The 288,358-nt window shown below is 43.7% G+C and overlaps 1 protein-coding gene across 2 annotated transcripts; it reads right to left on the bottom strand.

Moving 5' to 3' along the window:
• Positions 1-60,654: 60,654 nt before the first annotated feature.
• skia (v-ski avian sarcoma viral oncogene homolog a) lies at positions 60,655-282,163 on the bottom strand. 2 transcript variants are annotated; one of them, XM_068017162.1, is made up of 7 exons: positions 280,836-282,161; positions 89,850-89,978; positions 85,614-85,738; positions 81,473-81,741; positions 76,349-76,647; positions 72,255-72,485; positions 60,655-65,230 (listed from the first exon to the last, which is right to left on the bottom strand). In XM_068017162.1, exons 1-7 carry the CDS (start codon positions 281,742-281,744, stop codon positions 65,042-65,044), a joined length of 2,151 nt encoding a protein of 716 aa, XP_067873263.1. In that variant the 5' UTR covers positions 281,745-282,161; the 3' UTR covers positions 60,655-65,041. The 2 variants fall into 2 exon arrangements, with proteins under 2 accessions (XP_067873263.1, XP_067873264.1); XM_068017163.1 differs by lacking the exon at positions 60,655-65,230 and adding an exon at positions 74,199-74,385 and having other exon boundaries at positions 72,357-72,485; positions 280,836-282,163.
• Between the last annotated feature and the right edge of the window lie 6,195 nt (positions 282,164-288,358).

Below are 288,358 nucleotides of genomic sequence, written 5' to 3'. Positions count from 1 at the left end.
TACAGTAACAGTAAGGGAGGGGGTAATATAGTAACAGTGAGGGAGAGGGTAATACAGGAACAGTGAGGGAGAGGGTAATACAGTAACAGTGAGGGAGTGGGCTATACAGTAACAGTGAGGGAGGGGGTTATACAGTAACAGTGAGGGAGAGGGTAATACAGTAACAGTGAGCGAGTGGGCGATACAGTAACAGTGAGGGAGGGGGTAATACAGTAACAGTGAGGGAGTGGGTAATACAGTAACAGTGAGGGAGTGGGTAATACAGTAGCAGTGAGGGAGTGGGTAATATAGTAACAGTGAGGGAGGGGGTAATACAGTAACAGTGAGCGAGTGGGCGATACAGTAACAGTGAGGGAGGGGGTAATACAGTAACAGTGAGTGAGTGGGCGATACAGTAACAGTGAGGGAGTGGGTAATACAGTAACAGTGAGGGAGTGGGTAATACAGTAGCAGTGAGGGAGTGGGTAATACAGTAACAGTGAGGGAGGGGGTAATACAGTAACAGTGAGCGAGTGGGCGATACAGTAACAGTGAGGGAGGGGGTAATACAGTAACAGTGAGTGAGTGGGTGATACAGTAACAGTGAGGGAGGGGGTAATACAGTAACAGTGAGGGAGTGGGTAATGTAGTAACAGTGAGGGAGTGGGCTATACAGTAACAGTAATGGAGGGGGTAATATAGTAACAGTGAGGGAGAGGGTAATACAGGAACAGTGAGGGAGAGGGTAATACAGGAACAGTGAGGGAGGGGGTAATACAGTAACAGTGAGGGAGGGGTTAATATAGTAACATTGAGGGAGGGGGTAATACAGTAACAGTGAGTGAGGGGGTAATACAGTAACAGTGAGGGAGTGTGTAATACAGTAACAGTGAGGGAGTGGGCTATACAGTAACAGTGAGGGAGGGGGTAATATAGTAACAGTGAGGGAGGGAGTAATACAGTAACAGTGAGGGAGTGGGTAATACAGTAACAGTGAGGGAGTGGGCTATACAGTAACAGTGAGGGAGGGGGTAATATAGTAACAGTGAGGGAGGGGGTAATACAGTAACAGTGAGGGAGTGGGTAATACAGTAACAGTGAGGGAGTGGGCTATACAGTAACAGTGAGGGAGTGGGCTATACAGTAACAGTGAGGGAGGGGGTAATCCAGTAACAGTGAGGGAGTGGGTAATATAGTAACAGTGAGGGAGGGGGTAATCCAGTAACAGTGAGGGAGGGGGTAATACAGTAACAGTGAGGGAGTGGGTAATACAGTAACAGTGAGGGAGTGGGCTATACAGTAACAGTGAGGGAGGGGGTAATATAGTAACAGTGAGGGTGGGGTAATATAGTAACAGTGAGGGTGGGGTAATACAGTAACAGTGAGGGAGGGGGTAATCCAGTAACAGTGAGGGAGTGGGTAATACAGTAACAGTGAGGGAGTGGGCTATACAGTAACAGTGAGGGAGGGGGTAATATAGTAACAGTGAGGGTGGGGTAATACAGTAACAGTGAGGGAGGGGGTAATACAGTAACAGTGAGGGAGTGGTTATGAGGTAGAAAATCTGACACCTTTCAGTGGGAGGATCAACTTGCTGCTGAATCAGATTTTGCCGGATTGGATTTTTTCCGAGTTGGATTTAGTTGCTGACACTCCGTGAAGATTGATGAGTTGGATGAGCTGCTCAGGGTGTCCCTGGAACTAGTCATGAGGTGCCTGCTGTAAATAGTGAAAAGTCACCCTTTGCTGCTCTTGTATGACTAGACTTTGCTCATCGCCAGCTGCACTGGTGCACACTGAGCAAATGTTGCCAATCCCATTCTGTGGAAGCACAGTCCACACTGTCTAGTAGGTTAAGAATGAGTCACTGGTGTCTGGTACAGTATGGCTCATTGTCAATCACAATGTGTACATTACATTATCAGGAGCTGCCACGAACTATAAAATTCAGATGCCCTTTTCTCCACAATGTTGATGTACACTACGGTAATAGATTGTCCTCTGTAATGTTACCTTTACAATGAGCCCTTTGGATCACTGGTAGGTCCAGGGGAATTCCTGTCTTCCCAGCCTGGCTAGTTGTGTCATTGCCGTCAATTGTACGTGAGGACTTCAATGTATTCAGTATATTCTCTCCTTTCCTCTCAATCTGGTTTTATTGCTTCGCCGTACTTTTCTCTCCAAGTCACTGGTGACTCACTGGTTAAGTCAGTGAGTAGCTGAACCAACACACAGACAATGAAGATCCCAAATTCAATCCCTGGTCTCTGCTGCTTTAGATGTAGGGTGGCTTCAATTGGCTTAAGGAAGCAGGTTATTGGGCGGGGGGTGGTAGCGGAGGGGAATTACACCAGAGTTCCCACTCCTGATCACTCCGTAGTGACTCTTTTTGGAAGTAAGAACAGGATTAGATTCAGACCTGATGCCCCTGAAATAAATATTTGAAGGGGAAATTGTTACAGGGCTATGGGGAAAGACTAGGGTAGTGGGTGTATTTGGATAGCGCTTTCAGAAAACCAGCACAGGTACAAGAGGCCGAATAGCCTCCTTCAGTGCCGTATCATTTGATGATTCTTTTATTCAGTGCTACAGGATCTTTAAGCTGCACAGACAAACAGGCCAGCATCTTTGACAATGCAGCACTCCCTCAATACTACGCTGGAGTACCAGACCAGATATGCGTGCTCAAATGGGGGCTAGACTCCACAACTTCACTGCCCAGAAGCAAGATAGCTCAAAAGTGAACCCAGCTGAAACAGGCCAAGCAACAGTTGCTGGTCAGTGTAATGTAGACACCTCATCAGTTCTCCAACACACTTCACACTGCGCTGGCCCAAAGCACCATTAATGGGTGACACAGCTAAGAGCCACATCAGCAACATTAAGACTCAGTCACATCTCAACTGGGCTTTGGGAAGAGGAGGGGGCCACAGGAGGCGGGAGAACAAAAACTCAGAATCAATCTGTGCCCCACTTCCCAAAATAATTTGAAGCAACAGTGCAAAATACTGTGGATGCTGGAAAAAAGTGCTGTAGAATGTCATGAGGTCATGAAAGGTTTAGTTTAGTTTAGAGATACAGCACTGAAACAGGCCCTTCGCCCCACCGAGTCTGTGCCGACCATCAACCACCCATTTATACTAATGCTACACTAATCCCATATTCCTACCACATCCCCAGCTGTCCCTATATTTCCCTACCACCTACCTATACTAGGGGCAATTTATAATGGCCAATTTACCTACCAACCTGCAAGTCTTTGGCATGTGGGAGGAAACCGGAGCACCCGGAGGAAACCCACGCAGACACAGGGAGAACTTGCAAACTCCACACAGGCAGTACCCAGAATTGAACCCGGGTCACTGGAGCTGTGAGGCTGCGGTGCTAACCACTGCGCCACTGTGCCGCCCAAAGGTGCTATATAAATGCAAGTTTTTCCTTTCTTAACTGAACAATTAGGTTGTACGTGTACTTTGTAAGCAGGTGAGACCAATGCTCGACAATGGCTAATCCACAAAGTAATATTGGACATTGGCTTGAGTTTCATTGTTACATGAAAAAAAAAGCAAAGCCCTTGAATTTCCATGAGGTAGCACCAATCACAATGAGACAAAGTTGGCATGCATGAGGTAACAATGCCAGAATGGCAGGAAGACTTCAATCATAGAATGATACATACGAACATATGAATTAGGAGCAGGAGTAGGCCACTCGGCCCCTCGAACCTGCTCCGCCATTCAATAAGTTCATGGCTGAACAGATAACTCCACATTTCCACTTACCCCCGATAACCTTCCCCCCACTTGCTTATCAAGAATCTATCTACCTCTGCCTTAAAAATATTCAAAGACTCTGCTTCCACTGCCTTTTGAGGAAGAGAATTCCAAAGACTCACGACCCTCAGAGAAAAAATTTCTCCTCATTTTTGTCTTAAATGGGCAACCCCTTATTTTTAAACAGTAATTCTTTGTTCAAGATCCTCCCACATCCACCCTGTCAAGACCCCTCAAGCTCTTATATGTTTCAATCAAGTCGCCTCTTACTCTTCTAAATTCCAGTGGATACAAGCCTAGCCTGTCCAATTTTTCCTCCTAAGACAGGCCACCCATTCCAGGTATTAGTCTAGTAAGCCTTCTCTGTACTGCCTCCAACGCATTTACATCCTTCCTTAAACAGGGAGACCAGTACTGTACACAGTACTCCAGATGAGGTCTCATCAATGCTCTGTATAGTTGAAGCATAACCTCCCTACTTTTGTATTCAATTCCCCTTGCGATAAATGACAACATTCTATTAGCTTTCCTAACTATGTGCTGTAACTGCATACTAACCTTTTGCGAATATGCACTAGGACACCCAGATCCCTCTGCATCTCAGAGCTCTGCAATCTCACACCATTTAGATAATATGCTTCTTTTTTATTCTTCCTGCCAAAGTGGACAATTTCCCACTTACCCACATTATACTCCATTTGCCAGGTCTTTGCCCACTCACTTAACCTATCTATATCCCTCACCACTCGTTACATCTTGCCAACCAGAAAATGACCCATTTATGCCTACTCTGTGTTCCCTGTTAGCCAGCCAATCTTCTATCCATGCCAATATGTTACCCCCTACACCATGAGCTTTTATTTTGTGCAATAACCTTTGATGTGGCACCTTCTCAAATGCCTTCTGGAAATCTAAGTATAATACATCCACCGGTTCCCCTTTATCCACAGCACATGTAACTCCCTCAAAGAACTCCAATAAATTGGTTAAACAAGATCTCCCTTTCACAAAACCATGTTGACTGCCTGATTACCTTGAATTTTTCTAAATATAACACAGAAAGAGACCATTTGGCCCATCGTGCCTTTGCCAGCTCTTTGAAAGAGTTATTATTATTATTCCCACTCATCCTGTTCTTTCCCCAGAGCGTTGCACATTTTTTCTTTTCAACTATTTATCCACTTCCCTTTTTGAAAGTTCCTATTGAATCTGCTTCCACCACCTTTTCAGGCAGTACATTCCAGATCATAACAATTTGTTGCATAAAAAAAAGTTCTCCTCATCTCCCCCTCTGCTTCTTTTTCCAATTATCTAAGATCCGTGTCGCCTGCTTTACCTGCCAGTGGAAACAGTTTCTCCTCTTAAATGCATCAAAACCCTTTGTACTTTAGAGTGCCTCTATTAAATTGTCCCGGAACCTTCCCTGCTCGAAGGAGAACAATCACAGCTTCTCCCACTTCTCCCAGCTTCTCCCACCTCGAGTGGCAGGAATCCACCCAAGTGGACAGGGGTGGGGCGTCTGGGGGTGGGGTGGAAATCAGAGTAGGGGGGACACTCGGTGGGGAGTCTGAGGGAGGTGGTGGTGGGGGAGGGTACTCTGTGGGGGGTGGAGGCAGAAGAAGAAAGGGATTTGTCTTCTAAAAGGAACCTGGACCCCTGGCATCTGGTTTACATTTTTGGAATTTGCTGACAGCATCATCACAATCTGTGCTCTCCTACTCAGCACTTTAGTGTTTCCCAATGAAGTTGGTCAAACAACAATAAATGATAGGGGGCCAGGGCGGGGTTGGGAGGGAGAGAGAGGGAGAGGCAGAGAGAGAGAGAGAGAGAGGAGAGAATGCTACATAAAAATTGAAGGGCAGAAGAGAAAAGAAAAATACAATAGCTGTAACACAAAGGAATGTGACTGCCCAGTTGGGAATTGCAAGTTTTGGATCTGAACCCACACTCACCCTGCTGTGACCCAGATGTGGATTGACTGCTTCACACAGTTTCTCCTTGTGGTAAGTGAGTGGGATCCGGTCACATTAAACACACAGTGAGTTACACTTGCCTTTAATTATGTACAGTCATCTCCCAACCACCACAACAGACAGAGAGACGAACACAACTTCCCTATCATCAGTGACAAGATCTTCTCTCTCACTCAGCCAGTGGTCTTTGAAAAACAGATTCTTGCCATTAAACACACAGGCAAACATTTCTCATCTCTTTTGTTGTTTAAAGAAGCACCATCTTCAAGAAGAAATTTTTCTTCTTCCAACTTTCCTCTCTTGGAAATGAATAATTAATCAGACAAATGATTCATCAATGCATCGTGGGCAAGTGATTCAATTTCTCTCACTGCCTCCGAGTATTTGTAAAAATTCTGTATCAGCTGTGGCTATAACAGCCCCTCCCACCTCCACCCTCCCCCGACACCCACTCACCATCCTCCACTCCCACCTCCACCCTCCCCCGACTCCCACTCACTATCCCCCACTCCCACCTCCACCCTCCCCCGACTCCCTCTCACCATCCTCCACTCCCACCTCCACCCTCCCCCGACTCCCACTCACCATCCTCCACTCCCACCTCCACCCTCCCCCGACTCCCACTCACCATCCTCCACTCCCACCTCCACCCTCCCCCCCAACTCCCACTCACCATCCTCCACTCCCACCTCCACCCTCCCCCGACTCCCACTCACCATCCTCCACTCCCACCTCCACCCTCCCCCCCAACTCCCATTCACCATCCTCCACTCCCACCTCCACCCTCCCCCCCGACTCCCACTCACCATCCCCCACTCCCACCTCCACCCTCCCCCAACTCCCACTCACCATCCTCCACTCCCACCTCCACCCTCCCCTGACTCCCACTCACTATCCTCCACTCCCACCTCCACCCTCCCCCAACTCCCACTCACCATCCTCCACTCCCACCTCCACCCTCCCCCGACTCCCACTCACCATCCTCCACTCCCACCTCCACCCTCCCCCCCAACTCCCACTCACTATCCTCCACTCCCACCTCCACCCTCCCCCGACTCCCACTCACCATCCTCCACTCCCCCCTCCACCCTCCCCCGACTCCCACTCACCATCCTCCACTCCCACCTCCACCCTCCCCCCCAACTCCCACTCACTATCCTCCACTCCCACCTCCACCCTCCCCGACTCCCACTCACCATCCTCCACTCCCACCTCCACCCTCCCCCCCGACTCCCACTCACCATCCTCCACTCCCACCTCCACCCTCCCACCCAACTCCCACTCACCAACCTCCACTCCCACCTCCACCCTCCCCCAACTCCCACTCACTATCCTCCACTCCCACCTCCACCCTCCCCCGACACACACTCACCATCCTCCACTCCCACCTCCACCCTCCCCCAACTCCCACTCACTATCCTCCACTCCCACCTCCACCCTCCCCCGACTCCCACTCACCATCCCCCACTCCCACCTCCACCCTCCCCCGACTCCCACTCACTATCCTCCACTCCCACCTCCACCCTCCCCCCCGACTCCCACTCACCATCCTCCACTCCCACCTCCACCCTCCCCCCAAACTCCCACTCACCAACCTCCACTCCCACCTCCACCCTCCCCCAATTCCCACTCACTATCCTCCACTCCCACCTCCACCCTCCCCCGACACCCACTCACCATCCTCCACTCCCACCTCCACCCTCCCCCAACTCCCACTCACTATCCTCCACTCCCACCTCCACCCTCCCCCGACTCCCACTCACCATCCCCCACTCCCACCTCCACCCTCCCCCGACTCCCACTCACTATCCTCCACTCCCACCTCCACCCTCCCCCGACTCCCACCTGTGGAATTGTACCCCGGTCTTACTCAGTACCTGTGGAACTGTACCCTAGTAATACTCAGTACCTGTGGAACTGGACCCCATTATTACTCAGTGCCTGTGGAACTGTACCCCAGTATTATTCAGTGCCTGTGGAACTGTACCCCGGTATTACTCTGTACCTGTGGAACTGTACCCCGGTATTACTCAGGACCTGTGGAACTGTACCCCGGTATTACTCAGGACCTGTGGAATTGTACCCCGGTATTACTCAGTACCTGTGGAATTGTACCCCGGTATTACTCAGTACCTGTGGACCTGTACCCCGGTATTACTCAGTGCCTGTGGAACGGTACCCCAGTATTACTCAGTGCCTGTGGAATTGTACCCCGGTATTACTCAGTACCTGTGGAATTGTACCCCGGTATTACTCAGGACCTGTGGAATTGTACCCCGGTATTACTCAGTACCTGTGGAACTGTACCCTAGTAATACTCAGTACCTGTGGAACTGTACCCCATTATTACTCAGTGCCTGTGGAACTGTACCCCAGTATTACTCAGTGCCTGTGGAACTGCACCCCGGTATTACTCAGGACCTGTGGAACTGTACCCCAGTATTACTCAGTGCCTGTGGAACTGTACCCCATTATTACTCAGTGCCTGTGGAACTGTACCCCAGTATTACTCAGTGCCAGTGGAACTGTACCCCAGTATTACTCAGTGCCTGTGGAACTGCACCCCGGTATTACTCAGTACCTGTGGAACTGTACCCTAGTAATACTCAGTACCTGTGGAACTGTACCCCATTATTACTCAGTGCCTGTGGAACTGTAGCCCAGTATTACTCAGTGCCTGTGGAACTGTACCCCAGTATTACTCAGTGCCTGTGGAACTGCACCCCGGTATTACTCAGTACCTGTGGAACTGTACCCTAGTAATACTTAGTACCTGTGGAACTGTACCCCATTATTACTCAGTGCCTGTGGAACTGCACCCCGGTATTACTCAGTACCTGTGGAACTGTACCCTAGTAATACTCAGTACCTGTGGAACTGTCCCCCAGTAGTACTCAGAGCCTGTGGAACTGCACCCCGGTATTACTCAGTACCTGTGGAACTGCACCCCAGTATGACTCTGTGCTTGTGGAACTGTAACTCAGTATTACTCAGTACCTGTGGAACTGTACTCTAGTAATACTCAGTACCTGTGGAACTGTACCCCAGTATTACTCTGTGCTTGTGGAACTGTAACTCAGTATTACTCAGTACCTGTGGAACTGTATCCTAGTAATACTCAGTACCTGTGGAACTGTACCCCAGTATGACTCTGTGCTTGTGGAACTGTAACTCAGTATCACTCAGTACCTGTGGAACTGTACCCTAGTAATACTCAGTACCTGTGGAACTGTACCCCAGTATGACTCTGTGCTTGTGGAACTGTAACTCAGTATCACTCAGTACCTTGGAACTGTACCCTAGTAATACTCAGTACCTGTGGAACTGTACCCTAGTAATACTCAGTACCTGTGGAACTGTACCCCAGTATGACTCTGTGCTTGTGGAACTGTAACTCAGTATCACTCAGTACCTGTGGAACTGTACCCTAGTAATACTCAGTACCTGTGGAACTGTACCCTAGTAATACTCAGTACCTGTGGAACTGTACCCCAGTATGACTCTGTGCTTGTGGAACTGTAATTCAGTATTACTCAGTACCTGTGGAACTGTACCATAGTAATACTCAGTACCTGTGGAACTGTACCCCAGTATTACTCTGTGCTTGTGGAACTGTAACTCAGTATTACTCAGTACCTGTGGAACTGTACCCTAGTAATACTCAGTGCCTGTGGAACTGTACCCCAGTATGACTCTGTGCTTGTGGAACTGTAACTCAGTACCACTCAGTGCCTGTGGAACTGCACCCCAGTATTACTCAGTACCTGTGGAACTGTACCCTAGTAATATTCAGTACCTGTGGAACTGTACCCCATTATTACTCAGTGCCTGTGGAACTGTACCCCAGTATTACTCAGTGCCTGTGGAACTGTACCCCAGTATTACTCAGTGCCTGTGGAACTGCACCCCGGTATTACTCAGTACCTGTGGAACTGTACCCTAGTAATACTCAGTACCTGTGGAACTGTACCCCAGTATTACTCAGTGCCTGTGGAATTGCACCCCAGTATGACTCTGTGCTTGTGGAACTGTAACTCAGTATTACTCAGTACCTGTGGAACTGTACCCTGGTAATACTCAGTACCTGTGGAACTGTACCCCAGTATGACTCTGTGCTTGTGGAACTGTAACTCAGTATTACTCAGTACCTGTGGAACTGTACTCTAGTAATACTCAGTACCTGTGGAACTGTACCCCAGTATGACTCTGTGCTTGTGGAACTGTAACTCAGTATTACTCAGTACCTGTGGAACTGTACCCTAGTAATACTCAGTGCCTGTGGAACTGTACCCCAGTATGACTCTGTGCTTGTGGAACTGTAACTCAGTACCACTCAGTACCTGTGGAACTGTACCCTAGTAATACTCAGTACCTGTGGAACTGTACCCTAGTAATACTCAGTACCTGTGGAACTGTACCCCAGTATGACTCTGTGCTTGTGGAACTGTAATTCAGTATTACTCAGTACCTGTGGAACTGTACCATAGTAATACTCAGTACCTGTGGAACTGTACCCCAGTATTACTCTGTGCTTGTGGAACTGTAACTCAGTATTACTCAGTACCTGTGGAACTGTACCCTAGTAATACTCAGTGCCTGTGGAACTGTACCCCAGTATGACTCTGTGCTTGTGGAACTGTAACTCAGTACCACTCAGTGCCTGTGGAACTGCACCCCAGTATTACTCAGTACCTGTGGAACTGTACCCTAGTAATATTCAGTACCTGTGGAACTGTACCCCATTATTACTCAGTGCCTGTGGAACTGTACCCCAGTATTACTCAGTGCCTGTGGAACTGTACCCCAGTATTACTCAGTGCCTGTGGAACTGCACCCCGGTATTACTCAGTACCTGTGGAACTGTACCCTAGTAATACTCAGTACCTGTGGAACTGTACCCCAGTATTACTCAGTGCCTGTGGAATTGCACCCCAGTATGACTCTGTGCTTGTGGAACTGTAACTCAGTATTACTCAGTACCTGTGGAACTGTACCCTGGTAATACTCAGTACCTGTGGAACTGTACCCCAGTATGACTCTGTGCTTGTGGAACTGTAACTCAGTATTACTCAGTACCTGTGGAACTGTACTCTAGTAATACTCAGTACCTGTGGAACTGTACCCCAGTATGACTCTGTGCTTGTGGAACTGTAACTCAGTATTACTCAGTACCTGTGGAACTGTATCCTAGTAATACTCAGAGCCTGTGGAACTGTACCCCAGTATGACTCAGTACCTGTGGAACTGTACCCCAGTATGACTCTGTGCTTGTGGAACTGTAACTCAGTATCACTCAGTACCTGTGGAACTGTACCCGAGCGATACTCAGTACCTGTGGAACTGTACCCCAGTATTACTCTGTGCTTGTGGAACTGAAACTCAGTATTACTCAGTACCTGTGGAACTGTACCCTAGTAATACTCAGTACCTGTGGAACTGTATCCCAGTATGACTCTGTGCTTGTGGAACTGTAACTCAGTATTACTCAGTACCTGTGGAACTGTACCCTAGTATGACTCTGTGCTTGTGGAACTGTAACTCAGTATTACTCAGTACCTGTGGAACTGTACCCTAGTAATACTCAGTACCTGTGGAACTGTACCCCAGTATTACTCTGTGCTTGTGGAACTGTAACTCAGTATTACTCAGTACCTGTGGAACTGTACCCTAGTAATACTCAGTACCTGTGGAACTGTACCCCAGTATTACTCTGTGCTTGTGGAACTGTAACTCAGTATTACTCAGTACCTGTGGAACTGTACCCTAGTAATACTCAGTACCTGTGGAACTGTACCCCAGTATTACTCAGTGCCTGTGGAACTGCACCCCGGTATTACTCAGTGCCTGTGGAACTGTACCCCGGTATTACTCAGTACCTGTGGAACTGTACCCTAGTAATACTCAGTACTTGTGGATCTGTAGCCCATTATTCCTCAGTGCCTGTGGAACTGTACCCCAGTATTACTCAGTGCCTGTGGAACTGTGGCCCAGTATTACTCAGTCCCTGTGGAACTGCACCCCGGTATTACTCAGTATCTGTGGAACTGTACCCTAGTATTACTCAGTACCTGTGGAACTGTACCCTAGTAATACTCAGTACCTGTGGAACTGTACCCCATTATTACTCAGTGCCTGTGGAACTGTACCCCGGTATTACTCAGTGCCTGTGGAACTGTACCCCAGTATTACTCAGTGCCTGTGGAACTGCACCCCGGTATTACTCAGTGCCTGTGGAACTGCACCCCGGTATTACTCAGTGCCTGTGGAACTGCACCCCGGTATTACTCAGTACCTGTGGAACTGTACCCCATTATTACTCAGTACCTGTGGAACTGCACCCCGGTATTACTAAGTACCTGTGGAACTGTACCCCATTATTACTCAGTGCCTGTGGAACTGCACCCCGGTATTACTCAGTGCCTGTGGAACTGCACCCCGGTATTACTCAGTACCTGTGGAACTGTACCCCATTATTACTCAGTACCTGTGGAACTGCACCCCGGTATTACTAAGTACCTGTGGAACTGTACCCCATTATTACTCAGTGCCTATGGAACTGTACCCCAGTATTACTCAGTACCTGTGGAACTGCACCCCGGTATTACTCAGTACCTGTGGAACTGTACCCCGGTATTACTCAGTACCTGTGGAACTGTACCCCAGTATTACTCAGTGCCTGTGGAACTGTACCCCAGTATTACTCAGTGCCTGTGGAACTGTACCCCAGTAATACTCAGTGCCTGTGGAACTGTACCCCAGTATTACTCAGTACCTGTGGAACTGTACCCCAGTATTACTCAGTACCTGTGGAACTGTACCCCAGTATTACTCAGTGCCTGTGGAACTGTACCCCAGTATTACTCAGTACCTGTGGAACTGTACCCCAGTATTACTCAGTGCCTGTGGAACTGTACCCCAGTATTACTCAGTGCCTGTGGAACTGCACCCCGGTATTACTCAGTACCTGTGGAATTGCACCCCAGTATGACTCTGTGCTTGTGGAACTGTAACTCAGTATTACTCAGTACCTGTGGAACTGTACCCTGGTAATACTCAGTACCTGTGGAACTGTACCCCAGTATGACTCTGTGCTTGTGGAACTGTAACTCAGTATTACTCAGTACCTGTGGAACTGTACTCTAGTAATACTCAGTACCTGTGGAACTCTACCCCAGTATGACTCTGTGCTTGTGGAACTGTAACTCAGTATCACTCAGTACCTGTGGAACTGTACCCTAGTGATACTCAGTACCTGTGGAACTGTACCCCAGTATTACTCTGTGCTTGTGGAACTGAAACTCAGTATTACTCAGTACCTGTGGAACTGTACCCTAGTAATACTCAGTGCCTGTGGAACTGTATCCCAGTATGACTCTGTGCTTGTGGAACTGTAACTCAGTGTTACTCAGTACCTGTGGAACTGTACCCTAGTATGACTCTTTGCTTGTGGAACTGTAACTCAGTATTACTCAGTACCTGTGGAACTGTACCCTAGTAATACTCAGTAGCTGTGGAACTGTACCCCAGTATTACTCTGTGCTTGTGGAACTGTAACTCAGTATTACTCAGTACCTGTGGAACTGTACCCTAGTAATACTCAGTACCTGTGGAACTGTACCCCAGTATTACTCTGTGCTTGTGGAACTGTAACTCAGTATTACTCAGTACCTGTGGAACTGTACCCTAGTAATACTCAGTACCTGTGGAACTGTACCCCAGTATTACTCAGTGCCTGTGGAACTGCACCCCGGTATTACTCAGTGCCTGTGGAACTGTACCCCGGTATTACTCAGTACCTGTGGAACTGTACCCTAGTAATACTCAGTACCTGTGGATCTGTAGCCCATTATTCCTCAGTGCCTGTGGAACTGTACCCCAGTATTACTCAGTGCCTGTGGAACTGTGGCCCAGTATTACTCAGTCCCTGTGGAACTGCACCCCGGTATTACTCAGTATCTGTGGAACTGTACCCTAGTATTACTCAGTACCTGTGGAACTGTACCCTAGTAATACTCAGTACCTGTGGAACTGTACCCCATTATTACTCAGTGCCTGTGGAACTGTACCCCGGTATTACTCAGTGCCTGTGGAACTGTACCCCATTATTACTCAGTGCCTGTGGAACTGCACCCCGGTATTACTCAGTGCCTGTGGAACTGCACCCCGGTATTACTCAGTGCCTGTGGAACTGCACCCCGGTATTACTCAGTACCTGTGGAACTGTACCCCATTATTACTCAGTACCTGTGGAACTGCACCCCGGTATTACTAAGTACCTGTGGAACTGTACCCCATTATTACTCAGTGCCTGTGGAACTGCACCCCGGTATTACTCAGTGCCTGTGGAACTGCACCCCATTATTACTCAGTGCCTATGGACCTGTACCCCAGTATTACTCAGTACCTGTGGAACTGCACCCCGGTATTACTCAGTACCTGTGGAACTGCACCCCGGTATTACTCAGTACCTGTGGAACTGTACCCCGGTATTACTCAGTACCTGTGGAACTGTACCCCAGTATTACTCAGTGCCTGTGGAACTGTACCCCAGTATTACTCAGTGCCTGTGGAACTGTATCCCAGTAATACTCAGTGCCTGTGGAACTGTACCCCAGTATTACTCAGTACCTGTGGAACTGTACCCCAGTATTACTCAGTACCTGTGGAACTGTACCCCAGTATTACTCAGTGCCTGTGGAACTGTACCCCAGTATTACTCAGTACCTGTGGAACTGTACCCCAGTATTACTCAGTGCCTGTGGAACTGTACCCCAGTATTACTCAGGTGGAACTGTACCCCAGTATTACTCAGTGCCTGTGGAACTGTACCCCAGTATTACTCAGGTGGAACTGTACCCCAGTATTACTCAGTGCCTGTGGAACTGTACCACAGTATTACTCAGTGCCTGTGGAACTGTACCCCAGTATTACTCAGTACCTGTGGAACTGTACCCCGGTATTACTCAGTACCTGTGGAACTGTACCCCAGTATTACTCAGTGCCTGTGGAACTGTACCCCAGTATTACTCAGTGCCTGTGGAACTGTACCCCAGTAATACTCAGTGCCTGTGGAACTGTACCCCAGTATTACTCAGTACCTGTGGAACTGTACCCCAGTATTACTCAGTACCTGTGGAACTGTACCCCAGTATTACTCAGTACCTGTGGAACTGTACCCCAGTATTACTCAGTGCCTGTGGAACTGTACCCCAGTATTACTCAGTGCCTGTGGAACTGTACCCCAGTATTACTCAGTGCCTGTGGAACTGTACCCCAGTATTACTCAGTGCCTGTGGAACTGTACCCCAGTATTACTCAGTACCTGTGGAACTGTACCCCGGTATTACTCAGTACCTGTGGAACTGTACCCCAGTATTATTCAGTGCCTGTGGAACTGTACCCCAGTATTACTCAGTGCCTGTGGAACTGTACCCCAGTAATACTCAGTGCCTGTGGAACTGTACCCCAGTATTACTCAGTACCTGTGGAACTGTACCCCAGTATTACTCAGTACCTGTGGAACTGTACCCCAGTATTACTCAGTACCTGTGGAACTGTACCCCAGTATTACTCAGTGCCTGTGGAACTGTACCCCAGTATTACTCAGTACCTGTGGAACTGTACCCCAGTATTACTCAGTGCCTGTGGAACTGTACCCCAGTATTACTCAGTACCTGTGGAACTGTACCCCAGTATTACTCAGTGCCTGTGGAACTGTACCCCAGTATTACTCAGTGCCTGTGGAACTGTACCCCAGTATTACTCAGTACCTGTGGAACTGTACCCCAGTATTACTCAGGTGGAACTGTACCCCAGTATTACTCAGTGCCTGTGGAACTGTACCCCAGTATTACTCAGTGCCTGTGGAACTGTACCCCAGTATTACTCAGGTGGAACTGTACCCCAGTATTACTCAGTGCCTGTGGAACTGTACCCCAGTATTACTCAGTGCCTGTGGAACTGTACCCCAGTATTACTCAGTGCCTGTGGAACTGTACCCCAGTATTACTCAGTGCCTGTGGAACTGTACCCCAGTATTACTCAGTGCCTGTGGAACTGTACCCCAGTATTACTCAGTGCCTGTGGAACTGTACCCCAGTATTACTCAGTACCTGTGGAACTGTACCCCAGTATTACTCAGGTGGAACTGTACCCCAGTATTACTCAGTGCCTGTGGAACTGTACCCCAGTATTACTCAGTGCCTGTGGAACTGTACCCCAGTATTACTCAGTACCTGTGGAACTGTACCCCAGTATTACTCAGGTGGAACTGTACCCCAGTATTACTCAGTGCCTGTGGAACTGTACCCCAGTATTACTCAGTGCCTGTGGAACTGTACCCCAGTATTACTCAGTGCCTGTGGAACTGTACCCCAGTATTACTCAGTACCTGTGGAACTGTACCCCAGTATTACTCAGGTGGAACTGTACCCCAGTATTACTCAGTGCCTGTGGAACTGTACCCCAGTATTACTCAGTGCCTGTGGAACTGTACCCCGGTATTACTCAGGTGGAACTGTACCCCAGTATTACTCAGTGCCTGTGGAACTGTACCCCAGTATTACTCAGTGCCTGTGGAACTGTACCCCAGTATTACTCAGGTGGAACTGTACCCCAGTATTACTCAGGTGGAACTGTACCCCAGCAATATGAGTATCATTAGATTAGTAAGTCCCGATTTTAGCTTCGTGAGCCTCGTGGAAATAGTGGGGAAATGGATCTGACCCCCGGTTGGAATTGCGTCTAATATTTATTGTTCCACTGTAGCTATTCAGGCAGAGGCTGGTGAATAGGCCTTCAACCTGAGACCACCCTAATCCAACCGCCCAAGTGAGGCAAAAATGGGGTCGAGGCATTTGAACCAGAGTTAAGGACTGGGGCCAGCTCACAGAGGCTGATTTCCTAAGTTTCAAGGGAGTGTAAGGCAGTGTCAAGGACCCCTTTGGATCCCTTCAGCTCCCTCCCGTTATCTGTGAATTCACTGAGAACGACAGCCCAAAGCAACAGCCTCTGCCTCTTCACTTGGGAAACCAAAACCAACCCTGTCAACACTCAGTGTTGGGGAAGTTCTCGCACTGCAGCTCATTTTCTAACTTAATTGGTTTCAATCCCCAAGTGGCCTTGCTGCTGTCCATCTGTTTACACATCAAGACTGGATTCCAGTTTGGACTGGCTAACACACTGCTCACTGGCACTGGGGAGGTTTGAAGAATCAACAGTGACAAGAATATTCCAGACCAGAAATTGTCCCCACATTCTCCTCATTGACTTGAATTTTAATATCTGGCTATAGCCCGCCTATGCCCAATTTTATACAGACTGACACCTTCCTTCTCTGGTTACAAATGCACCGGATGAGTCTATTCGACCATGAAAGGCATCATCACCGAGCTGCTCACTCACAAAACACACCCAGCCACACACACACACGCACACAGACAAACACCCACAGCACATATCCACACTTCCCACCCCCCCCCCCCCACACACACACACAGACAAACACCCACAGCACATATCCACACTTCCCACCCCCCCCTCACACACACGCACACAGACAAACACCCACAGCACATAGCCACACTTCCCACCCCCCGCTCACACACACACACACATCCAGACAAACACCCACAGCACATATCCACACTTCCCACCCCCCCCTCACACACACACACACATCCAGACAAACACCCACAGCACATATCCACACTTCCCACCCCCCCTCACACACGCACACAGACAAACACCCACAGCACATATCCACACTTCCCACCCCCCCCTCACACACACACACACATCCAGACAAACACCCACAGCACATATCCACACTTCCCACCCCCCCTCACACACACACACGCACACAGACAAACACCCACAGCACATATCCACACTTCCCACCCCCCCCTCACACACACACACACATCCAGACAAACACCCACAGCACATATCCACACTTCCCACCCCCCCCTCACACACGCACACAGACAAACACCCACAGCACATATCCACACTTCCCACCACCCCCCCACACACACACGCACACAGACAAACACCCACAGCACATATCCACACTTCCCACCCCCCCCTCACACACACACACGCACACAGACAAACACCCACAGCACATATCCACACTTCCCACTCCCCCCCCCCACACACACACACACATCCAGACAAAACCCCCACACACACAGCCACGCAAACCAGCATAAACACACAGCTACACCAACACACACTGCACTAACACGCAGTCACGCACACACAAGCGCACTCCCTCACACTGGAACAGGCAGTCAACCCTTGAACATAAACAAACACAAACACAATCCCTCAGATGCAAACATACTCCACCACTCACCAACAAACAGCCAATCTCCCCTCCCACCCTTGGACTCACACAGGTCAGGGCTGATCCTTCACTAATGAACAGTTATAAAATACTTTCCTATGATGTTGTCCAATGTGTAGCATCATTCATCAGGATCCAGCTGAGCTTCCCTCAGTGAATGGTCTGCCCTTTCCATTCTCACTCATTTGTACTGTTGTTATTCTGTGCCCTCAGCCACATGGGTCAGACTTTTAAATCGATATCTCCAATAAAATAGGAATAAATAGATGGCAGGATTAGATGTGTCAGTGTGATAAACGGATGCTGAGTAATTCAGTTCTGTAGATTGCTGATCTAAGTTACTCTACTGAAAGAGAAGGAATGATTCCACACAGTATCGGTACCTTGTATGGGTAGTGGGGGCTATGGGGGCAGCGGTGGAATAGAGAGAGGGACAGGAGGATAATTAATTACACATTAGCTTCAGGGATTTCTCATGTAGGTGAATGAGTCCTGACCCACCCAGGCTAGTGAGACCTCTGTGCTCAGTGATTCAGTGTTAACCCTCGTACCACTGGAGCTGAACAGATCCCATGATCAGTGCCCTGAGGCTGAGGAGGTGAGGGAAAAAAATAAAGAAATTAGCCAGCGTTCTCAATACTACCCAATCATTCCTGGACGACATTGTGCGTGTCATTATGTGCATGTGTACATATGCGTGCGATACATCTGGGAATGTGCATGTGTGTTTGTGTAGACACCTGGTTAAAAGCACTGACGCTTGGTTAATGACCATTCCACAGGCATGTCTAATGGTGTTTCTAATCTGTTGTGCCCATTCTGCAAGTGTAACTGTCAGTGGACTATTCCACCATGAAGGTTTGAACTGGATTCTGTGCTGATCCAGCTCTGTACCTTCTCACACTCTCCAGTAAGTGTGAACACCTTCAGGTGTGAGCAAGGACACATCCCAGGCTGTACAGTGAGCATCACTGGGTTGTGTATTTACTCACTGAGCCACAGATCAAGCTCCTCCAACATCTGTGCATGAGGTTCGTATCCAGCTTTGAAATGTGGATATAAATAGAGACTGAGTGACGTCTGTCACTGACATTTGATGACTATGTCCACGAGTGAGACAGGGGGAGAATTGAAAAGTGACAAAGTCACAGTGTGATATACACTGAGCCTCAGCGCCCTGATATTAATCATCTCTCACTGTCAACATCAACACACACACTATCATTTTGTAATGTTCAACTACCAAAAACATACTTCTTGTTACTCCAGTGTTCTCACTGTGATTTTAGAATGGTGAAGTTAACATTTTGATTTCCAGTGATACTTATCCCTACATTTATAGGCTTTTCCCCCACACCCCCATAGGCAACTTACCCTACACACAAGTGGCAAGGTCGAAGGAGCCTTGGACCCCATTTCCAGGCAGATAGGTTTAATGTCTCATCTGAAAGGCAGCAGGATGCCGCCCCCTAATTGGCTGGCCCGGCGCTTTTCATCCTATTAAGAATGGTGGGCGGGCTCCCGATGCTCCAGAGCCAATCAGAGTGGGGGGGGGGGGGGAACAGCGTTCTCAGGCCAACAGCCCCACCAGGAGAGTTGGATGCTGCCAAGGCTGGAAGGCAAGTGTAAGGGTAAGTCAACATGAAATGACAACTCCCGAAGCTGGTCGGAACATCGGGGTGGAGGGAAACCCCAGAATCGGCCTTATTCACGGATGGGGCAGCGACCTTTCACCCCATGCAGCCTTGTCAATGGGATATAGAACCTCCAGCTCCGATGGATCCCTCCCCCACAACCTGGGCCTGCCGCTGGAAGGCCACCTTGAATGAGGTGGCAGCCTCAGGATATGGTGGGGGGGAGGGGCCATTCCGACGGTGGGAAAATATCGCACCATTGCAAAATGGCCCCTAAGTGAGGCCACAATTGGACAAATTGGCTGCCCTGAAGTGGGCAATCGACCCAGTTCCCAGCCTGGCCCTGGGGAAGCTCCCCAGAGGCAGGTATGCATCAGGGAGATGTCCTGATGTGGCCCCCCTGTATTCTCCCAGCCCCCTCGCCACTAACCCAATCTCCACGGGGCCGGGAAGGGTCAGAACATTGGGATAGAAGCGGGACATCTTCCCGTCGCAACCAGATATTCCGAAGGGTGGCCAACATGGCAGAAGGACCTGGCGCAGAAATGCAGCACTAAGGTAATGAAGCCTGTTTAACAGGTAATTAACTTCAGTTTTATCGGGGTTCAGGTTTTTTCAAGCGTGCACAGGAACCAGGGGCTTCAGAGTCTTGCCAGGTATAAGGAGGCAGTGAACTCGTGGGAGGTCACTCCTGGCTCCAGACGGCAACCGTAGTGAATCCTTGGCAGGGAGGGTGGCGCAGTGCGGGTATTGGCAGTGTGGGTCAGGAGAAGGAGATTCCATCTGAGTACCATCTCAGAGCTGGCACGTGTGCATAAAGCAGTGGAGGTAAGAACTCTGGAGACTGAGTGCATCTTCCTGCCATGGGCCTCATTTACTCTGGCTTCTGTACCTCCAGTGAGGAGGAGCAGAGAGGGAGAGAGCTGCAGCCACAGGCAGCAGGGCTGCAGCAACCTGAGGGGCCAACAGGAAAAAAAAAGGTGCACTGGTGTCACTGACTGAGCAACTGACACACCAGGAGTGCCCTGAGAGGAACCCCCAGATGCTTCAGCCAGACACTTCTCCTCCCTTTCTAGGCACACCTGTACCTCCCTGCTCACCTGAGGAGTGCGAGGACATAGTGGTGAGTTCAGACACTTCGCCTAGACATTGATACACAAAGTTCCAGAAGTTGGTGATTTGCAGGAATGCGCACATCTCCGGCATCCACCCTCCATGAGGGTCGCCAATCTCTCCATGGAGGAAGCCATGTGACACAGCGGCACTCATGGCCTGGATGGACCCCTCCAACATCCACGCATGGGTGCGCTTAACCTCTGGGATCTCTGCCAGATGTTCACACCTCACATTGCAGCTCCAGTATCTGCCGCCTTGCAGCCGACTGCAGAGACGTGTGATGAGCCTGAGGCTCAGCATCACCCTCGCCTCCCACAGTCCTCCGAGTGTTGGTGACCTCGGCTGTCACAGCTTCTGTCAGCTACTCGGGCACATCTGTGGTGTGCTCACCAAATTGCGACCCCAGATTTACTCGCGAACGGATACCCACCGACATGAGAGTATCTGTGCTGGTGGAAGTTATGGGAGAATGATGTGACGGTGCGTCCTCTGAGGATCCCTCCTCCTCCTCAGAGGTGGACAGTTGTCCCCTGGCCACCGGAAATGTCTGCTTTTCTTTGATCTGTGTGAGAGAGAAGATTAATTAGAGGGTTATGCACATTCCATTATGTCCTTCAGTGCACTCGTCCTGAGGAGCTCCACAGCCCCCACACTGTCCTCTAAGTTTGACAGCCTCCTCCCCCATGGGGGTGAGGATTGTGCGGTAAGGGACGCCACCTCTATTCTTTGCTCTTTCCTTTGCTTTGTGGGCATTCTTCTCCTGTAAGCACAGAAATGGCCATTGTTAGCTGCCGGCCAAGGACACGCACAATGCTGATGCTGGTGGCAGTCTAACTGTCCATGATGGTGCCACAGGAATATCACCTGCATGCAGCCACTGAGTAGCAGCAGTGCAGGAGTCAACTCTGACTGACCCAGAGGCTGCCATGCCTATGACAGGCCGTGCTGCTGCCTAGTCTCATTGCCACTGACTGGATTGGCATTCCTTTCCTAGTAGGCTCACCCTCTCACATAGCCACGTGTAAGCCCCTAAAGAAAGCAATGTGTGGCGCATTCACCTTGACAGACTGCATGAGGTCATTAACCGCCTTGCAGCACTGCAGCCAGGGTCGAGGGACGACCCTGCGGCTGCTGACCTCCTCTGAGATCTCCGTCCAGTCTTACTTGGGCTGGCGGGCAGACCTCCTTCTCCTGTCCAGGAGATAAGGGGACCTCCTGCCTTTCCCCAGCAACCTGGAGGAGAAACTGCAGGGAGGTGCTGCTGAGCCTTGGGGCCACCTGGAATTTTCCCTCTGCCATTCCTTGACAGGCCTTCTTTCTCAGGTCTTTACCAAAGCTTCTTTGTGTTTGGATTGATTTCACCAATTGCTGGCAGTCCTTTCAATACAGCGCCAGCACTTCCAGCAGCGTGATCTCACATGCCACCTGATTGGAAGCCCCCTCTGCCTCCCGGCATTTAATTGGCCGGCCGCCACCGAATATAATCCTCAGCCCCACGCCCTCTCCCGCCCCCGTCCTCGCGGCCACAGCCCCTACTTCAGGTCCCCAGTGGCGGGACCTCGGGCCCTGCTGCAAAATTCAGTCCTAAGAGTTTGGAGTGGGTCTGGAAACCACAACTTTCTGACTCTGAGGTGAAGGCGTTCCTGAAGTTAAGTGTTCTGGAGGAGGGTGGGACGATGAATGTGAAGAGAGAAATTAAACAGTTTACCTCTGAAACAGACAGGCAAACTTTCCCCTAATTCATGGGATACTCGGCCTAGTCCACCCACACTGCTCCTGATTTGAACCAGAGCAGAAGAATATTTATTTTTGACGATTTAGTTCAAACCATTTTGTTTCTCATCCATTAATTCCGCCAATGACCCTCTTAGAGTTTCTTCTCCATTGATCCTAGCTGAAGCCCAGCACTGAATTTATCAAAGAACAGACTTTTGATCAGACATGTTGGAGCTTTGCCTTTTATCAATGGAAATGACTGGCTGTGCCATAACCCAGCACTGTCAGCACTAAAGTGAAATCTGCTGTCTCTTTGAAGTTTGCTCTCTCGGCTGCTTTGCATTAGCTGGCCCTGTAAATATTTTACAATAACCAGGGATTGCCTCTAGCATCATTGAGTCCAGCTGCAGTGGGATTGCTTTGCAATCTGTTCAGGAGAGGAAGATTTCTGCTACTTCAGGGAACAAGCAAAGATGGGAGCGACGGACGAGATTGTGGGACATTCTATCATTGACAAATTGATTGCCTTCCTTTTTTTGTGACAGAATTTCAGTCGCTCTGCAGCGCCTTTTAGTGTAGCTGTGAGGTTCGGCCGGGGGAAGAGGCGGAGGGAAAAGTAATGCATCAGGGTTTCTGATCAGTATCCAAGGAATTCTTGCATATGTGGACACAGGGCTCAGTTGTGTAGCTCTCCCCCCTCCCCCGTCCCTGTGTTTAAACAGCTTGAAACTGTACCCTAGAATGAGTTAATGCCTTAAGGAGGGAAGGAAAGGAATGTGGAAAAGAGGAAGGGTTTGGAGAAGGATTTACAATGATTAGAGCGGCCTCGGGAATGATTGCTGTAGGATAACGATTGAGAACTGCAGCAACAAGCAGAGAAAGCTTGGCACAGGCGGCGGGAGTAGTTAAAGTGAGATTTTCAGTTAAAATGGCCCCAAACCAACTGTAACTAAAAGAGCAGCAGAGTCAACACTCCAGTGCAAAGCTGAGGCGACAATCCACAGACATTGTAACCATGGAAACATTTTAGATTTAGTTTCAAGCACTTACCACAATCAATCACACTGGTCTCGCACAAACACTTTTACATGGGGGTTCCCTTCGGGGAGGAGGAGGAGGGAGGGAGAAGGCCAAGAGCATGAGGGCAGAGTGAGGGAGGGTGGAGAGCAGGGAGGGGTAGGGGAGAGCCGAGATGATGAGGGGAGAAGAGGAGGAGGGCGGAGAGGATGAGAGTGGAGAGCGGAGGGGGAGAGCGGAGAGGGGTAGGGGAGACATGGGGGGGGGTGGTGGTTGGAGAGGAGACAGGGAGTGGGGGGGGGGGGGGGGGTGAAGTGAAGTTAGAACCCTGATGCAAACTCATTGCACTGAATGGGACACAGAAAGGATTAAATGCTGCTGCAGATAATTGAGATTATCATTCATTCATTCTTGGGGTCCTTGGTGTGGGACTGGAGTTACATTCCAGCCCAGATAGCAACATCTTGCATTTATACAGCATCTTTCACACAGTAACTTTTCCCAACATACTACACAGGAATGTAATAAGAAAAAATGAACACTAATCCACAAAGAGATCTATTTGGGTAGGTGACCAAGAGCTTGTTCAAAAAAGTAGGTTTTAAGGAGCAATTTAAAGGAGAGGCAGAGAGTTGGAAAGCTTTAAGGAGGGAATTCCAGAGCTTGGGGCCTCGGCAGCTCAAGGCAAGGGGCACCAATGGTGGAGTGAAGGGTGTGGGAGATTCACAAGAGGCCAGAATTGGAGGAGTACAGAGATCGAGGAGGGTTGTGGGGCTGGAGGAGATTACACAGATGGAGAGGGACGAGGCCCTGGAGGGATTAGAAAATAAAGATAGGAATTTTAAAATCAAGACATTGGTGGACTGGGAGCACAGGGCTAGGTAAGGATAGCAGATTACCGAAAGAACATTAGGGAATCAGTTGTGTTTTTACAACAATTGTCACTCTGACTGATACCAGCTTTTTATTTCCAGATTTTTTGAAACTGAATTGAAATTCAAACAGTGAAGGTGGGATTTGAACTCACAATCTCGGGACTGTGACACACTCTGTACCCAGTAAGGATGAACTTTCATCTTTACCCCCTTACATATTACACACATGCCACCAGCTCACGCAGCCGGAGCTTTCAGGAGACTGGCAGTACCACCTTACCAACCTGTGCCAGATTCAGCCAGGCCCAAGGCTCGGCAATCAGGTGGTTTGCTGCTGGCTGTATGACATCACGGGACAGACCCCAAGGGAAATGCAACTTGAATACAACAAGTGGATTGCTGTTGATTTATTCCCTGCCATCTCATAGAAGTAGACCGACTGATCCTGTGGTATCTGCCATGACTCAGTGGGTAGCATGCTTCGCGGAGGATGTATGTTCAAGTCCCTCTCCAGAGACCTGAGCACAGAATCTAGGTTGATGCTGAGGGAGTGCCGCACTGTAAGTGGTGGCGCACATGGATGAGAAGTTAAACCAAGGCGGCGCAGTGGTTAGCACCGCAGCCTCACAGCTCCAGCGACCCGGGTTCAATTCTGGGTACTGCCTGTGTGGAGTTTGCAAGTTCTCCCTGTGTCTGCGTGGGTTTCCTCCGGGTGCTCTGGTTTCCTCCCACATGCCAAAGACTTGCAGGTTGATAGGTAAATTGGCCATTAGAAATTGCCCCTAGTATAGGTAGGTGGTAGGGAAATATAGGGACAGGTGGGGATGTGGTAGGAATATGGAATTAGTGTAGGATTAGTATAAATGGGTGGTTGATGGTCGGCACAGACTCGGTGGGCCGAAGGGCCTGTTTCAGTGCTGTATAACTAAACTAAACTAAACTAAGGCCCTGTCTACCATCGAGTGGATGTAAAAGATCCCGTGGCACTATTTCAAAGAAGAGCAGGGGATTCTCCCCCGTGTGCTGGTCAATATTTATCCCTCAACCAATTTCTCTGGTCTTTAATCTCATTGTTGTTTGTGGGATCTTGCTGTGTGTACATTGGCTGTTGTGTTTCCTACTTTCCAACAATGATTACATTGCAAAAGCCAGCTATAATGCACTATGGGACTTCCTGAGGTTGTGTAAAGCACTATATAAATGCAAGTCAGAGGAGAGAGTGATCAAATTGTACACCACTCAGTTTAACATCTCATCCAAAAGATAGTGCAGCACTCCCTCAGTACTGCACAGGTTTTTGGAGTGGCATTTGAACCCACAACTAGCTGACTCAGAGACAGGAATACTATCTACTGAGCTCAGGCCAACACACTTAGACAGCCTGTAGCATTCTAGTAGCTTTGCTGATCACTTCACTGCATTGCTTGGGCATGTTGAGTTTGGAGTCCATTAAGACTTCTTGGATGTTTTCAGCTTTACCCTTAGCTATTTCACACATGTGCTGCTTGCTGCCAACCAGCCAGTCTTCCTGTGTTTGGTACTTTATACGTGTCTTTATTAAATAGCATCCACCATTTAAGCCAATAAATCCCTTCTTGTGACGAAAGGACTTGCTCACCTTTCCCTCTCCCCTTTCACTCCCAGTTGTACTAAAATGATCAAAAAGATATATCTTTCAGTTCTGAAAGGGCATAAACCCTCAAGTTGTTATCCTGTCTTATATCTCGGTACAGTTACTGACTGACCTGTGTACGTGTGTTTGGAAAATCTTTCTGCTTTTTCTTCCAGATTTCAAACATTTTTCTCTTTTTATTGTGTCAGAGATTCACTTGGGGCCAAGAGGGAGAAAAATTCTTTGAGGAAAAAAGCTCAGTTTCACCCAGCAACGGGCTGTGGAAAAGTTTGAGATGTGAAATTGCAAGAACATGTGTGAATAAACGGGCAGGAAAAGACTCATTAGTCTATTAAGCCTGCCCCACACACCATGATAGTCGGAGCATTGTCAGGAAGCACTTCCTACCCCCACCCTCCACACACCCCCTCACGACCTTGTAATCTCCTGTGAGAGGCAGAAAAAAATCCCAGGGCCAATAAGGGAGTAAAGAATCTGGAAACATTCTCTCTGACTCCCTGAAGCAATCAAAACCAGTCCAGGAGATCAGACAGACCAATACAATCAATATCCTCACCTATTTCTTTAGGTGCTTTCAGCCTCTGGCTCAACCTTGAAGAACTTAATTAAAGAGCGAGGCTGAAGCTAATCGACTTCCAGCTCACCACTATTAAAATAATCCACAGATCAGTCTGCATTTAAAAAAATTCAATCTTAAATTATCCAACTGAAAACCTATTACATCTCACAGTGATAGTCCGCTCGTAAAATTAACACAGATTCAAATTACAGCTGAAAGGACTGCACTATGTTAACCAGATTTTAAATCATTCTGCAATTACAAGGTCAAAATTACATTAAATCCTTTAATAAATAATTTTAATTCTTTTTTAAAAAGTCAGAAATATTTCCCTTGGTTATTTCCCTCCATTGTAGTCGGCTTCTCTCCATCTGTAATCTGTCTTTCTACTCTTCTCTTTGTCTTAGCTCACTCGCTGTCTGTCTGCCTGTCTGTCTCTGCCTCCACAAGCATTCTGTCTGTTCCTGCTTGTGTGTTTTCTCTCTCTCTCTCTCCTCTGCTCCCCCACATTCTGTCTCTCTATCTCAGCCCTGTACACTCTCATTGCCCACCTCTTTCCTGCAGTCATGCATGCTTTCTCACCCTTTCTCGCACTCACTCACTCTCTCTGGTCTTTTTCACTGTCTCTTGTTCCCTCCTCTATCTCTGCGCTGAACATTTTCTCTCTCTGGTCTCTGTTTCTTTGTCTCTCGTTCTTTCCTTCTCTCCTGCCCCCTCTGCTCAACATGTGCTCTCTCCCTTTATTCCCACACTCTCTCACTTGGGTACAAATGGAAGAGTCACCGAGCTTATCAGGCTGGCAGGATTACAGTCCAGAATGTTCCGCTGTCAGCATTTCTCATCCTGTGCCCTATTGCCCCTCACTGTTAAATTTCACTTTCAGGAAGGAGTCCCTTAAGAGGTACATTTATTTTATTACCATTTTACTCTGAGATATGGGGATTGATTTCAAAGCTCGGGCAGGAAGACTAGATCAGACAATTCCAGAACCTGCCCCCACCAATATATATATCAAATATGTGATGAAAGGAGAGCTGCTTCCGTAATCTCAGTCTGAGTGAGAGAGCAGCTCCAGAGTGCTGCCATCTGCAGCAAGGAACTGATGTCCTCAATGGGCTCCATTGTGCCATCAAACACAGGAGCTTGTTCCATTGTTGATCACAGCTGATAACTCCTGGCTCCTTTTCCCCCTCTCTCCCATGGAGTGTGTGACTATCTGGTACAAGATCCTCCAACTCACAACATCATGACCAACATTGCAGGAACATCACAAGTTACTTGGGGGTGAAATAGATTTCGGTCAATAGTGCAAAGCAGGTCATTGCAAATCAGGAGCCTGTTTTACATCCTGCCTATTGTAGCAACAGCTCAAAAGCACCAGTTTTAAATGTGGCTGTGTTATCTGTCATTCTGCCCGCCCCTCCCCCTGCATACCCATTGCCCAGCAGTAACACACAGCTTCAGTCTCTTTGCCCTGTCTTCATTTCAGATGGAAAGCCTTTAAATAGTTGGAGTATGAGTTTAAAATTCTAATCCAGTGTGCACAAGATGCCACAGACAGCTCATTGTGTGGGAGCCTGTTCTCCTGGACTGGAACATTTATTTGAACAAAGAAAAACTTACATTTATATAGTTCCTTTAATGAGCTCGGGATGTCTCAAAGCGCTTTACAGTTCATGACGTACTTTTTGAGGTGCAGTCACTGGTGTACTGTAGGAAACTGCAGCCAGTTTGCACACAGCAAGATCCCACAACGAGTAATGGGGTAATTGATATCAGATAATCTGTTTTTGTTCTGGTTGAGGGATAAATATTGGCCAGAGCTCACACATTCCTGGCAGCAACTGGCATAAGGTATCAAAGTGCAATTAGCCTCAGCATCTCTGGGCTAGAGAGGTGGTGGAGGGGTTTAAAAAAAGTCACCCAGTCTCCGTGTTAGGTACTGCATGTGAGGTGAGGAGCAGATTAGGCCTCCACACACAAATAGCCTGTCAACACATGGAGACTGGCCACTTGGACAATCGCAGCCAGTGTATGTGCAGCTGGAGTTGGTGACGTCAGGAGACAAGGACAAGAAGGAAATTGGGAAAAGTAAACAAACAAACTGACCATGAGGCAGAAAGTTACCACTTCACTGTAACGTGTGGTGGGCTGGTAGGCCACGGGCAGCTGGGTAGAATGATGTTGCTGGCGAGCTCACTTCCTGGAAACGCTGTGTAATTTTCCACGGAATCTTGGTTAGACACAGAACAAATATTTGTCATTTGTTTTTCCCCCATAGGATTTGCAGCTTCTGTGGAAAGTTATTCCGAGCACAAGCCCCAGTGAGGTCATCCTACCCAGAAGGCCAAGATGCTCGGAAATGGGTTGGTGCCAAGACGTTGAGAAGAGTAGCTTCATTTTATTCTTTAAGGTGCAACCACCAGTTGTGGGACTTCCAACCAATGAAATCAGGTTTCTCTCCCCATGCTCCATCTTCCTCTCCTGAGTATGTTTCATGCATGACAGCTGCACTCTAGTACCTCACCAAGTGACGATTCTTTAGGTGTCTTTATGTGTGGGCCTCGACGGTACCGTCAATGGAAGTCTCACTGTTGAGCTTCATCTTGATGTCCATTCACGTGCCCTTTACATCAGGGTCACTGGAGAACAGAACTGTTCTGAAGAAAGGTCACAGACCTGAAACATTAACTCTGCTTCTCTCTCCACAGCTGCTGCCAGACCTGCTGAGTATTTCCAGCACTTTCTGTTTTTATTTGCAATGATCATGTTAGATTCCTAACACAAGAATGGAGATTACTAGACACTTAACTCATGAATGGAGATTACTAGGGCCTATTTTAAGACTGGATGAGTTTACAGGACTAACTCTAGAATGGACACTCGAGGCCTAACTTTAGTTAGGCTTAGAGGCAGAGAGGAAGAAAAAAATCAAGTTACATTTATGATTAGACAAAGGTCAGTTTATAGATGTACTACCCCCTATCCCTCTCCCTCTCCAGAACTAGGCCCGACAACAGTTCTGGACATCAATGATGTACGCTCTATCTCACACTTGGTACTTGTGTTATAAAAAGCTTTACTTGCTTGTTGAGGGATTGTAGTCAGTTCCTCAGCACCAGTCAGCAGGGCTTCCACCATTCCAAGCCAGACTTGGGAAGGAGTGGAAGGGGAGGAGAAGCAGTGGGATACCAACAGTATTGACACACTCAGTTCGTGCTAACAACATTTCACTGTCACTGGGCGTACAGAACTCACCTATTACACATGCTGATAAAGATCCAATATCCGTTTCTTGTAATCTGTACAGGCTGTGATAGATACTGCACATCTTAATATCATACCATGTGTGCATCAATCAAAAACCTAGAGTGTCTTTAAGAATGTAAATAATTTGATTGGATGTAAATAAAATTTGTACAAATGAGAAAATTGGGGTCAGGAATATCTTTCAGGAACAACCTCTGTCTGCTTACTTTAGATGTATGGGGTTAAATTATCTACTGGCAATAGGAAAACACCTACTGGGAAGTCAGATCAATAATTAATAGGAGAGATGCAGGCAGTGCAGAGAAAAGACACAACAAAAACCTGCATTTATATAGCACCTTTAATATAGTAACTCATTCCAAGGTGCTGCACAGGAGCTTATCAGACAAAAATCTAAACCACGTCAAAGAAGGAGATTATTGGACAGGAGAGAACAGGTGTGAATAGAAATGTCCTATTCGGGCAATAGGAGTCATTCCTTGAAAGCAGAGATTAACCAAACTTCTTGCTCTACTCACCGCACCATCCCTAATGAAGAAACCTCTCTGTAGTAGAAGATTCCGCAAACACAGCTTGCTTCACACAAAGCTTCCCATGTGGCTCCTGACACCACAGGTGCAGTGGGAGGTGGCGGGAGGAAGAGGAGGAGGGGAGGGACGGGATGGTGGTGGAGAGAAGCTTAGAACAACCTGCTAACAGATCAGGACGACTGATGACAGGCTGCAGGCCCAAAGCCTCAGGAGCAATTCTGACAGTTCCAATTAGAAAGCAAATGTGCTCACTCATTTAAATATTAAGGCCGTCACCAAGGGCAACTTGTCAAATAGCTGGTTAAATAGTTAATTGAGCAGAGTGAAGGTCCCAAGTAATGGGGAGGATTTTCCACACAGCTTATTTTTCCAATGAAATCTGGTTCTATTTCAGTTCTGTACAAACTGATCTCCCTCTTCCCACCAGTAAGGAGACTCTGTCACTCACCAAGTCCCACTCCCCCTTTACTCCTGTCCTTAACAACTGCAGAGAATGAAATAGTAAAATACACGTCCTCATTTACAAATCCACACAATAGATACAGATGACAGAGGCCGTTTGGTCTCAATGTGTCACTCAGACCCACAAACCTCCTATTGTAGCATCAGTCTGTCTCTTCTGTCTGCCTTACTCCCCCCTCCCTCCCCAAGCCCATATGACTTGTTCAAAAATATTGGAGAATTTCCCAAACTACAAATTGAAGACAACTCAGGCACTGGGCTTCAGCATTTGTATTTTTTTTTTATGAAATGTGTTTTTCTGCATGCTATTCAGGAAAGAGGTGGTAAGTGTTTGTAATATCATGGCCTGGTCGGGTTGCCAACTCTGGTTGGATATATTCCTGGAGGTTTCAGCACATGACCTCCAAATGCACCCCTCCCCCCAACTAATTACCCAACATATCCATCCTCGCAGTGCCCTGCCTCCCCACACAGCCAATTGGAAAATGAACAGAAGACTCCTCAGTATGCGATTGGATGTTTCCTGACTGCCGGTCAAACAGCATTTTGACTCCCATCTCTAACATGTTTAGAACTAATGTACAAAAGTGCTGAAAGAAATAGTTTTTTTTTAATGCCTCTATGATTTTTCTCACAACCATGTCCTGGAGATGAACCTTCAAATCCTAGAGTGCTGGCAACCCCACGGCCAGGTGAGAAGCTGGCGATAGCCTGACTCTGTCAACGCCTTGGTGAGTTGCTCCAGTGAGCACACAAACCAGGAGGGGCCCCAGGTTTGAGTCCCAGGTGGCCATTTTGCACATAGCAAGATTCAACAAATGAATGAGGTGAGTTGGTTAAGTTAACCTGCTTTTGGTGGTGTCACATCACCAGGACACTGGGAACCCCTGTTCCTCATGTATGTTGCATGAGCACAGGACCAGCTGTGATACACTTCATGGTTGCATTGCCCACCAATGTTCACTGTCCTGATTCTCATGTGAGCAATGGGCACCTGGGCAAGGGGCAGCGCCCCAGCATACAACAGCAACTTGACTCAGAAACTTGAGGAGAACAGCAAGACAAAACAGTGGAGCCCAATAATGAAGTCAAGGCACAGATGTGACGCTGGAGAATACAAGACTAGTGTTGGAGGAAGGACCAAAATATTCGTTTTCCCTGGTGACCTGGTCAATATTTAACCATCAACCTACATCACAAAAACAGAGTATCTGCTCATTATCATATTGCTATGTCATGAAGGTGCTTCCATTATTAATACTTTTCGAGGGCGTGTGTTTAAAAGATTGTGAAAATTGGTTCATTTGAGAGACTGTGGAGTTGCCTGGATTTGTTTTTTAAAGGGTTACTGGAAGGGCACTTTGGATTTTTAAAAAAACACTTACTAAAAGAGACAATGAAGGGCTAAAATAAACATAAGGAGCCTTGCTGGCTACTGGAGTTAGTTACAGAGAAATCACATGTCTAGATTTATGGTGGTCAGGAGTTTTGGCTTTTTGATTTGGCTTGGACTGTTTGAATGTTCAGTTGGGGCATAGCCTGCTAAGAGAGAAGTCACACAACTCATCCTTTTCCACCCTGTTTTGGAAAATCTCCTCGTGTGATAGCTGAAACCACTGATGCAGTAATTCTCCCAAAAAGCCTGCAAGACTGAATAGAACTGCTCCAGAAAGATCCCAGTGACAGCCATCTACCTGTACCCAGATGCCAGACCAAACGACATCTGGAACATTCCATATCTTATCCCTTTTCTCCAAAAATTGACAATAACTTGACCAAAGTATTTTTTAAAAGTTGTTCTCCTTTAACTGGTGTGTTTGTGTGCATGCGTGTTAGGTTATTTTAGAAGGGTATATATTTATACTTTCATATTTGAATCTGTGTGTTAATAAGCTTTGCATCTTCATTGAATAAGTCTTGTTTTATCATAAATAATTTTGTTGTTTATTAGAGAAACCTGGTTGGCGGATTTTTTTAAATTCTGAAACTAATATAAAGTATATAATTGGCCATATCGGTAACTGGGTAAAACATTTAAACATATGTGTTGTGACCAGTGGAGTAGTGGAACTAGAGAAAGACAGTTCACTCCTCCAACCTTGGTCATAACAGTTATTTGTGGGAGCTTCCTGGTTGCAGCATTTTCTACATTACAACCGAGGCTACACTTCACAAAGTAAGTCATTGGTTGTAATGTGCTTTGAGACATCCTGAGACTCTGAAAGTTGCTATATAAATGCAAGTTTTTCTTTCCTCTATTGTACAGTTTTAATAAAAGTTATAGTTTTAATTTGGCTCTACTTTTTTGTTCTGATTGAAGGACTTTATTGCTCAAATGAGGGTTTTTTCCAATTTGGTCTCCCAGTGTTAATTTCAAACACTTCCGGGTCCATCTAGCATAGTTTGACAAGCAGTAATATGTGTGTTCTTCCTCTCCACTTCTAGCAATGTGACCTAACTCGAGCTCCGAATGGCTCTGGTTCCAGTCCTGCACCCAATCTCCTTTTCACACACAGACCTTCCTCCCTGAACAGGATCTTACTTCCTATTAATAAAGCTTTGCAGTTGTACATCACCCTGTCACAGCTCGCAAAGTGTTTCACACACAACTGAACCGTTCTAAAGTCCAGTCGTTGTTGTTATGGAAATAGATGTGGTAACCATTTTGCGGACTGAACAATCCCACAAACAATAAACAAAGCTGTTCATTTTGGTGGGATGTTTTTGGGGGCACTATTATCCCGGAATCTCCCTGCCCAGGAATTAGGATAAGCAGGAGGGGACTCAGTTTAATGTCATTTTCTGAATTTCTTTCCCCCCAGTAAAAAGAAAGAACTTGCATTTATATAGTGCCTTCCACGGCCATAAAACATCCCAAAGCACTTTACAGCCAATCGAGTACATTGGTTACATCGGCCTGGATATTAGCAGGGGTGGTTACATGGGATGGGGTTGGTGTTTCAGATGTACGGGTTTCCCCACGGCCTGTGTCTTTTGTCCTTGGCAGCTTACCTGCCTGGAAATCAGCCTGCTTATCAGGTTTGGCTTCCAGTCTGGCAGCAAGGGCTCAGAGGCAGCTCACATAAGCTGGTAGGTCTGATCCTGGGGTGGGGTAGGGGGGGTCCGGTCCCCAACCCCAGGGATCGCATAGTGAGGTGGTGGTTTGACAGGGTGTGGGGGCAGTTTGGAGGGCCCCGGGCAGTGGGGAAACGTTCCTGCTCCTCTTGGCCCACGAGCAGTGCTGTAAAGGATTTATCATCCCCCCAAAGCCGCCCTCACCTCATTTCAGCTGCTGGATTTCTCAAGGACTGGGAAACCGGGCCAGCCACTGTTAAAACTGCTGAACAGTTATATCGGAGGCTGTCAGCCTCATTAAAATATTTTAAATTGCTAACCCGCCTTCTGTGAGCAGCTTGGCTGTCTGCTCTCTGTCCCATCTCCGTGAAAGCCGCACATCAGAGGGCTGGGGTTGTGTTTTAGAATTTTTAAAATGTTAACATCTGACCCAACCCCAACCCACCTGATTTTAAGGTGTTAAAATTCACCCCAGAGTCTACAGCACAGAAACAGGCTGTTTGCCCCAACTGGTCTGTGCTGGAGGTTGTATTGCATTGGAGCCAAAAGCACATTTGAAATGTAATCATCGTAATGTGGGAAACACGGCAGCCAATTTGTGCACAGCAAGATCCCACAAACAGCCACCTGATGATGACTAGATAATGTTTTTTTAAAGTAACGTTGGTTGTCTCTAAGAAAATTTGAATCCGGCATTACAGCATCGGGTTCTGTAGCGGACAAATCAGCACCCCCACCCCCACCATAGATCCTGCCTTCCAAACGAGCACAAGATCCAGCCCAGAGTTGCATAAAGAAAGAGTTGCATTGATATAGCCCCCTTCACAACCTCAGGACATCCCAAAGTGCTTTTACAGCCCATGAAATCCTTTTTGAAGTGTAGTTGCTGTTGTTAAGTAGGAAATTCTTTAGGGCAGCACAGTGGCGCAGTGGTTAGCACCGCAACCTCACAGCTCCAGCGACCCGGGTTCAGTTCTGGGTACTGCTAGTGTGGAGTTTGCAAGTTCTCCCTGTGACTGCGTGGGTTTTCGCTGGGTGCTCCGGTTTCCTGCCAAAGACTTGCAGGTTGATAGGTAAATTGGCCATTGTAAATTGCCCCTAGTATAGGTAGGGGAACATAGGGACAGGTGGGGATGTGGTAGGAATATGGGGTTAGTGTAGGATTAGTACAAATGGGTGGTTGATGGTTGGCACAGACTCGGTGGACCGAAGGGCCTGTTTCAGTGCTGTATCTCTAAATAAAAATAATTTGTACACAGCAAGCTCCCACGGACAGCAGTGATAATGACCAGATAATCTGTCTTAGTGATGTTGGTTAAGGGATAAATATTGACCAGGACACCGGGGAGAGTTCCTCTCCTCTTGCTTGAAATAATGCCATGGGATCTTTTACACTTACCGAAGAGGGCAGTCGGAGCATTGGTTTAATGTCTCATTTGGAAAACGGCACTTCCGACAGTGCAGCACTCCCTCAGTATTGCACTGGAGTGGCAACCTAGATTGTGTTCTCAAGTTTCTGGAGTGACACTTGAACCCACGACCTTCTGACCTAGCAGTGAGAGAGTGCTACCCAGTGAGCCTAAAAGAATGCAGAACAGGTGCTACAGTTGGTCTCAGTAGCCCCTGGGACAGGTAGGAAATTAAACAGGGTCTACATCACTATCCTGTGATCCCAGCTCGAAAGTGGACATTGTGTGAGGCCAGGAGTGCCCTGGGCTGTGTTCTGCCTCTCACGGGCTAATATCCTGCCGATGAGGGGTGCCTGGGCTCTGAGAGATGGCAAATGCTACTGAGGTGAGGTTGATGAAACCCCAGCGACAGAACCCCAACAACTGAACCATAGCAACTGGACTCTGGCAACTGAACCCCCAGCAACTGAACCCCTGCAACCAAATCACTCAACAACAGAACCTTAGCAACTGAACCTGGCAACAGTCAGAAGAAAGGCGGCAAAAGGAAAAATATTATAACCAGCCTTCCCACACAGCAAGACACAGAGCCCTGTGTGCCCGAGAGTCTGCAACTTCCCCTTCTGCGTGCTGTCCTCTGAATCAACTTTTTAAAAAAATCTATTGCTTTCTGTTTCTGCTCAGGAAAACCTCTCAAAGAGAATAAGGAACTAGATGTCCCTTTCTATAAAATTAGACTCCACAAAATGGCTTTTTAAAGCTGCAAACTCAATTGTGTTTTTGGGTAGGCCTGAGCTGGGGTTGCCAACTCTGTTTGGACATATTCCTGGAGGTTTCATGACATGACCTGACCTCCCACCTCCAACTGACCTCTCCCCTATTGCCAGGCTCCTGCCATTGGTCACTTGACACGTCCATCCTGGCATTACGCCCCCTTCCCACAGCCAATTGGAAAGCAATACAGCCGCTTGGTTACCTGATCAGCTGATTCTTAACCATCAGTCAAACTGCCTTTTCTCCCCATCTCCAATATTTCTTTAACTGGTAAAGTGTTCAAATAATTTTCATTTAAAAAGGAGCACAATTTGATGAACACCTGATGGTTCTTTTCTGCCTGCATTTGTTTGCAGCAGTGTTCTGGAGATAAACCTTTCATTCCTGGAGACTCCAGGGCACTCCTGAAGGAGTTGGCAACCTCTACCTGAGCCTGGTCACCTGGGAACTGTGTCAGCAGTACAGATGTGTCACGGCATGAAGGAAATCACCAGGTGGATTGTCCCGGGAGCCCACGACTGTCAAAATTACTTCAATCAGCTCCACCTATCCCAAGAGGCACATTACAGAAAGGATCTGCGAGACGACTGACAAGATAAGTGGCACCGAGTCAGCGATTTTTAGGTGTTATGGCTCTTGCACGTACCAGTTGAAATTAAATTGTCCAAGCTCATTTATTGAATTTTTGCACTTCCTTTCTGGAAGTGAGATTTCTGCTGGTCTTGTGAGGGTTTGCCAATCCTTTCGTCTCACAGTCCTTAAACATCTGAGAAACCACTTCACACAAAGGAAATGAAACTGTCATACTTCATTGAAATGTTCTTTTTCTTAACACTTGTTCTTCACAGTCTGCCCTGGGGTTTCTCACTTGCTTGTATGAGAAGAGCAAACCTGTCCACTGAGAGGTTGGGTGCAGCCCCCGCCACAATATGTTCCCCCAGGTGCATGCCCACTGTCTGCTTCTCAATCAGCTCTTTAGCTTGACACTGTTGGACTCCCCTGCTAATTCAGTGAGTAACTGCAGACCCCAGGGGTGACACTGAGCAATACAGATTACACTCGGCCCAACTGCACACTGAGTTAATTTGAAGGGAAAAAAAGACTTGCATTTATATAACATCTTTCATGACCTCAAGATGTCCCAAAGCACTTTACAGCCAATTAAGTACTTTTTGAAGTGTAGTCACTGTTGTAATATAGGAATCACAGCAGCCAATTTGGGCTCAGCAAGATCCCACAAACAGCAATGTGGTAATGAGCAGATAATCTGTTTTACTGATGTTGGTTGAGGGATAAATATGGGTCAGAATACCGGGGAGACCTTCCCTGCTCTTCTTCAATGCCATAGGATCGCCATGAGAGGGAAGAAAGTGCCTCGGACTCGCTCTAGTACTGAACTGGAGTGTCAGCCTAGAGTTTGTGCTCAAGTTCCTGAAGTGGGAGTTGAACCCACAACCTTCTGACTCACAGGCAAGAGTGTGACCACAGACCCATGGTTGACACTCACTAGGGGTGTTACTGTTGGCCAGTCAGCATTTCAACTCCTAATCCTGATTCAGTGATAATTTCCAGATCTGAATATCTGTCCCTTGTAGTGAAATATCCTGCTGAGTCCTGAGTGGGCAGAATGAACAATGGGTAAGTGTTATGACCAGGTGAGGAAGAGGTCTAGGGCTCCCCTCTCCTGGTTTGGCTGGAACAGGGTTTAACTTTTAAAACACAGTGTTTTTAGCTTCCCTTCAGTGAGTCCTTGCTCACTGCTCTCTAATAGTAAGTGCATAGAAATCAACCAGACAGGTTTTCTCAGATTTAAACAAGAAAGGTGTAAGTTTATTAACCTTAAAATTCTAATTCAGTTAAAACTACTAAAAATACGCAACATGACCATGCTAGCATGCAAACACGATAAACACACATGCAAATAGAGACAGAGGAGGAGAAAAAATTAAAGGGCGGGGGGTGGGGTGGGGTGGGGGGAAGGTTTAAAGTGGTAGATGGAATTCAGTTACTGGTTTTGGGTTGGATGTAAAGTCTTTGATTGAAGTTAAGTCTTGCAGTTCTCATTGGGGCCCAGTGCACACTTTCAAACTTGTTTCACTGGTACCAGAAAGCTGCAGGGGTCTTCTATCTTGAGGCTTGAGCTACTTCCATAGGTCCCTGGAACTTTGCGTGAGAGAGAGACAGACACACACACAGAGGTGCTCTCTTCTTGAAGTTTAGTTACAGTCTGTCCAAAATTTTCTGTGAGCACAATTCAATCAACTCCAGGTTGACCAGCAGGTTAGTCATGTGACTAGCTTCTTGTTTGAAACAGCCTCGTCTGTGAAGTTTGTGGATTCCTCCAAGCTTACTAGACAGACTCAGTTGGGGGGTGTGGGCATGGTGGGTGGAATGCTGGCTCTTGTACAGTCAATGACACTCAATGTCTTTTGATCATCACTGTTGACAAAACCCATCTGGCTAGTTGAATCCGGGAGCACTCCCATTGTCTCTCCATGCAACTGTCTTTCAGAATGCAAATGTGCAGCCATGTTTTCAGCCACTGTTCTGTAGTATTTTTAAACAGGTTATTTCAATGTCCAGTAAATGTTCAAAATAGTGTTCCATATGACAAAATTAATATATTTTATTTGGCAAATGTGGTTTTCTGTCACAGTAAGGTAGTTGAGATAAGAACCATCAGGAACTGTACTCCTGTAAATATTGAGGTCGTTTGGATGTAAAGGGCTGGATGGAAATTCCAAAAGAACACAAACTGTGATGTCTTCTCTGGGATTGGCGGTTCAAAAACAATCTAGACTGAGCTCCTCTCCCGATTGGTTATAAGGGGACCAGGTTAAATGAGTTGGTCCAATCCCAGTATAGATGCAGTCCGTTGGCTTTTGCCAATAAGAGCTGCTTCTGATCCAGGGTGAGGAGAACTTTCCCCAGATCAGAGATCTCACAATCAGCAGCTTAATGGTACTCGGAGACAGGAGGTCTTGGGTTGGAACCCCATGCTGGAACTGCTTCATGTAATCTAGGTTGACAACCCAGTATTGTAGTGAGGGAGTCCAGTACTGAGAGAAGCAATGGGATTGTTGTTTAAATATGTTAAATACTGTTTTGCATGAATTAGTATATAGTTCGCAAGAATCCTACCAGGCGTTCGCAATCTTCTGCATGATGTGTGGCACTCACATGCCTTCACCTTCCCACCTCTGAAAAGCTGCTGCCACCGAGGCGGAAGTCCTCAGTCCCTGCAAAGATTAGGTAAGTTATGTTTTGTTATCTTCAAGAATTTTTTTCGGCATTGGACATTGTCACTAAGCACAATCTGCAGATGTGAGGAAAGGGGGGAACTCGGCAAGTGGGTACTGGGGGAGATGTGAAGGGGGGACCTCGGCAAGTGGGTACTGGGGGTGGTGAAGGGGGAACTCGGCAAGTGGGTACTGGGTAGGGTGAAGGGGGGACCTCGGCAAGTGGGTACTGGGGGGGTGAAGGGGGGAACTTGGCAAGTGGGTACTGGGGGGGGTGAAGGGGGGAACACGGCAAGTGGGTACTGGGGGGGGTGAAGGGGGGAACTCGGCAAGTGGGTACTGGGGGGGGGGTGAAGGGGGGAACTCGGAAAGTGGGTACTGGGGGAGGGCTGAAGGGGGGAACTCGGCAAGTGAGTACTGGGGAGGTGAAGGGGGTGAACTCGACAAGTGGGTACTGGGGAAAGGCTGAAGGGGGGAACTCGACAAGTGGGTACTGGGGAAAGGCTGAAGGGGGGAACTCAGCAAGTGGGTAATGGGGGGGTGAATGGGGGAACTTAGCAAGTGGGTACTGGCGGGGTGAAGGGGGGAACTCGGCAAGTGGGTACTGGGTAGGGTGAAGAGGGGAACTAGTCAAGTGGGTACTGGAGGGGTGAAGGGGGGAACTCGGCAAGTGGGTATTGGGGGGGTGAAGGGGGGAACTCGGCAAGTGGGTACTGGGGGGGTGAAGGGGGGAACTCAGCAAGTGGGTACTGGGGGGGTGAAGGTGGGAACTCGGCAAGTGGGTACTGGGGGAGGGCTGAAGGGGGGAACTCGGCAAGTGGGTACTGGGGGGGTGAAGGGGGGAACAGCAAGTGGGTACTGGGGGGGTGAAAGTGGAAACTCTGCAAGTGGGTACTGGGGGGGGTGAAGGGGGGAACTAGGCAAGTGGGTACTGGGTGGGTGAAGGGGGGAGCTAGGTAAGTGGGTACTGGGGGGTGAAGGGGGGAACTCAGCAAGTGGGTACTGGGGGAGGGCTGAAGGGGGAACTCGGCAAGTGGGTACTGGGGGAGGGGTGAAGGGGGGAACTAGGCAAGTGGGTACTGGGGGGGTGAAGGGGGGAACAGCAAGTGGGTACTGGGGGGGTGAAAGTGGAAACTCTGCAAGTGGGTACTGGGGGGGGGGGTGAAGGGGGGAACTAGGCGTGGGTACTGGGTGGGTGAAGGGGGGAGCTAGGTAAGTGGGTACTGGGGGGTGAAGGGGGGAACTCAGCAAGTGGGTACTGGGGGAGGGCTGAAGGGGGAACTCGGCAAGTGGGTACTGGGGGGTGAAGGGGGGAACTAGGCAAGTGGGTACTGGGGGGGTGAAGGGGGGAACTCAGCAAGTGGGTACTGGGGGAGGGCTGAAGGGGGGATCTAGGCAAGTGCGTACTGGTGGGGTGAAGGGGGGAGCTAGGTAAGTGGGTACTGGGGGGTGAAGGGGGGAACTCAGCAAGTGGGTACTGGGGGAGGGCTGAAGGGGGAACTCGGCAAGTGGGTACTGGGGGGTGAAGGGGGGAACTAGGCAAGTGGGTACTGGGGGGGTGAAGGGGGGAACTCAGCAAGTGGGTACTGGGGGAGGGCTGAAGGGGGGAACTCGGCAAGTGGGTACTGGGGGGGTGAAGGGGGGAACTAGGTAAGTGGGTACTGGGGAGGTGAAGGGGGGAACTAGGCAAGTGGGTACTGGGGGGGTGAAGGGGGTAACTAGGCAAATGGGTACTGGGGGGTGAAGGGGGGAACTAGGCAAGTGGGTACTGGGGGGGGTGAAGGGGGGAACTCAGCAAGTGGGTACTGGGGGAGGGCTGAAGGGGGAACTAGGCAAGTGGGTACTGGGGGGTGAAGGGGGGAACTAGGCAAGTGGGTACTGGGGGGGTGAAGGGGGGAACTCAGCAAGTGGGTACTGGGGGAGGGCTGAAGGGGGGAACTCGGCAAGTGGGTACTGGGGGGGTGAAGGGGGGAACTAGGCAAGTGGGTACTGGGGGGGTGAAGGGGGGAACTTGGCAAATGGGTACTGGGGGGGTGAAGGGGGGAACTCAGCAAGTGGGTACTGGGGGAGGGCTGAAGGGGGGAACTCGGCAAGTGGGTACTGGGGGGGTGAAGGGGGGAACTAGGCAAGTGGGTACTGGGGGGGTGAAGGGGGGAACTCAGCAAGTGGGTACTGGGGGAGGGCTGAAGGTGGGAACTAGGCAAGTGGGTACTGGGGGGTGAAGGGGGGAACTAGGCAAGTGGGTATTGGGGGGGTGAAGGGGGGAACTAGGCAAGTGGGTAGTGGGGGGCTGAAGGGGGGACCTCAGCAAGTGGGTACTGTGGGGGGGGGCGGGGGGTGAAGGGGGGAACTCGACAATCCAACATCAGGAGACACTGTAAACGGTGTCACCAAAGTTGTTCTCGTCACATGTGATTGGGGAGGGGACGACCGCTGCCTGCAGTGGCACGGCTGTGAATTCCCCAATGCGGATGGTCGATATGTTTGCACCCGCCACTGCTCCTGGCAGCGCGATAACAAACTCCAGCCCCCCATGTGGGAACTGGGTCAATTTCCCCGCGACGGGGATGATTTTAAGGCTGCAGATTCAGCCTGAAGCTCCTCTGACTGATTGCCATGGGCTTCTGTTCAGTTTTATACTGAAGCTTCAATTAACCTGATACTTTGCATTGTCACCCACTCTTCGTGAAAACCAGGCAGGGCTGTGGAATGTAATTGGAATGAGCCTTTCTGTTACAATGACGAGGAGCTTGATGGCAGGAGAGGTTTCTGAGTACAACTCAAATCAGTCAGGGTTACAGGTCAGCTTGTCCTGGTAAAGATTCATCGTTCTCAACTGAAGCAATGTCATAAATATCATCTGCAAAAAACAATGAGGTAGAATTTACAGCACAGAAACAGGCCATTTGACCCAAATGGTGCATGCTGGCCTCGTCCCATCCTTCTTCATCTCATCCTATCAATATATCACTCTATTCCTCTCTCTCTCATGTACTTACCTAGCTGCCCATTAAAGGCACCTATGCCAGTTGCCTCAACTATTCCAGCTCAGGTACGATGGACTGAATGGCCTCCTTCTGTGCTGTATCATTCTATGATTCTATGTGCTGGTGAGTTCCACATTCTCACCACTCTCTAGGTAAAGAAGTTTTGCCTGGATGCCTCTTGCAATTATTAGTGATTATCTTATAATTATGGCTCTAGTTTTGGTCCCCCCCCCCAATTGGAAACATTGGGCAGAATTTAATGGGACCTCTGGAGATGACTAGGAGGCTGGGGGGAACCCATAGAATTACAATGGGAGGAGGGGGCAGAGGGCCCAATCACCTTCCCATCACACAGCAATTACGTCAGGGACGGGGAAGGTCGAGGATGGCCTTCCCGCCCAGAGGCTAATTGAGGCCCTTAAGTGACCAATCACCAGCCATTTAAGGGCTTCTTCCCACCACTGCTGAATTAAACCAGCGGTGGGGGCGGAGGGGCCTCCAGCAAGCGGGGATGTCACCCAGTGAAATGAGGCAGCCTCCCTGTGGGCTTAGGGGAAGCCTCCTCCGTGGGCAATATGTGGCCCATAGAGGGTCTCTGGCAGCAAAGGCCACCCCTCCTGTAACACCACCCCCCCTCACCCTCATCACCCACCCTTCCTCTCCCCATCATCCCCAGGGCCTGCTGGACTGGCCCAGGAACCCCGTCTCACTCAACTCTAATTTGGGGCTCCAGTGTTGGGCATGGGTTCAAGGCCTCTTGTAGTGCCAGCAGTGATCACCGCTCCCTGTGGCACTACCGATACTGCTGAGCCGCCGGCCCTCTGATTGACCGGCAGCTCTGGGAAGCGGAATCCCTGACTTTAAAGGGACTGAGAGACTGAGATCCCAGTACTGGGCACTACAGGACTGCAGTGGTTCAGGAAGGTGGCTCACCACCATCTTCTCTAGAGCAATTAGGGATGGGCAATAAATGCTGGCATAGCCAGTGATGCCCACATTAAAGGCCGGCTACCCGACCCGAACCCAATGGGACCTGACGACATGTGCCAGGTCGGGTCGGGTCGGGCTGGGTCGGACCGGGTTGGGCTGGGTCGGGTCGGGCTGGGTCGGGCCGGGTCGGGCCGGGTCGGGCCGTGTCGGACCGTGTCGGGCTGGGTCGGATTGGGTCAGATGCTGTTCTGTTGGGATCGGGGTCGAGTTTTTTTTGCAGACCCGACCAGGCCTTAGCCCACATCCCATGAACAAATAAAAAAGACTTTAATAGCTGAACCCTGATGAATCGAGCCGGTGGGGGGCTCTGAAAGGCTGAGGCAGAGTTCCCACTGCCTTTTCGATCCGGTGCTGGGAGCCCCACCAGCACAATTAAATACAGCCCGTTGTCTCTACATCTAACCAAGCAAACCCGTCATAAAGACATTGCAGATGGGGGTAACAAGCCTGTTTTGCTGGCTTGATGGTTGGGGACACCTCTCCTGCAGATTGCTTTCCTTTTATCTGTCTGGGGCATGTTTTCACTACTTTTCGACTGGTGCTGTGTGGGTGACCCCAGACAGTGAGGTCCTGAAGTCTCACATGTCCAGTTACACTGGATTTGCACTGATGAGTCCGGAGTATTTCCTGGCGATGCTGAATCCACCTGAATTTCCTGGATCAGCTCATTTGCATACCGATTGAAAAATCCTTCGCACAAATCCCAGGTAAACAGAGGAAATGTTGTATAAAATGATGCTATCCTGATTGTCACATGATACAATGGCTTTGTTAACTGATCACAGCAATCAATCTCTAACAATTGGTCTACAACAGACCCAAATGTAGGCGAGGAAACTGCCAAGTGGTGGAGAGCTTCGGGAACCATAAGTCCGAAGTTGCCTGTTCCTCCCAAACATTCCCAATTTACATAATCCAATCCTTCCATCCCCTCAATCATTCTGGTTGCTTTCTTTTGTATCTTTTTAATAGCTGCAATATTCTGTTCGTACTGTGGTGACCAGAACTGTACACAGTATTCCAAATGCAGCCACACCAGTGATATAAAAAATATGGCAGGATTACCTCCCTATTTTGGATCAATATTGACCTTTTTAATACAATGCTGTGTCTTATTCACTGGTGCCACACAATGTTAGGAAAGAGCTTGCATTTATATAGCACCTTTCATGACCTCATGGCATCTCTAGGGTTTTTACAGCCAATGAAGGACTTTTTGAAGTTTAATCACTGTTGTACTGTAGGAAACGCAGCAGCCAATTTGCACACAGCAAGATCCCACAACAATAATGTGATAATGACCAGGTAATCTGTTTAAGTGATGTTGGTTGGGGAATAAATATTGACCAGGACACTGGGGAGAACTCCCCTGCTCTTCTTCAAAATACAGGACTGGAAATGGGCGGGAATCGTGATGGGAGGATGCCGAGTCAAATGGGACGGCAAGATTGCAAACAGTCTGGCTGAGCCTGAGACAGTGGCCGGAGCGGGGGATTCAGGAGCGAGGGTGGAGTTTATATTAGGGGTCAGTCTGCCCATTGAGTAACTGGAGGAAAAGTCTGTTCAGCTAGATAACAGAGACTGAAAGAGAGGTTCTGGAGATGCAGTGCTGCGTATCCTCACTGTGGATCCTGACCACATGTCTAGCAATGAAGACCTCACTTTGATTAGTGGGGTTGGGGGAGGGTTAAAATATCCCTGTGGTCTCATTCCCACATATTATAATTGAAACAAGGGACAGGAGGAGGCCATTCAGCCCCTTGACCCTGTTGCACCACTCAGTTAGATCATGACTGACTTGTAGCTTAACTCCATTTAATTGCCAGTGCTCTATATCCCTCATTAACTAAGAAAAATCTATCCATCCCAATCTTGAAAATCTTGGGGGAGTGAGTTTTATGTTGCAGTTGGAAATGAGTCTGAGGCTCAATAAAAGCAGAAATCGCTCCCGACCCTTGTTTCCTGTGGCTGTAATCTTTACTCAAATGTTCAGGAATCTTCAGGCTCACAAACTCGTCACGTTTGTCAGTCTCAGTTGATGGTGACAACAGCTGCTCTGTATATTTCTCATTGTAATTACTCCCAAGAGCAACAGGGGATTAAAACCAAGAAATTCAGCGGTGTGATATCTTTTTCCCCTCTTTAACATATTCTGTCACGGAGGGCACCACAGCCTCACCCATATACATGCACATTCACACGGACAGGTACAATGCACGCACATATGGACACATGCACATGCATGCACACACACGCACACAGACAAACATGCACACACGTACGGGGACACATACTGACACTTACACACACTGACACACAGAGACACTAACCTGCGCACACACACGCAGATACATGCATACTCACACTTGTAAACACACACACACATATATATATATAGTTTCCAGTGGGATCAATTGATAACAATAAAAAGCATGGGGAAGGGAGTGGTGGGAGAGAGCAGGGAGATGGGGAGGGAGCAGGGTGGAGGGAGAGGTTGACTGAGAGATGGGGAGAGAGAGCGAAGGGACAGAGCAGTGAGAGGGACTCAGGAAAGGCAGGGTGGAGAAAATACAAAACAAGTAACTTAACAAAAAGGGAATGGAGAGACTTTTTAAAATGGAGACCTAACCTTGATAACTTTGTTTGGCTAAGCTCATGGCCAACTGTGGTTTCCATGGCTACCTGGAGCTATGTGCTATTGTGCTTGACCCCTGAACCTGACTGGCGAGTGGTATGTCCACCCTCCCCTGACACCGTCTGTTCCTAATCTCTGGGGTAGGAAGCAGCAGAGGTAATGTCCATTCGACTACGAGTCCCTACGGAAGACATAATGTTATCCATTTCTGCACACACAGTCTCTCAAAACCGGTACACTGCACTTGTCCTCTATAGGGACCCGTACAATCCATAACACACCTGGTTGCCCCCAAGCATGGAGCTCAAAATCATATTTCACATGTATGAGGTCAGAATTATTTAACTGTTCACAGAGTGGGACCAATTTCAGAGCAGTCCCTCAACTCTGCAGATAAAATCCACCCCCTCCGCTCCAAGCTTCCTGACATCTAGAATGTTTCAGCAGAGTCAGGACTGCTGGAATAATTGCAACAAAAAAAAATTATGTGCAGGCTCAGCGAGCAAGTGATAAGAGAAGCGGAGTTCACTGTCTGAAATGTAGAGAGTGACTCAGAGACACCAGACTCCCAGAATCTAAACTACACCCTGTGTAAACGTGACTCTGACACCTCTGACCAACCAGGGGGCATCGGTGCCACTCCCCTGAATATTACTCACTATTGCACCAGGCACAACCTTTGCATTCTTCGACAAGTCATCTTTTGTGGCCTTTTTAAGTGAGGTTGATAATCTAGTGCTAATCAACAATAATCAAAACCATTCAGGAAGGGGAAAATAACTCGTGTCTCTGATCATGTGTGCTTGTGTGTCTGTGTCTGTGTATGCGTTTGTGTGTGTATATGTGTCTGTGTATGAGTGTGTGTGTCTGTATGTGTGTGTCTGCGTCTGTGTATGAGTGTGTGCGTGTCAGTATGTGTGTGTCTGTGTGAGTTTGTGTGTGTGTGAGCCTGTGTGTGTCTGTCTGTGTGTCCGTCTGTCTTTGTGTGTGCGTGCGTCTGTGTGTGTGTGTGTGTGTCTGTCTGTGTGTGTGTCTGTCTGTTTGTGTGTGTGTCTGTCTGTGTGTCCGTCTGTCTTTGTGTGTGCGTGCGTCTGTGTGCGTGTGTGTCTGTCTGTGTGTGTGTCTGTCTGTCTGAGTGTGTGTGTCTGTCTTTGTATGAGTGTGTGTGCCTGTCTATGTGTGTGTCTGTGTATGTCTATGTGTGTGTGTTTGTGTGTGTGTCTGTGTGTCTGTCTGAGTGTGTGTGTCTGTCTTTGTATGAGTGTGTGTATGAGTGTGTGTGTATGAGTGTGTGTCTGTCTGAGTGTGTGTGTCTGTCTTTGTATGAGTGTGTGTGTGTGTCTGTGTGTCTGTCTGTCTGAGTGTGTGTGTATGTGTGTGTGTATGAGTGTGTGTGTCTGTCTATGTGTGTGTCTGTGTATGTCTATGTGTGTGTGTCTGTGTGTGCATCTACAAGTAATAGTGACTCAGGAACTTTGCGGGGTGACCAACTGTCCTGGGACTGACACCCAGCAAGGAGGTAATGGCTAAACAGTAGAAGAACATTAGCGAGCAAAGACAGAAATATATCAGCCACAGAACACAATCATTGTGAAGTCTTGTTAAAATATTTATATACATTGCTTTTATATCCCCCCAAACCTGCATTTGCGTCATAATGTTGAGTAATGAATCCAATGACTGCATAGTGACAGCTGGAACAAAATCCAAACTTGTAACCATTAGTCAAACTGCACAGGAAGCGAGAAGCTCGACTTCCAGTGGACCTTGTACTCTGAGTGTTTGGCATACAAAGCAAAAATCTGGCAACTCTAGTTATTCAGGTCCGATCCATCCCTTAGTTAATACTCCCCACTGTGTTTTAATCACAGTGAGTCACAGCATGGGTGAACTCAAAGCAGAAACTACAAAGTGGAAGGGAAGGTATCATCTGAGTGACACTGACAATCCCGTAGGTGAATCTAATCACCGCCTGGGAGATCCCGAAAACCCACCACCCAACCCAGGGTGATACTGATCACCGCCCGAATAGCAGCAAATACCCCCTACCACACACCGGCTCCCTTGGTAATATCGATTGTCCACCCACACTCCGCCGTGGAATCCAGTAATGAGCAACATTAGCAGCGGTTTGGGAGAGGGCCGAACAAACAAATACCCCACAGACAGTTAAATAGGATGGTTGTTTCTGTCTCAGTCAGTGTGTGTCGGAGTGCAGATACTGGGACACAGTCAGTGTGTGTCAGAGTGCAGATACTGGGACACAGTCAGTGTGTGACAGGGTGCAGATACTGGGACACAGTCAGTGTGTGTCAGAGTGCAGATACTGGGACACAGTCAGTGTGTGACAGGGTGCAGATACTGGGACACAGTCAGTGTGTGTCGGAGTGCAGATACTGGGACACAGTCAGTGTGTGTCAGAGTGCAGATACTGGGACACAGTCAGTGTGTGTCGGAGTGCAGATACTGGGACACAGTCTGCATGTATCGGACTGCAGATACTGGGACACAGTCAGTGTGTGTCAGAGTGCAGATACTGGGACACAGTCAATGTGTGACAGGGTGCAGATACTGGGACACAGTCAGTGTGTGTCAGAGTGCAGATACTGGGGCACAGTCAGTGTGCGTCGGAGTGCAGATACTGGGACACAGTCAGTGTGTGTTGGAGTGCAGATTCTGGGACACAGTCAGTGTGTGTCGGAGTGCAGATACTGGGGCATAGACAGTGTCTGCCGGAGTGCAGATACTGGGGCACAGTCAGTGTGTGTTGGTGTGCAGATACTGGGACACAGTCTGCATGTATCGGAGTGCAGATACTGGGGCACAGTCAGTGTCTGTCGGAGTGCAGATACTGGGGCACAGTCAGTGTGTGTCGGAGTGCAGATACTGGGGCACAGTCACTGTGTGTTGGAGTGCAGATACTGGGGCACAGTCTGCATGTATCGGAGTGCAGATACTGGGGCACAGTCAGTGTCTGTCGGAGTGCAGATACTGGGGCACAGTCAGTGTGTGTCGGAGTGCAGATACTGGGGCACAGTCACTGTGTGTTGGAGTGCAGATACTGGGGCACAGTCAGTGTGTGTCGGAGTGCAGATACTGGGGCACAGTCAGTGTGTGTCTGAGTGCAGATACTGGGACACAGTCAGTGTGTTTTGGAGTGGAGATACTGGGACACAGTCTGCATGTATCGGACTGTAGATACTGGGGCACAGTCAGTGTGTGTCAGAGTGCAAATACTGGGGCACAGTCAGTGTATTTTGGAGTGGAGATACTGGGACACAGTCTGCATGTATCGGACTGCAGATACTGGGGCACAGTCAGTGTGTGTCAGAGTGCAAATACTGGGGCACAGTCAGTGTGTGTCGGAGTGCAGATACTGGGACACAGTCAATGTGTGTCGGAGTGCAGATACTGGGACACAGTCAGTGTATTTTGGAGTGGAGATACTGGGACACAGTCTGCATGTATCGGACTGCAGATACTGGGGCACAGTCAGTGTGTGTCAGAGTGCAAATACTGGGGCACAGTCAGTGTGTGTCGGCGTGCAGATACTGGGACACAGTCAATGTGTGTCGGAGTGCAGATACTGGGGCACAGTCAGCGTGTGTCGGAGTGCAAATACTGGGACACAGTCAGTGTGTATCAGAGTGCAGATACTGGGGCAGTCAGTGTGTGTCGGAGTGCAGATACTGGGGCACAGTCAGCGTGTGTCGGAGTGCAGATACTGGGACACAGTCAGTGTGTGTCGGAGTACAGATCCTGGGACATAGACTGTGTGTGTCGGAGTGCAGATACTGGGACACAGTCAGTATGTGTCGGAGTACAGATACTGGGACACAGTCTGTGTGTGTAGGAGTGCAGATACTGGCAGATACTGGGGCACCCTCAGGGTATCTCGGAATAGATATTGTATTCAGTCCTTCGGACTCCGGGACAAGAGACAGACTCACTGAGCCAAACCGACAAGAGAACAGACAGCTCCTTCATTTTCCATGGAACATACACTAAAGCATCTCATCAACTACCATCAGGATAAACAGGCTACATCACCAAAGCCCACACAGTGCCTAAGGCATCTTCTAGAAAGCCTGAGGATTTTAGTTAACATAACACAAACTCTTCTGTGAGGGACCCAGCAGAAGTTGCCATATGTAAAACTGTCTATTCTTTTCTTCCTCAGAAATCACTGGGGCCCTGCTTAATTACACTGGAGCTTCTGAATTAATCAACCACAAGTTAAGGTGACTGCAAGCATTGGGTGAGAGGTTAACTGTGTGTTGTCACCATCCCAGATGGGGACAGAGGGCAAAGAGACAAGGAGTGGAGCAAATTAAAGGAAGCAATCTCTGTTGTAAAGGTCTTCGGCCCAAACAGTCCTTCACTCATCATTAAGGTTGCTGCCAACTCTGATTGGACATATTCCTGGAGGCTTCAAAACATGACCTCCACCCTCCAACCACCCTGCCCAGTCACACAGCCTTTTCCCCATAATCAATGTTTGTCTATCGGAGAATTTAAGAGGTCTGTAAGATTATGAAAGGGTTTTATAGGGTAGACGTAGAGAAAATGGGCTGAATTTCGTGGAGGCAGCAGGGATCCTGACGCTGGGCCAAAAAGGCGAGGGGCACCCCACCTCAGCCCTTTGGAGCCTCCCCACTCCGGCACAATTTAACGGTGCTGGGGCACTTCACTGCCGATGGGGGAGGTTCACGCAGGGATAGCCTTTGCCACCAGGGGCCTTCTGTAGGCCACAGATTGCCCTTGGAGGAGGCTACCCCCCAAACCCCGCCTTGTTTTACTGGGGTGATCACCCTCCGTGGCAGAGACCCCCCCGCCACTGGCTTAATTCCAGCAGCGGCAGGAAAAGGCCCTTAAGTGGCTAATGATTGGCCTTTCCCGCCCCCGACTTAATTGCAGTGTGACGGGAAGGCAAACGGCCCTCCACTCCGTCACTTCTACCACGATTTTATGGGCTGGCCGCCTCCTAGCCGGGGGCCCATTAAATTCCGCCCAATGTTTCCATTTGTGGGGGAGTTCAAAACTAGTGGACATAAATATGATAGTCACCAATAAATCCAATACGGAATTCAGGAGAACCATGTTTACCCAGAGAGCAGTTAGAATGTGAAACTTGCTACCACATGGAGTAATTGAGGTGAATAGCATAGATGCATTTAAGGGGAAGTTAAATAACTACATGAGGAAGAGAGAAATGGAAAGATATGTTGATGGGGTTAGATGAAGGGTGTGGGAGGAGACTCCTGTGGAACATAAACACTAGCATAGACCTGTTGGGCTGAATGGCCTGTTTCTGTGCTGTAAATTCTCTGTAACTCCATGATAATAGAAAGTAATTGAAGAAAATAAAAAAAACATTTTTTTAATGGGATGATATTTCTCCTCAGATGCTCACCATCATTGGAGATGGCAGCTGTGCTCGGAGGTGGGGGTGGGGGGGGGGGGGGGTGTGGTGGGCGGTGGAGGTGGTGGCTCCCCCCTAGGTTGTGGGTTCAAATCCCACTCTCGAGACTTGAGTGCAAAATCTAGGCTGTTCTCCCAGTGCTATACTGAAGGAGTGCTGCACTGTTAGTGGTGCCATCTTTCAGCTGAGGTATTAAACTGAGGACCTGCCTGTCCTCTTGCAGGAGAATTCTCCCTGGTGTCCCAGTCAATATTTATCCCTGAACCAACATCACTAAAAAGATGATCTGGTCATTATCATATTGCTGTTGTGGGAGTTTACTGTGTGCAAACTGGCTGCTACATTTCCTACATTACAAACAATGACTACACTTCAAAAATACTTCATTGGCTGTGAAGCCTTTTGAGGTTGGTTGAGGTGCTATATAAATGCAAGCCGTTCTTTTTTTTGATGCACCATACCAAATCATTGAAGGTTGCAAGACAGGTTGAGAAAGCAGTTAATAAAGCATGAGGGATTTATAAATAGGGGTACAGAGTACAAAAGCAGGGAAGTTATGACAAACCTGTATAAAACCCTGGTTTGGCCTCAGCTGAAGTATTGTGTCCAGTTTAGGAAGGATGCAAAGGCTTTAGAGAGGGTGCAGAAAAGATTCACCAGAATGGTTCCAGGGATGAGGAACTTCAATTACATGGATAGATTGGAGAAGCTGGGGCTGTCCTCTTTGGAGAAGATTAAGGGGAGATTTGATAGAAATGTTCAGAATCATGAGGGGTTCTGGACAGAGTTTTTTAAAAATTCTTTCATGAGATGCAGGCATCACTGGCAAGGCCAGCATTTGTTGCCCACCCTAACTGCCCTTGACAGCTGAGTAGCGTGCTAGGCCATTTCAGGGAGCAGTTAAGAGTCAAGCACATTGCTGTGGGTTTGGAGTCACATATATGCCAGACCAAGTAAGGATGTTAGTGAACCAGGTGGGTTTTTGATGATAGTTTCATGGTACCATTACTGAGACTAGCTTTCAATTCCATATTTTTATTAATTAATTGAATTTAAATTCCACCATGGTGGAATATGAACCCATGTCCCTAGGGCATTAAACTGGGTATCTGGATTACTAGTTCAGTGACATTACCACCTGATGCCAAGGATTCTCCGGAGGCAGCGAAGATGGAATGAATTGAGACATCACTCTTGGCTGACATATGTTGTCCAGGCCTCGCTGCCGTAGAGCAAGATACTGAGGACGCAGGCTTGATACACTCGGGCTTTTGTGTCCCGTGTCAGTGCACCATTTTCCCACACTCTCTTGGCCAGTCTGGACACAGCAGCAGGCACCTTTCCCATGCGCTTGTTGATTTCTGCATTGAGAGACAGGTTACTGGTGATAGTTGAGCCTAGGTACGTGAACTCTTGAACCACTTCCAGAGTGTGGTCGCCAATATTGATGGATGGAGCATTTCTGACGTCCTGTCCCATGATGTTTGTTTTCTTGAGGCTGATGGTTAAGCCAAATTCATTGCAGGCATCCTTGGCATCAGGTGGTAGGACCGTATCTCCAACGGAGAAGTCCTCAAGGTGGCCAACATCCCCAGCATATACACCCTACTGAGCCAGCGGCGTTTGCGATGGCTTGGCCATGTGAGCCGCATGGAAGATGGCAGGATCCCCAAGGACGCATTGTACAGCGAGCTCGTCACTGGTATCAGACCCACCGGCCGTCCATGTGTCCGCTTTGAAGACGTCTGCAAACGTGACATGAAATCCTGTGACATTGATCACAAGTCATGGGAGTCAGTTGCCAGCGATCGCCAGAGCTGGCGGGCAGCCATAAAGGCGGGGCTAAAGAGTGGCGAGTCGAAGAGACTTAGCAGTTGGCAGGAAAAAAGACAAGCTCAAGGGGAAAGCCAACTGTGTAACAGCCCCGACAACCAATTTTATCTGTAGCATCTGTGGAAGAGTCTGTCACTCTAGAATTGGCCTTTATAGCCACTCCAGGCGCTGCTTCACAAACCACTGACCACCTCCAGGCGCTTACCCATTGTCTCTTGAGACAAGGAGGCCAAAGAAGAAGAAGCAGACGACATTACCACTACCCCATCATCTCCCACAAAGTAGATGGAGAGAAACTGTTCCCATTGGTAGCAGGATCAAGAACCAGAGGACACTGATTTAAAATGATTGGCAAAAGAAGCAACGGCGACATGAGGAAAAACAATTTTACACAGTGAGTGGTTAGGAACTGGAATGCACAGCCTGAGAGTGTGGTAGAGGCAGATTCAATCAAGGTCTTCAAAAGGGAATTGGATAATTGTCTGAAGAGAAAAAATTTCAGGTCTACAGGAAAAAGGCTTTGGAGTGGGACTAGGTCAGTTGCTCTTACAGAGAGCATGCATAGACATGATGGGCCCAAATGGCCTCCTGTGCTGTAACCATTCTATGATCCTGTAATTCTAAGTGAGATCAGCTAATTCAACAGAGACCAGGGATCAGACTAGCCCCTTTCCTGCTCTGCATGGCTTGAAGCAATCACTTGCCCACTAAGCGATGGGTGGATGCAGGGGACTTTAGATATCGTGCAGGGTAATTATTCCACCAATTAATATGTCTTTGGTGTTTTGAGTGTCATAAGCAAACCATGTTTTGTGGTGCGTAAGTTATTCACTTAATGGAAATTGACTGAAACATTAAAACAAAATGAAGCAATATTAAAGGTGTTGATATCTTGTGCCGCAGGCAATTGTGAGTCGTCAGCAATATTCTCACTTTAACGTCCTCAGTGAACCCACAGAGCAATCATCTTTCTGATCCTCATGGAGCAGTCGCATATAATTTGCACATTAATAGAACCGCATCACTCTGATTAATATAAAACATATCAATCATTGCTGGTGGGGGATTGGGCCTAACACATAAATATTCAATCTCAGCCGACACTCTGGGGAACCTCTCTGTCTGCAGAACAGCTTGCAGGTCACTGAGCATTGAACCGAAGCTCCCATCACTTACCATTACCATCAAACGAGGCACAACGCCTGAGATAAAGCAGCCTAGTGACCTGAGGGGAGGTGGTGGCGGGGGAGGGTCAAAATCTTTAGCCCTGTTTAGACTACAGCTGTGAACCTGTGTTAGTGACGCACTCTGTGATGACACACAGTGATACTGAAGTTGTTTACTCATATCTTCCTTTGGAGATTTTCTCCTTCTCCTCTCAAGGTGGGGACTCTTGCTGGAGATTTGGTTCAATGGGCACCATTTGCTCTCCATGTACCTTGCCCAGATATCCATTCTTCCTTCATGGCCATAGGCATTGAGCAGTGGAGGCTATTTGACTGCAAGGGGTATTACATGCAAGCAAGTTGTTTGCATTGCTAAAACCAGCTCTCATACCTCACGCTTTTCTGTGATTCTGCCAACAAGTTAAGGAAACTAACTTGAGCAAAATGGGGAGGGGAAAGCAGGAGCCAAACGCATTGACATCACTTTCCTGTCATTCAATCTACATGCGGCATATGTAAAAGTGCAGTGCTGTGCAGAGCTGAGAACCAGTTAGCTGTTTGCCTTCTCAGCTGGCAATGTCATGAGGCATTGGGAGATAAAATAACAAGAGAAAAATATAAATGTTAAGTTCATTATTTTGAAAGGCTAATGTTCATCAGGAGATTCACCTCATGTTGATAGAAAGGTTCAATCTAAATCTCCTGTTATTCTCAGTAGACAGGAAGAAGTTATCTCTGCTCTTGATTAGTTTGGCAATTCAGTGACCTCCAGTGGTTTCACTGAATCAGGGTGGAGGTTAAGTGTTAACAGCATCAACAACTATGCACCAAGATAGAAGTAGTCTCACACAGCCCTGTGAAATGTACAATATATATTAAAAAGAAAAGATAGACTTGCATTTACAAAGAGCCTTTCATGACCTCAGGATATCCCAAAGTTCTTTATAGCTGGTGAAATACTTTTTAAAGTGCAGTTACTGTCGTAATGTAGGAAATGTAGCAGCCAATTAGAACACAGCAAGATCCCATAAACAGCAATATGATAATGCTAACTGCTCTTTGGTGATATGGGTTGAGGAATAAATACTGGCCCAGGGCACTGGGAGAACTGTCCTGTTCTTCTTCAAAATAGTGCCATGGGATCTTTTATGTCCACCTGAGAGGGCAGACGGGGCCTTGGTTTAACGTCTTACCTGAAAGACGGCACCTCCGACAGTGCAGCACTCCCTCAGTACTGGAACTGGGAGTGTCAAACTAGATTTTGTGTGCAAGCCTCTGTTTTGTTTATGAAGAACAGAATGTCTTTGCTGAATGGTTTTAGTGGTAAAGAGACTATCTGCATCATGCTGAGTCACTCAGGCCCCCGATGGTTACAGTATGGCAGTAAGATCACTCCAGTTGGCCTCAGCACCCCAGATTAATGAGGGAATAATTGAGTAGGCCCATCATTCCAGCAGTCACAGGAGGAGAGGATCAGGTGTGACTGCAATGCTGTGCATGGTTATATAGCCCGCTGACACTCACTCTCTAAGCTCACAACTGATTAATGGTCATTTGGAAAATGTACCACAAGGTGACCTGAGTCGGTGAACAAGTCAATCTCTGCAGGAGAGGAGGGAGAAAATCAGCGAGGATAAAAAATAATGTAATATAAAAGGCATCCAGCTTTTTTATTCATTCAGGGGATATGGGTGTCACTAGCTAGGCCAGCATTTGTTGTCCATCCCTATTTCCCTATGAGAAGGTGCCCTTCTTGTGACCTGCAGCAGTCCATCTGGAGAAGGTATTCCCACAGTGCTGTTAGGTTGGGAGTTCCAGGATTTTGACCCAGTGACAATGAAGCAGGAGCTGATTATATGTCCACATCACAATGGCATGTAATTTGGAGGGGAACTAGTTGGTCGTGTCCCCATATACCTGCTGCCCTTGTCCTGCTAGATGATGGAGGTCGCGGGTTTGGGAGGTGCTGTTGAAGGAGCCTTGACAAGTACCTGCGGTGCATCCTGTAAGCTCCTTTAAGCAATGAGAAGAGAATTGTATTTCTAAATGATTCTCTTCATTGTGAGTTACTGAAATCCAATTATGGGCAGCTTGTTTGATGTACAGCAAGATGGACAGTGCCAGTGTTATTTTACCATGAGGTCAAATACTCTGTTTCCATTGGGGAATTCTTGTAATGTTCAAGTTGAAAACTGACAAAACCCATGATTTGTGGTCAGCAAATTGAAGTGTCAAGTGCGGACGGCTGTGGGGATTGAACTCATGACCTTAGAGGCAGTGAGAGAGAAACTTCTAGAAGTTGGCTTGGGATGATCTAGCATCACATTCAATGAGAATCACTTTATTTGAAAAGCCCAAGTGAGTCTCGGGATTACGAGAGTCAGATCATTGTTTGAAGAAAGAGCAATATTAAGGTTGCAATGATCCAATGAGTTAGCAGATCTTCACTGGCAGCAGTTAGGGTGCTAAAATCAGCCACCAAGGAGGAACAACGCCAAACAGGCTCCTGCTCCTCATCACTATCCAATCACCCCTCGTGGAAAGTGCATAGCTGGGTATTTTCTTGGAGAAACTCCTGCTCTGACTCTGCAGCTGTGCCAGAAGTGCGGTGACGGGGCAGGAGCAGTTCTGAGGGAATTCCCAGCCCCTGTGTTTGGAGCTCAGATGAGGAAAGGACTGGATTTGGTTATGATGTATCCACTGCTCGTTTAGTCTGTCTTCACTCATTGTCTCGCCTCACACGGCACAACAGCCAGTCAGGTGGGATAGCAAGGAACAGCTGTCTGCACAGAAACTTCAGAGCTGATCTTTGAAACCAAGCTCATGGCTCAGAGCCTCACCCACCTGAAACATGTACTGAAAAATGGTGGGTGGAATGGAAAATTATAGGGAGCTCATACATGATTGTACCATACACACTCCTGGTAGTTGCCGCTCCGTGCCAGGAATGTGCACTTGTAAATTTGGCCTTTGTATCCCAGCTTAAATTAGGGATGAATGTTTTTTTCACACATGACTAGCGAAAGAAGATTCTCAGCCACCGATTATGTTCCTGTTGTCTTGTGTGCAAATAGTAACAAAAGTGTCGTCCTGTGTTCAGTCCAACCTCAGTCAGAGGGTCATAGGATTAAGTCCCACTCCAGAAGCTTGAGCACAAAACCGAGGCTGAGTGCTGCACTGTCAGAGGGACTGTCTTTTAGATGAGACATTAAACTGAAGCCTCAGCTGCTCGCCCACGTGGACATTAAAGATCCTACAGCCACTATTGAAAGTTGAGCAGGGAGTTGTCCTCTGTGTCCTGGACAATAGTTATCCTTCAACTCACATCATTAAAAACAGATGATCTGGTTATTATTTCATTTCTGTTTTTGGAACCTCACTGTGCACAAACTGACTGCACTTCAAAAGTACTTCATTGGCTCTGAAGTGCTTTCAGATGTCCTGAGGATGTGAAAGGTGCTATATAAATCCACGATTTTCCGTTTCTTTTTAAGCGTCAATAGAAGTCCTTTAAAATTTAAAACGCTGTGAGTTGAGTGAATCAAGTACAGGATTATCAATTCACTCCTTCCCCATGAGAATTTTAAATTCCGACTAGAGAGATTTCGGCTGTTCCACGAGAAGCCAGTCGAGACCCACTGCTGCAGACACCTGAACGCTGCAGCACCCTCTCCCCTGAAATGCTGGGAACTCCTCTGGCAACCCACCAAATTCAGCCGGCCCTGGTATATTTGTGGAGAACAGCAGTGCGACAGCAAGTGAAGCCCATCAACACACTAGCAAATCTGGCTAAAGGAACACCTAAGCTTCGAGCTGTGACCACATAATACAAATGATGGTAAAACAATCAGCTTAGATCCCAAAAATGGACCTGGATGGGTGACCTGAATGGCTATTTCGCATTCCCTCATCCTTATGTACTTACAAATGATAAAGTAGTGAAACAATTAAACGCAAGATGTTTTGATTGAAGGTTACAAAGGAAAATTTACTGTCCCTGCTTTCAAAATCCATACTTTCATCTAGGAGCTGAGCCACTTACATTTCCATGGTCACTTTTTCTAAGGTGTTGTGGGTGTCTGTGATCAGCCATCTCCCCGACAGTCTAATTGGTAATGGTGCTGCCTATTGGGAGTACTAACATGGTTATACCGACAAAGGGTTCAAGCTCAATCTGTGCTGAGTTAGTTGATTTCAGCTTGGCCAGCAGTTGGGGTACTCTAATTGTCTTCAGTATTGATTGTCACGGAAAGGATAATCAGCCAGAATTCCTCCTCCCAAGTGCTATCCAGCATTTATGATGGAAAGCAGATGTGTGTGGAAGTTGGGTGAGAATTGGATTGTACTTGCTTGTGATGCCTCCCTTGTTCAACTAGCCTGCTAACACATTAAGAATGGCCACCCGGCCGAAGTATCAGAGCTTATAGTACTCATGGAACTGTACCTTGGCAGGAACGAGAAGGAGCGGGAGAAACTGGAAGTCAGGCGCTGCCTGCTTTTCGCTCTCAGTGCCTTCTCGTTTTACACTTCACATTTGTTTCTCAAGTTCGGTTTGTCATTTGTACGTCAGAGGTTAAATGCAGGCTATTTGACTTCAGTACACCCAAATAGGCACAACATAACAGGAACATAAAATTTATTCACAGAGGTGAGACATCATAGTTGTCACTGGTGACAGTTACAGACCTAAAAAACACACTGGGCTGGATTTTAAGAGCCTGCCGCCGATCTCAGTGGCAAGAGCCACTGCAATCTCAAGCGTGGTAGCTCATTTGAATAACCAGGGCAACCCTCACCCTCTCGCCATCTTGCGGAGGGGGCGGGCTGTCCACCCCCGGCAGTGGCGTCAACTGCCCGTGTGTAGGCTCTGACACCATTTTTAAAGGGCTGCCATTCCTGCTGCCAATTTACATTTTTAAAAGTTCTAACCCCCAAAATTAAATGAATAAATTTCTATTGCCCCTTTCCCACCCCCCATAACAATTACAATAACTATTTGCCTTTCCCCCCAAAATACTTACCGTTAACATCTGACCTTCCCCTCCAAACTGCACAAAGTTTAAGGTTCAACCCATCCCACTATCCCCTACACCCATTATTTATTATTTTTTATTTATTTAGAGATACAGCACTGAAACAGGCCCTTCAGCTCACCGAGTCTGTGCCGACCATCAACCACCCATTTATACTAAACCTATACTAACCCCATATTCCTACCACATCCCCACCTTCCCTATATTCCCCTACCACCTACCTATACTAGGGGCAATTTATAATGGCCAATTTACCTCTCAAACTGCAAGTCTTTGGCTGTGGGAGGAAACCAGAGCACCCGGCGAAAACCCACGCGGTCACAGGGAAAACTTGCAAACTCCGCACAGGCAGTACCCAGAATTGAACCCGGGACGCTGGAGCTGTAAGGCTGTGGTGCTAACCACTGCGCCGCCCTACGTTTCCTTGACCATTTACCCCAACACTAGCAAACTTACCTCCTCCCCTCTCTCCATCAGTGTTGCCACACGTTTCCCCAGATGGGGATCTGAGGACGTGGGAGTGCTGACCGTCACACCATAGATTGTGGAGGGCCCTCAAGATTGGAGGCAAGTGTATGTAAATTATTTTATATTTTATTTTTATTCAGACACAGCACTGAAACAGGCCCTTCGGCCCACCGAGTCTGTGCCGACCAACAACCACCCATTTATACTAACCCTGCACTAATCCCATATTCCCTACCACCTACCTGCACTAGGGGCAATTTACAACGGCCAATTTACCTAACAATCTGCAAGTCTTTGGCTGTGGGAGGAAACTGGAGCACCCGGCGAAAACCCACGCGGTCACAGGGAGAACTTGCAAACTCCGCACAGACAATACCCAGAATTGAACCCGGGTCCCTGGAGCCGTGAGGCTGCGGTGCTAACCACTGCACCACTGAATGTATCTCTAAATTTATTAATTTTAATCATTTGCATATTTAAATTGTGGTCCTGTCATCCAATAGTGCGGCAGGGGTGGGGGGGGGTGGGTACTGCTGCGGAGCCTTGCCGCCTCCGGGAGGATTGGGCCAGGCCCCCCTGGTGTCAAGGTCCCTGGCGGGCCTCATTTGGAGCCATCTTCAGGCCCCCCCATGCCATGGATCACATCGAGCGCTTGGTAAAATCCAGCGCACTTTGGGGGAGAGCATCATTTTAACACTTGGACCTCATCAGAAAGATGAAAAACCATAATTTGGGCAAACATTTTTTTTATTTATGGTAATGCCATCTATACACTGTACATTCAGTCACTGTGTCCATTGCAAACTGTGGTTTTGCATTGCTATTTCATACATATCTCATCAAGTCCTTTATTTTACAATATTACTGGTGGAAAGGGCAGGGAGTGGAACGGTGAGAAGGGGAGAGGGGATAAAAGACAGTGCACAGCGCAGTAGATAAATAAGCCAAGCAAGTTTTTGTTTAGGCATTTATAAACAAGAAAGCATACATTTATTATTACATAAAAATAGTTCTAAAGAATGGAAATTAAGTTGCTTATTTTAGCAGCAGCTTATGTACGAAAAAAAATCAAATATAAATATGCTGAAATGCATAGGTAACACGACCTTGAGTCCTGCTGGCTGATGTGAAAGGAGAAAGCAGTAAAAAGGCCCAAATATAGTGTCATTTGAGATCACATAACAATTTTTCATGTTTTTTTTTCAAAATTATTCCAAGGAGAGTAAAAATCTGTTTTTTAAAAAAAAAACACAGCCTTTAAAGTGGGTGGGGGGGGGGGGAAACTTATAAAAGAGAGATTTCTCAAACACCAAAAAAAATGTCAAGGGTTGGCAGGGGTGGTGGGACAGGGGAGAGGAGGAACCCATTTCGAAGGGATTCCTAATGAGCAATTACTGACTGCAGTAATTCAGGCAATAACACAATCAATTAACAAGACGACTATGATGTATTAACGTTCGGAGGGAAAAAAATGTAGGTGAGCACAATATACACTTATAATACATGGCATAAAATGAAAACAAGTATTTACAGGTTTTTTTTTTGTACATTGGCTAGCTTGTAGTGAAGCAGTTTAAAATGATTACTGGGTTTTTATGCCAATAGGTCCCCTTAAATAGAAGGCTCATGGCCTTTATTCAAAGCATGAGTTTACATTTGATTTCCATTAAAAAAAATCCCTTGTTGCCATATGGAAATAACTGGCATCAGTTGACCAAACAATAGCCAATGGGAATACTAGAGTCAAAACAGAGACTGCACCATAAAATAATAGATTATTGTTTTACTGTGTGGTTAAGGATTAAAATACTGCTTTATGTGATCTGTATACTTTACTTAAAAAAAACACGACAACCCACACTTGCCACACACAAAAAGAACGAACCGGTATAAAAAAAATTACAAATAAAAAACTACATCAACATAAAATTGTGTAAAACACTATATTTTGCTGTTGTTGTTATCAACACTTCTTTCTCCTCTGCATGCAAAACTCTACAAGATTCAACTGAAACTATTTGAACAAAAAACTTTTTTTTCCATCAAGTAACTCTGGACATTATTGGTGCAAAAACCCAGATGTAGTTAGCTGCCCCTCAGGTATAAAGCATTATTGCTGAAGAATGTTTTCATTTAAAAAACTTTTTTTTCCTGACTTTTTTTGCTTTTTTCACAATTTATTTGAAACTCTAAAGTAATGTGAATCATCATGACTGACTGAACAATTAGCGGCTTACAAAAACACAGAACAAAAAGACATTTCTTCTGCTAGGAGAGTCAGTAATTACTAATGTACCGCTTCTCCTTTTTTGCATTACCGTATCAAACAAGAAAAAGTCAATAAAACAGACTGCATGAGACACCAGGAAAGGAGATATAATGACATATAAGGCTGAATTCTTTTTGCATATTATATAAACATAAAACCCCTTAAATATACAAGTTTTAATGCCCGTTAAAGAGTACTGTATGGTAGAAATATTATAACTCCATGCATATGAAAGATATTGAATCTTCTCATTAAGAAACAGATAAAGCAGAAATATTCCACATAATTGCATAAACATGATCTATGCTCCATTTGCATTGCACTCATAACGGGGGAATTGTGTGTTTTTGTGTATTAAAATTTTGTATTCACAAAAGTGAAGCTGGATCCCATTAAGTGGTGGGATTGTCACAATCCAGGGTTCATCCCATTTCCTCCAGATTTTCATTTTACTTTGTACACACCCCACAACTCTTGAGCTGCCCTGACAACTCTTCCGATTGATAGCTTTCATTTGTACCTAAATTCTAAAGACCCGCCTCTTAAATCTCACAGTAACAATGGCTATTATACTGGATTCATGCAGAATATCTTAAAAAATTTTAAATTTATTTTTATTCATTCCATGTGATAAATATTTTTTTAGCCTTATTAATGAAACACAGCAGCGGGTGTCTTTTAAGTATTAAGAGAGAAAAACATATGAATGTAGTTTATATCGTCAGAGCATTACACTAACATCAGATTACTAGATCTTATTGGGTCCTATGTGGGCTTTGGAGAAAATGCAGCAGATGCAGAACATATATTTGTAGTATGTTGTCATCATAGTTTCCACCATTTCCATGCCCCCACTGTTCATAACTGCTTCAGTTGCCACACAAATTCTCAGCAGGGCAAGCCAAGGTAGATAGCTCAGTACCACAGAACAGTAAGAAGCAGGTCTGGCTTCATGCTGTGGTTCCTGACTTTGGTTGGGTTACTCAGGATAGAGATGGTGTTCCACAAAAATCAGAGCGTGAGTCAACACTGTACTGCCCTGGTATGGCTGGTGACAGTGACACAATGTGTATGGATCACATTCCTGTTTTGTTGTTAAGATAATGCAGCATAGTTCTTAGTGGGGAGAGGGGGAAACGTTTATACTGGGGGAAAATACTTTTGAATATATAAACCGGGGGTGGGGGGGGGGGGACAAAAAAAGTGCAGCAAGCAGAAAAATCAAAGTTCTTCTTTCCTCTAAGATCGAATACCTCACATCTGTTTGGTAAGACATCTAGCTGCATAGATGTAGAACTGACACAGTTTATGCAACTGAGGCAAGGAATAGTAAAGGGTAAAAAAAACCAGAAGTTTCCCCTTGCACCACTGCCTCCCCCCAACAAAAACTGAATTAAAATATAACAAATTCTTCTTAGTAGTAAGAATAATTTATATAATGAATTCAACTTTGTTCTGAGCAGAAGTTGTATCTATGTGAACTTAGCCTTATTGTAGCTTGTTTGACAAAAGTGATGTTTACTCATATAAAGAAGCAAGTAGTTCTATCACTGATCTTTAAGGGAGCACCATGTATATATATATATATATATATATATATATTTCTTACTAGCAAGGTACCCAATTGATCTTGTACTTTGCAAATGTTAGTTCAGCGAACAGAATAAATCACTGAACAGTACAAAGCAAAAAAAACAAAATAACAATCAAAAAAACAGAACCGAAAAAAAATATACAATAATACCAGTGAACAAATGAGCACTGTAAATACTGTGAACAGAGAAAAGCAGCAGTTACAAGTAGCTGCTTTTATTAAATTTATTGGTTGCAAAAGCATGTATTTTGGAATGGTGTCCTAATTATAACTATTTATTTTGTTGTTGCATGTAAATTGTCCCAGTTTTCTTTGTGATATCCTCCGTCCATTTTCTTCTTTTAACTGAAGTGCACTGGAACTAGAATCGCATTCTGAATACATGCATGTATCACTTCTTGCAAACAAAAACAGAAACAAAAAAATTTCAAGTCTTTCCGTAGAATGCTCTGTCACTGTTAAGGCCAAGCAAGTTTTAACATCACCCGCCATATGAAAATAATCCAACTAAAAATGGGGGTGGGTTGGGAATGAAAATGCCTTTGAAAGTCTCCACAAGCCATTTTTCTTTTGCTTAAAGGAAGGGATTTGCAGTAAAGTTGTTTCATGGCTTCTGATTTGACTCATGGTGAAGTTCTCTAAATCAAGAAAAAAATAGAAAGTGTTGGGGAGCATCACCAGCCTACACAACAGACAGTCTTGGGGAAACTGCATGAGAAATATCAAGGGAGAAAGTAAAAGCTTTCATAACAACTGCACGCATTTCAAACTTGGTTTAAAATCAAGTCTTCTGTTTTCAAAACAGTTTTTTTTTTTGTTTCTCTCCTTCAATAGCTTATTACAAAAGTAGAATCTGAAGAGTTTTGTAAATTAACCAGAGAAAGCACTGTCGCTCCTCCCCAACCCTTTTTTGTTCCTCCTTCCTTTAATTTTTTTTTGGTGCTATGACAGTTGTCCAGGATCCTGTACACCATGTGATATGCTGTAGAGAAAAAAATTAATTTCAGAAAAAAAAAATCCTTGGTGCTGTCACTAACCGCAGTAAAGTGTCTCAGGAACGGCTTAGCATTTGAAATCTGGCAGGATGGCAGGCACACATTTTCGGTGGTGTGCTGTGTCACTTCAGGGTGGGTAGTTTCAGCGCATGTGTCTGAAGTAACATTCTTTCTCCGAAAACAATCCACTCTTGTATCCTCCGTGTGTATGTATGAATATGTACACATATAACCACACATAAACACACAGTTTTATGAATTTTCTTTTAAATTTCACTGTCTTTTGAAACCAATTTGCTGGTAGTGGAGTTGCTTGGTTTCAGCCAGAGTTGTTCCTGAAGCTCTTTCACCATTTTTTCCAAGTGTTCCCGTGCCTCTCGCTCCCGAAGGAGGTCTGCACGCAGCTGTTCCCGATCCGCCTCAGCATGTTGTAACTTGACCTGCAACTCTTCAATCTGAAAAATTCAAGTGAAGTCAAATAAAATACACCTTTCTGATTCTGCATAAATTGTACTCATTTTACTCAATGACACAAGGGGCTACTGTATCAATAAAAGGTGCATTGCAGGATGGAGGACTATTGTATAAGTGGAGGAACATTGACAGAGACAGAGGGGCTGAATTTTATGAGCATGCCACATCTCCCACAATATTTCACGTGGGGGCTTATTTAAATGGAGGGAGCGGAGCGGCCGCCCCGATAACATCTGGCTCCATTTTTAAAGGGCTTCAAGCCCTTCATGTAAATTTAATTGTTTAAAGGTCCCACTGCACAAATCTTTGAAATAAAATTTTAATCAAACTTTGCATCCCCTCTCCCACCAACCCCCCAATGAGTCCACAATAAATAAAATAACCTCTACACCTGGAAAACCAATTTTTCAAATAACAAACTTTAACCCCTCACCTTCAGAACATTTGACCCTCAACGCCTTCCCACCATCCCCACAATCAATTGGAGCGGTTTTCCCGCTCCTACACCCCTCCCAACCTGAAGATTTCACTGCTGCCCCCCTCCCCACCAGTGGCATGCTTCGGAATGTGATGTAAATTTATTTCCATTGATTCCATTGACTGCACTGAGGCCTCACCGCCACTGGTAAAAGGTGGCGGGTTATGGCGGGCCACTCCTGCAAGTATTTTACTGGCCCCCCCACCCCCCACGACCCCCAATGTCGAGGGGCTGGTAAAATACATCCCACAATATTGCTATTTATTTTATGGGATTGACTTTAGGAAATGAAACACAACTTAAGTGATAATTATCAGTAAAGTGTAACAGATCGAGTAGAGTGCATGTTTATAATGAGTGAAATATAGAACACAGATCACCCGTCCTAACTTGCCCATTTCGTCTTACAGTATCATCAAACTAATACTTAGGGCAGGATTTATGGGCCCTGCCAAAGTCAGCAATGGAGGTGGATTGGACCTGAAAATACCAGAACCAGCCAGCCTGCCTGTTTCCCGAACCTCTTCCCAACACAGCCATTTTGGCCGAGGCGGGCAGCCAATTAGGTTCATTAAGAGGTAAATTAAGGAGGCCAACTAGGATTTTCCAGTCGCCCTCCAGTCTCCTGATGCGACGGGAGGCAGACCAATTGCCTGGAGGCAGGCAGCCAGCAACAGGCCGGGGTGCCAGCGCTCCAAACAAGCTTGCAGGCCCTCACTGCTGGCCTGGGTGCCTTCTCTATTTTTTAATTACATTTTTAAAAAATGGCTGAGGGGTCACCTTCATGTTGAAGCGCCTTCTTAGTTACTTACTTTTTACTGCAGCCAGGTGCTTCTCTGAAGCTGGAAGGCCTCTGATTGGACCTCCAGCTTTGAGAGGCTGCCTGCTGTCCTTAACTGGACAGGGAACCTGTCTCCATGCTAATTAAGGGGTTCCCAGGTCAAAATTCTAAACGGTGGTGAGGCGAGTGGGGGAAGGGGTAAGGTACTCAGAAATAGGCCCAGCTCCTGTTTCCCACCTGACCAGGGGTGAAATTTCAGTCCTTAGTCGCACTGGTGACTTTCACTTGAGCCAAGTAATACTTGTTTGGCAACGACAATGAGCACTGGTGGTAGCTAGGTGATAACTTATGACTATTAGAGAAGAATATCATGCCTGATGGACAGTTTGATGGCTGGTGGTTCAAGAAGTTGAATGGCCTACTCCTGTTCCCAACGTTCCTATGAAGTGACTGTTCACCCATTGGGGAAATCACCTATGTGGCACTTTGGAGAAAAGCTGCAGAAATATGGTGCTGTGTTGCTCAATTCAGCTCCTAGAACTTACAGTGTTCATAAGTGAAAAGTTTTTTTTGTGGGAAGCAAGGTTTGTATTTATGACTGGGAATGAACTTTATTGTAATTTGACGAACAGCCACGTTCTCACAGGGCTAAAATCTGACGTGGATATATACTCCAAGTTATGGTACAGAACAGAACATGAAAACAAGGGTCCAAGATGCACTCTTATTAACTTTTAAAGATTCAGTGAATAGTAGTTAACCTGGCAGCTGTTTCACTCTCATGCATCTTAGACACATTACACATTTATACTGGGCTAATGGGAAGATTCTTGGTAGTGTAGATGAGCAGAGAGATCTTGGTGTCCAGGTACATAAATCCCTGAAAGTTGCCACCCAGGTTAATAGAGCTGTTAAGAAGGCATATGGTGTGTTAGCTTTTATTAGTAGGGGGATCGAGTTTAGGAGCCACGAGGTCATGCTGCAGCTGTACAGAACTCTGGTGCGGCCGCACCTGGAGTATTGCGTGCAGTTCTGGTCACCGCATTATAGGAAGGATGTGGAAGCTTTGGAAAAGGTGCAGAGGAGATTTACTAGGATGTTGCCTGGTATGGAGGGAAGGTCTTACGAGGAAAGGCTGAGGGACTTGAGGTTGTTTTCGTTAGAGAGAAGGAGGAGAAGAGGTGACTTAATAGAGACATATAAGATAATCAGAGGGCTGGACAGGGTGGATAGTGAGAGCCTTTTTCCTCGGATAGTGATGGCAAACACGAGGGGACATAGCTTTAAGTTGAGGGGTGATAGATATAGGACAGATGTCAGAGGTAGTTTCTTTACACAGAGAGTAGTAGGGGCGTGGAACGCCCTGCCTGGAACAGTAGTAGACTCGCCAACTTTAAGGGCATTTAAGTGGTCATTGGATAGACATATGGATGAAAATGGAATAGTGTAGGTCAGATGGTTTCACAGGTCGGCGCAACATCGAGGGCTGAAGGGCCTGTACTGCGCTGTTATGTTCTATGTTCTACAGACATACCATGCTTATTTTTTTTTTTACATGATTTTCAAAACTGGTAATAATTTTGTGGCCACATTATTGAATAGGAAAACATTTCCACTCCAGGAACTGTCATATCATTATACCCTTCTACCATTGGATTTACTTTTCATAGCACTGAAAAGGTTAACCAACTTTGGGAACAATTTTCCTGTTACAAAAAACTAAACTTTTCCCACAAAGAACATGAAGTGCAAATAACAGAGCTGGCAATATTCTCTGATTGAGAAATATGGTGTATCACAAGTTATTATGACAGACTATTTAGTTACATCTTGGTTATCAGCAACAGCTAATGCAGATCTTAAAAGCCTTTGGACTCTTGTTAGCTGTTTCGCCCCTCCCCACCTGCTATGTTTAGCATGGTCTTTTCCTCACAAGATAATTGATGTATCTGTGAGGGTATAATTGGCTTGCAACTGAGGATACTAATACAATATAATGAACAATCCTCGGCTCAGCTGTAACTCTAGGTCAGGCCTGTGCCTCAGCACTTCAGCACCGCTAGCTTGACAATTAAATCTTAATTAGAAGAGACAGCAGCCAATACAACACGTGGAAGAAATAGGTAAAAATGGTAATGTGAATAGAAGGCAGAAAAGCTTACTGTTTCTGGCAGGTGTAGCTAATGTCAGAGATGTCGCCATGGGAATATTTCATTATTGTACCTCCCTCCTAATTTTGCATTATTATTATTTCCCCATTCATTTTGAAGCACAAACCATTACCCATCCAAAAGGGAGAACAGCAGGCTGCCACTGCTCTGTGACCAGCTGTTAGGAAGCACGCCAAAGTGAGTAGCCAAGCCATCCTCCTCCTCTCCCTGTGGGATCACCAGCACCTCCTGACCATGACGGAAAATTCACTTTGCAGCATCTTTCAATCCAAAAGCCAAATAACATCTGTGACCCATAAATAAACTAAAACAAGATAAATACTTGCAATAGATGAACATTTTCCTTTCAATATGACATTAACACAGCTTGTGAAACTACAGGCCATGAAACTGAATAATTCAGGTAGGAGGGTATACAGCTGAGCCTGATCCTGTTCTCACCACACTTCCAGAGGGACATGTATTTTCAGTAGAGGCCAGTGGACAGCAATCAGGGCAGGAACTCAAGGGTACTGAGACCAACTATAGTGGCCCAGCCATTGATGTAGATGAGATCAGCTAACTCAGCATAGACCAGACATCCAACTTGGAAACTTTCTGGTCGGTGTGGTTCAGTTTCTGTGTCTTAATCAGCCAAACCAACAATGGAGCAGCAATATCATGATTCTTAACCAATTCTGCTCTAGGTTCTCTGAGTATTGTATCAGTGCCTGTATGCAATGCATGTAGCCATGGGTAGACATATATATCTATATTATATATATATTTATATTTATGCAATGCATGCAGCTACTACGTTATACACGCTCCGATTATCCACATTCCCAATTATCCAACAAAACTTTTGCAGGACATAACCTTGCATGAAACGTTGACTCATTTGTGGTACGTATTTAAATCTCAGTTTGGCTCAGTTAGTAGCAGTTTCAACTCAGATTCAGAACGGTGTGGGTTTAAACCCAGTTGCAGCACCTGAGCACATAATTTTGGCTCCCAATTTTCACTATCCACCAGAGGAGTGCTCCTCTTTACAGGATGACAAAAGTTCCACTGTAGCACAATAACTACCTTGAAAATTATCTTAGGGAAGCAAAATGTAACACAAAACAGTTCCACTGAGAAGAGGGTGGCCTAGTCTAGTGATTTTATTCTGATCACTTTCACATGCCTTTGATGTGGTTTCTGCACAAGCTATATACACTTAGAGGTACACCAGGTCATTTAGTTTCAAAGCACACTGTTTCACAAGCTGAAATCCTGTGATAATGTGACACAAGAAAGAAATTTTTCATTCACTGATGGTATTTATTTTGCTCCTTTTTTTTTACCTAATCCTTTCCATAATTTTTCTTTGGGTGTACTATGTGTGAAAGACACTGTAAACACTGCAGTATAGAACACAGCTGGATTGCACGGAATGTCATCCATTTCCCTCAACCAGAAATGTACTGTGGGTGACACCCATGTTGCAGTTCCTACTCAATTTTGTTTAGTCTGGCACAGTTGCTTTTTGCAACTTCCCATGATGTTGAAATGGAAATCTGCATCACTTCCTCTTGCCTCATTTGATTGTTAATGTTATGAATCTGCACGACTTTCACCATCCCCAATCTTCTTGCACAGTTTTGGAAGAGAGTAACAGGAGGAATACTGAAATGGTATTGCAATCTTAACCCTTTCATAGCTCATCTTATAGCTATATATACTATTTTACTCATTATCTGTATTAAAAGACATCCTGGACTGGATTTTAAGAGCTTGCCGCCGACTGTAGCGGCGAGTTCAACACGCCAAAGAGTCGCTGCAATCTCAAGCATGGCGGCTCATTTAAATAGATGTGGTGGCCCGCACCCCACCCCCATCTCGTGGAGGGGGCAGGCTGTCCATCCCCGGCAATGGTGTCAGCTGCCTGTGCGCAGGCGCTGCCGCAATTTTTAAAGGGCAGCCAGCCCTGCCACCCAATTTAAATTTTTAAAGTCCTAACCCCTAAAATTAAATAAATAAATTTTCTAGCGTCCCTTTCCCACCCCCTCAATAGCAATTACAATAATTATCTGCCCTTCTCCCTAAACACTTACCTTTAACATCTGACCTCCCCACCAACCTGCACAAAGTTTAAAGTTCAACCCTTCTCACTATTCCCTACATCCATTACGTTTATTTGATCACGTCCCTCCCCCTCCTGCACTGACAAACTTAACTCCTCCGCTCTCCCCACCAGTGTGGTGCCACACTTTCCTGGACGGGGATCTGAAGGTGTGGGAGTGCCGACCGCTCCGCCAAAGATCATGGCGGGCCCTCAAGATTAAAGGTAAGTGTATGTGAATTCATTCATTTTATTTATTTGCATATTTAAATTGTGGTCCCATTGCCCAACGGTGGGGGGCCACCATGGAGCCTGGCCACCGTCAGGAGGATCGGACCGGGCTCTCCCGGCGTTGAGGTCCGTGGCAGGCCTCATCTGGAGCTATCTTCAGGCGCCACCAACCCCCCCTCCCCGCCATGGATCATGACGTTGAGGGCTTGGTAAAATCCAGCCCCTTGTTTCTCAATGGGAACAGTGAAATTAGATAGGAAAGTGTACTTACACAATATAGAGGATTTTTGTTAAAGGATAACCTGGCGATGCAACATGTTGCCACCAATGCCCCATGTCCAACAGTATAACAGAACCCAGGGTTAGTCTGTTCTAAACTATTGGAAGAGGCGCTAAGTTAAGGTGAGTGCCTTCCTTATGGAGAGGGCAAGCAGAGGGATTTTTTAAACTGGATAATGAGACATCCCACATAGCTTGGTTAGTAAAGTGAAAATGTTGCTAAGATGTGAAGACTTCTACACCCTCTCCACCTTACCCGCCCCCCAACTCCCACTTCTACCAGTGGGTCGTGCTGGTTCATCGTCGAAGCTGGCCAGTATTCCTAAGGTCCTGCATTGGGAAAGAGGATTGGCATCCACAACTTGCCCGTTATATTCAAATAAAGCTCGAAGCAGAGTTTGCTTCAGGCCAGTTACCATTGTTTTTGGGTGTGTTGGATTGTGCTGCCCAATTCACGCCAGACGCGGATACTGGTTGAAAGTTGAAGAATGCTAGTTGGAAAAGGTCCGGGAAGATGCCAGTCAAATGTACTCCAGCATGAGTCAGTAGCATTGGTAGGGGTGGGGGAAGGAGGAGAAAATTGAAATAAACAGAAAAGGAAAACCGGAAAGCACATCAACTCTTGCATCCCCCAGCCAATACTGATATTACATCCAAAAGCAAGAGCAATGATGCTGAATTTCTCCACCTAGTCAATAGAAGGCAACCAAGCTCAGAAGCAACAGGGCTAGGTGTTTCTCAAGTTCACAACCAGAATACCCTGTGTTCGACAGATCTTAGTTGACCATATCAGGTTTCCTCAGAAGTATCGAGACAGTGGTTTTCCTGTTCTCATAACTTTCAGTTTGGCAGCCAAAATGTAATAGAACATTCAAGAGGTGTTTTTGCAATCTAAAGCATGGTGATAAACAAAACAAAAACAAAGTGTAAGTGTGCTTTTGTGTTTAAAAATGACACCAATCTTGATTACCATAATTACCTGTGCTGAATATTTGATCCTCAGCCGCCCAGCCTCACAGCCTTTATCACAGACCCGAATTTGTTTTGTTTGTTCCAGTTCTCGTTTCAGCCTTATCCGTGACTCGTTCGCCTCCTTCATTTTCTTCTCGTTCTCCGCTCGAAGACGCTCTATCTCTTTTCGCAAGTTGCGCTTGGCCTCCGTTGCTTCACGTAGTTTCTCTTTCTTGGCAACACGGAGAAATTCAAGTTCCTATAAAGCAAAGAAATGCACAGAACTCAGTTAAATGGATAAGTAAATTGCGTTACACTGAAAAACTGACCTTACAAATTAGTGTTTAGGTAGGAAAGTCACATTCCAAAGGATGTAGGTACTCCACATATTAATTAGCCAAAGGTAGACTTTTCTTAAAACAATGTTAGTACCAAGACAAAGACCCTTTCTTCCCTTCTCTTCGCATGTGGATCACTTATATGTCATGTTTCAGATGACTAATTCATTTTTGAAAGTTTGGGGTCTAGTCATTGCACTGTAACTGTTGCTGTAATCTAAAGACACTTTAATGTTGATGTTGAAGCTCGATATAGTGCTTAAGTGGAGACCCAAGACCTATAAGTACTGCTCTCTGTGCTTTTTGTCCTTCATTAGAGAACCAGTATAGGGAGGCACTAGTTTTCCAACCTGATAAATTCTGTTCTTGAAACCCATGAAAAGTTGGGTCCTGGGTACCAATGGGAGTTTGTTTCCTTCATATTAGAATTTGTCATGTACCTGCTGTCAATATAAAAGTGCCTAAGACTGAACTAAATTCGTAGATTTTCCTCTATTTGTAATGACAGTGGTCATTGGGTGGCTACATTTCAATTACGGAAGCAGGTATCCTCATTCCATTCATCTGAGTGTCGTCCAACAATGGATAAAGTAAGCTGGATTAAAAAGCAACTTTTTTTGCTGCCAAGGTGTATGAAATGAGCCAACAAAGATAGGATTTCCCTAAAGCAACACCCTTTTCTTCTCCTCAGCCAGTAGCCATAGGAAATTATTTTCTTTCTGATAATATTACTTCCCTTACAAGACAGTGGGGCGAATTTTACAGACCCTCCCCGCGTTGGGAATCGTGGCGGGGTGGGAGCCAGAAAATGCCTCCGGCAGAGTCCTGCCGCGGGCCTCGACGCTTGGTGGCGGGATCAAAATTTAAATATGTTAATTTATTTTAAGTAATGAAGTAAATCCTCCGTCAGTCCCGGTGCGATATTCGTGCTGGTGGCCAGCACTCACGCGCCTTCGGATCTCTGTCCGGAGATCACAGGCAGAACACTGGGCAGGGGGTTGCAGATAAGTATTTTGAGCTGGGGGAGCGGGGTCAATTGTCTCTGATTGGTCTAGGGGGTGGTGGAAGGAGTAAAGTTTAAAGTTTGTGAACTTTGTGGGGGGGGGGAAGGTCGGGAGCACAAGGTAAGTTTTTTTGGGGGGGAGAGGGCAAGTAATGAATTTGATGGTCATTGGGGGGGGGGGGAAAGAGGATCAGGATAACTTTATTTAATTTTTAAAAGTCATTTTTCTTTAAATATTTAAATTAAATAGAAGGGCTGGAAGCCCTTTAAAAATGGCATCGGCGCCTGTGTAATGGTGCCTGACGCCGTTCCAGGGACGGACCGCCCACCCCCTCCAGGTCATCGGGTGGAGGGCGGCAGTCCGTCCTGGCCATTTATGTGAGCCGCTGCATTTAATATTGCAGTGGCTCCGCGAAGCTCAGCCCGCACGTGTGGGCAGCCATAGTTCATGCCTGTCACCGATTACGGTGGTGGCAACATAAATTTCATTCCAGTGTAGCTTCAAGAACTGGATAGACTTGTTAAGGCAACTGCCTGAAATCATACAACATGGTAGTTCCAATAAATAAGCATGCCAATATAAAGTTCTGTGCAGTACACAGAAGCATCAATCAGTGGATGTTGTGGGTACCTCTGTGCAGGCATCAACAGCAAGATAAACATCACGGTAGGTGCTGACAGTTATGTTTCTTGACTGTCGCTGGAATGAGAAGTTCAGTCTGCCCGTATGGGCCAGTGTAGTGGCTTTTTGCTTGATGGCCTCTAGCTACCTTGCCACCCATCAGGGAAGGTGAGTCAGTCCGAAACAAAATTGCAAACTGTGAATTAATTATATGAAATTATATTTTCTGTTGCTTGAGCTAGTGCAGGAATTCCCCTCGAACATAAGCGTGACCCTAAGGCAATATTAGCAATCTGCAATATAAATATGGTGTCAGACTGTTTTAAAGGTGGATATTCATGTCTAAATGACTGCTCATCTGTACAAATACTGCAACTGAACCAGACTAGTGCTTCAGGTGTAGTACTATCATAGATGGTATTTGCTCCATGTCGCCTGTGCCAGCTCTTTGAAAGATCTATCCAATCAATTCAATTTCCCTTTCTCCATAGCTCTGCAAATTTTCCCCTCCAAGTATTTATCCAATTCCCTTTTGAAAGTTGTTATTGAATCTGCTTCCAGTGTCCTTTCTGGAATTGCATTCTACTAGTTGTTTTTCCCCCCCATCATTTGGTAGCTTTGCTCTAGGCATCAGTGAAGCTAAGTATGCTGCTCAGAAAAAATCCTGGCTATACTTTGCCAACTTTCCAGGTGGGCGGCAGGTAGCCCACGTGGCTTGTTAAGAGCTACATAAGGCAAATTAAAGTAGACCAAATGGGATTTTCCAGTTGGCCTCCAGATTCCCAAAGGAGTGGGGGCCAGTTTAGGTGCCTGGAGGCAGCAGACTGGAAAGACAGTGCTCCAGGCAGCCTAGAGGCCCTCCCTGCCTGTGTGCAGGAACAGCTGTAGGCCACCCTGTGACGAAAATCTACCCCCACAATGGTGGCCTGGCTGCAAAACCCAATTCAAACTTTAAACAAGTTGGAGGGAGGGCACCTCTATTTTGGGGCTCCCTCTCCCTTATTTACCTGACATCACAGCCTGCTGCTCCTTTCAAGCTACAAGGCCACTGCTTGGTCCTCCAGCTTCGAGAGCCTGCAGGCCGTCCTTAATTAAACAGCAAGCCCACCCTCAGGCCATGAATTGGCCGCCCCAAGAAAAATCACAAGTGACGGTTTCCCACACAATGGCCGGGATTTTGTTGAGCTCCCGCCATCAGGTTCCATGGCAGGGGAGGCCAGATTTCAGAGGCCTGCCACAGAGCCCAACGCTGGGATTGCCAGGCTTGATCTCCCCGGTGGCGGTGAGGCTTAGTGGCAGCCCCCAACCACCCCCCCCCCCCCCCACGCTGTTCGGCAACGGGACCCAACTTTAAATATTATATAAAGGAAATGAATAAATCTAAATACCATTCACTGAGATCTTACCGGCTGTCCAGGATCTTCCATGTGACGGCCGGCACTCACATGCCTTTACTTTCCCGTCCAGAGAAAGCTGGTGCCGAGGCGGGACAGGGGTATTTTAGGATTTTTAGTGAAGTGGGGTGGGGGGGTGAGTAGGGAAAATGGGGTCAACTCTGCATTTCTAGTGTGGGGGGATGGGGGGGGTGAAGGGGTGATCTCTGCACTTTGTGCAGTTGTGGGGGTGGGAACGGGGTGGCAATTTATTTTCATTGTATTGGGGTGTACGGGTCAGGAATTTATTCATAATGTAGTGGGGGGAGGGGGGGGGGATATGGAGTTCAACTGTGCAGGTCAGCCAGCCCTTTAAAAATGGCACCAGCACCTGTGCAGAGGCAGCTGACGCTGTTCACGGTGCCGCAGAGTCTGCCCCCACCTCATGTTTGAGCGGGGCGGGGTGGGGGGTCAGACTGCCCTGCGTATTTAAATGAGCCGCAGCACGCTAGATCGCGGCAGCGTGGCGGTGCACAGCTTGTGTATGCGGGCCACTTTTTTCACCCGCCAAATAAAATTCAGCCCAATGCAGGCTTCTGACCCACATTTCAGCCTGACGCTGGGGTTCAGACGTCTACAGGGAAAAACCTGCCCTTAATGTCAGTTGTGAATCTGTCTGAAGACAGTTAATATAGGTTCAGCATCTTTGCTATTTGTATATATTTTTTCTGTCATTGAGCACTTTTAAAATTTTTTTTCTAAATTACAAGCAGTTCCTTCTCTTACCTGCTGTAGACTACGCTTGGCTTGCAAAGCAGCATTCAGTTTTTCCTCTTGCTTCACTCGCATCTTAATGATTTCATGTAAGAATTTCTCCTTGGCTTCCTTGGTGTCAATTCCATTGTCCAAGGCCTGCCTCAAGTGTTCTAGCTCTACTTCTAATCCACTGTTGTGTGTCTCTGTGTGGCCTGGAGTCTCAAAAATGCCATTAGACGCAACTTGCACCCCGGGTGAGCTCAGGTCCTTTGCTGATGAGGCGGATGAAGTGAAGGAGGGAGAAGAAAGTGAAGACAATGATGATGTGACTGTAGGAGGGAAAATACATTTGCATTACAATACATACTTATACATAGAGAGATGATTTGTCCATGTGACCTCTTTAAAATTTTCTAGTGCAGCCACACTGAATACAAGAAAAAAATACTTTAAATTTCTCTCCAATCCCACCCTCTCCTCACAGGTGTCTTTCATCAAGCAATTTATCTTAGTTCTCTCTCCTTCTCCTGAAAGCACTGGTTTATGCTGGGATATAGTTCAGTGGGTGCTATCTGTCCTTTGGTATTTGGTCATGTGACCATCCTTCATCTGGGAGTCTAGACTGTGAGTGAAGGCATCACAGCTGAAGACCAATTCTGTCCTCACACAATGTCCATGCATGCGCACTTTCCAAAATGAGTCGTTGAACGGCTATCCAAAGTGAGAACTCTTAGGTGATTTTCCTCTCCCTCGTCCAATGCTACTGGTGTCTGCTTAAGTGCTGCTGCTCCAGCTAAGATCAGGTAACACAGCACAAATCTGGTCGGTAAGGTCTGCTTTGGGGGTCATCTCCACATTGTCTGTCAATTGACATTATCAAGTGGCATAACTTCACCTTTCCTCCTCAAGCTGAGAAGCCTTGGCTGGAATTTTATGGCCCTCCAACGAGCGAGCTGGTGGTGGGGGTGGCGTAAAATTGAGTGGAAGGCGGGGGCAGTCATTCCCGACCACCTCCTACCCCTGCTGCAATTTTACGTGGGGTGGCAACGGTGAGAAACAGCCCGCCCACCCCAGGACAATCAAGATCTTAAATGGTCAATTAACTACCACTTAAGGGCCTCCCCCCGCCGCCGCAGGTATTTTACCCTCGGCGGGCGTCCGGCAAAGGCCCCAAGAACACCGCCAGGTAAAAGCTGGTGGCCTTCTTGCGGACTTGGTGGGGGGGCCCTCCTGATCAGGCCCCCTGTGCCCCACGGAGAGTTGCCCCTGAAGCCCCAACCGCCCCCTCAGCATAACACACCCCCCACCCCCAACCAACACCCCTTGCCTCGCTGGGGCCCGACCCATTGTCCCCGGTGAGTCCCCAAAAACACACCTTGGTTCCAGGGCTGTCGTTCACCTTGCTTGCGATGGCTGGGTGTAGTCCCAGCAGTGGCCACCGTTCCCAGTGGCTCTGCTGGGACTAAGAGCTGCTGGCCCGCTGATTGGCCGGCAGCTCCATTAAGCGAGACTTCCTGTCTCAAGGAGGTGGAAGTTCCGCCCAAGGCCAATTAAGGGCCTGTGGAGCCAAAAACCCCGGCGTGGCTCCCCAGGCCCGCGGAGGCAGGCTTGCCCCTGACTTTTCGGCTGGTGGGCGGAGCCTCCCACCCAATGTAAAAATTCCGGTCTTGACTCTGAAGTTAAACTGTGGGATACTAGTATTTGGACACTTAATGCATTGATCCAGAATTACTCTCTGCTATTTTAATGGGGAATTAACTTTCTTAACATAAATGAATTACCACTGTGCTAAACCAACAGAGAGACCAATTTCAGTTATTCATTATTACCCCATGACATAACTTCCAAGGCCTTTATTTCCACACATTGCTCCATTCTGTGGTCTGACCAGCTCACCCAATTCAGGCAAGTGAGTTTTAAGTGACAGTTGGCTCTAAGGTTGTCTATTTTTACTTCTTATAGATCTCCTTGTGATACAAACCAAACCCTGGCTGGGTAGGAAGGCAAACTGTCTGCACCAAAGCCACCTCAATTCAGTAGTTTAAAAAACTTAAAACAAAATAATAATAGACAACTTTCAGATATCAGTAAAAGGTACAGATAACATCTTCATTCCACTGAGGGATCAGCAGAACACAGTTCCCCATTATTGCATGTATATGAAAAATATATAAGGAAATTGTAGTTTACTTAAAGTGATATATTTTCCACATCCATACATAAAAATGTGCTGGTGACAAATGTAGAAATGACACATTATTATGTTAAAAGAGCTCCTTCAAACCAGATTCTTTATATCAGCAAGGATGTAGTATTAGGAAGGATAAACAAGGTGTACAAAGGATTGGGAGAGTCAGCACTGGAATAAGAATAAGTAAAGTGGGGTCAGACTAAGAGGAAATACAGTAAGGTCTAATTCAGGTTTACGGTGCATGTACTTAAATACACTGAGTATGGTAACAAGGTTGGTGAGCTGCAGCTGCAAATAGCCATATAGGAATATGATGTTGTGGTGATAACGGAGACCTTCTAGGAATGAGGTGGGTCAAGTGGATCAACTGTCAATAGGGGAGCATTTAGGAAAAAGTGATCATAATATCATAAGGTTTAGATTAGCTATGGAAAAAGACAAGGAGCAATCTAATGTAAAAATACTTAATTGAAGGAGGGCCAATTTCAGTGGGTTGAGAATGGACCTGTCCTAGGTAAACTGGAATGAAAGACTGGCAGGAAAAACTGTAACAGAACAATGAGCTGCCTTTGAAGAGGAGATGGTTTGGGTACAATCGAGGTACTTTCCCAAAGGGGGAATGGAGTGGCAACCAAAGCCACAGTTCCCTGGGTGATGAAAGGGATAGAGAATAAGATGAAGCAGAAAAAGGGGGCATATGACAGTTGATAAAATAAGTGAGAACCAGGTTGACTACAGAAAGTTCAGAGGGACAGTGAAAAAGGAAATAAGAGAGGCAAAGAGAGAATATGGAAAGAGACTGGCAACTAAAATAAAGGGGAATCTAAAAGTCTTCCATAGGCATGTAAATAGTAAAAGGGCAGTGAGAGGAGGGATGGGCTGATTAGCGACCAAAAAGGGGATCTATGCATGGAGGCAGAGGGCATGGCTGAGATACTAAATGAGTACTTTGCATCTACTTTTACCAAGGAAGAAGATGCTGCCAAAGTCATAGTGAAGGAGAGGTAATTGAGATACTGAATGGGTTAAAAATTAATAAAGAGGAGGTACCGGAAAGGCTGGCTGTACTTAAAAGTTGGTAAGTCAGCAGGATTGGATGGCTTGCATCTGAGAATGTTGAGGGAAATAAAGGTGGAAATTGCAAAGGTACTGGCCATAATCTTCCAATACTCCTTAGATATAGGGATGGTGTTAGAGAACTGGAAAATTGAGAATTTTATACCCTTGTTCAAAAAATGGTGTAAGGATAAGCCTAGCAACTTCAGGCCAGTCAGTTTAACCTAGGGGTGGAAAAGCTTTTAGTAATAATCCGGGACAAAATTAACAGTCGCTTGGACAAGGGTGCATTAATTAAGGAAAGCCAACACGGATTTGTTAAAGGCAAATCGTGCTTAACTAACTTGATAGAGTTGTTGGATGAGGTAACAGAGAAGATTGATGTGGGTAATGCGGTTGATGTGATGTATGTGAACTTCCAACAGGCATTTGATAAAATGTCACATAATAGGGTTATCAGCAAAGTTGAGGCCCATGGAATAAAAGGGACAGTGGCAGTGTGGATAAGAAGTTAGCTGAGTGACAGGAAACAGAGAGTAGTTGTAAGCAGTTGTTTTTCAGACTTGAGGAAGGCATAAAGTGGTGTTCCCCAGGGGTCAGTACTAGGACCACTGCTTTTCTTGATATAAATGACTTAGACTTTGGTGTACAGGGCACAATTTCAAAATTTGCAGATAACACAAAAATTGCAAGTATAGTGAACTTTGAGGAGGATAATGATAGACTTCAATTGGATTTAGACAGGCTGGTGGAATGGGCAGACAAGTGGCAGATGAAATTTACTGTGAAGTGATACATTTTGGTAGGAAGAATGAGGAGAGGCAATATAACCCAAAGGGTACAATTCTAAAGGGGGAGTAGGAACAGAGATATGTGCACAAATCGTCGAAGATGGCAGGGCAGGTTGAGAAAGTGGTTAAAAAGGCATATGGGATCCTGGGCTTTATAAGTCAAAACATCAAGTGAAAAAGCAAGGACATTATGATGAACCTTTCTTAATAAACAAGTGGTTTGGCCACAACTGGAGTACTGTGTCCAATTCTGGGCACTGCACTTTAGAAAGGATGTGAAGGCTTTAGAGAGCGTGCAGAAAACATTTACGAGAGTAGTTCCATGGATGAGGGACTTCAGTTACAAAGATAGATTGGAGAAGCTGGTGTTGTCCTTAGAGAAGAGAAGGTTGAGATGAGATTTGATAAAGATGTTCAAAATCACAAGGGGTCTGGACCAGAATAGATAGAGGGGTTGAGAACCAGAGGAAACAGATTTAAAGTGATAGGCAAAGAACCAAAGGCGACATGAGAAAACATTTTTTATGTAGTGAGTGGTTAGGATCTGGAATGCACTGCCTGAGAGTGTGGTGGAAGCAGATTCAACTGCGGCTTTCAAAAGGGAATAGGATAAGCACTTGAAGATCAAAAATGTACAGGGTTACGGAAAAAGGGCAGGGTGTGGGACTAGCTGAATTGCTCTTGCAAAGAACAGGCACTGTCCCCACAGATCAAATGGCCACCATTTGTGCTGTCACCGTTCTATGATTCTATTCTATATGGGCAAGAGTCCAAGCTTGTCAGTTATTATGATAGAACTGCATATTTTACATCTAAAAGGAATAAACCATGAACGGTTCCCATCCGGATACTCCATGTTGATGCAGAAACATACTTTGCCATAGAATGGTCAGGTGTGGGGCTTGACTCCAAAGATTACTCAAAAGTGCTTCCTTGAGTTCGCATGTCTGAAGAGGCACAGACTGGAAGTAAAGCAAGTACACCAATCACCTTAGTGTATGACTCAAGTGCTGTGCTGACAGAGGTCTGGAAGCAGGCCATTAACCTGCCCTCTCAACAGAGGATGATGTGGGGGTGGGGGGTTGAATTTTAAATATCTGCGTGAAGTAAACTTACATCCTTCTCTGCTCTCAACTTCCACTTCAGCATCTGAATCTTTGTCTTCAGAAGGAAACACGGCAGCAAGCGGAGCAGCTGTTTCCTGTTCTAGCTGTGATTCTGCAGTTACCCTCCTTTTCCGAGGTCTGTTAGCTTCATTTGGATTTGCGATGTTCTGTGTGATTGCAGTGGCTGATGGTGACTGTCGTCCATTCCTCTGGTGAGGCAGTGGTGTCAGGGCTACGTTTGGTGCCACAGAACTTTCATAACTTTTGTATGCATAGAAACTATAGAGAGGGCACAAAACAAAACTATTCAATTTTTAACCCTCAAAAGACAAAAATGTATGTTCTCAAAATGAAAAAAAAAAATTTTGCCTTATGATCTGTCATGTGAATTTTCTTCCTGTCTTTCACTGAATGAAACTTGAGACTCATGGGCTGAATTTTTGCCTGGGGTCAGGACCCTGATGTCGGAATAATTTCCAGGTCCTGTGCCCTGCATGGCATCGGAGTGACACGCATGCCTTGATTTTTGATTGAGCAGCCAATTAATGGCCAGAGGGTGTGCTCGCTGTCCAATTAAGGACAATGGGTGGGCTCCGGAAGCTGGAGGGCCAACAGGAGATCCTACAGCACTGAAAGAGCTGCAGCCTGCTGATGCAGGTAAGGAAGAGAGAGGGTGCCTGAACTTAAAATGGGCCCAGCTGCCAGACTGTCCTCGTGGAAGGGAAGCTCCTCCCCAGGATGACCGTTGACCAATTGTTAAGTCGGTTTTGGAGTGAGATGCTTAATTAGTGAAAGGAGCGCTGGCCTCCTGGTCTGCCGCCGGAAATCCGACTCCTCTCGCTGGCTGTGTTTTGGCCACTGCAAGGGACCCGCCTGTTGACTGGAAAATTTCCATCAGCATGGGAGAGGTGCCTTAATAAGCCCTTTAATTGGCTCAAGTGGGCAGATAGCTGTCTCACCCCAGACCCAGCCTCCTGGAAAATGGCTCGGAGGCGGGACAGTACCTGCAGACTGGCATGCTGACCAGCGGCTTGAAATTCTGGGCCCTCCCACCTCCAATCCTACCTCCAGAGCCAATTAAAAATTCAACCCCACGTCTTAAAAGGTGCTGATGAAATGGGGATTGTCTGTACATAAAATGGGTTCCTTTGGCTGCTTGGATGTAATTTATAAAATGTTCTGACAACATGCACCAAGACAACAACAATTTGCATTTATATAGCACCTTTAAGAGTTAAAACATTCCAAGGTGCTTCATGGAAGTGTTATTAAACAAAATTTGGGCACTAAGCCACGTGAGGAGATATTAGGAGGACATGTGACTAAAAGCTTGGTCAAAGAAGTAGATTTTAAGGACCATCTTAAAGGAGGAGAGAATGGTAGAAAGGTGGAAAGGTTTAGAGAGGTAATTCCAGGACTTAGGGACGAGGCAGACGAAGGCAGGGTTGTCAATGGTGGAGCAAAGAAAATCGGGGGTTCACAAGAGGCCAGTATTGGAATGATCTTGGAAGGTTGTGTGGCTGGAGGAGGTTATAGAGAAAGGAAGCAGCGAGGCCAGGGACAAGTTAGGTTATGGGAAGCAGAGTTTTGGATGAGCTCAAGTTTAGGGAAGGTGTAAGGTGGCAGGCTGGCCAGGAGAGCATTGGAATAGTTGAGTCTAGAGGTAACAAAGACTGCATTAGAAGATGTAGATGGCGGCATAATCAACCCTCATCAAGGCCTGCAATTTTGGAGTAACAAGTTATGATGATGACCTTGCATGGAAGTCACCTTCCAATTAGTTTTCTTCCCCGTCTCTCAAAAAGCTAACATGAAGAGAAAGATATTTACCCTCATTCCTACATTACAACAGTGACTGCACTTCAAAAGTACTTCATTGCTGTAAGGTGCTTTGAGACGTCCTATGGTCATGAAAAGGGCTATATAAATGCAAGTCCTTTTTTCAACGATTTAGGGTGGATTCTTGTCCACTTGTTCCTGCTGGAACAGTGTTATCATTTTCAGATCAGGAATCCGATTTCCTAATGGGCAGGCTTTACCAAGGCTCTTTTCCTGAGCAAGGGCATTAGAATCCCACCTCTGGACTCCCTGACCAATTAGGGAGGGTGGGAGGGCTGATGCGTTAATTTTGTCAAAGGCAGAATTTCTAATTAAAGAGACCAAGCATGAGCTATAAGGGCTCACCAGCAGTTGGGTCTGGAGGCTACAACAAGCTCAGGAATGGAGAGGAGACCTGGGAAGGCTGCTCCCCGGGACTCTCACTCTTACCTGGAGGTCCTGCTGTGAAATCTGAGGGGTTGCAGTAAGGTGAGCTCTCCCAAGGACGGGAAGAGGAAGACAACCTCTCCAACCAAGCAGGTGTGGATGGAAGTGGCTGAGGAAGTCAGCCGCAACCTGGAAGTGCACAAAGAGGATCCAGGACCTCAGGAGGATATGACAGGTGAGTAGCTTAGCACTTTCTGGTGCCAAGCCCCACACTCTGACTTGCCCAACAGCATTCCTCAGGCCAACACATTGTGCAGTTCCAATCATTCCTCTCTCTGCAGGTAAATCACATTCCCATCTAAACAGCCAACACTCACACTCACCCTCACCCTGTTGCTCTCTTGCACCCATGCCTCACAATCACCCTCCACAAATGGTATCCTTCCCTCCTCTCCACACAAGCAATTACAAACACTCACCACCTCTCTGCATTGCCTCCTTGCAGGACAAGAGAGCACACTACTTGGTGAGAAGCAGCGACACGGAAGCGGGTGTGGCCCTCCAGTGACAGGCACCTTGTCGGCCATTGACAGTGCTTGCCCATCTCCTCCACTGGGAAGGAGGTCTTGTTCCAAGAGGCTGTGGATGTTAACAGCGACCTGCCATGACAGCCTGAGCCTCCTGAGGCACTGGTGCTCAGACACGCTGAGAGAGCCGATCCTTTACCTGTGGACCCTATGTTGTGCGGGGGGGGGGGGGTTCTTGTCTCCTTCTAGCTGGATCTCCCATCCCATCTGCCCTGTGAAGGGGCAAGTGGTTGAGACGGCAGCTGGTTTTGGCAGTGGTATGACTTCTGCTCTTTCCCTCAGCAGAGTTGGAAGGTGGAGCTGCATAAACTGCCCCCATGTCATGTTGAAGGCTGGCAGCAGGAAGATGCAACTGAAGGCACTCTCTGAGAGAAGAAATGCTTTGAACAGCAGTCTCTCAATGGCCATGGCTGGAATTCTTCAGTGTAACTGGTCAAAGCCTTCACAGCTTGTCAGTTGCACTTAAGTAGCTCTTCCTGCTGTGCATTTGCCTCAGAGAACCTAACGAGTTGCAGACAGAGTGGAAGCCGTGCGCTTTTGGGAAAGAAGGAATTCATGGTTAAAAAGGCTCTTAATTGCTTTTTTAATCACCTCAATTGCTTTCCCTCCAGATACACGGGAGTTTCCCACAGGATTCAGTACCCGCCCTGGGTAAAGCCAGAAGAGAGCAGGATGACATCGGGATCGTGACCTGACATCATTTTCCAGGATTTTGCTATCCCACACATACTGGAACCTGCCTAAACCTGGCTGGGAAATTCTGCCCTTAGATTTGATTCTTCTAGTTGTAAGGCCAGTGTCTTTTAGTACTGTAGGTACCAGCTCACCATCAGTTCATTTTAAATAAATATACGACAGCCCCAATTTCCTTTATTTATTTATTTAGAGATACAGCACGGCCCACCGTGTCTGTGCCGACCAACAACCACCCATTTATACTAATCCTACATTAATCCCATATTCCCTACCACATCCCCATCATTTTCCTACCACCTACCTACACTAGGAGCAATTTACAATGACCAATTTACCTATCAACCTGCAAGTCTTTGGCTGTGGGAGGAAACCGGAGCACCCGGCAGAAACCCACACGGTCACAGGGAGAACTTGCAAACTCCACACAGGCAGTACCCAGAACTGAACCCGGGTCACTGGAGCTGTGAGGCCGCGGTGCTAACCACTGCACCACTGTGCCACACAAGGATATTTCATTTGTTTGCTATTTAAAGTAAACTGTAAACGAGTGGATTCTTGACATACTCATGTAAAATTCTGCTACCATCAGCACAGAGGAAGCTCCCCAATCTAAAGTTTTATTGGAACACTGTATTTAGCTTAGAGCACAAACAAAACCTGTACCTGTCTCGGGCCAGTGCAGGAAGGTGAGTCAGAGTTTCTTTTTCACTTGTTGAAATGGTTGGTGACCAGGGCCTGAAGGCGGAGAGTCTTTGTTGAGAATGTGCACAACTGCTACTTAGAACATTCTAGACAAAAAAAAAATTATTTATTTTCTTCATTCAATAGAAAACTTTCCTTATAATTGTCCTCAAATAACTCTTTTCATACTTGATGCCCTGTGCAGCTTTTCTTCTCTTCCTACTTTTTCCCTGTGTCTCTCCTGTTCTGAAGGTGATTAATACAAGAACACAAGAAGAACACAATAAATAGGAGTAGTAGACGATATGGCCCATCGAACCGGCTCCACCATTCAATATGATCATGGCTGATCTTGGGCTTCAATTCCACTTTCCTGCCCACTCCCCATATCCCTTGATTCCCTGAGACCAAAAATCTATCTATTCCAGTCTTAAATATATTCAACGATGGAGCATCCACAACCGTCTGGGGGTAGAGAATTCCAAAGATTCACAACCCTTTGAGTTTAGTAATTTCTCCTCATCTCAGTCCTGAATGACTGGCCCCTTATCCTGAGACTGTGCCCCCGCGTTCTAGATTCCTCAACCAGTGGAAACAATCTCTCAGCTTTTACCCTATCAAGCCCTTTCAGAATCATGTATGTCTCAATTAGATCAACTCTCATTCTTCTAAACTCCAGAAAATATAGGCCCAATTTACTCAGCCTCTCATCATAGGCCAACCCCCTCATCCCAGGGACCAATTTAGTATATCTTTGCTGCACTGCCTCCAGTGCAAGTATATTAGAATTAGAACATTACAGCGCAGTACAGGCCCTTCGGCCCTCGATGTTGCGCCGACCTGTGAAACCATCTGACCTACACTATTCCATTTTCATCCATATGTCTATCCAATGACCACTTAAATGCCCTTAAAGTTGGCGAGTCTACTACTGTTCCACGCCCCTACTACTCTCTGAGTAAAGAAACTACCTCTAACATCTGTCCTATATCTATCACCCCTCAACTTAAAGCTATGTCCCCTCGTGTTTGCCATCACCATCTGAGGAAAAAGACTCTCACTATCCACCCTATCCAACCCTCTGATTATCTTGTATGTCTCGATTAAGTCACCTCTTCTCCTCCTTCTCTCCAACGAAAACAACCTCAAGTCCCTCAGCCTTTCCTCGTAAGACCTTCCCTCCATACCAGGCAACATCCTAGTAAATCTCCTCTGCACCCTTTCCATAGCTTCCACATCCTTCCTATAATGCGGTGACCAGCACTGCACGCAATACTCCAGGTGCGGTCTCACCAGAGTTTTGTACAGCTGCAGCATGACCTTGTGGCTCCGAAACTCGATCCCCCTACTAATAAAAGCTAACACACCATATGCCTTCTTAACAGCCCTATTAACCTGGGTAGCAACCTTCAGGGATTTATGCACCTGGACATCAAGATCTCTCTGTTCATCTACACTACCAAGAATCTTCCCATTAGCCCAGTACTCTGCATTCCTGTTACTCCTTCCAAAGTGAATCACCTCGCACTTTTCCGCATTAAACTCCATTTGCCATCTCTCAGCCCAGCTCTGCAGCCTATCTATGTCCCTCTGTACCCTACAACATCCTTCGGCACTATCCACAACTCCACCGACCTTAGTGTCATCCGCAAATTTACTAACCCACCCTTCTACACCCTCTTCCAGGTCATTTATAAAAATGACAAACAGCAGTGGCCCCAAAACAGATCCTTGTGGTACACCACTAGTAACTAAACTCCAGGATGAACATTTGCCATCAACCACCACCCTCTGTCTTCTTTCAGCTAGCCAATTTCTGATCCAAAGCTCTAAATCACCTTCAACCCCATACTTCCGTATTTTCTGCAATAGCCTACCGTGGGGAACCTTATCAAACGCCTTAGTGAAATCCATATACACCACATCCACTGCTTTACCCTCATCCACCTGTTTGGTCACCTTCTCGAAAAACTCAATAAGGTTTGTGAGGCACGACCTACCCGTCACAAAACCGTGCTGACTATCGCTAATGAACTTATTCTTTTCAAGATGATTATAAATCCTGTCTCTTATAACCTTTTCCAACATTTTACCCACAACCGAAGTAAGGCTCACAGGTCTATAATTACCAGGGCTGTCTCTACTCCCCTTCTTGAACAAGGGGACAACATTTGCTATCCTCCAGTCTTCCGGCACTATTCCTGTCGACAATGACGACATAAAGATCAAGGACAAAGGCTCTGCAATCTCGTCCCTAGCTTCCCAGAGAATCCTAGGATAAATCCCATCTGGCCCAGGGGACTTATCTATTTTCACACTTTCCAAAATTGATAACACCTCCTCCTTGTGAACCTCAATCCCATCTAGCCTAGTAGCCTGAATCTCAGTATTCTCCTTGACAACATTTTCTTTCTCTGCTGTAAATACTGACGCAAAATATTCATTTAACACTTCCCCTATCTCCTCTGATTCCACACACAACTTCCCACTACTATCCTTGATTGGCCCTAATCTAACTCTAGTCATTCTTTTATTCCTGATATACCTATAGAAAGCCTTAGGGTTTTCCCTGATCCTATCCGCCAATGACTTCTCGTGTCCTCTCCTTGCTCTTCTTAGCTCTCCCTTTAGATCCTTCCTGGCTAGCTTGTAACTCTCAAGCGCCCTAACTGAGCCTTCACGTCTCATCCTAACATAAGCCTTCTTCTTCCTCTTGACAAGCGCTTCAACTTCTTTAGTAAACCACGGCTCCCTCGCTCGACAACTTCCTCCCTGCCTCACAGGTACATACTTATCAAGGACACGCAGTAGCTGCTCCTTGAATAAGCTCCACATTTCGATTGTTCCCATCCCCTGCAGTTTCCTTCCCCATCCTACGCATCCTAAATCTTGCCTAATCGCATCATAATTTCCTTTCCCCCAGCTATAATTTTTGCCCTGCGGTATATACCTGTCCCTGCCCATCGCTAAGGTAAACCTAACCGAATTGTGGTCACTATCACCAAAGTGCTCACCTACATCTAAATCTAACACCTGGCCGGGTTCATTACCCAGTACCAAATCCAATGTGGCATCGCCCCTGGTTGGCCTGTCTACATACTGTGTCAGAAAACCCTCCTGCACACACTGGACAAAAACTGACCCATCTAAAGTACTCGAACTATAGTATTTCCAGTCGATATTTGGAAAGTTAAAGTCCCCCATAACAACTACCCTGTTACTCTCGCCCCTGTCGAGAATCATCTTCGCTATCCTTTCCTCTACATCTCTGGAACTATTTGGAGGTCTATAAAAGACTCCCAACAGGGTGACCTCACCTCTCCTGTTTCTAACCTCGGCCCATACTACCTCAGTAGACGAGTCCTCAAATGTCCTTTCTGTCGCTGTAATACTCTCCTTGATTAACAATGCCACACCCCCCCCCCCCTCTTTTACCATCTTCTCTGTTCTTACTGAAACATCTAAATCCCGGAACCTGCAACATCCATTCCTGCCCCTGCTTTCTTCAAGGTTGGAAAATTGCTCCTAAGGTGCTGACAGGCCTTAGTATCATTCCTAAGTAACCATACTGGACACTACAGCCTACAGCCAAATACGACCGATGGAGATGTGTAAGCGTAAACACACACACAAAATAAGATTTTGTCTGCCTAGTCCTAAGGTGCTGACTGAGATCAGCTATCTCAGCACAGATGAAAACTTGGATCTGGGCATCTCCTAATCTGAATAGATCAGTGCCAAAGCAGATAGTGTATTTATCCTGTGAACCACTTTGTTTCTGATGAAAAAGTATTCTGAACAAAACTTGATCAATGGAAGCCTAGAACATTCAGTCTGTCAACAAGATAATGGAACTTCATCAAATTACTAAAATAAAACTCTCCCCACATCATTTCCTCTATTAAGAACCATCCCCTAACTTCCCCAGAATGTTGCCACATTATTTCCTCTCAGATGGAGCAGTCTCTGTCAAGCATCCAGCAGCCACAGTTCCATCTTCAGTTCTGCTCAACTTCAGTCTGTATGACAGACTTTATGACAACCACTAAAGCTATGTCAAAGTAAGACAAAATAAAGTGCACAATGGCAATGTTGGATCCTTTTTTCATACCACTAGTAATACCCACTCATTCCTCAGAAGCTGAAATTTAAGTAACCATTGCTCCCTTTCTCCATCCCAATGAAGTGATTTGTTTAACTTATTATTGAATGATGTACCTTAGTGCTAGATGGGGAGGAAAAGGACCGCCACCATTCAGGCTGTTTCTCCTTCTGAGTTGCAGTTGGAGATTCTGAAGTGGTTTCATCTTGCTTGAACTTCTTAAACACGGTTTGGTCAAAAGGCACCTAAACAGAAGGAAGAAAAAGAACAAGATTAGTTTTTTTGTGGTATATAATGCAAAGATAAAACACTTAACAGGAAATATCATTCAATAACACTGAAAACAGAACCAGAATAATTTGAGGAGAGAAGGTAGAATTTCTGCAATAGCTAAATAAGGGAAAATTTGGGAGCTGGTATTTCCGAATTGCTGCTTGCTAGACATAAGTTTTAGAAAACTTAATTCTTTAAGAGTTTTAGTGGCATTTCTGAAACACTTTCAAAATTAATTTACTTCTTAAAAAGTATGTTAAGAGGGTACTGTAAAAGAGAAACAGTCATAGTTTTGTTTCTTTTTAAAATCTGCTATGATGGTACAAGATATTGGAGCACCAACGAGCTGCATCAACAGGACATAAAGCCCAAGAAGTACCCCAAAAGTGAGGAGCATCATCCTGGGCCCCTCTCCTGTACCTCCTGGCACCCACCTGTGCAGAAATCATGGGACAAATCAGTGATAGTGAGTGAAATATCAGGGAAAGGAATGGAAAAGAAGGAGGACTCTCCCAATAGCCCAGTTGGTAACTGCACTATTGATCATTTGATTTTGATTGGGACAGCTGTGGGGGCATTGCAATTTGCTATAATATCCCCGAAATACAGAAAGGAAAGGCAATAATCAGTCAGGATTTGTCCTGGTGACACCTGCTGGTAAATATGCATAGTTGTAATTGGGTGAAATGGCACAACAAACCAACATTGATAATGCTCTGCGTCTGAATGAAAGGCAATAGGCCTTCAAAGTTCTGGCATTGTTACTAATACGTTATGCGTCAGAAATAAAGGAGGCTGTATATGGCATTGTGTGCTTACTGTACAAGTAATAAAACATTCTTGGTCTTTAGGGGGTTAAACTAAAAGAGAGATTTTGTTGAGTTGGATGTTGCTTCCTCATGCAAACATGGCTCAGCAGTCACAATAAACAACTCCTTGCAAAGCAGAGGACCTTCAGACGCATTTCTTGCTTCGTGGTCTGCTATAAAATGCAAGCTTAATTTGTTCGGCAGTTACAAAAAAAACGGGAAAAGAATTGTGTAATGAAATCAAATGTACTGGTGTGGGGGATGATGTGGCTCTGCACTCCACCAAAGGAGTGAAACAGTGCAAACGTTGTTTCCTCCCTATGAAAGTCAACTTGTCAACTGATTTCAGAGCCTGCAGCTGTAGTATATGTTGGGTGACTTGCCAAAACTTGCTTTGTCTACCATGTGAACTGCATGACATGGCATGTAAATTACCCTGATCCAATGCAGAGCCTCCAGCTTGCACAGTGTTGATCAACAACAGGACCCTGTCTGGAACAGCAGTGATGATAACACCAGTTAGGTATTTGGCAAATGCTCTTCCATTGCTGAAAACCTCTCAGTTGGGGGTTCCAGTATTAAAACCACAACAGGTGATAATGCCAAAGGGAGGCCGTTATTTTTCTGTCAGCATACAGAACATTTTGTTCGGACAAGACATCAATTTCAGGCTCACAGTCAACACTGGAATACTGCTAAAACATGGCCTTTTTTGTGGGTCAAGTGTGAAACAGACATAATGGGCCAAAAATCGTAAGTGTTCTGCAATAAGTAACCCTTTGAGGACTTGAGCAGCATTTCTGATTACATTTTTAAAGAATTCAGGGACTAAATAACGGAGAAATCTTTTAGCATTCTAGTAACTAAATCTTCATGAGACATTATGATGGGACAAATCTACACACTTGAAAAATGGCTCCTTATATCTATTAAGTATAACAACAAAACTTTATATTTATATAGCGCTTTTAATGTAATAGAATGTCCCTCCACACTTCACAGGAGCATTATAAAACAAAATATGACACCGAGCCACATGAGGAGATATTAGGTCAGATGATCAAATGTTTGGTCAAAGGGGTAGATTTTAAGGAGTGTCTTAAAGGAGGAAATCGAGGTAGATGGTGTAGGGAGGGAATTGAAGAGCTCTGGTCCAAGGAAACTAAAGGCGTGGCCATCAGTGGTGGAGTAATTAAAATCGGGGATGCTCAACAGGCCAGAATTAGATAAGTGCAGATATTGTGGAGGGTTGTGGGGCTGGAGGATATTACAGAAATAGGGATGGGCGAGGCCATGGAGAGATTTGAAAACAGGGATGAGAATTTTAAAATCAAGACGTTACTTGACCAGGAGCCAATGTAGGCCAGTGAGCACAGGAGCGATAGGTGAAAGGGACTTGGTGCGAGTTAAGACAGGGACAGCAGAGTTTTGGATTACCAAGTTTATGGAGGGTAGTATGTGGGACACCAGCCAGGAATGCATTGGAATAGTCAAGTCCAGAAGTAACAAAGGCATGAATGAGGGTTTCAACAGCAGATGAGATGAGACAGGGGCAAAGTCGGGTGATGGTATGAAGGTGGAAATAGGCAGGCTTAGTGATGGTGCCAATATGTGGTTGGAAGCTCATTCTGGGATCAAATATGACACCTAGGTTACAAGCACTGATTTAGACTGTTGCCAGGGAGAGGGATGGAGTCTGTAGCTAGGGAATGGAGTTTGTAGAGGGAACCCAAAATAATGGCTTCAGTCTTTCCTATATTTAATTGGAGGAAATTTCTACTCACCAGTATTGGATGTCAGATAAGCAGTCTGATAATTTAGCAACATTTGAGGAGTTGAGGGAGGTGGTGGTGAGGTAGAGCTGGGCGTTGACAGCGTACATGTGAAAACTAATGCTGTGTTTTCAGATGATGACATTGAGGGGCAGCATGTAACTGAGAAAAAGGAGGGGGCCAAGGACAGATCCTTGGGGGACACCAGAGGTTAACAGTGCAGACGCAGGAAGAGAAGCTATTATAAGTGATACTCTGGCTACGATTAGATAGATAAGAATGGAACCAGGTGAGAGTAATCTCACCCAGCCGGACGACAGTGAAGAGACGCTGGAGGATGGTGTTGTCTATTATATTCCTGAAAGCAAGTTCGTGAAGAATAGAACTGGAGTCAATTTTTAGTCTGACATTTATTTACAGAGTGAAACATTACATATACCCCCTAACTCAACCACACCACAGTTTCAGTAAATGTCTCTCTATATGTACTCAAATGAAACCCTAATTAATGCCCTCTACCTGCATATAATTGAATGCAAGTGATATACAATTAACACTGTCGAGTAAAAGGCTGCAGACAGGTTGAGAAGGATGAGGAGGGGTAGTTTACTTTTGTTACAGTCATTTGTGACTTCAGTAAGAGCCGTTTCGGTACTGTGGCAGAGGCAGAAACCTGATTGGAGGGATTCAAACATAGAGTTCCTGGAAAGATGGGCACAAATTTGGGAGGTGAAAAACACGTTCAAGGATGGTGGGGGTCAAGGGTTGTTTTAGATATAGTACACTGTAATCAAAAGTTCACAGTTTATTCAGTCGTACTTTATTTTAAATTCATTCTTGGGATGGAAGCATTACCGGTGAGGAAAGCGTTTATTTGCCCCTCACTAGATGCCCTGAGAAGTGATACAACTGTGTGACTTGCTAGGCCCTTGGAGAGCAGTTAAGAGTCAACCATGTGAGTGTGGGACTGGATTCGTATTTAGGCCAGACGAGAGGTTACCTTCCGAAAAGATATAAGTGAACCAGTTGGTATTTTACGACAATCCATCAGCTTCATCGTCACTTTTACTGATACCTTTTTATTTCCAGATTTAAAAAAAAATGATTTCAAATTCTCAAGATGCCCGGATAGGATTTCAACATAAATATTCTCTGGATTATTAGTCCAGAATGAGTAACATAACCACTATATAACTTCATAAACATGTTTTATCACAGCTTCAGCTCTTGTATGTATGTTTTGCCAAGTGGATAAATTGTATACTCACTGTGCAGAGAAACTAGTATTCATTTGTCCAGATGTGTGGTAAATATAATAGCCGTGTAGTTGTATGCATCCCCATTACCAATAGACAGTTTTCATACCATGTTAATCTGAGTGTACCTCAACTCTAATTTCATTACAAATTCCAGCCACTGCAATTATGGGGAACACATTCAAAAGAATACATGTACATTTCCCAAGATAGTTGAACTGATTACAGTTAGTTTCAATGAAAACAGTTTGGAAAGTTTTGAAGTTTTGGTCATGTACCACACATATACCCCTATCCTACTGGGAAGTTATACAGGATATTCAGTAATCATAAAGGGCCAATCAACTTTTTCTAGCTAGTAATTCTGTGCTTTCAATTCACTCAACAAGTGTCATTGAAAAAAATTAATACTGAAGAAATTATTGAAGCACTATCTTTATTATGGGGAGGACAGTCTGGAGAAACTTTCATTACTAACAAACCTCACAAAGATGCTTTGCAATGCAGTGGAGCAAACTGCATCATGTTGCTATGTTTGGCAAGCAAACAATTATGGTATGTGAAACACTCTTGAACAAAGACAGTTCCTCTTTAAATTGAATTGAATTGAATTGATAAACAAATCAGATTTCTTTGAGGTGGGTTTTTTTGGCTCAGGAGGCAAGAGGTAGGAGAAGAGAAAGCATTATGTACCAAACAATTCAAACAGTCATCCTATCTCAATACTCCACTTGAGGTACTACACATCAGAATAAGTTTTGTCAGCTCAAAAACCAGAAGACCAGAGAATTACGTTTCTGTGCTATTGCAGTTCATTGGCATGCATTGTTTTAGAGTTGCTTTGTAAGTGGCATTTCTGAAAATGCTTTCAGATGAAAGGATTTGTTGTGTGAGTGCGCTGAGCCAAATCTGACCCAGCATAAAGGCTATTATTATAGTGTGGAGGAACAACTGAGGGTCCCTAGCAGAATCAGTGACCCATGTATTGCAAGGTTAGTGGTTCACCCTTCTTTTTCTTTCTCTAACACAGTCAGCTCAAAGCGGAAAAATTCTACTCACCAAAAGCAACTAACTGCCCATGTTTGTAAGATGAAAAATAAGACAAACTGCCTGCTTTTCAAGCAACATTGGATTCTTCCTTCTCATTTCTTAATGTTTCCTCTCTTTCCCTGCCATATGCAATCCATTGTGATCCTCTGCAGGATTTTTCACACACCTCAGCATCCCACCAACACTAAAAATATTCCCTATTCCTCTTTAGGATTCTTTTGCTTGGGTTAAAGTTCAAGTCACAGTTTGTGCTGAATGAAAAGCTGACTTGCTCGAGCTCAAAAGGGCCATTGTCACTTGGAGGCTGTCCTGCAAGACACTTTTCAAGACCTATAGACAGAGATTTCTACAATGAAATGATCTGTGATGTGACAACATGCTTGTATCTGCCCAAAGATTTTAAATGGAAAAAGGGCAGTCAAGTGGATACTATGTTTACTACAGTACAGTAGTATTTGCAGAGCCCGGTTGATTCAGAAATTTAGCTCGTTTGAAAACTCCAAATCCACAATAATATTCTTTATAATTTTTTAGCGTACTTGCATTGTAGGAATTAAATTTGAGCATTTTTGAAATAAAGACTAAAAATCCAGAAATTGATCGTTGGCTTTTTAAAAAATAAAGCATTACAATAATCTTCATTGAGTTGCCACAAAGGTTTGTAGGCACAGATTGTAAATCCATTGTGATAAACCATCCCAAAAAGTGACAGATAAAGAAATGCCAACTACTGGTCTCTTACCTTCCAAACGGAGTACAGTGGGCCTTCCACTGCTGTTCCACAGACTACCACCGCCCCTCCCCTGGCAGTTTCCAGATTCAGCGATAGTAACAGTGGAAGGCAGAGGTATTGAGCTGCTAGCTGGGCCTTGCCTACCAGCCACCATTTACAAATAACTGGACAGTGTAGGAGCAGCTGGTGCCCTTTCCTGCCAGAGTGGGGGGGTGGGGGGTAACATGAGGTTGGACAGGGATACAATCGTAGTCCTCCCAATCCAAAGGTTCTCCTCAATTTTGCCTAATGGCTTCCGATTTTGGTTGTTATCGTATTGGAAATTCCAGGATTTATAGTGTGGCTCGTTAAGTGAGATATGCAGGAGGCTGCCACCACCTGGAGAATCCCAAGGCTTTTTATACGTATATAAAGAGCAAGAGGGTAACCAGGGAAAGGATTGGCCCACTCAAGGACAGAGGAGGGAATCTATGTGTGGAGCCAGAGGAAAGGGGCGAGGTACTAAATGAGTACTTTGCATCAGTATTCACCCAAGAGAAGGACTTGGTGGATGATTAGTCTAGGGAAGGGAGTGTAGATAGTCTGGGTCATGTCGTTATCAAAAAGGAGGTGGTGTTGGGCGTCTTGCAAAGCATTAAGGTAGATAAGTCCCCAGGGCCTGATGGGACCTACTCCAGAATACTGAGGGAGGCAAGGGAAGAAATTGCTGGGGCCTTGACAAAAATCTTTGTATCCTCATTGGCTACAGGTGAGGTCCCAGAGGACTGGAGAATAGCCAATGTTGTTCCTTTGTTTAAGAAGGGTAGCAAGGATAATCCAGGAAATTATGGGCCGGTGAGCCTTACGTCAGTGGTAGGGAAATTATTAGAGAGGATTCTTCGGGACAGGATTTACTTCCATTTGGAAACAAATGAACTTATTAGCGAGAGGCAGCATGGTTTTGTGAAGGGGAGGTCGTGTCTCACTAACTTAATTGAGTTTTTTGAGGAAGTGACAAAAGATGATTGATGAAGGAAGGGCAGTGGATGTTGTCTAAAAGGACCTCAGTAAAGCCTTTGACAAGGTCCCTCATGGCAGACTGGTACAAAAGGTGAAGTCGCACGGGATCAGAGGTGAGCTGGCAAGATGGATACAGAACTGGCTCGGTCATAGAAGACAGAGGGTAGCAGTGGAAGGGTGCTTTTCTGAATGGAGGGATGTGACTAGTGGTGTTCCGCAGGGATCAGTGCTGGGACCGTTGCTGTTTGTAGTATATATAAATGATTTGGAGGAAAATGTAGCTGGTCTGATTAGTAAGTTTGCGGACGACACAAAGGTTGGTGGAGTTGCGGATAGTGATGAGGATTGTCAGAGGATACAGCAGGATATAGATCGGTTGGAGACTTGGGCGGAGAAATGGCAGATGGAGTTTAATCCAGACAAATGTGAAGTAATGCATTTTGAAAGATCCAATACAGGTGGGAAGTATACAGTAAATGGCAGAACCCTTAGGATTTTTGACAGGCAGAAAGATTTTGGCGTACAGGTCCACAGGTCACTGAAAGTGGCAACACATGTGGATAAGATAGTCAAGAAGGCATACGGCATGCTTGCTTTCATTGGTCGGGGCAAAGAGTATAAAAATTGGCAAGTCATGCTGCAGCTGTACAGAACCTTAGTTAGGCCACACTTAGAATATTGCATGCAATTCTGGTCGCCACACTACCAGAAGGACATGGAGGCTTTGGAGAGGGTACAGAAGAGGTTTACCAGGATGTTGCCTGGTCTGGAGGGCATTAGCTATGAGGAGAGGTTGGATAAACTCAGATTGTTTTCACTGGAACGACGGAGGTGGAGGGGCGGCATGATAGAGGTTTACAAAATTATGAGTGGCATGGACAGAGTGGATAGTCAGAAGCTTTTTCCCAGGGTGGAAGAATCAGTTACTAGGGGACATAGGTTTAAGGTGCGAGGGGCAAAGTTTAGAGAGGATGTGCGAGGCAAGTTCTTTCCACAGAGGGTGGTGAGTGCCTGGAACTTGCTGCCGGGGGAGGTGGTGGAAGCAGGTATGATAGTGACATTTAAGAGGCATCTTGACAAATACATGAATAGGATGGGAATAGAGGGATACGGTCCCTGGAAGTGCAGAAGGTTTTAGTATAGACAGGCATCAAGATCGGCGCAGGCTTGGAGGGCCGAGTGGCCTGTTCCTGTGCTGTACTGTTCTTTGTTCACCTGTGGAACCTTAGTCCAGCAGGAGTCCCAGCTCTAGGAGAGCAAGAGAGAACGTTTCCAGAACACCTACAGAGCCACAGGATTATTTACAACATTCTCAGAACAAGCATTAAAATTAATAATGTAACAAAAACGTTGCAGGAAATGCTGAATCCTCAAAGGGTTAAAACTGTACTTTCATAATTATGATTGAACTCTGCAAGATAATCTTTTCAAAAGGTCGTTCGCTGAAAGTGTCATCACTCCTCAGTGTAAATACAATCATGCACTTGACTCTATCTAGTACTGCACATTAAAAACCTGGATCTTTATGATAAGGTTTTGATACTGTAACTATGAATACTCCATCAAGTACTTAAAGCTTAACCACAGAGCTCTAATTTAATTTATCCATGAGTGGAAAATGTTTGTTAATGGTTATAATTATTAAAAAAAATCTAGCATTTTTATTTTTGAGTAGCAATGCCTCTTTGAATATTGTGTGTGTTTATGAGGTATCTGAGCTACAAAACACTTACTCATTGTAAGCGTACACAGAGTTTATAGTTTTGTTAAGTCATCCAACACCACAGTGCTAAAATAATGAATGGTAAGAAGTTTACTAACTCTGATACCACCCAGAAAAACATACTGAAGGAAAATACAAAGTTCACTTCCAAGACACTCTGAATGTCAGTTAGCCAGTGTTAAAGGGCGAATTACTTTCCCTTTGGGGAGGGATGTGAGCTAGCATGTTTATAAAAGCAGCTTGGGACAGCCGTTACCATAACAACATCACCATGTTAGGCCAGTCCAAAATGACAGTTACTGGTAAAGCTGTTGCAGTCTTTTAATCATTTCAAAAGTGCATGTTTCTTTTCAATTGTAGGGTTGAATGTCCGCGGGGCTTGACCTGATTCCCTTCTGTAACTTCAGCAGAAGATACCCAGAATCTTATGGAGAAACAGTCTAAACGGTCTTTATGCCATTTCTCTGGGGTTTTAAATGGAAACCCAGCCATATCATTAGCAGATTTTAAGGGACGTCTCAGTGGCAGTACTCTCACCTCTAAAAAGGCCCACATCAGGTTTTGAGCAATAATAAAGGCTCAACTCTTCAGTGCAATATTGGGGGAGGGGGGGGGCATTGTGATGGCTGCTTTCTTTGGATGAAATGTTAAATTGAGACCCCGACTCCCTGTTGAGCTGGATGTAAAAGATCCCATGACAGGAGAGTTCTCCTGAAATCCTGGACAACATTTATCCCTTAACCAACACAAAACATCAGTTTAATATAAAAGCAAAATACTGCGGATGCTGGAAATCTGAAATAAAAAGAAGAAATGCTGGAAATACTCAGCCGGTCTGGCAGCATCTGTGGAGAGAGAAGCAGAGTTAACGTTTCGGGTCAGTTCCGAAGAAGGGTCACTGACCCGAAACGTTAACTCTGCTTCTCTCTCCACAGATGCTGCCAGACCGGCTGAGTATTTCCAGCATTTCTTCTTTTTATTACAAAACATTAGTCATTTATTTGTTTGTGGGTTCTTACTGCGCACAAATTGGCTGTTGCACTTGCCTACAAAACAATAACTATACTTTAAAAGCAGTTTATTGGCTGTGAAGAGCTTTGGGCCACCCTGAGGGCAGGAAATGCCCTATATAAGTGAGTTCTTTCTTAATAGAACTCTGGAAATATACTGGGGTTGAAATTCTGCAGGGTTTCCATCAATCTCCCACTATAACCACAACCTTTCTCCAATTTGCCTGAGGATCTGCTCGTCTCTCACTGGAGTTACATGGGAGACTGGTGTGATTGCCATGGAATTTCAGCACCATTGTGTTTATTGCATGGGAGTGATCAATCCCCAGAGTCTCACCTTGTTGTTTAAATTAATTCTGCAGCAATGAGCATGACTGGCAAACAATGTTAGCACTGGTTTTGTTTTTCACCTGTGAGAATTATCTCTTTAGAAGGCAATGAAGATACTGCTGATTCTCATTAGAATTCCAAACTGCTGATTCTCATTAGAATTCCAATAATCAAACTGAAGATATTTTGGCCACCATATTCAAAAACGGAGAATGGGCCACTCCACAAGTCAGTGGTCGCACAATCCCTTTAGTGACACTGGTATTTTTAGATTTGCTATGCAATATAGCATTTGATTTTTAAAAAGAAAGTTCTCATCAAGGTGGGGGGCATAGGAATATAGGAATAAAAGTAGGCCATTCAGTCCCTCGAGCCTGTTCAGCCATTCAATTTGATCATTGCTGATCTGTACCTCAACTCCGTTTAACCAACTTTGTTCCATGTCCCTTGATATCCTCACCCATCAAAAATCTATCAGTCTTTGTCTTGAAAATTTCAACGGACCCAACATGCACAGTCTTTTGGGGGGAGGGGGGAATAAAGTTCCAGATTTCCACTACCCCTGTGTACAAAAGTGCTTCCTGATTTTACTCCTTAAAGGCCCAAGTCTAATTTTAAGATTATGTTCCCTTGTTCTGGACTCCTTGACCAGAGGAAACAGTTTCCCTATATCTAGCCTATAAAATTACTTATACAAGAGCAAAGCACTGCAGCTTCTGGAAATCTGAGATTAAAAACCGACAATGTTGGAAATACTTAGCAGGTCCGGCAACATCTGTGTGAGAGAAACAGAGTTAATGTTTCAGGTTATGACCTCTCGTCAGAACAGTTTTGTTTATCTTCACAAATGCTAGCAGACCTGTTGAGTATTTCCAGCACTTTCTGTTTTTCTTTCAAATTCCTTTATCATTTTAAAGACCATTGTCAGATCACCCTCAACCTTCTAAATACAAGGGATGTCACGAAGAAGGCGTCGCACTTTGTATGCATTTTAAAGAGACATTCTCACTGTCTAAACCACACTACACCTCATCAAGGAGTATTTGCAAAGAGACTGAGTGTGAAAAAGGGAGTCAGTTTTATTACTATGAAATGTCAGTGGCAGGAACTTGGAAAGTATTATCATAAAATACTTCAATTGACATGACTGGTAATTTTATAGCTCACACGATTATCATCTATATGGGAAAATCGAAATGCGAAAGATTGAACATTATTGAACATTCAGCAACATTTTTCCTGAGCTATGGATCTTCCACATGTTAAACAATAGCTATAACTCACCATCACCAGCAAGATATCAATTTATCAGAAGAAATATTCCACTATTTAAAGCCTGCTCTTTTGCTGATTGTTACAATTTCTTGTCCAAAGTAGCAGGATGCCCCCATTAAACAAGACTGAATCTCTTTTACAGCTTCTGATCTTTAAAAATAATTTTCCATCATGCAACATCTTCAAAGCAATTTTTTGAAATTAAATTATCACGAAGTAGAATCAGTAATGTGCAAAATATTTTTCACTTATACCCTTGCATAAAAAAGATACACGTATATGTGCATCAGCAAGGGGTTAACACCCACAACTCTAGATCTTATATTTCCATGCTAGTGCGAGTGGTTAGTCTGGGAAGGGTGGTGCTTCCTTTTCGTTTCTCTGCAATACAGCTAATGGCTACAAGTTCTGATAATGGTTTTTACTCAAAGTGAAAGCCACAAGAAGTGGATGTTGTTTGTTATCACTCGGAGACCTCACAGACTAGCTTCTCAGACAGTCTGTGAGAGTGAGGTATGAGTCATACAAAAAAACCAGAAAGTACAGTAGAAAGGATGTTCGGCATCCAACCCTGTTGACAAAGTGGGTTCTAATGTCTGAGGCGATGGGTCGTAAATACTTTGCAGATTTGACATTTCACTACTATTGTTTTTCCGTACAGACATGAAAAACTGCTCCACTTACTGAGCAACTGTGCTTATTACCTGACTGATTTTCACAACAATTGGATAGTATTCTTTTGATATCTTTCAATCCCCTCATTTTACAAAAAATGAATTTTAACTTACAAGTTCACACAACATTTTCTCAAACCCAGCTGTAGAATGTAGTCCATAGTATGTGAACACATATACCACAGTTACACACTGCGTGGTATTGTAATAGCATGATTCTCCCAATTCAAACAGCTGTAACCATGAGTTGCAGATCTGGCAGTTGTAATATGGTATTTGTTGATTGGAAAGTCATGTGCTATATGCCATTTCTAATATGCAAGCTAGAAATTTCTCTCCACAACTTATCTTTTTAAAGTCAACGAGAATTTCCACAACACAAAATACCAGTAGAAAGAGTTTTATTTTAGTAAATCAGGATGTCTAATACTTGCAGATACTCATAAACTCATCAGCATTATCCAAAGCAAGATGAGGAATGTACGTAAGCACAGCTTCTGTCTACCCGATATAAAGTGTATACTTTATCCCACAGCATGATGTTCAGACAGTTTAAGTGCCAGTTAGAGGACCCAATGCTTCCATCCCCCTAAGTGTGCATGGTGGCACTGCTGGAGTTTACCCAGTTAAAACCATTCTGCTTACCAATACAGAGCATTGGTAAACTTCCAACAGTTTTCCCAATTAGGATCACTCTAGCTATTATGGCATTTGTTTCCAGAGTTATCTGGATCTGACTGGGAAGAATCACAGCCCTCACTGACAGGTCACCCCTCCAAGTTTTATTGGTGAGCTACACTGGCTAGGTAATCAACAGTGAGGACTTTCCTGGTTCAGGAATTGGATTACCAAGTTGCTGCAGTGGATTGACTTGGTTCTAAGTTTTCATTACCAGGGATGTTATATTTGATCCACCTCGATTCTAAAAGGTCTGCCTACTTGTTCCTTAAAAAGGATTCCTACAACAACCAAATGCCAACAGAAAGACATAAAAGAGTGAGCTGTAGTCTCCAGTTGAATTCTAAAAAATTTGGGGTGAAAAAAAAACACAATTGCACTTGGTACATGTATATTAAAGCTGTGACAGAGATTGATTTTGTTAAACCTTCTTAATCAATATTTAACACTCTTGCCTAACATCCTAAGGAACTGAAATGACTGGGGTTGTGCCTACCAATGTTCCGAAGAAGCCTGAATCATATGTGTATATGTACATCTGTATATCTATACAATACGTAATAACACAGTGCTGACAGAGCAGCCAGATGGTAGTAGACTGATGCAGCTCATCACATATCCAGCATTAAACACTATTCAAGCCTCAAGTGCAGGATGCTTATAAGAGAAGGTTAATATAAAGATCCCAATGCCAAGACTGTTCAAACAACGTACAATGTAAACACTGTAGTGATTCCATCTGTCTGTCTACATCTTGGGATTACTGCTCTGGTTGTTTTGTCAGCAACAATACTTTCACACACTATTCTTCCTAAGTCTGATTTTCTAGCTTGCAGTCTTATTTTCCTGATGGCTTTTAAGCTAGGGCACTAGGGAAGGGTATGGCACTTTGGGGAATAACTGATGCACTGAGTTTTTCCCTGCACTTCCTGTTGACTGAGACACTAAATGGAATCAGAGTTAAAAAGGAGTTAGTATCATTTTCACCCAAATGTTAGCTTAACAACTCCTACATTGGATGACACTGTGAGTCTTGCACTAACTTGGCTATTGTCAGGAAGGGTAGCAGTAAGGGTGCTCCAATTTCAGCCAGAATTCCTGGTCACCCCTGCTGTAAGATGTATATGCCGGGACATCAGGCGAAGTCAGAGCCAGGCTCAGCTGTAATGCCCTCCACCTTGGATAGCTCACTGACCATCACAATCTACGCTCATATGGAAAATGATCACTTGTGTCAGGTGACCAGTACTCAGGAAAACATAACTAAGCCAAACACAGTGCCTGTAGCTAAATAAAAGCAAAATACTGCAAATGCTGGAAATCTGAAATAAAAACAGCAAGTGCTGGAAATACTCAGCAGGTTTGACAGCATTTGTGGAGAGAGAAACAGAGTTAACGTTTCAGGGCGATAACCTTTCATCAGATCAGTGCCTATAGGGTAGTGGAAATCTGGAACTCTGTGGCCCAAAAAGCTGTTCAGGCTAGCTCAAATTAAAATTTCAAAACAGACTGATAGATTATTGTTAGGCAAGTGTATTAGGAGTACTGAACCAAGGCAGGTAGATGGAGTCAAGATACAGCCACGATCTAAATGAATGGAGGAACAGGTTCAAGATACTGAATGGCCTATTGCTGTTCCTATGTTCCTAAGTATAAAGAAAATTGGATAGGAAGAAAACAAATCAAAAAGGCATTTCTACTTTCCGTGTGTTTACACTTGCAATGTGGTTCTGAAGGAAAGAAAATTATTTTTTTTTAAAAAGGGGCTTCCTTACCTGTCTTTAATTCAGAATCAGGAAGCAGGGTTTTTTTTATATTGACCCTAACTTAAAGTTATGTGCAGTGAAAACTACAACACCACAGAACTAGTCAAATTATTTTTAGGAGATTGTCTCATTGGGCTGGATTTTAAGCCTCTCCGACACTGGAAAGGGTGGCAGGCGGGCAATGAAGATTGCAATGGAGGAGGCCGCCACCGACCACAACGGGCGAATTCCCGTTCGGGGAAACAAGGCGCGACTCCTGTAGGCAGGGGGGAGGAGGAGCTTTTCTCAGTGTGGGACGGGGGAGCAGGGTCAAACTCCTTGGATTGGTTGGGGGGGGGGGGGGGGATGATGGGAAGGGGTAAAGGCCAAAGGGTTTGAACTTTGGGATGGGGGAAGGGCTGAAATTAAGTTTATTGCCATGGGGGGGGGGGGGGCAAGAGAGGGTGGGAGAGGGAATGGGAAGACTTTTCCATTCATTTTTTAAACTTTACAGTAACTGGCCCTTTAAAAATGTAAATGCTCAGTTAGGGCTGTAAGCCCTTTAAAAATGGCGCCGGTGCCTGTGCATTGGCGCCTGACGCCACTGCCGGCAACGGCTCGGCACTCCCTCCACATCATCTGGGGGGGTGGGGGGCGACGTCTGCCCCAGACATCGTAATGAGCCAATGCGTTTGGAATCGCGTCAGCTCCGCGACGTGGGCCCTGTAGTTGCGGGCTTCAAATCTGTATGCCTGCCGTCTACTTCGGTGGCGGGCTCTTAAAATTCAACCCATTATGTTTTCAATTCCTTCATTGACTCGAATGGGATCTGCCACCATGACACTAGTCATGAGTTTGAGCCACATACAATAACAGGAATTTCTAATGACATACTTCTACTGTAATTGTACTAAAGTGGGGACTTGGAATTGCATCCTTTACAAACATTTCAAACGGAGGAAAACATATTTAAGAGTTTTTCTTACTGAGGAGGGTGTCTTTCTAACACTGACACATAGACTTCCTGTTCAGCCTGGATCAACACAAACATGACCTCTCTTCTCTGGAAAGCCACTAACTGCATTCTCAGACATGCTGTAAGAGCTCATAACATTCCAGTACTTCATGTTGAGAGCACCGGATAGACAAAGCAGTAATGGCTACGGACCATCCCAGACATCACAAAACTGCTAGACATACTAAATTTGGTGATGATTTAAGTCATTAAAGGAATCTTGAGGAGTTCATGTTCGTACACCACATCAAAAGCAAGTGGTTGTGCGGCTGAGCGAGACCAAGAGCAAAAGAATAACCTACACACATGCACAGCTGCAGTAAAGAGGAAACATTTACTTTAAGCAATTTTAAAATATATATATATATAAAAATCCCATATAGTGTCCAGTAAAAATATAATCTACTAATTTCTCTCACAAATGTGGATCAATGCTAAAAAATTTAAATTAATTTAAAAAATATTCAGACAGAAATTTAGGTGCGTTAGGACAATAACGTCCACAGGAAGATGGATAAAGACTAGAATATGTTATTTGTTAGGTCTTCAAGGATACCAGGAAAAATGTTAAAAAATTAAATGGCTATTGTTGTTTGAATCTATTGTTTGTTACTGAGTCAGCACAGGACAGAAAGGATCTTCCGGCAGATATCTGTTGGAACTGGAAAGCATGCCTTATAAAAACATAATTCAGACAGCCAATTATAGAGAAGTAATGGTAGTCTTGGGTGAGTCAAGAACTTAGATGCTGTATCCTTCTGTCTTAAAAAAAAATGTGGTGAGACGCGACAGTATAGGGAAGCAACTTAAAAATCAAATGGTAGTATATATATATGCCAAATAGATGACAGCCAGAGCTTCTTGGGAGGGATAATTACTGAGGCTGGCTGAGTCATTTTTCTCTCCCAAATTTCTACCCTCCTTTGCTGAAAGTATAATATATGCTGGGCTTTGGTTCCACAGATACCAGAACATATAGACTTTTGTTTGTTGAATTTTCCTGGTGTATATGGACCGGGTACACCACACAGTGCATTGAGAAACCGATCAGGGGAGTTTCAAGGGTCTGTTTTTTTAAGTATTAAGAATACACAATAAAATCCTAGAACATATGTCAAACCACAGTGCTTTAGACTTATGTTGAATAATGTAGCCTCAGTTATTGAGCAGCACTGGCAGATGGCAGGGGTTGTTGTTGCTTTATCCCCCATATCAGGGAATAGTGAGAGTTACTGGAGTAAGGGTGATACAGAAGGAATAGGAAGAAAGTTAAAACAAGGAGGCAAAGATATTATAAAAGCTGCTTGAAAATAACCTGTACTTCTAATATGTTTCATTGTGTTTCCATTTAAAGTAGTTACACTGCTGCTGCCTGTCACCTTTGAAGTTTGATGTGAAGTTGGCACATCAAATTATACTGCTAGCTGTGCAACCACCCAGGTAGCAGTGAGTCAGCCGCAAAGGAGCTCTGCATATTCCTCACTGAAAGCTTTGCTTTCCCCAGTTGCCAATTCTAAATGTTTGGAGAATGAGGGTGGGAGAGTCCATTCTGACATAACATTTGTTTGACTGACATAGAGATGATGTTTCCACTTGTGGGGGTGTCCAAAACTAGGGGCTGGACTTTACCAAACCCACGACATTGCGTTCCATGGCAGGCAGACGATGGTGCCGGCAGCGGTCCGCCACAGAGGCTGACGCCATGAGGGCCTGGCCCAATCCTCCAGGCAGTGGCGAAGCTCCATGGTGGCCCCCCCGCCGCTGGGTGACAGGACCTGGATTGAAATAATTAATGACATGCATAAATTTCAATCAACTTACCTTTAATCTTCCGGGCCCGCCGCAATCTTCGGCCAAGCGGCCGGCACTCCCACACCTTCAATTCCCCGTCCGGGGAAAACTGGTGTGACACTGGTGAAGAGTGGGGAGAAGTCAAGATTTTCAGTGTGCTAAGTGGGGGTGGGGGGGAAACGGGGTCAAATAAACGTAATGGATGTCGGGGATGGTGGAAGATGTGAAATTTAAATTTGAGCAGTCTGGCGAGGGGCTGGGGGAAGGTCAGATTTAAAAGGTAAGTGTTTTGGGGGGGGGGAGGGCAAATACTTAATGTATTTGTTATTGGGGGGGTGGGAAAGGGGCATTAGAAATTTGTGATAAATTTTGGGGGGGGAATACTACTTTAAAAATTCAAATTGACTGGCAGCCCTTTCAAAATGGCACCAGCGCCTACGCACAGACAGCCAACGCCATTGACGAGGACGGACAGCCCGCCCCCTCCACGTGATTGGAGGGGGCAGGCCACCCTGGCTATTTAAATGAGCCGCTGCGTGGGTGATTGTGATGGCTCTTTGGCATGTGACTCGCGCGTGCAGGCTGCCATCGGCGGCGGGCTCTTAAAATCCAGCCCGAGGGGTCATAAATAAAAGATGGCCACTAATAAATCCAAGAAACAATTCAGGAGAAACTTCTTTACCCAGAGAATGGTAACAATGTGAAACATGCCATCATATGGAGTAGTTGAGGCGAATAGCAAAGATGGATTTAAGAAGAAGCTAGATAAGCATATGAGGGAAAAAATAGAAAGATATGTTGATGGGGTGCGATGAAGTAGGGTGGTAGGAGGCTTCTGTGGAGCATAAACCAACATAGACCGCTTGGGCTGAATGGCCTGTTTCTGTACTGTAAGTTCTATGTAATTTTAAAGATACCTTATAAAGAGATCTTAAAGATACCCTGAGGCACAGTGCGGCTTTCGTGCAGAGAGATCCACCATTGACATGCAGTTCTCCTTTTGGCAGCTACAGGAGAAATGCCGCAAACAACAGATGCCCCTCTACGTTGCTTTCATAGATTTCACCAAAGCCTTTGATCTTGTCAGCAGACGTGGTCTCTTCAGACTACTAGCAAAGATTGGATGTCCACCAAAGCTACTAAGTATCATCACCTCATTCCATGACAATATGAAAGGCACAATTCAGCATAGCGGTGCCTCATCAGACCCCTTTCCTATCCTGAGTGGCGTGAAACAGGGCTGTGTTCTTGCACCTACACTGTTCGGGATCTTCTTCTCACTGCTGCTGTCACATGCGTTCAAGTCTTCAGAAGAAGGAATTTTCCTCCACACAAGATCAGATGACAGGTTGTTCAACCTTGCCTGTCTAAGAGTGAAGACCAAAGTACGGAAAGTCTTCATCAGGGAACCCTTTGCTGACAATGCTGCATTAACAATCCACACAGAAGAGTGTCTGCACTCGGCTGCCTGCAACAAATTTGGCCTAACCATCGGCCTCAAGAAAACGAACATACTGGGACAGGACGTTAGAAATGCTCCATCCATCAATATCGGCGACCATGCTCTGGAAGTGGTTCAAGAGTTCACCTACCTAGGTTCAACTATCACCAGCAACCTGTCTCTTGATGCAGAAATCAACAAGCGCATGGGAAAGGCGTCCGCTGCTGTGTCCAGACTGACCAAGAGGGTGTGGGAAAATGGCGCACTGACACGGAACACAAAAGTCCGAGTGTTTCAAGCCTGTATCCTCAGTACCTTGCTCTATGAGTCCTGGACAACGTATGTCAACCAAGAGCGACGTATGAACTCATTCCATCTTCGCTGCCTCCAGAGAATCCTTGGCATCAAGTGGCAGGACCATATCTCCAACGCAGAAGTCCTCGAGGCGGCCAACATCCCCAGCATATACACCCTACTGAGCAAGCAGCGCTTGAGATGGCTTGGCCATGTGAGCCGCAAGGAAGATGGTAGGATCCCCAAGGACGCATTGTACAGCGAGCTTGTCACTGGTATCAGACCCACCAGCTGTCCATGTCTCCGCTTTAAAGACGTCTGCAAACGCGACATGAAGTCCTGCGACACTGACCACAAGTCGTGGGAGTCAGTTGCCAGTAATCGCCAGAGCTGGCTGACAGCCATAAAGGCGGGGCTAAAGCGTGGCGAGTCGAAGAGACTCAGCAGTTGGCAGGAAAAAAGACAGAAGTGCAAGGAGAGAGCCAACTGTGCAACAGCCCCAACAATCAATTTTATCTGCAGCGCCTGTGGAAGAGTCTGTCACTCTAGAATTGGCCTTTATAGCCACTCCAGGCGCTGCTCCACAAACCACTGACCATCTCTAGGCACTTAACCATTGTCTCTCGAGACAAGGAGGCCAAAGAACAAGAACAAAGCCTTAAAAGCTCTTGGGTGTATCGGTACTTATAAAATGCAGCTTTGCATTAGTCTTGCGTTATATTGTCTTTGGTGCAAACTCAAATTGGTGTCAGATGCCTTCTCAGAGAAGGCCTCTTACTTGACTTGAGGGAACGCGGGCACAAGATCAAGATCTGACATCCATCCCAGCTGCATTGCCAGTCTCACATCGATATGTACCCAAAACCACTTTATATTGACATTAAAGTGGCAGCATAACTGCAGGCTTAAAGTACCAGAGGCACTGTAATAAAACTGAGTTAACAATTAGGGTAGCTGATCCATGATACACAACGGAATTAGGGGTACATTATTTTGTAATTAAATATCCCAGAAACTATTTTATCAGATCACCGAATTATACTGTTGACAGTTGCACATTTTTGATGCAATTATTTTCTTGTTGACTGTAGCAGACAAGCATCACTTAAAAGCTAAGTGTGCTGTAACCTTTGTGAACATTCGCAGTGTAATCATTTCAGCCAACATAATTTTATTAAAGCTCTCACCATAAGCTTTTGTGGTACACTCTTGTCACCTTGTTTTCATCCCAGTATAAAATCCCAATGTATTGTTGCCATTCTAGTAAATATCTGGAAAAGCAGCCACATACTTCTCAGGATTAAAGAAACAGCAAACAGTAAAAACTGTTTGTGCTTGCATTTGTAGTCTTTTTTTAAAAATGTTCTAACTTAAGATCAGTAGCTTTTACACCAATGTAATGTTACCATCAGTGCTATTTAAATATATGTTATCTAAAAGGGATATCACATATACACATTAAAGGAAAGGACTTGCATTGATATAACTTTTTTCACAACCTCAGGGCGACCCAAAAATTTACAGCCAATTGAGTACATTCAAAGTGAAGTCACTGTTGTGATGACATTAGCCAATTTGCACACAACAAGGTTGCACAAACCAATGAACCAATATCTGTTTTAATGGTTGAGGGACAAAAGTAGGCCAGGACACCAGCAGAACACCCCTGCTCTTTTTGAATATTACAACAGGATCTTTGTATGTCCACCCCAGAGGGCAGGCACCTCATCCAAAAGATGGCACCCCCAAAGGTGCAGTACTCCCTCAGTGAAATCTGAGCCTAGATTTTGTGTTCAAGGGCTGAATTTTATTACGGCAGCGAGCTTCAAAAAGTGCATGGAGCAGGGTGAGATGTGCGCCGCAGAGGCACCATGATATTTCGTGTGGCAACTCATTCACATGGAAGGGGAGGACTGCCCACCCCTGATGATGTAGAAGGGGCGGGCGCTTCGTCCTTGGCAATGGCATCCGGTGCCACCGCGCAGGCGTCAGCATCATTTTTAAAGGGCTTCAAGCCCTGACAGATCATTTTAACTTTTAAAGTGACAGGTTTGGCAAAAGATTAAAATAAAATTATACACACACTTCCAATCCCCTCTCCCAACCCCACAATGAATAAACCATTTATTATTTGTCCTATCACCCCCAAAAAAGTACGTTTTCACTCATGACCATTCGCCGCAGAACTTTATTCCCTTTGACCCTAAACCCCTTCCCACCATCCCCGCAATCAATCGCGTTGTGTTTTGCATCTCCCTCCCCCGAAATTCACTCTTCCCCCTCCCCACCAGTGTTACGCCTCGGATCTCCGAATGGAGATCCGAAGGCGTGAGAGTTCCGGCCATCGGCTGGATATCGGCATGGGATGGCCGTCGGGACAAGATAAGTGCTTTTGCATGTATTTACATTTATTTAAATATTTAAATGAAGGCTCTGCTGCCAAGCGGCAGGATGGTGCACCAAGGCCTTGCTGCTGCTGCCAGTAAAATTAGTTTGAGGGGAGGTGGTGGCATAGTGGTAATGTCACTAGATTAGTAATCCAGAACCCAGGCTAATGTTCTGGGGACGTGGGTTCAAATCCCATCATGGCAGATGGTGAAATCTGAATTCAATTAATAAATCTGGAATTAAAAGCTAGTAATTAAAAGCATTTTTGATTGTCGTAAAAACCCATCTGGTTCACTAATGTCCTTTAAGGAAGGAAATCTGCCGTCCTTACCTAGTCTGGCCTACATGTGACTCCAGACCTACAGCAATGTGGTTGACTCTTAAAAATGCCCTCTGAAATGGCCTAGCAAACCACTCAGTTCAAGGGCAATTAGGGATGGGCAATAAATGGTGGCCTTGCCAGCGACGCTCATATCCCACACACAAATAAAAAAAATGCGGCAGGGCCTTCACGGCATTGAGGCACGTGGCAGCTCTCTCCTGGAAATATTTTCCAGGCCCCCCCCCCCCCCTCCGTCACGACCCCCATGTCGGAGGGCTTATAAAATTCAGCTCCACTATAGAATTTTTAAAGTAATTTTTCATTAAGGGGCAAAATTGCTGTCTTATTTGGATAAATTGTACTTCATAGTTTAAAAGACTGGCTCTCAAAAGAAACTGCAGCTCATCTTATAGCTTAGTGGGTAAATGTACTGTTCAATGTTATACTCAGTTATACACATCAGGTAAGTTTCAGCTCTGACTCCCAGTCTACACTCAGTTAACTGACTTCAACTTGGGCCACTATTAGTCTGGGTGCTAAATTAGCCTCTGAACTACTGGGCTCGGAAGAGGAAGAAAATTAGCTATGGTTTGCACTGTTCTTGGAAAAGCCACTATGTGTACATTGAATGAGGTCAGGTTCACGCTATGATCTGACACCCGCCCCTCCCCCTGCCTCACACAGTCAAGTAGCCTGCCAAGGCTCACACATGAAGAATGACTCCTTGGGTTAGGCACTGAAGGGCAGCTGGCAGTCATGGATCAAATCTGAGGATGAATCAGAGAGGATGGAAGTAAACTGCAGGGACACTTTAAAAAAAACATTGTTTCTACATTGGTTTAAATTGTTAACCACTGTGCAGGTATACTTTGTTTGAAATGTACCTGTTGTACATGGTAAGACAAGCCAATTATCTAAACTTTTTAGGCAAAATCCTACAGATTTTTTTGTCTGCATTTGAGTTTCAGACTGTATTTCACAAAGCATGCTTGAGCTGTAAATTACAATTCCCAGTCTCCAACACATTCTGATCCAAATATGTGATGCTGAATTCCAAACAGACTAGTGGCATGCGTAATGGGTCTCGTACGTATGGTGCCCTTTCCACTTTGGGGAGGGCAATTCTGTTAGTGTAAATATAATAAAGTTGACCCAAAGGAGTGGTGTGGGTGACAGACAATGCTCCCAAAAGTTTCAAGGCAGCTATAGCAGCAACAGCAGCCTCAGTAAGATGAAATTGGTTGTCTGCCAGCTCCCTCATCTTGGTGTGGAAAGGAAGAGCCAAGCAGTACTATCAGCACTAATGCTGTAACCCTTGTTGTATTGGCAAAGAGCCAAGGGCCGAGACCAGTCGAAACCAGGACTGTGGATTCTTTCGAGAAAGCTCTTTTTTCTCTCTCCAGTTTTATTTGGCAACCCTTGTGTGGGAACACTACAAAGCTGAGGCTGATAAAAAGGAGGGACCTGGCAAGGCTCTACTGAATCTGAACAGTCTCCAAGCTGCAGCTGCAAAGTGTGTGTACCATTTACTCTACGATTAAAGTACACAGCTCACAAAGCCAAAACCTCAACTGGGCCTGGAACAAACACAGAAATTGATATGTGTACTTTCAGAGGTTAAAATGTTTTGGAACTCATAGGTTTGGCAAAGTGAGAACTGAACAATTGTTTAATTATTTGAAATGCAATAGCTATTTGCCAGAACAATTAGAGATACAACAACCTCAGATATAACAAAAATAACTTGTACTTATGTACCATCTTTAACATAATAAAATGTCCCAAGGTGCTTCACAGGAGATTTTTTTTTGCTCGTTCATGGGATGTGGGCATCGCTGGCTAGGCCAGCATTTATTGCCTATCCCCAATTGCCCTTGAGACGGTGGTGGTGAGCCGCCTCCTTGAACTGCTGCAGTCCATGTGGGGTAGGTACACTCAGTGCTGTTCGGAAGGGAGTTCCAGGATTTTGACCCAGCGACAGTGAAGGAACAGCGATATAGTTCCAAGTTAGGATGATGTGTGGCTTGGAGGGGAACTTGCAGGTGGTGGTGTTCCCATGCATCTGCTGCCCTTGTCCTTCTAGGTGGTAGAGGCCACGGGTTTGGAAGGTGCTGTCTAAGGAGCTTTGGTGAGTTGCTGCAGTGCATCTTGTAGATGGTACACACTGCTGCCACTGTGTCGGTGGTGGAGGGAGTGAATGTTTGTGGATGGGGTGCCAATCAAGCGGGCTGCTTTGTCCTGGATGGTGTCAAGCTTCTTGACTGTTGTTGGAGCTGCACCCATCCAGGCAAATGGAGAGTATTCCATCACACTCCTGACTTGTGCCTTGTAGATGGTGGACAGGCTTTGGGGAGTCTGGAGGTGAGTTACTCGCCTCAGGATTCCTAGCCTCTGACCTGCTCTTGTAGCAATGGTATTTATATGGCTACTCCAGTTCAGTTTCTGGTCAATGGTAACCCCCAGGATGTTGATAGTGGGAGATTCAACGGTCGTATTGCCATTGAATGGCAAGGGAAGATGATTAGATTCTCTCTTGTTTGAGATAGTTGCTGCCTGAAACTTGTGAGGTGCAAATATTACTTGCCACTTATCAGAGCTTAGGGCCTTGGTAGCTCAAAGCACAGCTGCCAATGTGGCGTGATTAAAATTGGGGCTCAAGAGGTTAGAATTAGCAGTGCACAGATATCTTGGACTATTGTGGGCTGGAGGAAATTACAGAGATAAGGAGAGGCGAAACCCTGGAGAGATTTGAAAATAAGGACAAGAATTTGAAAATTGAGTTGTTGTTTAACTGGGAGCCAATGTAGGTCAGCGAGCAATTAGAGACACTCAGATATACCACACATTGGGCTGACTTTTACCAGCCGTCTGGAAACAGGCTGGGTAGTCAGGGAGGGGAGCCAGGGGTGTGGGTAAAATGGCAAGGGAAGCAGGATTGGCATGCCTGTCATCCTCCTGTCACCATGCTATTTTACCAGTGGTGGGAAAGGTGGAGGACGGCCTTCCCGCCAGAGGCCAATTGAACCACTTAAGTGACCAATCAAGGGTCTCTTTCCACTACTGCTGGCAGGTGGATCCTCCGCTGCGAGAGGAGACTGGCTGGTTATCCTTGGCAGTCTGTGTGGGCCCGGGGTGAGTTGGAGAAGCAGGCCTTCTCTTCGGGCACTCTGTGGCCCATGAAGGGACCAACCTCACCCCAGCCAGAAGCAATGGCCGCCCCCATGGCAAAACCCTCGCCTCTGCCCTCACCAACCACCCCCTCCCCCTGCCTTGCTGGGGCCTGCTTGGCCCTACTTACCTGGTTACGAGGGTGGCCTGCTCCCATGGCATCCTCTCTTCTTGGCACAGTCCCAGCAGTGGCCACCACTCCTGGTGGCGCTGTCAATGCTGCTGAGCTGCTGGCCCTCTCATTGGAAGCCAGCTCTTGGAGGTGGGATCCCAAGCCCGCTAAAATCTTTAAAGGGGCGGGGATCCCGCCTCCTAAAACAGTGAATCGAAAAGACCGAAAATCGCTCCGTGGTGGGGGGGCACAAAAAGGCAGAGGCAGAGTTCGTCTTTTTGGCCTGGCACCGGCAGCCCCGCCCACAGTACAAAGTTCAGCCCCAGGTGATTTTAGTCTCCACTGAAGTCAATGGAGAGCAAATTCAGATGGGATGTAAAACTGGTGCTGGCCATGATCTGGTCAGTTTTCTGCCTGGTGGGTTGGGTTATGTATGAAACAACAGACATCGAACAGTAAGTCTGTGACACAATCAAATCATATAGATGATGTCACAAGCACCCCAGAAAAAGTTATTTTGAATGTCAAGGTTGTGCTTCTGCTGCTTTAAGACTATGCACAGCACACACACAACTGACATTTTAAAATCCTTCACGACTGGTTGCTGGAATCATGTAAATAAAAAGAGAGAACTTTCATTTATATGAAACAATCTTTATGATTTAAGCATCCACAGTGAGATAATATCAAATGACAGGCAGTGTTCAAGGGATGTTTTTGCAGTATTTGGTAAAATGGTAATGTGGTAGATCCCATCAGACATAAACTACTCACCTAATTATATGGCTGCTGTTTCAGTTTAATAAATGGAAGTCACAAACTGTACAAGCCATTCCCTATACATTGAAGTAATATAAAATTGGTTACGACTCCCATGATGACCCAACAAGTTTAAACAGTGAGTAGCTCTGCTATGCAGAAAAGGAAGTTGTCAAGTCCAATCCTCAAACTTTGTTGGATTGAGAGGGGCTAAACTGGAGAAGTGGAAGGAGCACTACAAATGGCCTTAGTGGCCCTTGTTTAGAGAAAGAAAATCGTCTAAGCATGAATCTTATCCAATCGCTATCTAGCAATCCCTGGTGGAAGTGCATGTGTGCGCCAACTGTATGAGGATAAGGTTAGGCTTGGATGCAATATCCCCATGATTGTAAGTTTGCTTACACTCACTGTAAAGACTCACACATGAAGAATAACTACTTGGGCAAGGTACAGGCTGGTGCCTTTGGAACTATACCTCAAGGAGTCAGTGATTTTACAAGAGGGAGTGGAAGGAAGAAAAAAAAAGAAAAAAGAGGGGAGAAATACTGGCAAAGAAAACTAGTGAAAGCAAAGATACAGAAGATATATATGCTGTAACTTGTACCAAATTTTACACTACTTATTCCCCATGACACATTTCTAATGACAATCCAGGAATGAAGTATCAAATAGATCAGAACAATGCACAATAAAATAGAAAATTCTTGTCCGTATATTTTGCTATGCAGAAATGCTGATGCAATTCTCAAAATGTATAGCTGGTTGCTAATCCACATGAAAAAGATTGCTGGGTAAATGAGATTGTTCAATATTCCCACATCACAGCACATAGGGCACAACTTTTCTCTGCTCATTCTAGAACAGAAGTTCATTTATTTTTATGTTCTTAAATGTCACAAACAGTTCTGGACCCCAGAGTACTCATGGCTATTATTTCAATTTTTTGAGCTGAAGATTTAAAATGGCTCCTCCCATAAGCCTCTTATTTTCCTGCACCAGTTCCTGGCTGAGCAAACAGGTTGACAGGACAATTCCTTGGAGTACTCCAATCTTGAAAAGGCCAGTAGAAAGTGCTCAACTGCAATGTTGTTGAAACCATCCCACACTTTCGCTTTTTCTCTGTGGAGAAGCTCTCAGTATTCACCATTACTGGTGTCATCACTTTTTTGTGTGTCAGGTATGATCTCCAGCCCAAAGACCCCCACTGACCTCTGAATTGCCTGGGCTCCTTAGTTCCATATTTAATCAAATGTTGCCCCAATGTCAACAGCAATTACTCTCACCTCTCCTCTGGCATTCAGCTAATGCGTCCATGTATGGATTAACACTATAAGGAGGTCTGGCGTAAAGCGGTTCTGGTGGAACCTGGCCTGAGCACCAACAAGCAGGTTACTGATGAGTAGATGTCACTTGATGGCACTACTGATGACTCTTTCTATCACTTTGCTGATGATTCGGAGGAGGTTGATAGTAAAGGCCTGCTACCCGACCCGAACCCGACGACATGTGTTGGATTCGGGTCGGGTCGGGCTGCTCTTCTGTGTCTGGCCTTCGGGCTTGGGTCTGGCCGGGTCCGGGTTGGGCCGGACATACACTGCAAGGTAAGTGCTAAAAGTTAAAAACTTACCTGAGCTGCGAGTCCGGGACGTCAAGCAGGGAAACTCTGAGTCTACGCAGTGAACGTCTCTATGACATCATCACGCTCATGCTGCAGCTTCCAGCAGATTGGGAGTTGGAAGGTAAGTAAAGGGAACAGTGCGGTGGTCGGGTTGGGCTCGGGGGGTGGAAAATGGAGGGACTTGGGCCAGGTCGGGCTCGGGTCCCATTTGGTTCCGTCGGGTTAGGGTCGGGTCTTTTTTGTGACTTGAGCAGGCCTTTAGTTGATAGGGTGGTAATCGGCTGGGTTAGATTTGTCCTGCTTTTCATTGATCGAAAAAACTGGGCTATTTTCCACATTTCCAGGTATGTGCCAGTATCATAGCCATACTGGAATAGGTTGGGTAGGGGCTTAGCTAATTTTGTTGGAATTGTGGAATTCGTTAATTCTACTCAGCAAGTTTAACCAATTGGGATTTTATACTGGTTTAGTTTAATTATGTTGTACAGTCCAGATGTGTGCAGTGCACATTAAAGAAAAAAGTACTAATGCTGAACATTTCTTTTGATCTCATATATTATTGAAGCAGACATTTGAAATATGAGATTGAGTCCCACTGTTCCACCACCTCCCCACCCTTCATCTCCCGTTTTCTTCATTCATCTGCTAAAGTACAGAATTGTACCAGGGTATAGTTTCCTATCTGCTGGCAGCCCTCTAGTAATGTACTCAAGTGGACAAAGTGAATGCCTGAACATGTCAGCAGGTTATTCCATTGCAAAGAACTTTACAATGAAGCCAGATGCTGTTTCACCGGATGTCTACCCTGTATGTTCTAAAAGTTTCAGTAAAAAGCAGGAAACCTAGGTGATTTTTCCTTTCCTTAGGCCAAGGATACTGAGGCCAATTATAATGCCACAATTGCTGCTCCAAATAATATTGGCTAAAACAGCACAACACAACATGGATTGAAACTGGACACTCTTGATACATGGTTTAGAGGCACACTATATGATGAACTAACCCACACAGCCAACTGTTCAGGGTTACGGATCCAAGGCGGGTAGATGGAGTTAAGTTACAGATCAGCCATGATCTAATTAAATGGCAGAACAGGTCCGTGGGACTGAATGGCCTACTCCTGTTCCTGTATTCCGAACAGAGGAGTGGTGTATGAAATTGCAACAAATAATGAACGACAACTCATGTGAGCAGCACATATGCCCATGGCACATTCTCTCATGTATGAACAATCAGTCCTCTGAGTTACTAAAGCAATTATGTAAGCTAAAACACAATTTTTGTGATGCATTCTTTACTTGGCTCTGCAACATAAGAGACTTGGACACATGCCAATGATTCAGAACACTGTGTGCATGAACTGGAGGGACCAACAACTCAAACCGCAACCAGAAAAGTCAGCCAGTAAAAGTGAAACAACATGCAGAGAGAGGTTCTTCTCCCCCAGACCATTTTATTAAAGAAACTACCACCCTCAAGCCCAAGGAAAGAACTGATAGGGCATATATCTAAATGTTATTTGCTATTCCCTGTCAAGAAGGGGAGCTGAGGAGGATGAGCCCAATAATATTTTAAAAGAAAATTGATCAGTTTCTATTCTGATGAAAACATTCACTGCTCTGAATTCTGGAAATAGTCATTTTCTAAAGAGTAAATTTCCATAGCAATGTCTTCACTAATTAAGTTAAACTCAGGTCTATCACTCTCCCCCAAACAATGCTGTTTCACAAAGCCAGTCCTTTGTCTCCCTTCCCTACCCAATATTCACGCCATAAACTAATTCTGTTTATTCCTAGCATCCATCTGAAAAGCATGCTGGGAAATATAAAGATAAAAGAAAAAGAATTTGCTCCTCACCAACCAATAATAGTTTTTTTTAAAAATCCAGCCAGATCTACCAATCACTTATTGCAAAAATGTACTGTTGGGAGTAGAACAGAGACATATATGAGCCCCAGGCTCAATCTGTGGCTTGTGCTCAGTTAGCTAGGATGATGTTGGAGACCCCACAATCCCCCTAACGTGCTCCTGGTTAGGGAGGGAATATCAGCTAAATTCCTGCTTCTGATCAGCATCCAGCAACGCCTGTTGGAAAGTACACATGTACAATGGACATTGCGTGAGAATAAGATCAGGCTTGGTTGTAATGTCCTTCATGGTCGATTAATCTATCAACACTTCCTGTCTAGGCTCATAAGTGAAGAGTAGCCATCTGGGTGAGGTACCAGAGGGCTGGCAGTGCTCATGGAATTGTATCCCAGCATGAGTTATCATTCACAGGAGACAAGCACAGGAAATCAGGGTGGAGTGAAATTTTATTTCTAATTTAAAGAGAGCATATTTTTTATACCATGAAAATGACCTTGAGATTAATGCATTATGATTTCTAGTGAGGCAATTTTAATCCTGTGTTATTAAGGTATTCGCACCTCTCAACACGTTCATCGTTAAAACTGTGGAGACACTTGGGAACCAGTGTGATACTTTAAACAAAACATCATACCGTTCACGTCGCATCACTTGTGTGTTCCTTGGCTGAGTCACTGGTTGTGAAGAAAAATTTCACCACAGCTGTCCTCAGTGAACATCCTCTATTAGTTTTACATTGAAAGAAATCTTTAGGAAGAAGAAAAAGCTATTAGGCCCAACAGACCCATCCTTTATGGTTGATTACAATCCTATATTCTCATCTGATCCTCCAGTCCCTTTTCATTCCAGAAACAGATCGGTTTGTGTCCTAAACCTATTATACTGTTTGCTTCAATGGCCGACCCTAGTATCTTATTTCACAAGTTTAACACAATTTCTGTAATAAAAGTTACGCCTGACTCTCCCTCTTACTCCTAACTTCCTAATGTTTTTGAACTTATATCCCTGCTATGTAACAAGTATATTTTAAAAATATAACTCACTGAACATTATGAATGAAGAAATAATGCAAGAATGGGGAAAACACTTCAAAAATTCATAAGGCAGATACATTGTGCCTATTTTTCAACAACAATCTCCAAAATTTGTTCCAATTTCAAGTGACACTCCCTTCCTTGGGTACAGTTATTGATTGGTACTGTTCCCATCCATGTACTAATGCATTAGTACTAAAATCCCTTTGTGCGCTTATGCACAAAAGGGTTTTAGTATGAACACTTTGAAACATTCATATGGGAACAGCATAAGTCAGAAACCTCTTTTTCCAGATTTAGTATTGAAAATCAAGGTAATGTTTCTGCAGATGTCAGAACCCTGCATGTATTTTGACAACCATTTAGCACGTAATGGGTTAATGTGATATTTAAAAAGTGAAGGATAAAAATGTTGTAAAAACAAACATTATGGATCTCTAATGCCTAATTTACATTCTATTACACATTATTTCCTTCACTGAAAATCCTCAAATACCTTGCAATTTTTAAGATAAATTAAACAGAATTGTATATAAATCTATTTTCAATGCTATTACCTCTTAATGGAAACAATTATGATTCCAGGTCAAAAAGGCCCTACCACCACATTCTCTTACTTGGCTGTCAAAAGGCTAGAAGTAATGAATATTTTGACTTGGTATGACACAGGAAGTATGGTCTCATTTTCCCTGGGCATAGATTTTATAACATTAACTAGGTGCCTGCTGTCTGGCTTTGGTAACAGAACTGTATTGATTATGTCTGGTTAGATTATCATGGAGCCCAATTCTGTTTTGCTGAACACGTACACAAAGTAACCATGTGTGATGCATTTTGGACATCTTTGCAGTTAGAAAACACCAGTTTGCAGGAAACCATAGCAAGTGCAGGTCTGGTGTAAGATTCCGCACCTTTCCTTAAGGTTCTGCAATACTTCCCAGTTTTATAAATGACAATATGGAAAATTGCAAATACTGGAAATCTGAAAATAAGAGGAAGCTTACAATATGGCCATCAGTATCTGGAAAAGGAGGCTAACCTTTTGACTCAACTCCTCCAAAGAGGAGCCCTCAGGCAAGTTTTACTCAAACATTATTTTTTTTCCCTTTAAATACTGATTGATATAGAATCATAGCACAGAAGGATGCCATTCAACCCATTGTGCCTGTGCCAGTTCTTTGGTAGAGCTATCCAATTAATCCCAGCCCCCTGCTCTTTCCCCATGGGACTGCTAATTATTTCCCCTCATGCAGTGTGCTTCCAGTATTTTCATCTTTTATCCAGTTTTCATAGTTTATTTTTTGTATGCTGATACTAGCCTTGTGTCAACAGTGTGCATGCATTGCCAATGGGATTACAGCTGTTTGTTCTGCTGGTTGAGGCAAGCTGTTGCAGTGTTTTTTCCCCGGACCAACCTCTGGACGGCCAGGGCACCTGTCTGAGCCAAGCGGGATGCCCCTTTAATATGCAAAAAGGAATCCCATGATATAGCGGCACAGTGGTGCAGTGGTTAGCACCGCAGCCTCACAGCTCCAGGGACCCGGGTTCAATTCTGGGTACTGCCTGTGCGGAGTTTGCAAGTTCTCCTTGTGACCACGTGGGTTTTCGCCGGGTGCTCCGGTTTCCTCCCAATGCCAAAGACTTGCAGGTGATAGGTAAATTGGTCATTGTAAATTGCCCCTAGTGTAGGTAGGTGGTAGGAAATATGGGATTGCTGTCGGGTTAGTATAAATGGGTGGTTGTTGGTCGGCACAGACTCGTTGGGCCGAAGGGCCTGTTTCAGTGCTGTATCTCTAAATAAAATATGTAAGATCCCATTTTTGGGACAATACTGACTGGAGCTTGATAGTGCACATTCTGCAGGGTCAGCTAGCCGCAAAGAGGAGCCCTCAGGTAAGTTTTACTGTATTTTTCTGGGGCCTGCAGGAACAGGAATGCTCCTCCGGGTTTTATAAAACCAGCCTGGGTCGATTCTACTCAGATACTGGCTCCCCTCCTCCACCCCCACCACCCCTCCTCCCCAGGACCTACGACAATTTGGCCTGGGACACCTGATATTGCAGCAGCCCAGAAATGGTGGGCTTCCTGGGACGCTTGTCCACCACTGTCAACCAGCCAGCCTATTGCTACTTATGCCTGGCTCCAAACTGCACTGGACCTCCTAGCTGTACTATTAGGCAGCCGGAAAGCATACAACGCCACCTGGCCACATAAAGTCTGCAAGAGGGGAAAATCTCCCCCATTGAATTATCAGGGAAAGTTGGAATTATGGCACTGTGAAGAAACTACCACAGGAATTTTTTGTTTTCCTGAAGACAGTGTTCCTTTAACCAATCACTGTGTGCCGTTGTAATGAATGTAGCTTCACATAAAAATCTATGACACTATTCGAAGACAAGCAGTGGCGTTTTCCCAGTATCCTGATCAATATTTGTGGTTCAACAAACATCACCAAAACAGCTTAATTGTTAATTTATCTCATTGCAGCTTGTGGGATGTTACTGTGTGCAAATTGGATGTTGCATTTACCTATAAAACACAAGTGACTAACCTTCTAAATGAATAAATTGGCTGGGTAGTAGCTTGGGATATCCTGAGTTCATGAAGGCTGTTATATAAATACAAGCCTTTCAAGTCTTTCTTTTACTTTCCTTGATATAATTTTCTACTGTAGTAAATGTTAAAACATTCTGAACATACATGCTTACCCAATAACCCCCCTGATTAATCCCCGTCAGCTGGCTCGCTGGACACCACAAAATAAGGCACGTGTTAGCAATACAGGTCAAGACACAGCTAAAAATGCAAGCTCCGTCTTGCTAAACTGTAGGCCAGTCTGATCCCATTATAAAGAATAACATCGAAACAGTAAAGGAGAGAGAACAGATAGTCACCAAAATCCCCAAAGGGCCTAAAAAAGCTGCAAGAGCTCAGCTTTTTCAAGAACATTTATTACTTATGAAACCTTCCAAACCCAGACTCTGGAAGAAGCCAGACAGCCAATTACAGTATTAGTGTTTCAAAGCCTCTTTAGCTGTCTTCAGAAATCACCATCACGTTCTCCTTGCAGCGCATGCAGTTGCTGCAAAGCTTCAGGCCATACTGTTAGCAGTAGCATGCCACATGCGATCATTTCTAAGCTCATGTGCCATGCTCCCTTGAGCCATTTGCTTTCTGAAGCACCAGACACATCTTTTATGAGTGAAATTCGACAGCTTGCAAATGTGATAAATTAGACATTCATTTAGAAGTACATTTCTCTTGATTTTAATATAGTTGAACATGTCCATTATGTTCACAGAAGGGACCAGCCAAACTGGCAGTAACTCACAGGTGACTGATTTATCAAGGAACTCAGCTGCTAGTGGAGGAAGCTGAACTGGACCCAAGCCGAGAAACCAAGTCCCAGTCTCCCGTGGATTCTCTGAGCAGGAAGTGAACAAGGGTTGAAAGAAAACGTTCACCAAAAAAAAGCAAGTTGGGACTTGAGAGTAAAATTGTTCAGACTTGTGATCTTAAGACCTATAAAAGTTGAATTAAGTGACTGTAATATGGAGCACAAAAATAATCACTATATACAGAATATCCCCTTTGAACTGCATTAGCTTCTGGCTTAGGTCAAAATGTGTAGCTGTAATACACAGGTGACCCTGAGACCCTAAATTTTGAGTGCAATCTCTTTTTAAGTACATTGGTCAATCCATGAATGTTAATACATTGATTCAGCTGCAGAACCATGAGAAACAGTGGATGTGGCAGCATTGCATTTTAACTCTCAGCTTATTTCTCATAAAAAATACAACCGGCAAACTTGTCTCTCTCATACTTGCCTCATGTAAAATTATACTTACTAGCCAGTTTTACCAAATGAAACCAAAACATGATCCTCATTCCACATACTCTAATACTGGGTTCAAAAGCAGATTTGTTTTTCTCAAGTCAGATGGCCAAGAAATTACACAATTAAAAAAACCCCCCAAAACATCCAGACTTTGCACAGCCATCTGTGCATTTTATGTAAGTAATGCCCCAGAAATCCAAGACCTTAAGACCTATCCTGTAGTAAATTCTGTCTGTAACAATGTTAACTAATGATAGGAGGTTTGAAAAGAAAATACTGTACTCATGTAAATGATGTATGTCATGGATTCGACTGTAAAGTATGAAAGGAAACTACAACTTAATAACCAAGTTTTATGGAAAAAATAGTCACAGGTGATATACCGTACATGTCATTTTCTACAAATATTCTTTCCTACTTCCTTCATTATCGAAGTGAAGCTTTTTAACACTTTTCCCTCAACTCAGTTACTTGCCTTCTTATTAACAGACAAAATAGTGTGAAAGCAACACCAACCATACAGCAATTACAGATAACAAGCAATTACTCTATAAAGAAAAATCAATTTTTATCCCTGTTTTAGCTTGTGGCACTTGGAATTCACATCTACACACTGTGACTGAGGTTGCAGGTAAGTTCTTCCTTCTCTGTTTAAGAATTTAAAAAAATTTTACTTCTCTCCTCCAGCCATTTTTCTTTCAACAATTCAGTTCTCTTGTACTATCTCAGTGTTGATTGGCTATTCTTCTCTTGATGAAAGCTTCTCCCTCCTCCACTTGCCAATTTTAGATGGTGCTGCTTGGATTAATGACTTTGATGTATGGTGGATTGAGGCCATTGTGTTATGACACCATGCTTCCCTATTTTTTCTCACTGCTTTGTTGGGATTCAGTTCCTAGAGTGCAAGTCATCCTCAAGTACCTCACCTAAGTGACAATTATTTGACAGTGAGGCTCTGTTTTCACCTGATGCTCAGGCACTTCCAACAGAGTGATCAGGAGCAGGAACCCCAGCTGATTTTTTTCTAGTTTTCACCCAGGGTTGGATGCCAATCGCTATAACCCTTCCACTAGCCTGGCTGAGATCAGCTAGTCTAACACAAAATGGGAACAGCACCTAATCTCTGTGATAAAAACAGAATGTGCTGGAAATACTTAGCAGGTCTGGCAGCATCTGTGGAGAAAGGAACAGAGTTAACGTTTCAGGTCCATGATCTTTCATCAGAACTTCTGATGAAAGGTCACAGACCTGAAAAGTTGGGCTGGATTTCACAGACCCCCCAAAGTTGGGTTTCTTGGTGGGGGGAGGGGGGGGCAGAAAATGCCTCTGGGAGAGGGCCACCACACACAACGCCGATATTACCAGTAGCGGCGAGGCATCGTGGCGCCCCACCCTGCTGCTCGGCGATGGGACTGCAATTTAAATATTTAAATAAATGAATTAATTAATCTCACATCACCTCCTGATGTCCCGCCGCGATCTTCAGCCTGGCAGCCACCACTACCATCCGGGGAAACGAGGCGCAAGACTGGTGGTGGGGGGGGGGAGGTAAGTTTATCAGTGCTGTGGGGGGGAAACGGGGTCAGATTAGCATCATAGGTGTAGGAGATGGTGGGAAGGACTGTAATTGAAAGTTTTTTTGTGCAATTTGGAGGGGGGGGGGTAAGGTCAGATGGTAAAGGTAAATGCTTGGGGAGAGAGGGCAAATAATTTATTTAATTGTTATTGAGGAGGTGGGAGAGGGGCATAAGGAGATGTATTTATCTATTTCAATTCCATTTCCCTTTAAATATTTAAATTTCCCGGTAGGGCTGACAGCCCTTTAAAAATGGTGGCAGCGCCTGCACACAGGGGCACACATTGCTGGGGATGGACAGCCCGCCTCCTCCACATGATCGGGGGAGGTGGCCTTCCCCGGCTATTTAAATGAGCCGCTGCACGGAAGATTGTGGCGGTTCTGCAAGGGCCGCCTTTTTTTTGCTCGCCGCCCAAAATTCAGCCTGTTAACTCTGTTTCTCTCTCCACAGATGCTGCCACAGAGTGTTGAGTATTTCCAGCACTTGCTGTTTTTATTTCAGATTTCCAGCATCTGCAACATTTTTGCTTTTTTTGGCCACAACTGGTTTTCATAGGAATCTGCTTCACCTTTACTGCTAACCAAACCAAAAGCGGTTGCACAGGGATAAACGAGACTTAATCCTTAAGTACAGCAATACAGCCAATCTTTAAAAATAATAGAGCAAACTTTTTGCTGCCTCTACCTATGTGACTGACACCTTTTTGGGGAAGTCTTGGTATAATATCCTAGTAGGAACAGGGTACAGACATGACTTATTTGGGGAAATAAATGGGCAATGTTCAACAGAGCAAAGAGAGGCTATGTCACTTTTTATCACTATTTCACTCAACAGAACAAATCCACACATTGATGACACTTGTAGTTAAGTGTAACTTACCTCTATGTGCAGGAACTTGTACTTTAGATTAAATGTGGAGCATTTTAGAAATTGAAACTTATTTTTCAAATTGATAAATTGTGAAATAAAGGAAATCCTGTCAGAATGCCTTTTATTTGTTTCTCTGGTTGCATCTGCAGCACTTAATAGAATTTCACGTGAAACCATAACCCCTTTCATTTTCTAAAGGTCACATATAATAATATAATATGAATTGAATTAATCCACCTCACTGAGCTTGGACAGTTGAGAGTTCCCATTCAATGGTTTATTTCTGCAGGGAAGACAAAGGTGATGATGAGTGTTGTAGAGGAAATTACACCACATCTGTCAAGTGATTCTATGGAATATGCAGTTAATACGAATATTTATTTTTATCCTGGCATACAATTTAACCAGTATTAGAGAGGTGGTTCACAGAAAACATGGAACACATAAAGGTAATTCACCAATCCTGCAATGTCAAAGGGGAACTGTGGTTGGAAACAGCACAGGTAAAAGAATTGGGGATACAATATTGTCAACCTATCTCTGCCTACACCCCTTCCAGCCTAGCTCTGCATTGGGAGCAGTGAATTTACCACAAATTCCTCCTGTTTCTGAATTGTTAAAGAATACTTATTTTAAAAGATACAAACTGCCAATATTTCAGTGTCGCAGAGTTTAAATAAAAAACAATTTAATTTCTAGGCAAATAAGGTTTTTAATAGCCCACCTTTTTCAACACTGAGTTGCAATACTGTCATATAAAAATACCAGAATCAAAATAAAATATCAGCCAGGGTGGATTACAAAAATGGACTCATTACCTGCCTTTTTTACTAGCCACAAATGGCATTTGCAATAATATTTTTTGATGGACAACACCGGGGTAATTTGCATAAAAGGTTGTATAAGTTTTCCAGTATTTCCCACTCTTCACTCCACCAATGGTGGCCATGCCTTCAGCTGCCTAGGTTGTAAATTCTTGAAGTCCCTCCTGAAACCTCTCAGCCTCCCTCACCTCCTTAAAACCCACCTCTTTAACCAAGCTTTTAGTCACTCCTCCTAATAGCGCTTCCTTTTGTTTGGTATCCATTTTTGCCTGATTACACCACCGTGAGGTGACAAGGGACATTTTTCTACATTGAAAGAGCTATATAAATACAAGTTATTGTTGGAAGATATGGTGAATTGAAAATATCAATAATGTAATATCTAAAATTATGAATAACATTCTTTTTAATATTATGTAATTTTACATAAATCTTTTAAAATTATACAGGCTAACCTAAAAAAGAGAACCCCCTAATTTTAGTTTAGTTCAAAACTATGATAATGAGTACAAACCAGAGAAATCCTACATGAAAATTAGGACCCAAATTCATACTCTTAAAAAGGGCATCAATCTGTTCATCTCACATCAAACTGTAGAGAAACCCCAATAAGAGCCAGTAACAGACTCTACTTTTACAAAGACATGGTAAGGACCAGATTGTCAACCATTTTTAAATAAACAATTCATCTGAAATGTGGATAAACACATTCTTTAAAAAAAATACTAGGGGAAAATAATGCTTCTGCTGATTGCTATCCAGTGACCTCTGCTGGGTAGACATTCATGTATTTGTGTGTGTCTGTGGGTGGACTTTAGGTAAGGATAGGATTAGGCTTGGTTGCGATGCCCCTGGGGATGAATAGTGCACATTAGCTAGGATCATGCATGAACAATAATAATCTGTGCCAACAGAATTGTATCCTACAAGTAAGGGGAGAGGAGAAAAGTAGAGGAATATACATGGAACTTTAAAAAATAGAAACAAACCTTCACGCAGACTGCAGTTAATTTTATTTGAAAAGACAGCACCAGCCATATACATTATAAGCCTACAATCCAAGCGGATCACTGCATCCCATCAGGAAAGATGATTTCCCTGTCTGTGAGCAGTAATGGCAAAAAGGGGAGTTTGGGGGGGGTGGGTGTTGAGGGAGGGGGGTGGGGGAAGAGATGTGGGAAGACAGATTGTCTTTTCTATGTGAAATGACTGATTCATTGCCTGGGGTGTACTGAGCACACTGCAGCATGACTGAACATCACACATGTCATGTCTGCACAAACCCACTATTAATAGTGTCCAATTAAGGCTTCGGAATTAGTTTTGTCTGCACCTATATTGGGCTGCATCAGGTTAAAGAAATTAAGGTACTGGAAAAAAACCCAAAAATACATTGAATTCTACTTCACTTTTTAAAATAGGAGGGCACATCCCATTTTGTAATCCTGCTTCTGTATTTCACAACTCGTTAAAAATATTCTCACATGTCCTGTGAAGCTGCAGTTAGTCTAGTCCGCCACACAACTGGGGCGTTGACAAAGAGAAGGAATCCTTCTCCCAGGTGAGTTATAGTTGCTCTTGTGGTGTGAGACTTGGGGAGACTGATGACATACGTGATTGCAGGAGTCAAGCATCAGTTACTACATGATACGCAAAGGTGTACCTTAACTGCTGTACTTAGAAGTGTACTTTGGTCTTAGTTTTGCATAACCCACTATTGAAAATACATTTATCATCATCCCATATCACATGTTTGTGTGCTGCAATAATTGGCCAGCTCTCTCTGTCTCTATTTAAACAGTTGCGTGAGATCTGGCTGCTTTTTTTCCCCTTCCTTCGGTCATCGGCTGCTTGTGTAAAATGACAAGATGTGAAAAAACGTTTAATTTCTTTACCTTACTCCTTCCATTGTGAATTTGGGAAATGACACAAACATGTAATTGATTTTATGGGCAATAAGGTAGCACATTTGCTAATGATAAGGCATAGTGGCAAGCACCGCAGCCTCACAGCTCCAGCAACCCGGGTTCAATTCTGGGTACTGCCTGTGTGGAGTTTGCAAGTTCTCCCTGTGTCTGCGTGGGTTTCCGCCGGGTGCTCCGGTTTCCTCCCACAGCCAAAAACTTGCAGGTTGATAGGCAAATTGGCTATTGTAAATTGCCCCTAGTGTAGGTAGGTGGTAGGAGAATGGTGGGGATGTGGTAGAGAATATGGGATTAATGTAGGATTAGTATAAATGGGTGGTTGTTGGTCGACACAGACTCGGTGGGCCGAAGGGCCTGTTTCAGTGCTGTATCTCTTAAAAAAAAACAATAGCAAAATAAGAAAGTCACCAAGTAAGACGACGCATACTATCAGTGAGTTTGGTTTGATGGAGGCTCACCAGGGTGATCTAGCAGTGGTGCTGATAAAAAGCTAATTCGATATACCTAATTTTCATGGCTGAAAAATTCATATTTTATTTTCTCTCTCTTTTTGTAGTAAGGGGGCTGAAATTCTTGTCCTCGCCAATCTGAAGCAAAGAAATATGAAAGATGAAAAAATACCAATTTTTCGAGAAACTTTTAGCCTAAGATTCAGTTTACCTTTCTCCTACAATTTCTCATGCCTGTTATCAAATATCTGTATCTTCCTGTATTTGTTCACTTGCTAGTATGTAGATATACACACATACACATAGGCTTTGCCATGATAGCACCATTTTCTTTTACCTTTTGGAAGTTACAAAAGAAAAAGTTGAAAATGTTGGAATATGTTGAGCTTGTTATCTGTCATTACCGTCATGTTTGACAACTTTCTTCTTCACCAGTTGAGTTCAGCTTTCCAATTGGTTATTTTGTATTTTCGTTATTCAGCAATTACCCTGTTATAAGACTACTGCTAACAAACTTGCTGCCATAGCAGCTAAAAAGGCTGAAACAGTCTCCAAGTCTGATCAATATGGCACAGAGAGCCCAACCAGGACTCACGAACAACTAAGTGGTGGTATTAAGAAGTAAGCTACAGGATATGGGACAGACTGGCTGTATGCCAGTTTCTCAGTATTTAATACTTTCATTTTATTCCTGGTATTTTCTAAATTGTCAAATGTATTTTGCACAAATGAACAAGACACAACTGTCAGAACTGATTTAATACATTTTATGACTCAAGATTCTGGATCAAATTTAAAATCCTCATTCTTATCTAGAGGTCCCTTAACTGCCTTATCCCAAGCTATCTCTGCAAAGTTCTTGTCTCCTCCTGCATCCTCCCCCAATCCACCTTTAATGACAGTCTTCAGCCACTATGGCCTCACTCTTGGAATTTCCTTTCTAAATCCCATAATACCCTATTTTCATCTCCAACTTTAAAAGCATTCTCAGTCACATCTCTTTGCCCAATTTTTCAGCAACCTCATCCAATGCTTCCACAAAGGCACAGTGTCCACTCCTTTTCAATTATAAAATCAGGCTTGCAGGTACAACCTATCAAAATATGCTGAGGATGCCAAGATTCACCATCCAAGAGTTACACAGAAGTGTCTCAATGTGCACAGGGGTGTAATCTTTTCTTTATTTGTTCTTGGGATGTGGGTAACTCTGACATGGCAGTATTTATTGCCCATCCCTAGTTGCCTTGAGGGCATTAAGAGTTAACAACTTGGTGTGGTACTGAAATACCTTTCAGACTAAACTAGGTTATGTTCCCTAAAGGACATTAGTGGGGTTTTTAAACAGCAATCTAGTAGCTTTCTTTTTTTGAATTCAACTTCACAATTTTCTTTAGTGGGATATAAATTCAAGGCCTCTGATTACTAGTCAGCAGTAAGGGCAGGGGCTGGCCCTCGCCGGTCCCTCATTGAGGCCCTAAGCACCTTTATACGAAGGACCTCCCCCCACCCCGGGGCCAGGAAGCATCCTGTACGATTTCTTGTGCCATGCTTCCTGTGCTGTGACAGGGCTGCCCGCCGCACAGGTAATTGCGGCTGCGGTGGGAAGAGACCCTTCATTGGGGGTTAATTACCCAATTAAGGGCCTGAATTGGCAGTGGGGCGGGAAGCTTGTTCACAGGCCTCCCACCCCCGAGTAAGTTTCAGTGGAGGCAGGATGGTGGCCCCACCCCCAACTTTATACTCTCCCTGCCTCCAAACCCGCCGCAGGGGAAAAGCATAGTTTCACCCATTGGGCTGGAATTTACAGCCCCCCCAACATCAGGGGTTGTGGGAAGGGTGGGGGGGGGGGGGGGCTGGAAAATACCTTCAGGAGAGGCCTGCCACGGGCCTCAACACCGGGAAGGCCCGGCTTGATATTGCCGGCGGAGGTGAGACCTTGTGGCGGCCCCCCAGCTGCTCGGCGACAGGACCAAAATTTACATAGGCAAATTTATTAAAATAAATGGATTAATGACTTATCCGTTCCCACCGTCCGTTCCGGGGCGATATTGGTGCCAGTGGCTGGTACTCCCGCGCCTTTGGATATCTAATCGGAGATCCGATGCAGAACACTGGTGGGGGAGAGGGGAGCAGGTAAGTATTTCAGTACGGTGGTGGTGGGGGGGTGGAGAGGACCAATGTCAGAGAGGAGCGATGTCAAACTAATCTGATTGGTGTCGAGGATGGTGGGAAGGGGTGAAGTTAAAAGTTTCTGAATTTTGTGTGGGGTGGGGGGGAAGGTCAGGTACACAAAGTAAGTTTTTTGTGGGGGGGGTGGTGAGGGCAAGGAATGAGCATATGATTATTGGGAGCGGTGGGAGAGGGGTTAAAAACATTAATTTAATTTTTTATAATAAATTTTAATGCACTATCGCTTTAAAACTTTAAATTGTAATGTAGGGCTCGAAGCCCTTTAAAATGGCGTTGGTGCCTGCGCAGTGACGCCTGGCGCCATTGCCAGGGACAGACTGCCCTCCTCCTCCATGTCATTGGATACTGTGCCAGCTCCGCGACATCTGGTCCATATGGGCGGACCGCCATTTTTGAAGCCCGCCGAGATTGACTGCAAGCTTATAACATCCAGCCCAATGTCTCCATGTCTGCTCTACCCAGAATTTTAATTGACTAGAGTTGAGGCCAGATTGTACTTTCTCAGACACTACTTAACTAAGCTCCTGCACAAAGGAAACAAGAAGCTGCATTGTGAAAAAAAAGTCCCTTGCTTAAAATTAACTAGAATAGATCAAATTTTACACTGCAGGAACAGGTTCAGTAGACCATTGCAAACACAGGAGACAGCCATACAAAAGACGGGGTTGTTGTCTTCTCTCTGGGCTCATCAACCAAGTAAAAATGCCCTAAAATTCCCAGTACAATTTCATATTGCACTTTTCACCATCCAGCTAATAAAATTAATCAGCTATGTCTAAATCAGTAGCCCACAGACATGCCAACTCTTTTGTTCCCAGAGATGTTACAAACTACAGCATCCTAACTCACATTCAAATATGTACAGGACATGATCTCATGCACAGTCATTCTTATCCAGGCTCCTTAGCTTGATAAAGGGCATTCAATGCTTTTTAACTATACGCTTATTTTATCTATGATGGTAACTGTAGTGCAGATTGCATGTAAAGCAATCCTCCACAATGGCCTTGGGTTACACATCTGGAAAACATAACTGTTGGTAATGTTTAGAAGAAATTTGCTTTTTATTTAAATATTTGAGTCCATGGCTTTCTCCACTGGCTGAGTGAATTTACTCAATGAGCAGCTGTCTCAGAACCCAGTGGTGGAATTCTAGCGGGATGGGTCTTCCACCTATCCCTCCATATCCACCCAAAGCCCGATTCATTTCCTTGGGTCAGAGTACCTACAGTACAATGGGATCCCAGACACCAGTGGACAACCCACAAATGTGAAGAGGAGAATCTTGCTGCTGCAACACCAGAAGATTTAGAGGAGGGGTTTAAAGGGACTGAAACACTCTGAACATTCATGACCCATTGAAGGTCTCAGCTGAGACTGGGACTGTTAGTGCCTAAGTATTGGGGGCGAAAATGAAGAGGCACTACAAGGCCTTCTTTCTCCATGGAGGCACTTCACAGCTGGTATTGCCACTTCCTGGGGTAGACGGAAGAGAAATCCTCAGGCAGATGGGGAAGGAGAGAAGCCAGCAGGAGTCTCCAGTGGGGACAGTGGGAGGGGAATTGAGGTCAAGTGTCAAGACGACAGACAACAGGCTTTACTGCCTGCACTTATTTCATTGTCCTCTGTTATCCTACCTCATTTTGGAATGTGGACGTTGTTGGCAAGGCTGGCACTTATTGCCCTTCAATAACTGCCTTGATCTTCTTGCTTCTGATCGTTATTCAGTGACCAATGTTGTAAGTGCTATTATAAAAACAAGAAATGCTGGAACCACTCAGCAGGTCTGGCAGCATCTGTGGAAAGAGAAGCAGAGTTAACGTTTCAGGTGGGTCACTGACCCAAAACGTTAACTCTGCTTCTCTTTCCACAGATGCTGCCAGACCTGCTGAGTGGTTCCAGCATTTCTTGTTTTTATTTCAGATTTCCAGCGTCCGCAGTATTTTGCTTTTATTGTAAGTGCTATTACTTGGAAATCAATTTATGACAGATTCAGCCATAATGTCCCCGTGATCAACTAAAATGATTCATTAACAACACTTGCATACAAATTAGGAGAGGTACACAAGGTGTCTTTAGCCTGAAACTTCAGCAAGAAATACATGCCAATGGGAATGACAGGAAGGGATAAAAAATGGCAGAGAAATATTGGTTAGTCGAAAAAAATTGCATGAGTTCTGCAAGGTTGAATCACATCTTACAACACATTCTATATACATCCCAGGGACACCTTGTGAAAGAATCCTAACCACAGCCTAATTGCTGGCCGAGTGCAAAACATTGTTAAGTATGTTCTTCAATACTAAGTACACTGTCAGTACTTTCAATGACAATGATTGCGTCAGTGCAGTATAAGGATTATCAGGCACAAGCATTTTTGTTTCCCAGAAGCAGCTGGATGTAGGTTCCTTTTTTGTCAGCCTGTGCTGATTACTCTATATTAGCAAGATAGCTTGTCTTCCCAATTCATTACAAATGTCTCAGTCTTTCACTAATTCTTCTATTAAATAACAATTTCATTAAAGTGTTTCTATATCAAAATAAATCCAGTATTTATGTAGTGCCTTTATCAGAGCAAAAAAATCATTAAGTGCCTCACATACTTGACTTACTCTTGGAGTGCGGGCAAATGAACTCAAGGTTGTGCTCCTTTTTTGATGAGAGTACAAACCACTTTCAAACAGAATTTCTTCACCACGAACTCCAAGCAGGTATCAACTAATCTCTGGACAATGACCATCAATGGCACCCTGAGTTAATTGCCAAGGAATTTATCCCTAGACAACTGTTAAAAATGCCTCCCTAGTGAGCAGGAGGGAAATAGAAAGATTTGATGCTCTGAAAAAAATTAGTGTCTTCAAAATGAAATTGTAAATGCATGTACAATGTGCCTAATACAGCAAATTCACAACCATTGGAGGAGGCAGATCAAAATACATGGTATAAATTTTGGTATTTTCTAATAGAATTATATTTCACAGCTATCTTAGCTTTAACTTTATTTGGTGAGAAACAGTTTCAGCTGTACTGCTGATAATAATAAGCCTAAACTGGAAATATTAACAGAACCAGTGATCTCAACCCTTAGCATTAGTTAGATTCAATAAAAATTATGGCTACAGTTCCAATGCAAAAATATGGCTACTGGAATGAAAATTAAACAGGTGACCTTTATTTTTAAATAAATAAGACACAGACACATGTAATATTCAGATACTAAAATAAAAGCAAAATATTGTGGATGCTGGAAAGACTCAGCAGGTCTGGAAGCATCTGTGGCGAGAGAAACAGAGTTAACGTTTCAGGTCTGTTTCTCTCACCACAGATGCTGCCAGACCTGCTGAGCATTTTCAGCATTTTCTATTTTTATTTAATATTCAGACATGTAGAGATGCCATTATGCTTGAGCGTAAGTCTAAAACATAGATATTAGCTCTCACCATTCCTTTTGAAAGCATGTTCTTTTACTGACTTGTCAGATCTGTGAAGTGCTCAGTTAATTCAACCACAGTGAATTTATGCATAACTCAAATCAGAATTACAGTCACTGCGGGGTGATATTACAATTAGCAAGCTGGGGTCAGACACCTATTGACTTACATGAAAAAAGTCTGAATCGGGTGTTGTAATTAAATTCCCTCGAGCATTCTTAATGGATTGTATCTGTGCATTTTTTTTACATTTAGCTTGCCAAATGATATGGAAATAAAGAGACTAAATTTAACTAAATGACAGTCTACAGTACAATTCATATGAAAATCTGAACCATTTAGATATGTTTTTCAAAAAAACTAGTTATCAAATTATTTTCAAATCATGAGACAACAAAAGAGTTTTCTACCCAAACAACCAACAGACAAAAAACTATTTATTTCCACTAACAACATACATATAAAGTATCAACATATTATACGAATACCTTGTGATTGGACCTTGTCCAACAGATCCAAAATTGTGGACAATTGTGCAGAGTCTACAAACTCAACCAGGAAATACCCCTCATATTGACAGGACATTTAAAAAATGCTGGTTGACTTTCGGGAAACATAACATAATGAATCTTCCCCATCACCCCCTCTGCCTAAAATGAGTACCAAACATCAGACCAAACAAATATATACTTTGTCCAGCCACTGAAATCTGGTGTATAAAACAATATCTTATTTGTTCCCGCTGGACAAAGTGTTTCATCTGAGCAATATAAATTTCCCTATGGCACCCATTAAATTGTTTCCAAATTATCTTCCTTTAAAAACGTGGCACAATAACTACATATAATGAACTGTTAACTTTCAGCTAAAGGCAGAAACACAGTTTAGAAGTACTAGCCAACCTCCTGTGGTATTAGACACCAGGAGGGTGGGGGGGCTGGAGGTGGGGAGATGAAAATATGTTCGCATAGCATCACTTCTAGCAGCAGTATGAGACTATGTCAATTCCCCAGGGTCACTAACTGTGCAGCCCGTGCAGCATTCTGCAATGATTGCAATAAGGAAACCCGTGCAGGTTGTGCAGGTAGAGGCCCGTGGTGCTGCATGCCCAGGGAATCGACATAAATCTTCATAGCGCTGCTTGAAGTGGCACTACATGAACGATTTTTCCTCTGGAAGTCAAGCCATCTTCAGGTGAAGTAGGGTTTGAGGTCAGAAATAATGGCAGCCAGGATATGTAGATGTAATTCAAACTCCATTTTAAAGCCATACATTCTGCCATTACTTTTATGTAATAAATAATGCTTTTATTTTATATTATTGATAGTTAAGTAACAAAATAGATAACATGTTGGGAAGTATAGTAGAATAGAGGCTAAAGAGTTGGGAGATGCAAAATTGAGTTATCAAAGCACCCCCAATAGCAGAAAGGCGTAAATACAGTATGGCACGTTTACACAGGCAATATCCACTATAAATCTGCACACAGGAATTTATAATAGGAAAAAGCTGACAAAAGAGTGTGACAAAATTGTCACAATATTAATAAGTAAGGTTTTGCAGACAAATGCAAGATGCAAGGGGACTGAGTAGTGCAGTGAATTAGAAGCTGAGAAGCTTCAACCCTGATTGACTGGATAAAAGTATCTTCTGTCTGCCAGCTATAGGGCGCCTACAGGAAATGGCCTGGGCTAAATCCACCTGCTAATAAATGTAGAGCGATAGCACAAACGTATGCATAATTTGACTGAAATTGGCAACTGTGCCTGGTACAGGAAATGGAAATGTCATACTAGTTCAGTTAAGGGGCAAGAGAGAAAGAAAACTGAGGCCATAAGCCCTTGTGTGGCTCTCATACATCCTAGTGGCTAACTCAGAAGTGATAGTCTGGGAGCAGAATGTCTATTCACTGCCCTTTTTGTGGGGTGTTTGCACCACCAGTTCACAAAGAATAAGTACCCTGCTGCCAACTGCGAGCCAAATGTGAAACTGCTGGATCTTCCGGAAAAAGGACTGCAATAAGTGTGTGGCCTAAGGAAACCAAAAAAGACGAGAGAGAAGATAGAGGGATTCATACACTGAAAAAAATCAAGGTCAGATTAGCTCTGTCTTTGTCAGAATTTCCATTATGCATTGTGGTGTAGCATGCAATTGGAGCCCTTAACGGATGGACCAGAAATCTAAATAAACAGTTCATCAAAAATGTATTTAAGCTAGCCACTTAAATATGGATTTTTGTTACATACAAAGGGCTGGATTTTACATCGGGCGGACGGGAGCTGGCCACCGCATAAAAGTCGGTGGCGAACCCACTTCTGCCTAGCCCAGGGATCCGTCCTGCATTTTGCGGGTCCCCGGGCTTTAATTGTTCTGAGGCAGGACTTTCACCCGCTTCGAGGGAGGATATCCCGCCTCATTGAGCTGCCAGCCAATCATTGGGCTGGCAGCTCTTAGTCCCAGCAGTGCCACCGGGTGCGGGGACTGCGGTCCAGCCGAGGACATGGAGTTTGCTTTGCCTTGCCGGGGTAATTGGTCGGTCCCCTGCGAGGCAAGGGTGGTCGTTTGGGGAGAAGGGGGTCGGGGGTGGTTGGGGAAGCAGGGGCAGACCTCAATCGGGCACCCTGTACCCGATTGTCTGGGCACCCCCCCCCCCACCCCAGTGCGCTGAGAGGCCGTCAAGTTTCACTGGGTGGTGGACGAAGGCCCTTAAGTGGCCAATAAGTGGCCAAATAAGGGCCTTGATTGGCCTGGGGTGGGCGGCCCGATTTTGACCCCACCTTACGTAAAGTGTGGTGGAGGCGGAAGCAGGTCGGGAAAGCCTCCCAGAGCCTCCCGCTCAATTTTATGTCACCCCCGCACCCACCGCCACCATCCAGCTCGTTAGGGTGGCGTAAAATTCCATCCAAAGTTACAATCTGTTCCTGACAGGGCATCTGTACAGATGATCTTAATACAGTATTGGAGTGTTGGAGCTGCGGGCTGACAAGTCCCCAGGTCCTGATGGACTTCATCCTACGGTCATAAAAGTGGCTAGTGAGATAGTTGATGCGTTAGTTTTAATTTTCCAAAATTCCTTAGATTTGGGGAAGCTTCCACTAGACTGGAAAATAGTGAATGTACCTCCTTTATTCAAAAAGGGAGGGAGACGGAAAGCAGGAAACTACAGGCCAGTTAGCTTAACATCTGTCTTAGGGAAAATGTTAGAAGCTATTATTAAAGACGTTACAGCAGGGCATTTAGAAAAATTCAAGGTAATCAGGCAGAGTCAACATGGTTTTGTAAAAGGGAAATCATGTTTAACCAATTTACTGGAGTTTTTTGAGGGAGTTACATGAGCTGTGGATAAAGGGGAACCAGTGGATGTATTGTACTTAGATTTCCAGAAGGCATTTGATAAGGTGCCACATCAAAGGTTATTGCACAAAATAAAAGCTCATGGTGTAGGGGGTAACATATTGGCATGGATAGATTGGCTAGCTAACAGGAAACAGAGCGCAGGCACAAATGGGTCATTTTCTGGTTGGCAAGATGGAACGAGTGGTGTGCCACAGGGATCTGTGCTGGGGTCTCAACTTTTTACAATTTATATACATGACTTAGATGAAGGTACAAAAGGTATGGTTGCTAAATTTGCTGATGACACAAAGATAGGTAGGAAAGTAACTTTTTTAAGAGGACATAAGGGGGCTACAAAGGGATATAGATAGGTTAAGTGAGTGGGCAAAGACCTGGCAAATGGAGTATAATGTGGGAAAGTGTGAAATTGTCCACTTTTACAGGAAGAATAAAGAAGAAGCATATTATCTAAATGGTGAGAGATTGCAGAGCTCTGAGATGCAGAGGGATCTGGGTGTCCTAGTGCATGAATCACAAAAGGTTAGTATGCAGGTACAGCACGTAATTAGGAAAGCTAATAGAATGTTATAGTTTATCGCAAGGGGAATTGAATACAAAAGTGGAGAGGTTATGCTTCAGCTATACAGGGCATTGATGAGACCACATCTGGAGCACTGTGTACAGTACTGGTCTCCTTATTTAAGGATGTAAATGTGTTGGAGGCAGTACAGAGAAAGTTTACTAGACTAAAACCTGGAATGGGCAGGCTAGGCTAGGCTTGTATCTGCTGGAACTTAGAAGGGTAACAGGCGACTTGATTGAAACATATAAGAGTCTGAGGGATCTTGACAGGGTGGATGTGGAAAGGATGTTCCCCTTGTGGGAGAATCTAGAACTAGGGGTCACTGTTTAAAAATAAGGGGTCGCCCATTTAAGACAGAGATAAGGAGAAATTTTTTCTCTCCGTGGGTCTTGAGTCTTTGGAATTCTCTTCCTCAAAAGGCGGTGGAAACAGAGCCTTTGAATATTTTTAAGGCAGAGGTAGATAGATTCTTGATAAGCAAGGGGGTGGAAGGTTATCGGGGGTAGGTGGAAATGTGGAGTCATCAGTTCAGCCATGAACTTATTGAATGGTGGAGCAGGCTCGAAGGGCCGAGTGACCTACTCCTGATCCTAATTTATATGTTTGTATACACAAATTTAGTTTTAACAATTTTGTCTGTCCTGGCCTATTGTATGTAACAAGAACAGTGACCAGAACAGGCTATTCACCAAACAGGAATTGCCTGTACTTTCAAATGCAGTCTATGTTGTTCACTGAAGAGGAGGATACAGGTTGACCTTCTATCAGATTTAAGTACAGAACCAGACTAGACATGATCATGTTACCTGGTTTCCAAATTTCCTTCTGGCTGGGCGTAACTGCTGAAACGAAATCATCTGTTGCAACAGGGCTTCCCATTTCAAACCTGTTTATCATCTTAATCCAGCCTAGCAATTCTGATGTTGACTCAAGCATAAAAGAATTCATTCTCTCATGAAAATATGGGTGATGAATTCCGGCTGTAACTGCAGATTAGCAAATTTCATATATCATTCAGTTATTACGGGCCTAAATTAACTCCTTGTGAACAACCACCTCTTATTATATTGCTAGTTGGAGAATTCTGTTGATATGTCTTAATTAAACTTTCTATACTAAAACTACAAATTACCGTCACAATTTAATTTTAAAAAATATTTCCAGTAGGAAAGATTTGGATATGAAAAGGATAAATTTGTTATTTGTCATCATATTGCAAAATTTTTGGTCAGACTAAATTCCTGGATGAGTCCATTCTAAAAATTCTACTTGATTGGGAATTATAACTAACTCTCAATTGAACATACTTCTTCCAGGACCAACAGCAAGTACAGTTGTTGGTTGGCAGAGCTTCCTATCTGGCATTGGAAAGCCATCAAAGATTGATCTGGATGTGCCAAACTTATCAAAAAGGACCTTTAAAGCCAGTTTTTAGCCAACCAAATGCCAGGAGCATAGCAAATTGAGATTTTCTGAAGTCATACAATGCACTTTGTTCTGAAATCAGATCACGTCCTAACTCTAGATTTATGCTGCAAAACACTTTGCAATGACACAATAGGTGTAACATAAATGCACTTTTACAGTTACAATAGCCTGGAACAAACAAATGTTTGTAAATGGATTCACGCCTGCTTTAAATTAATGGACACAGTAATATCATATGAGCATGTCAGACATTCTACTGCTAATATTGTGATGGGCTGAATGGCCTTCCTCTTATGCTGTAAATGACTCTATGGGCTGGAGTTTGTTTGCAGCCCGACATTGGGTTTCGTGGCTGCGGGGCCGGAGAATCGGAGCGACAGTGACTGCCACAGAGCCTGATGCTGGCATTGCCAAGCCCGATCTTCCCAGCAGTGGTGACGCTCTGTGGCTGCACCTCCACGGCTCTGTGACAGGACCCTACTTTACATATTTAAAATACCTCTCTGCATAAATTTAAGTTTAAGTTTAACTCCCTGCGATCTTAACTTCAGTTCCTAATCTTGAGCACATTGTGCGGCATTCGTGCCTTCACTTTCCTGTCCAGGAGAAGCTGGCACCAATGAGGTGGGGAAGGGAGTCAACTCTGCATTATTTGGTGTATGGGGGGATGGGGTGGGGGGGGGGGGGAAAGGTGTCAACTCTGCATTATTTGGTGTATGGGGGGATGGGGTGGGGGGGAAGGTGTCAACTCTGCATTATTTGGGGATGGATTTTGTAGTCCCACTGCCAGAAGTGGCGGCGGACGCGGAACACGGCGACCGTCCTCCACGGGCCCCGCACTGCCATGCCTATATATTGCTGGCGGCGTCCTCCCCAATCACATGGTGGGGGTGGCTTCGGCGACGCCGTTCACAGCGTCACCTGTTGAAGGAGCAGTTGCTGGCACCATTTTTAAAAGACTGCCAGCCCTGCAAACAGCACACCATACTGCAGAGTTCACCCCTTCCCCCACCCATACCCAACAGAGTGCAGAGTTCACCCCTTACATCCCCATACCCAACAGAGTGCAGAGTTCATCCCTTCCCCACCCCATATACAACAGAGTGCAGAGTTCACCCCTTCCTCCCCCCCCATACCCAACGGAGTGCAGAGTTCACCCCTTCCCCACCCCATACCCAATGGAGTACAGAGTTCACCCCTTACATCCCCATACCCAACAGAGTACAGAGTTCACCCCTTACATCCCCATACCCAACAGAGTGCAGAGTTCACCCCTTACATCCCCATACCCAACAGAGTGCAGAGTTCACCCCTTACATCCCCATACCCAACAGAGTGCAGAGTTCACCCCTTACATCCCCATACTCAACAGAGTGCAGAGTTCACCCCTTCCTCCCCCCCCATACCCAACAGAGTGCAGAGTTCACCCCTTCCCCACCCCGTACCCAATGGAGTACAGAGTTCACCCCTTCCCCACCCTATACCCAACGGAGTACAAAGTTCATCCCTTCCCCACCCCATACCCAACAGAGTGCAGAGTTCATCCCTTCTCCACCTCGGTGGTGCCAGCTTTCCCTGGACGGCAAAGTGAAGGTGCACGAGTGCTGCATGTCACGCTGAAGATTGGGAACTGAAGGTAAGATTGCTGCGGTTTACATTTTAATTCACGCAAAGATGTAATTTAATTATGCTAACTCGGGTCCCATCGCAGAGCGACGGAGGGGCCGCCATGGAGCTTCCCCGACCGTGGAAAGATCGGGTCCAGCAATCCCAGCCTCGAGTTCCATGGCGGCCGCTGCCTCTCTAATTTTCCGCCCACCCCCCATCATGGAGCCCGACGTCGATCCAGTCCTTAGTGTGTAGAAGAGAAGGGGTCAACCCTGCATTAATTAGTTTATGGAGGGTGGGGGAAGAGGTCAACTCTGCATTATTTAGTGTATGGGGAGGAGGGGGGCCGAAGGGGTCAACTCTGCATTATTTTGAACTGTTTGCAGTTTTAAAAATGGCACCAGTATCTTCTCCGGCATCAGGTGACGCCATGAACGCCATTGCCAATGCCACCCCTGCCACGTGATTGGGTGGGGGGGGGGGGCGGCAGCCATTTACATCAAAATCCAGCCCTATGAGTTTATTTATTTCTAGGATATATATGCTATGCACCAAATTTTCCAAAATGTTGTCAGTTTTACTTTGATTTCAAAAAGAGCATTGCCAATAATTAACACTGTGTAATTGGAATTGCATTTCACGATATCACTATTCATAAACTTTGGCTGCAAAATATATTAAAATCAGATCATTTAAGAAGTTACCAAATGTCCTGGCAATCAGCAGATCCCAAAATTGGTCAATAGATATTGTTATTTTTCTTGCAGCCCATATCTTGATGAACTCCAAATCTCATTCAACCATCACCCCTGTGCTTGCTCCTCTTCACTGGCTCTCCATCCGACAATGCCTCAATTTTAAATTCCTCATCCTTGTTTTCAAATCCGTCCATGGCCTCGACACTCCTTAGCTGTGTAGCCCTCTCCAGCTCTACAAATCTTCAAAGATTTCTGCGCTCCTCCAATTCTAGCCTCTGGCGCATCCCTGTCTGGGCTTGCAGCTGCCTCCCTAAACCTCTCAGCTTCCCTGTTCTCTTTAAACCTACCTGTTTAATCAACCTTTTCGTCATCTATCCTGCTCTCTCCGTCTGTGGCTCAGTATCAAAATTGTCAAAAATGTTTATATTTTTATCAGTCTAGATAAGGGTCTTGAGATGGTTTAACTACGGTAAATGCACTATATAAATGTAAGTATTTGTTGTTGTAAACAGCACATTTTTGACACTGATGCCATTCTCTTTTGCTTTGTGTTGTTTCCTCCATTCCTGTCACTTTTATTCAATTCTATTCAAGCCATTAAAAAGAAAATTAATTTCTTCCTTTGGCTGGAAGAGAGGATGGATGGGCCATGATTTTTCTGGGATTTCAGACTCCACTGCCAGACTGATTGCTCAACGTAGGTTGGACAGGGGAAGTGCAGATTGTTCTCTGAAAGAGGATACCACACCCTTATAGCCTGGCTGAAAACCAGTAAAACCTGTCATATGTTACCAGAGGTTTAATTACAATCTGGCAAAGGTCCCTGGCCTCCTCTCACACAAATTGCCATAAGTTACTTACTGGCTCATCCTTATATAATTTTAACAAAAAATTCAGGAAAATTAGTACTGTTTATGCATGCCCCAGCTCTTGTGCCATATCATCACTTTTGTTAATTTTCTCCTCCCACTTCAAAACTGCAAAACCCTTGAACACCGCTGACAGATTCAAGTGTCTGCTACTGCAGCTAGTCAAATTGACAAGTTGGGGAGGGGGCTACTAAGTCTACTATGGTGTCATAGCGTAGTTCAAATCGTTACTCTTCCTATACAGGTACAAACATTAAAAAAAAGGTTTGCTTGACTGAACTTCAATATACCATAAGAAGATTCTTCTCAGATTCAGGTACAATTTTAAACCATTGGTTCACATAGTCCCTTAAATGAGCTCCCAGCAATTCAAGCAAACGGTGCAAATGTGCTTGATAGTTCAGCTGTTAACTGTCTTGCCTTTCTTAACTGGGATCACCTGTTTTATCAGTCAAAATCTTAACTGGGTCATACTTAATCCTGTTAGAGATTATTATGTCAGCTCTTAAATTCCATCGTACAATCGGAATGCTTAAACCACCTAACCTTGTAGTGGTGACTGGTACAGGCTTCCAAGGAAGCCTCATGGGAAAGGAAACTATTCTGTAGGCTTAACTTAACAAATCTGTTAGCACTGCTCTGTAAAGGGTAAAAAAATGCACATCTGTTTTATACTGAAGGGGGCTTAAGAGAAGCCATGCTTGTTTGCCTAGCCATAGTTTCTAAGAATATTTGTTCAATGACTCACCCATATGCACTGATATATTAAAACATATTTCCTATCAAAACGAGGAATGAATCATTTGAAAATTCCAGTTGTTATTTCATCAAAATTAATTTAAACCTACCTAATTCTAAGTATAGTAGTAGGATGTGTGTTAGCCCTATCTGTGTACTCCTTCGGCTTCCTAGTCAGAGGAGCAGAACACAGCCAAGAAAACGGCTGCAGTATCCAAAACATTTCTGTGTGCTTTTTACAGAAAATAAAAATGACATGAGTTGGCAGATCCCTAAAACTTAACTCCTTGTTGTCCAGTTAGTCCGTCAGCATGCTGTACCAGACAGGGTAGGATGTGAATTCAGACCCACAATAGCTCTCATGGTCTTCCATGGAAAAATTAACTTGAATCTCTCATAAACAGCTCGCCATTGGCAGAGGCCTAGGAAAAAATCCTAGCCCATCATCTCAATTTGGTTTTGGTGTGTGAGACGGGGGTGGGGGGGGGGGGGCGGTGGCGGTGGAGGCATTTTATGGTCTCCCCCATGGCATATTTGAATGGAGGCGGGGAAAGCATAAAATCAGGTGGGATGGTGGTGGGGGGAGGGCCCACCACCATCCCACCTCCGTCAAAATTTAGTCTGGGGCGGGAAGGCCTGTGAATGGATTTCCTCCTGTTGGAGCACGGCAAGAAAAACTGTGCAGGTTGTTTCCTGCCTCCGGAGTGGGGGCCTCGTTTAAAGATACTTAGTGCCTAAACGAAAGCCAACCCGCTGCCCTTGCTGCCGACCCCCCTCCAACTCCCAGGAGACCCCTCCCACCCTGACTAACTTGGGGCCTGGTTCCAGTGACGCTTCTCGGCCTCCGGCTGATGTACCTGAAGCAGGAGCCACCACCTCCACGGTGATTGGTCAACAGCTCTGCAAGGATGGGACTTCTAGTGACGGGGTCCTTGATCCTGTGGAAGGCTTGCCGCTGTCCATTTAAGTGCCTAATTGACACTAGATTCGGCGGACCTTCATGAAAAGAGACGGCACAGGGATCCCGCCCCCGCCGCCAGGATAAAACTCTCCCCAGGAAGAGGGAAATATACTTTAACTTGTCTTTGCTCTTATATTTGTTTTCCAATGATATAAAGTTATGATTTCAGCAGCTTAGAATTATCACTTTAATGGAGGGAAAACACTATCATTGGTTTTACTTAATGTGATAGCACAACTATTGTTTCCATACACGACTTTCTTAGTTCACAACCAACTATCCCTGTTTGTGAAAACAAAATAATTTCAGTCGCAGATTCCATTCAAGGATTTTTGCAATGTCACCAACAAAATGCAAGCTCAAGCTAAAAATCTTGAAGTGCAGCACCTGATGTTCCCAATTGCCACACAAATGAAATACTAGTGAGCCATCCTGGCATTTGAACCATAGGGCGTTATAAGTACACATGCTTGTTGACAATACTATGCCATAGAATCACAGACATGGGGTAGAAATATTATGTAAAAAAAACATGTTCACCTGTGCCATGACTGACCCAATTAAATTGACATAGCCCACATGCACCTGAAATACATCAGATGTACAGACAATTTTGGTAAAAAGATAACACATCAGTTTCCAAAATTATAATCATGAAAATCTTTTTGATACTTTTTATACAATCTTTTTATACTTACTTTAACCCAGTTTAACCAAAACTTCAGTCAGCTTTCTTCTTCAGATGTGAGGGTGGGTCTCTGAATTGTGGATTTCATCACTATTGCTACAAACTGCTCCAATTGCAGTTGCAATCTAGCCTGAAGCTAGAAAATCTTGATTAAAAATGAAGTCAATAGAGAAGGAAATTGGGCAGCCAATTTGATATCGCTGTTTGTACACCATCATCGAAAGTCAAAATTACCCCAAAAGTGCATATACAAGTTTATTTATCAGTGTATCACATCCCACCTTCCAATGCTATAAAAAGGGCTAAATGGATCCAGTGACTGCATGCGTGCATTGTTTTACTGACCTTCGTTCACATGCTTATCTTGTATTGTTATGAGGAGCTGCTGGAATTATATAGTGTAGACAAAGGTTGAAGCAGAAAAATATAATAAAACATTGATAATTATGAAATGTATTTAAGCAATAAAAAGGTTTCAAGTTGCATTAACCAAAGTTTCTAATAAAATGTATATTCTCCCTCTTCCTAATGCCTCAATGAGTTTATCCAAAGTAGCTGAGTCACAGAAACCTGGAACATTCTAGGTTTGTCCTGAGTTAGTTGATTTAGGCCGAGGCAACAGCAGGGGCACTACAATTGAACTCACTGCCCCTGGGCTAGGGAGAGTAAAATCAGCTATAGAGTTCCTGCTGCTGATCATTATTCGGTGACTATGGCAGAAGTATGCATGTGTACAAGGCAGATGAGGATCTGGCTTTGCTTTGACGCATTCCACACTTGAACAGGCTGCAAAGATTTACTGTAAATGGTCACACATGACTTATGACCCATCAGCAAGGTATCAGAAGGGAATTGGCAGCAAGATCTTCAGGAGAGAAGGAAATGGTGACAAGAGGTGAACCAATTACTAATTAGCAAGTTAACTTAAATTTTCACATACTAAGTGTATGATGCAGGTCGACATGACAGCTTTTAAGCAACCATCTAGTTAACAAAAATTTATAATTTATTTTAATTGTGTTTAAAAATATTTTAAATTTCTAGCAAGTGCACTTTTATGCTGCGTAAGGTGGATGACTTAGGTTTCTTTACTGATCACTGTATGTCTGGGTGCTGTAAATCATTTCAACATACCATCAGCTCCATTAGCTCTTCCCAACAAAAAAAATGAAACTCGCAGTTGGATGTGGGCGCTAGCGGTTGGCCAGGAAACACAAAGCACTCTATTTGTCCTTTCTTTTTATGATAATTTCTGTGAGAATAATTTTTTCTTCAGTGCTTGTAAAGATATCTGAACATAAACTCTCCAAACACCAAATTGTTTTCCACAATATTTTCCCAGTACTTTACTGGTCTTTTTCACCTTTTTGTATTTTGTTGAACTGAATGTTGTCTTTCCTTCGTCACACTAATCAAACAGCTGAGCCTGACAAGAGAGCAAGGGTTATAAAGGCAAAGGCCCATGTTTAGCCTTAAGGCCAGTGATTTAGAATCAATAGCAGACACAGATTAAACAATGAAATACACATACTAACATACATAATGAATCATATGCCTGACCATAGCTAGGCTAAATGATGCAACCATGGCCTGCACATTCTGCAAAGAGTGTGAACGTCCATTCGGTATTACGGTTTCGTGGTACAGAAAGAAAGAGTCTGCATTTATACAACACCTTTCATGTACTCAGGACATCCCAGAGCACTTCACAGCTAATTCATTAAAGTGCTGTTTCTGTTGTTTTGTAGGCAACCACAGCAGACTTTAACAAAGTTTTTCCCAACCTGAAGCAGCCTGAAATTTAACACCAGGTCTAGCAGTTTTACCTGATTACATCCTTCGGTTCATTTCACCACTGTCAAATGCACACAAACACACGCACACACAAAAGGATTTTTTCTAATCAAACAAATGTAAATTATTGGGATTACATTTTAAAATAACATAAAAAACACATATTAGGTACATAGAAACATAGGAAATAGGAGCAGGATAGGCCATTCGGCCCTTTGAGCCTGCTCCACCATTCAACTAGATCATGGCTCATCCTCTACCTCAACGTCATTTTCCTGCACTATCCCCATATCCCTTGACATCTTTCATATCTAGAAATCTATCGATCTCTGTCTTGAATACACTCAATGACTGAGCCTTCACAGCCCTTTGGGGTAGAGAATTCCAAAGATTCACCACTCTCTGAGTAAAGAAATTCCTCCTCATTTCAGTCCTAAATGGCCTACCTCTTATTCTGAAACTATGTCCCCTGGTTCTGGAACCCCAGCCAGGGGAAACATCCTTCCTGCATCTACCCTGTCGAGCCCAGTAAGAACATTGTATGCTTCAATGAGATCACCTCTCATTCTTCTAAACTCTAAAGAATATAGGCCCAGTCTCCTCAATCTCTCCTCATAGGACAATATTCTGACTTCAATGCAGATTTTGCAGCCTGAAATAGCTTAAATGAAACACAAGTCAAATCTGCAGGTTCCTCTAGTAACTCAGTAAGCAGATGCACAATTGGGAAGATCCCAGGTTTGATTTCTCTGCTCTGTGCTGAATGAATCCATCTCAGTCAGGATACTGCAGATGGCCTCAACATCCTCAGGCTTGGGAAGGAGACACAACATCAACCAGGGTAACTGCTCCTGATTGCTAACCACTGAAGTGTACATGTTGGCTGAGGGCTGGATCTTGCACAGCCACGATGGCCTCCGCGGTTAAACAGCCCATCGACACACACAGATACTGTTCATACATGAAGAATAATCACTTAAGCACAATAATGAAGGGCTGCCAGGGCACATGAAACTGTATCCTGCCATGGGTGCCTTCAGGGTAAGAGAGGTAAGGAGAAAAAGCTAGAAAAGGAATAAAAATACCAAATAGTCCAACCCAAATGAAAGTCAATCTTTTCAAATGATCATAGCGAAATACAATTCAATGGGTGTTTAACTAAAGTTGAAATTCAGTTGTGCTGATAAGCTGTACAGAACTTACTCTGTATGGCAAGACTTTTGGTGAAACAGAATACTAGTACTAGACCTTGTACAACATACTACTCAGAGGGGATAATGCTACATGTTTCAATATTTGTAATAGATTGGTTACAGTAATAAAGCAACTTAGCAATTATGGTAAAAAAGCCAATAGATTATTCAATTACAAATCCTGAAATAAAACTGCAATGTTGAAAGAATTTTGCTGGGTATCCTTATTAAAAGTGCAATTCTTGAAAATAGGCCTTATTTCTTTCCTGTCATACTTTAATCATCTGCTAATTAACAGGTTGCAGTAGAAATGCCTTTAAATTTGCCTGTCCACAGTGAATCATGTTTTTCGCCATCTTTTCCCTAGTTTTCTTCTTTATCCTTTTTTTGATTAAATTTTGAAAGTGAATTTGTAGCTCAGGAATCCATAACCTTTCAATTGCAAGGTGGACATTTGCATCAGCTTATAACGGCAGATATGATGAACATGTACTCCCTCCATGTACTCTGCATTTGTTATGTATTTGGGGGGGGGGGTACGGGGACAACTCTACAGTTTCTTCAGAGGACTGGCAGCCCTTTAAAAATGGCGCCAGTGCCTGCGCAAAAACAGTTGACGCCGTTCATGGCGTTGCCGAGGCCGTCCCTGCCACATGATTGGGGGAGGGGGCGGCTACCCTGCATATGATAAAGAGCCACTAGGCTCAAGATTGCAGAATCGTGGTGTCGCGCAGCTCATGCGCACCGACCGCCATTTTTTTTTACTGCAAGACCACAAGATTCAGTCCTGTCAGTGAACAAAACATGATTTTCTATCCATTAAAACGAATCCATTTCCTGAGGTACACTCCCACCGGGCAAGGCTCCACAGTAGTGTTGCACATTCATAAAATTGGCTCTATAGCATTTAAAGGAAAGCTCCCCTCTCTGTTTATCTGTATGGTTGCAAGTTCTGACTGTGTGAAAATACTTTTTCAAGATTCTCTTTCATAGAATGCCAGACAGGTGCGAAAATAGATCAACAGCATACAGAAGACAAGTAGCAATGCAAACGCAGAAGTAGGTTAATGCCTTCCTGGAGGCATTCTGTTGGAAACATGTATATATAGAGGATACACAATAAGGAGGCACAGATTTCAGAAAATAAACCCTCAAGTGTAATTTGAGCATATCTGATTTGGACCACGACATAAGGATACTTTTTCAAAGATGTGGTTCCATTTTCAGTGGTTGTGTCATAATATTTTATTTTACATTTTAAATGAATACAAATAATAGAAATGAGCTTTCGATGGCAAATCACTGCTGGATTCCCTAAGGTTAATCTAAATAATTTAAGAAAAATGCTAGTTTAAGGGCTAAAACTGTTCCTTTGGTTAATTAAATACTCTGGAGTGGGGCAGAATAGGGAGAACTGACATTTTCTGATCTTGGCTGGCAAATATAAGAAGGGAAATGGGGAAATAAACAGAATAACTAATACATAAAACTGTGCTATACATACATTGCAAGCATAAATTCATATTTTAGCAAAGCCCAAAAAACTTGCTGTTTTGGTGCTGTACAATGTTCAAGTTTAACACTGTGGCATAAAACATTTTACGTTTCAAATGCCGAGTTGCTTACAGTTTGTTGCCCAAGTATTTAGTTGGGAGGAAGTTATGGCTGGTGAGCAATCCGATGACACAGATACAATTCAGGGAGTCAAGACAGGTGGTCGAGAGGTAGAGCTGTGTTTCGGCAAACATGTGGAAGCTGTCATGATGGCTGTGGATAAGGGCAGCATGTAAATCAGGAACAGTAGGAAGCCAGGAATGGATGCTTGGGGACACTAGAGGTGATAGTCTGGTGGTGGGAAGTGAAGCCATTGCTTGAGATGCTCTGGCTATAATTAGATAGGTAAGAATTGAAGCAAGGGAGCGCAGTCTCACAGAATTGGACAATGGAGGAGAGGTGTTACAGGAGGATCATGTGACTGTTTGTGTCAAAGAGTGCAGAGAGATCGAGAAGGATGACAACGAATGGCTCTGTAGGGGTGGCATAGCACAAAAGAGCTGCAAGTGGTTAACATGGGTTCTGATAGAAGTCTTGCCAAAATCATGTGAGCTAAATAGGATTGAATGGCCTTCTCTCATTGCTAATTTTAAGTATATTTCACTCAAGATCCTTTTCAAAGCCAAGAAAGTGGGAATCGTGATGGCGTTTTAGCGGTTTTTTTGTATGGATGAAGAATGTTCTTTTCTGGGGAGCTATAATATTGAAAAGTCTTGCACATAACTAATATCAAAAAACTCATTTTTGGGAACTCTATAGCTTGCTCCAATTTTTAAAAGTTTGCCTTTGCATGCCTTTTAATTAATGATTAATAATTAATAAAACTTTGATATTAAAAGAATCTGATATATATAATGCCTGACATCTCTAAACACTACATTTCTTTTAGTAGAGTGATCAGATAAAATGCAATGCCATGTAATTGCAAATTTTTGATAGTTTAAAATATTTGCATATATTTTAAGAGTATGAAAGAGACATTCTTATTTAGAAGCAAGGTTGGAGAGAGATCTTTAAAATATTTTCTGTGGAGTAACACTGTTTATAGGAAAATTAACTTAATCATTGTGAACATGTATAGAACTGGATGAGAGAACTCTATGCTTAAAAATATATCATGGTTCTGTAAATGTGTCACATAAATATCCTTTATTCCAGAATCAGGACTCCCATCTGCACCACTTCCTCAAAGGCTGCACGTTTTCAATGCAGCAACTATACTTGCTAACCAGACAGTTCTTTAGAAATAAAAATGAACTTTGCTATCCAACCATAAAATGCAGACTGTTTATTGAGACTGTCTGGTCAGTTGCTCCAAAACCAGACGGTGCATTTCATTCAACAAAACCACATTAACAAGGGCAGACTGACCCTTTCCTCACCTTTAAGCAGCCAAACACTTTACAGAACTTATGCACATTGGGGCATAAGTTCGTTGGCTTAAAGTTTTGGCTCGAAGGTGGCGATGAACCAGGAGGCTCGAGGCCTGATACCATTAATATTAATTAGGCCAGCTGCTGGAATCTGTCATGCCTCCACAGACAGCTTGCTCAACTGAAGAAATTAATTTCAGGCCACAAGAAGGAGGGGGGCAATCGGTATAGTGTGGAGTCGGGGGGTGGGGGTGGGGGGGACACTCCTGAGGAACGTCTGTTCTTCCTGGTTCAACAGCAATGTTTTTTTTTAAGTAAACATTTACCTCTTGATGGCTGTCGCCTAACGACCGCTTAACAATCCTGAGCAGAGCAGGTCCGGCTCCTGCTCCACAACATTTGGCAAAATGGCCTAAAATAGGCAATAGGCCCCTCATTTACCTGTACAAGGTGCCAAACGCTGGTTTTAGGCAGCTGACAGGGACACCTGTGAAAGTGGCTGACCCTAATATCAGGTCTGATGTATTTCAGGCACCTTTTGGGACAGTGTATTCAACTATGAAAATGGCTCTTATTGTGATCATTTTCTGCCTGTAAAACAGGCACAAGAGAGTCCAATTTCTATGCCCTTGTGCCTTTTCTTTTAATCCATGAAAACTACTTTGTATCTAATAGAGCTCTAGGGCTGGATCCCGTTCTCCCAACGCGGGTTCCGTGGTGGTGGGGGGGGTTGGTTGAGGGGGTACCGGAAAATCGGAGTGACAGCAGCCCGCTGTGGAACTCGATGTCGGGATTGCCAGGCCCGATCTTCCTGGTGGCATGGTAGCTCCGTGGCGGCCCCTCTGTCGCTTTGCGACAGGACCCGAGTTAGCGTATTTAAATTACATCTTTGCATTAATTAAAATGTAATCTGCAACTATCTTACCCTAAGTTCCTGATCTTCAGCGCGACATGCAGCACTCAATGTGCCTTCACTTTCCCATCCACGAAAAGCTGGTGCCACAGAGGTGGCAAAGGGGTCAACTCTGCACTATGTATTGTATGGGGGTGGTGGGGGAAGGGGTCAACTCTGTACTATGTACTGTACAGAGGGGAGGGAAGGGGTCAATTTTGCATTATGTTGAGCTGTTTGCAGGGCTGCACCTTTAAAAATGGTGCCAGCACCTATTCCTTCAACAAGTGACGCTGTGATTGGGGGGCGCGGCCAATGTGCATATACAAGTGCCCGCCAGGTGCAAGATCATGGCGGCGCGGGGTCCATGTGTGGCGGCTGGCATTTTCTGCACCCGCTGCCACTCCCTGCGGCGGGAGAACAAGATCCAGTCCATAGAGCTGGCAATTCAGTTTGCCATCCGAGTAATGAAAGATAGGTATTTTTAATACTTGTAGCTTTATGACATAGCTGAGACAAGAAACAGACAATGTCACAAAATCCTGGTACTTGGCCAAAATCCAGTGGTGTATGAGAAGTGCCATTTATCCAGTATGTTGATCATCCTTTCTGATTAACACTCTAACCTTTTGAGTTTCTTTGTACATACAACCAATGCAAGCTCTTTCTAGTAGGTGTGAACTGTGGTAGAATAGGGCAATCAAGATGAAGAAGACTCTTTTGTAGATCAATATGACTTCTTGTTTCAGTTTTTAGGAAAAAACAAGATATGTACCATCAAAATCACAGATAAGTAAATGAGAAAGACAGGAATAGAAAATAATGCTGATAAGGTGAGATGAAGTACGCTGGGAGGAGATTATGTGGAGCATAAAAACCAGCCTAGACCAGTTGGGCCAAATGGCCTGTTTCTGTGCTGTAAATTCTATGTACAATGGTTTAAGTTAAATATTCCAAAGTTCCCGCAACAGAGACAACAATGGGGATAATTTATCACAGACTAAGGTTCAAATGGCAGCCATGACACACACTAAACTGATTTCCAGTGCTGCACTGTATAAGCCATATACAGCTGGACCATAGGAAGGGAGAAATAGAAGAGGGTGCATTTTTGAAGCAAAAAAAATTCAGATTTTGTTGTTCACAAATGACTACTTCTGATTCACCTGTTTTACTTTCCTGATTGCTGCAACAGGCTAAAAGAATATTTAAATTTTAAAAGAGACTGAGCATAGAATCATAAACTTACATATAAAAAAAGTACAACTCGCCCTTTCTCCAGAGTGAGGTATGGCAACATTGGTTAGGCATTTAATGGGGAAGGTCAGGGTTGGCAACAGCAGGTGGGGGGGGGGAGGTACTCTTTTCCGGCACTGCTCAAGTATTCTTCCTCATGAGTCAACTAAGGCATAACACTGATGGCATCCAATTGTCAGGGCTACATCATTTGTACTTCTAACAGAAACTAATTTAGAAGGTTCTGGTGATGGGGTTAGATAAAATGGGATGGGGGAGGCCCAAGTGGAGGATAAACAGCAACATGAAGTGGGTTGAACAGCCTGTTTCTGTACTGAAAATTCTTTGTAATTTGAGTGTAGATGCAGAGGAGGGGAACAATTTGAGAATGGAGAGGTATAAGAAAATAGAACAAAATTACAACTTCCCCACTGCTGCCATCAATCTGTCCCCCACCAAAAAAGTGAAACTATTTTACAAACAAGTATAAATATAGCTGGGAGAGGCGGGCGAGGGCACTGACTTTCACGAGGCGGGGGGGGGGGGGGGGGGCAGAGGGCCTGTCGTCCAGCAATCTTTCCGGGGTGGGAAAGGTTGACGACAGCCTTCCCACCCAGAGGCCAATTGAGACCCTTAAGTGGCCTATTAACGGCCTTTTCCTGCTGCCGCTGGGATGTTACTAGCGACGGAGGGGGCCTCCGCCATGCAGGGAGGACGCCTTGTAAAACAAGGCACCCTCCCTGCGGGCTTGGGGTGGGGAGTGGGGAGGGGTCCCTCCTCCATGGGCAATTTGTGGCCCACGGATAACCTCCACCGGGAACAACTTTACCAACCGGGACACCCCCCTTCCCCCTGTACTGAACAATCATCACCACCCCCCACAGCCACCTTGCCAGGATCTTCTGACTGGCCATGGAGACCCCGCCTCACCTTCCTCTGTTCCGGGGTTCCACCGCTGGGCCTGGATCTGAGGCCTCTGCAGTACCGACAATGGCCACCGCTCCTGGTGGCGCTGCTGATATTGCTGAGCTGCTGACCCTCTGATTGCCTGGCAGCTCTTGGAAGTGGGATCCTTGTCCCTTTAAAGTCTTTAAATGGATGGGAATCCCGCCTCCTAAAACTCTGAATCAAAAAGACTGGAGGAGCATTCGGAGCAGGGGAAAAGGCAGAACCCTGCCTTTTCGACCCTGTGCTGGAAGCCCCACCCCCCAGCACAAAATCCAGCCCAATGTGTGTGTGCCAACTGTGGTTGCTGGTTGCAAAATGCACCAAATTCAGTGGTTCCCTTAAGGAGACCAACTCAAATTAGACAAAGATGTTTCTGTACAGTGTCCATATTGGTACAGCCCTGCAACTTACCAGCTACAAAAGGTACTTGCAAAAGTAAACAGGCTGAACTTTATTCCTCCATCTGGTAACCTACATTGGCCTATGCATGCATATAAATCTACACACATAAAATCCAAGTTAAACCAGTAAGGCCATAGCCATGAATTTTAATGGACAGTTTGAAGCTGTAAAGAACTTTTCTAATGCCCCAGAGAAATTACACTACTTTCCCAGACAAGCTTTACTTTGCCTTCATGCACCAGACATTCCAATGCCATGACTTGTGCAGAGCTGGGGGAAGGGGAGGAGGGGGAGGGCGCTGGACGACTGCCACCAGCTATTCATCAAAACAGATCAATATGAGACGTACAAATATTCCCATCCATAATTAAAGGAAATGTCACTAAACTAAAAGTTCGCTTACTGTAAAACAGGATGTTGTGGTTACACTATATAAAGCTGCATCTTTCATTTAAAATGGTGTTTTTTTTATTAAATGAATGATAATTTGCTGAATTATACATCAGGCACTAAACACTAGCTTCATTCTAAACCAACTACCGGTGTAGCAAGCCAGAATTGTGCAACTGGGCAATTTTGTTTCAATTTAAAACTAACAGACAGACAGCCAAATGTTAGCATTTGTTAATCTGGCTAGTTAAGCAGCAGCTGGTAGCAAATGAGGAGTACACACATATAAATATATAGACATAAATGTGAGCGCTCCCAGATATTTACTTTTTACACTGCAGACTTCTGGAGTAGGACTAAGGGACCCTCAATTAAACTCAGCTGAGTCAATGTACCATATAGTAAACATGCTTACAGGTAACATGCATGTAAAATGCAATTCCAAATTCCTAAGTTGCTTTGATTCTACTCAGCAATGTAACCCTTTAACTACAGGCATCAGTTTCCAACTCTTTCATCTGCACTGATTCAATGTCTTTGAAATTTTTTTCCTGAAATAAAATCTATTAATTTGATTATATTTTGTGTTAAGAAATTCTCCATCGCATGCCCAGAACGATTTATTTCGTACATTGATCCTCAATAGTACAACTATAGAAGCTTGCAGGACAGAAGGAGTCTGTGAAGGTTTCTTGGCAAAACATCCCAAAACTCATGCCAATGCCCTGCTCTGTCCCCATTGCCTTGCATCTTCCTCTGCTTCAAATATTTATCCAAATTTCCCTTAAAAAATGCATGGTTTCCACCTCATCCACTCCCTGTAGCAAAACTCCAAAAGCCATCTGTGTAAAGAAATTTCTCATAACCTCTTTCTTCACTCTTTTAGCAATAATTTTAAATTGATAACTCCTTGTCACTGACTCCCCAATAGAGGAAATAGTCCTTTCCTATTTACTCTATCAAAATTCTTCACAATTTAAAAAAAAACCTTTATTAAGTCTCCACTTTTCCCTCTCAGGAAAATAATTCAGTTTTGCTGCTTCTCTGGTCTGCTTAAGAGTTCACATGAAAGAAAATTGTCCTTAACTTGGCCTTAATATCAGTAAAAATATAATGCTTCATTTTCAAAATGGTTGCATGCTACTTTAGAAATTAATAAGTCTCCTTATTACACAGGAAGCTTGTGCAAATACAGTACACCTGCTTTACAAAGCCATCTTTGGAAGGTCCTTACAGTAATAGTGTGTGGTATGGTGTTACTTCTGCTTGCTGACATTTGTGGATACATGATTAAATACCAGTTTTTGTTGAGTCCATGTTTTCTGCCTGAATAAAAAACTGAAAAAACTTACCTGAAAGTGTGCAATGCAGGTTCATTTGATGGTACATGAAAGAAAAGCAGAAAAAAATTATTAGTACAATAATAGCTGGACAATTTTCTTTTCTGCTGTACAATATTTTAAAACATAGGTAAAAGCAAAAAACTGCAGATGCTGGAAATCTGAAATAAAAACAAAAAGTGCTTGAAAATACTCCGCAGGTCAGGCAGCATCTGTGGAAAGAGAAGCAAAGTTAACATTTCAGGTCAGTGACTGTTCATCAGAACTGGCAACGGTTAGAAATGTAATAGGTTTTAAGCAAATAAAGTGGGGGCGGGGCAAAAGAGAACAAAAGGGAAGGTGTTGATAGGACATCGGGTCACAGAGAATAACTGACAAGGAGGTCATGGGGTAAAGACAGAGTGTGTTAATAGTGTGGTGAAAGACAAATGCATTAGTGCAGAGAGGGTGTTAAATGACAGAATAATGAAAGCCCCAGCCAATAGCACAAACATGAAAAAAACAGTGGGCAGGCAAATGGTAAAAAAAAAATTGAATGATGAAACAAACTAAAATAAAAGGAAATAAAAATAAAAAGGGGAGGGCAGTCATGCTCTGAAATTATTGAACTCAATGTTCAGTCCGGACAGCCCACTTCTACCTACTTCCCAAAATCCACAAACAGGACTGCCCTGGCAGACCCATCGTTTCAGCCTGTTCTGCCCCACTGAACTTATTTCTTCCTATCTTGACTCTATCCTTTCTTCACTGGTCCAGTCTCTTCCCACCTACATCCGTGATTCTTCTGACACCCTACATCATTTTGACAATTTCCAGTTTCCTGGCCCTAACCGCCTCCTCTTCACAATGGACGTCCAATCTCTCTACACCTCCATCTCCCACCAGGACAGTTTGAGGGCTCTCCGCTTCTTCCTTTAACAGAGGCCCAATCAGTCCCGATCTACCATCACCCTCCTCTGCTTGGCTGAACTTGTTCTCACATTGAACAACTTCTCCTTCAACTCCACTCCACTCACCCGCATGGGTCCTAGGTATGCCTGTCTTTTTGTGGGATATGTCGAACATTCCTTGTTCCAGTCCGACTCAGGCCCCTCTCCCCAACTCTCTTCCCGATACAATGATGACTGTATTGGTGCCGTTTCCTGCTCCCGCCCCGAACTAGAAAAATTTAACAACTTTGCTTCCAATTTCCACCTTCTCTCACCTTGACATGATCCATTTCTGATACTTCCCTCCCCTTCCTCGACTTCTCTGTCCCTATCTCTGGGGATAAGCTGTCTACTAATATCCATTATAAGCCCATGACTTCCACAGCTACCTTGACTAGACTTCCTCACACCCTGCCTCCTGTAAGGACTCCATTCCATTCTCCCAGTTTCTCAGTCTCTGATGTATCTTCTCTGATGATGCAACCTCCCATAACAGCGCATCTGATATGTCTTCCTTTTTCCTTAACTGAGGATTCCCCCCCACTGTGGTTGACAGGGCCCTCAACCGTATTTGGTCCATTTCTCGCACCTCTGCCCTCACCCCTTCCCCTCCCTCCCAGAACTGCGACAGGGTGGCATTGTCCTCACTTTCCACCCCACCAGCCTCCACATCCAAAGGATCATCCTCCGTCATTTCCGCCATGTCCAGCGTGATGCCACTACCAAACGCATCCTCCCCTCTGCTCCCCATCAGTATTCCGAAGGGATCGTTCACTTGGCGACACTCATATCCATTCCTCCATTACTCCCGACACCTCGTCCCCTTCCCATCGCACCTTTCCATGCAATCGCAGGAGGTGTAATACCTGCACTTTTACCTCCTCTCTCCTCACTATCCAAGACCCCAAACACTCCTTTCAGGTGAAGCAGCGATTTACTTGTACTTCTTTCAATTTAGTATACTGTATTCGCTGCTCACAATAAGGTCTCCTCTATATTGGGGAGACCAAACGCAGATTGGGTAGCTGCTGTGTGGAACACCTCCACTCAGTCCGAAAACATGACCCCGAGCTTCCTGTCGCTTGCCATTTCAACCCCCCACCCCCACTCCATTGCTCTCATGCCCACATCTCTGTCCTGGGCTTGCTGCAGTGTTCCAGTGAACATCAACGCAAGCTCAAGGAACAGCATCTCATTTACCGATTAGGCATGCTACAGCCTACCGGACTGAACATTTGAGTTCAATAATTTCAGAGCATGACTGGCCCTCCCTTTTTTATTTTTAGTTTTACTTTTTATTATTTAATTTTATTTTAGTTCATTTCATCATTCAATTTTTTTTTTACCATGTGCCTGCCCACTGTGTTTTTCATGTCTGTGATTTTGGCTAGGGCTTTCATTATTCTGTCATTTAACACCCTCTCTGCACTAACGCTTTGTCTTTCACCACACTATTAACACACTCTTTGCCTTTACCCCATGACCTCCTTGTCAGTTATTCTCTGTGACCCTATGTCCTATCAACACCTTCCCCTTTGTTCTCTTTTGCCCCGCCCTCACTTTATTTGCTTAAAACCTATTACATTTCTAACCTTTGCCAGTTATTTACAATCTATATAAATGACTTGGATGCAGGGATAGACAGTACTATAGCCAAATTTGCAGATGACACTAAAATAGGTGGGACAGTAAGGTGCAATAAAGAAATAAAAAATCTACAAATGGTTATGGATAGATTAGATAAATGGGCCAAAAATTGGCAGATGGATTTTAACGTGGATAAGTGTGAGGTTATCCATTTTGGTCAGAAGAATAGAAAGGTAAATTATCTAAATGGAGAGAAATTTCACTGCTTCAGTGCAGAGGGATCTGGGTGTCCTCGTGCATGAATTGCAAAAAACTAGTTTGCAGGTACAGCAGGTGACAAGGAAGGCAAATGGAATTTTGGCATTTATTGCTAAAGGAATAAAGTATAAAAGTTGGGAAGTGTTGCTGCATCTGTACAAGGCATTGGTGAGATCGCACCTGGAGTATTGCGTACAGCTTTGGTCCCCTTACTTGAGAAAGGATGTAGTTGCATTGGAGGCAGTTCAGAGGAAATTCACTAGATTGATTCCAGAGATGGGGGGCTTGTCTTATGAAGAGAGATTGAGCAGTTTAGGCCTTTACTCTCTAGAGTTTAGAAGAATGAGAGGAGATCTAATTGAGGTATATAAGATGATTAAGGGGATTGACAAAGTAGACATAGAGAGGATGTTTCCTCATGTGGGGCAATCTAGGTCATAGTTTTAGGATAAGGGGTAGCAGATTTAAAACAGAGATGAGGAGAGAAATTACTTCTCTCAAAGGGTCGTGAATCTGTGGAATTCACTACTCCAGAGTGTGGTGGATGCCGGGAGATTGGGTAAATTTAAGGAGGAGATAAGACAGATTTTTAATTAGAAATGGGTTGAAGGGTTATGGGGAACGGACAGGAAAGTGGAGTTGAGGCCAAGATGAGATCAGCCATGATCGTATTGAATGGCGCAGCCGGCTTGAGGGGCTGAATTGCTTACTCCTGCTCCTAGTTCTTATGTTCTGATGAACGGTCACTGACCTGAAATGTTAACTTTGCTTCTCTCTCCACAGATGCTGCCTGACCTGCTGGGTATTTTCCAGCTCTTTTTGTTTTTATTTCAACACATAGGACTGTCTAAACATGACATTGTGGTTTTAAGATCACTTGCACTTTGTGTAATGAATATTCTGAAAGAGGCAGATCTTGTCCCCCTCTCACTCTTGGTAATGCCCTAACTTGTAACATTGCGACATAACCAGTAAAACAGAAATTATTCCACAATTGGGTTGCCAAGAAAATGATAGCCAAAAATCCATGGTGCTTCTGAGATACATATGCTTATAGCCCCCTCACAAAGAGGGCTGGTGAGCAGTTTTCTATTCCCTCTGGTGGTTGGGAGCGTAGCCATCTGGAACTGGTACACCATGCTGCAGGAAGTGACATCACTTGGCAGGCGGGCACCCAAGACAGTCCATAGTGAGATGAATGCCTGCCTTAAAGGGCTTCTCCCTGAAGCTGTACACTATAGTAGGGTCAACACTAGAGGTCCCAAGCGGGTGCATCCCAATCATTTATATGAAGATGCTGCGTCCAAGGATTTTCAGTCGCACAGTGTCTCACATTCTAAATACTGCTTGGTGAAGGTGGTCATCTTGAAATCAACCAATAAATCCTCCAATAACAAAGAGGAACAAAACAGTAATTCCCTTAAAAAAACATTTAATATGTAAATTGCATTTTCTATGGTGCACAATCACATTGAAACATTTCTAAACACAATGAATTATATTCGTGGTGCAGTGACTATTATTATGTCCCCAAAATAAAATTTCCTGCCTAATGTACAGCTAGGGCATAGAGAAATTCAGATTGTAATAGCGTATTTTTTCCTTATAAGTGGTGACATATCCCTGCTGCATTTGGCAGTCTGATTAAGAGCAGATTATTCAGATAAAATTAGCCCTGATGGAATGAATCGGAGTATTTGACTTGTCAGGGTAGAATTCCAATGAGCAGGCTTCACAGGCAAATGCTGCACCACATTCTTATATGTGATATTTTTGAACAGGTATGAATGGACTTAAAATAAGCAGGTTAACACATGCATACTATGCAAAGGAATGCTGCTAAGTGCATTAACTGATTATACATGAAGCTCACCAATCTCTGAATTCGTATCCTTTATTATACTATTGCAATCAAATATGCTCAATCCCACCTGGGACCAACCACTTTTATTGGAAAACCTGTCCAGATAGTCAACAAACAGAAAGACAGATCAGCAACCCCACAGTGAAACAATGAGTTGGAATTTATACTTAATGCCACCATAATCGGCAGCGGTCGAAAACAATGGCAGTTTGCCAGTGCTATTCAGTGTGGCGGCTCACTTAAATAGTCAGGGTGGACCGCCCACCCCGATGACATGGAGGGAACGGGCGATCCGTCACCAGCAATGGCGTCAGCCACCTTTGCGCAGGCGCTGACACCATTTTTAAAGGACTCCAAGGTGGAACACTGGTGGGGAGGGAGGAGCAGGTAGGTTTCTGTGTGTGGGAGTAGGGGGAGCAGGGCCAAAATAACATTTTTGGTGTAGGGGATGGTGGGAAGGGTTAGAGTGTAAAGTTTATGTACTTTGGTGGGGAGGGAAAGGTCAGGTGGGCAGGGGAGGTGTTTTGAGGGGGAAAGGGCAAATGATTAATTTTATGGTTTTTTTGGGGGGGTAGGAGAGGGGCAATTTAAATGGATTTAAATTTTTTTTATTGAAGTTATTCAACACGGATGGACCACCACTGTTTTCGTCGATTATGAGAGCGGAAGTATAAATTCCAGCCTACTTACCTGCTCCCCTCTCCCCACCAGTGTTCTGCCTCGGATCTCTGGATGGGGATCCGAATGCGCAGGAGTGCCGGCCACCGGCACCAATATCGCACCCGAACAGACAGCGGGAGCGAGAAGGTAATTTCTTCCTTTTTAAAAATTAATTTACATATTTAAATTTGGCTCCCATCGCTGAGTGGCAGGGCGGCTGCCACTAGGCCTCGCCACCACCGGCAATATCGGGCTGGGCCTTCCCGGCATCGAGGCCCGTGGTGGGCCTCTGCCGGAGACATTTTCTGGCTCCACGCCCGCCACAACACCTGACATTGACGGGGGGGGGGGGAGGGAGGGGGTCTGTAAAATTCAGCCCAATAAACTGAATGCAACCATAAATTATGGACTTCCCCATATCACAACTGTGCACAAGTTCAATGAAAAGGATTCTGTTTCTCAAAGTAATCTTTGGGGATGTGTTATTTTGTTTTAATAGAGTTAAGATCCATACCGTACAGTAATGAAGTAATTGGAGGGAAAATTCAACTTGTGCCTAAAATAGGTGTAAAATTGACATACTGGACAGTTCTTACATGTTGGTTCGAGGCCAGAACCATTTAAGTGCTGCCAGCTGGCTTGGGGGGCCAAATAAGCACCCCACTGCACCTGGGTATGGCAGGAAATCAGCTGGCTTTTACAAGAGACCAGCCAGGAGGCGGGGGTTTGGAGATCCTGGAAGTGGGGGGAGCCTGGAGCATGCTGACAAAAGGTTGAAGCATCTTTTTGTGAGTCCAGGAGGAGCACTCCTACTTCTCCTCTGTCCACAAAAATAATTACTGAAGGTTTCTTAGGTCTTTTTATGAGTGAGCGTCAGTGGTCCTTTTAAGGATGTAGGCTGCTGAAGACCTGGTACAGCTAATTAGGGCATGGCACTGCAAACTCCACCTATTGTACCATAATTTTGCATTCTGGGTCTTACACCTGCATCGACCCTGAGTTGTTTATTTAAGGAGCCTAACAACAGTTTCAGCTGAGCACCCTGGATAACTAAAAGTCGTCTGATGTTGTGTTGATCCAGATCAACGCAAAGTTCAGAGGCCTACTCTCCATTTTACAGACGTAAAATAGCCGACCTGAAAATCTAATTTCTCTTATAATCGTGGTAGAGAGCATATTGTATAGCACAAACCTAGCTATACTAAAGGAAGGTTCATAAGGGGTCTGAAACATTGTCTCGGCGGATCACGTCCACAGAAAATACTAATATTGATTGTTATGTCAATAATTACTTAATGAGATGCTTGTTTTAAACTCAAATTAAGAACACTGCAGACTAACTATCAATAACCTCAATTATTTGTAATCTGGATGCCTTTTAAACATATGAACACATTTGAAGTATGAAGAGACTAAGTGCAGGGTGATATTACTGTTTTAAATACAGCTTGTGAATGCCTACAAAAGGAATGCCAGTTCTTTAATGGAGTGTTCTGTTTCTACAGCATTCCTCTCCTGCTTCCAAAAAAAGGTGCTCTATAGCTGTACAGTGCAGATTGGGAGGGAAGGCATGTGATTGAAGACCGTGCCAACTTTCCATCTGGAACCAGACCCTTTTATTCGTTGTGGTCGCTTATACAAAAGCCTTATGGTGCAACAAAATGAATTATGTATTATGGTCTACTGATATTGTAAGCGACTGTGGAGAAGCTGGGATATGAGCACACTGATCTGTTCTAGCAAGGGGTACAAGCAAAAATGGGGGAATGGTACAATTTTTGGGGCAGATTTGGAAAAACAGAATTGTGCCACTACTCATGGCTCTGAGCGGGAGTTCCAAACTAAACTGAAAAAAGTGTGCAAGTATGAAAATGAGCTCCATACATTTGGGAAAGCTTTTTTTCCTTCTCTTCAGTATGTATATTACCGGTTTACAACTAGTTCTGCCTGTTAAAACGTATCAGATGTTAAATTTACATGACAACATCCACTTTTAAGAACTCATTCTTTCCACAGAAAACTATGGATATTTAAAACAAATTGAATCTGGCAGTATTCAATTTCTCAAAGCTACCCAAAAAATTGCAACGCCTTCAATACACTAAAGTAAAATCCCTTTGGAAAACTACACTGTTATCCCTGTTAACGTCCTGATAAACGTTCTCTGTATCCTTTCTAAGGCCTTTGCATCTTTCCTGAAGTGCAGTGTCCAGAACCATCCATAACACATAGTCTGAGACTAAATCAGTCTGTTGGCAACCTTGGTGTCGTATTTGACCTTGAGATGAGCATTCCAACCACATATCCACACCATCACTAAGACTGCTCATTTCCACATTCGTAACATCACCTGACTGCGTCCTTGTCTCAGCTCATCTGCTGCTGAAACCATCATTCATGCACTCGTTACCTCTAGACTTGGCTATTCCAATGCACTCCTGGCTGGTCTCGCACATTCTACCCTCTGTAAACTTGAGGTAATCCAAAACACTGCTGCCTGTTTCTTAACTCGCACCAAGTCCCATTCACCTATCGTCTCTGTGCTCACTGACCTACATTGGCACCCGGTCAAGCAACGTCTTGATTTTAAAATTCTCATCCTTGTTTTCAAATCTCTTCATATCCTCCCACCTCCCTATCTTCCAGCCCCATAACCCGCTAAGATATCTGCATTCATCTAATTTTAGCCTCTTGAACACCCTTGATTTTCATTGCTCCGCCACTGGTAGCCACCCCTTCAGTTGCCTAAGACCTAAGCTTCGGAATTCCCTTCCTACACCTCAGCCTCTCTACCTCGCTTTCCTCATTTAAGAGACTCCTTAAAACCTACCTCTTTGCCCAGCCTTTGGTCATCTGACCTTATATCACCTTATCTGCTCACTGTCAGATTTTATTTTACAATGCTCCTGTGAAGAGCCTTGGGATGCTTTATTACATTAAAGGTGCTATAGAAATAGAAGTTGTTCTTGTCCTCCAAAAATGTATCACTTTACACTTCTCTGCATTGAACTCCATCTGCCATGCTGCTGCCTATTTCACCATCCTATCTATGGCATCCTGAAGGCTTTAACTATCCTCTTCGCTATTTTACTAAGTTTTGTATCATCTGCAAATTTTATAATGCTGCTCCCTGCATTTGAGTCTAGGCCCTTTATAAAAATTGAAAAGAGTAATTAACCCAAAACTGGCTCTTGAGGAACACAACTGCAAATCAACTCCCAGTTTGAAAAACATCCTTCCAACAACCCCCTTTGCTTCCTGTCACTGAACCAATTTTGTATCCATACTGCCACTTCCATGGGCTTCCACCTTCTTAATAAGCCTCCTGTGTGGCACTTCATCGAATACTTTCTGAAAGTTCATATATACGCCATCTACTGCACTACCTTCATCGTTACCTTAAAGAATTCAATCTGGTTGGTCAGACACAATTTGCCTTTAACAAATCCATGCTGGATTTCCTTGATTAACTCATGTCTTTCCAAATGAAAGCTTATTTTGTTCCTGATAATGGTTAGGCACACTGGCTTGTAATTTCCTGGTTTACTGAATATTGGTATAACATTAGCAACCCTCCTGTCCTCTGGCACGACTGTATCCAATGTGAATCGAAAGACTGTGATCAAAGTCTCTGCTATTTCTACCTTTGTTTCTTTTAGCAACATGGGATGCATTCCATCTACAACAGGTGACTTACCAACTTTCAGTAATGCTAATCTTTTTATCTTCTCTATTGCTAACCTGCCCATACCTTTGCTTCCATCTTTTAGTGTAACCTTCACATCACCCACTTCCTTTGTGAAGACAGATGCAAAGTACCCATTTAGCACTTTAGCTATGCATGTAGCTGCCTTGACATGAAGATTTCTCATTGGGTCTTTAATAGGCCCAACTTTTTTCCTTAGTGAACTGCTTACATTTTATATGTTTATATAATGTTTCAGGGTTCAATTTAATATCCCCTGCTAATCTTTTCTCATAACCCTTCTCTGCCTCCTGTATTAATGTTTTCAATTCCCTATTGCACTTTCCATAGTCTCCCTAGTTATTAACTGAATTTTGCTCCTACCATTTGTTTAAGCCTCCTTTTTCTGTTTTATTTTATCTTTCATTTCCATTGTCATCCAGGTGCACTAGCTTTGGATGCTCAAACTTTTCCCTTCAAAGGAATATGCTTAGTTTGTATGTGAACTATTGCTTTCCTGAATGCCCTCTATTGCTCCATCACTGCTTTACCCTGTGACTGCTGTTTCCAATATACCTATCCCAGTTAAATCGCTGTAATTAGCTTTTCCTCTAGTTGAGCATTTTAACCTTCAATATTTTCTGGTCTCTTTCCATAATTACTTTAAACTAAATTCTGTTGTGGGGCCACTGTTAACTAGATATTCTCCTACTGTAACACACTCCACTTGCCCTACTTAATATCCCAGAACCAGATCCAACACTGCTTGCTTCCTTGTTGGACTGGAGACATATTGGGCTGAATTTTACAGACCCCCCGACACCAGACCCATCGCAGCAGCCATCCCCCACAGGACCCGCACTGCTGCGCCTATATATTGAATGCAGCCGCGCCACCACCCCCCCCCCCCCCCCCCGCAATCACATGGTGGGGGTGGCCTCAGCGACGCCATTCACGGCGTCACCTGTTGAAGGAGTAGGTGCTGGCACCATTTTTAAAAGGCCGCCAGCCCTGCAAACAGTACATCATAAGGCAGAGTTCACCCCTTCCCCACCCCCCCATAACCAACAGAGTGCAGAGTTCACCCCTTCCCTCCGCATAGCAAACAGAGTGCAGAGTTCACCCATCCCCACCTCGGTGGTGCCAGCTTTCCCTGGACAAGAAAGTAGGCGTGTGAGTGCTGCACATCGTGCTGAAGATCGGGAACTGAAGGCAAGATTGCTGTGGTTTAGATTTTAATTCATGCAAAGATGTAATTTACATATGCCAGCTTGGGTCCCCTTGGAGAGTGGCGGAGGGCTGCCACGGAGCTTCCCCACCGCTAGGAAGATGGGGCCCGGCAATCTCGGCATCGGCCACTGCCGCTCCGATTTTCCGCCCCCCCCCCACCCATCTCCGCCATGGAACCTGAGGTCGGGCTGGGAACAAAATCCAGCCCTCTGTGTGGGACCTAATCAAAAGCCTTCTGAAAATCCAAATACACCACATCCACTGGTTCTCCTTTATCTATGCTACAAGTAACATCCTCAAAAAACTTCAACAGGTTTGTCAAACATGATTTTCCTTTCATAAATCCATGTTGACTCTGCCTAATCATTTTGTTAATTTCTAAGTGTCTAGTTATCACATCCTTTATAACTGATTCTAACATTTTCCCTACAACTGATGTCAAGCTAACAGGTTTGTATTCCCCTTTTTCTCTCTCCCTCCTTTCTTAAATAGTGTGGTGTTACGACCGAGGTGGGTGGAGTGCACTGTCTTTTCTAGTTCCACATCTCCACAGGTCACAACATATATTTAAATGTTTATCCAGTTACCGACATGGTTAATCATCAACTCTACTCTTTATCCCAGAATAAAATACACCAACCAGGTTTCTTTAATAAACAACAAAATTATCAGTTTATTATAAAACAAGACATAAGCAATGAAGCAAAGCATTAACACACAGTGAAATATGAAAGTTCCCTTTTACCGTAGCCCTTCATACACACACACACACCGGTTAACTGGAAAAATAGAGATTTCTCTTTAGAGCTCTGTTACAAAAAAAGACAAAAAAAATACTTTGTCCAAATACTTGCTAATTCTTGAAGAGAAAAGAGAAGATATGGAAAGATGTCAGTTATCCCTTTTTTTGGTTTGGCCCAAATACGCGTAGATAGCTGTCACTGGGATCTTTTTAGAAGAGTTCTTTTCAGGCGACGGTGAAGATCAATTTGGCAGGTTTTCCAAGTGAAATGCGGTAACAGGGGTTTCTGGCAGGCCTTTCAGGAGGAATGCAGGATCAATTTCTCTATTTCTTACACTCGCTTCAAACAGCTTCTCAAAGAGATGGAACAGGGTGCTGATGGTGACTGCTCTCTTGGTTGGTTTTCTCCAACTCCTTTCAAAACAGTTCGCACCCTAACACACTATACAAAGCAAAACCAAAACAATATCTCAAGTCAAGCTTCCTGACCCCTACAAATCTTGACCTGTCACTTCTCCGTAAACATCTTCGGCAAGTCAAAAAGCTCCTGCTGGGTATTATCTGAAGACAGGTGACTTCCAGTAAGGGTTGTTTACAAACCAAGTCCTCTCAGTGTCCTTTCAATGACCCCAGTGAAAAAACATCCATGGAATCCTTTTTAGTTTTCCCAAATAAAACAATGTCCATAATTTTAAAATAAATGAGTCCTCAAAAAAATACTGAAAAATATAGAAGCACCGACATAACAGGGGTTACATTTGGTACTTTCCAGTTTGCAGAAACCTTTCCGGAATCTATAGAATTTTGTAAGATAACCACCAATGCATCCACGATCTCTATAGCCACCTCCTTCAACTCTGGATGTAGCTCATCTGGTCCAGGGGATAGATCAGCCTTCAATCCAGTTAATTTTTCAAGTACTACCTCTTTATTAATACTAATTTCTTTCAGTTCCTCATTTTTACAAGTCCCTTGGCTCCCTAGTATTTCTGGGAGATTTTCTGTATCTTCCTCCATGAAGACAGACACAAAGTAATTGTTCAGTTTCTCCGCCATTTTCCTATTCTCCATTATAAATTCTCCTGTCTCTGCCTGTAATGGACCCACATTTGTCCTTGCTAATCTTTTCTTTTTCACATACCTAAAGAAGCTTTTACAGTCCGCCTATATGTTTCACGTTAGCTTGCATTCATATTCTCTTTTCCCTTTCTTTATCAGTTTATTGGTCATCCTTTACTGGATTCTAAATTGCTCCCAATCCTCGGGCTTACCACTTTTTCTGGCAACCTTATAAGCCACTTCCTTGGATCTAATGCAATCTTTAACTTCTTTTGTTAGCCACAGTTGATTCATCGTTGGGTTTTTGGGTTTTAGAAGAACGCGTATTTGCTGTAGACCATGTAATGCTTCTTTAAATACGAACCATTGTCTGTCTAATGTCAAATCCTTTAGTGTATTTTCCCAAACCACCATAGCCAACTTGCCCCTCATACATTCACGGTTTCCTTTGTTCAGATTTAAGACCCTAGTTTCAGAATGGACTATATCACTTTCAAACTTAATGTAAAATTCTACCATATTATGGTCACTATTTCCCAAAGGCTCCTTTACCGTAAGGTTATTAATTAGCCCTTTCTCATTACATAATACTAAATCTAAAATAGCCGATCCCTAGTTGGTTCTTCAACATACTGCTCCAGAAACCCATCTCGTAAACACTCCAGTAATTCATCCTCTACAGCATTAGTGCTGATTAGGTTTACTCAGTCTATATATAAATTGAAATCGCCCATTATTACTGTATTACCCATGTTACATGCACCTCTAATTTCCTGATTTATTCCGTGCCCAACATTACCACTACTGTTTGGTGGTCTATAAACAACTCGTACCAATGTTTGCTGCCCCTTGCAGTTTCTTAGCTCCACCCAAATTGATTCTACATCTTGATGCTTCGATCTAAGATCCTCTCTCACTAATGTCCCTTATTAAGAGCACTACCCCACCTCCTTTTCCTTTTTGCCTATCCTTCCTAAATAACGAATATCCTTGAATATTCAGCTCCCAGTCTTATTCACCCTGTAACCAGGTCCTAATATCAATCCCTGGGGAACCCCACTATATACCATTCTCCAGTCTGAAAACAACCATTCACCACTACTTTCTGTTTCCTGTTACTCGGCCAAATTCATAGTCATGCTGCCGCTGTCTCTTTTATTCCATGGACTTCAACTTTGCTGACAAGCCAGTTATGTGGCACTTCATCAACCGCCTGTTAGAAGTCCATGTACACCACATCAAATGCATTACCCTCATCAACCCTCTCTGTTACCTCATCGAAAAACTCAATTAAATTAGTTAAACGCAATTGTCTGTAACAAGTCCGTGCTGGCTTTCCCTAATTAATCCACATTTCTCTAAGTGACTGTTAATTTTGGAGGATTATTGCTACTAAAAGCATTCCTACCACCAAGGTTAAACTAACTGGCCTGTAGTTGCTGGGCTTATTCTTACATCTTTCTTTGAACAAGATGTAACATTTACAATTCTCCATTTCCTTTGATTCCCTGGGAGATCAGAAGTCTATCCATCTCAGTCTTAAATATACTCTACAATCCTCTTGGGTGATCAATTCCAAAGATTCACAACCCTCTAAGTGAAGAAATTTCTCCTCATCTCAGTCCTAAATGATAGACCCTTTATCCTGAGTCTGTGTCCCCGTGTTCGAAATTCCCCAGCCAGGGGAAACAACCTCTCAGTGCGTACCCTGTCAAGCCCCTTCAGAATCTTCGATATTTCAATGAGATCACCACTCATTCTCCTAAACTCCAGAGAGTATAGGCCCAAGTTATTTAGCCTCTCATCATAGGTCAACCCTCTCATCCCAGGAACTAATCTAGTGAATATTCACTGTACCGCCTCCAATGTAAGTATATCCTTCCTTAAATATAGAGATCAAAACTGCGCAAAGTACTCCAGGTGTGGTCTCACCAAAGCCCTGTACAATTGTAGCAAGACTTCCTATTCTTGTACTCCAATCCCCTTGCAATAAAGGCCAACATGCCATTTGTCTTCCTAATTGCTTGCCACACCTGCATGCTAACTTCTTGTGTTTCTTGTACGAGTACACCCAAATCTCTCTGAACATCAACATTTAGAAGTTTCACACATTTTATCAAATATTCTGCTTTTCTACTATTCCTACCAAAGTGAATAACCTCACAATTCCCACATTGTATTCCATCTTCTACCTTGTTGTCCATTCATTTAACCTATCTATATCTCTTTGCAACCTCTTTGTGTCCTCTTCACAGCTTACATTCCCACCTAGCTTTGTACTGTCAGTAAATTTGGATACATTACTGTTGGTCTCTTGGTTTTAAGTCATTAATATAGATTTTTTAATTATTCATTTGTGGGGGGTGGGCATTGCTGGCACGGCCTGCATTTATTGCCCGTCCCTAATTGCTTTTGAGATTATAAATAGCTGAGGCCCCAGAACTGATCCTTGCGCCACTTTACTAGTCACAGCCTGCAAACTTGAAAATGCCCCATTTATCCCTACTCGCTGCTTCCTGTCTGTTAACCATGCTCCACCCATGCTAATATATTACCCCCAACTCCATGAGCCCTTATCTTGCCCAGTAACCTCATGTGTGGTAAAGGCCTGCTCCAGTCACAAAAAAACCCTGACCCGAACCCGATGGAACCACATGGGACCCGAGCCTGACCCGGCCCGAGTCCCTCCATTTTCCCCCTCAAACCCGACCCTACCACCGCAATGTTCCCTTTACTTACCTTCCGACTCCCAATCTGCTGGAAGCTGCAGCATGAGAAGCTCACATGCTCACTGTGCAGACTCAGAGTTTCCCTGCTTGACGTCCCGGACTCGCAGTTCAGGTAAGTTTTTAAACTTTTAGCACTTACCTTGCTGTGTGTGTCTGACCCAGATCCGGCCTGGCCTGATCTGGACCTGGCCCGAGCCCGAAGGCCAGACCCGGAAAAGCAGCCCGATCCAACCCGAAACGTCGTCGGGTCCGGGTCGGATAGCAGGCCTTTAATGTGTGGCACTTTATTGAATGCCTTTTGGAAATCCAAGTATACTAAATCTATTGGCTCCCCTTTGCCTACTCTACTAGTTACATCCTCAAAAAGGTCTAATAAATTTGTCAAACAGCATTTCCCTTTCATAAAACCACGCTGACTTTGATCATTTTCGAAATGCATTGTGAAGACTTCCTTAATAACAAATTCCAGTGTGTAAATGCGACATCATCCTTAATCAATACTGCTCTGCCTCCTCTTTTTCCTTCTGTATCACTCCTGAACACCTGGTAACCAGGAATATTAAAAACCCATTCCCGGCCTTGCTTCAGCCATGTCTCTGTGAATGCAACCACCTTATAATCAATCCCATGTAACAATTCGTGCCTGCAGCTCATCAACCTTATTAGTTATACTATGGACATTGACATACATACAATTTATTACCTCCTTTGTCACTTTTTCTATTTTTCTCAATCTAGTCCCTGCAGTTTTTGGGATATTTCTAATTTTACTGCTGTTTATGGCTCTCTGTCCTCTGATCTCATTTGTGCTCCTTTCTACTATTTTCTGGTTCCTCTCCCCATACCAAATCTAAACCCTCCCCAACAGCACTAGTTAATCTCTGAACGAGAACATTAGTCCCAGCTTTGTTCAGGTGCAATCCATCCAACTTGTACCATTGCTCCTTCCCCCAGAACTGGTCTCAATGCCCCAAGAATCTGAAACATTCCCTCTTGTACCACTTCTCCAGCCACACATTTACCTGTACTATTTTTCTGTTTCTATACTCAGTAACACGTGGCACTGAAACTAATCCTGAGATTACTACCTTTGAGGTCCTGCTTTTAATATTTTCCTCACTCCTGAAATTCTGCCTGAAGGACCTCAATACTTTATCTACCTATGTCTTTTGTTCCAACATGGACCACAACCTCTGGCTGTTCCTCTTCTTCTCGCAGAATGTTCTGTACTCGGTCGTTGATATCCTGCACCTTGGCACTAGGGAGGCAACAGAGCATTCGGGAATCATGTTTGCGGTTACAGAAAAGCCTGACTACCCCAGTGGGTTGAGGATGCATCATCGTTGAATATATTTAAGGCTGAGCTGGACAGACTTTTGGTCTCTCAGGGAATCAAGGGATATGGGGAGCAGGCGCAAAAGCGGAGTTGAAGCCCAAGATCAGCCATGATCATACTGAATGGCAGAGCAGGCTCGACAGGCTGTATGCTCCTGCACCTATTTCTTATGACTTTGCCCCTAACATGGCAATATGACGAATGACAAGATAATCTGTTTAAATGATGTTGGTTAAGGCATAAATGTTGGACAGGACATCAGAAAATTCCACTGCTCATCTTCTACACCACCCAAGAGAGCAGATGGGGCCTTGGTTTAATATTTCATCGAAGGACAGCTCCTCTAACAGTGCAGCTGTCCCTCAGTACTGATGTGTCAGTCTAGATTATATGCTCAAGTTTCTGGAGTGGGGCGTGAATCCCCAGTCTTCAGACTCAGATGCAAAAGTGCTACCCATTGACCGACAGTTGACAAAATTAGCGTGCATAACAAGACATTAGGATTTAGGTTAAATTGTCATTAGTTCTGTATTATGTAAGAGCAATGAGTAAAATTGTACAAAGTAACATGTTAACATCCTAGAGCAGTAATGTCGGCTGGAATTTTACGTTGTGGCGGTGGCCCCGCCCACTGGCTGAAAAGTCGGGGGAAAGCCCATGTCCGCTGGGTCCACAAGCCACACTGCAATTTTGCGTGGCCAGGCACTTAATTGGCTTTGGTTGGGACTTCCGCTCCTCTGAGGCAGGAAGCTCCGCCTCCAAGAGCCGCCAGCCAATCAGAAGGCCGGCAGCTCTTCAGTCCCAGCAGTGCCACTGGGAGCGATGGCTACAGCTGGAACTGTAACCAGGAAAAAGAGGATGATGGACATTGCCCTTCAAAAAAGTAAGTCGGGTTCGCGCCTTGCAGGGGACAATCAGCTGCGCCCCAGCAAGGGGGTGGGAGTCGAACAGCATGGCAGCAGGTTAGTTTTAGCAGGGGTGGCCCATGCTGCTGGGGGGCCCACAATGGGGCACAGGGTGCCCGATCAGCAGGCCTCCCTCCAGCCTGCAAGGAGGCCACCAGGTATTACTGGCTGACCTCCTCAGGTGCTGAAGTGCCCGTCTGCCGCTGGTCAGATACCAGTAGCGGTGGGAAGAGGCCCTAAAGTGGCAATTAATTGGTCACTTAAGGGCCTCAATTGGCCTGAGAAGAGCAGGCCGTTTGGCACCTCCCCGTCACTGGTAAAATAGCCCGCTCCCTGGGGAGACATAAAATTCTGGACATGATCTTGTATAACTTATCTGCTTATGTAATACTGCTCTTTCACTAATGGGTCTGTTATCAGCATTCTTGTCATATTGTCACTGATTGCTATTTTACAAATTAAACCATAGTGAACTGATTCTGCAGATTTAGAAGGTCCACCACCCTCTCCCCCATCCCAAATTATTCCCTGTAACATGATCTTTGAGATGATACAAAGCCATATTCAATTGAGAAATGCACTAAGCATGGGAGATTTCCTTTGGGCACTAAGTGTAGTGAAATTAGAAGTGCATTCTTCATAAAGATATTTAGGATCCTGTTATACACAGTACACAGAGAAACATTTCCTTTAAGGTGTTTAATATTGTTTCTAGCATAGTGAGGGTGCCACAACCTATCTGTGTGATACCGGAAGGAGAGGGTTTGAGTATGGACTGAACATTTTCTGCAGCCTTGAAGCTCCTTTTCAATTATTCCAAATGTTTTTATGCTCGTCAGAGTGGAATATTCTTACAATTTTAATAGTTAAAAGAATTATTTTACTATATGATTGTGTGCACAATAATGCAACAAAAGGTACAGTAGGTGTATCTTTACTGTGTTGAGAGACTCATTATAGTTTTCCCTACTCTAACTCATTGACCGTGATCTTGCTTTGCATCACCTAAGCTCTACATCTTGATTTATCCACTCCTATTCAATCTGGGCGAGGGGTGTCCTACACAATGACGGGCTTTGACCCTTCACTTAGACTTAATTTTAAAAATTATGTCTGTCTCCACTTCTGAATCCTGATGATTGGGAAGATTCAAGATTTGATCTCTGATCTGTACCGATTCCATGACATCAGCCTGAAGAGCTACAACTTGCGTCAGTGGCTTTGGGTTAGGAAAGGGAAACTTGGACAGGGCCTCTGCTCCTGATTGCTATAGAGCAACTGAAATTGTTGACACCAGATGACAATAGGATTGGACTCAGCTGTGATGTTCCCTGCAGCCTGATAGCTTGCCAACACTCACTGACAAGACTCACATTGGAGGACCAGCACCCACAAAATTTGACCCCTGTCTGCAGGAAAGGAGGAAGGGAAAGAATTGGAGGAGAAAATTATGCCACTAAATGGATAACAATGCAGAAAATGTTTGTTTTTAGCATGTATTGGTTTGAAATTAAATCAGAAGCCAATTACTATTTGAACTTTATCATTTTCTATCACTTCAATGCCATAGATGTTTCATTTAAAAGGTAATTATTGAAATCACTGGGCACAAAATTGACCTTAACAACTGAATGGGTTAGGAAATGGTAACATCTGATAATGCTAGAACTTGTATTATAAGTTTTCAACATGTACTCATTATGTGTTCTTTTCCTCCCCACCAAAATAAACATTAATCAGAGTTAAGTCTGCAACAATTTATTAATGACTAACTGTCTTATCATCAATCTAGTTAGCCCTTAGAGGCAAAGTACTGTGCATATATTTGATGCAGTGGTTCAGATTCTGTTCTAGAAGCATCAATTGACAGCATTTATTAATATTGTTTTAAAAATTTAATCATTAGTTTATTGGCTGACATGCGATACACACATTACCTGTCTGAGAAAGGGCTTGTTTATTTCTGGTAACAGAACACTGAGAATACTTAGAATATCACACCTACATGTACCCAAATACCCAACTAAACATTTCAATACTATTTAGAATACTTGATTATAAAACCTAAATTGTCTGGCATAGCTGGTCACTGATGCTTATTCTCCTGCAGTACTTGGCTAGTGCACAAGACTAAAGAGCCCTATTTCTGCTTGTCACCTGTAAAGTTTTAAAGAGTCAGTATTGCCTTTTTTTAATCTATACTTAGAATATTCAAAGATGTCAAGGACAAATCTCCATTTTTAAAGTGCTGCCAGGACACCAAAAAAATCTTTGCAGAGTTTTCAAAGCTTCGTGCAATAGTAAAACAATTCTAAACACTCTCATAAAACAAAAAGAGTGCAACCATCTAAAGCTGTGGAAAATACTTAGAACCAAAGAACAGAACTAAAATGGATAAAAGACAGCATGCAAATAAGTATCCAGCAGTATTAACTCCTTAGGGACAATGTTAGGCAAGTGTAATACAGGTTAGGGAGCTAACACGATCCACAATACACATTTCCAGTAGGGACAGTGGTCAAGAGAGGGAATCCTGGACAAGTTATATCTTTTGTAGCCAGGGATGTTGAAGCCAAAACTAAAGTTCCTATTGCCAGTGTGGTTAGATTAGCTAATTCAATAAAGATCAGTTGTCACACCTGGAATCTTGTTGGTCTCTATGGCTCAGTACCCCATCGTGGCACACACTGAAGCTGAGATTATCTAACAGGTGTTATTTTTAACACTAATAAGAAAATCTAGGCTGGAGCCACTAAATTCAGATTTGTATTTTTAGTGGATATCTCATGACACTGCTCAAAATGAATTGAACAATATTTGTTTCATGCTATATAACATACATTATGAGGGCCAAAGATTTTTGGTAACTGCAATGAAAATACATTTCTAATTATGCCAAGTGTTATGGGTGTTTTAGCAATAATTTCAGGTTCAATTTATACAGTTCTGAGGAAATTGTAAATCAGTGGGTTAGACGGTGAGTAACTTGTTTCAACTTGTAGGAGGATGGTGGAGAACTTGTTTTAGGCTACAGTTAGGTAGCATGCACACAGAAGAACTGGGTGTGTGATGTGGCTTTATTAATGTTGAGAGAATTGTCAGATGTGTGGGAACAGGCAAGGATGGGGCAGAGCAGTGTTGATGAACGAGAGCTTTGGGGAAAAGAATCTTTTGAGTATTGGAGTAAGAGAACAGTGTTATTGGGTTATGGAGAACAGCAGAGGCATGTTGGGAATGTGGGCGTGATGGCAAGGAGATTGCTGGATTGTGATTGGAGAGTGGTACTGGAAATGTGGGGACACTGTGATGTCAGTGGATGAATCTGGGAAGTGGGGTTGCTGGGTCTGGAAATAGTGGGAGTTGGATCCTAGTTGGTAGGAATTTCGTCTGTGTGTGGCGGGGGTGGTGGGAGGAGGAATGTGGTGATGATGTTCCATACCACATTCTTGTCTGTGAATGAGAAGTTGGTTGCAAGTTCTTTACAGCACTGACTTTGAAGAAGCCTCCATTACTTAAAGTGCAAATAATAAGTTGTGAGGAACCCATTTAGAGAATCCTGCCTCTACACTTCTAAAGCTCTTGACTTAGTCCAGGGTGAGGCAGGATAGAAGTGTTGATACCAGCAAGGGGAAAGGGAAGAAGGCCATCTTGGGCCTGTATGGGGCCAGGTCAGGTGTGGAGGAGGGGGAGAATGCTCCCTCAGCTGCTTAGTGGAGCTGCGAGCCTGGTCACGTTGGGTGAGTCTAGCAAGTAAAAGCCACCTCTAGAGGTTGCTCTTGGGAGTTCTTTGCTGACTGTGAGGCAGCATTAGAGGTGGGCAAGGCAGCACTGGAGGGAACATCAGGTGAAAGTCCAATGGTAATAGGTATCAGAAAAGAACTAAGTATTATACAGATAAGTTTAATAGTGTGATAGAATTAGTGTGATGGAAATAGGGTGACAGAAGATAATTAAAATAATATGTGCACATATATTAATTTTATTGTAGTATAGACAAATGTACTAGCTGATCCCCTGCATAGTTGCTCATGGGTAGTCTGGGCTCGGCTGCACGGTTGTGATATTTAACTGCTAAACTGGAAGTCTGTTTCACCTGGTTTGTGCCTTCAAGGCCATTGACCAAGCGCCCTCAGTGTCAGTGGTATAAACAGGCACATCCTGAGGTCAAATAGAGGGTGACTGTTTGGAGCAGTTTCTGCAGACTGCTGTAAATCCCTAGATTCTGCCCTTTGGGAGAAACCAGTTATCAAGTTCAGAGAAATCAACAGGAAATGACTGGCCTTCCTTTTTTTTGGCATTCTGAAGTGTGACAACTGAAGTGGATGCCTGACACGCACTGGACACATGATTTTGTTTGTAAAGAATTTTCAACCTAAAACATCCTTAAAGTGAAATAAATAGATCTCAGTAATATGCTTAATGTTGCAGATAAGGGCATAAAACTGTTTACAAAGTCAAGCCCCAGACTGTGAATCAAACCAAACCAAAGACAGATGGAATAATAGTGCCTATGGGGAACATATAATGTCCAGTTTGTAGAATTTCAGTTGCTTCTAGAAACTGAAAACTCACAGGAAATTGACATTTGTTTGCTGAATGATAAAGTGAGTCTTAGGCCAGGATTTTATCAGGGCAATGGGGATCTCAACCACCAACAAAAGCACTGCCGGGAACCCCACGTCGCCCCTTCTGTGGGAGGCCAACCGAATTAAGTGCGAATTAGGAACTTAACTGGACAGCAGTGGGCCTTCCATGAGGTCAAGGATCCCGGCAACGTAAGACCCATCCTCTGAGAGCTGCCGGCCAAGGTCTAGGAGCAGCGCTGGACCAAGGCCACAGATAGGTCAAGGGGTGGGGTCCTGCAGGGTGGGGGTTGCGGGGGAGGGAGTGTTGGGGGGTCAGCAGCAAGGGCAGGCACTGGCTCTCAGTGGGCCCTCCCCCCCCACCACTGGGTACCTTGTTCAGGCACTAAGTACCTTTTAACAAGGACCTCCTCCTCCCACCCCCCCCACCCCCCGATTCCCGTGCGACAACAGGGTCGCCTGCCGCTCGGCTAATTGTGGCGGTGGGATGAGGTCCTTAATTGGGCATTAATTACTCACTTAAGGGCTTCAATTGGTGGCGGGACAGGACGGCTGTTCACAGGCCTTCCCGCCCCAGACTTAATTTCAGCAGAGGCGGGAAGGGACCCTGCCACCATCCCAGCTAATCTCCCCGCCTCCAAACCCACCACAGGGGCAAGCATAAAATTCCCCCCTTAGTTGTAGATCAATATACCAATGGCAATTTAATGGGCCATTTAATAGAAAAACAATTTACAACAATGCCCTCTAATTGTGAGTTCTGAGCATCTTTGCAGCTTCCAAAGCACATTCCACCCTAACTAGAAGCATTCCACCCAAAGTCATCTTTTTGACAAGAGCATTCCACAAGAATATAAAATACAGTATGAATAACTTAGTAGTTTTGCCTTATAGCAGAGTGTATCTCAAAGCCTTAAGTACAAATATATACTTTTCCCACTGTATAATCTGACCATGCATTAGGGTACATTGACAACCCTACATTTATTTATGCGATCCATTATTTCTCATTGTTATTTTGTCAGTATTCTTCTAGTAAACCAAAAGGAAATACAGTATTTTTTTGTTCTTGGGATATAGGTGGTGTGGGCAAGGCCACATTTACTGCCCATCCCTTGCTGCCCTTGGAAGATGGTGGTGGGGCCACTGTTTGAACTGCCACAGATGATGGTGCTCCCACAATGGTGTTAGGCAGGAAACACTCAGTGATTCTGAAAGGACTGTTATGTAGGTCCAAATGAGCATAGTTGTGTGACTTGAAGGGAGTTAGAGGTGATGGTACTTCAAGAACATTGCTACTTTTGTATTTCTTGGTGGTAGAGGTTGCAGGGTGGGAGGTGCTTTCAAGTTAGCCTTGGCCAGTAATGTAGTGCACACTGTAGATCATACATAATGCAGCTACAGTGGTGGAAGGATGGGTATTTAGTCTCACAGAAATAGCACCAATAAAACATAGCACTCCATCCTGGATGGCACTCAGTGTTGTAGCAGCTGCCCCCATCAAAGCGAGCTTGTCAAGGATTGACAGATTTGCTAACAATCACATTTGGAATGAGTATTCTTAAATTTTTTGCTGATGGGGTGGAGCGAAACAAGCACAAACACCATAGCAGTGTTTGAAGAATTTAAAAACAAGATCTGTTAATGATCAGAATTCCATTGAATTGGATTCCTGACAATAATGGGGCTTGACTCTTCTAAAACACCAAATTATAATTACGGATGTGTGTGTATATATTCACACAGACATATGGTCTTGAGTCTAGTACACACCCATCACACTCCAGATGGCATAATTTGCTACAGGTACAAAACAGTTTTCAGAACGAGTGAAAGAAAGTCAAACATTTCATTATTACTTCTTTTTACCTGGAGTGCAAAATTTACAAGCAATTTACTGACCTCTAATTGGCCTCAGAATACTTACAAGCAGCTACAATCACCTGCAGTTACACATGCAGCACTTGAGCAGCGGCCTTAAAATCACATGTCAGGTCAGGGGCTAAACAACACAACCATGTACCAGATCCGTAAGCAATGCCACAAGAAATCAGGTAGCGGAGATAATTTTATAGTTGCATCTCCAAACTGTTTGTGTGAAATGCTTGAAGAGGCTTAGGATGAAGCACTGATTGAGTGCAATGTTTTTATAGATACTTATGCAATCAAACAAATGCTTCTACACTAAAATAAAAGCAAAATACTGCGGATGCTGGAAATCTAAAATAAAAAGAAGAAATGCTGGAAATACTCAGCAGGTCTGGCAGCTTCTATGGAAAGAGAAGCAGAGTTAATATTTCAGGTCAGTGACCCTTCTTCTACATCTTTTGTTGTTGGTTTAAGTGACAATTTCTGTCATCAAACTTCAGATAGCCTATCGTGTGTATTAACAGAAGGGTGGGTGTTATTTAACTTGAAAAATAGTGGATTGCATAATAATATATAAAGAGAGCTATGTAGTTCAGAAAGTAGCAATTCTGCGTATGGCACAGACCCATTATTCATGGAATCCACTTTCCAGGAAACTTATTCCTTTCTTTCTCATTTCAAAATCCAATCACTGAGAACAGTGTACTCTACAGTTAATGTCGCATAAAGGGCCCAGAGAGGGGGAGGAAGATTACTCAATAGCTTATCTGTATACAGCTGGGGACAGACTGTCCTGTGAGTAGTGACTACTTTAAAGTGCTCTCAATGGATAAATGCCAACTGACATACCCATTATATACAATGACCACAGTCAAGATCAGAAGACATTCAAAATCATGAGGCTAAGGCTGACTTTACTGAATTTCCAAGATTGTTTGTTTTCTTTTGTCCATTTTGAAAATACTATTATATACACACACATCTTAAATCTAGTAAATTGCAAATTTTCTGTGTCTTGAGGAATTAAATTCTTCCCTTTGACAGTGTAAACAGAAAGGATAAAGGGAATGCAGTACAGGATTTACCATTTTGTACTGTTGACTTTTCTCAGTAAAATTATTAACAGGAGGAATTTCATCCACTTAGTTTTTAGATCCATCATAAATGCTTGTGCAATGATGTCAATGCATGCATACGTGTTCTATTTCTGCAAAGGCAAGATTAATTTGTAGTAACCTGTAAACCAAACTACCATTATATACTTAAGGAACTGGGAATAAAATTTCAGGTTTGCATAATCATCAAGGCGGTCTAATAGCTTTGAGTTGATTCCTGTTACTATCAACTTCACTTTATTATTGTGCATTTTGTGACCATCCCTGCAAAATGTCATTAAGTGACTTTAACTGGATTTTCTCCCTCCTCTCCTGATTTATGCTATACTAGTACACCATCAGCCCAAATGTGAGTCTAAACAGAGGGGGCTGAATTGGATAGCCAACAAAAACGAGTGCATGGATCATGACCCGTGATTAATCCACACATGTTGACTGTAATGCAGGCAGCAGGCCAACTTGTTCATTTCCATGATCTCTGTGTTCAACCAGTGCTACCTACATTGTTCACTGGCTAGTCACATCAACTGGGGCCAATATCATGAGTGGCTAGCACCACATAAAGCTAGCCACATTAAGGCTAGCATGCATCTCTTAAAGGTGAGGTGCAATGTGGCTGCAGAAGGTGCTGGGAGTCACAGTTGAGGAGAATTTGATGTGGGAAAGAGTGAGAAATGGCAAAACAGGGGAAAGAGTTGGATCCAAGGTTTTCAGATGCTGCACTGGAGGTCTTGGTGGATGAGATGGAAAGGAGAGATGTTCTGTGTCTGTGGGGGATTGAGGCCCTCCAGACACAAGGTCAAAAGGCAGTGGAATCAGATAGCCAAGGAGATCAATGCCAAGAGCCAAACACAGAGGACCTAGATGCAGTGTCACAAAAAGTTCTGTGACCTCACACAAGTGGTCAAGTTCAGTGAATTCATTGGCAAATACCATATTCTACCAACTCCAACAGCAGCCTCAGCCACTGCTCAATTCACCAGACCCGTCCCCAACACTCACCACCAAAAATCTCTATCAATCAGGCCTCATACCTGACATTCATGTGCTTCACCTCACCCTCACACACTTAGCATTGCTACAAGCCTACACCCACATCTCACAGGTTGCACATACTGCCAGCTATTCAACCATGATAGCCAGATCAACCATAACAGCCACATCAGCCAAACAGATTGCACAATACGCAATGACATAATTCCCTCTGCCTTGCAGGATAAGGTGGCACACAACCAGAGGCAGGAGGAGATAACCGAAGGGGGATAGGGACACCTGCATGTCCTAACTCTGATGGAGGAGATGGTGCTGGCCATTATTGGGACATCCATTACTGAGGCTGTGGTTAGTAGCGGAGCTGAAGCCATCCAAGATGATGATATACTCATGGCGATCCATCCTTCTCACATCCCACTTGCCCTCATTCCACACTCTCTTCTGAATTACAAGCTGCAGATGGTGCAAGCATGCGCTTCTCATTTTCCCCCATCCCCCTGACCACAACCTTATTTTTGTGACATTTTCCTTTCAGATACCCAAAAGTCCCAACCTGGCAAGGCAATGGAAGCATACCAAGAAGAGAGCAATGATGAAAACACACCATCATTTGATTTTACATTCAGGGCCGCCACGTTAGATACTGATAATGCGCGATATTGATAGGAAGGTTAGATGCTGGTTCTGCATGTGATGAGTCATTGGACACGAGTGAGCTACAGCCAGGACAGGGGACTTCAGGTGCCAGCTTGCAGGAGGGGGGAGGGTGGCTGCAGCTGCATACAGGTTCTGTTGTAGAGGACTCAGATGAGCACTTCAATGGGGCAACCTACAGGAGAACGCTGATAGCTATGCACAACAAAATGCTTGAAAGCCTGCCAGAAACCTGCGGTCAATGTCAATTAGCTTTGAGGGTCCAGCACCATCCTGGAACACAGCCTTGCATAGAGCTTGGAGCCCAAACTTTCCAGCACGGAAGTGGTGGCCAACTCTGTTTGCACAACTGCGAACCCAAACATGATGCAGCGTCAGTTTCCATTGCAGCACAAGCACCAGCCACTCAACATTGGAGTGCTGCAGTGTAAGCTCAGATTGCTGCCATGCAAGGTCAGTTTGCTGCCTTGAAAGCTCAGACTACTGCCATTATGGCTTTGGATTAGTGTACAAAGAGGCTTGCAGGGTGTCACAGCAACCCAGGAATCTGTCCTCCAACAGATTAAGAGGATAGCTGAGGCACGGCCCTGGGGAGTGACATAGCTCCATGGGGCACAAACCTGCCGTCCTCCCTCAGGAAGACAGCATTCGTCCTCCCACCACTCCTTGCTCTTGCATGTCAGCCAACCGGCCAGCCTAGACTGCTGTCACCAATGCTGAGTTGGGGCAGACTGCAGCCAGACCTTCCAGGGCTAGAGCTGCTCGAGCTTGTCCTCCAAGGACATCTGCAGTCTTCTCCACTGAAAGCAGCAGCCTTCAACCAGCCCAGCTGCAGCCACTGGACTAGTGCTACTCAGCAGCACTAGGACAGGCAAAAGCAAATGAAGGACAGGCACAAAGGGCATGCACAAGGGTGATTATTTGACTTTCAATTGCAATAGGGCATGATTTCATTTATAAATTTGGTTTGGAATGTTTATTTTCAGTGTTTATTTTATTTTTGCATTGTTGTCAAGTGGACACTGTGATGATCAGTGACAGAGTAAAGGTAAGGTGTGGGACTATTGGTGAATGGGGAATTGGCGTTGTGGCTACTGGTATCACACTTGGATGAGTTCTTCACGGACAGCCTGGGCAGAAAGGGGCTGTCTAGGTTGCCTCCTTCCTTCCTCCACCTCCTCCTCCTCAGCTGCATGCTGTATAGCTGGTAGCAAGGACTGTCCACACATAATGACAAGATTGTGCATTATGCAGTAGACCACCATGGATCTTCGTATCCACTCTGCCGAGTACTGCCGGGCTACTCCTGTGCAGTCGAGGCAGCAGAGCCGTTGTTTCAGCATGACAGTGGTATGCTGTATCACATTTCATGTGGTAGTATGGCTCTCATTGTGTGCATGTTGCGCACGTGTGTGTGGGTTGAGCATTGGAGTCAGCAGCCATGGCGTCAGCAGATAGCTCTTTATGTAAGAACAGAAAGTGCTGGAAAAACTCAGCAGGTCAGGCAGCATCTGTGGAGAGAGAAGCAGAGTTAACGTTTCAGGTTAGTGACCTTTCATCAGAACTGGCAAAGGTTAGAAATGTAATAGGTTTTAAACAAGTGCAGAGGGAGTGTTAATGACAGAATAATGAGCAGCCCTAGCCAAAAGCACAAACATGAAAAAAAAAATAAGCAGGTACATGGTTAAGAAAAATGCAACAAAATAAAATAAAAATAAAAAAGGGCCAGTCATGCTCTGAAATTATTGAACTCAATGGTCAGTCCGGTAAGCTGTAGTGTGCTTAATCGGAAAATAAGGTGCTGTTCCTCGAGCTTGTGTTGATGTTCACTGGAACACTGCAGCAGGCCCAGGACAGAGATGTGGACATGAGAGCAGGGGGTGTGTTGAAATGGCAAACGAACGGAAGCTCGGGGTCCTGTTTTCGGAATGAGCGCAAGTATTCTGCAAAGCGGTCGCCCAATCTGCTTTTGGTCTCCCCAGTGTAGAGGAGACCGCATTGTCAGCAGCAAATACAGTATACTAAATTGAAAGAAGTACAAGTAAATCGCTGCTTCACCTGAAAGGAGTGTTTGGGGCTTGGAAAGTGAGGAGCCGTTGTTGCCCAGTAGCCGTCCTTTGGTTTGGCGTGGTGGCTCAAATGCAGCTGTTACAGTAGACGGCAGCTGAATGAAGGTATCATGACTGCTTCCAGGATACCAGACACAGACCTTCATGATTCCCTGCCAATAGTCACAAACAAGCTGGATGCTGAAAGAGTGGAATCCCTATCGGGTCCGATACAGGGCAAAGCTGATATGTGGCACCCACAAAGTGATGTGCATGCAGTTGGTGTCAGCATGCACCATGGGGAAGCCTGCAATCCTAGTGAAGCCATGTGGTCACTTTGCCTGCTGTTCTCCAGCAAGAGAAATGTAGTGAGCTGTCTGAATAATGAGCCTCATTTACCTCCATTACGCAACAATGGACGGCCAGCTGCAAGATACTGCAAATATCTCCAGCTTCAGCTGGGAGGAGCCGGCTGCATTTAAGTTCATCACCATGGCCACCTTCACAATCACTGGCAATGTGATCCTCCCCCTTGCCCGAGATTGCAGTTGTGTGGTTGCAGCAGGTGGCAGGCTTCAGTTAGGACGTCCTTACTGAAGTTCTCCCTGTGACCGCGTGGGTTTTCGCCAGGTGCTCCGGTTTCCTCCCATAGCCAAAGATTTGCAGGTTGATAGGTAAATTGGCCGTTGTAAATTGCCCCTAGTGTAGGTAGGTGGGAGGGAATATGGGATTACTACAGGGTTAGTATAAATGGGTGGTTGTTGGGCGGCACAGACTCGGTGGGCCGAAGGGCCTGTTTCAGTGCTGTATCTCTAAAATAAAAATTTTTTTAAAAGTGCATACTTCTCACGCATTGTTCCTTGCTGAGGTTCAGGTAGGAGAATTGCTCTCTGAATATCTTGGCCTCCTGCTGAGAGTCCTTCACCCCCTCCTCCTCCATCTTCAAGTAGCTTTTCCTGGTTTGCGTGCCCTCTGTTCATTCTCCAAGTCATGCTGTATTCCAAGGGGAATGCCTACTAGTGCACCCATGTCTGGGAGCAACTGCTTTGTGCTAAAGCCTTGAAGTCAGCAAAAGATTCTTTGGCACCTGCGTCAAAATTCCCTGTAGACTTTAGCAACCTTGAACAATCATACAGAGCACCAAATACTTGTAGAATTGAAGCAACCAGAAGAAATCAACCAGCAACTAATCTGTAAAGTAGCTGATATTCCCTTAAAATAGAATTCGGGGGAAGTCCTTCCTGCTGCTGGATGGGTGTTCAGTTGTGCAAGGTTACCACAGTGTTGGCTGGAGTGTTGTGCTCAAAATTGGCAGGGTTAGCATCAAATCAGTGTTGCACCGTCCTGTGTGATTCAACCCACAAATGTGCGCATGCACTGCAGACGCCATTTTGAAGCTCTAAGGGCACTTGTAACACCCATAAAATAGGCGCTAGCTAGCCCGATTTCTCGCCCTGGGCGTGAGCAGGTTATTTGTCCGTGCATGGTATCAAGGCCAAGCCTGACCCCATCCTAACTCAAACTCCAAACAACATAATTTCCAACAGAAGTCACTCAATAGCAGTTAGGAATTGGAAGGCCAGACTATTTCCCACCCCCCCGCACCCCCCCCCCCACCCCCCACCACCCCTTGCCTAACTGTGACCAACTGCATCCAGTGCTACCCTGGCTCAGATCAGATAATTTAGCACAGACCAAAGATCACACCCACAAGTTTCTTGCTCTGTGTATTTCATTTCACACCATATCAGCATTCGTTTTATTAGTAATACAGGAGGTCTGTGTTTAAGTTGTACAGTAGCACCCTTTTGACTCACTGTATTAGTGGCCTAATATTGACATCACACATTGTTTACCATATCGTCCTTTTTTGTTCTTTAGTTGTATCATTTTCATTTCTTTTTTCAAATAAGATTCCCTTACTTATTCCTTAATAAAACAGGAATATAAACTGTGGCCTTTATTCTTGCTGTATTTCATTTTTATATATTTACACACACACACATACACCCGTCTCTGAAATTTCCTCAAAATCCACATCTCATTTTACTGAGGCTCTTACACCCAAACATAAAACTTCATTGATTGCATCCAACATGTGATGCCATTGGTATGAATTGAAATGTCAGTTAGCACCATAGTGGAAATTACTGGGTTTAAATCTAGATGCAGTAGGGCTACTGGGTCATAGGGTTAGAAGTCTCTGGGGGTCAGATAGTACAATTCAAGGCAGAACAAAAAGATCCTGAGTAACCTTTGCAAGCTCATGGAAGGTTGAACATTTTGAACACTTCCCAAATGATGTCATTAACAATGAAGTTCCTTCTGTAAGAAAATAGTAATTTAGAGAAATTTACTCCCAGAATAAGAAAGTAACCAAGAGAGATTTCCAATAATATGTCTAGACTGCAAACCATATGGCAGAGAATTAGTCAGAATCATGTGGTGCAATTAGGCTAATTCACAACATTCATCTTAGTTTAAATATCATTATAATATCTAAGCAGTACAATTGTCTGTACTTGTGCAACATCTAAAGTGTTACTTCTGAACCTTTAATGGCAGTGCTGTAAGACTGTTTAATACTTTAGCAGGTTATGGCTGCATTATGAATTATACAAAACTGATATGAATTAAATTGGCTTCTTGCTGCGTTTTTAATTCAGAATTAGGCCTGAATTGAACAACACCAACCAACCCCCGGCCCGCCCCATTTATACTGCTTCTTAAATCTGAAACTACAATATCTGTCTATCGGCAGTTTTCTTCTCCTTCTTAACTCTTCAGTCCTTACTGGGTCAAACTGAGTGCAGTACGTTCATGGTGGCAGGCTATCCATATCGTCAGCCTGTCTGCAATGCAATAAGCAAACACAACCACTCTAACAGCCAACACTTGGCAATGCCTGAGGCAGGCAAGCAGCCAGGCAAGCAGACATTCCAATACGAAACCTGCTTTGAATGTACAGCTGCTTTTTTGGTTGATCTGTGAACAGTCCCTATAAAGGTCTGAAACCTGAACTCTGCTTGAAAGAAACTGGAAGGTGTCAGTCAATACCTTTTATTGTGGTAGTGGGGGTAGGAAGAATGAGTTAAATACAGCCAGCTCCATCTTGAAGTGGTGCAGTGATTCACACCCTTAAACATGGATCATATTTCTATCCATTTCACTTCAGTTTCTTTCTTAATCTGGCACTTGAAATGTTTCCCTCCATAGCAACCGACATAACAGTGGGTCTAGGCCAAAGTGTAGCTGGACAAATAGTGCTCATCTCCTGGTAGCAGATGACTTAGGACTTTTTTGCACAATATATAAAAGGAACTGGCCTAAGACTGCCAACTCACACAACTTGAAAAGCACTTTGTTGTTTTAGTCCTGAAAGAACTCCTGTTGCATTGCAAAAATATCACACTTCCTTTTGTAATCCCTTTCCTACCCTCCCCATGCGTTCCTCTCCCAACTCATCCAGTGAATATAAGAGGGGGCATTGCTAATGGAAATTTCCAGAAACTAGGCCAAACATTCCTGTGGGGAAAGCACCCACACAACACTATTTAAGATGGTGACATACTGTGAGTTTCCTAGAATCTTTTCAATTAGGCCAGTTTTTAAGTTCAGTGTAAACAGTGTGATCTTCTGATAGATGGCACAGTTTAAACCCTTTAAATGTAATGTCAGTGAAGAGATATGATAGGCTTGTAATCACTTTCCATCTTAGATAGAGCCACTGCTGCTTGTAACAATAACAGTCCCACCCTCACTGGGCTAGTGATGTCCCATAAGAACATAAGGGATAGGAGCAGGAGTAGGTCGCAGTAAAACTTAGAATAGAAAAGTGGCTATATAGTAACCTGTGCTCCCAAAAAAAAGATCTCCACTAATACAAAAGCAAAATACCGCGGACGCTGAAAATCTGAAATAAAAACAGAAAGTGCTGGATAAACTCAGCAGGTCTGGCAGCATCTTTGGAGACAGAGTTAATGTTTCGGTCTGTGACCTTTCATCAGAACTGGGAAAGGTTAGAAATGTAATATGCTTTGAGCAAGTGAAAAGGGGGACGGGAGCGGGGGGAAGAAGAACAAAAGGAGAAGTGTGTGATAGGACAGAGGGCAGGAGAGATTAAATGACAAAGATGTCATGCAACAAAGGCAAAGGGAGTGCTAATAGTTGTATTAAAAGACAAAGGGCTGCAATTTACATGCTAGCTTCAAAGATAGTGGTGCGCACATGTGGGCTTTACTCTGCGAAGCCACCGCAATATTAAACGCATGAGCTCATTTACAAACCCGGGGCAGTCCACTCCCCCCCCCCCCGATGACGTGCAGGGGACGGGCAGTCCATCCCGGCAACAGCGTTTAGCGCCAGTGCGCAGGCACCGGTGCCATTTTTAAAGGGCTTAAAGCCCTTACATTTAATTTAAATTTTTCAAGGAATATGCACTTTAGATTTAATGTAAAAAATTAAAGAAATGTTTCCATCCCCTCTCCCAAATATCCATTTAGTTCATTCCTTGCCCTCTCCCCTACCAAAATTCTTACCTTGTGTACCTGACCTTCCCCCCCGCCAACAAAGTTCATTAACTTTTATCTTCAACCCCTTCCCACCATCACCTCCACCAATCAGAATAGTTCTTCCTGCTCCCCCCCCCCTGCACTGAAATACTTATCTGCTCTGCTCCCCCTCCCCACCAGCGTTTGGCACCAGAATGGACAGCGGGAGCAGGTAAGTATTTAATTCATTGACTAGCATTTTTTTGATTATGGTAATGTTGGTCCTGTCACCGAGCAGTGGAGGGGGCTGCCACAAGGCCTCGCCGCCGCCGGCAATATGGGGTCGGGCCTTCCCGACGTCAAGGCCCGTGGCGGGCCTCTCCCAGAGGCATTTTCTGGGCTCCCCTGCTACGGCCCCTGATGTCGGTGGGCCTGTAAAATCCAGCCCAAGACATTAGTCCAGAGAGAGAGATCTCACAGTGGCGCAGTGGTTAGCACCGCAGCCTCACAGTTCCAGGGACCCGGGTTCGATTCCGGGTACTGCCTGTGTGGAGTTTGCAAGTTCTCCCTGTGTCTGCGTGGGTTTTCTCCGGGTGCTCCGGTTTCCTCCCACAAGCCAAAAGACTTGCAGGTTGATAGGTAAATTGGCCATTATAAATTGTCACTAGTATAGGTAGGTGGTAGGGAAATATAGGGACAGGTGGGGATGTTTGGTAGGAATATGGGATTAGTGTAGGATTAGTATAAATGGGTGGCTGATGTTCGGCACAGACTCGGTGGGCCGAAGGGCCTGTTTCAGTGCTGTATCTCTAATCTAATCTAATCTAATCATAGCTAACCTGCATTAGGTGGATGGAACACTATCTTGGGTATACTACATAGGATTGCCCATTTAATACAGAAACTGTAAAAATAAAATCCCTTCTGTAACATACCCCTCACTAAAGCACTCTTGTCATATGGCATCCGAACACAGTACTCAGCCATTTATATACCGGTGCTGTTTTAATTTGGGTTCTATTAGCCTGGCCTTCATGAGCTGCCTCTAAGTGATACACCTGCCAAACCCACTCACTCCCTTATCTCGGTGAAAGACTTGTAGACCCACAACAAAACTGCATCTACAGGAGTTTGCTACTGGGCTGGCTGGGTGTGTTGAATCAAATGCGCATGTGCCAAGAGCTGGCTTGCGGACCCTCATTTCCCAGCTCAAAAACACCACTACAGAACTGACTTTAGACAGTTTGCCTATTGTAGTTGCAAATTACCATGCTGATCAATGTATCCAACCTATACAAACTATTTTGCTGGAGCTAAGGGCTAACATAACAGACCTTTGGTCACCAGACAGTTTGGCTCCGTAAGTAAATAACCCTTCCAGTAAAAAAAAAGTTTTATTCTAAGGGTAAGTGTGTGTATTTTGCTCATGGGCAAATTTAAAGCTTTCCTAACTGCTGATTGATGCTGTACATAGGCTTAAGCATCTGCGGAAATATCTATATATCTTATATATTTCTACTCATTATATTAATGAGAAACCATTATTTTGGGCCGATTTTGGGCATACCGCATTTATATTAAAGAATAGCTTTACAAGGAAGTGGTTACTGAGGAATCCAGTCTGTTTATAATACACATCACCAAAAATAACAGTAACAAACTGTGCATGTAGAAGCTTCACAATGCACAGTTGTTTGAAAGTTAAGACAGGCAACTTAATTTCTGGCTGTGGAATTGTTTCAGTCCTGCCAGACCCATCCTTGCATGGATGGGCTGCTCAATTAGCATGCTTGCAGCAGACAAAACAGTTACCCATGATGCCTGATACATTTATACGGCTGCTTCTGTAAGTACCAGAGATTCCATTTCATTACATGGATCTTGACTCCACCAAAAGAACCACCTCTATAGCACTACTCACGAAGTCAAGGTCGCATGGGCAAAAGCATTGTTAAGAACATGCGCCCTAGATATTTAAAAAAAATCTACAGGAAATTGGTTAAAAAAGTTAACATTACAGGAGGAATGAAAGAGCTTTTTCTCCAGCCACGATACTAACTGAAAAAGAACTCCCCATTCAATTTAGGCCAGACAGCTTCTGATACATACAGTAATATTCAGGTTTGTATTGCCAGATTGTGCACCAATTCTTGGCTCGCTCTCTCTTCTAGGCAAGAACAGTAAAAGGGAAAGTGCATTCTACTGATGTACTTTAATGGGTCACACCCAAACACTTAACGATGTCGCTCGGTTGTTCCTGGTAAGCATGTTTTTGCCTTGATATTCCTCTAATAGATAGCCTAAGAAGAGCTATCTTGGGGATAACTTTCCATGATATAATACCATGAAAGGAAATGGTGTGCTGTGGACAGCACTTTCTTCCTATCTCTATCATCGCTGGAACAAAACTTAAGTTGCAATTCAGTAGGACATTTTACTTTTAAGAATAGTTCAAAAGGAGAACTATTACCTAAAATGCTGAACAACTTTTCATGGGTTTATAGACTTTGTAAAACCGAAAAACAATTAAGAGAGGCTGTTGGTCTACAGTAAATAAACTGTCCCTTGTAGAACATAGACTATTTTCATTTCACTGATTTCAGAGTCAATCACAGGTAAATAGGCGAGCAGCCTACTCACATGAAATAGGTGGGAGTCTGCTTAAATATCCAAATTGGGTCCTACCCTGAAGGTACTGCTGGAGTCTGCTCACAAAATGTAATTTTTTCCAGCTCGAGAAACTTACATTTTTTGTGTGGTCCCAGTAGGCACCTGTTTGAGGTACTGAAGTACTGTTGGTAAGAATCCCTCCATAGAAGTAGAAAGCTTATTGTGTGAAATTGTTTGGTTAGTACTAGCTGGAAGAGATAAATCTTACGAGAACCACCATAAAAATTTTAACAGCAGTAATCCTTATATATGTCTTCAGTGCAAAGAAATGCTGTACCCTGTTGTGTTGCTCATAAAATATTTAAAAGCTCTGAGTTGTTGCACCTCAGAGTTAAAAAAAAATCCAAGGTAGATGCATTAAATGACTTCTGAAACAAAGTATATGGCTTTAAAAATGCTTCCGTTCAAATATTTATCAAATGGGGGTGTGCAAGGTAAGCAAGGATGGGGAGTTAGAGTGGAATTTTGAGTGGAAAAGACGACTTTCAAGAACTGGGGTAATGAAAAGTTCTGAAAACTTCAAGCCAACAGCATTGGCATTTTCATTGTCACTAGAAATGTTATTTTGGACCTTTATATTGATTTAAAAAAAAATTATTCTTGGGATGTGAGTGTCACTGGCAAGGCTCCTTGACCAGGTTGTGGTGAGCCACGTACAATTCAGTGGCTTGCTAAGCCTTTTAAGTTGGCACTTAAGAGTCAGCCATATTGGTGTGGGTCTGGAGCCACATGTAGGGCAGATTGGGCAAGGACGGCAGATTTCCTCCCCGAAAGACATCAGTGAACGAGATGGGTTTTTACGACAATGCAGTAGTTATATGATCATTACTAATGAGACTAGCATTTTATTCCAGATTTATTAATTAAAATTAAATTCCCCCAGCTGCCATGGTAGGATATGAAATCATGTCTCTGGAGCATTAGTCCAGGCCTTAGGAATAGTAGTCCAGTAACATTACCATTATGCCACCGACCCCTAATTAGGAACATCAAGCCTTGCGTACACCTCATCAGTTCTATCAGAGGAAAAAAAAATCACACTTCTTACACCTAGACCTGCCTTTGTTGTGATCAATTAGTTAAGGAGTTAAAATCATCCTCTATTCCCCACTCTATTTTTGCTCAAGAGTGCAAGTTTTCCTTTCATGGAATGAAAACAATGACCCTGTAAAACAAAAGACATAGCCCAAGAACAGCTGGCATTCAGGAAGCTTAAATAAATCCATTGGCCTGTGCCAGGACAGAAGCAGTTTTGTCTGCTTGGATTGGTACCTTGTCAGTACTTTTTTGAAGCAATCTTGGAAGAAGAAAGGTGTTCATTTTTGTCCTGTCAGGGGCCTAAGGGAATGCAGCTTTTTAATTGTGTTCTGGTACATTCCGTTTCAGGTTTGTTTCCAAAATTCTTCAAACAAAACAACTCAATTTGGTGAAGATCATTTTATTAAATTTTGTATGCTTCTCCCCTCTGCAGTACATATAACACTGTTCATAGGCTCTAGGATATGTAAACAATATTAAAGTGGCAATGTATTAAACTTCATCCTTTTCCCTAGCATATTTCCTGTGAAAATAAATAATTGTTTATAATAAAATGATGGCTCAGTAGGAAAAGCCAATGCTTGGCATGGTATCAAGCCATACTGATCCAGCAATTTTCAGGTGTGATCCTTATTCTGTTTTTGGTTAGCTAATTTCAGCCTGGCCACTCTAACCATACATCTCCATTTCCCGTTCCCACTAAAGGCCCACAAAGACACAGTTGTGTTCCTTCTCAGGCCCCCCCACATTTCCACAGGATAGTTGCTGCCATCCCACTCCCTCCCAGCCTCAACCTTAGGCTTCACTGCCTCCCCACTCCCTCCAAGTCCAGAACCACAACACTCTCCCTATCGGAGTATGTGTGCATGGATATTGGATGAGGATTATTTCATTTGTGATGCATCCACAAAACCTATTGTATGGCAACATATAGTCAAAGCTCATACTTAAATGATGGGCACTTGGGTAAGCTTTTGAAAGACACATGGAACTGCACCCAGAAAGGAAGGAAATAATTTCGGAAGAGGAGCGGGTAGAAAATTGGTGGGGAAAATTATTACTGGAACTAAAACTATTGAACTATGTTCGCTGCATTCTGCTGCCACCAGCATCACAGAAACTGGATGTATTCTGGTAAACAAAGTTAGATACAAATTCACCTGGAAGCATGGAAACTAAAGCTTGTATACTTCACTGGAATATTTAAAACCTAAGCAGACTTGGTTCCTAAATTATCAAGCCAGTCCTTCATGGGCGCAGTGACTACATCAATGTGTAGGCTTCAATAAAATGTTCATTGTATGGCATCAGCCCAGAGTTCTGCTTGATTTCTATCCATGTGGCATATCAGCACAAAATCAATGCCATACTGACAATACTAGCAGTAACTCATCAATCTACTGAACAATATAAGCTTGCACCAGCTATGGAAGCCTCCGAAAAACATAAAAATGCTTCACAGGATACTGTTCACTTTAACTGGTGCTTTTTTCTGTGTCTGCAAACTGCTTTTTTAATCACATTGATAAGGTTGTTAAGATTTGGTAACTGGAGAGAAAATTGAAAAAGGCAATAATACCATGAGTTATTAGACAAATAAATTCAACTGCAATGATTCCAGAGTACAGTATTTAAACATAGTAATGGGACATGGGAAGATATGAGTCGATAAATGTGGTTTCTTTTCTTTAAAATTTATTTTTCAGTTGGGTAGGGGAAAGGGAGTATGAACTGTGAAGCAGGTTATATCTACATTCAAAATTCACACCAAAGGCTGCAGAGAGAAGGTTTTTCCAATTTGGGACAGGATTTTCCTTCCGGGTTTCAGGATACCGCTGTAAGGCTCAAACGGAGATCAGAATCCTTCCAATAGGAGGCCCTTCAGCTTGGAAGCAGCAGTAGGATGCCATGGCAGGAAAGTGAGGGAGACAGCGTCCCAAGATGGAGGGGCCCTCTAACCAACTTTTAAAAAATCTAAATATTAAAAAAGCCTTTGCAGAAGGGCCACCACTGTGGACGGAAATTCGGGGGCAGATTGGAGCCAAGGAACCAGAATGCCAGTAGGTGGGAAATTCTGCACCCATTTCCATTGTGTGCTAAAAATTCAGCCCTTTGTTTCCTTGAACTCCTTTACTATTTCCTGCAAACCTGCAATGTTCCCTCTGTCTGGAGCTTAAGAGCACATCCTGATGCTGATAGATTGTGCATGGTGAGTGCAGGTGCAGGTACTCTTCAATCCTCCACAAAGGAAATTAACAGTTTCACGCTGATTTTTTGCTCTTTCACGCACTATTGTTCTTTTGATTCTCACCTTTTGGATATTCAAATTTAATTTTTGAAGTTTAAAAAAGACTACAAGTTAAGTTGTTAGTTTCAACCCCTGACACAACACCATCACAGTCACTGATATCCCCAGAATCACCTCTGGATTGCTCAAAAGCATTTTTCTTCTTCTTGGCATTTCTTCGTGGATGAAGATTTTGGGAAGGTTGTACTCATTGGTTGCAGGCCCGCTGGTGGCTAGTCAGGCCTATCCATGACCGGCAGATTCTCCCACAGCAGATACAAGTGAAGGTGTACTCGCTGCTGGGGGCAATTGGATCTATCCTTCTCCTCCTTTTCTCTTCCATGCTGGTTCTTCATTCAGTCTCAAAGGTGTCTGTAGCCCTCCTGATGTAGCATCTCCAGGCATCACAATCTATGGACTGCACTTCCCACTGCAGATGGTCGATGTGGCACACAGAGAGGGACTTCAGGGAGTCCTTGAAATGTTTGCATGGGGCCCCTCTGTTCCTTTTACCAGTGGTTAGCTCTCCGTACAACACAATCATGGGCAGGCGACTGTCGTCCATGGCAACGTGACCTGCTCAATGCTGTTGGCTTTGCAGGATGCTCTCGATGCTGGTGATGTTGGCTGTTTCCAGGACTTCAAAGTTTCTGATGCGGTCCTGCCAGCGGATCTTGAGGATGCTGCGGAGGCAGTGCTGATGGAAGCGCTCTAGAAGGCGCTCATAATGGCAGTATAGAACCCATGACTCGGCGCCATACAGAAGGGTGCTGAGGGCTATGGCTTTGTACACTTTGAGTTTGGTCTGTGCTCTGAGGCTGTGGTTGCTCCACACTCATTTGTAGAGTCTGGCAAATGTACTGTTTGCTTTTGAGAGCCTATTGTCCACTTCCTTGTTTATGGTGGCATCAAACGAGATGACGCTCCACAAATAAGTAAATTGCTTGACAGCATTCAGTTCATTTACCTCGATGACAATACTTGGTGGTCAATATTCTTCTTGGGGTGCAGGCTGATGCAGGACTTCAGTTTTCTTTAAACTGAATGATTTTTTGTCAAGAATTGTGCTGCCTCAGAAAAATGTGTTGTTAGATGTTGCAGGTCTGACTGACTGTGGGCTAGGAGAGCACAGTCATCGGTGAAAATAAGTTCATGGATGGGTTTTTCTTCTGTCTTTGTGTGAGCCTGAAGACACCCGAGGTTGAAAAGGTCTCCATCAGTCCGGAAGCGTACGTAAACTTCTTCCTTAAAGTCTTCTGTTGTCTGCTGCAGCATCATGCTGAAAAAAATGGTGAATAAGGTCGGGGCCAAGAAGGGCTGGATGACAGCCCAACTCTGGAGGAAACTGTGACCGCCATCAACCAGATGAAGAGCAACAAAGGCCCCGGAATCAATGGAATTCCACTCAAAGCCTTGACGCATGGTGGCCCTGCCCTATATACCAGGTTCCATGAGTTTTTCACGACCTGCTGGGAACAGGGCAGGATTCGAAAGGATCTTCGTGATGTCATTATCATCACCTTGTACAAAAACAATGGAGAAAAATCAGACTGCTCCAACTACAGTGGGATCACAGAAGATCCTGGCTAGAATACTTCTGAACAGGCTTGTGCCTACCATTGTGGAAGAAAACCTCCCAGAGAGCCAGTGTGGTTTCAGAGCAAACAGAGGCACCACAGATATGGTATTTGCACTCAGACAATTACAAGAAAAATGTTGTGAGCAAAACAAAGGCCTGTACCTCACTTCCGTAGACCTCACCAAGGCATTCGACACTGTGAGCAGAGATGGACTGTGGAAAATCCTTGTAAAACTTGGATGCCCACCCAGGTTGCTGGCCATGGTGAAGCAGTTTCATGAAAATCAGTACAGACAAGTCAAGCAAAACGGCGACCTCTCGAGTCCCTGCGAATCTCCAATGGCGTGAAGCAGGGATGTGTGCTGGCCCCGATCTTAAAAGCATTAATGCATCTACATATTCATCATGTAGAAAATAATGACTATTTAAGAGTGTATTTCTGTGGTAACAGACGATGAAATATTCAGAGCTCCATATTTAACCGCCTGAACTTTGCTCTTCTGATGTCGGTATCTGTAACCCTTAAAAACGCTAGTGCTTTGAAACTTACTCTCGCAGCTATCCTCTGTTTAGTAATATAAAGCTACAGTGAAATTAATTAGCATAGCAGATACCTGACAGTGAACAAGGTTAGGAGATTTTATCACACCTTTTACTTGGTCAGATTTTTACAGCATTGTGACACTGATGTACCGTTGTACTGATCTGCTGCATAACTGCAATCTGTTCCCATGAAATAAAGTGTCAGGGCTATCACTTCACTAACACCAATACCTTGCTTGCTGATCATAATCCCTGAACAGTGTGTGTAGTTAGTACAAGACCTACTTCTGCACATGTCACTGTAGTCTCTTGGTATTGCCACAATTAGCAAAGAAAAACACAGGAGTAGATCTTCTGCATTATAGGAAGATGCTGAGGTTAAAAGTGACATATATATATATATATATACTTTGAATAGTATCCAAAACACAGCATTTACCAAATACAAAAAATTATTTTAGATTATACTGAAAAAAATGAGTTTTGTAAGAAAGTTCATTTCTCTTTCCCACAGAGAAAATCTGGCAATTTTTGACTGCAGTTGGAATTGGTTTCCTGTTTCAGGTCTGGGTCGATAAAATACAATGATTTTAACTGTTTTTCCAATATATTCTAACAAAATGTTGACTATCCCAATGGTTCTGTGAAAATGATAGGAGTGGCGAGATGAAAGAACTGACTTCAGTCAGGGAAAGCTTTCTGAACCTGACTCTTATCTATATTTCTGAACAAAGACATTGGGGGTAATTAACCTAACTTGCTGGATGGGAAACCCACAGGATCAAGTGGAAGTGACTTCAATGGAGAGTAAAATTGGGCTTTATATAAAACCTGCACCTGATCTCATCAATTTCCTGACAGGAAGGTTTGGTCAAACCTGTACTCAATTTTGAATTTAAATTTGAATAGTTAAAGCATCCTTGAAATTAACATTTCCTTTACATTTTTTCCTTGCCAATTTTTTTTCTAGTGCCATCTCTCCTGAAAGTATTGCCTACTTATTCATGTGGAGTGCCACAGGCACCAGAACTTCATGCGTATGTTTGTTATTTACATGAGTTGAAGTAGGCTTTGACTGGAGTCAGGTGGAAGTCGCCGTAAATCACAACCCTGTCCTCAGCCAATGTTCACACATGTGCATTTGCAGCAAGTGTTATGAATAGCGATCTGGAGCTGGCACCATGGTTGATCTTTCCCTCCACTATGGCAAACTGCAGCTTTTCTATTGCGGTCTTGAAAGATTGGTTAATTGAGTGGCAAAGTCTATCAGTGACTTTAACCTTATCCAGAATTTCAATCATTTTTAGGCACTTTGAGTGGGTCAGGATTAAATATCTTTTTATCTATCAGTTTTAGAACACTGTTAAATTTCTAGATATTCTAGAGGAGAAAACTCCTTCAAAATGCTGCTCATTTTGTAATAAGGCCAACACTGTTACATTTCCTATTCTATGATGCACGTTGGACAAAATCTATAATGGGATTGATTCCAAGAGATTTTCAACTAAACGCTAAAAGCATTTATGAATCACCACATAATTTGAATAAAGCCCTTCACAGACAGACGTCTGCACATGTTAAGGTCACAGTTCGGTATTGAGCAAGCTTTCCTGAATTTTACAGCCTTCTATTTAAATCAGGCTAACCTTACATAACAGTCTCAAACAGACCACCGTAGATTGATTCAATCACAGGTTACAGACAAGACCCAGACTTAGCTAAGAAACATTTGTGTAAGAATTTAATCCATCAGTATAGCCTAATACAGTTATGGGTAAAGCTCAATTTATTCAAGAGAGGTTCTAATCTCTGCATCCACTGTAGATGAGACCAGCATAGAATCTCGGCAGTTGAAGCGTTCGCATTTGTTCATATGGCATTCATTAAACAATCCCTTTGCTTTCCCCACTTCCCTCATCATCAAATAAGTTATGTTGGAAAGGCAGGATGTACTATAACCAAAGGTCGACCTTTTAACCTACTGTAAATCTCTTTAAACCAAGCTTTTGGCATGATGCTGCAAATCACTTTCTGATGCTTAATAGTGGCTTTATGCAGAACGTCTTTCTAGATTAAACAATACATTGGATCTTACATTGCTAATGAAGGGTAGTTGGTTCCAAATATTCAGATCTACAATATTTAATACTGCTCACAAAATATGATGGGTAAGTCACGTTCCCATAGTAAGGGGGATTCAAAGCAGGTGAATAAATCTATGTATTAAATTTACCATATAGTATATTTAGTGTTGCCTTCTGTGCTTTTACAGAAGTGTTAGAAAACATATTTTTAAACATTACAAAGGCAACAAAATAGCTTCAGCAACTTTATACAGCTGTTAAAGGAGTCAATGCTTGTTTGCACTTTACTCAACCAAGCACTGCTCTGCCAAATGTTATCAAGCACAATTTTTCAAAGGTCCTTTCTTTCAGGAGCCCATAGGTAGCTAATGTGACAATAAGTCATTAACACAGACTTTGTTTTGCATAGCTTGAATGTTCAAATGTTGGATTTGAATAATTGCTACTATTCCAAATGAACACATATCTAAAAGCATTGAAGCTTCAGTGTTAGTATGATGAAAAATTCCCCCAAAAGGTTTGTTCCAGTCCTGCTCGTCAAAAGCTTTGATTATTTGCTACAGTAATTTAAGAAACAAACTAATGGGTAATATTTTGCACTTTAGTTCTCATCCTCCAATTGCACAGTGGGCTGGATTTTACCAAGTCCATGATGTCGGGCTCCATGGCACGGGGGGTGGGGGGGGCGGGTGCAGAAGATTGTTCCACCATGGAGATCGCGCAAGGAGGGCCCAGCCCAATCCTCCCGGTAGCGGTGAGGCTCCATGGTGGCGACGGGAACAGAATTACAATATTTAAAAGAACGGGATGAATAAATTTAAATAAATTTACCTTTAATCTTCTGGTCCCGCAGCAATCTTCAGTGCGGCGGCCAGCACTCCCGCGCCTTCAATTCCCCGTCTGGGGAAAGCTGACGTGACACTGATGGGGACGGGTTAAGATTTTCAGTGTGGGAGGGGGACAGGGTCAAATAAAGTTCATTACTAAAGTATCATTGGTGTAGAGGATGGTGGGAAGGGGTGAACTTTAAACTTTGTGCAGTATGGGGGGAGGGGAAGGGTCAGATTTAAAAGCTAAGTGTTTTGCAGGTGAAAGTTAATGTAATAGTTATTGTGGGGTGGGAAAGGGGCATTAGAAATTTATCTGATAAATTTTGGGTGTGTGTATATCTTTAAAAATTTAAATTTTTAAATTTAAAGGCAGCCCTTTAAAAATGGCACCAGCGCCTGGGCACAGGCAGCTGATGCCACTGTTGGTGACGGACAGCCCGCCCCTCCACATCATTGAGCTGCCCCGGTTATTTAAACGAGCCGCCACGCGGGAGATTGCAGTGGCTCTTTGGTGTGCGACCCGCATGTGTGGGCCGCCATTTTTTGAACTCACCGCCAAGATCTGATATTCAGATATCAAATTTCCGCATTAAACTGTGCATGTAAATAAGAATGAGCGGAGACATATATAAACAAAATATACAAGATACTTCTGTTATATGTAATAGGTCAGGATGTAGACAAAAGCTGCCTGTAGTCTGAATTTGGCCTAACCATCAGCCTCAAGAAAACGAACATCATGGGACAGAACGTCAGAAATGCCCCATCTATCAATATCGGCGATCACACTCTGGAAGTGGTTCAAGAGTTCACCTACCTAGGCTCAACAATCACCAGGAACCTGTCTCTCGATGCAGAATTAAACAAGCCCATGGGAAAGGCTTCCTCTGCTATGTCCGGACTGGCCAAGAGAGTTTGGGAAAATGGCGCACTGACACAGAACACAAAAGTCCAAGTGTATCAAGCCTGTGTCCTCAGTACCTTGCTCTACGGCAGCGAGGCCTGGACAACATATGTCAACCAAGAGCGACGTCTCAATTCATTCCATCATCGCTGCCTCCGGAGAATCCTTGACATCAGGTGACAGGACCGTATCTCCAACACAGAAGTCCTCGAGGCGGCCAACATCCCCAGCATATACACCCTACTGAGCCAGCGGTGCCTGAGATGGCTTGGCCATGTGAGTCACATGGAAGATGGCAGGATCCCCAAGGACACATTGTACAGCGAGCTCGTCACTGGTACCAGACCCACCGGCCGTCCATGTCTCCGCTTTAAAGACGTCTGCAAACGTGACATGAAGTCCTGTGACATTGATCACAAGTCGCGGGAGTCAGTTGCCTGCGATCACCAGAGCTGGCGGGCAACCAAAAAGGCGGGGCTAAAGCGTGGCGAGTCGAAGAGACTTAGCAGTTGGCAGGAAAAAAGACAGAAGCGCAAGGAGAGAGCCAACTGTGTAACAGCCCTGACAACCAATTTTATCCGCAGCACCTGTGAAAGAGTCTGTCACTCTAGAACTAGCCTTTATAGCCACTCTAGGCGCTGCTCCACAAACCACTGACCACCTCCAGGCGCTTACCCATTGTCTCTCGATACAAGGAGGCCAAAGAAGAAGTCTCACTTGCATATCACAAGACTGATTACATCATACAAATCTAGGAACAGAAGTGAGGCATTTAGCGGCTAAAGCCTCTTCCACCATTTAATTAGATCATGGCTGATCTGTACCACAACTCTTTTTACACACCTTGCTACCTATGGAGCAGAACTTGGACAATTTGCATCACTGGGACTTTTGCTGAGAATGTCCTTGTTAGTTATATGTACTATCTGCTCTTATTAAGACTGTTCACATCACTCAGTGGGCATTGAGCTATGCTGGAAGACCCCCAGATGTGATCACAGGTTTTTACTGAGTTTACTGATGTGAGGCAATGTGGCACTGGAGGAATTCCAATTAGCTCCAGTGTTCATGGTCTAGGGAAGTGAAAATGGACCATGGTTCGCACTTCTGGTTGCTATGTAGTGACTCTGGTTTTGTGTGTGTAAGTGTGTGGGTAGCAAGGAAGGGACTGGACACAGCTGTGATTCCCTCACAGTTCGGACAGGACTAGACTTGGCTGTGATGCCACCTGTGGTCTGCTGATGCTCACTGTCCAGTTTCACACATCAAGAATGGGTCACTTAGGTGTGTGAATGTTGCCCATGACAGCATACCCAAGAAAGGAATTGCACCTTCAGGGAGGGAACATTTTTAAAAATAAAACAAAGCAACTGTTCGAGATTCCATCACTATTCAGACACAGCCAGTTTTATTATTCACAACATTTAAAAAAAATAATTTACTTCCCTGTCGTACCTCCTCCCTAATGCAGCTGGAGAAGCTCTTAAAAGAGAAGAGGCATTTCCTGTGTTTTCTGTTTTTTATACATTCTTGGCATGCTAAAGGGATGGACTGTAAGATGATCTTGGCTACCAGCCAAAACTCTGCTTCGATGAATAAAGGCCTGCAGACTTCAGAGGCAATGTGCAACACAACCTTATTTCACTGTGGTTTCAGCTCCACCACTGTCATTAAAATGGATCAAAGCAAGCTAACTTAATACAATTTTTCGTAACTCTGGGGTCAATGCATCAGAATTTTTATTTGCATAGAGTATGTGTTACCGGGTTCATCTAAAACATACATATTGTTTGAGGCTGAAGCAGCAATGTCCCTTTTAACAGACTTACAGTAAAACATTACGAAAGGTGCAACCATAGGGTACTGATTTACAGAACTTGATCTTAACTGTGTACAGCTTGTGTTCATTCAACGGGTCAGGGTCAGCAATTAATTGCTCCAACAAATAACTTTACACTATGATTTTGAGGGAGTATATTTGAGACATTTTTTTACTTAGTTAGATTTCTGCTAAGTTAAAAGCAGTCAATAAAGGAAGATACCAGCACACAGAGCACTTTGTAAAATCTATGCATCTTAAAAGCATCAGGAGAAAATTTTATGCTCTCCCTCCGCGGCAGTTTTGGAGGCGTGGAGAGCATAAAATCGGTTGGGGCGTGGTGGGGGGTAGCCGGTGGGGGAGCCTGCCACCTTCCCAGCGCCACCGAAATTAAGTCCGGACGGGAAGGCCTGTGAATGGCCTTCCCGCCCCATTGCCTATTGAGGCCCTTAACTTGGCAATTAATGCCCAATTAAGGGCCTCATCACAGTGCCATCGCAATTAGCCGTGTAGTAGGTGGCCCTGTCATTGCATGGAATGATAAGTCATGCGGGCTGCATGCCAGCTCTGGCGGGGTCCCTCTTAATAGGCATTTAGTGCCTGAACGAGGCACCCGGCATCAGTGGGGGGAGGGGGGCTACTGAGAGCCAACCCCCCTGCCCTTGCTATCGACACCCCTCCCCAGCGACCCCCACCCCATGAGACCCCTCCCGCCCTGACCAACCTGTGGCCTGGGTCCAGCACCGCTCCTGGGCCTTGGGTAGCTGCTTCACTGGCAGTAGCGACCGCCTCCGCGGTGGCGCTGCTCAGTTAAAGAGCTGCTGGTCACTGATTGGCCGGTGGGACTTCCATCACCGTGGTGCTTCATCCTGTGGAAAGCCCACTGATGTCCACTTAAGTGCGTAATTGGCACTACATTTGGCGGGCCTCCACTAGAAGAGGCGATGTGGGGTTCTCGGCGTTTTTTCCCGACGTCAAGACCCCCATCACCCGGATAAAATCCCGGCAATCCACTGAACAATGTACAAAAAATGAATTTATCAAATAATTTAAGAAGTAAAAATAAAAATCAGCTTTGCAATCTAATTTGGGCTGACCAACTTTTCCATAAATCAGGCTTTGTGTGCTGCAGAGCATTTTATGGTCTTTTAACAAAACATTTTTAACCCAGGCTGACCTGATATATTTTATCTCTGCGTAACAGGGACTGAAAGAAGATCTTTCTCGTGAATTTTGCTACCATTTTTATTTCATCCCTCTGAAGAGTTTGGCAGGTTCCATTGTCTCCTTCGCAGTTTGTTTTTCCTTCTAGAAAAACAAGTTTCACATTTATACCGATAATTATGTTCAAATGGCAGCCGTAGAATTCCTTTGAGGGTATTAATCATTCCTTATCTGTGAACTACTTTAGTCATTAAAGATTCAGTTGTATGTGCTTGGCACAGAGTGCTTAGTAACAGCTTAACACACTTTGTGTAAGTAGAATTTAGCAAATCATTCCATACAGCCAGTTATCTTGGCACAGTCACACCGGCATCCTTAATCCAACAACAGTTAGAATAGTGACATTTTAGGAATAGTCAGTCAGAGCTGGTGTTGATAAAATTGCAAACTGAGTAAAAAGCTGAAATCAGGTAACAAATGAATATGAACAAAAACAAAACACTGCAGATGCTGAACAAAGCAGAGAAGTAGATCAGTCAGCATCTGTGGAGAGAACCGACAAAATGATGTTTCGGGTGTACAGTCTTGACAAAGGATCCACACATGTGAAACGTTGACTCATCTGTTCTATCCCCAGGTGCTGTTTGACCTGCTGTATGTTCCAGCAACTAAAAATGCTTTGACAACTCTAATTTCAAAAAAGTACAAAGCACAGCTTGAACTTTTTATAATGGGAAAGCAATACAAATGATAGAAACTTCAGCATAGTCTGTTTCAAATATATATATTTTTAAATATAATCTCAAGACACCCTCCAATAGCACACCCACATGATCATTCCTCAAGTATTTTTTATTTTATTTTATTTAGAGATACAGCACTGAAACAGACCCTTGGACCCACTGAGTCTGTGCCGACCAACAACCACCCATTTATACTAATCCTAGATTAATCCCATGTTCCCTACCACATCCCCACCATTCTCCTACCTACACAGGGACAATTTACAATGGCCAATTTACATATCAACCTGCAAGTCTTTGGCTGTGGGAGGAAACCGGAGCACCCGGCGGAAACCCACGCGGTCACAGGGAGAACTTGCAAACTCCACACAGGCAGTACCCAGAACTGAACCTGGGTCGCTGGAGCTGTGAGGCTGCGGTGCTAACCACTGCGCCACTGTGCCGCCCCAGGTGTGAGCCTTCAGTGAGTGTTAGCTGGCTATTCAACCAACTGAGCAACACAAGCCTAATACAGTTCGCTATGCACAAGCACTTCCAGCAAGGGTCACTGAATAGCAATCAGGTTCAGAAATCCAGGCAAATTCTATCCCTTCCTAACTCAGGATGCTGAGGCCAATTATAGAACCCCAATTACTGCCTGGCTGAGATCTGCTAACTCACCTCAAGCCAGAGAGCTTCCTGGTCTGCACAGCTCAGGCACTTACTAGATTAATTTTCTGAACCACCAGGAGCTGCCCAATGGATGACGATTTAAGATTGTTTCACAGACTGTCACAGCACAGAAAAAGGCCATTCAATCCAACAACCTCAAGCAGCACTTTTCTCTGCATGAACCTCGCCTAATTGCACGCTCCTGCTCAATCCTCATACCTTTAACTTAAATAATTTAAATGATAAAAGTATTAGGCATTTTTGCCAAAATATGTTAAAATATTTATATAGCCCTGGGGTGGTGAATAGAAAAGTATCAATAAAATTACGATATTACAATGTAGTAACATGGAGATTATCTCCCAGGCAGGTGAATGGAGGTTTGGGGTTACTGAACACTCTGGCCAGAAGTTTCCATGGGAAGCATGGTGACTGTAACCGTCAGGCCTCATTAATATCTCACTGGCCAGCTGCCTGCCCGAAACAGCCATAAGGTGGACAGTGGCTGGCTGCAGGCAGGTGGAGGATGGTCAGTGGGTTTCTCACTGGCTCTCGGGGTGGAATTTTATGCTCTCCCCCGCGGGAGACCACCCCGCCTCCGCTGAAACTTAGTCCGGGGTGGGAAGGCCTGTGAACGGCCTTCCCGCTCCGCTGCCAATTGAGGCCCTTAACTGGGTACTTAGCCCCCAATTAAGGGCCTCTTCCCACCGCAGCCACAATTATCCGTGCAGTGAGCAGCCCCATCACTGCACAAACAGCATGGTACGTAAAACTGTGTGGGCTGCTTCCCGGCATTGGGAAGGGGGGACTCCTCTCCCCCATGCGACCCCCACCCCTCAAGTAAAGTGGTCAGTAAACAAAATTAGAGCACATGGGATTGGGGGGAATATACTGGCATGGATTGAGAACTGGTTAACGGACAGAAATAGAGAGTAGAAATAAATGGGTCATTTTCAGATTGGCAGGCTATGACTATTGGGGCACCGCAAGGATCAGTGCTTGGGTCCCAGCTATTCACGATCTGTATCAATGATTCGGATGTGGGGATTAAATGTAACATTTCCAAGTTTGCAGACGACACAAAACTAGGTGAGTTGTGAGGATGATGCAAAGATGCTTCAAGAGGATTTGAAGAGGCTAAGTAAGTGGGCAAAAATTTGGCAGATGGACTACAATGTGGAGAAATATGAGGTTATCCACTTTGGTAGGAAAAATAGAAATACAGGAGTATTTCTTAAATGGTGACAGGTTGGGAAGTGTTGAACTGCAAAGGGACTTGGGTGTCCATGTTCATGAGTCACTGAAAGCTAACATATAGGTACAGCAAGTAATTAAGAAGGCAAATGGTATGTTGGCCTTTAATCACAAGAGGATTTGAGTATAGGAGTAAATATGTCTTACTGCAATTATATGGAGCCTTGGTGAGACCGCACCTGGAGTAGTGTGTGCAGATTTGGTCTCCTTACCTAAGGAAACATATACTTGCCATAGAGGGACTGCAACAAGGGTTCACCAAACTAACTCCTGGGATGGAGGGATTGTCTAATGAGAAAAGATGAAATAGACTAGGCTTTTATTCTCTAGAGTTTAAAGAATGAGAGGTGAGTTCAGGACACTATCTCAGAATAAGGGCAGGCTATTTAGGACTGAGATGACGAGGAATTTCTTCACTTAGAGGATGCACAATCTTTGGAATTCTCTGCCCCAGAGGGCTGTGGAGGCTCAGCTTTTGAATATGTTCAAGACTGAGATCGATAGATTTCTACATATTAAAAACAACAAGGGATACAGGGATTGTGCAGAAAAATGGTGTTGAAGTAGATGATCAGTCATGGCGGAGCAGTCTCGAAGGATTGAATGGCCTACTCCTGCTCCTATTTCTTATGTTCTTATGAGACCCCTTCTGCCCTGACCTACCTGAGGCCTGGGTTCAGTGACAATCCTCGGCCTCCAGGTCAGTCACCTTCAGCAGCAGCCAGCACCTCTGCGGTGGTGATGCAGCTGCCGGCCTCTGATTGCCAGTGACGGGGCCCTAAATCCTATGGAAGGCCTGCCTCTGTCCACTTAAGTGCCTGATTGGCACTAAATTTGGAGGGCCTTCCGGAAAAGGGGCAACCGGGATCTTGGCATTGTTTTGCCCCTTCGTTGAGATCCCTACCACCAGCATAAAATTCCCCCCTTAGTTTAAGTTGTCTGTGTGGGGCAGCGCAGGGCTTTGTGTGTGGGAAGGAGTGAAGCCTGTGGCAGCAGAAGCCTGGATGTTCCTTGTAGAGCCGGAGCAGTTTTTTTTCTTTACTCTAGTGTCCTCCGTTGGGTGTCTGGCAGGTTTCACTGGCGTGTAATGGAAGTTAAATTCCAGAAAGATGTATAACAGGCGGCTGATCTGATATTGCCCAAAGTCAAAATTAACCCCATAAGGATTGAAGGATTGTTCACCGATGGCACAGCAAAGGGAGCGAGGAATAGAGCAAGGGGCTGCTACTTGGACATATGGCTGAAGGAGATTGCTCAAGTGGGAGGAAGCTAAGGAGGCATCTGAAAACAAAGGCAAGGACCAGGAAATCAATAAGCGGGAAGCAGAAAATCAATGAAGCTTGGCAAGGATGGCGTAATGGAATTGTGTAAGTTAATGTGCGAGGACTCATGCAGCAGAATTAATTGGAGTTTGTGGAAGATGGAGAAGGAATCTAGTGAAAGCATTCGTGAAGTCACTCCTCAACATTACAAAGATAGTGATTAAGGTTTTAGTGCAAAAGGAGAAAGATGGAACTGTAAGCAGACAATGATCCAAGGATGATAAATGTAGTGTTAGCGACTGCATGAAGTATAAAGTTCAGTTTGGAGATGGAAGGAACTCAAAGATTGTAGATCCCCTGAGGAGGCAAGAGGGTAGTTGGTAGAAGAGGTATCAGAAAATGCATGTGTGGCTATCTGGTCTAAAAGCCTGACATTACATAATATTTAGGTTCTGTCATGATGAACAGCCATGTGGGCAAAATCCTACGAGATGCTAGGTGCTGTGGAACCTTAAGTCATCACAAGTGAGTGTCTTTAGGAAAGGGAGAAAAATGGGGTGTGAGAAACAATTCTCATGAACTCCAGCTGTATACATTATACAGAATGTGGGCTGGAATTCACCTCAAGGATGAGGCTTAGTTTCAGATCAACTGCTGAAACTTCCAGCTTGTGATTTAAAGTCTCATGTGAACTCATGTTACAACGGATTAGAAAATCGAGAACTAAATCAAATGAATGAAATGCCCTTCTAAGAACGAGTTATCTAACACAGTTACCTGATACACGAATGGTCCTTAAAAGCACAACATGTGCTGTCAGACTCATTTTATTTCTGGGCTCATTCCCCTTAACTGCAGTAACTCTTTAATTTGCACTACTACCTGCCAATGCTCTACTTTCTGCATCCTTTATGCTTAAATAAACCTTTATCGTGCCCTTGCACAGTACCTGTTGGAGACCAAAGAGACAGCAGAAGGAAAAAGCAGAGCATGCACTGATTCCAGCTTCAGAAGCAGGTGGCAGCCAGGTGGGACAGCGCAGTGGAAGCAACACCTTCCTACCCGACTATCCTCCCTTTTCAGATTGCCTGCCTTACTTTCTTCTGCCCAATGCCTGTTTGCTCAGAACATGGCCCAGTTGTAGGCACACCATCTGTTTAATCAACAGACTGTACAATATGGCGACACAGCACCTTAAAAGGAGTCTTTGTGTGTCATTGCTAGAGCATTTTGCTAAAATGCAGCCAGGTTATAATAACATTTCAGCAAAGTAACAAAATGCTGCTGTTGTTTTGGGAGGGTGTTTTTCACATTACTTCTCTCACAGTCTAAATTAACTGCTCTGAAACTTCAGTGTAATAGCAGTCATATTATTTCTGTAGATGTCGATGTAGATACTGATTCTATTAATGTTTATTATGTTTGTGTATACTTGTACAAGTGTGCATGCACACTCAATATGACATATATACTGTATTGAGTGGTTAATTGTTCCAATTAATCCACAAGTGTGACAGACAACAGTTCCTAATTACTGTAGACTTTTTTCATGAGCGGAATAAGTTGAGTTGCATTCTATTCCCACTATAGTTAATATTTTAATTTTTGCACGAGTTGCTGTGTAAATGTGAGAAGTATAATGGAAACATTGCATTAACAGTGAAAAGTCTTCATAGGAGTTCCTAAGGAGATTTAGAATACTTTGATAGTGGCACAATGTCATTAATGGTATCAGTACAGTATATGAGAGGCAGCTTAAATGATATTTTCCACTTGCATAATATGTAATTCTTATTTTCACTATTATGAAAGGCCATTTTTAGAGACTTGAAAAGTTGTGTAGCATTTCTAGCCCAGAAGTTATCCTCAAGTTCAGGAACACTGAAAAATCTGTAGCATGAGTATATTTTATTGATCTATCTAAAAACATTTTCAATCTTTTGGATCTGTCAACAACTAATAACATTCATATTTGCAGTATCTTATTGAAACGTTGCTGCATGATCCTTTTGTCTACCGGGTATCAACTGTGCTGCTGCCTCATCCACTCTACACCACACACCCCCACCCCTACCCCAGCACTAAGCCTCACTACCACACAGTTAAAAATCTTCTGCGAACAATTACTCTAATTGCAAAAGGAGGCTTCTGAAAATGCAACTTCTGGGAGTAGACTGCAGTAGACATAAACAACGATAAGGGACTGGAAAAACAAGTTTTAATTACAGACGCTTTTACATAACTACTTTTTTTTTCCCATCCAGTTTTATTACTCTAGGGCAAAGGCACTTCATCCATGCAAATATCAAGCAAAGGCAACCCCGTACTGATTCTACACTACGGGCATCCAGTGTAAAATTCCTCTGTTCTATTTCCAGGCAAGGTCACATAGAAAGGGCATGGAAACCAGCCAATGGTTTAGAGATAGAGGCACTGGTGAGGAACTCATAATAAGTTTCAGCAATCTAGCCAGCAGGCTGGAGGCCCAGACTGCAGCAATTCTATCTTCTGAACTCCTCCCTCTCTTCCTGACTTCAAGTACAACCAGCAGCATGGCTGCAGCTGCAGCATGAGATCTGTGGAGCTTGTGATCCCTCTCAGATATCTAGGATTATTCTCGCTGTAGGGGAAACCTGAAGAAAAATACAAGTTTGCACAACTTCCAGAACTTAATAAGGACTTAGAAAAATGCAAGGAACTGCTATGTTTTAATCTGGATATACATCTTCCCTGTAATTATAACTTATCTACTTTGGCCAAATTCTATTTAATTCTATTATAATAATTATTTACCATAATTTTAGGAGTGGGACTAGCATAAGGAAAATGATACTATGATACCTGGTTTTACACACTAATATACAATGAAAAAAAACTATCTTCTAAATAGATAACATATTGTGTAAATAGCAAAACAGATCTTCTAATATCCTTCTACTGGTCAGCATACGATATAGTTTTGCTTTATTTCTATACACAGATGATGCTTGAAACAGCCTACACTTGGAATAAACTCAAAGCACACAGGAATTGCAATTCCATGTTTATTGCGATTTACATTTTCCACCAGCAACACTTATCTTGCAAAACATTAAATATCTATAAAGAATTATAGGCAGTGGTACAATTGACGGGTTTAAATAATGCGACTAAACCACACGTTGCAATCGTGCAGTTCATGCACCTTTTTTTATCTCTACTCAGAATCTATTCCTCTTCCTAGAAAAAGAAAAAAAATTGCACATTGAAACAAAACAGAAAATGCTGGAAGGACATAGCAGGTCAGTTATCACCTGGAGAAAGAAAAGACAGGTTAACATTTCATCAACATTACAGATATTGACTGAACCTCAATGTATTTCCAGCATTTTCTGTTTTTGCTCTATTCTTCTTAGTAATCAGTGTGTATGTCAACATTTTATTTTAATTACTGTTCTAATAATGAACTGTGATTAGTAAATTTGATTTCTGAAAGGCTTATTGTCCAATCCTATTTTGGGAATCTGTTTCCCTCTAATAAAAGGTCAGGCACCCCATTTCCCCCCTAATCTCTCCTCTCAGATCCTCCCCAGACAACATGCTTCTGAGGATGAAGAAGCAGAGCGAGATGGGAACAAACCAGTGGGAATAGCCTTTCCGTAAATGAGTGAATGCAGAATCTTTGCCAAGTGCCTTCCATGCTTTGTAGTGCAGGAGGGGCTCAAAACTGCTATCAGCAAATTTTTCACTCTCATCTTTCAAGAAGTTATCAGGGTTTAGATTTAAAACAGTAATGACTCAGGTTCCCACGATAGGCCCAAAACAGCAATTCTTGTTACAACAAAGCTGTCATTAGGGACAGCTTTTGCCAAACACATTGATCTACTTTCACTGCACCATCTGGTTGCTTTTAGTCCGGCATTTAAAAAAAACACATGGTTGCAGGGGACATCATCTTCCTTATTATTGGTTGTTGTCAACACAATTAATATGCTTTGAAATTTTTTCTACAAAATGAGCATCATGCAAAAGCTTTTAAAAGTTGCTGTGTTCACTTTAAGCTGACACAGAATTTGCTGGATTCCACTCAGCCAACCAAAGGGCTCTTTGTACGTCCAAATAGCTTTTATCAGGCCTAGTTGATTCTCATGGCACAGGCTGATCAGAGCATGAATGTAATTGACAAACAAGCCTGGGAACAGGCAAGGATGTCGTCATGGTGACAGTATCTGAATGACAGCCATGCAACACCTTTATCTAGTTTGCAAACACGCAAAATAACATGATGTTGTCAATACGGAGCTCAGATCAGGTCATAGAATATACTTAGAGGATCCATTGAGAATTTTCTATCAGCACCCACTGATACAGGTCCAATATCCGGGTCTTCCAGTAACTGTTATGATGATACTGTTAAATGCATTCTTTTGTCGAATTCTGCATTACTATGCACGGAGCCTCTGACTGTTGCGACTGGGGGCAGGATTTTTAGCTCCCACCAGGGCCAGGAACGGAGGTGGGAGGGTGCTGAACTTTGTGCCGGTTCCCTGGCTCCATCCCAGAGGTGGGATTGGGGTGGGAGGAGGGGGGGCACAATAGGGCAACCCACCACTTGCAAAGTAATTAAAGGTCTACTGAGGCCTATTCATATTGAAGTCAGCCTCTAAATCCCGCCAGGCGGTGGGGACAGTTTAGCAGCCTGAAGGCAGCCCACCGCCAGGCAGGCTTAGAGGCTCTCTCTCTGCCTGCCTGGGTCCAGCAGCAGCAGCCGCAGACCGCCTTATTGAGGGAGCACCCCCCCGCCCCCCACCCCCACAATGGTGACCCAGCTGCAAAGACCATTTATTATTTTAAATTTTAAAAAGTTACAGAGAGTGCGCCTCAATTTTGGGGCACCCACTTACCTGCCATGGCATTCTGCGGCTGCTTTCAAGCTGGATGGCTTCCTATTCCTCCAGCTTGGAGAGCCTGCCCGTCATCCTTAATTGGACAGCGAGCCTGCTCTCTGGCCACTAATTGGCCAAATCGGGGAAAATCATAGGTGAGTGACTGTTTCCCCACAGAGTTCCGTCTTCTGATCCCAATTTGAGCCTCACGGCAGGATTCAGAAACCCACAGAAATATCATGCCCTTGGGCTGTATCCCAAAATACCTCTAACCGGACCAGCTAAAAGAGGAAGGAAGAACAGAATATTGGCTCAGGTAAGTCATAACAAGGTGCACCTCCAAGTTGCTAATCCAATAATTTTTGTTAATTAGGTTATTTAGGGAATGCCAGTATGGATTTGTGAAGGGCAAATTGTGTGAAACTAACTTGCTGGAGTTGTTTTGAAGAGGCAACAGAGTAGGTTGATCGGAGTAATTCTGTTTATGTGGTGTACATAGACTTCCGAGAAGCATTTGATAAAGTGCCACACAACAGACTTGTGAGCAAAGTTACAGCTCATGGAATAAGAGGGACAGCAGCAACATGGATACGAAATTGGCTGAGCGACGGGAAAGAGAGTAGTGGTTAATGGATGTTTTTCTGACCAGAGGAAGGTTTGTTGTGGAGTTCCCCAAGAGTGGGTGTTAGGACCCTTGCTGTTCCTGATATATATTAATGACCTAGACCTTGGTGTACAGGGCACAATTTCAAAATTTGCAGATGATACGAAACTTGGAAACATTGTGAACTGTGAGGAGGATAGAGTAGAACTTCAAAAGAACATAGACAAGTTGGGGGAATGGGCAGACAAGCGGCAGATGAAATTTAATGCAGAGAAGCGTGAAGTGATTCATTTTGGTAGGAAGAATGCAGAGAGACAAAAGAAAATAACGGGTGCAACTTTAAAGGGGGTGCAGGAGCAGAGGGACCTGGGTGTATATGTCCATATATCATTGACGGTGGCAGGACAGGTTGAGAGAGTGGTTAATAGAGCATACAGCATCCTAGGCTTCATTAATAAGGGCATAGAATACAAAGCGAGAAAGTTATGTTAAACTTCTATAGAACACTGGTTCAACCTCACCTGGACTATTGCGTCCAGTTCTGGGTGCCACACTTTAGGAAAGACATGAAGGCATGAGAGAGTGTGCAGAAAAGATTCACGAGAATGGTTCCAGGGATGAAGAACTTCAGTTATGTGGACAGATTGAAGAAGTTGGGACTGTATTCCTTAAAGAGAAGGTTGAGAGGAGATTTGATAAAGGTGTTCAAAATCATGAGGGGTCTGGTAGAGTAGATAGGGAAAACTGTCCCCATAGGTGGAAGGATCAAGAACAAGAGGGCACAGATTTAAGATAACTGGCAAAAGAAGCAACAGCGACACGAGGAAAAACTTTTTCACACAGCAAGTGGTTAGGATCTGGTATGCACTGCCACAGGCTGCAAGAACTTTGTACCTGTTGGACAAGTGCAAGAGCGGAGGCTCCACCAATACTACTTTCTGGATCCCCACACCTGCCTCACACGTAGTCACACCCTCCCTTCCCTGACCATGGACCAAATCTGAAGTAGTTAACCCAAGTGTGATTGCCTCCTGGAACAAAGTGTCGTAACGTTCCCCCTCCCTGATGCATTGCAATGTCTGAAGCTTGGACTCCAGTGCATTAACTCTGAGCTAAAGTTCGTTGTGCTGCAGACACTTACTGCAGATGTGGTTGTTGTGTATCACACTGGTGTCCCGCAGCTCCCATATGTTACAGCTGCAACACATCACCTACCCTCCATCTCTATAGTAATTTATTTAACTAATTAGGTTTTGAACTATCACTCAATTGTCTATTTACAGTTTTTAAATCTAGGTAATAACCTTGTGTAATTTATTAAATTTAGTTATATGCTTTAGGTCTTTACTGTAACTTAGCCCACAGTCCTAATTTAATGCTTTTTCTTTTACATTTATCTTTTATATATCAAGCAGCACCTCTTAACCCCCACCTCACCGAAATCCCACACTCACCAAATTCCTTTACACTCCGGTGAAATCTGCATTCAGGTGAAGCTGCTCTGTGCTAAAACTTTTATTACTAATTCGCTTACTGTTTTACCTACTCCGACTGAAATTTTAATTTCTGGGTTTTTAGTTTAAACTAATACCCTAGTTCCGAGGGGGGAAAAAAGAGAAATACTCACCAACCACTTACTGCTCTCCTGTGATGTCACACGTTGATTTTTTTCCCCCCCTGTTTTTCAACTTCTTGATTCCAAAGAGGTCCGCCTGCTCCTGCTGCTGCTCTCAGGCTCTTTATATCCCCGCCTCTGCTCCCACTGATGCTCTCGGGCTGCCGTCTTTATATCCCCGCCTCTGCTCCTGCTCCCACTGCTGTTCTCGGGCTGCCACTCTTTGTATCCCCGCGTCGCGCCTCTGCTGCTGCTCTCGTGCCTCGGGTCACTGCTCTTTATATCCCCACCTCTCACCTCTGCTCCTGTTCTCGCCAAATATTACAATAAGGCTGCTGGTCTCATATTTAACCGCTATTAAAAACCCGCCAGCTAAAGGGAGGCGAGGACTGCTGGATCTAGGAGTTAAGTGCCTTTCCACTCACCTGATGGATGCAAATGCATCTGCCTCACCAAACCCGAGTTCCGACACCTCCCATCCTTTTGATCTCTCATATGGCCTCCAATCTTCTCCCACTGACCTTTCCAATCACCTCCATGAGGTCACCGATCTCTTCCAGAGACTAAAAATGTTAATCAGGGCCTTCGAGAACTTCCAGGTTTTCTGACCTCATACCAGTCCCCCACTCAATCCCCACCTTTCAGTTAATATCCAGCCCATACAATCCACAACTCATTTTGGATACAGGAAATTCCACTTCCCTCCTTGATGTTCATTATCATTTTAAAACACATTAAACTAACAGGAGCAAGTTATATCTCATTTATGACATTTGATTTGTCCAATATTATACATTTTCATGAACAGATATATGCAACAATGGCATTCAACTGTCCAGACCAGAACATCAACTTTACATGGGAATCTGAAACTCGAAAATGAAAAGTCACTTTTAGCAGACTGCCAATCCTCTGAAATCTGCCCCACAGACTAAATGGGGTGAGCTGCAGACTTCAAGGCAGCCACAGTATCCAATAGAGCCACTTCAAGTAGAAAATCTTTCCCTCTGCCAGCCTCAATTTCCAGGTACAGCACAGATGGAATCAATTATTATTGCTTCTGCTACTGTTTGAGTTCCTGTTGCTTTTTGGTCTTTTGCAACTTTTCCCCCCATTATAAAAACTGTCCTAAGTAGAAGCAGAGATCTGTGCACTGCCACTGATACACTGAATAGGACAATTGGTTGAGATTCTGTCACAGGTTTGAGCATCTCATTAGCTTTGGCTGTCCTCAATTGGGTTCCAGCATATAATGTTCAGCCAGTCAGAATGTTGTTTTCAAACACTGATCAAATTTCAAAGACAGAATTTTTCTACTTCTGGAGTGGCTCGCTTTAATTTAAGGTCTGTTGACACTTGAAGCACCATGACAGTCACGTCCACTGCTCTAATGAGTCAAGATTTCTGTTAAGTCTAGTGAAGGTCATAACCTGTGTCTCTTATTCAGAAGTCTAAGGGTCTCACACACCTTATACTGCCCTTTCTTCATGAATAGCCCTCTTCCAAAAAATATTTTTGTACTGAAAGGCACAATAAATTTTTCAAGGATGCTGAACACAGCTCCATAAGTATTTTAGCCAACAAATAACAATTTTTCAATACACTTGACATTGTGCGTTTGTGTGAAAAACATCACCTAAAATAAGACTACATAAATTTAGCAAGTGCACAAAAGCCAAATTACAATACATCTTTATGAGAAACAGACTAACAATGTTCCTTTTTATCAGCTCACACTGCACATCAGATTTGTATTTAAAAATATCTACTTCATATTGATTCAAGATGTCCTTGCAGTGGTTCTCAGTGATCATTTAAAAAGAGTTGGCTTCTGGTATTTGCTGTCATTGCCTAGAAGTGTTTTAAATGTCTAACAAAATCCAATAAAAATGAAGTGAAAAACAGCTTATCTGACCTGTGCAGGAGCCCTCAACACATTGACACTCTGAAAAGGCTGCTTCAATTAGAAATGAAGAAAAAAAACTTTTCTTTGAATAATGCCATGGGATCGTTCACATTCCGCTGAGAATGTAGGTGAGGCCTCAGTTTAACATCTCATCCAAAAAATGGCACTTCCAACAATGTAGCATTCTCACAGTTATAACAGTACATTCAGTAAGATTTAAAGATAGCTATATATAGCTTGCTTCATTTATGAGTGCAATCTCATACATTATATTTATACTAATCATTTATGTTGTATATTTTGGATCCTATTTTAGGGAACATGCTGTGGCCAGTATCCGATTCTTAGGAATCAGCAGTCTGCTGACCAGATCACCATCATTGAAACAACAATGAATTCACAAGAACATTGGAGTCTGGAATGAGAAGTCGGGCTGGATTTTGTTCTCCCCCAGGCATCGGGTTCTGTAGTGGGGGCTTGAAGATGGGCAAGTAAGTCTGTCAAAGCTTAAGCTTCTATTTCATTCACTTTCCTATCATTGCCTCTAACTGCATTGAAACCTTTTCTTATCCTAAGCAATCATCTGGAACAGCTCAAAAACTATGATATAAGATCATGAGTTTCAAACTATTTCAATCCATCTTTACCGTAAAATATATTGGTCCATTGATACTTTAGGATAATGAAATGAAATCTACTTCCAATTTATCTAAATAGCACTTGACTGCACTTCAAAAATAATCCAATGACAATAAAGTATCCTGAGGGCGTAAGGCATGATATAAATGCACGGGCCGGGATTTTACCCTTGGCGAACGGGAGCTATCCACCGGCTGAAAAGTCGGTGGTGAATCTGCTTCCACCTGGCCTGGGGATCGGACCAGCATTTTGCCTTTAATTGTTCTCAGGTGGGATTCCACCCGCTTGAGGCAGGAAGTCTCGCCTAATAGAGCTGACAGCCAATCAGCGGGCCGGCAGCTCTTAGTCCCAGCAGCGCCACCGGGAGAGGTGGCCATTGCTGGGGCTGCAATCCAGCTTCAAGACGAAGATGTGAGAGAGCCCGGAACCAAGGTAAGTTTTTGTTGCCTCGATGGGGGTGATCGGTCGGACCCCAGCGAGGCAAGGGTGGTCAACTGGGGAGACGGGGGCAAGCTGGGTGTGGATGGGGCAGTGGGGGCAGCCCTCCATTGGGCACAAGGTGCCCAATCATGGGTGCCATCCCTGCCCACCCCAGGCCATCAGAGAGCCGCCTGCTTTTGTCAGGCGGTTTCTCTTGGGCCTGGGACACCTGCCTGCCAATGGTAAAATTCCCGTGGCAGTGGGCGGAGGCCCTTAAGGGACTGCTGAGTGGCCACTTAAGAGCCTTGATTGGCCTGGGGTAGGCAGGCCGTTTTTCGCTGCTGCCACCCTGTGTACAGTAGTGGCGGAGGCGGCAGCAGGTCAACAAGGGACCCCCCCCCCCCCCCCCACCGAGCCTCCTGCTCCGTTTTACACCCCCCACCCCGCCATCTTCTCGTTCTTGGGGGGGGGGGGGGGTAGAATTGTGGCCAAGGTCTTTCTTTTCTGAATGTAAAATATCTCCCTTAAACTCTGTGACTTGCCACTTCTCTCCTTTTCTTCAAAAGCCTCATCAAAACCTACGTTGATTGTGCTTTTAGTCGACTACTCTTCTACTTTATGGCTCTAGCTTGAAACAATGACAGTTCACCTACCCCACCACCTCCCCCCTCACTCCACCCTATTCTTTGGGTCTGTGGTCCCTCCATCTAAACAAGTTACCATTTAAGCAGAGGTCCAGCAGGAGTAGGCTCTGTCTCCAAATCTTGTAACAACATCCCAAAACTTAATTCTGCAGGGTAGAAATTTGCTTTAGGCAGCAGTGTTAAATAGGCATCACTGCATTAGTCGCTGTTATATGGCCTGTTTGTTATCCAGCTCTATTAAAGTAAATGGGACTGAATATCAGGCGTGGAAGATAACATGAAGCTGATAAAATATCCCTCGTTTTGCACTACCACCTAAGATGAATTTCTACCCCTGCATCTTTAAACTTGCTCCAATACTGATATGAAATATTACAATATTGTTGGGAATTAAGAGACTTTTGTAAAGGTGCAATTCATGTAATGAAGCAATTCAGAAAGTATCAAAAGCAATGACAGTAGTTTACAAAAAACATCAAAACCTCAAGAATGGTTTACAGCCTGACCTCACTTCCTGGTATCTTATTTTGTTGATAACATATTCCTTGATTTTTATGTTCTGTCCATTTACATTTTGACACAGTTTTGCCTGATGACTGGCAATGCACGATGTTTCCTTAAAATATGACATTCAGAAATAAAGCATTAATGGCTCATGATGCTGACAAAGGAATAATAATAATTTTTAAATTTAGTACTAATTACTGGTATTTACTTTAGAATTATTCAGATCAAGTGTGCTGTGTAAAATTAATGGGAGTGGGAGTTAAACCTTAAAACATTGATAAAAAGAACCAAGTTACAATGCAATCACACAAAAGCATACACACTTTACATCTGGACAAAAACACGAATGAAAATGAAATCCTCTCTCAGCAATTCTAATCTTACATTATAATGAGGGTCACAAAAATCTAAACGATGGCACCAGATGCATTAGATTTGGAATGACGGTTCAATTTTTAGCATGTCTGGCTATCTGTTTACAGAAGCAGGAAACAATTAAACTCCACATTTGTATCATGAGCTCCAGTTAGTCATTTAATTGCCTAAAGCTGTTGTAACTCTCCTGATGAGTAGTTTATTTATTTTTTTAAAGACGTTTTAAGAAAAATAAGTTTAAGCAGCTTTCAGCTGTCCTGTTTGAAACAATTCCATCTTTCAAAAATGGGACAGAAGTTGATTTAAAGGCTTATTGTATTCCCGTTAAGTATTTGATGGGTAAACATGTAAATAGAAGCAAACTGTCAATGGCATGAGAAATAAATGGAAACTTTAACAACTGTCCATAACACGAGTCCACTAATTTAATCTAATTATTCCTAGAATTGCAAAACATTAGTGTATCTTGTTTTGAAATAATAATCATTGATGTGGTGGAGATAGATCTGTAAAAAAAAATGTTAGTTTTAGAAAGGAACTTTGTTTTCTCAGAATAAAATATGAATTCTTCAGGAAGGGAGTGTTTAAATAGCTTGTACAAGTCTTAGATAGCTGATGATTATGTAACCCTCTATGGTAACTCTGATTATGCACCAATCACAGTCAGCAATCAAACTACAAGGACTTTCTCTTGAAACTAAGTTTTTGCTCAGCTTATTAATAAGCATTCAGAACAGTGACAAATATCAAGTGCTGATTCTTGGCATTATGGGAATATTAAAATATATATGTTCACCGAACAGAATGGAGAGGTATGATCAGGAAGTATGGGGCAGTCAGTAAACCTATAGACAATCAAATGGATAAAATTTGCCTTAGCTCTGTAGTTTATTTTTCAGTTCTGATTTGGTACAAGGTTTTGTTTTTGATGGTCAGGCTATTTCATTATGAAAGTCAACAACAATTAAGAGATGCTGCATCTTTAAAGAGAAGGGAGTTGTACCTAAACGAGTGTGCATTTCCTTTGTGTTTTCCGAGTCATGATAATTACTAGGTGCAAAAGACCATTGCTGAGCCTGACTATATACACATAGTTCTAGGAAATGGCTAGTGGACCTCATGCTGGGGGCAAGTCTGCTGAACCAAGGTAACTGAAATTTAGACAGCCCTTTGTAAGGTTTAAAACTGCATTATCACCATGTTGGGCCTATATAGGCTATAAGATACTTTCTGATCAAAGGTCATCGACCTGAAATGTTAACTCTATGTTTCTCCCTTCACAGATTCTACCTGAACGTTTCCTGCATTTTCTGTTTTTATTTCAGATCCCCAACACATGCAGTATTTTGCAGTCAAGGTTTTTTCCTGGTTTTCTGAACCGCATGGATAATTACTAATGGTTTGATAAAGGAATAAGCTATTACCATTTTTAGATATGGACACAGTCATAATCGGATTGGGGAATAATTCTAGAAGCATTTTCTTTTGCAGCTTCATTATAATGAAATAGTCCAGTAGTTATGTTACTGGACTAGTAATCTAAAGACCTGGCTGACTGATCCAGAGGCAGGAGTTCATAGGAACATAGGAGCAGCAGGCCATTCAGCCCATCGTGCCAGCTCCGCCATTCATCCACTTCAATGCCCTTTTCCCACACTATCCCCATATCCCTTTATGTCATTGGTATTCCCCCATTGGCAACTGGGGAATCTCAGTTCAGTTAATTAAATAAAATCTAGAATAGTATTAGTACTGGTGACCGTGAAACTAGCGGATTGTCATTTTAAAAAACTCATCTGGTTCACTTATGCCCTTTAGGGAAGGAAATCTGCCATCCTTACCCATATATGGCTGAATTTTATGATCAGCGGTCTGCCCGCGCGGATCCGCCATCACTGAGTCCCCGCGATATTACGCGTGGGGGCTCATTTAAATGGAGGGGGCGGAATGGCTGCCCCTGATGACGTAGAGGGGGTGGCCGCTCCATCCCCGGCAATGGTGTCTGGCACCACCACGCAGGCGCCAGCGCCATTTTTAAAGGGCTTTAAGCCCTTCACTAGCATTTGCATTTTTAAAGGGAACAAACGTTCACAATTAAAGTGACACATAGAATAACATTTTCACTCCACTCACCCACACCCCTAAGGAAGAATCGATTCATTAATTTCCCATTCCCCCACAATAAGACTTGTATGCAGATTCTGACCTTTATTACCAGTCAAAAGACTATTCACCACTATCCATCCACCACCCACTAGAGGCCTGCTTTCAGTTGGGAATAAGAACCTGACCCGAACCCGCCTGAACCACAGCAGACCCGAGCCCTTCCGATTTTGCCCCAAGCCCGACCTGACTTCAACCCGCCACTACTCGACCCGACCATCCCTTTACTTATCTTCCTGACACCGAACCTGCAAGAAGCTGCAGCGCATGCGCAATGACGTCATAGTGATGTCACTCGCTCACTGCGCAGACTCAATTTCATCCCGGACTCCCAGCTCAGTTAAGTTTTTTGAATTTCAATACTTACCAGCAGAGCACTTACCGTGTGTGTCCAGCTTGACCCAACCCAACTCAGCCTGACCCGACATGAGCCCGAAAGCCGGCCCCAGAAGATGGCCCCGACCCAAACCTGACACATGTCGTCGGGTCCTGTTGGGTTGGGGTCGGGTAGCAGGCCTCTACTACCCACCCCGTCCGGAGAAATTCATTGCTCCCTCCTCCCCACCAGTGTCACGCCTTGGATGTCTGCACCGCGGGAGATCCGGCTGGCATGGGACAGCTATTGGGATCAGGTAGGTTTATTTGCATGTTTTTAAATATTAAAATTAAGGCCCAGCCGCTCGACAGCAGGGGGGGGAGGGGGGGGGGGTGCCACATCGAGGCCTCACCGCCACTGGTAAAATGCAGCAGGGCCTTCTCGGCATCGGCGGCTGAGGCGGGCCTTTCCCGGAAAAAGTTTCTGGGCCCCCCCACCACAACCCCCGACGTCAGAGTGCTGGTAAAATTAAGCCCATATGATTCTAGTCTATATATGATTCCAGAGCCACAATGTGGTTGATTTTTAACTGCCCCATGAAATGGTCTAGCAAGCCACTCAGTTGCATCTAACAAATTGGCATTGACCTAGGCACCAGGCATGTCAAAGGCACCCTACAAGGTCCTCCTTACTAACATTTGGGGACTTGTGCCAAAATTGGGACAGCTGTCCCACAGACTAGTGGAGCAACAGCCGGACATAGTCATACTCACAGAATGATACTTTTCAGCTAACCTGCCGACTCTTCCATCACCTCCCTGGGTGTGCCCTGTCCCACCAACAGGACCGACCCACTAGAGGTACACAGTCAGGAGGTGAGTGACGCTAGGAGTCTTCAACATTAACTCCGAACCACATGAAGGGCTGTATTTTACAGGTCCGCTGCCGATGGTCTGTCCACGCGAACTGCACATCACGGAGCCGCCGCAATATTAAATGCAGCGGCTCATTTAAATGGCCAAGGCGGTTCCCCCCCATCCCCCCAGATGACGTGGAGAGGGCGGGTGGTCTGCCCCCAGAAATGGCATCAGCAGCCTTTACGCAGGCGCTGATGCCATTTTTTAAGGGCTTTGCACCCTTCCGTTTAAATTTTTAAAGCTGCAGTGAAGTTAAAAAATTAACTAAATTTATCCTGATCCTCTCTCACCAACCCCCCCCATAACCATGGAAATAGTAACCAGCCCACTCCTCCCCCAAAACACTTACCTTGCGCTCCTGACCTTCCCCCCGCCCCCAAAGATCATTAACTTTAAACTTTACCCCTTCCCACCACCCCCCAGACCAAAGATATTACTCTGATGCTGCTCCCGCCGCCCCCTCTCCTGCACTGAGAAACTTACCTGCACCCTCCCCCCCACCCCACCAGTGTTCTGGCTTAGATCCCCTGACGGGGATCTGAAGGTGTGGGCGTGCCGGCCACCGGCACCAATATCGCACCGGAACAGGTGGTGGGAGCAGGTAGCTCATTTATATTTTTTTAAATATGCAGATTTGGCTCCCAACACCGAGCGGCGGGGGGGTTGCCCCAAGGCCTCGCCGCCGCCAGCAATATTGGGCCAGGCCTTCCCGGCGGTGATGCCCATGGTGGACCTCTGCCAGAGATATTTTCTGGCCACCCCCGCCATTGGGAGGGGGCTGTAAAATCCAGCCCAAAGTCTCATGGCATCAGATCAAACATGGATAAGGAAACCTCCTGCTGATGAACCAGTACTCCTCCATGTGGAACACCACTTGGAAGAAGGACCGAGGGTATCAAGGGCACAGAATGTACTCTGGGTGGGGGACTTCAATATTCATCACCAACAGTACCACGACTGACCAAGCAGGCTGAGTCCTGAAGGACATAGCTGCCAGACTGCACCAGTGGCATGTGGTGAGAGAAGCAACACAAGGGAAAAACCTACCTGGCCTCTTCCTCACCAATCAACCTGTCGCAGATGCATCTATCCATAACAGTATTGGTAGGTCTGATCGCAGTCCTTGTGGAGACAAGGTCCTATCTTCACACTGAGGACACCCTCCACTGCATTATGGGAAATCTTCAGAACAGATCTCTCACCTCAAAAGTGGGCAAGCCATGAGGCACTGTGGGCCATTAGAAGCAGCAGAATTGTATTCCACCACAATCTGTAACTTCATGGCCTGGCATATTCCTCACTCGAACATTACCATCAAGCCAGGGGATCAACCCTGGTGCAATGGGGAGTGCAGAAAAGCATGCTAGGAGCAGCACCAGGCATACCTAAAAATAAGATGTCACCCTGGTGAAGCTACAACATAGGACTACATGCATTCTAAACAGTGGAACCAGTGTGCTATAGACAGAGCCAAGAAATCCCACAACCAATGGAACAGATCAAAACTCTGAAGTCCTGTCACATCCAGTCGTGAATGGTGGTGGACAATTAAACAACTAATGGGAGGAGGAGGCTCCATGAACATCTCCATCTTCAATGATGGCAGAGCCCAGCACGTGAGAGCAAAAGAGAAAGCTGAAGCATTTGCAATCATCTTCAACCAGAAATGCCAAGTGGATGATCCATCTCGGCCTCCTCCAGAGATCCTCACAACCCAGATGCCAGTCTTCAGCCAATTCGATTCATTCCACATGATATCAAGAAACGGCTGAATGCACTAGACACAGCAACTGTTACGGGACCCAATGATATGCCGGCTATAATAAAGACCCGCTACCCGATCCAAACCCAACGACATGTGTCGGGTTAGGGTCGGGTCGGGCTGGACACACACAGCAAGAATTGCAGGTAAGTGTTAAAAGTTAAAAACTTACCTCAGCTGGGCGCTCGGGTCATCAAAGAAGGAAACTGAGTCTGCGCAGTGAGTGTCTCTATGACGTCATCATGCTCATGCTGCAGCTTCCTGAAGATTGGGAATCGGAAATTAAGTAAAGGGAACATTCCGGGGGTCAAGTCGGGCTCGATCGAGTCGGGGTCAGGCTGGGTGCGGGGGAGAAATGGGGGACTCGGGCTGGGTCGAGCTCTAGTCCGATGTGGTTCCGTCGGGTTCGGGTCAGTTTTTTTTGTGTGACTTGAGCAGGCCTTTAAGCTATACTGCTGAAGACCTGTGCTCTAGAACTAGCCGCACCTTAGTCAAGCTTTTCCAGAACAGCTACAACACTGGGATCTAGCTGACAAAGTGGAAAGTTGCCCAGGTATGTACTGTCCACAAAAAGCAGGACAAATCCAATGTGGCCAATTACCACCCCATTAGTCTACTCTCAATGATCAGCAAAGTAATGGAAGGTGTTATCAACAGTGCTATCAAGCAGCACTTACTCACCACTAACCTACTCACTGATGCTCAGTTTGGATTCCACAAAGACCACTCGGCTCCAGAACTCACTACAGCCTTGTTCCAAACATTGTCAAAAGAGCTGAATTCCAGAGGTGAGGTAAGAGTGATTGCCCTTGGCATCAAGGTGGCATTTGACCAAGCGTGGCACCAAGGAGTCCTAGTAAAATTGAAGTCATTGGGAATCGGGGGGAAACTTTCTACTGACTGCAGTGTCATGCTCGGCCCCCACCTGCCAAGAATGAGGCACATTAATTTTGTCATGAACATTGATTTTAAACTGTTACTGGAATGAAGAAAGGACTTGTTAAACAGATTAGCTGTGGCTGGAAAAGACATTTTGCATATTAACGGACGGTGCTTGGAAGGACAAAGGACCGTTCCCTGGCACATTGGAATGTGTCACACAATGGACTTTGATCACCAGGTTGTGTGTAAGAGGAGCATTTCAGCGACTGCTAAGGTGATACAATCCAAGATGTGGTCAGCCTAGTCACATGACTAACCTGCTTGGCAACCTGGATTTTTCTGAATTGTACAAACAGTTTGAACTCAGTGTCTGGTTGCTCCCGGATTGAGAAGATCTCTCCTGTCTGCTCCCATCTCTCTCTCACAAGCCTCTGAATCCACTGAAGACACATGAACCCCAAGAGAGAAAAGTCTCCTATAGCAAACAAGGTTTACGAAGAATAAAAGCAAAATACTGCAAATGCTGGAAATCTGAAATAAAAACAAGAAATGCTGGAAATACTCAGCAGGTCTGGCAGCATCTGTGGCGAGAGAAGCAGAGTTAACCTTTCAGGTCAGTGACCCTTCATCAGAGCTGGCAGAGGCTAGAAATGTAATAGGTTTTAAGCAAGTATTGCAGGGGTGGGCAAAAGATAACAAAAGAGGTGTTGAGAGGACAAGGTCACAGAGAATAACAGACCAGAAGGTCAAGGAGCAAAGGCAAACGGTATGTTAATGGTGTGGTGAAAGACAAAGTGTTAGCATAGTGAGGGTGTTAACTGACAGAAAACTGAACCCCAACGAAAAGCAAAAAACTACCTACAATCAAGGACTCTACAGTGAGCTCGAAGAACCGTAGCAAAACCTCTTCAGATATTGGCTCAAACTTTTCACTTTATTTTTTCTTCCGCTCTTTTCTGTCTCTATTTGCATGTGTGTATCGTGTATGCATGCTAGCCTGGGCGCGTTGCGTATCTGTAAGCGTCAACCGAATTAGAGTTTTTAAATTAAATGTCAACTTTTCTTCTTTAAACCTAAGAAAACCTGTTTGTGCTGGTTTCTTTGCCTTATAATTGGAAAGCGGTGAACAAGGATTCACCAAGGGGGTGCTAAAAACACGATGTTTTAAAAATTAAACCCTGTTACAGTAAGACCAGGTGACGGCTGAGAGGGACCCCTAGACACTTTTCCCACCTGGTCGTAACAGCAGTCATACCTAGCACAACAAAAGATGGTTGTGGTTGTTGGAGGTCAATCAGCTCAGCTCCAGGACATTGCAGCAGGAGTTCCTCGGGGTAACTGTCCCAGGCCCAACTATCCTCATCTGCTTCATCAATGACCTTCCCTCCATCATAAGGTCAGAAGCAGGAATGTTAACTGATAATTGTGCAGTGTTTAGTTCCATTTGCAACTCCTCAGATAAGGAAACAGACCCTGCCTGCATGCAGCATTACCTGGACAACATTCAGGCTTGGGCTGCTAAATGGCAAGTAACATTTGTGCCACAGAAGTGCCAGGCAATGACCATCTTCAACAAGAGAAAGCCTAACCACCTCTCCTTGACATCCAAAGACATTACCATTGCAGAAGCCCCCATCATCAACATCCTGGGGCTCATCATTGACCAGAAATTTAACGGGACCAAACACATAAATACTGTGGCTACAAGAACAGGTAAAAGGCTGGGTATTTTGCAGTGAGTAATTCATCTTCTGACTCCCCAAAACCTTTCCATCATCTACAAGGCAAATGTCAGGAGTGGTATTGAATACTCTCCATTTGCCTGGATGAGTGCAGCTCCAACAACACTCAAGAAGCTTGACATCATCCTGGATAAAGCAGCCTGCTTGATTGGCACCCCACGTACCACGTTAAACATTCACTCCCTCCACCATGGGCATACCATGGCTGCTGTGTGTACCATCTACACGATGCACTGCAGAAACTATGACCTCCACCATCCAGAAGAACAAAGGCAGCAGGCTCATGGGACACCACCACCTTCAAGTTCCCTTCCAAGTCGCACACCATCCTGACCTGGAAATATATCATTCCTTCTTTTTCGTTGAACCAAAATCCTGGATCCCTCTACCTAGCAAAGCTGTGGATGTACCTACACCATACCGACTACAGCAGTTCAAGAAGGCAGCTGAGCACCATGTTCTCAAGGACAATCATTGATGGGCAATAAATGCTGGCCTTGCCTGCAATACCCATATCCCATGAATGAATAAAAAGTGTATTGCAATTAACTGAAGCAAGAGCAATTTTTGTGTTGTAGATTTGAGTCAACTTTACCCAAAATGTTCCAAACCAATAAAGGATACAGAAAGATTTGCCTAGAACCAAACAATTATACACAACACAACATATATAATTCATCTTTTTCTATAAACAGATGTAAATAAAATCACACAATTTAGCTTAAATTAACACACTTAAATAAGTCTTGAGTGATTTCAAAATTATAAGCTGTAGTGTGTGTGTGTGTGTGTATATGTCAAAGAGAGAGAGAGAGAGAGAGAGGAGAGAGAGGAGAGAGAGGAGTGGGGGAGCGGGGAAGAACAGAAAGTAACCTAGTGGTAAACTCAAAAAGAGCTATAGCAATGTTGTGGGAGAGTCAACCATATTAAAGCCAGACACCACTAGTGTTAGTTTCATCCAAAACCAGAGACCACAGTCTGTCTTACTTTTTTCTTTTGCTCAACTTACTGCACAAAGCTGCTTCTGAAAGCAACACAATACATTTGGGGTTTCACCTTCCTGCTGGTAAAGTTGTCCCTTTTATCGTGCAGGGATTTTACCAGTTCCTGACTGTCCAAAGTCCTCATGCTGTTCCCTGCTGTTGTAAAACCTATTTCGTATTTAAGTGAAGAGAGAAAAATATAGTAAAATCCTAGTGTTTTCCTTCTATTAATGATTCCTCTACCCCCCATGACCACTACCCCTACACACAATGCTATCCACAACTATAGAGGAGACACCACACCAGGAAATGCTGGGGAGCAATGCATCGCTGTTATGGGGAAAAGCAGGATGGCCTTATAGTAGTCACACTGGTGGTCGACAAAACCACTAATATTATTTTTGTTTTCTTCTTCTTTCTTTTGGGCCTGCCTCCTTATCTCGAGAGACAATGGATACGCGCCTGGAGGTGGTCAGTGGTTTGTGAAGCAGCGCCTGGAGTGGTTATAAAGGCCAATTCTGGAGTGACAGGCTCTTCCACAGGTGCTGCAGAGAAATTTGTTTGTTGGGGCTGTTGCACAGTTGGCTCTCCCCTTGCGCCTCTGTCTTTTTTCCTGCCAACTACTATTTTTGTTTATAGCGTGATTAAAACCATGTCTGGCACCTCTGACTTTCAGAAAGCCACCAAGAAAGGTACGTTTTCCCCCCAAAAAATCTACTTTTTCAAAATTGTACAATTTGCAACAGCACACTGGAACTGAATTCAATTAGGTACTCTTTTCTAGCATAAATGGGGGCATTCATTTTCCCTGTACCATTCATTAACTACCAAAAGGTTTCCATACCCTTTATATAAACAACATATTCGTTTTAAAATCTCACGGATGTTAGACGGTATGGTACTTTAAAAAAAATTACACAATAACTTCTTTTTTAAAAACTGATATGGATTTTAATACCAATACTAAACACAATAATTTAGAGATCATTCAGGGCCCCATTCTCACCACATGCAGCACTAGGTTTTCAACTCCACTTATTTTTTTCTTTTAACCCTTCAGCTCACTCACAATACATTGCCACCAGACAGTCCACCCTGTACAGCTGCAATAAAGATACCATCTGGTACATGGAACCGCAGTGGACAGGACAGGATAGCAAATGAAATCTCTGGAAGTGAATGACTTAAAGACAGCAGGGCTTTTTTGGTTTGTTTCCCCTTTTCAACTGATTCCCCCAACTCCTCCCCCACAGAAACATGATGCTCAACTGATGTCTCATACATGCAACAAAGAGCAAACTGCTGAAGACAAAGAAGGTTGCCTCCATTGTAGTATATACAACAGAAAATTGTAACATATACAATTTGCAGATTCTGCTGCAGCTATGAACCCTTTTTCCATGTCTAATTAATAGGTTCAAATTGCTTATTGAATTGTATGTGTGATTATCAGAATCAATTTCAAATGATGGAGGGTGGGGCAGGAGAAATATTAACAGGGATGGGGAAATAAACTCTTCCTGAAAGAAACCAGATCATTCAATGCAGACATGTGGATACAAATTGTGTGGTTTTGATGCAACATTTTACAGATGACAGAGTTAGATGTAAAGATACATTTTTTTTAACTGAAAATTGTTGAACTCTACATATACTCAAACTGCACATTAAATAATTGAGTTTACAGAAATTCTACCACACAGAAAAACTCCAGCAGCTCACTTTTGTTATGTAACATCTAGAGCAACAACAACAAAAATGAAATGCTTACCTGAGTATAGGCACCAAAGGAAACAATGACAGCACATGGAACAAAAGGGAAATACACCATTAGTTTCTTTTCTGAAACTATATCAATAAAAGTATATAAAGTCCTTATAAAAATTCCCAATAAAACTAGCAATACCTTTTTTAGGCATTGGGACATTAGTTTCAGAGCAGTGGAAAAGGACATGATAATTGCTTTCATACTGTTGAGTCAAGACACAGCACAAGACTAAAACATTAGAATGCAGCCATAACATTACAACAGTGAACACAGCCACATTTGTGAGTCCATATATCTCAGTCTGAAACATGCTAAATTAACTTCTGTACATCTTATCACTTTTAAAAAGCTTATTATAATGTTCGAGACTGCACGATATACAAATTCAAATTTTAACAGATCAGATTAATTGCACAAGAAGATGATTTCAGCCTTTACATCTAGGTGTTTCAATAATCAATTGGCAAATTCAGTGGACTTTCTGGAATAAACATTTGTCCAACCTCCCAGAAAAAATGCTATGTATTGTAAGAGATAATGCTAAACAAATACTTCACTGAGATTCCTACCTGCTGCTCAATATTATGTCTCAGTTTTCAAAATTACATCCTCAGTAGGCATGCTTTCCAATTGCCATAGAGTTTTACAGGGATCAGGGGTGGGAAATGGTGCTGTCCTGTAAATTACTGGTCCAAGGTCATAAAAATACAAACTTAATGATTACATTTTGTTTATTTTCAACAGTAAAAACCAAGGAACAGCAAATAATGTATGCATTACAACAAGCACCAACAGTAGCAATCTCAACTGATCTATTTACTGGATGTAAAAATAGAAAATGCTGGAAATACTCGGCAGATCTGGCAGCATCTTTGGAGAGAGAAACCACAATTAATGTTTCAGTTTTGATGAAGGGGTATCAGCCTGAAATGTTAACTCTCTTTCTCTCTCCACAGACGTTGCCAGACCTGCTGAGTACTTCTGCCATTTTTTGTTTTTATTTCAGACTTCCAGCATCTGCAGTACTTTGCTCTTGTATTTACTGGATGTGTCTTCCAGATATTGACTAGAATTGGTAGGGAAATTTTGGTAATAGTCAATCCTCAAATCCTCCATGAAATTCTATTTGTAGTAGCCCTTGTCAAACCTTTGCAGTCGCAGGACTGAGGGATACTTGATTTCGCCGGACCAGCAGTACCATAGTTTGGATTGAAGTTGTTTTACGTCTCTGATTTCATATTTTGTACTGTACATTAAAGTCTTCAAAAGCGCAAGAGAATAAATCATTTGGCAGACGATCTCAGGTGATTCTAATACTTGTGTAGGCACCAAAAGTTAGTACATCACAAAGAATTGTCTTCCTACAGTATATTCTAAACACCATATTTAGGACTCTGCTTAGCATAAATTAACCAAATTATAAAGTGAACATCCACCTTACTGTATATGGTAATTTTAACTTTAGTCCAGTTGAAGGATTTAGAAGATGTACTACAACAATGATAACTCTGCTCAGGTTTTAATCATTCTTGTACATACTATCACAATCCTGTCATTTGCAGGAGTATACAGCATACTGCAAGTAAGTGAGGTTCAAACAACTTTGCAAAACAGATTATCTAATTCAACTAAAGTATAAAAGCAAGGAATCCTTCTGCTAATTTTTTTTTTACCATCAGGCCATTTAGAAGAGGATATAGATGAATATGTAGCTTGAGCTACTCAAAACCTACAGATTCACAAAAAGATGTATGCAAGCTACAGTATCAAGTTACCATTAATATGCAGTGTACTTATGCAACAGAAATATGTACAACTGGCTTTCTGAAAATTGGCCCAGGAAATTTTTTTTCCCAGGCCTAATTAGTTCTGTAATGAATCCCATATTTTTTGCCTTTGCACCTTTTTGATGTTTCTCACTCAAAAGCTTTGAGGATTTAGGCTTCGCGGTAGGGGGCTGTGATCACTACCCGAAAGATGATCAGTACTGAATGAAATCTTGGGGCCAGTAAAAGAGCAATCTGGGTAGTAACAAAAATTCTGGAGAAAAAATGTAATTAAATTTGCATTCACTCATGTGTGCTAGCACAGTTCCAAAAGCTTTATTATGCTCATTGCTTAAATATAGGTATGAGTACAGTAGGTGAAAGGGTTATAAGGCCATTGCTGCTTTGAAAGTGATATACAGCTCCATTGTTGCTGATACCATTCCACTCCCACCCTCACATCTGAGTTCCAAGAAACTGTAGTGACCAGTAAAGAAAAGGTTATGACCTTTTGAACCAATGGACTCTGCCTCATTTCACATGTGAACAGATAACAATTTGAATATGCCTCTTATCCTCAATCATAACTTGATTAATTTACTGAATTGCCAAGTCATTTGAACTTCTTGCGCTAATCATGCACTCTCAAAACTAAGTTACATTAAACAATTTATGGTGTTTTATTAAAGATACATATTAAAACAAAAGTAAAAAATTGATGATATGAAGGGAGAGTCCTTTTTCAAAGAGATTTGCAAAATCCACATACTATAACAACAGGAAGCTAGTGAAAATCTGCTAAATCCATTTCATATTATTCTAAACTCAACATGCGTGCTTCAATGACTGATCTAGAATTTTTCAAATAAAAATGTGATATTTACACCCATTCCTAACCTGGGTTCTCCAACTACCTCCTTCCACCAGAGCAGTTTGAGCATCACAGATACTATATACAGTAAGGTGGATGTTCACTTTATGATTTGGTTGATCTATGCTAAGCAGAGTCCTAAATATGGTGTGAAGAATATACTGTAGGAAGACAAAATTTGTGACATACTAACTTTTGGTGCCTACACAAGTCTTGGAATCTCCTGAGGCCTTGTGCCAAACTGATTTATTCTCCTCTTGAGCTTTTTAAGACTTTAATATAGAGTCATAGAGAGATGCAGCACTGAAACAGGCCCTTCGGCCCACCGAGTCCATGCCAACCATCATACACAACAAATCAGAGATGTAAAACAACTTCAATCCAAACTATGTTACTCCCAGTCCGACAAAATGAAGTATTCCTCAGTCCTGCAATGGCAATGGTTTGACCAGGGCTACTACAAATAGAATTTCCTAGAATGTTTCATCTAAGGGCTGAGAGCTGGCACAGTTTGTCTAAAAATACACATGGATATTTTCAATATTAGTATCTATGGGGAAATCTGCATGAAAATGGGAAGGAAGGGCAAGATGCAAATTTAAATCGAAATGGAAGCCTGGACGCGATGGGGCAGGGCATAGTGTGGATGGAAGAAGCTCAGAGTCAAAGAATTCGGTGGGATCCAGCAATGCCAGGTCCATCTTTCAGAATAGCAGATGAGTCGAATTTCCACTGAAACCTGAGGCAGGTCCATTTGCCTCACAAAAGGCCCAAGAGATGAATTCCCTAATCAAATTCCTACAGCTTCTGCCTTTGCATCCAAAAACCCAGACATTGGGAATAAACCAGCATTCAGATCTTTGAAGGGATGCAAATTCAACCCACTAGGGTCAGTAAGTCAGCATCATGGCCTAGAAGATCCCAGAATTGACCTTTAATAATTTTTACCATCAAGCTACTTACCTGCAGTCATGGAACTTTTGGAGGGGCATGCAAACGGCTATTCAATATTGCATCATATGCTCCCTCCCTAGCAGGCACCCAAAATTCAAACAAACTGGTGCAGCTACCCACCATTAATAATTAAGATTATCCCACCCTGACCTGACCAGTTGGCTCAGGAGCAGAGGTCAGTGGCCGAGCAGGTAAGAAGATTTCTGGCCTGGAAGAATTTTTTAATTTTCAACAGATCTATGTACAACACACACCACTGAGTGTGATAAGCCTTCAGAAGGGATAGATTTTTGTCTTCACCACTGGACGGTAATTTGGAGGAGCAGATTGCCTGCCCACTATAGAACCCAATAATTTTTATTGGATGGCTTCTACAATTGGCGGACAATTTGTTCCAGATTGGCCACGAAGATGAAAATCCACACCATGTTTAAAAATTGTGCCAGTAGCCCCTGCCCACAAAATTTTGTCACATCAATTGTCCACGGTTTTATCCCTTGTTTATGCTGAGTTAACCAATATAAGCCACAGAGACACTAGGATGTTAGAGACCCCAGGCTAAGAATGTGGAAGAAAAATAAAGTTGGGGTTTAGATGTTGGAACCCATGATTGAACAGCTCACTAAGTCACTGAATAGTGTAGTAACAACAGTCGGGGCTCACATAGGACAAGTTCAGTGAGAGGCACATCGATATAACCTCAGCATAAGTTATCACCTTCATAACATAGGGGAAAAGGTGAGAAATGGAAGAAGAAAACTGAAAGAAAAAGATCAGGTGATGTGCATAATTAACTTATTTTTAATTACAAAAATTAGGATTAAAAAAGAATTAGAACATTTGCTAAATGGGAAAACATACATTCTATTGAATTGTCTTAATCATCTTAAATGTTAAAAAGGTTGGTATCTGCACAGTTGCCCTGATTACCCCTGTATCACACTTTAGAGTTTCTAGTGCAAGACATTCTGTTCCACTTCTGTCAAATCATGATGAAGAGGGAATGCAGTTCACAACCCATGGACTCCATTAATAACATCACTGGAGTAGAGCTTTAGAATCTTACATGGATATAAAATGTCTGCCCCTAGGCTACTTCTAACCAGCAGTTCTAAAGCATCAAACAGGGGATCCAGGGCTGACCAAATTGGTAGCCCTAGATTCCTCTTTCTTCCTGTAGGGAAGTACCTAATGTCTACTGACTGCCTCCCCATCAACATGCTAAAGTCAGGAACTCACCGAATGAGGAATCCCCTGTAATGATTCAACTACAATTCCCTTCATAACGTGTAACACTCTACATGGACATTTACCAATGAACATAGCAATAACTCTAAATACAAATTTATTGTAAATAAAATGAGATAAATTATAATAAAAGAGATAGAGCTTTAATGACCCAAATTAAAAGCAGCATAGTACACTTCATCGCATCATTATAAACATTCTATATTGCAGTTAGTGTGACAGACCAACTTGCTATTTTGCAGTAGAAATTCAATAGAGGTAGCTGGGTCGAATTGCGACTTCTATAATGTCTACTGTTCAGCAGATATTATAAATAAGTGACTGATTGTTATTTAAAGACAGAATACTTATTAGATGCAGAGAAAGGAGCCATTTCTTTTTTTACTGTCAGTGGCAGATTTAAAAGCCCCCCACTAGGGGTTTTAACCTCTCAATGGAACAAATAATCAGTACTGGCAGGGTAAGAGACAATAGCAGTCTTCCATGCAGATAGCTTGGAATACAGCTGATCCCCCTCACAGCATGTGGAGGCAGAGAGGCGGGTAATAAGGGAAAGTGGGAGTGGCAGGGAGAAGCAGTTTTATAGCTTTGCATTCCAGCCCTCCTGCCTGCTTCTATCTCCAAATTGGACAGCCTGAACTTTTGACCCTTCAGCAGACACACAAGCAGAAAAAAGCATGGCCATAACACTGTCTGCTTCAGGGCATGGCCTCACTTCAACAGTCTGGACCATGTCTTCCTTCCCCGCCTCTTCCCCCTCCAAAAAAAAGAAACTTTGACCATTACCTGTTTTATGACCACCAGATGGTAAAGTCCCTAGTGACTGTGGACTTTCTAACTTCTGAATCTGACCCCATGACCCCATAAGGCAACTGGCAGTACACTATCAGTACCTCGATGGGAAAAACAAACCCAACACATTGTCACATCTCTATAAAGCTTTTTTTCTACTTTAAACATAAAGGCACTACATTTCCCAGGTTCAATTATCAGAGTTACAACTGATGATTTTTTTCAATTCCAATTAATGACTTTTCACGTGTGTTTTTACATTTTGGTTATTTCTGCAAATACATTGTAAATCACAATTTCCTTCATTAGTTAAAAATCTTTCAACCACACATTGTTTTCATTAAATCATAATAGTTTTTAAAAACTGTATTTAAGGTATCAAGCTAGAGACCCTACCACAAATGAGCAGCACTTTGTGTGCATTTATAAGGGGGAGAGACACAAACCCCTATAAACCCCTGTTCAATGTTTGAGCTAAAGCAGAAAGTAATGCTGAGCCTGTCTTTTAAAATTTTACTGGCAACTTTATAACTTTACCAACAACCCCAAAAGAGACACAAAAGAAAATCTAAATATTTGGCTCCCAGCTGTGAATGGAGAAGGAATTAGAGATAGTCACCATGCAGCTGTAAAAATCTTGTCTGGCCCCTTTTCTATAATTCGTTCAAGCTTTAATTGCCATCTTGAAAAGTGATCACCAGAGATTGTTAGCTTTAATTTCCTTGAATGCCCTTAATGATTACAGTCACAGTGTTTTTGTGATGACCAAAAAGGAGAGAATTTAACGTGACTGTGAAGCGATTGGGTGGGGGGGGGGGGCGGGGGGGCGGCGGAGAGGGGAATGAGTGATTCAAAATTCTTAAACAATGCCAAATGTAGGGTCATCCAAGAGTTGAAACTGGTTTTAAATCAATAGTTGTTCACACTGTAAAAGTTACAGTTAGGAATCTTTTTGTGCTAACATGCCATATATCAAATGTTCTGTGCTAATTTCACACCTCTGAAATGGCCAAACTCTTTCAGGTTTATTTCTATTACTCTTCAATTAAAGATATATTTCATTTACACACATTTTACATACTGCTATAAAGCAATGACACAGCTATAATGTAATGACAATCAAAATCTTTTTCACTTTCAAAAACATCTCATTATATATTTTTAAACCTAGTAAAGTGTTAAACTTGAACTTGTAATGCACATATCAATTTTTTTTGTTTTTCTACATTCATAATATTAGGCTCTCTCTTCTACTCTCTTTATCTTTTATCAACTATACTTCTGATCATTAGTTCATATTTGTATGTGGTAAAACACAAACACAAGAGATACTCTGTCAGGTCTACCACTGGTGAAATAACATTTCTATTGAACATTTTTCTTTTACTTTATCCTAAATGGAAGCAGAATACAGTCAACTGGTAGAAGATATTGGTCCAGCTAAGAGCCCCTATAAGCATGGTTACCATGTCAAAGGGTCCCACAGCTAAGTAAGCTCCCTAGGTTTTTCATAAACAGCCAAAATTTGAATGTGGTATCTTTTATTCTTCACCAAGTCCCTCCCCCACTTTGCACCACCATTACTGCAAAGGCTACTACCAGGATCACTATAAATCCGCCTTAAGCTGAGCAGTAAATTCTTTGCACAAATGGTTTTCTGCCATTTTACTCCTCACATCTGGTGAACAGAACAGTTTCTATGTCCTGTTGTTTACCCTATCAACACAGTTTACACCCTATAATTAAACACGTGAACAAACCAGGTAATACTTTAAGGGATAAACTGTCAATTCAGAGTTTTAAAAATTAATTTAACACAAAAATAATTAATTACTAAGGATGAAAGTATTTTGTTTCAAAACACATTCCTCCTCCAATTTTTGCTGTTTTTGTCCCCTGAATGCTGACTGAGGCTGGGATACAGGTCCATGATTTATGCCAACCCTCTAGTATATTGTCCAAGTGACAATTTTTCAAGTGTATTTCCAAAAAGTGACCATCAGTGAGCTATTTGAAAGTAAGGCACTTCACATTTGAGCCAACTCCTCCTTCACCCAACAATTGGAGTTGCTGGATAATCATAAGGCACAGCAATCTGACTAATATGCCCTTTGTTAGCCTGCTGACTCTGAGGTCAACAGCAGTGCACTCCCACTCTCGTACCTGACTACATCAATTGAGATCAGGTAACTCAGCACCGACCATGGATCAAACCTAGGATATCCTGCTCGAAATGGCTCAGAAAGCAGATACATTGCCCATTGGAACATACAAACATAGGAGCAGGAGCAGGCCCCTTGAGCCTTCTCCACCATTCAATAAGATCATGGCTGATCTGATTGTGACCTCAACTCCACATTCCCGCCTACCCCCAATAACCTTTCACCTCCTTATCAATAATCTATCTACCTCTGCCTTAAAAATATTCAAAGACTCTGCTTTCACCGCCTTTTGAGGAAGAGAGTTCCAAAGACTCACGACTGTCTGAGAGAAAACATTTCTCCTCATCTCTGTCTTAAATGGGCGACCCCTTATTTTTAAGCAGTGACCCCCCCCCTAGTTCTAGATGCTCCCACAAGAGAAAACATCCTTTCCACATCCACCCTGTAAAGACCCCTATGGATCTTATATGTTTCAATCAAGTTGCCTCTTACTTTTCTAACTCCAGCGTATACAAGCCTAGCGTGACCAACCTTTCCTCATAACACAACCTGCTCATTCCAGGTACTAATCCAGTAAACCTTCTCTGAACTGCTTCCAACACATTTAAAGGAGACCAATACTGTACACAGTACTCCAGATGTGGTCTCACCAACGCCCTGTATAACTGAAGCATAACCTCCCTACTTTTGTATTCAATTCCCCTCGCAATAAATGATAACATTTTATTAGCTTTTCTAATTATTTGCCGTACCTGCAAACTAACCTTTCATGATTCATGCACTAGGACATCCAGATCCCTTAGCATCTGAGCTCTGCAATCGCTCCCATTTAGATAATAAGCTTTTTTATTCTTCCTGCCAAAATGGACAATTGCACATTTTCCCACACTATACTCCATTTGCCAGATCTTTGTCCACTCACTTAACCTATCTATATCCCTTTGTAACCTCATGTCCTCTTCACAGCTTACTTTCCTACCTATCTTTGTGTCATCAGCAAACTTAGCAACCATACCTTCAGTACCTTCATCCATGTCATTTATATAAATTGTAAAAGGTTGAGGCCCCAGCACAGATCCCTATGGCACACGACTCGTTACATCTTGCCAACCAGAAAATGACCCATTTATGCCTACTCCGTTTCCTGTTAGCTAGCCAATCTTCTATCCATGCCAATATGTTACCCCCTACACCATGGGCTTTTATTTTCCACAATAACCTTTGATGTGGCACCTTATCAAATGCCTTCTGGAAATCTAAGTACAGTACATCCACTGGTTCCCCTTTACCAAAACACATGTTACTCCTTCAAAGAACTCCAATAAATTGATTGAACAGGGTTTCCCTTTTACAAAACCATGTTGACTCTGCCTGATTACCTTGAATTTTTCTAAATGTCCTGCCATAACGTCTTTAATGAAAGCTTCTAACAGTTTCCCTATGACGGATATTAAGCTAATTGCCCTGTAGTTTCCTGCTTTCTGTCTCCCTCCCTTTTTGAATAAAGGAGTTACATTCGCTATTTTCCAATCTGATGAAACCTTCCCCGTATCTAGGGAATTTTGGAAAATTAAAACCAATGCATTAACTATCTCACCAGCCACTTCTTTTAAGACCCTAAAATGAAGTCCATCAGGACCTGGGGACTTGTCAGCCCGCAGCTCCAACATCTTGCGCAGTACCACTTCCTTGGTGATTGTTATTTTCTTGAGTTCCTCCATCCCTTCCATTTCCTGATTTACAGTTATTTCTGGGATGTTACTTGTATCCTCTATAGAAACATAGAAAAATAGGAGCAGGAGTAGGCCATTCGGCCCTTTGAGCCTGCACTGCCATTCAATACGATCATGGTTGATCATCCAAACTCAGTACCCTGTTCCCGCTTTCTCCCCGTATCCCTTGATCCCTTTAGCCCTAAGAACGATATCTAACTTTCTTGAATATATTTAATGATTTGGCCTCACCTGCTTTCTGTGGTAGAGAATTCCACAGGTTCACCACTCTCTGGGTGAAGAAATCCCTCCTCATTTCAGTCCTAAATGGCTTACCCCTTATCCTTAGACTGTGACCCCTGGTCCTGGACTTCCCCGCCATCGGGAACATCCTTCCTGCATCTAGTCTGTCCAGTCCTGTGACAATTTTGCAGGTTTCTATGAGATCCCCTCCCATTCTTCTAAACTCTAGCAAATATGAGCCTAATCGACCCAATCTCTCTTCATACGTCAGTTCTGCCAACCCAGGAATTAGTCTGGTGAATCTTTGCTGCACTCCCTCCATAGTAAGAACATCCTTCCTCAGATAAGGAGACCAAAACAGCACACAATACTCCAGATGTGGTCTCACCAAGGCCTTGTATAATTGCCGCAAGACATCCTTGCTCCTGTACTTGAATCCTCTCACTATGAAGGCCAACATACCATTTGCCTTCTTAACTGCCTGCTGCACCTGCATGCTTACTTTCAGCGACTGGTGCACAAGGACACCCAGGTCTCGCTGCACCTCCCCCTTTCCCAATCTATTGCCGTTCAGATAATAATCTGCCTTTCTGTTTTTGCCACCAAAGTGGATAACCTCACATTTATCCACATTATACTGCATCTGCCATGTATTTGCCCACTCACTCAACCTGATCAAATCACATTGGAACTTCTCTGCATCCTCCTCACAGCACACACTCCCACCCAGCTTTGTGTCGTCCGCAGACTTGGATATATTACATTTAATTCCCTCATCTATATCATTAATATATATTGTGAATAGCTGGTATAGTGAAGACCGATGCAAAATACCTGTTCAATTCATCTGCCATCTCCTTATTTTCCATTAGTAATTCCCCAGACTCACTTTCTATAGGACTAGCGCTACTTTGTCAACTCTTTTTTAAATACCTATAGTGACTCTTACTATCTGTTTTTATATTTCTAGCTAGCTTTCTCTTGTACTCTAATTTTTCCCTCCTTATTAATCTTTTCGTCATTCTTTGCTGCTTTTTATATTCTGTTCACTCTTCTGACCTGCCACCCATCTTTGCGCAATTATATGCTTTTTCTTTAAGTTTGATACTATCTTTGACTTTTTAGTTAACTACGGATGGTGGGTTCTTCTCTTGGAATTTTTCTTTCTCGTTGGAATGTAGCTATTCTGTGTATTCTGAAATGTCCCATTAAACATCTACCACTGCGGGCTGGATTTTACACCGAGTGGACAGCAGCTGGCCACCAACGTAAAAGTCGGTGGCGAACCCGCATCCGCCCAGCCCGGGGATCCGACCCGAATTTTATGGGTCCCCGGGCTTTAATTGTTCAGAGGCAGGACTTCCACCTGCTTGAGAGAGGACGTCCTACTTCATTGAGCTGCCGGCCAATCATTGGGCCAACAGCTCTTAGCCCCAGCAGCACTGCGGTCCATGTAAAGTGGGACTGAGGCGGGAGCGGACCGAGCAGGCCTCCTGGAGCCTCCCACTCAATTTTACATACCCCCCCACCACCATCCAGGTTGCTGGGGCTGGCATAAAATTCCAGCCTGCATCTCTATTGACCTATCTAATTTGCCAGTGCACTTTAGATAGCTGTGCTTTCGTGCCCTCATAGTTGTCCTTAATTAAGTTTGAAATACTAGTCTAATACTAGGGAGAAGGCAGGGGTGGGAGCTGGAATTTAAAAATACTTCTTAAAATCCCATATAAATCAGAAAAATAATTAGTAAGTGTGCAATCTTTGTTCAGTTTTTTGTAACAATGAATTCCAACCAACCCCAACTTTGCCTGAAAAATATAGTATTTGCGTTTCCACCTGAATATTGTTTTAAATTAAAAGAAATAAATGTATAGCTCTAGCTATACTACAGCACTATCTGCAATATCTAAAATATGCTGTGCTGCCTGTCTAAACATCACATGCAAGACAAGCTTCAACTAGGTCTTCTAAAAAGTATGCCATCCTTAGTTCAGATGGTCAATCTGCAACAGACTTTTTCACAGCCAACATTCTCTCAAAATAATCAGCTGAGACTGGAATTAAGATGTACTAGCATCAATGAGATCAATGTACAGGATCATATGGTATGCGCATGTTAGCACATGCCCCAACAATGTGCTTTGTTAATAGTGAAACTTGAGCAGGCATTTGTTACCTGGCAGCAGAATTGAGATGGAAAACATCGAGAAATTTAATCTAGTCCAATGCAGCACTGAAATATGTACACCAAATGCCATCAATTAGGCTTGTAAATGAATCCATTAAAGGTTATCCTTAATGCAATACTCTTCTTGATAATGGAGATCAACAGTTGATGTTCAAAATCAACTTACTGCTGTGAGCAGAATCATAAAACTTTTCTGACTTAGCAGTTTGGCCTGTTTAGTGTGCATTTTCCAATTCAGCATCAGTATTTTATATTGGAACAAATCCTTAATAACAATTTAAACATAGCAGTAGGTGACACAGAAACAGATTTGAAGACCTTATGAGCATTACTGAAAAATTCTCACAATATTTAAAGAAAGAAAATGAGCAGCATTGCTTTACTTAATTTGAGCATAAAAATATATGTTGCTTTCATCAAGGATTTCAGTCTCTTAAAAATTCTTGTTCTTTATCGAAAAATTGTTCAAAACATACCACATAACACTTTGCAATTGTCTGTGGCTTATTTTGACAGTGCTAGATATGGCTCAGCTTTTTAATCCATTGAAACTATAGTCTGCATAAACACGTACCACGGGCTGGATTTTACCATGCCCACGACGTCAGGCCCTGTGGCGGTGGGGCTGGAAGATGGCTGCAGCAAAGGCCCGCCACAGAGCTCAATGCAGGAAGGGCTCGGCCCGATCCTCCCGGCGGCAGTGTGGCACCCCTGCCACTGGGCAACGGGACCTCAATTTCAATATTTAAATTAATGAAATTAATAAATTTAAATGAATTTACCTTGAAACTTCCAGGCCCGCCACGCTCCTCAGTGGGGCGGCCGGCACTCCCGCGCCTTCAATTCCCCATCTGGGGAAAACCAGCATGACACTGGTGGGGAATGGGGAGGAGTTAAGATTTCCAATGCAGGGGTTGGGGGTGGGGGGAGGGGTGGTGAATGGGGTCAAGTAAACGTAATGAGTGTAAAGGATGGTGAGAAGAGATGAACTTTAAACTTTGTGCAGTCTGGGGGGGTGGGGAGATCAGATTGAAAAGATAAGTGTTTTGCAAGGGGCGGGGGAAGGGCAAATAGTTAATGTAGTTGTTATTTGGGGTCCAACTTACCCTGGCTGAAATAAACTCAGCACAAATCACAAACCTTCCTGTTCTGCAATTTCTAGTACCACAGCAAGCATTAGATTTTCGAACTGAGCCAACACAGAAGCTGAATGGGTATGTTTACCATACCACACCAAGTTATAATCTACTTATACTACATGTTTAAAATTTAAGTAAATTTAAAGCATTACAAGTGTAGATCGAAAAAAATCTTGTCTCCAACCATGCCCATTGTACAATACTGCTATTATACTAATATGAAACCTTTGGCCAATAGCATGACTTTTTGATTCCAGTTCAGGAGGTTCACACTGCCATCTTTGTTCTGCGGTGATGTTCATAATGGATTCGATCCCATCTAACCTTGGCTGTGCAAACTAGTTATAGGATGCAATCAGGTTCCAGGTAAAATACTGGGCTGAATTTTACCAGCCCCTCAATGCCATAGGTCACGGCGGGGGGTTGGTAAAATTTTGCAGGGAGAGGCCCACCTCGACTCCCGATGCCAAGAAGGGCCTGCCGCATATTACTGGTGACGGGGGGACCTCGGTGTGGCACCCCCACCCCTCCCCGCTGCTTGGCGGCAGAGCCTTCATCTAAATATTTAAATTAACCTTAAATAGATGTAAATGAACTTGCCTGCTGGTGGCAGCCATCCCATGCCGAGTTTACGGTCAGCGATCGCACCTCACATCTTTGGAATTCCGTACAGAGTTCGAAGGCGAGAACCTGGTGCGGAGGGGGAAGGAATAAAATTTTCAAGGCAGGAGGGGTGGGGGAGCGGGAAAAACAATTTTTATTGGTTGTGGGGATGGTGGGAAGGGGTTGAAGGGCAAATGTGAGAAGGTTGGCGGGGAAAGTTCGTGTTGGGCATAAACTAAGCTTTGTTAATATAGGGAAATGCAAAGACCATTGGGGGGGTTTGGGGAAGGGCCTCCATCACTTAAGTATTTATTTAATAACAATTCATACTAATACACCTTTAAAAATTTAAATCTTTGCTAAGGGCTTAAAGCCCTTTAAAAATGGTGCCAGCACCTGCGCGGTAACCACCATTTTCCAGTACTATTTTGCTTAATCTTTGTCTTTAAGGTACTACATAGCAAATTAACATGTTATAAAGAATAGCTAGGGTAGCAAGGTCATTTGAGAACTCAAGAGGTGGTTGTCCCTGCCCTTTTGCAAGTCGCCACCATGCTCAGGGTTACGAGCCATGGCCAATTGTGGAACCAGCAAATTCTGGGTGGTGATGGTGGAAGAGCTAGAACCTTGAGGGACAATGGCTGCTTACAGGCAGAGGATCCTTCGGGAAGAGGACGTTTTAAAGCACACACGAGGAAGGCAACGGGAAACCACTGTTAAACTTCAGAAAGCTCGTTATGGAAGGATAATGCTGCAGCCTATCTTTACTCAACTTCACATTTATTGTACAGAGTAAAAAGGATTACAGACATGCAGCTCCTCATTCAAACCCTCCACCAGTCTCAGTAAGTGTCTGCTTATAAGTGCTCAAGTAAGACCCCCCATTAACACCCTCCACCTGCATATGCTCAAACAATTCATACACAACAAATTAATAACCACCTCGTGTACTTTTTGCCTAGTCATATTGCTCAATTCTCATGGAAGTTAAAAAATGGGAAGCTCTTACGAGCAACTGAAACAGAGGACCGTGAGGTGTGGAGAAATGGGCAGAGGACCTGCCCTTGGGCAGATTAACACTAATATTACAAAGAACAGCATAATAGATCTGAATCTTAAGTTTTGAACTCTACCTCAAAAAAGACTAGATGCTGGATTTTACCATGCCACGACGTCCAGCTCCATGGTGGGGGGGGGGTTGGGGGCGGTGCCTGAACATTGTTCTAGCACTGGCCCTCCACGAGGCAGACACCAGGAGGGCCCGGCCCGATCCTCCCTGTGGCGGCGAGGCTCCATGGCGGCTCCCCCTACCACTAGGCGACAGGAACTGAATTTCAAAATTTAAATGAAATGGGATGAATAAATGTAAATAAACTTACCTTTAATCTTCCGGGTCCACCGCGATCCTCAGTGGCTAGCACTCCCGCGGTGGCTCTACATTTTTTGAGCTCGCTGCCGAGAGTGACGGCGGGCTCTTAAAATCCAGCCCTATATTTTTTAGTGCACTTAAGAAAAACACATCTGACTGCACAATATAACGCTACACCACTAAAACAGAATAATTCAAATAGACAAGCATGAAAGACTATAAAGAACTAATGCTGTCAAGAAATTCCCAAAAAGTTAGGAGCTCCACGCTTCATCAATAAGGAAGCTGGCAGCAGTGCAATTCTAAAAGGTCTTCTACAATAGATCATAATTTAAAACATTTCCCATGACTTTTAACCATACTGCATAATGCTCATCCTAGTTAGTTCACAAAGATTAATGTTTTTTCATGCAGTATTAATAACATTGTGGAGAAGATTCCTGACTTTACCAATCATCTAATTTAGCAACATTGAAATGCTCTGTATTTCATTTTTTTGTTAAATTGATCCCAAGCGAAAATACTTAATGAAAGCTATAATACCCTTATCATTACATAATTAAGTGTTGAATGGCTATCAATAGTTCCAAAATCCAGATGCAAACTGATATTCCATTTAATTCAAATAATAAACTGCACACTAGCTAAAATCATTACATAAAAAATACTCATGGACAACATATTTCTCTATTTTATGAGAAACTACCCAGATTTTCTTGAAACAGGGCATAATCTTGACTGCATTCCTGGGCTAATCAAAACAGTACCAATAGGGCCCTCTCCTGCGCCCAATGTAATAATCTTGTTCCTGTGACCCCCATGCGGCCTTCAACTGCCCACATCCTGTTGCTAATACAACCTCAGACAGGAAAACAAAACATACTGGTTTCATCAATACTTGTGCAATTCTGTGCATTTTAACACTTTAATGTAAGTGTTCTTACATTTGTAAAACTGTATATTTTAGAACTTCTATTCATGTAATATGGTTTGTCACTCTTAAATAGTTATCTTTCACAAGTCACATGACATGTTAGGTGTTTACTCAACCACACCTCTGTAAATGAGGGCTTAAATTATAGGAGAGAATATACCAACCTGTTTACTTACGTGTACAAATGAGTTAAGATAAATGTGTAATAAGCAACAGATTTTAAAGCTGAATCAATATTTACTTATAATGGAGCAAATAAGACCAGTAATTTGGAAGTTGGATCAGAACAATCGGGAATGGGTATGCTTTCCAAAGCTTTTATTTTGAATATTTAATTTATGGATGTAATAAGGCATATCATCCTGGCAGGAAACATCAAGAAAGGCAAGTACATGAACATTGTTCTACTTTGATCTATCTGGAAAGGCTATAAATTTATAGCTGCTGATTAGAACCAGACTAACTCAACAATAACAAGTTTACTTGAATTTTAGAAAGAGACTGATGCATGGGGCTAAGAAAATACAACACAATAATGTCCATTCCAATTCTGTTGTCAAGCCAAAGTTCATCTTAAAAGAGAATCGCGCACATATAGTAAATGTCTTAAAATCAACATATCTTTAAGACTTTAATTAAAGCAGACTATCTCATTTTGTGGATTCCACAAAGCAACATTAGAAATTATGAAGGGCCATCAGACACTGTACAGCCAGATGACAGCCCTAAATAGGGAAAATAAACTAAACAAAAAAGGCAGCTCATTTGATGTCTAAGTGAGTAAATGTATCATCTGGCATGGTACAGTGCCATTTTCTTTCTTTCTTTGGGCCTCCTTATCTCGAGAGACAATGGATACGCGCCTGGAGGTGGTCAGTGGTTTGTGAAGCAGCGCCTGGAGTGGTTATAAAGGCCAATTCTGGAGTGACAGGCTCTTCCACAGGTGCTGCAGAGAAATTTGTTTGTTGGGGCTGTTGCACAGTTGGCTCTCCCCTTGCGCCTCTGTCTTTTTTCCTGCCAACTACTAAGTCTCTTCGACTCGCCACAATTTAGCCCTGTCTTTATGGCTGCCCGCCAGTGCCATACAGACAGAAAAAACCCAAGTTCGATCCCCGATTTGTGCAGCTTCATACAGGATGGCATTGTCATCACAATTGCTGCACAAAGAATAAAAATCAGTCACGATTCCTGTTGGTCCCTCTACTCCTGTTGGAAAGTACATTGGTGTAGACAGTAGGTGAGGATGGGATTGGGCTTGGTTTTAGATGCTTTTATATCGCTCTTGTTTGACCAGTTCCTGAGATGCAGATCTCCTAAAGCCACCAGCACCTGGAAGCTAAATACACTAGTTGTTTTTTTTTTAAGACTGGCACCCCCCCCAAGATCTTTTTTTTTAAAAACCAGTAAACATGCTGTTCAGCAGCTGCAGGGCGCAGTGATAATGGCATTATAAAGCATTATCGCTACTTCAGTACTTAGCACATGTGCAGTGGTCAACCTATCTCAGCCAGTGTACGAATGCTCGGAATAACAAGACCCACAATATAGCCATATTACTAAACCAGGTGCACTATCCACAAGTAAATGTGAGAGAGCGTGCAGTTAAGTCGTTCAGCCAAGAGTCAGGCTGCAATATAAAGCGTATGATGTCCCTCACACGCATTCTCTTTCTTGTTCACACGAGGAATGGGCATTGGTACAAGGTACCAAACAGCTTCAAGTGCCTGTGATACTATCCTAGCATCAGTTAGCACCTCCAAAAGAGGAGGGAGAAATTGAAGAACAAAGATTTGGGGTTGTGGGGGCAGGGGGGGACCTTTTTCTATCACATATAAGTTACTAGCAGGTGAACCAGCAGTGTAACTGATTCCAACATTGAAACTGTCAAACATTCAGCCCTTCTAGAGTCATACAGCACTGAAACAGGCCCTTCGGCCCACTGAGTCTGTGCTGACCAACAACCACCCATTTATACTAATCCTACATTAATCCCATATTCCCTACCACATCCCCACCATTCTCCTACCACCTACCTACACTAGGGGCAATTTACAATGGCCAATTTACCTATCAACCTGCAAGTCTTTGGCTGTGGGAGGAAACTGGAGCACCCGGCAGAAACCCACGCGGTCACAGGGAGAACTTGCAAACTCCACACTGGCAGTACCCAGAACCAAACCCAGGTCGCTGGAGCTGTGAGGCTGCGGTGCTAACCACTGCACCGCCCTTTTTTCTTTTTCTTTATACAGCACCAAAACAGGCCCTTCGGCCCACCGAGTCTGTGCCAACCATCAACCACCCATTTATACTAATCCTACATTAATCCCATTTTCCCTCTCACATCCCCACCTTCCCTCAATTCTCCTACCACCTACCTACACTAGGGGCAATTTTTTTCACAATGGTCGATTTACCTATCAAACTGCAAGTCTTTGGCATGTAGGAGGAAACCGGAGCACCCGGAGGAAACCCACATGATCACAGGGAGAACTTGCAAACTCCACACAGGCAGTATCCAGAACCAAACCCAGGTCGCTGGAGCTGTGAGGCTGTGGTGCTAACCACTGCACCACTGTGACTTGTCATCCTTCTTGTTTCCTTCTGTTCGAGAAGCATCACTTAACAGAAGAAACTGGATTAGAATGGCACTGACAAGGAACAACAGAAAACAAAATGAAATGGAGTAACCAAAAACCTTCTCTCTGTGAAGATTACAGACAAGAAAAAGATATTTACGGAGAACACACAACTGGGGAAAGAAAGAGATGGAAGAAGGTACAAAAGAAAGTTATTTTAAAATGTCTGTGCTATGGTTTCATTATTAGTGGATTGCTCTCAATGTTTGCATATTTAATAAAATGAAAGTATCAGCAATTAGAATTATCATAATATTCTGAGACACATTTAGTAATCATGGCTTTTACCAGGAATTCTGGGTGATTTGCATTCTCAACATCTATCTATGCCATTGACAAAACATAACTTGCTCAATGTATGTTGAAAATGCTGTCTCTGTGTAAATTTAATCAAATTACACAGATGCTTTACTGTGATAAAGTTGCAATTGAAATTATTGCCTAATGAGAACCAGTCCTATAAAATGAGTTATTTAATCAATCTTGGTGACAAACTTCTGAAAATATTATAAAATATTTGCTGATTACAGAACTATCTGATACAAAGCTCCAAGGGGGGATACAAAAGTGAGTTTTTAAGTAAATTTTCTCACATAAATTTAATTCTGAAATTAATAGCATTCTCTTTTGCTGTTTAGCAAACACAGTGAAGTACAAAATTAGAGATTGAAAGACTCGGAGCCGATAAGAATGCTGTCTTAGCAACTCGAGGATCCAGGTTCAAATCCACCCAAAACAAATGAGATGAGTTTCCTCTTGCCTGATACAAAGGCCCTAAAATGAAATCAGCTGAAAGAAACAGCGTCAACAAAGGTCCTACCAGACATGGGTCCATAGCACAAAACAATTCACAATTGGCAATCTCACTTTGAGAAGCCACAGGAATTGCTGGTGTACGATCAATTTATAGTCAAGGCACAGTGAACAGAGAAATTTGCACGGCATATAACTTATTCTGTTTTTGACCCAAGAATTCTATATCCTGACACTGCAAAAAAGAACAATTTTCTATCCTCCGGCACTATCATTCCATACTCTAATGAGCATAAAATTCACCTCATGTCTTAATTTTTTTTATTATTAAGAGGTCCATCCATTTTCTGATTGTACTTAAAACTGCAGTTCTCAACAAACTAATAATCTTTCAGTGACCTTGTGGGTGAAGTTACTCCTGCTGATAATTTTAGCAAGACTCAGTGACCACATCCAACTTTCTCGGAAAAACTATTAAAGAAAGAATTTACATTCATACAGCTCTTTTCACAAACTCAAGAAATCCCAAAGTGCTTTACTGCAAATGAAGTATTTTTATACTCTGTAAGCAGCTGTGGCAACCAAATTGCACAAAGCAAGATCCCACTATAATATAAATAACCAGTTAATCTGTTTTGGTGATGGTTGAATGACTCAACTGACTCATAATTTGCACTGAATTTCTTATTTAAATTTGTATTCCCATGAATTTGCATTTTGACCAAAAGTTCAGAACTTTTCATTGTTAGCTCTATTAATTACAGGACAAATGCCAAGTTTTAAATTATTTTAAATTAATGTACCTGACCTGCCAGTAGAGGGGTGGGTGACGGTTGACGATCATCCACTCGCCAGTTTTGGCTGGAGATTGTTGCAAATGCTTCAGCCTTGTCTTTTGCACAGACGTGCTGGGCTCCACCATCATTGAGGATAGGGATGTTTGTGGAGCCTTCTCCTCAGGTTAGTTGTTTAATTGTCATTTGTGGCAGGACTGCAGAGCTTCAATCTGATCTGTTGGTTGTGGGATCGCTTAGCTCCGTCTATCACACACTGCTTCTGCTGTTGAGCATGCATGTAGTCCTGTACTGTGGCTTTACCAAGTTGGCACCTCATTTTTAGGTATGCCTACTGCTGCTCCTGGCATGTTCTCCTGCACTCCTCATTGAACCAGGGTTGATTCCCTGGCTTGATGGTAATGATAGAGTGAAGACCATGAGGTTACAGATTGTGGTTGAGTACAATTCTGCTGCTACTGATGGCCCACAGAACCTCAGGGATGCCCAGTTTTGAGCTGCAAGATCTGTTCTGAATCTATCCCATTTAGCACAGCGATAGTGCTACAAAACACGATGGAGGGTATCCTCAGTGTGAAGTGGAACTTTATCTCCACAAGGATTGTGCGGTGGTCAGTCTTACCAATACGGTCATGGACAGATGCATCTGCAACAGGTAGATTGATGAGGGCAAGGTGAAATAGATTTTTCCCTCTTGTAGGTTCTCTTGCCACAGGTTGCAGACCCAGTCTGGCAGATATGTCCTTCAGGACTCAGCCAGCTCAGTCAGTAGTGGTGCTACTAAGCCACTCTTGGTAATGAACATTAAAGTCCCCCACCCAGAGTACATTCTGTGTCCTTGCTACCCTCAATACTTGTTTCAAGTGGTGTTCAACACGGATGAGTGCTGATTCATCAGCTGAGGGAGGGCGGTAGGTGGTAATCAGCATGCGTTTCCCTGCCCATGTTTGACCTAATGCCCTTCTGCCTTTCTCATTTCAGACACCCAAGAAGTGTAACTTGTCCAGGCAGTGAAGGAACAGCAACAAGACACTGATGATGAAGACACACTGCCAATCAATTTTACACTTGCAGCCACCAGCTCAGATACTGACAAAGTGGGTAATTTAGAGGGCAGCATAGAGGCAGGATCTCTAGATGGCGAGGTCGCACACACGAGTTCTTCTGAAAAGTACTCAGGTGATCACCTCAATGGGGCAGCCTACAGGAGAAGACTGATGGGCATAAACAACAACATGCTAAGTGCTTTGGGAAGCCTGCCAAAAAGCCTATGGTCGATGTCAAGGAGCATGAAGGAGTCCAACATCAACTTGGTACAGGGATTTACGCTGAGCTTGGAGCCCGTCCTTTCCAGCATGGAAATGCTGGCCAACTTCATTTACACACTTGTAGATCCAACCATGATGCAGCGTCTGATGGCCGATGTTGCAGATTCCATTGCAGCGCAAGCAGCAGCCACCCAACGTCTGAGTGCTGCAGTGGAAGCTCAAACAGCTGTCATGCAAGGTCAGACAGCAGCCATCACAATTGTGGATTACAACGTACAAAGGGACTTGCAGAGTGTCCCAGCCATTCAGCAATCTGTCCTCCAACAGAATACTGAATTGTTGCGGCGTCGACCTGGGAAGGAGGCAATGGCTCCATGAAGCACGAACCTATCTTCTCTCAGGAAGACCATATTCATCCTCCCAGCCTGCCACTCCGCTGGTGCCCTTTGTTACCTGCCAGCCAGCCAGTCCAGACTACTGCTCCCATGCTAAAATAGTGCAGTGCCCAGTCAGGTCTTTTAGGTCCAGAGCTGCTCGAGGTCATCCTCCAAGGCCATGTGCAGTACTGAAAATCAGCAGTCTTCTGCCCGCCACACTGCAACCACTGGGATTGCACTCCATAGGAGCACTAGGACAGACAAAAAAAGTAATTCAGGAACTACGTAAATGCAATATTGCATGATTTCATCTACAAATATGGTTTGGAATGTTTATTGATTGCTGGTTTTTATTTTTGCTGTGGTGGCTCAAATGCAGCTGGCACAGGACTGACGCTGAATAAAGGCATCATGATTGTGATCAGGATAGAGGGCACTGTCCTGCATGATACTCTGTGTTTAGTCACATACCAACTGGACATTGGAGAATGGAATTTCTTTCAGTTCCGGTATAGGGCAGAGTAATGTGCATATAGTCGATGGCACCCTGCACCATGGGAAGACTACCGCGTACTTGCTCCACCTGCTGCTCTCTGGTAAGCGAGAATGAATGTAGCTAGCGTTGAGTAGAGAGCCTTAGTGACCTTCCTAACAACAGTGGACAGTAACCTGTGACATGTTGCAAATATTTCCAGCTCCAACCTGGAAGGAGCCAGAAGCATAAAAGTTCATTGCTCGGATCACCTTCACAGCCACTGGCAATGCGATCCTTGCCCTGTTCTGTGGTTGCAGCAGGTGGGAGATTTTAGTTAGGATTCCTTACTGATGCAGATGTCTCACGCATTGTTCCTCGCTTAGGTCAGGTAGAAGTGGGAGTGGCGCAGTGGTTAGCACTGCAGCCTCACAGCTCCAGCGACCCGGGTTCGATTCTGGGTACTGCCTGTGTGGAGTTTGCAAGTTCTCCCTGTGACCACATGGGTTTTCGCCGGGTGCTCCGGTTTCCTCCCACAGCCAAAGACTTGCAGGTTGATAGGTAAATTGGCCATTATAAATTGCCCCTAGTATAGGTAGGTGGTAGGGAAGGTGCTCGCCACTGGTATCAGACCCACCGGCCATCCATGTCTCCGCTTTAAAGACGTCTGCAAACGCGACATGAAATCCTGTGACATTGATCACAAGTCGTGGGAGTCAGTTGCCAGCGTTCGCCAGAGTTGGCGGGCAGCCATAAAGACGGGGCTAAAGTGTGGCGAGTCGAAGAGACTTAGTAGTTGGCAGAAAAAAAGACAGAGGCACAAGGGGAGAGCCAACTGTGTAACAGCCCCGACAAACAAATTTCTCTGCAGCACCTGTGGAAGAGCCTGTCACTCTAGAATTGGCCTTTATAGCCACTCCAGGCGCTACTTCACGAACCACTGACCACCTCCAGGCGCTTATCCATTGTCTCTCGAGATAAGGAGGCCAAAGAAGGGAAGGTGGGGATGTGAGAGGGTAATGGGATTAATGTAGGATTAGTATAAATGGGTGGTTGATGGTCGGCACAGACTCGGTGGGCCGAAGGGCCTGTTTCAGTGCTGTATCTATAAAAAAAAAAGAATTGGTCCCTGAACACTTGGGTGGATTTGGTCTCCTGATGAGAGCACTTCTTCCTCCTGCCTCTTCCAGTAACTTGTACTGCTCTGCATGTCTCTGTTCATTCTCCAAATCATGCTGTATTCCAAGGGAAATGTCTACTAGTGCACCCATGTCTGGAAACAACAGATCTTTTGCAGAAGCCTTGAAATCAGCAAAATGTCCTTCGGCATCTGCCACACCATTCCCTGTAGACTTTAGCAACTTTGAACCACAATACAAAGCAACAAATATTTGTGGAATTGAAGCAATATCCAGAAGAAATCAACTAGCAACTAACCTGTAAATGGTTAATGATCCCCTTAAATAGTGTTCTTGGTGGGGGTGGGGATCCTTCGTGCTGCTGAAAATGTGGTATGCTGTGCAAGGTTAAGAGAGGGTGTTAGCTGCAGCTTTGAGCTCCAAAATGGCACCATTAGTGTCAAGTCAGTGCTGCACACTGACTGACACCATGAACTGCTTGCTCGGCATACTTCTGGTGGCCATTCACTATGCACACGCTAATGCTCTCACCAATATGGCGCCCAAAATGACTCACCACAAAAGTGTGCGTGTATGCTGCAGACGCCATTTTGGAGCTACAAGGGCACTCGTAGCACCCAAAGACAGGCACAAACGTTACCAATTTTGTGTCCATTGTATGTATAAATACAAATTACACAAAAAAATGCTTACACAGCAACTGAAAAATTTTAACACCAGGATATAAAGCTTAACAAATCCGGTCTGATGCCTGCACATTAGATATAGGTATGTATGTTCACGTAGTTATGTAGAATATGATCTTGAAGCTTCTAAACTGTTGTTTTTAAACATAGAATTACATAGTATTTACAGCACAGGAACAGGCCATTCAGACCAACTGTAACTGCTGATTGGTTTCCTGATTGGTACTGTAGTGAATACAATTGTATTAATGAATCTCAACAAAAGTGACTATTTTTACCAAATCAATCACTGTTCTAATTAGCAATAGCTTTGTCCGCAATTTTTCTGCTGTAGTTTAAAATCTATCATTCAAAACACAGGAAAAAGTGCAACATGTCAAATTTTTAACGTGCATCATAAACAGATTGTCCAAAACCAACAGTGTACAAGTGTGAAGGCAGTGCGCTGGAACTTGCACTAGGTTGCACAGTTTTTACCAACAGAATTCTCCTGAAATCGGCCAAACCAGCACAAAAGACCACTGAATTTCAAGCTTAAATTACGTCCAGTGCAAATGGTGTTTCTGTGATCTTTTGTGTTAGTACAAAAAACATTGCACTGGAAGCTGGCCCTGCCCACAAAACTGGCCATCCCCCCAGATCAAATTAATTCCCATTGCAAGTTTCCACTAATTGTGCTCCTTTACCAGCCCACGAGGAGGTTCTTAAAATTAAGCTTTTTTTTAGGTTCAAGGATGCTAATCAGCATGTTTTAAAAGCTTTTGAATAAATATAACAAAAAGGTTCTGTATAATTTTAAAGTCATTTTCGGTTATTTAAAATTAGGTCACTCATCCAACTTACAGATGGCGGAGAAGACACTGATTAAAAATTCTTACTTTTGGTGATAAATCCATTTTCAGCAGTATTAGTCAAACTGCATCAAGTAATGCTCTTAAATATATCAACAAATATCTTCTAAAATATTTTTTTTTAATTAGTATAACATTATCAATTGCGCTGGTCCATGGCAGATTTTATGATTGATAATAAGCACATGAGTTTGAGTGGAAACATGAGAGAAACAAAACTAAAGCAATTTTGAGCACAATTTGCGCCTAGATTGCCGATTGCACCCAAAGCAGAAGCTCACTGTATGTAAAATCTTTCGTCCAAGTTGACCAAATGCAATAAAAAAAGGAACGTTTACATGTGGAAAACACAAAACAATAGATCTTGTGCATTTAAGGACCGTGATCATTACCATCTTTATCAGGCTGGGAAATCCCTATTGTCTGGCATCCTGAGACAGATTAAATCAGTGAATTTAAATTAGTTGTGAAGGAGGCTCTTTGATAAATTGAAAGCTTTTTTTTGCCAATTTTCTCTCTTATCCTCACTTGATGGGTGTTGACTTCTGCTGGTGTATACCTCATCCATGAGGCCATTCTGTATGGGTGAATCTAGGTAGCAAGTATCAGTAGACTTACATCACATGCATGAAGACATATGAAAATTAATAACAGGGAAAGACCAGCTTGTCTATCGTGCTGGCATGGTGCAATTTATGCATACAATGATCCCCCATCTGCACCCCCTCTAATAAACTCATGCAAAAAACTGAGTGACACAACAAAACCCAAATCTATTTTCGTAGTGATGAATTATACCAAAAGTACAAAACACTTTAGGATACAGTTTAACTTTTGGACGGATGACCTGTATAACAGTGGATAGCCCGGAGGCTACCCAGTCAGCAGCAAGATGATTTTTGGGAAGCAGTTGCAATCGCAAAGTGGGGAAATGCGGGGCAGTGGCAACCCAGCTTATTTTTGCTCTTAACCACAATAAAAATAATTTAAAACTCAGCTTTTTGAGGTCTCTTTGGTTTACATACAGTAAAACAAACAGTAAAGCACGCACTGACCAGTTCTGCTCTAAAATGGCAATTGTGTCCCTATGCATGTCATAGAACTCAGAATTGCATATTAAAAGGGACCTAGCACCTGAAACAGGCAGCCACTCAGCAGTAGGTCTCTGTAAAAATGGTGGCAGCCAAAGCGTTGGTGTCAACTCAGCAGTAGGTCTATTGACCATACTTTGAGGCCATTAACACTGATTTTGGCCCTTTTATACTTACACACCTTTAAAAAATTTGAGACCAAGTAATTCTGTACAGCATTCTTTTTTAAAATCATAGTAAGACTGTTTACACAAAACATAGAGTCAGCCCTTAAACCAACAGGTAAAAGGTAGTGGCACTTCACTGGCAAATCCCAACCTAATATTGTCCTCTACATTTTGTTATTAAGACCTTGAAGGAAGTACTATCAAAATTTACAGCTGGAATAACATCATTCATGAAGTCCTTTAGGAGTTTTGCTTTTGCCACTAAAAAGTAACTTAATAAAATACTTTTTTGGTATCTAACCCGGACTCATATCTTTGATCTCTGAAGACCTTAATCTCCACTGAAAGCTAATGGATAGCTGACCTCTTGGTTCACATGGGATAGAAGCCTGATTGGTTTCCCATCACCCATGATTTCCTGCACATGGTATGTAGTGTAAAGACATACAATACTGTAAAGGTATAGGCTGATCACTCAGACCTAGGATATAATGTTTATGATTAAGACGTTAATATTAAGACTTGGATTGTAAAACAACTTTCTAGAAGAGTAATAGACTTAATTTCACATATTGTAATTTCAAAGTATTGTAGAATTTTTAGTTTTAAAGAATTTGTTTTCAAGAGCTGAAGCCATAGACTGCCAGGAGGTTTAGGAAATTCCACTATCTTAGGACTGTCCTTTTTTTCCACTTCCTCATCTATATTTATCTAGTTAGTGTAGTATTAAAAAATTGGGAGGGAGAACTCCTTCGAGGGGAAATAACAAAATCAAACAAAATCCAAAAACATAGGAGCACTGGAATGGTTTTAAGAAGATGCACAGGATGTTCGTTCTGACATCCATTGTTAATATATACATTACACAACAAAAAACAAATGTTACAAAAACAAAAAAAAACAAATATGTTAAACAGCTATTCAGTAACCATTGCTACTCTAGAATAAATGTTTCCAAAAAAAACAGGAATTATTGAAAGCCACTATTTATTCATGTTTCAAATGATGCATGTGAATAAAGTTTATTGTATCTTTATCACAATATTAGGCTTTATTCACTCCACCATTTTGAAAAGTCTGGGTATTTTTGAAATGGTGGTTGTTAGTCAAGCCCTCTGCAGAATGTCCACTCCTTTCTATTTTACACAAACAGCCAAAACCAAGGTGATTTATACATGTGGATTGGTAAGTGAAAAGTGACAGCCTTGGCCAAAATATACATAAACATATAAAAAAGTAGGAACAAAACACAAAATATGGTGCCAATATCATTAACGACATTAAAAATTACCCCCCCCCCACCAATCCTCACAGAAAACTAAAATACGGATTTCTAATATTACCTTTTAACTCACTTTCTAGCAAGTGTTAAAAAAACAATTCTTTTTGTATTTTCCTACCATATTTGTGGAATGTTTACAAGCACATTACTGATAAACAGCAGGGTCATGTTACAAAGTTCACTATAACCTACAAAAACACCACCACCCCTTCACCCAGCATTGGGTGATTACTGAGTATATTGATTGTTGCTTTGTACATTCTGTTCTACGTTTGAACTTTAGGAGCCACTTGGCATTGAGGAATAATCACAAGCCATTCACAAGGCTCAAATACCTACGATGCAGCAGAAAACCAAATGATAAAATGTGCTCCCATTTCCAAGGCCAGAACTGATTCTGGAGTACAGCCAGGTGTTGTGCTGTCAACAGTGTTGCTTTTACCCTGAGCAGACAGAGGCCTCATTGCTGAGCTGGGCTACACCAATTAGACATCACCACACGTCTTGAAAGCACAGTTTCAAAACGAGACAAGGGTACCCTTTGTCAGAGAGCTCTCATAATTTCATCCTCCCCCTTTCTTTGCTTAGGTTGACAGTCATGACCAACTTTCTTCTTTACTGGGTCCATCTATATTTACTATGAGCTTAGCAAGGTTTGGTAAAAACCCCAGAGAACAAACAGTGAAAAACCAAGTAACTTCGTGCAATAGCTCCTCTTAAAGAAATCCTAATACTGGGCTCCAAAAAAGCAAGTATAGATTAGAGATACAGCACTGAAACAGGCCCTTCGGCCCACCGAGTCTGTGCCAAACATCAACCACCCATTTATACTAATCCTACACTAATCCCATATTCCTACCAAACATCCCCACCTGTCCCTATATTTCCCTACCACCTACCTATACTAGTGACAATTTATAATGGCCAATTTACCTATCAACCTGCAAGTCTTTTGGCTTGTGGGAGGAAACCGGAGCACCCGGAGAAAACCCACGCAGACACAGGGAGAACTTGCAAACTCCACACAGGCAGTACCCGGAATCGAACCCGGGTCCCTGGAGCTATGAGGCTGCGGTGCTAACCACTGCGCCATATTTAATGGCCATTCCTAATTCAGTTAAGTTTCCAGTTCCATTGCACTAATTTAAATTTCAGGGTTAAAGTAGATCAGTTACTGAAATCATACTTCTATTTAATCTTTTCAATATATTTTAATACAACACTGACTTCATCTATTCATGTATTCTGCTTACACAGTGCTGTTGCATCAGTCTGCTGTGTTAGCTCTTACCAATTAAAGTGCTAGGTTTATCTCTGAAAGATTAATGTAATTTATAAATCAAGTGTGTTTTTGAGGTATGCATTTTCCACAGATAAATAAGATGTAACATGTATAATGTAATACCTATGAAACAGACATAACTATTTCATATTTCACTACATTGGATTCTATTAACAGTATACAAAGGTGAATATCTGTATTTTGTTAATATTTAACATTATACAGTGAGAAAGGATTAAAACAGAAATTGCAATATAGACACAAATTGTGTTAAATTAACATATAAAGTTGTAATTTTGTTTAAAAACTTTGTTTGCTATAACAATTAAAAAAAAAAACTTACTGCAGAATTTTACACAACATTTTTGAAAGATGAACCTATTCAAAAACACATGGATCACAGATCCTCTGAATCGTCATTATTTGTTACAAAAAGTATGGAGTGGAGAAACAGAACAAGAAACTTACATGAGCTGCATCAACCCAGAAAATAATTACAAGGTGACTGAAAATTCACAATATAGATACCAAGAAATAATTGCTAATTGTCAGCACTAATTCACGCAAATGCTAGTATAATTTGGCAATGGACTGGTAGCTGAATTGCCAATCCTGCTCCTGTCTGATCACCTACTCAATGCAACCCTGAACCTATTTGATACACAATTATCTCCATTCCACACTGAATCCAGAATATTTATATTCCAAATGTACATTTTTTCTTCCTCCAGTTTTCTCTGCACACCCCACCTCTGAGTGTCTCGTGCTGGATACTTTCCTCAACTGGCCATTCTTCAAGTTAGAGCCTAAAAGCTAAAGGCTAATGTCTATGGAGTTTTAATTCCACCTCCCCCCCACCCCACCCAGCATAAAGCTGGGGCTGGATTTTGTTGAGCCCCCAGCGTCAGGCTCCATGGTGAGTGGGGTGGGGGGGGGGGGGGAGGTGCCCAGAAGATCGGAGCGGCAGTGGCCCGCCAGAGAGCACAATGCCAGGAATGCTGGGCCTGAACTTCCCGGCGGCGGGGAAGCTCAGTGTCGGCACATCTCCCGCTCTGCGGCAGGACCCGCATTTCAATATTCAAATCAGGATTTAAATGGAAGCCGGAGTGATCTTACCCGTAGTTCCGGATCTTCCGAGCGGCGTGCAGCACTCCCGCGCCTTCACGTTCCTGTCCAGGGAAAGCTGGTATCACCGAGGTGGGGAGGGGGGAACTCTGCATTTGTAGTGAAGTGGGGAGCAGGGGGGGGGGGAAAAGAGGTCAACTCTGCATTGTCAGTGTAGTGGGGCGGGGGAGGGTTGAACTCTGCACTTTAGGTGAGTTGGGGGGGGTTAAAGGGATCAACTCTGCACAGTGCAGTTGGGATGGAAAAGGGGCAATCTAGGCTTTTCTGGTGTAGTTGCAGGGATGGGCCAAAAACTTTACTTTTTGTTGCAGTTGGGGAGGGGGATGGGGTCGACTTTGATCTGTCAATGTAGACCTGGCGGCCCTTCAAAAATTGTACCAGCGCCTGCGCAGAAACAGGCAGCGCCGTTGACGGCGTCGCCAAGGGCGCCCCGCCACGTGATTGGAGGCAGGGCGTGGCAGGGTGGTGGTGGCTGTCCTGCGCATTATAATGAGCTGCCAGGCTGAAGCTGGCGGCAACGTGGTGGCATGCGGCCCTTGCATGCGAGAAGCCATTTTTTTTGCCCGCCGTCACTGCTGGCAGCGTGAAAACAAAATTCAGCCTGGTGAGGGATAGCTAAAATGGAGAGTATGAATTACCTACTGCCTCCAATTTGTTGCAAGTTTTAAAATGCCTAATTTTTCTGGGGTATGAGGTGCTCACCTGAGTTTACTTTAGGGCAGCCTCCGGGCTTCCTGATTCCTGCCAACTCAGTCGGTGGCATGTTAATGAGAACTGGCCATTAAAAGCAGCAGGACCTCTCACTACCACTCCTGGATGGGCTGGATATTCATTAGACTGCTTTTCCAAAATTTCCATCAGTACTATTAACTACTAAGTTATAATTTTTTATTAAAGTGCCTATGTCTATTTAATACACTATGTTCCAAATCTGTTATTTTTAACAGACTTATATATAAGCTTGTCACCATTCTCAGCGACGAGCTTGAAAGAAGGCACACGCGACTTGTCCGCTGCTGAGCCCCCGCAATATTTTGTGCATGGGCTCATTTAAATGAAGGGGGCGGAATGGCCGCCCCGATGACGTAGAGGGGGCGGCCGCTCTGTCCGCAGAAATGGCGTCCGGCACCACCGCACAGGCGTTGGCACCATTTTTAAAAAGGGGTTCAAGCCCTCCAGGTAAATTTAAATTTTTAAAGGGACAGGTTTATGATAATTGGAATTAAAATTTCATTTGAACTTTGACTCCCCTCTCCCACCCCCCCAATGAGTTTTCAATAAATAAAATGACCTATTACCCCCACTTCAGCACCTTTGACCCTCAACCCCTTCCCATCCCCACAACCAATCGGAGCGGTTTTCCCAACTCCCCACCACCACCACCCCCCCAACTTGCAGGTGAGTCCAGGTAAGTCATTATTCTTTAATTGTAATATTCAGATGAAGGCTCTGCCGCTGAGCAGCGTTGGGGGGGGGTCGCGCCGAGGCCTTGCCGCCGGTGGTAAAATGCGGCGGAGCCTTCTCAGCTTCAGGGGTGCTCGTAAAAGTCAGCCCATACTGTCTGTATTTGTTCCACAGACTGAGACTAGAGTACTACAACAAATCTTAATATAACCACAGCATCATATTGCATGCGTCTAGCCTCATCCCCATAGTTTGATTAGACCAATGTCAGACAGCAGACTGTGCGACTGGGGAGACGGGAGGAAGAGAAGACGCCAAAGACGTGTACATTTCATTGTAATGAATAATGCAAACAGACACTATGCCCTTTGCACTGAAAGGGAAGGACAATAATCAACCTCTCCTCCTGCTTTATCCAACCACATCGCTGAACTCTATAAAAAACGCTTTTTATAAAAAATGAATGCTGTATCTATCACAACATATTTCATCATCCTTTCTTTAAATCTGAAGGTTTTTTTTACAAAGTAATAAGCTTTCATCAGACTACTGCAGAAAAATCTTTAATGTTGTTTACAGTTTTTTTTTCAAATCCATCTATGTCTGTTTACTTTTATTGTAATTTTTTTCAAGCTGTAATAAAAATCTACAAGATGCCTTCTGGTTTGGCCTAAGCCGTACAACGTTTTCTGTTTATCAGTAGTCTTGTCTACTGGTAACAAAATTCCAACTGAGAATCTACAGCCAGAGAAGAAAACTGATAATAGCTTCAATAACATAAAGCTAAAATTCATTTTTAAGAGCACCAGCAATAGACCCTATGTTAATTTATTGTTCCATCAGCCTCAAAAACATCTCTACAGATTTAAAATGGATAACGATAATAGTAGCTACCTTAATGGTACAGATTGTCCATTCATATTCAGTATTTGTTACAGCACACACGGGTAAAGCACATTTAATACTGGGGTCAAAAAATTGTGAACACATAAATAAATACTTATTACTTTGCAAACTTAAATTCAGCTTAAACATTCCTGGCCAAAAAATTATCTTCAATCCATTTGCAGATCTATACAAATTCAATACTTAGTTTAGTTTAGAGATACAGCACTGAAACAGGCCCTTCGGCCCACCGAGTCAGGATTGAGAACGAGAGGGCACAGATTTAAAGTATTTGATAAGAGAAGCAAAAGTGACATGAGGAAAAACTTTTTCACGCAGTGAGTAGTTAAGGTTTGGAATGCGCTGCCTGAGAACGTGGTGAGGCAGATTCAATTGAAGCATTCAAAAGGGAATTAGAGAGTTATATGAAAGGGAAAAATGTGCAAGGTTATGGGGAGAAGGCAGGGGAACGGAACTGAGGGAATTGCTCTTTCGGAAAGCCAGTTTAGTTTAGTTTAGAGATACAGCACTGAAACAGGCCCTTCGGCCCACCGAGTCTGTGCCGACCATCAACCACCCATTTATACTAATCCTACACTAATTCCATATTCCTACCACATCCCCACCTGTCCCTATATTTCCCTACCACCTACCTATACTAGGGGCAATTTATAATGGCCAATTTACCTATCAACCTGCAAGTCTTTGGCATGTGGGAGGAAACCGGAGCACCCGGAGGAAACCCACGCAGACACAGGGAGAACTTGCAAACTCCACACAGGCAGTACCCAAAATTGAACCCGAGTCGCTGGAGCTGTGAGGCTGCGGTGCTAACCACTGCGCCACTGTGCGGACATGATGGGCCGAATGGCCTCCTTCTGCACTGTAATGATTCTGTGATTTGGAGCAGGTGGCCAGAGAAGTCAATTCCAGCATCTGGACCCCAAGGATCTCACATGGGTGCTCAAGGTCAGTGAATGAATCGTCACATGACAATTGCTACTCGCTGCTCCACCTCTCACGCTGTTCACTGCACCTCACCATCACTCATCCAGCACCAGTACCTGGCACTCAGGACTCACGCCGAACATCCAGATACTCCACCTCACCCACCCACCAATGATGCCAACCTCACACCAATCTCTCGCTGCTCCAAATACCTCCAGCTACTATTCAGCGAAGGCAAGCACATCATCCAAACACAATGCAATACAATCACTGACATTCTTCCCTCTCTTGTAGGGCAACGTGACACACAATGGAAGGAAACAGAGCAGAGCTGAGGTGGCAGGCATCTCCTGAGCCCTCTGGAAGAGATGGCTCTCTGCATCAAGGGGCTGGCTGGCTGCTGGACAGAGTCTGTGGCGTCCAACGTGCTGAGAACATTAAGGATGATGGCCATGTTCTTGCTTAATGCCCCTTCTCAATTAACAGTTCACCCTCATCCTACTATCTGGCATGATGAGGAAGCTGCAGATGGTGTCAACATTGACCTCTTGCTTTCTACACCACTTCCCTTACCCCCAACCTTCCCCTTCTGATTTTCTGCTTTCATACACCCTATAACTATCACCTGCCCAGCCACAGCAACCCCAGGAGGAGAGAAAGCAACAGCTCAGCGCTGATGAAGATCTGACACTCACAACCACCAGCTCAGACACTGGCATGTAGCTTAGGGGCAAGTATAGAGTTGGGAACTGCACGTGGTGGGTCACCAGGCACAAGTGGGCTGCAGCTACATCAGGGGGTAAGGATGGTGTGTGTACCAGCTCCCCAGAGGGTCAAGTGGCAGATGCATTCTGCTGGAGGGCACTCAAGTTGAGGATCTTGATGGGGCGGTATACAAGAGAACGCTGATGGGAAAGCACACCAAGATGCGGAATGCACTGGCTGGCCTGCCAGACAGCCTCCTATCACTGTCAATGAACAGGAGTAGTCCGGGTCCAAGTTTGCAGAGGGCATTGCACAGAGCTTGCCTTCGCCGCAGCCTCTGTTCCATCAACCTGTCGTGCTCTAGACCCAGAGGCTCTGCACCTGCAGCCCCCATACTTGGTGCAGCCTTTGTGTGGACAGGTTGTGAGGATGCAGCAGTACTCCCTGCCAAATCCAAGAACTTATCACAACACATCCAAGTTGGGTCTCTGGCCCTTTAAATAACACTACTGCTGGGCCCCTCTTACAGCAGAACGCTTGATCTTTGTTGAGTGACACTCAATGGGCCTGCATGGTCCAAATTTGGAAAATGGGTGTCACATCAGCTGGTAGGAATGTATGATATCACCACTTCAGTTGCTTCTGGTGCTTGCAGGGACACCCGCGCAAGCGCCCTTCTCAAGGTGGTGCACCGCGTAGGAAGTGCCAGATGTGGTTGGTGGCGCAGTGCGAACCCCCAAGAATCTGTTCAACTTCAAATGATCCAAATTTCACGCCCAGTATCTTTAAGAATGCCATAATATCTAATGTAAATTGGTGCTTTCATATATTTATATGTTACAGCAGACTGCAGCCAACTAGGTAGGGCACAATTGCTTAACTAATACCCTGAAGAATATAGAATATTAATCCCAAACAGCGTGCAGTGTGTCCCTATTTTGAGGACTACAGCTGTGTCCCTACGTTGAAAAGACGACTGGCATTTATTTCAAGAATACTGTGATCTTCTTCTGAACAGCAAAATCTATTTTACTATAGATTATTCATGATTGGAAATGTATAGACGTCATTTCAGAATATGTTTGACAAAAGGTGTATTTTGAAATCAAAAAAATTTAATTCGGTACCGAACAGATTAATAATCATTTGTGAACACTTTCAGGAGATTGTGTCCATCATTTGTTTTCTTGGAGGAATGAGAATTTGCAGAAAGTAATAAAAATTTGCCAGGAAGTTCACCTCAGTTTAATAAACCAGTTAAAGTTCTGATCTAACCATGTCCTTTTTAGCTAATCCATTCGGAATTGAGCCAAAAAGTCTTTTTTTGGTTTCCGGCCTTGTAAATACAATACAGTCTGGAAAAGAACATTATTCAACAGTTATTCTCTTTCCCTTTCTACATAGTGTTCCCATTAGAAAGGACATTACTGGGCCAACTGTTATTGATTGACAGGAAACATCAACAGACACTTCCTGAGCCAATTTGCGCAATCTACTGACAGTAATGCTGTACCAAGAACCAGCTTCACTTAAGATTCCACTATTACACTTTGATGCAACTGGCATAACCTCAATTTGACACTCAATAATTGCAAAACAAGGACACCCGGAAAACAAAAATTAAAACCCAAATTACTTTTTCATAGCCGATTTTTAAAAGCTTTAAATGCATATCTTGGTAGAGACTTGCTGACAAATTTCAAGATTTTTAAAATATGTACAAATTGGACTTTTGACCTAACCTCAAATATTTTGGCTCCAGTCCTCCTGTAAATTAACATCTTGTTCTTCATTCGGAGGCAGCTTAAATATGCCTACTATTAGTATTCAATGATGATCTATTATTCAATGTTATTGCAAGACTGTTCTTAAAACTCCAAATAATAGACAATCAAAAATAAATAACATTTGGTTGTTCAAAACAATTACTAAGCCATTACAGATGACTCAGAAAACATCAGGTTTATTTTTTGTTTTAGAAGCCTAGACTAAGGAGTTTGCTTCTGCAGTGTCATTTCTGGTAAATGTAAACACACCCCTAAGGTAGATGTGTGTCAATATATTGTAATCCTTTTGTTCTCAAACCTAACAGCCATTTATGTCTAAACTGGTTTTTAAGACATCCAAATCCAGGCTGCAGATAACTTCCTCCCTAAATCTTTCAGGTGGTCCTCCAGAGATTTCCCTTCAGAGCTATGAATAGGCTTGATCTTCCACGCATGTATTCTTGTTTGAGTAAGTTTGAAGGCTGCCTGTCAGCTTTTGTTTTCTGCCTATGTTTCAGCCTCTGTTCCTGGGATACGGCTGGTACTCTGACCTCCCCCAGCTTACATTCTTATTCCTCACCCATCTGTCTACTACCCATTTGAAGGTCTGTGCCTCATTTATTTCTTTACACCTGTCAACAGTTTTGTTTTCTTTCTTACTACAGTATTTTGTTTTTCTTTTCCATTCACAAAATGTTCCTCTGTTCAATCTCATTTGTTGAAGTAAGGCAAACATATAAAAGACTCCTACTTGTGCCCTTGCTTCTATATCTAATACATCATGTAAACCCCATTGGTAAGAAAGGTCGTGAGAGCCAAGTCCTAGCCTAGTCTCAGTCTGTACTTTATACCACTCCCCCACAACTAATACAAAAAACAAACAAATTCACTGATAGAGAGTATAGCTGATTATTACTACTTCCAATGATTACATTTAATCTGATATATCGGTATGCCTTATTCAGCTAATGATGTCCTTCTGACTGTTGCTATTCTATACTATAGGAATAAGTTACATTTTAAGCATCCAAAAAACACAAAAATGCTGTAGTTCAGTATAGAAATGTTCAACGATCCTCCGCACTCTAACTTACCTTGCTTAACCATGACTTTGGGGAAGATTCTGAGTACAGTCTAGGCAGTTGCTTACTGGGAAGGAAAGTGGGAAACAGATTGTGAGGCTTAGTCACCCTGGATTGTTTTGCTGCACTTAGTAGAAGAGTGCCTGGTTCAAGAGTGTCACTGGCAGAGGGAGGAAGTCAACTATATAGCACAAAATAGCAAATGCAGATTATGTTCAATATAAACATAAAAATGCATCCATAATGAAACAGGTTTTATCCCACAGAACTTCCTACTGCTAATTATAAAAATGGCGAAAGAACATTTCAAATGCACCCATTTGTACTTTTTTTGGTTTTAATGGGCTGGGTGGGAGAGAGTAAGCATAATGCACTGTTGCATGTAGTAGAAGCAACACATCAAATTTCTGACAATATATTAAAACGTCATAAAAATCTCTTAAAATGTACCGTTTCTCCCCAAAACAGTTCACCGATCATTACTATCGAGTAGACTGTTCAACCACATTATTCTGTTAGACTCACAAAACATTAATAATTTTGCAGTTGATGCTGAATATCTAAATAAGCATGTCTCATTACATTAAGAGCAACAACAAGTTGTTTTTCTGTCCAACTATAAAAAGTCTTATTGCAATCACCCTCTCCCCTCCAGCTACCTACATGGGAGTGAGTACGTGGATGTGTGTATAGGGGGGATGGGCTAGAAGTAATTTTCTAACGTTAACCTTCTCCAGCCCAGCCAGTTCAAAATATTGCGGTAATCGACACCTATAATGACTCTTCTGGAAATAGACCTCCAAATGAGCTTTGTAGGCAGCTTTTTTTTTAAATACAGTTCAAGTTAATATATTTATGATTGAGGTATCACCAGGAGTCTTTCTACAAACGGACTTTGCCTCCTGTTGTCAGCCAACATTAGATGTCTGGGCTGCCCAAGCATGACTCCTCTGCTGGGGAGGCATGACAGTCTCCACTCAATGTAATCAGGCCACAAACTAAGAATGAATGAGAACCTGTATCTGTCCCTGTTCTATGGTACTGGAGTTGGTATTTTACACAAATGGAATTTAGGATAGGTTAGTTTCATTGCATTCAGCCTATAATCTGAATAGACTTTCAGTCTCTAGTTCATGATGAGAAACTTTCGCTGTCAGCTTACTCATACCTCAAATGAAAACAGTACCAGTATTTCCTCAAATACACTTTGGAATGCACTACATTTGTATTCCACCCTTACTCTGAGAACTTACAATTGCGTAATAAGTGTGAACTACTTTCATGGTACAAAAATTAAAGTGACCACAAATATTTCAGACATTTTTGATGAATGAATGGATTGAATTTCTGGAATCTAGTCTGCAAAGCATGCTAATAGATTGTGTAAGTGTCTGTTGAACATTAGCCATGGCAACTATATATTACAAATAAATTAAAAACTAATCCAAATTGTTCATCTGAAATAGTGGTTTAAACTTCTCTGTTACAAGTCAGGAAATGGTCAAATCTAACCAGAGACTTTAAGCTGAAGTCTCTGAAGACATTGATCTGGAAAGCCGTGCAGAAACCTGGCAACACCCCAGCCTCAATACAATGCTTTGAATGGGGAACCTTTCATGAGCTGCATGTGAAATGCTACCCTCTTCTTCACTTCTTTAATATTCAAACAGTCAGACAAAGAAAGAATAGGAGATTGGGATACCCTGGGAATTCAGTAAATCTCTCAATATTTTAGTTCTTCTCATATGCTAATCTCCAACCAAGATAGAAGTCTTTTGGAACTTTGTGAGGAGAGTAGAGAAAAGGTAAGGTTCAAAATTAGCAATCATTTTTATACTGAACACATGCAAATACGGAGTAAGAAGACATGTTTTAATTTTGTGTTGACCAAACACCTTTAAAGAACATAGCCAAAAATGTGAATGGAAACTTTGAAAAAGTATTCTATAAGTAATATAAACCCACTGCAATAACAAAAGATTTTGCTTGCCAATCTATCCAAAAGCAATAGAATTCCAGTAAAATCATCAAAATTTTCCAAAATTCACAGGAGTAATAGGGGTAAAATCAATTTCTGAATTGAGCAGAATTGTCCCTTTTAAGTTTCTGGTCATTCATTACTTAATTGCAGTAATCTAGATCTTGATCATTACACTTCAAAATTACTAGAGAACAAAAATTACAGGCCTGTGCAGAGCTGATGGCAGAAAGTCCTACAGAAATGATTTTCAGAATATATATAAATAAAAAGGATTACAAGACAAAGCAATTTTATTTTACCACTCAAGTTGCAATTCATCAAGTCTGGAACGTCTAGAGAAGAATTAACTATAACAGTTTCAGGGCACCATTTAACTATAACCGTATGTTGTATCCTAATGTTGTAATTTGAATGAGAGTTTCAAAAAATGTAGAATCATACAGCACAGCAGGAGGTCATTCGGCCTATAGTGCCTTTGCTGGTTCTTTCGAAGGGTATTCCCCTACTCTTTCTTCACAGCCCTGCAATTTTTTCCTTTTCCAGTATATATCCAACTCCCTTTGGAAAGTTACTACTGAATCTGCTTAAATAGGCATCTTTCATGTTATAGACATATCATGCTGTAAAAAAAGACAGATCGCTGTGATAGACTCTATTTGTAAGATATAAAGTTCATATTTTACAGTACCCTTCTGTTATATTGCCAGATATAGTTCCCATATTTTGTGGTCTCCTGAAAATCAATCATTTGAATTTTAAAAGTAGATCCGAATCCTACATTAAAACTGGAGAAGTGGTCTTAAACAGGCACAAAAGATAATAAAGGGTATGAAAAAGGTAGAAAGCATGAGAGCAAGCCAAGGGTTCAGAGGTTCAAACTATTGAAGATAAATTTAGGACTAAAACCAGGAAATTCTTCACAAAATAGCGTGAGCAGAGGGGAAAACCCTAGAACCATACTTTCTGGCCGATTGATTGTCCTCATCCATATTTATCTTGTGATCTTACAAAGGTGTTTGTGGTGGTAAAGTAATGAGAAATAAATTAATGAAGCAATGCCATTTGCTTCTTCCAATGTACTGACGGGTCATAAACAGAGAGGGTAATGGTATAATGAGGTAAATAAGAGAAAATCTATGGTAATTCATTTTATGGTGGTAAAGGGTTATAATAAGGGAAAACTATGTATCGAAGCCTTTTTACCATAATGTAAATATAAAGCACAGCAAACTACAGCATTAAATTGCCATAGATTCTTCCTAAAATTGAAGCAATTTAATTTAAAATAAAAGCATGGCTACATTTAGGAGCTCCTACATGATCCCAGCATTTTTTTCCCTTAAGGCTTTTGCCCTTCCCCCACCCATTATTCCCCCCCACCCCCAATCTTCACACTGCCATCTGGGATTTTCAGGCACCTTAGGGGTGGGGAAAACAGTATCATTGGGGTCATATGTCAGTGCCCCCAGCAAAACATGGCAATGAAAACTGACATTGCTACACAAAGCCCATTGTGGCTGAAGCAGCAAAATACTGACAGAATGTCTGGAACGTACTGTCAGCATGCTGCTGCAGTTAAGAGAATTTTACCAACTAGCGCCATAAACTAACACGTGACTTATAAGCTTATTGAATATCCTCCAGGAGCGAGACAGACTGGCTACCATCTAGGGTTCAAAATATTGTCCCTGGCAGACACCATTGCATAGCTGATTCAAATCATTCTTTAACTACAGCTCACTGAAATTACAAAAAGTCATAAAAGTAGGGTTGCAGTAACTAATGCACAATGTTTTCTGTGTGATCACTGCACTACGTGGCTTAATCTTAGATAACGTAATAAAAAAAGACTACAATAAAACGACTGTATATAGGTCCATTCACTCTTACCATTTACCAGTACTAATGCTGTGAAGTTATACAAATAATAGGTAGAGAACACTAAAACATATCAAATACTTTTCAAAAAATGATACTAATGATCAGCTATATGAAAATACTTCACTAAATGTATCCCAAAGTTCCAAGAGCAGCTTTTTCTTTTATCACATAAAATGTATGATCCCAAATATATCAACTTTGATCACTCTGGAAATACTGCACGTTCTGAAGGAAACAAAGTATATTTACATCAAACAATCCTTCCCAATCTATTTAGAAAATGACGGTACTGAAGTATCAAAATATGATTACTGTATTGCCTTTGAGGAGAAAGGACGTGAGATATTCTGAGATAGAGAAAAAGTAAAATCAATACCCATTTCAACCCCCAAAAAACATGAAGATACACAAGGATCACATCTCAACCCCATCAAATGAACTAACACTTATCAGACTTAAATTGCACTCTCTGTAGTTTTCAGAATCAATTCTGCTATCCTGAAGGCTATGCTTAAAAAATGAATCCTTCCTGGCTCCAGCAATATACAAAACTCGAATAAATTTAGGACACCGTTCCCAACTTACCAGGGTTGTTTCTTTAATAGACTGTAAATGAAGATCTGTGTCAACGGTTTTCGTTATATAAAAAAAAACTTAAATTAATAAGGTTTTCTAAAATAATTCCCCACATTTTGAACATTTATTTTCTTCATGTCCTTAGGTATCCCCAAGCATACACCAGAGCTGAATGTTTGAAGTTTGCATTTGTAAGGTAATCAGACCTACAACTTTCCCTCAGAGCACAAAGAGTGCAGTCAATCATCTGCATTGTCAAAGTTATTTAGACACCAATTTAAGGACAGAGTGGATGAAATAAAACAAATTGGATTCCTGTCCTGATCCTTATGTCATCAAACCTTAGGATGAACAGGTACAAATGTCAGTTATAGAAATAAAAATATAATTACCATGTACTGCACCCAACTGTGATTGAAGATTCCTGTAATTATTTCACCCACAGATGTGTTTAGATATAGTTACACAATATAGAGTTACTTTTGCTTCATTCTGAAAACTTTATGGATTTTTCCTAAAAAATATAATTTTCCATCAAATAGTGTACAGACACACCAGCATTTTCTAGATTTAGTTTTTGGTTAGGAAGCTGGGCAAGTAGATGAAGTAGCAGTGGGTGACCATTTTGGAGATAGTGACCATAGTGACCTTAGCATAATCATGGAAAAAGACAAAGATAAAACAGGAGTTAAAGTTCTAAATTGGGCAAATTTTACAAAACTGAGAGGTGATCTGGCGAAAGTAGACTGGATACAGTTACTTGAAGGAAAACCATGTCCCCACAAAGATAAAGGGTGGTATGGCCAAATCTAGAGCCCCCTGGTTATCTAGAGGCTTTTAGGGTAAGTTAAAGCAGAAAAAGAAAGCTTATGCCAATCACAAAAAACGTAAAACTTTCGAAAGCCTAGAGGAGTACAAGAAGCGCAGGGGTGAAGTAAAAAAAGGAAATTAGAAAAGCAAAGAGAGGACATGAAAAACTACTGGCAAGTATAATCAAGGAAAAGCCAAAGATGTTTTATCAATACATTAAGAGCAAGACGATAAATAAGGAAAGGTTACAGCCTATCAGGGGTGTACGAGGGAACTTACACGTGGATGCAGAAGATGTGGGCAGGGTTCTTAATGAGTTTTTTGTCTCTGTCTTCACCAAGGAGAGGGATGATGCAGACATTGTAGTAAAAGAGGAGTGTGAAACATTAGATACGATTAGCATAATGAGAGAGGAAGTACTAGAGGGTCTTAACATCCTTGAAAGTGGATAAATCGTCATGGCCGGATGGATTGCATCCCAGGTTGTTAAAGGAAGCCAGGGAGGAAATAGTGGATGCGCTGAGGATCATCTTCAAATCCTCACTGGGTACGGGCAAGGTGCTAGAGGATTGGAGGTCTGCGAACGTTATACCATTGTTTGAAAAGGGTGCGCGGGATCTCAGTGGTGGGTAGATTATTAGAATCAATTTTGAGGGACAGGATAAACTGCCACTTAGAAAGGCACGGATTGATCAGGGTTAGTCAGCATGGATTTGTTAAGGGAAGTTACCCTGTCTTACTAACTTAATTGAATTCTTTGAGGAAGTAACAAGGAGGATTGATAAAGATAGTGCAGTGGCTGTGGTCTACATGGATTTTGGTAAGGCATTTGACAAGGTCCCACATGGCAGACTGGTCAGTAAAATGAAAGCCCATGGGATACAGGGGAATGTGGCAGGTTAGATCCAAAATTGGCTCAGTGACAGGAAACAAAGGGTAGTAGTCGAAAGATGTTTTTACGAATGGAAAGCTGTTTCCAGTGGCATTCCACAGGGCTGAGTGTTGGGTCCCTTGCGGTTTGTGGTATAGATTAATGATTTGGACTTAATTGTGGGAGGCATGATTGGAAAATTTGCTGATAACACAAAAATTGGTCGTGTAGTTGATAGTGAAGAGGACAGCTGTAGACTCCAGAATGATATCAATGGTTTGGTTGAGTGGGCGGAAAAGTGGCAAATGGAATTCAATCCAGATAAGTGTGAGGTAATGCACTTGGGGAGGGCAAATAAAGTGAGGGAATACACAATAAACGAGAGGATATTGAGAGGGATAAAAAAAAGTGAGACACCTTGGAGTGCATATCCACAGTTCTCTAAAGGTGGCATGACAGGGAGATAAAGTGGTGAAGAAGGCATTATGGAATGCTTTCCTTTATTGGCCGAGGTATAGAATACAAAAGCAGGGATGTAATGCTGGAACTGTATAAAATGCTGGTTAGGCCTTAGCTGAGTATTGCGCACAGTTCTGGTCACACCACATTACAGGAAGGACATAATTGCTTTGGAGAGAGTACAGAGGAAATTTACAAGAATGTTGCCAGGGCTTGAAAGTTGCAGCTATGAAGAAAGATTGGATAGGCTACAGTCATTTTCCTTAGAACAGAGGAGGCTGAGGGGTGACTTAATTGAGGTATACAAAATTATGAGGGGCCTAGATAGACAGGAAGGACCGATTTCCCCTAGCGGAGAGGTCAGTTACCAGGGGGTACAGATTTAACACGATTGGTAGGATTAGAGGGACATGAGGAAAAACTTTTTCACCCAGAGGCTGGTGTGTGTCTGGAATTCACTGCCAGAAACCCTCAATTCTTTTAAAAGGACCAGGACATGCACCTGAAGTGCTGTAACCTGCACGGTTATGGACCAGGTGCTGGAAGGTGGAATTAGATTGGGTGGTTAGTTCTTTCAGCCGGCACAGACACGACGGGCTGAATGGCCTCCTTTTGTGTTGTAATTTCTCAATGGTTCTATGGTTTCTTTACGCTATATCTGTCAGGAAATGCCACAGGATGAAATAGATTCCCTAAAGCACAATATGATGTGATACTGAGCCATATAGACCAGGAGGTAACAGGTTACATTCCAAGTCTCTGCTTAGTTAAATAATTTCAGCTAGAGCATTACAATTGGCCTCAATGTCCCTGGACTAAACAGATGGGAAAAATCAGCCACGAATTGAGCTCCTGATTGTTATCCGCTGATCTCTGCAGGAAAGTGTGCTTGTACGGATATTAGGTGAGGAAAGGATCAAAACTGACTTGTGTACTCCTAGCCCAATTAGTCTGCCAACACTCATTGTCTAGCCTCAAAATGAAGAATGCCCACTGAGTGAAGTACCCAATGGGTATTGACACCCTTGGGATTGTACCTCAGCAATATTCAGCTCCTTTAGTAGAGGAGAGGAAACAATTGGAGGAAACAAATTGCTTTCTTGCTAGCTTTTCTCATGATCTCTTCTGAAAGGTGGGTAGAGTTGCATGGACAACTGGCACCTTCTGGTACCTCGTCCAAGTGACCATTATTCATTACCCAGTCCTATGCTTATTTGACATCCAGCATGCACAATTCTAGCAGCATTGCCATCAGGAGTGGGAATCCTGGTAAGTCTTTTGAACTATTTGCGAGAAGTTGGTATCTTCTAAGGTGGTATTCAGTTAAGTGACCGTCAACTAACAAAGCCATCCATGTAGTCCAAAATTAAAATAACATAATCGTGCATAAATATGCATTTTAAGTACAACCTGCAATTGTTGGTAGGTCATAACAATAGTGCCCTGTGTTCATACCTGACAATTAAAAATCACACATAACTTCATGATCAAATGATAAATTTATAAAACAATTTGATTAGATCTTGAGCTCTCAGTAATGGCATACAATAGTATGATTCTGAAAGACTTCAAGCAAGTTAACAATCTAATGTGTGTAGTACTCACTATCAAATCTCCAAATTCCCTTGGGGCTGCCAATGACTGCCCTCTTTCAAGAGATAAAAGATCACACATTAACATTCATATTCAAATGTCCTTTTACTACAGAAGTTACTAAACAGGCATATACAGTACTTCAAGCCACAAGCGATCATCAGAATAATGGAAAATAGATTTTCTTTGAGGGCGTCAAATAAAAACTATTTTTCCCCTTATTGTGAGAACCCACATTAAACAAACCATCTCCGTTCTCCTTCAAAAAAAAATCTCATTATGCATACTTTGTTTTAAAATTTAGTCCCTTTGGGCCAATATGTACGCTCACGGCTACTCTGTCCCTCCCACATCCCTCTCCCTTGGGCTGAAACAGTTATTTCCCAGAGGCAGATTAAAAATATTCCCATCACCCTTGCAGCACACACACAAGCGAAATGTAAGTAATTAATCAATATAAGAAAAACCTGAATTAGTAACTTTCTGACTTAAAAAGGTCAGGTTTGCTTTAGTCACTAACTACTGTCAGTTCTATTGAATTCACTAAAAAGCCTTGTTTAGGTAACCTAAATGAGCAGGCATTCATTTCCTAAAGTGAAAAATTGAATCCATTTCAATACACATACATACAGTAAAACTGCACAAGAAATTACCACTAAAATCAAGTAACATGCGATTTAATGAAGCAACACATTTAACTTGTTAAGAAGTCAAAACAACTTCAAACACAACACAGACAAGGGCATAACACGATTTATTTGTTGGCAAATTTTTCTGTTTCTTGTCAAACTACCTAAGGATGCAAATTTCACAGTTTTGATGGGTCTGCAGAAAAAGTAGTAAATTATCAGCAGATGTGCCACATAATTAATCTGATGTACTTCACACATGAACCTAGCTGCTAATTAAAACCCTACATGTAATTGACTTCATTTACATATAATTGAAGCTTCACAATTAAAAAATCTTTACCGATACATCTATACACTAAATATTTAGAGAAATATACACAAGTAATAAATTTCACTTGAAACTGGATACAAACGTAAAAATCTTCAACCAAAGAAAGATCAGGAATTGTACTTTAGACCATCCTAAAAGTGCACTGAAAAGAACAAATACATTAGTATTATCTAAATATTAATCCATCCTGTTATGTTGCTTACAGCTTGTTTTCAAAGCTACTCTTAATTGTATAAAAGTTTAAGAGAAGTGAACTTCAATTTGTATACTAAATTGTGCCATGATATTTCAAGAAAATATTGAAAACCTTCTGAGGGAGGACTTCCTCTTTTGATCCAGAAAAGAACCGATACTTTAGCACTATATCACTCCAACTCTTTGTGGCATACTTTTGGCAAACAATTCAATGACCCAATAAAGCATGTCTGAAATGGTCAAACTATCCAATACAAATGTGGTTTATTAATTAATCAAAGACAAATAATAAAAGTATTACACTGGAAAAATGTTCTTAAGTGCCAGCCATATCATCTTTCTCTTAACATTGTAAAACACCCCCTAAAGGTTATTTCAAAAGGTTATGGTAGGGTCATTTGAGTTCTCCTCTCAACTCTAAAAACGGAACAGAAACTTTGGCAAGTCACCAGCCAAAATATCAGAATGTTTCATCTTCAAACTTAAAGGGTAAATCAACTCAGAATGAAAGAATTTTTATACTGTGTTCCATAAATTATATCTAAATAGCTGATAATATTCTTGTATAAACTATTTGAGAATAGTAAAATCTCTTTCATGATGTCTTCTTGGACCACAATAACCACAAAATTAAACAGGTCAACAGACCCACCACTGTTATTTCTTTACTTTCACTTATTTAAGCTCATATCTTAAATCCGCAAGCCCTTGTAAGTGTGACCACGCACCATTCATATTTAGTCTTCAGAAAATGGCATCCTCCAATTAAATAATATTAAGTGCCAAATGTAAAAAAACTAGAATAGTACTCTTTTTTGATTTAAAGGCGCATATTATCATGAACATATCAAAGGGACTTCAAAGCTTGCAGGGTAAATACACTAAACATCTTCCAACCTGATCACCTTGAGATTGGCGCGAAATGTTCCAAGACAGCACGTGCTTCCCTGGAACCGTTGGACGGGGCGCGAGGAACCTTCCCTCGCGGCAGCTCGAGCCGGTGCGTGCGCCTGCTGTGCGTCGTGGCAAAGCCCATAAAAGGGCCCGCCCACCCCCAATCGCCATAGCAACACTCTCCCCGCCAGGAGTTTTGAAGGGTGGAGGTTGCTGCGGTTGTTCGTCCGTTCTCCAATTTGAATTAATCACTAATATTCCTTTTGGAGGAAATTTAGGACGCGGAATTATACTAATATGTTACCGGGCTATTTTAATTAAAAAGGTAAGGACACCTGATAGCAAAAAATATTATTAACTGATTATCCAGAGGTAGCAATGCACCTCGTTTTGGCCACCCACCACATATTTGACATAGATGTTTTAATATTTCTTAAATTGACAACGTGTGAAGGTGGAAAGATGGGGCGAAAGGTGGCATCAACTCGTGCACTAACCGTGCGTCACCCCAGTCAGGTCGCGTGCCCTTTGGCGGGCGGGGCTTTGTGGCGTCACTGGGTCCCGATAACAAATGAGCTTCAGTGAGGTCACCTGACATGTTGCAAATAGTATTACAAAATGAAAAAAGTCTCATGAGTTTCTTTGTGTTCTTGGAACTAAACACACTCATACAAGTTTTGGTACGGGTGAGAGGGTAGATAAGACAGTGTTCTGTGTAATTGTAGCATCTGGAGGAAGGGGTGTGTTGAAATCCCCAGTAAATATTCCAACCTGTGTATTTAAAGGATTAAATATGTAAAACCGCATGACATGCATGGTAAAAATGTATTCAAGCCACGGTATTATTCAGAAATTAATCTTTGTACAAAAATATTCTTATATTGGAAATATAGGTATTTCAGAGCTGCACTTTTATATTAGCACATCAATTATTCAAAGTTACAGCGCTAAAGCCTCTGAGGAATTTTGCCTTTCCCACACCCACCTAAAATTACATGGTTTGAACGGGGAGGTTAAATAATAGGTATGCATTTATTAGGAATTGGTGGTCTGTGTTAAAATATGTACAAAAATAGAATTTCATACGTAAAAGACTGGAACTAAGGTTTTGCACCGGTTATTTTATACATTCCCACCACAAACCTTTGCATATAGGGAGGGAATCACTAATTTCTATGGATACCTATCCTGGTCAATCTAGAGTTATCAACAGGTGCGTGTTAGAACTCATACAGGGTTCAAGTCTAATCTTGACAAAGTCCGTACATCCAGATTTCTCAACACTCCTGCACATTAAGTTCTCCCTCCTTTCACAATATCCACACAAGTCTCATTAACCACAACTTCCTGTCTTTATAGCACGCTATCTTTCCATACTTTCTGGCGGGGCCCTCCAGTTTGAACAGTAGATAAGTGTTACTAATGTGTTCCCATTGTAAATCAAAACTCTTCGATTTAACCAGTAAATCGAAGATTCCCTTTTAACATTTCTGCATATTCATGTGATTTTTGTTAACATAAGAGTCCAGAAATCGTGCAGTCGATTTCTTCACACACTGATCTGCGCAAGTAATCGCCAAAAAAAAAAACTGATTCTGTATTGTCCCTTTAAAACTGGTAAGGAAAATCGGATTCCGGCCAGATAGTACAAAGTGTATTTTATTTCCCCTTACATATCTGTTCACGTGCATTATTTATTATTGTTCTCTACTGAAAATTTACGCAAACGATCCTTCATGGATAGGCTTAATATCTAACTATTCAGACTATTTTTGCTTCTTCAAACTGCTTTACATCACAAAGGTTACTTAAGGTTTTTTATATATCAAGAAACACTGCAGCAATCTAATTCTTCAAAATAAACTGTTTTCTTTCGGAAACGTTTCTTCTTCAAAGACTTAAGCAATACAACCCAATATTCCTTGGCACAGCTCACTATTTTTCTGCTTACTAAACGCTCTGTCCGGGTGATATGTACAGTATTACAGCAGGGACAAAAATCCAAAAGGCGCGAGGGAATGAATTAGTCCATTGTCAGACAATGTCCCAAGTATGCTTCATCGACTTTTTTTTATATTCATAACAATTGATGCAAATGACCAGTTGAGCGTTTCCTTTTCTATTCAGTTAAGAGGTAGCCCAAGGTTCACGGCCGTAACCTTTACCCACGCACAAAAAACAATCAATGCAGTGTCTGCTAGCTCCTGTTTGGAAATCAGAACGAAAGGGGGTGGGGATGGGTGCTGATAGAGAAAAAGTAAAAAAAAACCCAAACGTTTTTCATTTTTATATCTGTTTTCCAATGAAATCTGCATTAATGGGTTAATAGCGTACTTTGAGGTAGAAAAGTTGGCAGTCGTTCGAGTTTCGAATCGCAACATTGTATTTTGCATAGTTTCTTAAACTCCATATTTTTATAATTTGGAATTAATTGCCCCAGAGATTCAGTATATATCCTTAAGTCGCATGTGTATTTTCCAGTTGAAACGTGAGCGAAACTAAGCAGAGCCGTGATCATGTTAAAATCTAGTTTGAGTATAGATCGGATTAAGCAGCTTCCCCAGTTCTCACTTCGGCATTAAATCTCCTCAGGACTGCTGAATGGATGTAGATTGGATAAAACAGTGCCCTACAGAGGCCATGCCTGCAGTTGTTAACAGTCAGCTTTCTCCATACAAATGCACTTCTCACCAAACCACTCCCACATATTAGTGAGCAGGGAAACACACACCCTTGTCTGAAACTATCATATTGAGCAGCCCGTAGTCAACTTAATGCTTCAACTTAGCACGTCATTATCTGTAATGGGAAACGATTAAAATACATACACCTTCAAGTATTTAAAGATAACGTTCATGATTTAAAAACGTCTCCAAGTGAAGGGAAAGTACATTGGGAAATAGATTCAAATGTATAATTTCCTCATAATTAATGATAAACAAAACGCTAGAAGCTGCTTACTGAACCCGCATACATAATACAAGCGTGACCAGTGGCGCTGCTTGTGAAACCGAAAACGATGGTTTAACTTTTTATATAAGGGTTGGGAGAAATTATGTTCGGATCTGAATCATGTTTGTCACCGCCTATGATGGGTTTGAAGAAAAACTGAGTGAAAGATTATAATTAAACACCTTCAATTCTAATTTTGACATGTTTTCTCTATACCATTGTGGAAATAGTCAACTGTTACAATCTATAGTAAAGAATGTGTTTCAAGTTCGAAAAAATGCTTACCCTGGGTGCTTTTCTTTTGTATTTGTTGCTGTAGTCAAATCTCTCTTTCATTTCATCCAGCAACTGTTCCAATCTTGCCTTTTCTTCTTTTCCTGTGTAATCCTGGCTCAAAAGGACATAGGCTCTCCAGTTGGCCGAATCGAAACCCCAGTGGCAGGTTCTGTTTTCCAATGATTTGTGTGAGTGTACTACAAATTTGTGAGGAGGGTACATAAGCCTGCAGTCCATGCACTGGATACATGCAGCATGAGGGTTACCGTACAACTCAGGCACAAAGAGTCCCTTGCACTTCCCAAAACACTCATGGTATACTTTGAAGCTTTTTTCTGTGATCTCTAACTCAATAGTGCTGGAGTATTCTTTTTTACAATGGGGAGGGTAGGTGCCTCCATAGAGTAAGGCATTGCAAAGCCTCTCTGCGTCTGTCTTGGTGATCAAGCCACAGGATGGGGCAGAGAAGGGCAAGATCCCCATGACTTTCAGGATCTCCAGCTGGTCTGCTGTGCATCTAGAGCAGTAAATATGCAATTCATCACATACCGAATTGATCTGTTGGAGGGAAAAATCTCTAAGGACAGAGTTCAGGATCTGAGGCAAGCAAAGCCTCTTCTCCCCACCAACTACAAAACAAGAAATGGTCTCCCCCTCCAGAATAGTCTCGCATCTCTCCGTTGATCGGTCCGAGGGGATGAAGAGGGGTCCGGGCATGACGGGAGGGGGCTGTATGGGTAGGTGAATAATCTGATCTGTCTCTTTCCCAGTTTCCTTTTTGTACATCATCTCGTGAGCCCATCGAGCAGAGAAAGCCGCCGGTCCTCCAAGCGAACTCATACTGCTGAGATGAAACTGCTTTAAGGTTTGCTGGAGTCCTGGATGAGGCTGAAAACTAGATCTTGGTACAGTCTCCATGATTTCTGGCCCCAAAAAGCACACCCGTTTTGTATAAAATCAGATAAATCCTTCTTCTTTAAAAAGCCACGGCTTCCAAGTTTGCCCCACCACCACGGACAAAATTAAAGTAGCTCATGAAATCCAGTCTCTAAACGTGCTGTGTTCCTGCAGCACTCTTGCCTTCAAACATATCCACAATCGTACCCTTAAAAAGATCTCTTCAAGCAAATGCTCGTTGAACCAGTCCTTCGAAATCCAGTCCCCAATTTGTTTTAGACTCTGTACTTTGTTTCCTTTTTTCTTTTTTTCCAGCCCTCCTTTACGATCTGCAAGCGTAAAGACGCGGCACATCCACACAATACGACCTTGCAGCTCAGACTGCCTTCTCCCCTCTGTCGGCGTCTAGGTCAGGCATTGAATCTCAGCCAAGAATGCGTCTGACTCCCCCAGGGCTCTTCCAGGAACCAGCACACTGCCCACCGATTTCAACAGCAGCCGACAAACATGCAATAACTGGTTTCACAGATCATTAGCTTTTAAAACTACAACGCAGAAGGGAGAGTTTTTGTTTCCAAAGTTCACTCAACATCATTTATTCTCAGGATTAGTCACCAGTAGTTTTATTTTACAAAACACGTTCTGTGTTTCACAGACCATCACCTTGGTGCATTATAACGTGAGCGGTAGTTTTTATAAGTAGTCCAAATAATTATACAATGATCAAGTATTAATGTAACGTTGCTTTCATGGATAATCAACAATTTAGAAAAAAATACTGAAAACCATTTATTTTAACACATTTAACTTAATAAGCTTTTGTATGTACGACTTTCTCGATCTAAATTTGCTTTCGGTGTCAGCTGACAGAACTCTTGCCTCTGAATCAGAGGGTTATGGGTTCAACTCCGACTCCAGGACTTGAGCACAAAAATCAAGGCTGACGCTTTGGTAAACAGACGGCTGCTGCACTGTCGGAAGTGCCATCTTTTCGATGAGATGTTAAACCAAGGCCCCATCTGCCCCCTCAGGTGGGTGTAAAAGGTCCCATGCCATTATATCAAAAAGAGCAGGGTTATCCACAGTGGCGCAGTGGTTAGCACCGCAGCCTCACAGCTCCAGGGACCCGGGTTCGATTCCGGGTACTGCCTGTGTGGAGTTTGCAAGTTCTCCCTGTGTCTGCGTGGGTTTTCTCCGGGTGCTCCGGTTTCCTCCCACAAGCCAAAAGACTTGCAGGTTGATAGGTAGATTGGCCATTATAAATTGTCACTAGTATAGGTAGGTGGTAGGGAAATATAGGGACAGGTGGGGATGTTTGGTAGGAATATGGGATTAGTGTAGGATTAGTATAAATGGGTGGTTGATGTTCGGCACAGACTCGGTGGGCCAAAGGGCCTGTTTCAGTGCTGTATCTCTAATCTAAAAAAAAATTTATCCTTCAGTCAACAGCACAAAAATAGATTATCTGGTTATTATCACATTGCTGTCTGTAGGAGCTTGTTGTGCACAGTTTGGTTTCTGTGTTTCCTACATTACAACAGTGACAATACTTCAAAAGTATTTCATTGGCTGTAAAGCCCTTTGAGACGTCCAGTGATTGTGAAAGGTGCTATATAAATGCAAGTCTTTTCTCCATCAGCATGTAATATCAGAACAAATTCAAACTGAATAAAGCTATCATCCCTTAAAGGTTATTATATTAACATATTATTTAAAAGACACAACTGATAGATATTTTGTGGCTAAAAACTCAGATGATAGCTAAAAATCCCTCAAGCAGTATGGTTTCAGAAATATGGACCCTGCCGGAATTATACATGATGACTAGACGCCATACACTCAATGTATAACATGTAGATATGTTGTTTAGATACAGTGAAATTCAAGCTCAATATCATTTAAGTCCAAATAAATTGTTAACACGTTCCACCTTCAAACATATTTGCCAAATCCTGGGCTTCCTTATTAAACCCTGGTGAATGTACTGCCGTATATGGTACTAAGCCATATATCAGGAACGTTCAGGTTCAATGTGCAGCCTTTGCTGATTTAGTTGATCCCATCTAGCACAGTAAAATCCTCCGTCCTCAATCAACTAAAACCGTACTCCTTATTTCCTTTTCAGTCATCTGAGTGTCTGGCATATGTAGAAACCTATTACAGTGCTTAAGGATCACAAAACTAAGCTACTGAGAAATCAACAAGATAGTGTTTATCTGTTTGCCCAGTCTAGAGTATGCACTCTTCCTTGAAATAGATATGTCTCTCTTAACCAAGTCGAGAGAGTTTAGGTGCAGTATAGAAAAGGTCAAGGCTTAGAAATTCCCAATTGTGAACAGCGTACTACTAGAGTTTAACCAGCTAAATGGAGCTTAGGTCATCTTGGTTCAGGATCAGGTCACTGAGTTTACCATGGAGGGTTGACTCGGTTACAATCTCTTATCATTAGACATGGAGTGATATTGACCCCAATAGATCCTGGTTATTCCTGCCCCAGGAGGATAACTGCTAATTGATCATTAGACAATGGAAAATTATGCATTTGAGCCATTGGTACATACCAAACCTTATCATACTCAGTCTCCACATAATTTCTTTGAGGAACTGTGGTCCCAAGTCTGAGTTTTATCGGGTACACAGTAAACATAACATCTACTCAATGTGATGTAAGGACTTTCACAGACAGCTTGTGGGATGACGACCACCTTTTTATCTAAACATTGAAGTCTTTTGCGGAATAACAGGCTTACTTGTCAACAACTGCTAATATAGTTCCTGATATATATTAATAGGCTGCGTTTGCTGACAACGCTACCAGTAGGTGGCGCTGCAGTGGCACATGTGCAATTGCAGCATGTGTCATTAAAACATCACAGTCTGCGACTTCAGGTAGCTGCCAGGACTAAAGATGGCGCTGCTCAAATAATCACACGAAGGTAACCTAACCTAAACACATGGCAGTACACAATGGCGGGAGGGAAAGAGCGAGCAAGCCAGCGGGACGGGGGCGAGTGAGCGGGTCGGGGACGGGGGGAGCAGAGGGGCCGGAAAGAGCGGAGCGGCTGGAGAGAGCAGCAGGGGGTGGAGGGGGGGAGCAGAGGGGCCGGAAAGAGCAGCGAGGGGGAGCGGAGCTGCCAAAAAAGAGCGGGGCGGCCAGAGAGAGCAGTGGGGCGGGGGGGGGCGGAGCTTGACGCATGGGTTAGCGTTGCATTGCTGTACGCGTAAAGCGCATGCGCTAACCAGTTCTGGCAAGTCGGAACGCAGCGCATGCGCAGAGAGCAGGAGACCGTGTGCGCACCTTGGCGCAGCCTGATGACGTCAGTGGCCGGCTGCATTGTCAGGAATCACTTTGATATTAATATATATATTAATGACCTAGACCTTGGTGTACAGGGCACAATTTCAAAGTTTGCAGATGATACGAAACTTGGAAGCATTGTGAACTGAGGAGGAGGATGGTGTAGAACTTCAAAAGGACATAGACAAATTGGTGGAATGGGCAGACAATGTTCAATGCGAAGTGATACATTGTGGTAGGTAGAACATGGAGAGACAATATAAAATAAAGGGTACAATTCTAAAGTGGGTGCAGGAGCAGAGGGGCCTTGTGCATAAGTCATTGAAGGGGGCAGGACAGGTCGAGAGCAGTTAATAAAGCATACAGTATCCTGGGCTTTATTAATAGCGGCATAGAGTACAAGAGCAAGGAAGTTATGTTGAACTTGTATAAGACACTAGTTCGGCCTCAGCTGGAGTATTGTGTCCAGTTCTGGGCGCCACACTTTAGGAAAGATGTGAGGGCATTGGAAAGAGTACAGAAAAGTTTCACAAGAATGGTTCCACGGATGAGGAACTTCAGTTATGAAGATAGATTGGAGAAGTTGGAACTGTTTTCCTTGGAGAGGAGAAGGCTGAGAGGTGATTTGAAAGAGGTATTCAAAATTGTGAGGGGTCTGGATAGAGGAGATAGAGAGAAACTGTTCCCACACATGAAAGGATCAAGAATGAGAGGGCACAGATTTAAAGTATTTGATAAGAGAAGTAGAAGTGACATGAAGAAAAACTTTTTCACGCAGCAAGTGATTAAGGTTTGGAATGTGCTGCCTGAGAACGTGATGGAGGCAGATTCAATTGAAGCATTCAAAAGGGAATTGGGTAGTTCTATGCAAAGGAAGAATGTGCAGGGTTACGGGAGAAAGTGGGGGAATGGAACGGAGGGAATTGCTGTTTCAGAGAGCCAGTGTGGACACGATGGGCTGAATGGCTATCCCCTGCACTGTAATGATTCTGTGGGTGTAGAACTTTGGCTCACTGAAAAGTTGGTGTAGACCTCAGGCCTCTCATCCTGTAACTGTTTCCCTTTTTGCCGCAAATGCACCGCAGATCTTGGTCCTGAACTACTTCCTGATTGTGAGTAATATGTACTGTAGAGTACATGAGTGAATATTGGTTAAGGACAGGACTATATTTGGCTATGGTGCCCTCTGTGGTTGAATAGCATTCTAACATAAAATCACAGAATGATTACAGCACAGAAGAAGCCATTCGACCTGTCACATCCATGCTGGCTCTCTGCCAGAGCAATTTAGCTAGTCCCACACCCCTGCCCTTTCCTCGTAGGCCTGCAAATTTTCTCTTCAGGTGCTTCTCCAGTTCCCTTTTGAAAGTGTTACGACCAGGTGAGAAATGGGTCTAGGGTTCCCTCTCAGCCTTCATCTGTTTTTAGCTCCCCTTTAGTGAATCCTTGTTCACTGCTTTCCAATTATAAGGCAAATAAACCAGCCCAAAACAGGTTTTCTTAGGTTTAAAGAAGAAAGGTGAAATTTTATTAAACTTAAACTCTAATTTGGTTAACGCCTATGGATACACGACGCACCCATGCCAGCATGCATAAGCGATACACACATGCAGATAGAGACAGAAAAGAGAAGAAATAAAGTGGAAAAGTTTGAGGCAATGTCTGAAGATAGTTTTGGTTACTGTTCTTTGAGCTCGCTGTAAAGTCCTTGATTGTAAGTAGGTCTTGCTTTTTGTTGGTGCCCAGTATTCCTCTTAAACCTTGTTCAATTTAGGAGACTTTTCTCTCTTGAAGTTCATATGTCCTCAGTGGGTCCAGAGGCTTGTGAGAAAGAGATGAGAGCTGACAGAAGAGGTCTTCTCACCTCAGGAGCAAACAGCCTTTGGGTTTAAAAACTATCTGTGGCTAGTTCAAAAAAACGTGGACCAGTTAGTTATTCATGTGACCAGCTGGTCTAACCTTAGCAGTCTCTGGAATGCTCCTCTTACATACAATGCCTGATGATAAAAGTCCATTTTAGGATAAGTGGGTAAGGGAAGTAACCTCTCGTCTCTATTGGTATGCAAATGTCCTCCATCCAAGTCTGGCAGCCCTTGTAACAGGCCTTCTCTTCTTCCCAGCAACAATTTGAAATTTAATGGCCATATGGCAAAATTTATATGCCTCATTCTTGGCAGGTGGGGGCCCAGCATGACAAAAGCCACAATTCTGATGGAATCTGCCTCCACCATACCTTCAGGCAGAGCATTCTAGATTCTAGCCACATGTTGTGTAAAAAAAAAAAGAAGCTTTTCCTCATCTCGCCTTTGATGCTTTTGCCAGTCACTTAAATCGGTGTCCTCTGGTTCTTAACCCTTTCGCTAATGGGAACAGTGGGCTGGAATTTCATTATGAAGGCGGGAAACAGGAACCGGATCTGGTTTTGGGTCAGAAACCTGCCTTCTGTGGGAAACTGATACAGATTGCAATTTTTAAATGACTAAGCCCTAAATTGATATGGAGACGGGTTTTCTGTCCATAGAACCAGTGGGATTGAAAATGGCAGTGGGTCAGATCATTTGTGGGGCTCTTATAGACTCCTATGGCAGCTGTCACTGAGGCTGCTTGTTGTCCTGAAGGAGAGATCTACTTTCCACAGTACCAAAGGGAAGTGAACACTGAAATACAAGCAAAATACTGTGGATGCTGGAAATCTGAAATAACCGGAAACGTTAACTCTGTTTCTCTCTCCATAGATGCTGCCAGACCTGCTGAGTATTTCTAGCACTTTGTTTTTATACCAGAGGGAAGCAAGGTGTCACAGGGAAGCTGGAGGGCTGGCACTAGGGGCAGGGCAGCCCCTTGCTTCACCAATGCCAACCTGGATCTAATGCTGGAGGCTGTGAAGGAAAAGAGGGAGATCCTCTTCCCAAAGGGTGGCAAGAGGAGGCCACTTCATCGTGCAGTAGGGGATCCTCTCTGTTCAGTGTTATCCCCCTCCACTCCCTCTTCTTCCTCCTCTAGATGTCCTGCACCTCCTCCTCTAAGCCGTCTCCTTCCAGGGCCTCACTGTTCTCAAGGTCCACACCTCTCGGGAGGGCCATGTTATGGAGAGTGCAGCAGACCGCTATAATGACCGAGACCCTTGCAAGAGGGTATTGGAGGGTGCCACCTGACCAATCCAGGCACCGGAATCGCATCTTCAAAAACCCGATGGCCTACTCAAATGGTTGGCCTGCTGAGTAAGTGGCATTGGTTGTTTTGCTTCTGTTCCTCTGTCTGGGGCTCCCATAGTGGGGTCAGTAGCTATCTCTTCAAGGGATTTCCCTTGACTCCATCTATGCACTTTGGGGGATGG

The sequence above is a fragment of the Heterodontus francisci genome, chromosome 37, assembly GCF_036365525.1.
Source record: "Heterodontus francisci isolate sHetFra1 chromosome 37, sHetFra1.hap1, whole genome shotgun sequence".
Classification (NCBI taxonomy): Eukaryota; Metazoa; Chordata; class Chondrichthyes; order Heterodontiformes; family Heterodontidae; genus Heterodontus; species Heterodontus francisci.
The sequence above is the reverse complement of the archived record's forward strand: the minus strand, read 5'-3'. Positions and strand labels throughout refer to the sequence as shown.

Coding starts and splice junctions, on each gene's coding strand:
- skia (XM_068017162.1), bottom strand. CDS start 281,744: ATGGAGACTGTACCAAGATCTAGTTTTCAGCCTCATCCAGGACTCCAG. Junction 76,648..81,472: donor AGTTGAGAGCAGAGAAGGAT/GTAAGTTTACTT, acceptor TCCCTCCTACAG/TCACATCATCATTGTCTTCA. Junction 72,486..76,348: donor CCAAGCGTAGTCTACAGCAG/GTAAGAGAAGGA, acceptor TTTGCTTTATAG/GAACTTGAATTTCTCCGTGT.